This window comes from Falco rusticolus, chromosome 1 (assembly GCF_015220075.1).
Source record: "Falco rusticolus isolate bFalRus1 chromosome 1, bFalRus1.pri, whole genome shotgun sequence".
NCBI classification, from domain to species: Eukaryota; Metazoa; Chordata; class Aves; order Falconiformes; family Falconidae; genus Falco; species Falco rusticolus.
The window spans coordinates 89,318,044-89,579,758 of NC_051187.1; the positions used below are offsets into that span (position 1 = coordinate 89,318,044).

A 261,715-nucleotide genomic window follows, 5' to 3' on the forward strand; every position below is an offset into this window, starting at 1 on the left:
GGGGGCAGGTGGGGACAGGGCTGGAGGCACGGGTGCCCCGAGCAACAGCTGGCCTGGCCAGGGAGGCCGAGCGTGGGGGTCCCTGGCATGCCTGCCCACCGCCCCCCTGGCTCCCGGGCACTGGCACTGCAGGACCAGGGCTAGGGACCAAGCCAGTCAGCGAAGCTGGAGCTGCCTGCCCTGCCAGCCCCCCTGCCTGCTCGGCTGCCTGCAGGCAAAAGGGCCCAGGGGCAGTGTGCCCCCCCTCCCACAGCACGCCCTCCTGCCCCCGGCTCCACCTCCTGCCCCCTGTGCCATGCCAGTGCCCCGTTGGAGGCCTGTTGGCTTGGCTGCCACCCTGCTGCCCTCGGAGCTAACCATGGCTGGTGCTCCCCACCTGCAGGGCTCCCCATGACCTCCCCTCAGCCAGGGAGGTGCAGCCAAAGGCACCACTGTGACACCCCCAGCCCATCTGGCCCCTGTCCCAGCCCACGGCAGCTGCTGGGGCCAGCTGATGGGTTTGCAGGGGGTGGCTTACGTTGCAACCCCCAGCCTGGGCTCCCAGCACCCACTGAGGTTGGGGGCTGCCTGGACCCCCAGCTCTGCTGTTGCCCACCCAGGGGGGCTGCAGCCCGCTGGGGAGCACCCCCACAGCATCTCAGGGCCAGCATCGCCCCATGGCACCCAGTCTCTCCCCAGGACACTGCACAGATGCTGATGGCCACGGTGATGTCTGGCTGTTGAGGCCCTGGTAGCCGGTAACCGTGGTCCAGCCGGCCCCGTCAGCCACAGCAGCCCTGTCCTGGCCCATTCCCGGCCTTCTTGGCGGGTTGGGGTGGGGAGCATGCCCGTTGGCTGCCACCCGCATCACCCTGTGCACCCCGACTGGGTGCCGGCGCCCACCCCGGGGCGGGCGGCGGGGGGCACCGGGAGTGTTTCATGCAGTTAAGAAGTGTCTGATTGAGGCAGGAGGCGCCAGTAGCTCCCCCGGGAGCCGCAAGCCAAGGACTGGAGGACCAAATGCAGGCTAAAGTAATCCAATCTGGGCTGGCTTCATCTAATTAGCCCAGAATTAACCCAGCAGCCAGAGAGGAGCTGACTGTCCCTACAGTTTGCCAGCGGGTTTGGGGGGAAGCGGGAGGAAGAAGGGGACGTCCAGCCATAATGAGATTACGAGGGGGAGCGGGCGGGAGCGGGCGGCTTGGCAGCATCTTGCCGGTGGTAACGTGGGGCCCTACCAGGCCTCCGCTGCTTAATTGCTGCGCACTGGTTGATGTGCAGGGAGCGGGCTGGGGGCAGGCAGGGACCCCCTCTCATAACTCCTGCCTGGGCAGGAGCCCCCACGGGGGACCGGGACACGGGCACGGCCGGACTGCAGGGATGTAGTGCCACGAAGCTGCATGGCTGCAGCCGGCAGCCCCAGGACCGTGGGTGCCTACAGGCATGGTGGGGGACAGGGCAGTGGGCTGGCATTGCTGCTGGCAGGACCCCCACTGTGGAGCGTGGTGGGGACCAGACCCTGATGTGCCCACCCCTCTTCCCCCCAGGCCACCTGCACCAGGGCTGGGGGCCCCGGGATGGCAGGGGATGCAGAGCAGGGGGCTGCAGCTGGCCCTTGCTGTGGTGGCCGCAGGCACAGTCTCATGGCTGAAGGCTGATTTCCTACCTGGAATCACGCAAACACCCCTTCCTCTGCCGTGTCCCCTCCGACTGTCCCTGCCACCCAGGTGCCAGGTCACACTCCTTCCCCAGCTTGGGAATGTTCCCAGTGCCCCACAGGGACCCCAGGCCCAGCCTGCAGGGCAGCCAGGGAGGGGGCACACACCAGGACCACAGGGGTTCACACCGTGGTCGAGGATGGAGGAGTGGGTTTGCACCAGTGTGCTGAGTGGTCCCAGCCCTCCCGGTGTGGGAGTGTGGGGGATCCCCCTGCCTGAGGCCTTGCTGGCCATGGGGTGCCAGGCTGGGGGTAGGGATCTGGGCAGGGACTCGTGCTGCCCGGCAGCTCAGGGGACCTTGGGGGTGGGCGTGGGGGCATGGCCCCATCCCTGAGGGTCACCGGGCAGGCAGGGCCAGAGGTGATGGCGGGGGCCCGGGTCCAGCAGGGGCTCTGGAGGGTGCTCCCGTCCCCCCGGGGTACCCTGAGTGGGGGGTTGGGACGAGCACCCGCCCAGCAGACCCTTGTGGGCGTGGGGCGGACCCTGGTGCAGGCAGGCGCCGTGCGAGCCCTTGCTGCCCCCGGCCCTGTCACCTGCCCCCCAATCCATCTCCCAGACCGGCAGCATTCCAGCCCCTGGGCACGGCAAACATCTGCCTCCTGCTCCAGGTTTAATTAACCTGCTGCCGCCTCCCTCCCCCAGCGCCAGGCATGTCCTCCCCACTGCTGCTCCCGGCCCTGGCTGCGGGGCCTGTGCCAGTGCTGGGGCTAGTGCCAGTGCCGGCACCAGTGCCAGGGCTAGTGCTGGTGCCAAGGCTAGTGCCAATGCCCACACCAGAGCTGGTGTCAGAGCCAGAGTCAGTGCCAGTGCCAGCACCAGAGCCAGGCACCCAGAGCTGGTGCCAGCAGCAGAGCCAATGCCAGTGCTGGTGCCCGTGCCAGTGCCATTTCCAATGCCAGCACCAGAGCCAGGCACCCAGAGCCAGTGCCAGTGCCAGAACCAGAGCCAGTGCCAGAACCAGAGCCAGTGCCAGCTGTGCCCCCTGGGGCCACAGCAAGCCCCTTTGCCATGGCAGGCTGCGGAGCCAGTGGCTTGCTTCAGGTGGTGAAGCCACAGCAGGAGCACCGGGCAGGTTTCTCCTGGCACCTGCCAGACCGCAAGCAAGAAATGCCAGGAGACCCCCAGTGCCCCTGGCAGGGCAGGGCGCTGGTGCCGTGGGCCAGAGTGTGGTGGCACCCCCAGCATGGTGTCCCTCAGGAGCAGCAGGAAGGGCAATGCCCCCACCATGGAAGGGGCAGCACTATGGTGGGGTGTGGGCACTGCCAGCTTGGCACAGCATGAGGATCGGGCAGAGCAGCATGCAGCCAGCCTGGGCCTGGTGGGGACACGTGCGTGCACGTGTGTGTGTGCATGTACCAACATGGGGGGGGCTGTGTATGTGTGTGTAGCTGTGCTGACATGTGATGTGTGTGTGTGCACGTGTGTGCACTGGTGCAGCGTGTGCTGGGATAGCTGTGCCATTCCTTGGGGAGGGGTGGGTGTGTGTCTGTGAGTGTGTGCGAGTGTGTGTGAGCATGTGTGTGAGCATGTGAGTGTGAGCATGTGTGTGTGAGCATGTGAGTGTGAGCATGTGAGTGTGAGCATGTGTGTGAGTGTGTGTGAGCATGTGTGTGATTGTGTGGGTGAACATATGTGTGAGCACGCATGTGACAGCCTATCTGCCCATGAGCACCCGAGCTGCACAGCCTGTGTGTGTGCAGCTGTGCCGCGCTGCAGGCTGTGCACGCACACGCATGGGCAGGCAGCTGTGCCCCGCGGGGGTCCCCGTGCTTGTGCATGGCCCCTGCGCTGCTGGTGGCCCCACGCACCGGACAGTCACCCCTTACTGCAGCGAGCCCGGCTCCACCCGATGCCTCCGGTGCGTGCCGTGCCCCGGCTCTTCCCGGTGCCCCCTGCCGCGGCAGCTGCAGCTCCCAGGGTCGCCGTGATTTACAAGTGCAGGCCCCGGTAATGTCATTTGCCCCAGACCGGCGGCGCCGGGGTAGCCGCCCTCTCCTGTACCGGAGCCGTGACCCCCGGCCCGAGCCTCCCCGCCGCCGCTGCCCTACGGGCCGGACCCACCGCTTGCGGCGCGGCTGTCGCGATAGTCGCCGGGAGGCCCGGCCTGGCCCGCGCTGCTCTCCGCGGGGCCGTTACCGGCGGCCGGTCCGAGCCCGCCCCGAGCGGCGCCGCCGCACCCCGCGCCCGGGCACCCGGTGGGGCTGGCGCCGGGCCCGCTCCTGCCAGCCAGGTACGGGCGTCCCGAGGGCCGGGCTGGGCCCTGGAGCCGGGAACGGCGGGTGGGGGGGACCGGGGTCCATCACCCGGGAACGGCTGGCTCCGTGGAGTCGGGGTCCGTGACCAAGGAACACAGGGTCGGTGGAAAATGGGGTCCGCCCTACCCGGAACAGTGCGTGCAGGGGAAACGGGATCCATGGCCCGGGAACAGGAGGTCGGAGCAACCGGTGTCGGTGTCCCGGGAACGGCGGGTTCCCGGGAACCAGGGTCCGTGCTACCGGCAGCAGCGTGTCGCGGGGGTGCGGAGCTCGTCCCGCCTGGTAGGGCGGGCGGGCCCGTTTCCCGGGAACGGCGGCACAGGGGAACCGGAATCCGTGTCCCCGGGAGCGCGGTGTGTCGGGGGAAGCAGGCTCCGTACTACCGGGACTGGTGGACGGGTCCGTACCACTGGGGGCGGCGCGGGATAACTGCGGTCCGTGCGGGAGCGGCGGCTCGGGGCAAACGCCGGCCCCATGTACCGGCACGGGAGCGGTGGCTCCGCGGTGGACGGGCTCGGCGGGGCCGGGCTCGGTGCGCCCGGACCGCTGTGGTCCCGGGGAACGAAGCCCGCGCGCCCCGGTAGCGGCGGGCGAGGTGCCGGTCCGTGCGCCCCGGCATCCGGGATAACGCCGCCGAGGCCGGGGCCCGCGCCGTGCGCTCCGGGAGGATGGGACGGGACGGGGGACACGGCCGCGCGCCCCGACGCCGCCGGAGCTTCCGCCGAGGCTGCGCCGAGGCGCGGAGACGAGCCGCGCTGCTGCCCGGTACCGCGGCGGCGGCTTCGATGGGCCCGGCGCCGTCTCGTCGTCGCTGCCAGCCGGGGCCCGTCCGGCGGGGAACCGGGCGGCGTGGCACCGCGCCGAGGCGCGGCGTGGCCAGGCGCGGCGTGGCGCGCCCGGGGCCCGACGGGCATGGCCGGGCGGCCCGGGGCCGCGGCGGAGCCGGTGCGGACGCCCCGGCGGGCAGCGGGGCGGGCGGGGCGGGGCCCCGGGATGCGCGAGCCCCCGCCCCCGGGGGCGCGGGGCTGTCAGTCACGGGGCGCGGCCGCCAATCAGGGCGCGGGCGCCCGGGATTTTGGCAGGTCCAGATGGAGCGGGGCAGAAAAGCGCGCGCCGCCGGGGCCCGCCGCGCACCCGCGCTCCCGCGCCGGGGCCGCCAGCAGCCGCGGGCCATGCCCCGGACCCGGCCCCGGACCCGCACCGGGCGCCCCGAGACAGCTGCCCCCGCTTCCGCCCCCACGCGGGGCCGCCCGCCGCCCGCCGCCGCCCCCCGCCGCCCCCCGGCCATGCCCGCGCCCCGCCGGCTCTGAGCGCGGCCGGGCGATGGAGGCGGCGGCGCTGGCGCGGGAGGGCGGCGGCCAGGGCCCCCCGCCCCACGAGCCCATCAGCTTCGGCATCGACCAGATCCTCGGCGGCCCCCACGAGCCCGCGGGCGGCGGCGCGGGGCCGGCCCGGGCGGCGGGGGAGCCCGACTACGGGGGACTCTACGGCGGCGGCTACGGCCCCGCCTGCTCGCTCGGCTCCTACAACCTCAACATGAGCATGAACGTGAGCGTCAACGTGACCCCCGCGCCCGCCGCGCCGCCCGCCGGGGTCATCCGCGTCCCGGCGCACCGGCCCGCGCCCGCCGCGCCGCCCGCCGCGCCGCCCGCCGCGCCGCCGCCGGTGCCCGGGCTCTCGGGGCTCACCTTCCCTTGGATGGAGACGACGCGCCGCATCGCCAAGGACCGGCTCTCAGGTGAGCGCGGCGGGACGGCTCCCTGCGGCTTCGACGGCTCCCGACGGCTCCGGCAGTTCTGGCGGCGCGGGGCCGGGGCGGGCGCAGAGCAGGGCCGAGGGGAGCGGCCGGCGTTGGCCGGGGGTCCCAGCGCCCCCCGCAGCGCGGGTCCTCGCCCGCCCCGCCCCGTCCTGCCGGCCGCCGCCGCGGCCCCGGGGGAAGCGGCCGCCGTCGGGGCCCGTGGAGAGCGGCTCGGGACTGGCGCAAGCACCGGCAGCTCCGCCGCGGCCCCGCACCGCGCCCGGTCCCTGCCCTCGGCCCCGGGTGGCGCCGGGTGCCGGCCCTGTCCCACCCGTAACGGCGGGGCTGTGGGGAGCCGGGGAGCAGGGAGGGAGCTCTGGCGGGAGCCTGGCAGTGGGGACCTGCTGTGGGGCTGCAGAGCAAACTCCACCCGTGTGTGGGGCTGGGCAGGTGACTCGGGACGGAGGCACGCAGTGGGGGTGACCGGGGGGTCAAGCTGTGGGGCGTGTGGGACTCCGAGACCCGCACATGCAGGGACGAGCGTGGGACATGGTGTGCCGGTGCCATGGGAGAGGTTGGGGCCGGTGTGAGCTGGTGCTGGGGCAGGCGGGTGGTGACGCAGGTGTTGGGGAGGCGGTGCGGGGTCCTGGTGCTGCCAGTGAGGCTGGGGGCTTAGCACCCACGGTGGGGTGGAGCACCTGGGGCGAGGTGCTGGTTGCTGCACCCCAGAGCAGGTGCTGTGGTTGGGGTGCTGGGCAGCAAGGCCATGTGATGGGCGCCTGCAGGTGCTGGGGAGCCCTGGCCTGGCTCAGCTCAGCTCGGCTCCTTCCCAAGATGGCGGCACTGCCACGTCTGCAGCGCACGGCTCCATGCGGGGACGAGGCTGGGGACGGCACGGGGCTGGGGGCTGAGTGCTGGCTACAGGGGTGCTGAGGCCATGTGGGGTGGGAGGCCACGGGCTGTGGGGGCCCAGCCCAGGCACCAGCAGAGCTGGGTTCGCCTCCCGGCTCACCCCGCCATCCCAGCGGTGACAAAGCACCGTTCCCATGCAGGGGTGGCGGGTGACGTCCCTGTCTCCTGCCTGGCGCCAGAGGTGGGTAGACGGGGCGGCCCCTCCCCAGCACGGGGTCTCCTCGCCACAGCCATCACTCAGCGCCGCTGGCCTTGGGGTGGTCTGTGGGCTGTCAGCATCTGTTCCCTGTGAGGGGCCGCCCCACATGGGGAGGAGGTGTGGGGGCCTCCATCCCCCCGACTGCATGGCTCCACCTGCGTCAACCGCGTCCGCCCCCGCCGGCGGGCAGGCTGGCCTCCTGCCCGCGCTGCTTGCCTGGGTGCTGGTGGGAGGGAGGGTCTGGCCTCGCAGGGAGGGTCTGCCAGGCGCCAGGCTGTCCCTGGGGCTGCGGCGGGGTCTGCCCCATGTCCCTGTGGCATGGGGTGTCAGGGCCCCATGGCGGCCTCCTGGGCCAGGGTGTGCACAGCCCTGCCCGTGCGGTGCTGGCACCAGTGAGGGCCATGGTGCCATGGGGCTGTGGCTTGGCCATGGGCCACCACCACAGCAGGGGGGGAAGCAGGAGCTGGGTGCTGTACCCCGCCAAGCTCTCACCTTCCTCCACACTGCTTTGCTACTCTGATGCTCCCTGTGGCTCCAGTTCCAGCTGGGGCTGGGATGTAGCACACCGGTCTCACCGTCCCTGGCTCACACGCTGGCCGTGCAGGGACAGCCCCTTCCCCAGCCCTCGGCACCCTGGCAGCCGGCAGAGTGTGGGAGCACATGGAGCGAGACGCCAGCTGCCTCCCGAAAGCTTCTGGGGTCCCGCCCCTGCCCCAGGAGGGCTTGGAAGCCCCAGCCATGCTGAGGAGGCTCCTCTGGGACTGTGGCAGGGCTCGATGGGGGTGGGTCTATGCTGCCAGGAGCCTCACTGGCCCCCCACCAGCCCTGGGACTGGGTCTGCCCCACCACTCTGCCGGCCCTGATCCCCACCCTCCAGTCCGGGAGAGTGCTTGTGCCATGGCCGTGGGGTGGGAATGGGCCCTCTGGTCACGTCTTGAGCTGCCCCGTGTGTCCCAGGGCTGTGGGAGCAGGTGGGAACGACTCTGGGTCTCCTTTCTGCCAGGCAGTGCTGGTGGCCTCCCCTGGAGGTCCCCATCCCCACAGCCCCACGCATCCCCCCTCCAGCTCCAGTGCTGCCCAGGCTGTGCCCGCTCCTGCCCTGCCCTCTGCCCGGGCTCTGCCCAGCCCCTGCCTGTGTGGCAGCAGCAGTGGGGAGCGCACTCTGCCCCTGGCTCCCCCTCACCCACCCTCTGCCTGCAGCTGCGCTGTCGCCCTTTGCGGCGACTCGGCGGATTGGGCACCCCTACCAGAACCGCACGCCGCCCAAGCGGAAGAAGCCACGCACCTCCTTCAGCCGGGTGCAGATCTGCGAGCTGGAGAAGCGCTTCCACCGCCAGAAGTACCTGGCCTCAGCCGAGCGCGCCACTCTGGCCAAAGCCCTCAAGATGACGGACGCCCAGGTCAAGACTTGGTTCCAGAACCGTCGCACCAAGTGGAGGTAACAGGGCCGGCTGTCGCAGCCCCTGCAGCTCCGACCCCCTGCCTCCCTCCAACAGCTGCCCCCCGCTGTGGCTGTGCCCCCCAGGAGAGGCTGGGCTGGGGCGAGATGGGGTGACTGTCCACGCTGCATCCCCTGTGCCCGGTGGGGTGAGGCATGGTGGTGCCGAGGGAGGGGTGGGCTGTGGGGCATTGCTGCGTTGGTGCACAGCGGTGCCAAGAGAGGGACTGGGCTGTGGGGCTGTTCCGGACTGGTGCACTGCGGTGGCAAGAGACAGCCCAGGCTGTGGTGGTGGGGAGGCTGTGGGGCATTGCCACACTGGCACACCATGGTGGCAGCGGCAGGACAGACTGCGGGCAGAGGCTGCAGGGCACTGCCACACCGGCACACAGCAGTGCTGGGGCTGCGGGGTGTTGCCACAGCGGCACACAGTGGTGCCGGGAGTGGGATGGGCTGCGGGCAGCAGGGCAGTGCTGGACAGGCCCTGTGTGCTGGCAGGAGGCAGACGGCGGAGGAGCGCGAGGCAGAGCGCCAGCAGGCCAACCGCCTGATGCTGCACCTGCAGCAAGAGGCCTTCCAGAAGAGCCTGAGCCAGCCGCTGCCCCAGGACCCGCTCTGCATGCACAACTCCTCCCTCTACGCCCTGCAGAATCTGCAGCCCTGGGCTGAGGACAACAAGGTGACGTCCGTCTCAGGGGTGGCCTCTGTGGTGTGAAGTCCCCTGGGAGCCATGGATGTGCCGGGAGGTGGTGGTGGGAGCCCGGCAGGGTCTGAGCCCAGCACCTCCAGCCCGTGGCAGGGAGGGGGCTGCTGCTTCCCAGGAGCCCCCACCACTGGCAGCCCCTTCCCCGCCACCGGCCAGCCCTCTCGGGGCCCCCCTCAGCCACCCCACAGCTCCAGGTGGGCGGATGTGCCCCTGCGGTTGGACTCAAAGCTCTGCTGACCCCTGCCTGGACACCTGCCTGGGGTACCGCTGCAGGCAGCCGCTTGCCCGGACCCCCTGGGAGCTCAGGGCTGGGCCCCTGCACCCCCCGGGCCTCTGCAAGTCCAGCCCCTCCTCCCCAGAGCCCCCTGCTCTGGGGGCAGCTCCTTGGTTGGTCCCTGCTCAGGACCTGCTGCCCATCCACCAGCAGCTCTCCCAGCCGGCCCAGGCCCCACTCCTCGGGGCAGCCACAGCCCCCATCCCACCCAGCATGGGCTGAGCGGGGTGTGGGATGGACCCCCCCATTTCCAGTGCTGGGAGGCCCCCTGCCCTCGCTGGTGGCCGATGTGGGGTCTGCACCACCTGCACACACTTGCCTTATCCTGGTTGGAGTTTGTCAGCTCTGGCTTCGAGCTGTGGCTCCCGGGCTGGACCAGGACCCAGGCACCCCCACCCCCCCGGTGGTGGCACAGATTGAGGACTGGGCTCGCCAGCCCGGTGGGCCAGGCTCCTGGGTGCTGCCGAACCCCTGCAGCCCTGGGCCTGGACATGCCCCTGCAGCTGCCTGCAATGGACTTGGGGTGCCCCTGCATGCCAAAGGATTGCACTGGCCCCCCCTGAGTGGGGCTGCCCTCGTGCCTGCCCCCCCCCTGCCCCCCCCTCCCCCCCCCTCCCCTCCCAGCTGTGGTTCCTGGGACCCCCTTCACCTCACCCTGTGCTGCCTGGAGTCTGACTGAACCTTGGTCCAGCGTCACCCACAGCCCACCCATGGGGAGGCAGAGGGGTATGCTGGGGGCTGAACCCCCCCTCCTGCAGCAAATGCCTGCCCGCCCCTCACCGGTGAAACTCTGAGTGTCCCCAGCCTTGGTTGGGGACCCCGTCCCCTGCCCCACTCCCCCACCGGGGACCGATGCCCTCAGCCCCACTCCAGCCTCAGTTGGGATGGGACATCCCCCCCCCCCAGCTCTGCCCTGCTGTGCCCGGTCATCGGGACCCCCACCAGGGCCAGCTCCGGCTGGGGTCCCTGGCTGATGATGGAGGCGAGGGGGGCAATAGCGACGATCCTGACCCTAAACTTGACCTTGACCCTCAACCCGCCGCTGTCCATGGTGCTGCAGACGCTGCTCGGGGAGCGGCAGGAGCGTGCCCCGCGCCCGCAGGGCCCCCTGGGGCGCGGGCGGCGGGCAGGCTCCTGCCGACCTCTCCCGTTGCTCCCGGGAGGAGGCGGGCAACCGGTGCCGGTTCCCCGGCGGCGGGATTGGCTGCAGTTCCGTGACGCGGCCCCGTTTTACCGGGGAGTGGGCGGGTGTGTGTGGTGTTGGAACCGCCGCGCAGAGCCGCCGGGATGAGCGCGGCCGAGGGCTGTCCCCGGTACCGGTGGGGCGGCGGCGAGGCGGTGCTGCGTGCCCGTGCCGAGGCTGCCGGGTACCGGAGGCTGCTGCGCGCCCGCGCCGCCGAGGTGGAGGCGCTGCGCGGGGCCGTGGGCGCGTTGCACCGGCAGCTGGAGGGGCTGCGGGACCGGCGCAGCGGGGAGCTGGCCAAGTACCAGGTGCGGGGGGTCGCCAGGCGGTTTGGGAGGGGGCAGATGGCTGGGCTGTGGGGAAGGGGGCGCGGATTGGGGGGGGGGCAGGCACCGGGAGGGGGGCGGTGCGGGCCTGGACGGCCGGAGGGATGGGGGCGGGGGCTGGGGCTGGGGAGGGGGGTCCGGGGGGCGGGATGGGACGGGGGAGGGCCAGGTGGGGCTGGGGAGCGGCATCCGTGAGGGGCGGGGGTCCGTGTGGGGCGGAGGGCCGGGGGTCCCGGGCGTTGCTGACGGCCCGGCCGGCAGGAGCGGGTGGCTGAGCTGGAGCGGGAGATCGGCGAGGCGGAGGCGGAGATGGCCCGGTGCCTGCGGGAGTACCCGGCGCTGCTGCGGCTGCGGATGGCGCTGGAGGCGGAGATCGCCGCGTACCGGTACGCGGGGAGGGGCGGGGGGGCGGGCGGGGTGCGGGGCTCAGCTGGGGCCTGTCTCTTGCAGAGAGATGCTGGAGGGCGAAGAGCTGCGCCTGGGCTGCCTGGCCCCGCCGTGACGGGACCCCCGACCCCGCCGCGGGACCCCGCGCTGCCGGGACCCACACGACCCTGCGCGGGCCCCCAGATCCCGGAGTTCTGCACCTTGGGGTCCCCTGAGCCCCCGCTCGCCTGCGCCCCGGGACCTCCGCCCCAGACACCCAGGCCATGGGATCCCCGGACGCTCTGGACCTCTCTGGACTCCCGGAGCCCCGGTCCTTCTGTCCCCCTGTGCCATGGCCCCCCCCCCCGGGCTCCTGGGACTCCCGGCTCCCCAGGCCCCGGCCCCAGGAGGCCCCAGCCCCCCAGGAGGGCAGCGCCCATGGGGCCGCACACTCACCAGCCTCTCCGGAGCAGCAGCAGGGTTGGGGTCCCAGCCCCAGCTCAGTGGAAGCACCTCAATAAAGCCCCGTGGCATCACCCGGAGCTAGCCAGTCTGTGGTGGTGGGGGCACCCCACTGCGCTCCCAGGGTCTGCAGCAGACCCAGGGCTTGGGGTGGCTCCATGGGAGCCTGGTGCCGGAGTCATTCCTGTGGGGGCTGCCTGGCTGCGGGGGTCTGGAGTCCTTCCTGCCTGGCCGCAGCCCCTTGCCCGGGGCTGGGTGCCCCACAGGGATGCTGAGTGGGGCACACCGTGGGTGTCTGGCCACAGCCACATGGTGGAGGGGACTGTGCCCCAGTCGGGGAGCTGAGCCCCCTCAGTGCTGGTGGGTGGTCCCTGACCCCCCCTTCACCATGGCTGTGTCCTGCCCTGGGACCGGCGCTCCTGGGGTCAGGTGGGGATCCTGCACCCCCAGGATGTGGAGAGGGGGTGCTGCCTGCTCAGGACATGCCTGCTTGGCATAGGGCAGTGCATCCCTGCTGGGGTGCTCCCCCTGGGGCTAGGGGTGCTGTCCCGCTGCAGCCCTCAGAAAGGAGGTAGATCTAGGGGGGGTTGATGAGGCATGGTGGGGTCCAGGGTGCCTGTGTGTCCTGGCAGACAATTGGGCGGGACTGTGGTGACCCCCACCGAGGCCAGGCCAGGGTATGGCTGTTGAGATGGGCCATTCCCAGCTGGGCTGGAGCATGTGTACACGTGTGTGTTACACGGCTGTTTTTAGCTGTGTGTAAGGTCTCCATGGGCTGAGCCCAGCATCAGTGGGGAGTGGGGGCCTCTCAGGGAGCTGTGTAGGGGGGGAGCTTGCACAAGCCTGTGTCCCCACTGTGGGGCAGGGACCAGTCTGGGCTCCTTGAGCAGAAGGACAGGGCAGGCAGGAGCCCTGCCTGCAGTGTGCCCAGCTGGAACCCACAGAAGCTGGGGGACCAGTACCCCCAACCCCACACAAAGACTAACCAAGGTTTGTTGTAGTAAAGCCAAGCCCAGCTCTTTAACAGAGGTAAAAAGCCTCTTCCAGCTGTACAAGAGAATGGGAAGGTTGGTGTTGGATGCCAATGGCTGCCAAACTGGTGGGGTGCCCTGCAGCCCTGGGTGTCCCTGTGCACACAGAGGTGCAGCAGGGCAGGGGATGGGTGCAAGGGTGTCCATGTGTGGGATCAATGTGCTTGGAGCTGGCACTGCTGAGCTCCATCGATGTCCTGCCAGGGGCTCCAGGGGCTCCAGGCGTGGCTGGCATAGGGGTCCTGGCAACTGATGCGCACCCGCCGTGTGCACACCTGCAGCCATGTCTCCTCCGCATCCTCCACATCCTTGTCAACCTGCAAAGCAGGGCAGGCTGTGGCATCAGGGGGTACACCCTGGCGCCAGGGCTGAGGGCAGCCAGCACGGATGCCACAGGGGGTGAGGCTGTGGGGAAGGGCAGGACAGGGCAGGAGCAGGGCTCAGCACTGGGAGTCAGGGTGGGGGACACTGGAACCTCCCCAACCTGGGCAGTGCTGCTGCCTTGCTTGGCAGTGCGGCAGGAGCGGGGAGCAGAGGTGAGAGCCAGGAGTGATGATTCACCACCCCAAGGAGAGAAGCAGCATAGTGGGGATGGGGGCATTGCTGAACCCCCGGTAAGTCTCTGTTCCCAGTGGCACCTCTGGGCAGGGGAAGAGCCCAGGCTGGGGCTGGGGCTGGAGCAGGGTGGGTGCCAGGCAGGGTGAGGATGTTGGGTGGCACATGCAGGGGCCATCTGGGCATGGGCATCCCACAGTTACCTGGGTGCCATTGGGGAGCTCGTACTGCAGCCGGTAGAACAGGGTGAAGTAGGATTTGGGGAGCAGCCAGGAGGCCGGGGGGGCCCAGGCCAGGTGGAGCTGCTCCCCCTGTCGCTGCACGGTCAGCTTCTGCGGTGGGTCGGGCCGCACTGTGGGAAGAGCAGGGCTCAGCACGGGCAGCACTGCCCAGCCCTGGGGCTGAGCCCTCCCACAGAGACCCCAGCGCCCCGAGGACACCCCTTGGACCCTGCTGCTGTGGGTCTGAGCTCACCGATGTCACGGATGAAGAAGTGGATGGAGAAGTTGAGGTAGGAAGTGTCTGAGAGCCCCTCCAGCTGCAGCTGCAGCGGATGCAGCTCCTCACCAAAGGGGCAGAAGGAGGGATCCACAAAGCTGGCGCTGAACTGGCCATGGTGGCCGGTAGCTGGCACCCATTCCCCCAAGGAGCCATCACTGTGGGGGGAGGCAGGTGTGAGGGCTGGGCAGCCATGGGGCTGGGACCGGATTGGGGGGGGTTCCTGGGGCACCCACCTGCGTGTGAGGCGGGCGTGGAAGACAGCGGAGTGGGGGCCGGTCCAGGAGCAGCGGAAGGAGCCATGGTAGGACTCAGCCTGGCAGGAGACATTAATCCCCTCCTTGCCTGGCAGGGCTGAGGGGTGATGATGTCTCAGGGGTTGCACGGGGCTGGGCACGGTGCCCCTTCCCCATACGGCACAAGGGAGGCTGTGCTCCCCCTGGCCCCGCAGAGCCCTGCCTGGTGCGTCCCCACAGCCCCATGGGCTAGGCACAAAGGTCTGTGGATACACGAGCACCTCCTGGTCCCCAGCCTGCCCCCAACTCCCTGCATACCCTCTGCCACCCCATGTTCCCCCACTCCCTCAGCCCTGCCTGGCCGTGCCAGACCCCTTGTGCCTGGCCCCACATACGGGTGCTGCTGACCACCACATAGGTGGAGTCCAGCAGGATGGTGTTGGCCCAGCAGCTGTAGTTGCCTGTGGCTGGCAGGTCCAAGCCGATGATGGTGAGATTCTGTCCCTCTGTCACCAGCTCGACCATGGGATCTGGCTCCCCATTCTGCGTCCAGGTCACTTGCTGCACCGATGTGTTGCATCTCACCACCACATCCCCATTCAGTTCCCCTACCTGAACTGGAGATAAGAGGCAGAGACTGGGGTCAGGGATGAGCTATGGGTGTGGGTAGCCTGTCCCCCACACCGTGATGGGCTAGGTACCCCCTCCTCCTGACACACCACATCCATCCTTTCCCACCCTGCACCCACACCCCACATCCATTCCCCCTCTACACCTGCACCCCACATCCATCCCCACCTGCATCCACCTCCCATCACTCTTGTGCCCATCCTCTAGTCCCACCACCCCCCTCCCCTCCCTCCCCAAGGAGCATCCCTGCCCCAGGCTCACATTGCCCCATATCAGAGGAATGCAGGATGTGGGTGCTCTCTGCTCCCCCAAGCTGCTGTGTGGGCCCCATGCCCCCCGCCCCCCCGGGGTGTCACTTCTGTGCCCAGGCAGGGCAGGACTCACACTTTGGGGGGAAGGCAGTCAGGGCATCTGCCGGAGCAAGGTACAGCATCAGCCCCACCAGCACCAGCATCTGGGAGGGGAAGGGCAGTGGAAGGGGAAGGGTAGCCTCATGCTGGGGAGTACCAGCTGTACCCCAGGAGAAGGCAGCCGGCTGAGCTGGGATGCAGCCAGCAAGGCCAGTAAGGACAGAGCCCTTGGTGGTGGGAAGGCAGTACGGTCAGGCAGGAGCAGGGAGTGGTGCAGCATGGGGGAGCCCCACACAGGGCTGGCACCCAATGCAACCCCCCAACCCTTCCCACCACAGCCGTGCCAGCTGCCCCCCGGGCAGGGGGCTACAGCGCCCACCCAAAGCAGCACCCTTCTGGGGATGCAGTGCAAGCACCCCACGGCAGCCCCTGTGTTGTGCCTACCTTGCTGCTGTGGTCTGTGCTGCTCCAGTGGGCTTGGCATGGGCTGGGTGCCGGTGGGTGGCTGGGTATATACTGAGCTGGGACCCCACGGGACTGTCCCAAGGTGAAGCCAAACCACAGAAGCATCACAGTTCTCAGAAGCGGAGAAAGCTGCGCTGGGTGGAGCTGCAAGCCGGGACCTGTGCTCAGCCCCCAGCCCACCCAGCCTTGCTGGGACTCACCACGGGTACTTCCCAGGCCAGGGGGCACTAGGAACCTGCTGCCCTGCCCTGATGGTGGGCATTGCCGGGGCAGTGAGGACGGGTCCCTTCCCAGGAGCCGCTGGGTGAACGGGCATGTGGGACAGTGCTGGAGCCTGGGGTGCTCCCAGCTCCTGCAGAGTGGTCCTGAGCCCCAGGACTGGTTGACGGTTTGCACATCACCACGTGCCGCACAAAGCTGAGTGGGGAAGGGACCACTGAGGCCCAGCAGCACCTGTCCCGGGGGTCCAGAGAGGGGCAGGCACAGCGCTTGGCCGTGGCTGGTTGGGCTGTTGCAGGTGCCTGGGGAGAGGAGCGGGTCCCTGCAGGTGCTCGGGGTGCAGCACCCACCCAGGCATGGGCTGTCTCACCCCTTCCCGGGCCATGCAGCTGCCCTGGCCACTTGTCCCTTGGCATGCTGTGCTGGGACATGGACACAGAGACAGAGGCAGCCACAGCCACCATCCCTGTGAGCACCAGGACTGCTCAGCTGGGCAGGGCACAGCCCCTGCACCCACGCTGGGCACCCGCCCTGGGGGAGGGGAGGGAGCAGCCCCCCCACCCCATAGGCAGGCCAGGGAGGCTCGGGCTGCACCCTGCTGCTGCCGCTCACGTACTTCCTGAGGTTCCTAGAAAGCGAAGGGGAAGTTCGGGCTCCACAGAGGCTGCGGGGAGGCCCAGCCCTCACCTTTCTGCCCGACTTTCGAGGTGCTGCGGCAGGGATGGGGTGGCGCAGCCACCGGGCCCATTGCTGGGAATAGCAAAGCCCCCGTGCGTGGGTGGGCTGCGGGTAGGGACGAGGGGGGAAAGGGGCCGGGGGGCAGCTGATGAGATGGAGCAGCCCAGTGCCCCTGCCAAGGGGTCCATCCTGGGGCAGGGGCTGCAACACCAGCGCTAGGACCCCTGGCCCCCCAAGCAGAAGCTCAGCTCTTGGCCGTGGTGCCACAAGAGAAGTGAAACTTGCTGGAAAGCCGGAGGGGACCCCAAAGCAGGAACGGGGGACCCCGGGAATGCGGAAGGAGGGAGGCACCTACGCCCTGTCCCATCCTGGGGGAGCAGGAGCTGGCTGCACATCCAGGCTGCTGCTGCCCCCCCGGTGGCCACAGCTTCCCCTCTGCTTCTGCAGAAGAGCGCGCGACCACGGAGGGGAAGACCCAGTGCAAAGGCCAGGGCTGTCCCTCGGTGTGTCAGCATGGCTGGGGGCAGTGGTGCGCTACCCAGAACTGGAGGCTGAGATGAGCAAGACCAGGGATGCCTCATGTTCAGAACCTCCCCGCGCCCCGCCCCCCCCCCCCGAGGCTCGGCTCAGGGTGGGCACAGAGCTGTGATGCAGCAGGGTGCAGGGCCCCCCCCCACTGCAGGCAGGACCCCGTGGTAGGACAGAGCCCAGCCTTGCCGGACCCCTCCGCGGCGCGAGCACTCCTTGGCTGCAATCATGGAGGCAGGGGCTAGGAGCAAAGGTCACAAAACTTTATACAGGAGAGACCGGCAAGCGGCCCCTCAGCCCCTGCTCCCCTGGGTGCAGGGGGAGCAGGGCAGGCAGGGCCAGGGGCCCCAGCCCTGTGGTGGCACCCTTCCCCCCCAGGAAACACGGGATGCAGGAGCCCATTTGGGGAGGGCCTGGTGGGCATGACTCCCCAGGCCCGGAGCTAGTGGTCCCCCGAGCCAGGCTCTGTCCCCAGGGGAAATGCCGGGGCCCATGGCTGCTGGCACCACGACCATGGTGCAGACCCGTGGTAGCGGCAGGCTGTGCCTGCGCCTCCCTGGAGATGGGGTCGGCACCCACAGCAGCATGGCCTCCCTGGGGGTCCCCCATCCCCGGCACTCAGCCAAGCCCAGGCAGCCCCAAAACGGGGGCTCCAGTGGCTGCAGCTCATTGCAGGACACACACTTCCCTCTCCTCATCCTCCCCGCCGGCTGCCTCTCCCAGTGGCTCCGGCACTGCTGGCACATCCTCTGCAGCCACCACCTTCTCCCGCAGCTCCATCAGCAGATCGCGGCTCTCGCTGGGTGGCAGGTTGCTCAGGTAGTACTGGGGTGCCAGCTCCACCAGCCTGTGGGGAACAGGGGTGTCAAAGGCGGGGGGGCCTCCCTGGAGCAGCCTCCTCGCTCCCTGGCACAGGGCTCTGCTGCGCTCCCGGGCCAGAGCTGGAGCCACACACAGACACAGCCTGGGGACACCCCATTCCTCCCCATCCCTGAGGTCCTCACATTTGGGGCTGGATCTCCGAGACCACACGGAGACAGTTGTCCTGCGAGATGGTGAACTCGTGGTAGAGGACCCAGGGTGGCAGGCGCTGGGGGGGCTGCCGCAGCAGGTAGCAGCAGGCGGGGGGCAGGTGGGCCACGTGCTTGTGTGTCAGCATCACGTAGTTGCCAGAGCCATCGATGTCCCGGGCCACCTGGAGAGAGGAGCAGCAGGGGAGCGGGGCTGGCTGTCACGACCCCTGCCTTGCAGCTCAGCCCCTTGCATCCCCCTGGCGCACCTTGAGGAAGTAGCCAGAGATGAGCGCTCTCTGGATGTTGAGCGTGTTGGTGTCGGTGCCGAAGGCGGGGGGCGAGACAGGCAGCTCAATGCGCTGCATCACCTCCAGCAGCTCTGCCCGCACGATGCCTGCTAGCCGCAGAACCTCCCCACTCACTGCGTGCTTGCGGCACCAGCCCTCATCCGCATTGTCTGCAGGGAGAGCAGGGTCAGCACCACAGGGATGAGAAAAGACCCCCCCTGGACGGCCCGGCTGGGCTAGGGGCTCATGAGCCACGAAACCAAGCACCGTGGCTCCCACAGGCTGCGTCCCCTCAACACAGTGGGGACAGGGACAGTGCAGAGCACAGCCCCCAGGCTGGGGCTGGGACCCCCCAGCAGCCAGGCTGGGCACCCGGATGGGGTCACGAACGTGGCTGCAGTGCTTGCTCCCAAAAGGGGCAGGGGACACGTGAGGGAGCTGTGGGACACCCGCGGGGCGTGCAGCCCACCGGCAGTTGAGCCCTGGCCCAGCACTCACGCTGCTGGAACGCGTTGAAGATGTTGATGAGGGTGAAGTGATCTCCCTTCGGGTGGAGCAGGGCCCGCCGGCGCATGGTCACGGCCTCCTCCAGGTGCGTGGAAGGGGGCACAAAACAGGGGGAAACTGGGGATGGTGCAGAGGGAAGGTCACCATGTGTCCCCCAGCACCACCCCTGCCAGTGCTGGCTCCCTGGGGGCTGTGCTGTGCCCTGCGCCACCAGTGGGCTCCCAGCCCCTCGGCATGGTACCTGAGAGCATGGCAGCCAGGCTGACCATCTCCTCCACACAGTCGAACTCGCAGGAGGCAATGAGTGCCTTGGACAGTTGCGGGTCCAGGGGGAACTCTGACATGATGATCCCCACCTCTGACAGGTTCCCATCATCATCCAGGGCAGCCAGGTAGTCCAGGTCCTCCAGCGCTTGCATCAGTGACTCAGGGGCTGTGGGGCAGGACATCAGCCGGCTGCCCGGACCAGGCAGCCCTGCCCATCCTCCTCCTGCACCTGCGGGACCATCCAGCCCCTCTCCAGAGACAACCAGGGCTACAGCGATGGCCACTGCTGTGGCACAGCCTCCAGCTCCTCCTGCACGGCCGCCCCTATCGCACCCTCCTGCCCCAGCCCCACCATGCCGTGCCCAGCCCCTCCGCACCCTGTGGGCACTACCTGGCCGGTCGAGGAAGTCACATTGGCCCATGTCGGCGATGTCCAGGCGCTTCAGCAGCAGCACGAGGCGGCTGAGGCTGGTCTCACTGACGTGGGGTGCGGGGCTGGGGGGCAGGCGCTGCTCGTAGAAGGCCTCTGAGTAGAGGCGCAGGCAGGTGCCTATGGGAAAGGGGCTGTGAGCCAGATGGTGGGATGGAGGGAGCCCAGGGACAGGGCAGTGAGCACAGGCGGGGGGGGGGGAAGTGTGGGCTGCCTGGGGCCCCAGCGGAGTGGGATGACAGCCCTCTCCTGCCGGAGGCACATTTGGGGGATGCCCAGGCAGGGGGTCTCACCTGGGGGGCTGCCAGCAGCTCGCTGCATACGTGACTCTGCCTGGCTCTTGCTGATGGGCCGCAGCACCTGGGACTCTGCCCGTATGCGGGGGTTGTAGACCTGCGGGTGAGGCCATGAGAAGGGACTCCCCCAGATGAGCCCCAACCCTCTCCGTGCCACCACTGCCGCCTCCCTGGGGCAAGACCCCATGCCTTGCACAGCATCCCCCCACCGGGGGCATCACGGCAGGGTCTGGGCCGAGCAGGGGACGTGGGTGGGGATGCAGGTGGCTGCTGCTCCCTTCCCAGGCTGGCTTCAGCCCCTGCCGCTGGCTGTGTACCAGGGCAGAGCCAGGCTCTCCACTCGCCACTGCTCAGCTCTGTCCCAGCACCGCCGGCACACTCACGTTGCGCAGCTCCAGCCCTGAGTCGATGACAAAGCGCACGGTCCCCAGAGAGAAGGAAGAGTCTGCGAGCCAGTGGGTGACAATCACCCGCCTCTCTCGGCCGCTCTCCTCCAGTGCCTCGTACACCTTCTGTGCCGCGCGGCCCACGCCGGGGTGCAGGGGCAGGACCAGCAGTGGGCCCAGCCCCGGGTTCAGTGCCACGGCCTCGGTCTGGATGGCTGTGCAGCAGTCTGTGATCTCCTGTGCAGGACAAGGGGACGTGAGTGACGCCTACTGATGCCCGCAGCGGCCCCGTGTCCCTGGGACTGTGCCGTACCCTGCAGCTGCTGCCCTGGGGGGAAAGACCCTAGGCCCTGCACAGTGCCCACAGCCCCTCCACAGAGAAGCCCCAGTCCCCGCCACAGCTGAGAGGGATCCTCCAAACCTTCAGCCCACCCCGCGGTGAACCCCCCAGGAGCCAAGCCGTGGGGCGCTCGCAGCCCACCTGCTCGCTGGCCAGGAAGAGCAGGATGTGGCCAGGCTCCTGCCGCCGGTGGATGTCCAGCACGGCCTGGCAGGCAGCCGTGACGCGACCGCGGGCCGGTGGGTCCCTGTAGAGCAGCTGGGGAGGGGGCTCAGGCCCTGGCACCCGCACCACTGGGGGGTCCCCGCAGAAGGCGCGGAGCCGCTCCTCCATGGCCGGTGAGGTCACCACCACCACCTTCAGTGCAGGGCGCTGGCGTAGCACGTCCTTCAGCAGCCCCAGCAGCACGTCGGTGGGCACTGTCCGCTCCTGTGCCTCGTCCAGCACCACCACCCCGTACTGCCGCAGCAGTGGGTCCGACGTCATCTCCCGCAGCAGCATCTCATCTGAGCAGTACCTGCAGCAACCCAGCCCCGTCAGAGTGGGGTGGCCACAGGGACCCCCGGCAGTGCAGGCACCCCCCCCCCCCCCCCCAGCTCTGGGGGAGCACACCCATCCCCAATGGTGGGAGACCCCACTGCAGCCCTGGGAGGGCCCAGGCAGCCATCAGCCCACTTTGTCGCTCCCCCAACAAGGCCAGGCTGGATTAAGAGATTAAGCTGCAGCTGGGGAGCTCAGCAGGATTAAAGTGTGGTGCAACTGGTGCTCCCAGCACAGGCAGCCTGCAGGGCCCCCCCGGCCCCATACCTGAGGATGGTCTCTGTGGTGCAGCAGTCCTCATGGGGGACGCAGTAGCCAACCTCATGGCCCAGGTTCAGATCCATCTCATCCGCCACGCGCAGGGAGAGGCTGAGGGCAGCCAGGCTGTGGGGCTGGGTGCAGGCCACCAGGCCATGGGCAAACTGCAGGGACAGGGCGTACTCCGCGCACCACTGCGGGATCTGCAGGGCCAGGACGCTGGTCAGGGCCTGGGGACAGTGTGGCCCTGCCCAGGAGCACCGTGACATTCCCCTCCCCATCACAGAGCAGTCCCTCGAGAAAGGCAAAGGGACCCACCCCACAGCAGCACCCAGAGGTCCGGTTATAGGCCATACAGATGCACTTGACAGCCCAGGCAGGACCTTTCCTCCCTGTTACTGTCACATCTGAGCCCCAGCAACCTGTGACAGGAACCCCACAGCCTCACCACCCCGTGTTGGCAGCTTTCTACCTCATTACAGGACACCACTGTCCTGGCTCTTGCATAAGGACACAGGACAATAGCCCTCTCTGCTTCCACCTCCCCAGGAAAAACAGGGCTGGGGGGTGGCCAATAAGTGCTGCGCCGACCTGCCAGCTCAGACAGAGCACTGCCACCAGGTCATGCTTGCCAGGGCTTAAGAGGCATTTGGACAATATCATTAACAATATGTTTTAACTTTTGGTCAGCCCTGGAGTGGTGAGGCAGTTGGACTAGGTGATGGCTGCAGCCCTTCCAACCGGAGCCATCCTGCTCTATCCTAACTGGCCCCTAGCTCTTCTCCAGGGAAGGCTGGGCAGGTCCCTGGTCAGGTTCAGCACAGAGCAGTGGTCACTGGCTAGGCCCACGAGACCCAGACCTCACAGCAGCTGCAAGTCTGGGGAAGGGGTTTGAGCGTCTTTGCATGGGGCCAGAGGGATCACACGCTACCCCAGGAAACCCCACGGTGAGAGGTGGGGAAGGAAGTGTCAGGGAGCACCCACTGCTCAAACACCCAGCCAGGCGGTATGGGACAGTCCTGGTGCTGTGCAGATGTCCCTTGGGCACTGGGGACCAGAAATCTGCTCCCAACACACCGCACGCACCTCCTCCCATGCCACATGCCCCCCACGAGTGGGTGCCTGCGCCCCTCTGTCTCCCCAGCATCTGGGGTCACAGATGGGCACAGTCTTGCCCAGGGGCTGCCCCCAGAGAGCCCAGCTCACAGTCGGGTGGGCGCACAGCCTGCTCTATTCCTCTACCTGGCCCCACAGCTGCCCCACAGACTGGCCGTGCTCAGCCCTGTCCCCGTGCATGGCTCTGCACCTCCCTTCTGCCACCTTGCTGTCTGCAAAGACCGGACAGGGCGTCAGCACAGGGCGCAGACAGCCCTTGGCTGTTTCAACGGCAAAGGGACCTGGCTTGGGCGTCAGCTCTTCACACTTTGGGTGGCAACAACAGAGTGACAGCACCCAAAACCAGCCTAGCCCTGAGGCCAAACCAGGCCAGGGCCTGCACAGGGGCTTTCTTCCCCAAATCTGGCACCCTAGGGGTCAACAGCTGCTGTGTGGTGACCCAGCCTGAGTCTGGCCCCACGGAGGCCGTGGCTGCCCCCACAGCTTCCAGGTGATCCCTCCCAGGTCAAAGTCTGCCTGACATGTCTCCAGGTGCTGTGCCAGGAGCTGTCAGATGAAGCCAGCTCGCTGGGGCGTGCAGGTGGGATCCTGACACCCTGGACCCGCCGCCATGCAGCCTGTCCACCCACACCCACTGCTGCCCCGTGTGCCCAGGCCTGGCTCCAGGGAGAGGCTGTTTCCCTGTCCCCATGCCTGCCCAACACCCTGTGCCACTGTGGCAGCTGCTCCTGGCTGGCAGTGGCAGCACTTGCCGGCTCACGCTGAGGCTTTGCCCGGGGCCCTGGTGCCTGCCCTGGCACATCCTGGCACACGACCGCCCAGCTCTGCGGTAGCCCTGCCTCATGTTGGGCTCACAGTGGTGGCATGCTCCCAGGCACCATGGCGAAGCCAAAGCCCTTCAGGGCCTGTTGTCCCCTCCGTCCCCACCACAAGCTCGGACGTTGCTGTGGGGTCAGGGAGCTGCTGCCTGGCCACAGCCCTATCTCCATGCCTTCTGCCCACAGCCCCATGGCTTCCCCGGGGTCTCACCTCCCCGCAGGGCCTGCCAGCCCACAACGAATGCGTGGTAATGCCGTACAGGCATCCGGCAGGAGGGGAGTGTGCAGGGCCTGCCCGTACTGCTCTGGCATGGGTGAGGACCTGGCGGCTGCCGTGCCAGGGGGGCTGCGGCTTGCTCACACGGGAGTGGGATCCACACACAGGCCCAGCAGGGAAGGCAGTGGCCTCGGGGCAGGACCCAGCGCTACCGACAGCTCAGCTGGGAGTCAGGTGGGCACGGGAAGAGGCCGTTGGCAGAGCAGCCAGTACCACAGCCCTGTGCCGGGCTTCCACGCAGCGTCCCAGAGGGACCAGTCACTCCTGGCTGCCCTGATGCGCCCCCCCCACTCACCTGGGTGCTCTTGCCGGTGCCGGGGGGGCCGGACACCAGGATGATGCCGCTGTTGCCTTCCAGGTGCTCCATGAAGCTGTACTTGGTGGTCCAGACGGGCAGCTCCCGCCGCTGCCGCAGCAGCTCATAGTAGCGGGAGGAGAAGGGCAGCCCGTCGTACGGGTTCACCTCCAGGTCGCTGTCGCAGCCCAGGGCTGGGTCATCCTCACCCTCCTCCTCCTCCTCCAGCGCAGAGCCAGGGCCACTCTGCCGGGGCAGGGAGCCAGGAGCCCCGCAGCCGGCCATGGCGGGGGTGCTGGTGCTGCAGGGGCAGGCAGGAGGTGGAGCGGGACCCGGGGAGCCCCGCACCCACCCACCCACAACAGCGTGCCTGGAGCGGGCCTGGGGCAGCCCACCGCCTCGTCCTGCTGGGGCAGGGGCCCTGAGGGGCGCAGAGGACGGGGACAGGCAGGAGCGTGCAGGCAGAGAGGGGCAGGGGATGGGACTGGGGTGTGGGGCACCCGGGGCCACGGGCAGGGGGATCAGCCCAGGCCACGGGGGACCAGACTGGGCTGTGCGCGGGGGACCGGGCCGGGGCGCAGGACAGACACCTTGGGGGCGGGCGGGCAGCCCAGGGCCGGTCCCAGCAGACGGACGGGCCACACCGGGCCGGGGGGGCACCGGTACAGGGTGAACCGGGCACTTAAGCGCCGAGATCAGACTAGACCCCACCGGACCGTGCTCCCCCCTGACTCAGCCCCCCAAGCCGCGGCTCCGGTTCCGGTTCCGTTCCAGCCCGGCCCGGCCCGGCCCGGCCGCCGCTCACCTGCGCGCGCCGCCGCCCCTGGGCCCTGCCTCGGGACAGGTCAGGTGACCGCGGCGCCGTCACGTGGCCCCGCCCGCGCCCGCCAATCAGCGCTGAGGGGCGTTCCCCGCCCCCGCCCCGCGGCAGGCCGTACGCGTTTCCCTGCCAGCGCGGCCATCGCAGCGGCCGGCGGGGTTCGCGGCGCTTGGGGCTGCCGGGCCTCCTGTCCGCCTGATCCCGGGGCTCCGGCCTACCGCGTCCGCCTAGAGCAGCTGCCCGGACCCCGGGTCCTGGCCTCGGTAAAGCGGGGTCCGCCCCGGCAGCGCTCCCGGCTCCGGCCGCGCTTCGTGTCCCGGGCGGGACCGTGCTCGGCAGCCCGGGCCTGGCCGCCTCCCAGCGGCGAACCCCGCGCTGCCCAGCCCGCCGGCCGGCCCGCTCCTCAGCCGCGGCCCGGTGCCCTTGCCAAGGATCCCGGCTGCGGAGCCCCACGTGGAGCGCGGCTGCAGCCCCAGCCCGCCGGCATCCCGTGCCGGTGCCGGGCATGACGAGGCCGGGGCCCTACTCCCGAAGTGGGCGCCTGTTGCCCGCGGCGGGTCCCGGCGTGTGGCCGGTGGGGACCGGCAGGTGGAGCTGCCAGACCGGCAGACGGGCCCGGTCTAGCTGGCGCATCCCCCGCGGCACGGAGTTGCCGGGGCCGCGGGACCGGGCCGCGGGGCAGAGCCGGGCAGGGGCCGTGTGCTCCCGGCCCGCCCCGGGATTTCGGCGTCGGAGAGCGCCCGCGCAAGCGGGTGCAGGACCCCCAGCTGCCGGCGGAAGGCGAAGCTCCGGGAGAGACCCGCCATCCCGGGACCCTGCTGTGCCGAGGCAGCTCTTCGACCCGGCCCCATCCGCCCTGAGGTGCTCGGCTGGTATTGCCACTCCAGCCAGGGTCCCGGCTGTGCCGCTGCCCGGGGCAGACCCCCAGGCAGAGGGGAGGATGCTGCATTGTCCCCTGCACCTCCCTGTGCTTAGGGCCCCTTAAACCCCCTTGGCCACCTTCTTCCTCCTGGGTTCCCCTGCACACCCAATTCCAGCAGCTCACCTAAACCTGTCTGTGCTCCCTTTTCTCTGGGGCTCCCCGTCCCCTTCATCATCCCTTCCTCAGGCTGAAGGGTCCATGAGGGCTGCCTGGAGTGGGCTTTGGGCCAGGGGTGTCTGCCATGGGGCCAGGGGTGACCTGCGGGATGGGGGAGCTGCACCCAGGGGTGACCCTGGAGCAGGCTTGGGCTGGCAGAGAGGCATGGACGGACAGGGAAGGAGCCTGGCGCTGCCTCGAAGGGGCTGATGGAGAAGTGTTTTTAATGGCAAGGGCAGCAGCCTGGCTGTGGCAGGCCAGCGGCAGGTGCAGGGGGAGAGGGCCTGGCCAGTGCTGGCCCAGGGCTGAGCAGGGCCAGAGGCTGAGTATCCAGTCCTGGCGAACCCGCAGGCGCTGGGCAACTGGGGTTTGCAGCAGGAGGGAGGAAGGAAGTGGTTGATGCCGAACCGTTGCTTCGCTCACTGTCCTGGTGCGGCAGGGAGCGGAGGGCTGGCCGCCAGCCCACAGAGCCCCGGCTGCATCCCTGCACCGTGCTGGCTTTTGTGCCACAGAGCCTTGTGCGCCGAGGGACGGGGATGGGCCAGCCCTGGCTGGGGAGGCAGAGGCCTCGTCTCAGCGGTGTTGTCTGGAGCGGCACAGCTGGCCCAAGTTCACAGCTCGCTGTGGCTCCCTGGACCTTGGGGTGGCTGAGGCTGTGCTTGCTCCATTGCTCCAGACTCCAGCCCAGTGTCCCACAGGCTGCTGGGCTCTGGCAGTGGTGCTCAGCCAGAGGGGCTCACCGTGCTGCAGCATCACTCTGGGCCAGCAACCCCATTGCACCCTGCAGGCAGGGCTGGTGACCCGCCTGAGCCCCTGGGTGGGTGGGTGGTGGGGTCCTGGGGGCTCCGTCCCTGCCACCCCTGCCATGGTACACAGCAGGGCAGTCGGGTGGGTCTTCACAGCACCCAGCTGTGTTGAGGAAGCAGAGGTTTGCACAAGCCAGTGAGGTGCACGTGACCTGGGGAGCGCGGCAGGAGGAACCAGCAGCCACCCTGCACAGGGCCCCGGTTCCTGCAGCACAGCCAGCCATGGCCCCATGGCTGCCCACCAAGGAGGAGAAGTATGGCGTGGGTGAGTTCAGGCTTCAGGGCGGAGTGGGTGCCCGGCCCTGCTGCGCTCCCCAGAGGGGTGAGGGCTGGTGGGATGGGGTGCTTGTGGCTGAGGTGATGCTGCTGGAGCCCACTGGCCATGGTGGCCCTGCAGCAGCGGGCTGTGGAGGGGTGGGTGATGGCGGCTGGGCCATGGTGCAGGGTGAGCAGCGCTGGTGGGGCTGGCAGCGGTGTGAGGTGGGGACCCAGTCTCCACAATGCTGGTGCTGGGTGGGCCGATGAGTGCAGGGCTGAACGGAGGGTCAGTGAGGGGCTGCAGGGCTGGTGACGTGGGGCTGGACAGGGCAGGTGTCAGCGAGACCTATGTGCCCAGAGGCTGAGCATGGCTGATGCTGGGTGGGGATGGGGAGTTGTGGGGCTGGGGATGGAGGCTTGGTGCAGGAGCCGGCTCTCCCCTCTGAGCTATGGGTCTCGATCAGCCTGGCTGTTGGAATGCAGAAGCCTCTACCCAAGGGGTGATTAGCTTGTTAATGGTGGGTTGTTATGTGTTGTGTTGTGTGTGACCTGCTCTCAGGGAGGTGCCTGGGGAGCCCAGAACCACCCCTTAATTTTCCCCTGGTCCTGGCCAGGGCTTTGCTGCCAGCCCCTGTGCTGGTGATGGCGAAGCCCTGGGCAGCCCCGTACCCTGCACTGCCACCCAGCTCAGGCTCCCGGTGCCAGCCCCAGCACTGGTGCGAGCACACACTCCCCACGCTGGCCCTTGAAGCCCTGCAACCACTTCCCGTTTCTGGCCGAGGCTGTTTCCCATGCCTTTCCCTTGCACTGCTGGCAGCGCCCGGAGCCAAGGCTGAGCCCCGCAGGGTCCCAGGCAACACCTGGAGCAGGCCCTTGTCTCGGTTCCTGCTTCTGCCCGATGGGTGTTAGCAGCCCTGCAAGGAAGCCTGGCCTGGCTGGTGCTGGGAGGTGGCAAGGGGCTGGAGGGGAGCGAGCCCAGACCAGGGCCAGGTGCTAGTCCAAGCTGGGTCAAGGTCCTTGTGTGGAGAGCAGGGCGGCAGGACAAGTCCCACGGGGCCTTGGGGCTCCCGGTGCTGCAGGGTGTGCAGAGACCAGCACGGGGGTCCCAGTGAGCCATGGAGGTCTGGGGGTGTTGCAGCTTGAGCTGGCCCTGGCCGGGGCTGGTAGTGGGTGCAGGCACGTCTGCTGGCTCTCTGCCGGTGCAGAGTGCGGATGGTCCTGGGGCCGAGCCAGGGCTGCCTACACCAGACAGAGCCGTCACTGTCCCCAGGACCAGAAATAGCGGCAGGACTAACCGCGGCCCGGCCGGTGCAGCTCACGCCACAGCAGGAAGCGCCTGGCTGACAGAGAGCTCCTGCGCTCCTGCTGCCACCAGTCCCCCCAGTGCCCCCACACCCTGCCGCCCCTGCCACCAGCTCCCACCGCCCCCCGGGGCTGCCCTGCGTGCCCCTGAGCTGCTAGCCACGGGCTGCAGTGCTGCTGCTCCAGGCGAGGGCTCGGCTGGCCCTTGCTCCCCCTGCACTGCCTGCAGTGGGAGCAGGACCACCGGGCTCAGCACTCGCTAGGGCCTGCGTGGTGGGGCCGGGCATCTGGGGTTGGGTGGCGGGCAGTGTGACGGGGAGGACACCAGCCAGGGGAACCCTATGTGCTGGAAGAGGGGGGCTGATGGCTCCTGCTGTGCCCGTGTGGGCTGTGCTGTGGCTCTCGGGTTCCAGGGTCCCCTCACCACCCCTGCTCTGCTTCAGCCAGCGCTCCCCTGCCTCACACCGTGCCTGCCTGGGGGTCTTACACCATTTGCATGGGGTTGGGACTCTGCACCACCTCTCAAGGCTGAGCAAGGTGGCTCTGCCTCTTGAGGGGGGGCTGGCTGTAGGGCACGCTCCCTGAAGGGCACAGGTGCCCAGGGCCTGGGGAGGGTGGGCTATGCTGGTGAGGGGGGTCTGGGTGAGGGACCCCTACTCACGGCTCCTGGTCCCTCTCCCTGCAGCTGTGTGGAACTTCCCGCGCACCAGCGAGCATCACCTCCCACTGCAGATTGGGGAGACGGTGCACATCCTGCAGGCCTCCGAGGGTAAGGGGGTCCAGCAGCCCCAAGCAGGCCCCATGCCATCCCCTGCCCGTGAGAGGCTGTTCTGGGTAGCTGGCTGCACCATAACACGGGACCTTTGTGCTCCTTCTCTTGGCTGTGCTGGCAGGCACACAGCCCTGCTACGGGCTGCTGGGTCCCCAAGCGTGGCTAACAGTGCCCCCTTCCCTCCCCTTGCAGGCTGGTACCGTGGGTACTCGCTCAGCAACAGGGCTGTCCAGGTAGGTGGGGGGCTGCTGGGGGGCCAGGGCGTGGTGGGGGTGCTGGCACAGCTGGCATCTTGCCCTGTCCCTGCTGGGGGGATGTGCCAGGCACCCTGCGGCATTGCCAGGCTGGGACCCACTGCAGGACCCTTGGTCCTGGGGTGGGGAGCCCCCAGCCATGGTCCCCCAGGTCTGTGGGTGCTGACGGCTCTGGCTCTCCCAGGGCATCTTCCCAGCCTCGCTTATCCACCTGAAGGGTGCCGTGGTGGAGCGCAGGGGGTAGGTATTGGATGTGGGTATGGGCACGGGTGGGTGGGCGGGCTGCATTTACCTGTGCAGCTTGGGGGCCAGTGCGGTGCCACAGGGCTCCAGGGCTCCCTGTGCCTCTCCCCAGGGCGGAGGAGAGTGTGATCCCCACCGAGATGCCCATGGTGCAGGAGATTACCACCACGCTGCGGGAGTGGGCCACCATCTGGAAGCAGCTCTATGTGGTGAGGGCCGGGGTGCTGGGGGGGCCGGGGCTGGCAGGGGCACACTGTGACCTCACGCTGCTGCCCACAGGCAGGGCAGATGGAGCGGTACCAGCAGGTGAAGCAGATGATGTACGAGCTGATGGAGCGGCGCTCACAGCTGCTGTCGGGGACACTGCCCAAGGATGAGCTCCTGCAGCTCAAGAAGGAGGTGACCGGCAAGATCGACTATGGCAACAAGTGAGAGTGGGGACGGAGCGTGGGGGGTTCCAGGCCCCTGCCCCAGGCACAGGCTGTGTGGTACCAAGTGACACCTGGCCCTTCTGCTGCAGTGTCCCTGCCAACCTGTCTGTCTGTGTCCCCATCATGCTGGCTGTGTGTTCCTGGGGCACCCTGTGTCCCCACTGTCCTGGCTGGCTGGTTCTCCCATAGTGGTTGGGGACAGTGAACGTGCTGGGGGCTGTGCAAGCTACCTGGCCGAGGGCTATCGCCAAGGGGCCATGGCTGGGGTGGGAGAGCGTCCCTGGTGCTGCCTGGCTCTTGCCCCCTTGCCAGGGCTCTGCTGCTGGCCGGGACCCATTGTGGTCTGTCCTTCCCCCACACTGTGCCTGTGCCCTCAGACCCTGTGCCAGGGCAGGCGGGTCTCAGTGGTGTGCACAGACCCGTGTGGCCCTGGCCCAGCCAAGTGCCAGGTATCGCCTCACCCTGTCCTGGCTTCCACACCACAGGATCCTTGCTCTGGACCTGGTGGTGCGGGATGAGGATGAAAACATCCTGGACCCTGACAGGACCAGCATCATCAGCCTCTTCCAGGCGCACAAGAAGGCTGCCCAGACCATCACACAGCGCATTCAGGAGGAGATGGTGAGAGCCAGTGCTGGCCCTGGCATGCTGACCCCTCCGTGCCAAGAGCCTGCTGCCCCACTTGTGGCTGTGCTGTGCCACAGCTGTGCCATGGGGCTGAGCAGCCTCGTGCCCCACAGAGCCCGCAGCAGAGCGCGCTGGGCTGCAGCGCCCGCCTGGCAGCTTCGCCCTCCCACAGCCTCTACCTCTGCGTGCGCAACTTTGTCTGCAACATCGGCGAGGAGGCACAGCTCTTCATGGCACTATACGACCCCAGTGAGCAGCGCATGATCAGGTGGGGCCCCAGTGGTGCAGGACCAGCCCCACTGCCAGACCTCTGCCACCGGCTCAGCTGGATGCCTGCCCCCTGCTCCCTGCAGTATCCCCTGGTCCTATCCCCCTTCTGTGGGAAGCCCCTGCCCCTTTGTACCTCATTGCCCACCCCTGTCCTGCCCAGCCTGGCCGCCCACCCAGCTCAGCACGAGCCAGCACAGCTCACAGTGGGGAGAGAGGCATGTCCCTTCCTGCAGCGCTTTCTCCTCTGGGGCAGGAGGGTTTGTTGGCAGTGTGTCCTGCCTGGCTCATCCCGCCTGGGGTTGTGTGTGCCTGGCACACTGTGGCCCGTTGCAGTGTGCTGCGGCATGCTGTGCTGTGCCCATCTGCCCGTGGTGGCCATATGCTGGCTTAGCCCATGCCAGACCCCGGGTACTGCCGGGGCAACGTGCCCCCATGTGAGGGACTAGGTGTGCTGACATGCCCGACCAGCATTGCCGTGGGCAGGGTTGGGCTGGCAGCCTCCCCGCTGCTGGGGCAGCTGGGGCTGGGCCAGCCAAGTGTGCCGCCGCTGGTGGGACAAGGGGTCCCGCTGCTGGTGGGATGGCGGGAGCTGGCAGGGGCCAGGCACGCGACATGGGGCCCAAGCAGCGCCCTGCCTGTGGCCAAAGTGCTTCAGCCCACATCGTGTTTGCTTGTGGGCTGCTCTACCTGGGGGACCCCACCACGCAGGGACACACTGAGCTCCAGCTCTGATGTCCTGGTGCCTGGCCCCTGCCGTGGGCTCCTCACCCCATCGCCTTCCCCTCGCAGCGAGAACTACGTGATCCGCTGGGCCAGCACAGGGGTCCCCCAGGACATTGAGCTGCTCAACAACCTCAAGGCCATCTTCACGGTGAGTGCAGACCCCTTGCAAGCAGCACTGGTGCTGCTGCCTCCCCCTTCCGCAGAGCTGCCTGCACCTCCTCCCCTCCTGCCACCTGCAGCGGTGCCCCCGCCCCCTGCAGCATTTCAGATGCATCCAGCACCATGCACCAGGCCCCCGAGATGAGACCCCGCTGCAGCCCACGTCCCCCTGCAAGCAGCTGCATCCTGGCTGCTCGTTGCTCCTGTGCCCCCCAGCCTGACCAGCCCCATGGCTCCTGTGCAGACCAGTCCTGGCACTGGAATGTAGGCACCTGCCTGGGGGCTGTCCCTTGCAGCCTCCCCTCCCAGGTGCGAGGTTGCTGGGGCTGTTGGGGTGCCCGTGCCCCATCTCTGCTCCATCCCTCACCCGCAGCCAGGCTTGGCGGTCCTCTGCCGCGAGCGGGAGGAGGCACAGACAGCATCTGCTGACCCAGCATTTTTCCCGCTGCACCAGCAGAGCTGAGCTGACCCTCAGGATGGCCCGAGCGGAGCCATGGGCTGATATGCAGATGAGCCTTTAAAATCAATGCTAATGAGCAGCATCAGCACTTCCAGCTCCCCTGGCTCTCACCCACCTCTGACCCCTGCCCGTTGCTGGTGTCAGCCACATGTCCCTGTGTGCTGCAGCATGACCCTGCCCCGTGCTGCAGGAAGGTTCTTGCACAAGGGCAGCACCCCCGGGAGCTGGCCACAGGGTGCCCAGAGGTGGAGCGTGTGGCCAAGCCACCAAACCCTACACCGTGTCAGACCTGCTCCCTCCCAGGGCTGCATCTCCCACTCACCCACGCTGCCTGGCCCATGGGTGCCCCATGGGGCGATCAGTCTCCACGAGCTCTGGTGTTGTCCCCATCCCTTGGGTTTGGGGCTGCCTGGGGTGCACAGAAATCCCAAGCTCTCTGGGATGGGGGGCTGCATGCCCACCAGCTGAGCGTCTCTGTGGGGCACAGCGACAGGGGCTCCCTGGCCCCTGAAGGCAGAGCTGGGGCACTGGGTGTGGGGACCCATGGTTGCTCTGCACCTGCTGGTATGTCATCCAGCCCTGGACACCCCATGGTCACATGGTGCCAGCAGAGGCACATCCCCACACAGAGCTGCCAGTGTGAGGCTCATGCAGCCACTCTGTTCCCCAGGACCTGGGCAGCAAAGACCTGAAGCGGGAGAGGCTTTTCCTGGTGTGCCAGATCATCCGGGTGGGACGCATGGACCTCCGGGAGACCTACAGCCGCAAGCTCAGCACGGGCCTCCGGCGGCCTTTCGGCATCTCAGGTGAGAGCAGAGTCTGCTGTGGGTACAGGGAGGAGACCCCTGGTGCTGCCCATGACAGCACCCCTAGCACCCACCTCCCAGCCACCAGGCCTCCGTGGGGCTCACTGGTTCAGGGTGGTGACACCCCAGGGCTGCTCCCACCTTGCAGCCCAGTGGCCCCTGTCCCTGCACGCAGACCCCAACCCTCACTTTCCTCTGCACAGCCACACTCTGTCCCATCCCCCTGAATCCTATCTCCCCCTCCCCATCCTGACCCACAACCCCTCCATGGTGGCACAGGCATTTCCCCGCAGGTGCCTGGTGCTGGGGTGTGGGGAGGGATCTGGCACAGCCGCTCCAGCAGCCAGGAGAGCCTTGGCTCCCTGCTCCTGTGACGGCCAGAGCCAAGCACTTCCCCTGGTCACCCTCATGTCATCCTCCGTGGGCTGGCCCTGCCATCCTGGGGCTGCGGCCACAGGGCCCGTGGGGAGGCAGTGCACCTGCCCCAGCAGAGGAGAGGGACTCAGGGTGCCCAGCCACCCCTCCTCGCTGCGTGGCACAGGGGACCTCCAGCCCAACGCTGCTGGAGGTGCCCCCAGGAGCGCTCTTAGCATGTGCTAAGCTCAGCCACAGAGAAATCACCAGGTGAATGATGAACCTATCAGCAGCTAATTGCACTCTGAGCTGTGTGTCCCCAGGGAGGGGCCCTGTCTGTGGGTGATGGAGAGATTCTGGATATGCCTTATTTTGGCCCCAATCTGCCCTGAAGCTCTGAGGCCACCTCTGGTGACTGTCTGGTTGGTGGCAGTACCATCTCTGCATGCTGTTCGGGTGCTGGGTGTGTGGTGCGAGCCCTGAGCAGCCACCTCTGCCCTGGGGTGGCTGGGGGTGGGTGTCAGTGGGGCATGAGGACCTGCCTGTGGAACCCAGGCCAGGGCACAGCAGGGTCAGTGCTGGGGGCACAGGTGAAGCGGCGGCTGCAGGACAGGGCATAACTGTCCTGGGTGGTGGTCCTGGGAGGATTTGGCACAGAGGTCCCTGTTGCTGGGGCTACTGGTGCCTGTGGCAACTGCCCCACCCTGCTCCATCTATGCCACTGCAGTGATGGACATCACGGACATCACCAAGGGGAAGAGCGAGAGTGATGAGGACAAGCAGCATTTCATCCCCGTGCACCTGTGAGTCCCATGGGGCCCGGAGGCAGCGAGCGGTGGGGCAGTGGTTACAAGGGGATAAGACATGCCAGGATCAAAGACAAAAGATTTTTTGTTAAATAAGGCTTTGCAAAGGGACTGTGGATCCTTGGGTCATGATGTCACCAGGTCCAGGAACTCATCGAGGTTAAAAAAGGGGTATTTCTATGGGCAGCAACACACTGAGAGATGCTGAAGCCCCGCCAGAGCTCTGCTGCCTGGCCCCTCGGGGCACATGTGTACTCGGGTCCCAGGTCCGCTGTGGATGCTGTCCTGCTCTTCCCTCCCAGTGGGCTGGTGGCCAGCAGGTTTGAGAGCTGCAGTGGGACGTGGGCTGTTCAGTTTGCTGGTGGTTGGTGCCTGGCTGTGGGGAGCAGCCGCACGGGTTCCCCGTGCATGCCCAGTGGGGAGCTCCTCTGAATCACCCTGCTCTGGTGTTTGCAGGGTGGCTGCTGACAACGATTTTCTTCACAACATGATCAGGAAAGCGGTGGAGGGGAAGGACATCAACCACAAGGGACAAGGTAGAGCCCCCATGTTCCTTGTGCCCTGTGTACCCACTCTGTGCCACAGTACGTGGTGGGGGACAGGGCAAGACCCCTCCCTGATCCATCCTGCATTTCTCTGTGGCTGCTGCCTGTGCTTGGGGACCTGCGCTGTCCCCTGGCCCCCATGCTGGGGCAGCCGCCCCATGCTGCTCCTTGCGGGGTTGGGCTGCTCGCTCCAGTTGCTGGTTGGCCATGGGCCCCCTCCTGCTGCCTCCCCCGAGCTCTTGCATGCTGTCACCTGTTGAAAAACTGCAGTGGCCACAGAGGTGCAAGTTTGACCCTGGGTGCGTCCAGGGCTTGGCATGTGAATTGCCTCAGTAATTGGGATCAGAGCTGTGTGGGGTCTCCGGCAGCGACTGCCCACCCAAAAGCAGCCAGGGCTGAGCCCGGGAAGGGGCAGCTGCTTCCACAGGAGGCATGCGTGGCTGGCCGCCTTGCCTGGCACACCACAGCTCAGGCTGAGCTGGCGCGGGCTGTGGGACTGACATCCCATGCTCTGTCCTGGCAGGGTTCTGGGTGTCCCTGAAGATGCTGTGGGGAGACTTGAGCCAGGTGCGGAAGGACCATCCCCACCTTGTGGACCGCAGCACGGTGGTGGCACGCAAGCTAGGCTATCCGGAGGTCATCATGCCAGGCAAGCAGCGTGGCGGGTGGACCATCCCTTGGATGGTCTCTGGGGGTCCCGGCATGGGGTTATGGGGTGCCCTTCTGCAAAGGGGACCTGGCCTCACTGACAGGGCTGTCCTCCCCAGGAGATGTCAGGAACGACATCTACCTGACGCTGGTGCAGGGTGAGTTTGACAAGGGCAACAAGAAGACCCAGAAGAATGTGGAGGTGACGGTGTGTGTCTGTGATGAGTCAGGCAACGTGGTGCAGGTATGGCAAGCGCCAGATTGGCCTTGGGGCAAGCGACTGTCTCCCACATCACCTCAGGTAGAGGCAGCAGCTCCGTAGCATCCTGGTGCTGGTGTTGGTGCCAGCATGAACTGGCTGGAGTAGCTTCTTTGGCTACTGGAGCTCCTGAAGTTCCCTTTAGAACTGGGAAGATCTGGGAAAGTGGTGGGAAGGGATAGAGAGGAAATTGGCCTCCACTGGGGACAACTAGAACCCCTGGCCATCCCCAGAGGCCCCTCGCCTTGGGGTGTCCCTGGTCTCCATCCCCAGGAGAGGTAGGAGGGGGAGGGAGCTGGGGGGTTGCCAGCAGGATGTGAGGAGGCTCAGACCCAGTTCCCCCTGCCCCAGGACTGGCTGTTGCCTTATCTCTCTCCAAAGCGTATGCTTTCATTTCAAATGCAGTTCTCACCTGGCCCCTGAGGAACAGGATGTGAATTGCTGAGGGTCCTGCTGGGCTGGTCCCAGGGCACAGCCCCCACCTTGTCCTCCAGCCCTGATAATGCCCTTCCCACAGGGCAATGGAAGCCAACCTGTGCCCATGCCCCTATGGCCTGGGTGTCCCTTGCTGGTTCCCCTGGAGGCTGCACCAGGCTTGGTGGAGGTGACAGGGAAGCCTTTTGTGGCCCCTCTGAGCCTGGCCGGGGAAGGTTGTAAAGATGTCCCCATGCCAGCTGGGTTGTGGTAAAGGGGCACCTATGCTGGGGGGCTCAGGTGGGGGCTGCTGCAGCATGGGCAGGGGAAAGCGGCTCGGGGGGGGGGGCGCTGGCCTGGTTTAGCAGGGAATGCAACACTTTTCAGCCCTTCAAGTTTATTTGATCCGACCATGAAGCATCTCTCCTGCTGCTGCCCTCTCCACAGAATGTGATTTACCACGGCGCAGGGGACAAGCCGGTGAGCGAGTACCGCTCTGTGGTATACTACCAGCAGCGGCATCAGCGGTGGATGGAGACGGTCAAGGTCTGTACCAGCTCTGGGGCACAGGGACTGGGGTGGGACTGGGGCTGCTCACTCCTCCCATGCAGCAGGACTGAGCTGCTGCAGGGGGCTCCCCATCAGGGCTGGCTTTTTGGGGGCAAAGCCCCCAGCTTGGGGAGGATAGGAGATGCTGCCAGTGTCATGGCTGGACCCCCAGGTGGAGACCCGGGGCAACCAGCATCAGGGAGACCATGTCTGCTGCATCACGGGCAGTGCTCCAGCATTACTCCTGCCTCTCCGGTGGGCAGGTGGGCACACCCCCCCAGCCCTGCACAGGCACCTGTGTCTCCAATTCAGCCTCAGTAATTGAAAGGAGAGCACATGGGTTGGAATTGAAGCAACCCACAGTTCAGCACAGCATTTGCCCAAGCACCGAGGGGTCTTGGCCAGCCAGATTGCTCAGCATGTGCCCTCCTGTCCTCATGCTGGCGCACGTTCTCTCTCTCAGATTGCTGTTCCCATTGAAGATGTCCACAAGACCCACCTGAGGTTCACCTTCCGGCATCGCTCCTCCAGTGACTGTAAGTGTCTCCTTTCTTCAGATCCTCCTCTGCTAATGCCCTCAGCAGTGGCTGTGGTGGAGGCGGGCTGTCCGTGGCTCAGGGGCTGCAGGAGCAAGAGGGCCCTGTGAGCAGCCCTCATCTCGCCCCATGTGGGGCTGTGCCAGGGATGCTGTGACACCTGGAATCCCATGGCAGGGGAAGGAAGCTGTCACCCCATTCTGCTCTGTCCCTGCCACCCATGGTGAGGCAGCAGACCTCTGGGAAACCGTGCCTCTTGCACGTGGCTGCTCCCCGGGTGCCCGCGCTCGGCTGTCCACAGCACCTGCTCCCCATCCCATGGATTTTGGCTGCGGCAGGGCTGTGGGCTGTGGCATGGCTGGGAGGACACGCTGCTCCCAGAGCAGAGGTGCTGCTGCTGCTGCCTTTGCAGAGCTGACAACCACACGTGGTGAGACATGGTGTGGCATGTCCTGCAGCTGTGGGGACCTTCCCCAGGGCCACTGTGGGGACCTGCAGCTCAGGCTGCTGCTTGCTGGTCTGATCCTACCCGCTCTGAGCCCTGCCTGCCCCAAGCCCCTCTCATTCTCACCGGGGTGGCTCTCCGTGCCTGGGCAGCAGGTGCTGGCTGGCAGCCGGGCAGCTCCCCGGGCTGCGTCTTGCCTCGTTGCTGCCACCTCTCCCATTTCTCCCTTCCCAAGGTTCTCAAACAGCTGCAGCAGCTGCTTTTCCCAAGTGCTCCGGGGAGACCAAGGGGGTCTTGCTGCCTGTGGGTGCAGCCTGTGGACTCCAGGAAAAGAAAAGCAATTTCCCTGGCAGCACCCCTCTGTATTGCTGCAGCTGCCGGGAAGGCAGGACCTCCCAGCTGCGCTGGCCGGTCCCTGCCCACGCACGGTGTCCTCAGGCCCCTTCTGAGCCTGCTTCACCTCGCCCCACATTTGTGTCTCCCAGCCAAAGACAAAAGTGAGCGGATTTTCTCCATGGCCTTTGTGAAGCTGATGCGACCAGACGGCACCACGCTGCGTGATGGGGAGCATGACCTCATTCTGTACAAGGTACGGGGGGGTGGGTAGACCCCCCTCCCTCAAAGCAGGGAGGCTGAAGGGTGGTGGCTCTTCTGGCAGCTGCCTGCGTGGGGCTGGGGTCCTAGTCCCTGCTGGAGTACCATGCTGGTGGCATGCACCCAAAGTCCCAGGGAGGGTTTCCAGTCCCTCCCTCCCGTCCTTTCTGTCCTTGATGGTGGGGTGCCATGCTCCCTGCACACAACATCTCTAATCTCTGCACTGCTCCCTTGCGAATGACAGGTTTTGTTTAGAAAAAGGTAACTTAAACATATCTGACTTGGAAGGGAACGTCCCCGGAAAGATATTTGCTGCACTTTACCTGATTTCACCAGCATCTTTCTGCCTACAACTGCTTGGTTTTACTTTTGAGAAAGCAAACAGAGAACACAAGGAGGGAAAATTTGCTGTTCATTTGGAAAAAACACAGTTGGCTCTGACACCAGAGTGTGAAAGGCCCCACAAATGTGCTGCCCCTCCTTGCTTTGTGCCCCCTTGTGTCGCCCGGGCTGCATCTGGTTGTGGCAAGGGGAGTGGGAGGTGTGAGCTGGTCCCCGCTGCAGGGGTGAGCTCAGGGCTCTTGCTCTGTGTGTTGGCACAACTTTATGTTCCTCGCGAGCAATGGAGGCCCAGCCTCCGCGGGAGGTGACCTTCCTGCCTCAGCCCCTTGGCTGCTCTGGTATTTAATTGAAGTTTTCTCTCATTTTCCCTGCTGTTCCTGTTGATGTGACCACAGTTATGCGAGGCAGAGCCATCTCCCTTCCCATGTCCTGCATCTTTCTGGGATGAGAAAATCTGTCTCCTGCCTGCTGTGGCAGCTGTCTAGCTGGCCTCAGCCAATGCTTCCCATGAGCTTGATGGAGGAGTGCCTTTTCTTCATCCCTGCGTTTTCCTCTCAGCACCTTGATGCTGCTTCTGCAGCTACGTGATGTCCTGGCAGCAGAAGTGCCCCAGCAGATGGGTGGCTGCCAGCACACCACTGTGCTCACCGTCGTCCCACATCGGAGGACTGTGCTGTGGATCTGTTGCAGTGCCATCCCAGTGTGCTCTGGCACCGCGCTCACGTAGCTGAGCTGCCCACGTACCCTTGCAGGTCTCTGCTGTCTGCCCACGCTGGGGCCACCCCATCCACCTCCTGAATGCCTCTGCTGACAGGACAGGCTCACCCCTGCCCGCCTGGCTGCTCTGTCCCGGCGCGGCCGTTGCTGTTCCTCATCTAATGCTCTTGTGATGCCCAACCTCCCTCCCACAGGGAACCCGTGGGGCCCTGCCCAGCCGGCAGACCGGAACGGAGCTGCGCTTTTCTTCCCCAGCAGCTCCTACGCATTTTAAATTGTTATCGTGTCTCTCCTCCCTGTTCTTCACTTGCAAAACGCCCAAATTCTTTAAATGCTACTGTGGCTTGTGGAGCTGCAGACATGGTCCCTGGCTCTCTGGGGGACTGTCCCATCCACAGCCTGTGCTGTGGCAGGAGCACTGAGCGCCTTTGGGACTTGCCGACGCTGGCTGGGGCAGCGAGATCAAACCCTGTGCACCTCCCTCCTGGGTGCATTTACTCCTTAAAGGGCTGTTGCTGCCCTTGCCGAACTGTCACAGTCACCAGCGTCCTCTGCCCCTGAGCAAGTAGCCGTTGTGCTCCGCTTTGTCTTCTCCCCGGCTGACTCCTGTTCTTCCCGGCAAACACAGGAGCTTGATTCTGGGAGTCAGAAGCTATTTCATCTTTTTATCTTTGTTTGCCAGAGGAATGTGAATTATATGCTTTTAGCTTCTCAGACCTCTTGATCTCATGCTGGTCGAGAAATGTCTGAAATTAAGCCAGGTTACCCTACGAGGGCTTAGCTGCCCTCAGAAAAAGTGCAGTGCCTCCTGTGAGTCAGCTGGCTGCCGTGGGTACGCTCAGTGGAGAGAAAATCCAATAACAAACAATTTTGTGATCTTCATCTGACCTTCAGCAGGAAGAATTTTATCGTGCAGGGTTGCAGGCAGGGAAGGATAAATGCCCTGTTGCCAAGCCATAAGTAAGCACCGGTGAGCTCGTGGTGGCAAGGCTGCAGTCTGCCGTCACATGTCTGGCCAGCTTTGGACATCCATGTCCTAGTCTTGCAAACAAGCATGGAAGGATCATTTAGAAAGTCACTCCAGTGAGTCCTCCTAGATGTAACACCATCTTAATTCTTCAACTTAACAGTAGGGGACACAAAAGAAATGGGCCGTTTTGATGCCATGGAGAGACCAAGCATGCCCGTGCCGGCAGGAAATATCCTGTTGGGCTGGTGATGGTGATGGTGTGAGACTGTGCTGGCCACTTGGTTGGTGTCCTGCTGTGTGTCCATCCCCATGGCAGTGCTCAGGCATGTGTTTCATTCCCAGAATGCTGCTGCCAGCCCCAGGCTCCTCCGTGTCACTGACCTCCCCCTGCGCTTTTCCTCCTGCCTGTTCTTGTGTCCTTCCTGAGTGGCACTGGCCTGGACTTGGCATCTTCCCGGTCAGCTGTCCCAGCTGAGCACGGTCCCCACAGAGCGCGGCAGGGAGCAGCTTTGTTGGATACTCTGTTTACATTAATGATGGGTGAGCCCACTGTGCCGCCTGCACAGGGCTCTGCACCGTGGGCAGTGGCCAGCTCCCGCATCCCAGTGACTCCCCCAAGCCGGAGGCTACCGAGCCATAAGGATGCCATTACGTGGGAGCCACCATTCCCTGTGCATGGCTCTGCTGACCTCCTTGCCCTGCCCCATTCTGCACAGCAAAGTCCCCCCCTGCAGGGGATGTGATGTGGGGTCACATCGGAGCCCAGGGGCCAGCCCTGTCCCACGGGGCCACATAGCCTGGTGTAAGCCATGTGCTCTGCCTTGCAGGGTGACAGCAGGAAGCTGGAAGATGCCGGTGCCTACCTGACCCTGCCCTCTGCGAGGATGCTGCCAGAGCTGAAGCTCCTCTCCGGCTCCTCCTTCCGTGTGAGCGGGACTGTGTCGGGCTTAACTGTGTCGGCCCGGGACAGCTTCCAAATCTCTACGCTCGTCTGCTCCACGAAGCTGACCCAGAATGGTGAGTCCCAGCTCCCCGCAGGGGTGGCGGTGGGGCTGTGCCCCCACCCCAGCAGTGCATTTTCACCCATTGGATTGGCGCTTCCCCCCACGGCTGGAAAGCAGCTGGACCGGGACTTGCACCCACTGCACCCGGTGCCAGGACAGCCTGCTGGAAATGCAGGGAGAGCAGGTATGGATGGTGAGGACTGAATTACCGTTTCGACATGGTCAGGACTGCCAAGGCTGTTCCCAGGGTGGGTGCAGGCTCATGGGGCAGCATTGTCCTGGGGGCTTGGGGGGCTGCCATCCTATGGATAATGCTGCCCTGGCTGATGTGCTGCAATCCGTGTTTGCTGTCCTTGCCCTGTGGTACCACTGCTACTGCACCCTGTGTTGCACTTCCCTGGTGCCCACGCCACTCTGACGGGACATGGTTTGCTGTGGGGTCTTCTTTGCATGTTGCCGGTTGATAACTCCGGGCGTTAACTTGGAGAGTTTCTCTCTTTTTTCCTCTTTTTTTATTATTAAGGTTTTCTTCTGGCTTGTCTGTCTCCTGAGCCCTTCTGAGTTAGCAGCAGATTAGTTTTCCAAGGCGAGGGAATGAGAACAAACAATTGCAGGCTGCAAGTGTTTCCAGGCACTCTCCCACCTTGGGGGTGTGGAGCTGCTGCCAGGGGCTGTGGGTACTTAGCAGTTTCTTGGCTGGCACAAACCCTTGCAGATGGTAATTAATCTGCTCTTGCCCATGGGGGAACTGAGCCGCTGCCTCTGATCTGGGAGCTGGAGGGAGCTGCTGAGTGTTGCTGTTGAAGGCTCCGTGACCTTCCTTGGGCCCTTCAAAACGAGGCTGGGAATTGGGACTCCCTGTTTTTAAACCCCCGTCCTCGGTTATAGCAAGCGTGGGCTTCCAGCCCTGGGGTGCCTTGCGTGGCTCATCGCAGGGCAGCCAAGAGCATGCATGCCACCTCAGCACAGGCACATTGGCATTTGCTGGTGGGATTTTACCTTGTACAAAATGTTTTGGGAGGTGGCAGGACAAAGAAGTGTCAGCAACCTTGAGCGAGTGCTGGTGGTTATCAGATGGCTTCCTGTGCCCCTCTGAAGCGAGCGGGGAAGGGAGCGCGAGGCCAGCAGCGGGCAGGGAGGGCTGGTGGGGCCGTGCTGCTCTTGCGGGCATCCAGCTCGGGGAAGCATGGTACACGTGCCTCCACCATAACAGGGACAGGCAGCCCGGTCCTTCGCCGGGCCCGACCGCACCGTGTTGCGTGGTGGTGCCAGCACTCAGGCCGCTGCCATGCTCTCAGCGTGTGTCTGTGTTGCTGTGGAAAGCCCTGCAGCAGCTGCAGCCACCCATCTCTTGGGGTGGGCAGCACCAGTGCCTGTAGGTAACATCTGGAGCTGTCTGGAGAGTTACATGCTGCACAGCAGCACCAGTGCCTGGCATGCTTCCCACTCCGTGGGCAGGTGGCAGCGGAGCTCGGCCAAGGGAATATCGCACAGAAAAGCCGGGGCTCCCTCCTACCCCGCAGCGGGATGCTGCACACCCTCTGCAGGGCCGGCCGATGGCAATGCTTTGTCCCACTTTTGCTGAAGCGCAGTGACGCAGCTGGGGAAACCGCAGCCCTGGCGCAGGGTGTGGGGCTTGGGGACCGTAGCCGCATGGCTCGAGGGACACGGCGCACCGTGACTCATCGCTGCTGCGCTGACAGGGTCTGGGGCTACTGAGGTTCAGTGCGAGTGGGGCTTGGGGCCGTTGCTGTTCAGTCAATTCCCTTCCTGCCGCACAGTTACAGCTTCTGCAGTAACAACCTTCTGTTTGACTGAGTTTTATGCTTTTACGATACGGAAGTCAGGAAGCTTTCTGGGCTGAGCAGGGTTTGTACCGGGAGTTGGAGCTCGGCAGGGTCCTGGCTGCTGCTAGCAGATGTCCCTTCCTTGAAGGGCTCCTGGGGAAGCTGCAGCTCCAGGGCTGAGTCCTGGTGTTCTGGGCCTCAGTTTTTCTCCCAAGGAGGAGGGGGTAAGGAGGGAGGCAGCCCCTGCCCGTGTGGCTGCATGATAGAGGTAGAGCGGTGGGAGCTCATGATGATGGGCACTCACCCCGTGCTTCTCCCAGCATGGGGCTAGCAGCGAGCAGCACCGTGTTCCCAGGGATGGGGGTCTCCAGCCGGTTGCCCTGGGTGGTGCAGGGGGGATGCGGGGGCCTGGGGGTCGGTAACGTTTGGACCTGGCAACCAGTGAAGCTGTGCTGACTCTCCTGTTCCTCCCACCCAGTCAACCTGCTGGGGCTGCTGAAGTGGCGCTCCAAGCCCAGCCTCCTCTCCGAGAACCTGCAGAAACTGATGAACGTGGATGGAGGGGAGGTCATCAAGGTACAGCCAGGACCTTGCCTCTGCTGCCATACTGGGATCTTCCCTGCTCTGGCACTCACACCTCCAGCCATGTCCCCATATGGCTGCTGCCGGGGGGCAGAGGGATGTGAAAGCTGCCGGGTGGGCGGCAGCGTTGGCACCGTGCTTTTCTTGGCAGCCTGCCCAGGATGCCGAAAGCAGCTGCTGGAGCTGCCCTGGGCTGAGGCTGTACTGGGTGGACTGGAAGCATCCTGCATGGCCTCAGTGCCTCTTCCCCAGGAAGAGATGCTGCCACTGCCTGTGGCGATTGCCCTGTTGGCCGTGGGAGCCCCACGGGGGGCAAGTGTGCGGCCAGAGGGGCAGTGCTGGGCTCCCACTGTGGGACGGGCAGAGCTAGGGAGTCGTGTTCTGGCAAAGTACTGGACGCCCTGGGCTGAGAAAGGCTGAGGATGGGCACAGGAGCTCTGTGCCCAGGCAGGTTGCTCCTGCACTCAGATGTGGGTCCAGGACAATGCTGGGAGCCAATGCTCAAGCCCTCACCATCCTCTTGTCTCCCTCAGTTCCTCCAGGACACATTGGACGCCTTGTTCTCCATCATGATGGAGCATTCAGATACGGATGTCTATGACACGCTTGTCTTTGATGCCCTGGTAAGTGGGACCTGCTTCCCTGTGGGTGCGAAGTGTGGCTCTGAGCCCACTGACCAGTGCAGGATGGGCCCAGGTCAGATGAGGCTCACCGATCTGACCGGGTGAGCTGTGCTCAGAGCTGTGCAGCAGCTCTGGCTCCACTGCAGTGCCTTGTGTTGGTAGAGTCTGGCCAACCTGGCACAGGGCAGGGTTGTGGCTCTGCAGGGATGCTGTCCCTCCAAGGGACAATTCCAGAAAAATTCAAAGGTATTTCTCCTACACTGAGATGAGAGTGACCCCAGTGACAGCACCAGAGGAGGGTTGTGTTTGGGGTGGCTGCTGTAGGCAGCCAGGGTTGGTGAAGGTGCAACCTCTGAGCAAGCTGGCTGTGAGGAGTCCTGAAGCTGCTGGGCTCAGGGCTTGTATTGGGCTTCCTGTCTCGGAGGTCTGCCTGTCCTGGCAGGCTGGGTGGGCAGGCAGGGGGCTCTGGTGGCCACAGCAGCCCCCACAAGGGGTCAATGCCACTCTGGCCATGGGTGCAGGCAGCCAGCTGTCTCTGGGCATCCTTCTGCCCACACCGAGCCATGCTTGCTGCCCACTCCCCTCAGGTTTTCATTGTGGGGCTGGTGGCAGACAGAAAGTTCCAGCATTTCAACGCTGTTCTGGAGGCCTACATCTGCCAGCACTTCAGTGCCACGCTTGCCTACAAGTGCGTACCTGGCGTCCGCGGTACAGGGAGGGACTGGGCTGGGGCAGCGGACACAGGGAGGGCTGGGGCACAGGGAGCGCTGGCAGAGCCGAGCTGCAGGACGGCTGCTTGGCCAAGGCTGGGACACCTGCGGAGCCACGGCCACATGCATCCCCATCCTGCAGGAAGCTGATCTCCGTGCTGACGCAGTACGTGGACCATGCGAGCCAGGGGGAGCCCTGTGAGCCGCTCATGCGTACCTTCAAGGCCTTGGAGTACATATTCAAGTTCATCGTCCGCTCCCGGCACCTCTTTGCCCAGTAAGTACTGGCGACTGCTCCCGCTGCTTCAGGTGCCATGCTCTGCTGGGCTGCTGCACCAGCGCTGTGTGTCAGCAACCTCGCTGGAGCGTTGGCCCCTGGTGATGGGGTCTGTAGGAGTGAGGAAATGGTAAGGTCCTGTGGTGGTCCATGTGCCATGGGAGCAGTGTTGGTGCTGAGCATCAGTTCCGAGGTTGTGGCACTGACACCTTGACCTGCCTGGTGCTAGTGCCAGCTGCTCATGTGCAATGTGGCACCCCGGGGTGGTACCCATGGGGCTCGGCACGCTGTGGATGTGCTACGGCAGTGACTGGTCCCTGGCCAGGCTCTCCTCCACCACCATGCTTCCTCTCCCTGGGGTTTCCAGCAGTTTTCCACTGTGCTGCGCTGTGCTCCGGTTGCTGCTGGAGCAGTCATGGGCCGGTGTGGGTGGTTGGTAGCACCATCTGTCATGGGGCAGGAGAGCTCCTGCAGCACGAGGGGCTGTGGCAGTCACACAAACCACTCTGGCTGACAAGTGGTGTCTCACAGCACTTGCAAAGCACGTTGGTAGTGAGGCAATGTGTCAACATCAGCACGAGCATGCCTGTGGTTTGCTGTCCGTCACACTAATTGCTGCTGGTTCTTCCTGCACATGTGTTGATTGAGAGCCTTTGTGCAGGGTGCTGGTGAGATCAGCTTTGGTGCGGCAGCGGTGGGGTTGCACATGAGCCCTGGGCTGGTGTGGAGCCCACGTCCCCTCCCCACAGTGCTGGTGGCTTTGCTTGATCTCAGTGTGGTCAGGCCCTGCCCCAGGTCCCACTGTCACGTGCCATGGCATTGGGAAATGCCCATCTCCTTGGTACGGCTAATCCAAACACCACATGTGTAAGGGCAGAGGGACTGCAGGGACCTCCTGCCCAAGTCACCCCTGATGAGTGGGTTTTTCCAACTTGCCCTTAAAAACCTCCTGTGGTGGAGACAGCAAAACTTCCCCAGGCAGCCTGCTCCCCTGCATAGCCAGCACTGCAGCTGGAAAGGTTTTCTGGCACCCAGCCTTGCTCTTGCTTGTTCCTGGAGAGCTTCTGCCTGCCCAACCCATGCAGTTTGGGAGCTTTTTAGAGGATTTTTCCTTGGAGAGGAAAACACTGTGCTTTCAGTGAGGCTCATCTTTCTGTGGAGCTGTCTGAGCTCAGCTCAGACCATCTCAACCCTCAGCTTTTCATCAGCCTCTGTGCTGGCCCCATGGCATCGTCAGCTCTGCCGATGGCGTTACCTGTGAGCCTCCTGCTCGGCACTAACACTGCTGTTAGCAGGTGTGGATGGTGGAGGGTGCAGTGACAACAATTTGGGCAGCGGGGTCTGTGCAAGGACCACCCCGGCACATCGGTGACAAAGACGTGTTTGGCGCTAGAGGGTTCCTATGAAGCACTTTCACAGCGCCCACGGCTCTCAGACCTTGTCCCAGCTGCTCTCACGCTTCAGCCAGTCACTTGACTTCTAAATAATTTCCAACGCACAGTGCATGTTTGGTCTCAGGGGTCCCTCACACTGCAGCAAGACCAGAGGCGGTACAGTGCCTGCCCCAGGGCCTGGGGAAGGGGTGCCTGGGCTAGCCCCCCTTGCGCTTGTGCTGGCTCAGTGGCTCATCCCCCTGCCCAGCGCAGGCTCTAAAGGGGGTTGTAAGGGAGAGAAGCTTTTTCCCAGGGGCTGTAGTGACCGGGTGAGGGGCAATGGTTCTAAACTGAAGGAGGGTTGGTGTAGATTGGACATAAGGAAGCAATTCTCTGCTGTGAGGGTGGTGGGATACAGGGGCAGGTTGCCCAGAGAAGCTATGGATGACTCATCCCTGGAAGCATCCAAAGCCAAGTTGGCTTTGAGCAACCTCATCTAGTGAAAGATGTCCCTGCCCATGGTGGGGGGTTGCACTGAATGATCTTTGAGGGACCCTTCTGACCCAAACCATGCTGCGACCCTGTGATAGGCTGTGTAAGGGGTGGGAGCCTTGATGGCTCCTTGTTGCTGCTGAGGACAAGGTCAGTGTGTCCCGTTCCGCCCCCCCCCCCCCCAGGTACCTCTAGAGTCCTCACAGGACCTGGTTCCATTCGTTCCCTGTGGGCACGAGGTTCCTGGCATAATCTGCATGATGGGACAAACAAGCCTCTGCCGGGCAGGCGTAGGTGAGCCCAGCTGTGCTGGTGGGCTGAGGTGGAAAACTGAAAACGCAACCCATCAGAGTTACCAGAAAAAGCAAGTGAGGTTCCTCTTTCATTCCAAGTAGAGGGCACCGAAAGGCGAAGTGCCCTGAGGCACAGGGGTGCCAAGGGCTCTCACATACAGCATATGTGGCTCCAGCCTGTGTGTGGGAGGCAGTGTGACGGCCGGTGCCACGTGGCTGCTATTTGGCTGGTGCCTGTTTTGCAGGGAGCGGGGTGGGGGACGGGGTCTGTTGCCTCCACTCGAAGGCTCTGAGCACCACGCAGAGGTGCCAGGATGCATGTCGGTGTCCCCGTCAGTGCTCCGTGCCCAGCTCGTGGTGAGGAGCTGTGTGGGGTTCCCGGTATCCCCCAGGGACCCTCAGACCTCACTTTGCACCCACCCGGACTTCACCACCTCACTTTGCTGTCTGCCGGCACTCCCTGCACTCCTCTCTGTCCTTCCTTGTCGCTCTCGCTCTTCCCAGGGCCTCATCTGTGGCCAGGCGGCTGCTCCAGGGCTCTGCGTTTCTCCAGCATTAGAACAAGGTACCTACATCCTCGTCATGTATGAAAATACAGAGCATATTTCCCGGTTTATAGAACTTCTGGCAGAGAAAATTAATTATATGGAGCATTTGCAAACAGCCCTGTGAATTTGTTTGCATTGGAACGAAGACATCCCTGAAGACATTTAGTGTTTTTATTAATCTTCCCTTTATCTTAGTGATCTTAACAGTGCAATAACACAGACTCCTCAGATCTTCTAAACACTTTAAATGGTGCTACAATTTGTACACAGTCTATAATTTAAAGAAATTAGATTGTAATTATAATGAGTTACTGCAGATTTCTGTATCTATTTGATTATGTGAGCTACCTCTGGAATGGGATGAGCAGCTCAAGTAGCTTGTATGAGGATCCCAGGTTGCCACAAGGATGATGGAGCCGGGGCCCGCTGGTGTGGGGAGGAGGTTCATTGCTCAAACCCCTTTGGCAGCTCCATGGCCACTGCATGGGGAAGGGGCTCCCTGATTTCCCCCCTGCCTCGGGCAGGAGGCGTGGGAGCCAGTGGGCTGTGAAGGGGCCGGACCTTGGTGCTGGCCATAGGATCTCTGTGCCCAAAACATGCTTTCCTGTGGGAACACATCCCCGTCTCCAGCCACAGTCCCTTTGGCACCCCATGCACTACACTGGGGCAGGCAGGGGCCAGTGGAGCCCCCTTCGCCCTTCACGATGTCAGGATCCTCTCCTGCCCCCCACCATGGTAACCCTGAGTTCCCTTGGACCCCCCTGGCACCTGTGTGGCTCCATCACCCTGGGGAGGGGGGGGCTGGGGGAGCTGGGGCTTGGTGATGCCGTGGTAATGTGGGCTCCCACTTGCTGCTTCCTCCTTGCCAGTTCCTCTAGCTGCTTCTGCTTTTTGGGTGCCACTGAGGACAGCAAAATTTTCCTGAAAGTGCTTGTTGTCACCCCAGGGCTCGCCCTGTGCCAGATGTTCTCTCCTGCTGGCATGGGGGAGGCTGGGGTCACACACTTTTGCCAGAATCCCTCTGCAGCCACCTGCTTTGCAGCTCGTGGCCCCCTTGCCCAGCCCTGCTCAGCCCCCCTGGTTCCTGCACCTGCCCCAGCTCTGGCAGCACCCGTGGGCTCTGCCACGGCCCCACTCGTCCCCTCTACTGCTCCCATCATCCCAGCACCCCTGCGAGGACCAGCCTCTTCCTCACCCCAGCCAGTTACCTGTGCAGCCAGGGACCCCACAGCTGCTGAGCGTCCTCACTGGCCCCGCTGAGGGGACTTTGCTCGGATCCCTGGAGTTCCCCAAAGGCTGGGGGTGGCTGCTGGGCTCCCACCATGGTGGGACGGCAGGGGGTTTGCAGGCATGGCATCCCATCCCAAGAGCCACGCTGACCCTTCCCAAGTACATCACGGTCAGCGCGGGTTTTATCACCGTCCTAGCGAGCTGCTGGCCCCATAAGTTTTTCTACTGCTTTGGTGGCAGTGCTGTATGATTTCTGTGCTGCTCCTCAAGCTCCATGTGTGCCGGAGCCCGAAGCTGCAGGAACCAAGGTGGGAGCATGCCCAGTGTCCCAGGTGATGTTGGGCTTCAGCACCAGGCTGTGCCCGCCAGTTTTCCTGATGAATTTCTCTAAACCAATAGGTTGGTGTTAAATTAAAGACCGTGCTGACCTAAGTCTGCTGCAGCAATGCAAATCAGCCATTACCTTGGGTTAATTGAGCTGGATGGTCCAACTGCTTTACCGCTCTGATTTGAGTCGTTACACACTTAAAATTTTGGAAATCAGCATTGGCAATATGTCTTAGAATTGTTAAAATAGCGTACCCCATTCATGCGTGCCCTCGTTTAGACAGAAATACAGAATTTTGTAGTCAAGAGTTTGTGGTGGAGGTGAGTTTGCAAATCTAGGCCAGCCGGTGGTGGGTAGATGTGTTAGAAAGAGGGACTGTGGAAAATCTAATAAATCTCTAATAAATTGTGGTCATTGGATAGTGTCGCTGCCGTGAGAATAAAAGCTGTACACGGACCTTCATTTCCTTTTGCTTGTCGGAACACATACAACTTCTTTAATTCTCTGGCCTCTGGCAGGGTTTTGGGGCAGCTGGAGCAGGCCAGGCTGTGGGGCACAGGGGCTGCTGGGGCTCTCTGGTTTGGTGACCTGTAACATGTGGGATGAGAGGGAGGGACCTTTCTGAAGTTAGTTTAAGCTCTGGTTCGACTTGGAAGTCAGTCAACAGCTGTAAACCAGCCGTGGCTCAGCTGATGCACTTATCTGAGCACATCTGAGATGCCTCAGGCAGATCAACAGGCTTGTTCCCCCTGCCAGAGCTACAATGTTCCCTCGGGTTCGTTTACCAGATAGGAAAGATGAATTTGAAGGGAGAGCTATCCAACTGTGATTTTATAAAACAAAGCAGCAAGGTTTTTGCAAAAGCTAGGCTCAATAAAAATAGCTGGTAAGCAAGAAATGACAGATCTTGTTTGTTCTGCTGCTGTATGCGCAATTAGAAATGAAAACACAATTAAAAACCAAACACGTATGGCTTGCTGTGGTGGCAGGTGGCGTGCGGGAGTCAGGTCGGGCTGGAAGAGGTGCCTGTCCCCGCGGCCACAGGGAGATCAGTGTTTTATTCCTCATTTCCCCACCGGTGCATGCAAAGCGCTCCCCAGCGAGGCTCGCTGCTCTGCTTGCTGCTCGGGGTGGGGTGCTCAAGTACCACCTGTTCTTCGCAAGGAGTTACTGCGATGCCTTTACTCTCACGGTGATGCATTCGATTAGTGGCTTTGAAACTTTCTCGCAGTTTTGCACATCTCATGGCTAAAATTCCCCATGTGTTTGGTTTGTTCTGCGACTGGGTGTGCAGGTTGTGTTCAGGACTGGGGGGGGCAGGAGGTTTCTTGCTCAGGTGGGAAGATTTGAGAGGACTTCACTGCATAAAATCATGTAGGAGATTCTATTAAAAAAAAAAAGTATATACCTGAGCCCATATAAAATGGTGTATATAAATAAGACAGCAGATAGCAATCTTTAATATGGGTAATTCTGCACATCTGAAATGTTGATTCTAGCTGGACCCTGCACTGGGCAAGTGGCCGTGCTTGGCCAGTGGCCGTGCTGGGGCTCACTGCTAGACCCAGCTACGGAAAACAGTCACCCAGGAGCATAATTAATTGGGCTGGCAGGTGATGCGTGAGTAGAGGCAGCTGTGCGGCTGGTGCCGGGGGAAAGTACGTGGTGCGGCGGCGGCAGTGCGGTGACTCTGGCTGTTGCAGGCTCTACGAGGGGAAGGAGACGGCTGAGTTCCAGCAGTCATTGCAGCGGTTCTTCCTCTCCCTGAACCAGCTGATGAAGTCCCCGCTGGAGGGTCCCACGCTGCTCTGCCAGGTATGGAGGTGGGGATGGTACTGTGTGTGGGCTCAGCTCTGATGTGGCAGGATGGATGGTGCCCCAGCTGGGGTGCTGGCTGTCCCCGTGCCAGGGTGACACCGGCTGTGCCCGTACAGTGGCAACACCAGTCTTCCTGAGCGCAGACCTCCCCATGCACAGGGTGTCGAAGGGAGCTGCCGCCCTGTGCGGGGTCTCACGCTCCCCAGGGACCCCCACTTGTGCCCCTGGTGCAAAGCCCCACATTGCACTGGTGCCCAGGGCTGCAGTGCGGGTTTGTGTCAGTAACTTAGTGCCACTGGGCACTGTGCCTGTGCCGAAGGCTGGAGAAAAGGGTCTTGGGAGGGCTCCTGGGGTTTGTCTGCATCCCAGAGCTGGCCTGGTCCCACTCCCTGCATCCCAAGGGCCAGGCTGGCACTGTGAATTTGGGGGAGCAGAAACCATGCCCTTTGCACTGCGGATCCCTGCAGGCATGGCTGTACCCGTTACTAGCAGCTGGTGCTGAGGTCCCCCAGCTGCCGGTGCGACAGTGCCAGGGTTGGAGCTGAACGGAGAACACAACGGAGTCACGTGCACTCTCTGAAGTCAGTCAGCGAGAGGAGGCAGGAGCTGGTGCTGGGGCTGAGCGGGTCTCACCTCGGTGCTGTGCTGGGGGCAAGGATGTGGCTGTGCTCTGCAGCCGTGGTGTCCCAGCTGGAGAGAGGCATGGTAGAGTGCAGGTGGGGACCTTGTCTGCACGGTGGCCCTGGGACAGCTGGCAGCTCCTGTGCTGCATTATCTCATGGCATTCTTAGATAATCCCTTGCAAACTAATCTAATGATAAAAAAACCCCCACAAACCAGTTTGAAGACTGACAGGACAGCTATCCTCGTGCAGAGGAGGGCTGTCCCTCCTTATCCCCTCTAAACACTGATGTTATTCTGATTTCCATCTCAATACCGTTGCTCTAGAGACTCTCTGCTATGGTAACCTGACGTGTGTGTGTGGCAGCCTTACAGGCTGCTGCGCATCCACCTGCATCGGTCAGCACCTTGTTCAGGTCTGTGGGACAGGATTCATACAAACTCATCTAAGAAGAGAGAGGCCACCGTCCAGGGCCGAGGGGAAAGCTCTCCCATGCATCGCCACAGAAGGCATCCCTGCGACTGCTGCAATCACCATCAGGAGTAGCAGGGGTGACAGCAGATGACAGCAGTGAGGCACAGGTGGTGTGGTGGGGGGTCTGCCACGAGGCACAGCTGGGTCTGCTAGCTGCCTGATGCAGGTGTTGGGGAGGAGGCAGAGGACTGTGGGGAGTGGATGAAGCCCACACCTGGGATTCAGCCATGCCGGGTGTCTGACTACGAGGAGACACATGCGTGCCTCACCCCGCACACCCCGAAGCTGCAGCCTTATGGCAGGCAGCATTAATTGGAAGAGAGGAGGCTGCAGTTAGCTCAGCTGGGCTGGGGGAGGCCAGGTGAGTCCATGGCATGGCCAGCAGCCACTGCCTGTCTCAGCAGGACAATTTTTCCAGCTGCAGCACTGTTGCCATTCCCCTAGTGCGCTTGCAGCACTGTGTGTGTGCGTGCAACAGCCAGACACCATTAAAAAGCAGGTTGGAAGACTGTATTTCTTCATGTACCGTTGCACTGCTGTGGCCTCGGGGTGGGATACCTTAGTTTGGGGTGCCCTCCGCCCAGAGCATCCTGCAGGAAGCAGGGGATGGGGCTTGGGAGTTTGCCTGCTGGTGCTGCCAGGTTTGCTGAGCATGGCCGTGCTTTCTCCTGGAAAGGGCCAAATTCTGCAGTGGGATCCCAACTGCTGAGCAGGAGCTTTCCCTGTGAAAATAGCTTTTATGGTTGCTGTTACTTTGTTAGAGGGAGCAGGAGAGATTAAAGCTCTCTGGCAGCTCAGAGCTCTTCTCTTTAGAGGGAGTGTACCCCTTAGAAGCTCCCCCCCGGATCTTTCTTGGGGATTGTTGGAGTGCTGAGCAGGTCGAGATGCTGGGGCCAGGGTCTTCTGTGGGCTTTGGTGCTGAGCACTAGCAGGACACCACCCTGCAGAGAGACTTTCCCTCTGCTGCAATGTCTTCTGGATGTGAAATACCTGGACTCAGAGACCTTGTCACCAGGTCGCTGGCTTGGTGGCAGCTCTTTGGAGGGTGGCACAAAGGGGAGCTCCTTCCATCAGTGTGGGGTGGCACCGGCGTGGTTTCTCATTGACCTCCCCCAGGTCATTTTTGGCCATTGACCTCCCAGCTTTAAAGTTGTCGGGTTTGTGGATGCAGAGCCTGTGTTTGGTATTTCTGAGTGTGGCTTCCTGCTCAGCTGCATCGTGGTGTCAGCTCACCCTGAGCACAGGGTCAGCCAGGTCTCCTCGCCATCACTCATCCTCCTCGGTGCTCACTGCTGGTTCTGCTGCTCCACAGGCATTACAGTAACAGGGTTTCTCCCACGTCACCGACAAAGCATTCCACTGTGGGGGAGAGTGCCCGGATAAAATTATTCAGTGTGGAAGTGAGAATCAGAAAATGCTCTTAAAAGCAAGAAATGCCTTAACTGTAAATGCCCAGTGAAGGGCTCTGAGCTGACCAGCACGCTGGCGGGTGAGACCTGGGACTGTAATGGATAGTGCTCCGTGCCTGGCACTGGTCAGGGAACACTCACTCAAACTTGGGAATGATCACGAAAGCACTTAAGAAGAAAACAGAAAACATCCTTTGGCACAGCTAGGTCCCTGTGGTGCATCTGTGTCTGGTGCCTATGCTCCAGAGTGTGAAGTCGAGCTGCAAGAGCCCCAGCAAAGGGTGACCAGGTGTATGGGGCAGATTTCAGGTGGGATCATCTGCCTGGCCAGACAGACACCCCCCACCCCCCATCCTGGGAAACACACGAGCAGGGAGATGGGACAGGGAGCTGTAAATTTGCCTTCGGTCTGGGGAGGGGGTAGGAGATGGAAATGCCTCTCGTGAACCAGGCAAAGGCAGTGCTTGTTCATCTACTGTGTGATAAAGCTTCAGGCCCCTTGTGATGGTCTGTGATGAAGCTCCAGGCCCCTTGTGATGGTCTGTGCCTGCTCCTTGGAGCAGGCTGTGGATGCTGAAAGTTTGCACAAGTTTGCTGACAGCTGTACTGATCCGTGGAAAAAAAGTCTACCAAGATTATTTAAATAAAAAGGCATTTCTGACTCAAGTAGCCCTGACCTTGGGAAGCACCATTGCAGGCTTGTGAGCCCGCAAGGTCCTGTCCTTTTCCCCTCTAAGCCTTAGACCATGTGCCTGGCTTCACCACTGCTCCCCCTGTCCAGAGGGTCCCATGGCTTCCCTGGTGTTCTGTCCCATGGTCACCCCGGCCACGGTTCTTGTGCTGCATTCAGGACTGGTTCCTGCTGGACCATAGCTGCTGGGTCTTGCTGTATCCATCCTGATGGCATCTCCTGAACATCTTCAGCAGGTGCTCCAAGGAGAGAACATTTTTCCCTCCTTCTCTGAGCAGACTGTGTAGCTGCTTTACAGTGCTTGCGGACCCCTTGCATCTCTAGCTGCAATGACCAGCTCCCATCCGGCAGCTGAAGGTAATATCCAAAAGATCTGTTAGCAGCTGACGTAAGCTTCGCAGCTTCATCCTGTTCTGCCTACTCTTGGTTAAAGCTGCAATTATCTGATCAGCCCAAGGCAGAGCTGATAATAGCTCACTAGCTGCAACACTCCTGCAAAGGCCACCTCTTTTGTGGAGAGAGCCCATCCTCTGTTGGGCTGCTTCAGGCTGGGGGTTTTGTACTCTTTTGACTACTTGAAGCAGTGCAGAGGGGGCTGAGTCTCTTTTGGCTCTGCTTACTGGTGTCAGACAGGCTGAGGGCCAGGGATGAACCCACGATGTGGTCCTAGCCAGAGAGCAGGAGCATCTCTTCAGCCAAACGACCCCAGCATCCCCAACAAGTGCTGTGACCTGGAGGGTGCCCTGATGAGACGGAGCTGGAAGGCCACCTGCTCCCGGCGTGCAGCTGCCTTGTGCATCTCCAGCCAGGGAACAGGGCTTCTGCTGCAGCTGCTTGCTGCTGTAGCCAGAGGGCCCTTGAGAAGAGCTTCACACATCCCACTGCTTCCCTTCTGGAGTCCTGGCTTTCTCTGCACCCAAAGAAGCTGAGTTTTGAGGCAGAATTGGGGTACAGGCTTAAGCAAACACTTGGGGCTCATGCCAGCTGCCAGGGTGCTGAGCACGGTGCAGCAAAGCATCAGACCGCTGCCAACACAGCCAGGAGCGTCAGGGGACCCAGACTGTGTCCTGTGCCTGCAGGCAGCCTGCTCAGGTACACAGCCGCTGGCAGTGGGTGCACGTTCCCCCTTGTTCGTACCTGGGGAGGCACAGCCTGCTCCCCGCCATCTCTCCTCGGTTTAGGTCCAGGCTTACCCACAGCTCAGCAGGGCAGAGCAGAGGAGATGGGGGGTCTTGGGGTCTGTGTTTGCATTTCACAGCCTGGGCCAGGGAGTGCGCTTTGCTGAGGGGGTGCTCACGCGTGCCCGTGGCTGGAGTGTCCCTGAGGCTGCTCTGACTCTTCCCCTGTGGCTGCTGGCATGGGTGGGGTTCTGTGGGATACCCTGCTGCAGGCGATGTGCAAACCGCTGTGCAGCTGCCGGGCTCTGCACCCATCCCCGCTCTGCGCTGGGCTCCCCGAGGGCCACCTCCCTGCCCGGTCCCGCCGGACCTGGTGGGTGGGCACCAGCCGCCCATCCTCCAGCTCGCCGGTGCTGCTGGAGCATCACCAGTGGCATGGACAGGCCAGCTGGTTCTGCAGCTGGTGGGAAAGGGGACACAATTTGTACGTTGTGGGCAGGCTGATGTGCTCTTGCCACAAAAAGTCAGTAAGGGGGAGCTCATCCTCAGCAGTGAAAGACCGACATTTTCAGTTCTGCAAGGCCAGGCAGTTGTCTTGGCAGTTACAATAAAAGCCAAAACAAGTTTCTGGAAGAAATCCTTCCTGAGACATAGATACCAATGTTTAAGAAGTCTTGTAACTCTGGAAAAATTCTTGAGAAATAGGAGAAATTCTATATTAGCTCATTTTTCAAAAAACAAATCAGATGACCTTGCTAGCTGTAGACCAAAGAGGCTGACCGTTGATCCTGGCTCAGTCATGGAGAGGGTGCAATCAATTCAGAGTTAAAGGGTGGCAGTATAATTAATGTTAATCAGTCCAGCTTTACTAAGCATGGAGTTTAATAAAAGAAAAATCAAATTTAGCTGTTACTTTTTTGAAGTTACAAATGTGACTGACTAAGATAACTGACATAATAGGCGAGACTAACAACTGCATTCTGATTTAAAATTAGCATTGTGCAAGTTATTAAAATAACTACTTTTAATCTTCTTAAGATATATCTTCTTGGTTCTAAAAAAGTCATTAGAAACAGAGAAGCATCGTGCTGGGTTGGGCATTTCTTTTGGGTCCCAGTGATATCGTCTCTCAGCTCGGTGTATGCTGGTTCGCCAGACGTGGCTGTGGCTGGTGCAGGGGGCACAGGTGGCAGTGGTGGAGCTGGATAATGGGAGATCCTCTGCTCTGTGCCCCAGCGCAGAGAGGGGACAGGGCAGGGGACGGGGCTGCAAGGTGGCAGCTGGGAGCTGCCAGCAGTGAGTGGCCAAAGGCAACTCCAAGTGTGGTGTCATTGTCAAGAAGTCGGTCAGTCCATGGGTTTATATGCAAAAAGGTGTTAAATGGAGCCATCTGTAGGGGCACATGGCGCGGCCGAGGCTGCTGGTGGGTGCTGTGCCCAGCCTTGCTGCCCTTGGGTGCAGCAGGTGTCTCAGTATCAGAGAAGGGTTTGCAAGAGCTACAGAAATGACTCGGGTCGGGTGCGTTTGGTGGAGGTTAACACCATTTCAGTCAGCTAGAAGAGGGTAGCAGTGGACTCAATTATGGTCTTTGCAAACCCAGAGGGAGAAGATGTTGCTGGAGCATTGCTTAATGTGCCACAGGCCGAGGCAGAGCCCCGTCCAGCAAAGTGCACTGGGGCTCACCGGGCTCACCAGAAATGTGGTGCCGGGCGGCAGGATGGGCAACTGCCACCGCTGGAGCCGGCTTGCGGCTGCCAGGGCCCGGATCCAGGATGGAGTTTTTAATTCTATCTGGAGATCTTCACAGAGCCGAGGGTCTGCCCTGCCCTGACATCGGCAGTGTCTGCCCAGCAAGGAGGGGCTCGGAGCTGAGCAGAGGTTTCCGTCCCGCTGCAGGGTGCGCCCGGGGCAAAGCCCTCACCCGGTGTGTGCCCATAATCTCCATATTCACTGTGCTCCGAGGGATGTGTCCAAGGTCAGCTTGTCCAGGCACTTTTTAAAACTAGGTGAACTTGCAATAGGCACCAGTCTCTCAAACTCCTGCTGTAACACAGCATGGACTTGGTGCCGAAACCACTGGGTAAAAATTCCTGGAGCTGACTCACATTGCAGCCAGCCCCATGCGGACCTGCAGACGTCACACCTCCTGCAGCTGATGCTGACATGCAGGAGTGGAGACCACCTCTGGCACCCGCCTGCAGCTGGAGCTGGGAGGGTCCCTGGTGCTGCCTTTGGCACAGTTGGGAGCCCAGGGAAGCCCGAAGGACCAGCTACCCAGCAAAGCCAGAGAGAAGCAGAACTCATCATTTATACTACTTAGTTACTTCATAAACATAACAAAGTAGATTTTAATGTAGAACAATTTGTGGCCAGTGGGTTTGCTGTTCCAAAAAACAACCGGCCACGTGCCCCCCACCCGCGCAGCCTTCCATCGAGGGTGTGGAGAGGGGCGGCCCCGCACCTCCGGCAGCCTGGGCTGTGGCAGCAGCGGCTGCGGGCAGCCCAGCCGGGAGCAGTGCTGGGGGGTGTTACAGCAACGCCAGCCAGCGCCCGCGTACCTGTCAGTCATGTTGTAGGATTTTATGTGTTTTCAAAGTAAAAGCTGGAGACAATTATTCTTATTGAAAGTGGTAGAGTTACCTGACCATAGCGGTTCTGGGTGCCTTGTTGGATGCTGGTGGCTTGGCAAGAGGAAGCTGCTCCCAGCTGGACGCCCCTTCCCCAGGGATGGCAGGGGCCATGGGCTGGTGGCTGAGCGCAGTGCTGCTTCAGCAAGGAAGGGGGAGGCTGAATGAGGACTGCGCTGGCTCAGCCCCCGCAGCCTGCAGGGAGGCAGGAGGGGCCGGGGTCACCTCCCTGCCGGCACAGCATGTCTGTCAGTCTGTCTTGCCCCCTGGGCACATGGCGAAGCAGGGCCGGCGCAGGCAGCTCTTGTCTCTCCGCAGGGAGCAGCACTGAAGTACCTGCCTTCCATCCTCGAGGACGTGTTTGGGATCTTCGACTCCTCTGCGCTGGGGTAGGGTCCCCGTCGCCCCCATCATCCCCAGCCCTGCTCCGTGGTCTGCTTGGTGCCTGCCGCAGCCACCTCTACCCCTGCTCCCATCCCACGGTGACACCCGTCCCGGAGCTGCTGTCAGGGATGCAGGCTGATGCAGTGGAGCCAAGGGCGAGGGCGGGAGGAGGGGTCTGGGTTTCCTCACGCCTGGGAATTGCCTCCTTATCTCCTTCCTAGTGCAAAACCAGGGGTGGGTGTTGCTTAATTTTAGCAGTAGCCTGTGCTTCAGGCAGGGACTGAGCCTGGAAACCCCCAGTCCCATCTGGGTCTGGTTTGGGCATTCAGGCAGGGTTTTTACGCCAGGTGTCTCTGTGCAACCATCTGCGGTGGGCACGGGCTGCCTCACAGCTTTCTGCGGTGGGACCATCCTGCCCTGCACCTCCCCACACAGCTCTGCCCCCATCGGGGGGCTCCCCCCGCCTGGCAGCCCCTGGCCAAAACACAGGGGCAATTGGTACCCGACCCCCCGCTGCTGCATTTGTCTTCTGCAGAAGGAAAGGGGCTGCAGGTGCTCAGGACTGGAAACAAGTGGGGCCCTTGCAAGCCCTGTGTTTAATACTCGTTAAAGCCTCTTGCCTGGACCACAGGGCCCTGTTGCGGGACTTCATTGGGAACCTGCTGCCCCAGCGCCTGCTGAAGCAGAAGCTGCAGTCCCTGACCAGCATCGTCAACAGCAAGATCTTCCAGTCCTATGGTGAGAAGGGACACCGGGGGTCCTGCCCATGCTGAGCTCTCTTGGGAGGGCCGTGGCACAGGATGGGGATGGGTTGCTGCTGCAGAGGCCCCCCCTGTGCCCCTGAGGCAGTGCCATGCTGGGGGCAGTTCCGCAGAGGGAGGCAATTCCCTTGCCCCTGTGCTGGAGCAGTGAGCTGCCTGGCCCCTCGCCAGGGCACCGCTGGTGCCCTTGGAACCTCTGCTGCTGCCTGAGAGCTGCTGGGCTGCAAAGGAAAACACGGCTTAGCCAAAGCAGGACACAGTGTGACGGCTCGGGGAGGGGGTGTTGGGGGCTTGTTGTCAGACTGGGAGGGCATGCTGAGCAGGAGTCCCCAGGCCTGCCCTGACTCTGATGCGGTTTGGTATTCTTTGGAGTAATCTGAGTGACGGAAGAAAGAGTAGATTTGGTAAATTTTGCCCTGCAAGGCAGAAGTGACTGGAGGCATGCAGGAGGACATCAGGATTTAAAATAATCTCAGCAAGTTGGAGAAAAGGTTTTGAAAGATTTAAATTAAAAACACTCATGCGAGAGCAATCACTGAACAAGCAGGGAACAGCACAGGGCGGCAGCAGTGCTGCAGGACGGGGCTGGGGCTGGGGGAGCAGAGGGGTCAGCAATGCAGCCCCCGTGGGGGGAGTGCCCTGCACCCTGCTCGGCATCACCAGCGCCTCAGCTGGGCTTATGTCCACATGCGGTTTTGGGTGGCACAAGAAACTTGTGTCTGAACTGAAGAAGAAAGCCGTGGGAGATGCAAAGCTTAGAAGACAGGGCGAGGAAGAAATGACTGAGGGCTTGGGGCGGGAAGAGACGCGGGTGAGATGCGACAAGCTTTCAGATATCCATGTGGTATTGTCAGAGGGAAGGGGAGCAGGCTGCCTCGGGGAGCTGAGCCAGGCGCCTGTGTCTCGGGGGCTCAGGGGAGCAGCTCAGCTGTGGGCAGGAACCGTTTTGTGTTTCTGCCCGTGGAGGCTTTGAGCGATGGCAATGCGAACATGTCTAACTCAGCCATTGAAGTCATCGCCTGCTGCGTGCTCCAGCTCTGTTCTGAGCTGCCGTGGTCCTATGAGTGCTCCCTGCATCCTGCCCTGCATCCCTGCCCGTGCCCCCCAGAAGCCAGCACGACACCGCTCCTCCATGCTGCACAACAAGCAGACGGTTGTGCCAGCATGAAAACAGTGAAGAAATGTTTTCCCCCATGTTCCTTCTCCTCGGTCCCCTTTTAGTGATGCCACCAGAGTGACAGTCAGCAATGTGGCACCGTCAGTGCAGGGTGGTATCACAAACAGCAGCCCTGGCCAGAGGAGCAGTAGGGTACGCAGTAGGAAGGGCAGCAGGTTTTTCATATATTTGGCACTGGAGACTCTAGTTTATCTAGATGGTGTCCAGTTTAAAAGTCTCTATCTGTTAAATCTGAAGTGCCTTTAACAGAGTAGAGAAGCAGAACAAAGTCCATTGGCAGGAGCTGAAGCCAGAGAGGTTCAGATGAGGCTTTTCTGTTTTATTTTACTTTATTTTACCAGAGAGTGTAGGTAGCTGAGTAATAGGGTGCAGTGGATTCTCTGTCTTGGAGCCTTCCCACCAGGATTTAATGTTTTCCCAAACCCCTGCTCCACCCAAGGAGGACATTAGCTCCACATGTGTGGGTCACAGCCCAGACCAGGCATTGTGCTGGTCCCATCCATCCTGTTGGTCCCTTTCCTGTTGGGTCCTCTCCAGTGCCGGGGCAGTGCCGGCACCCACCAGCTTCGTGCCTCCCTGTCTTGCCCCCACAGAGTGCCGGGAGCTGCTGCTGCAGATGGCGGTGCCCATCCTGCAGGAGCTGATTGAGAAGGGGGAGGAGGAAGGTGCCTGCATTGAGCTGCTCAGCAACATCCTGGAGGTGCTGTACAAGGCCCAGAAGGTAAATACCGTCTTCTCTGCTGCCTCAGTTTCCCTCTCCAGTAATCACCTTGGAAGTAACCTGACTATACCTGTTTGAGTAGGGTTAAGCACAAGTTACCAGTCACAATATGGTTGGGGCTGATCATGGTCACCTAAAGTCAAAGGGGGGCTGTTGGTGCCTGCCATCCCAGTGGGAACCTGCCCAAGATGGGGCTAAAATCCTTTTGATTCCCACCTCAGCTGGTCTCTGGTGAGTTCCCACCAGTCCCCGTAAGTGGGAAAGGGGCCTCCAGGCTGAGGGGAGCACCCCCCGAGGGCAGGGAGTGTCTCACCGGCTGCGCCTCTCACCGTCCCAGCTCTGCAGACCCAGGCAGGGGCAGGGGAGAAGGTGGCCACTCATGACTGCTGCTGGCCCCTGGGCACCGTTGCTCTCCAAAATTAGCAGTGATGGCCCTAAACATGGGCCAGAGCCCCATGGCATGGGGGATCCGGCCCAGACCCCCGCAGCAAAGAGCTAACCATGCCCAGGTGGTGGGGACCCTTCCCCCTGTGCTGCCTGCAGGAGCCTGCCCGCTGGTGTGGGGTACCAAAGCAGGAGATCACGGTGATACACCAGCCCAGCTGCAACCCAGGGCTGAGTGGGCTGGACGCGGTCCTGCTGCGGGTGTCTGGCCACCCAGATGGGACTTGTCCCAGGATGGCCTCTGGTGGGATGGGGCTGCCCTTGCTGGGCATCAGCCCCACTCCCTTGTTGCAGAGAACAGAGGAGCTGCAAGCACAGCATGGCACAGGCAAGGCATGGCGCAAGGACCGTGGGGACATGGAGCTGGTGAGTGCCTCTCTGGCAGGCTTCCACACTTGGTGGATGGTGTGGGGTAGCCAGGTGCCCCTGCGCATTTGGGAAGGGCTTATCTGCAGCTCACTATCGTGACAAACCCTTGTGTCAAGGCATGGAACTGAGCTGCTGGCAGGGATGCTGCAGTGATGGGGTCAGGCCTGGAAGGTGCCTTGCAGGGCTGGAGATGCCAGGGGTCTGAATGTCTCTAGGCTTGTTGCGAGCCCCCAGTGTCCTGCCCTGGGGTGGGGGCTGTCTGTGCCCAGACCTTCTCCCTGGAACCCCATAGCCTTGGTGCTTCATTGTGCACCAGCTGGTGGGCTTGGGCAAGGAGCGAGTGAGGTCTCATGGCTCTCAGGGGGCATCAGGGTTTTGGGGTGGCCCAGTGATGTTCCCAGCGCTGCTCCCAGTCTCTAGGGCTCGTGCAGCCGTACTGCTGGAGAAGGTCTGGCAGAGCAGATCCAGGGACAAAGAACTGCTTTTGTTAGAGCACAGGAAGGTTAAAGCATGGGCTTGCAACACTGGGAGCAGTCTACAGAAGCGGGAGCACGACTGGTGACTGCCGATGGTCCCGGCAGCATGACCTGTGGTTGCTGCCCTCCTTGTAGGCTCCTGCCCTGCCATTGCAGGTGTTTGGGCTGAGCATGTGGGAGCCACAGGCGCAAGCACTGTCCTCGCATGACTGTGCCGGCAGTTGTCTCCCTGGGTCACCCTCCTCCTCCTCTGTTTCCCATGGCACAGAACCGTGGCAACCTGCACAGTGTGGGATGCCGGGTCATGTTGCTGCAGTGCCAGGCTGGTGTATTTGGGGGGGCAGGTGGTCTGTACCTTGGTGGCCATCCCCCTTTCCCTGTATTGCCTGTGTGGCACCCTCCGGCCCCTGCCTTTCTGCAGCTAGCATGGGGCTGTGTCCCTGGGCCACCAGTGAGCCCATCACCGTCTCTCCCTGCAAGCCTGGTCCACCCACAGCGGGTGGCCACTCCTGCAATGCTTTAGGAAAGCGCAGAGATCTGTGCTCTGGCTCTGCAGGATACTCCCTCCATTTCTCTCCTTCCTAGGCTGGTCTGTGCTTTGGGGTCCCTTTCTGGGACCTCTTGGGAAGCCCACATGTCACACATGCAGCACAGTGCTGTGGAAGCTGAATTAGATGCATGTCACCATGTCCTGGGTGGGCAAGGTAGCTGTATGAGCATGGCATTTTAATTCCTGCGGCACTGGGAAGCCCAGACAACAGGAGGGAACTTGGAAACTGTGGTTGAAATGTCTCGATTTGGCCTTAAGTTGTAAACCTAAAATAGCCTTTAAGGAGAGGATGGGCAGGATGCTCATGGGTGAGGGTACCGCTCTTGTTTCAACCCCGTGCGAGCTGAAACTCGACCTTTGTCTGCCCAGTGCGGATGCAGGCATCCTCAGCCATCCCCAGCCAGGTGGCCGGCTTTGCCAGGAGGCTGTGCAAGGCTGAGCTGTACAGAGACTCCGAGCCCCACATTTACACCAGAGTGCATCACCTGGTTCCAGCTCCAGCTGGTCGCCCTGATGCTGCCAGCCCCCGTGTGGTGATTAAATGAGCTGTACTTGCTGTGCTGGAGTGGACAAGACTTTTATTTCAGTATTTCATATAAATCACATAAATCATACAAATTTCATATAAATTTCATATAAATCATATAAATCATGAATGTTTAGAGTCAGCTTGTGAATTCTCTTCTCCTGAGGTGCCACAAGCCTGTTCACAATGGCTGAGGATCTGGGCACAGGGCTTGTCTGGCAGCCACAGCCCGCCACACCTGGAGCTGCCAAGGTGTTTGGGCTTGTCTCCCACAGCTGGAGCAGAGCTGCTTCCTCCCCACTGCATGGGGCACTACAGGGCACTGAGAAACCTTGTTGCCCTGCCAAGAATAGCTGCAAACACTTTGCAACCTCCTTGTCTGCTTTTTTTGGTAAGCCACAGTAATTGCAGTGGTGCTGACCACATGTGGCCCGGGAGGTCATATGCCCCTCGCCCAGCCTGCCAGTGCCAGGTCCCAACAGAAGCTGGGGCCGCCACACTGGCTCTGTGCTGCGGGGGCCATTCCCAGCTGCGGTGATGGTGCTGTCCCCTGTGCCCTTCCTCCCAGCACTACAACAGGCAGCGCTGGGTGCTCAGGCATGGCCGTGACACATCTTACCTTGCAGGTGAAGGTGAAGAAGCACATCCAGCTGATCCTGGAGCGACTGCTGCACACCGTCAATCGGCGGGTGATTGTCCTGGACCGGGAGAACACCTTGCGGGTGAGTACCACCGCTGCCACCTCGCGCTGCGCCGGGGGCTGGGGCTTTGGGCGATGCGGGAGGTGCAAATGGGGTCTGGGTCTGGGTGACCAGTGCTGCTCGGCTGGTGCTGCAGCCTGGTACCCAGCTGGCTGGGGCTGGATGTGCAGGTATTAATGCAACAGGATGCATGAGAAAGCCTGAAAGGGAGGGGGAGCCGTGCCAGGAGCTGGTCTGGAGCAGAGGGTGCGTTGGGAGGAGCAGGCAGGGGGTGTGTGATGCAGGAAGCCTGTTTTGGAAGCAGATGAGGGTTTGGGCTGTAATCTCCAGAAAACAAACACCTGGACCCAGCAAACCATCCCAGTTTTACACGCCAAGAAGATGTGGGAAGAATGTGCTGGGACCCCCACCTCTTGTGGGAGGGGTAGGTAGCTCAGAGCACTGCTCAGCCTAAGTGTCATGCAGAGTGGCTGCAGGTGCAGTGATCTAACCGTGAAGGAGGCAGAAACAGAGCTGTGTCCAGGGTGGGTCCACGGGCACTGATGTGGACGTGGTGGCAGGCGCAGCTTGCTTGGCTGGGCAGTGAGGAGTGGACCTGACAAGCTGCTCTGGGTCACGAGGGTGGGCGAGGAGCTGGGTCCGACTGCGTTCTGGGAGCTTGGTGGGGCCATGCAGCAGTAGGGAAGCACCGTGCCAAGGGGAAGTGCCGCGCTGTGCCATGCCGTGCTGTGCCGCATGCTGTGCCTGTGGAGGTGTGGGCATCCAGAGTGGCAGCTTGGCCCTTTGATTGAGCCTTCTCGTGATAAGCCTGCATGTTTGCCATCCTGCTCTTTGTTCTTGTTAGTAACGAAGACGTTACTAAACTGAGGCAGTAAAGCTGGCGGCCAGGATGGGAGCTCACTGGCCCTGCCCATGCTCTCCAGCAGATGAAGCTGCCCTGGTCTGTGAGTGTCCCGGATTCTGGGATCACTCCTGCTGATGTGCAGAGGCACTGGCGTTGCTGCTCCCTGCCTGGTGACACCGTCTTGTACCCCCAGGGGCAGGGGAGGTGTGAGTCTCCCTTCTGGCTCCTGGCTCAGCCTGCCCTCCCCTGCCTGCTTGGCCAACACAGCCCGAGTGGTGCAGCTCTGTGGTGACATTTCCTGACAGCAGCTCTGCCATCCTGGGTGGCTTTACCAGCCGAGCCGATGGCAGGTACATTCCCTGGCATGTGCCTGGGCACACACAGTCTCTGGCCAGGCAGCGCTGCTTTGCCAGATGCGCCCCTGGCTCTGCCACTGACAGCGCTGCCGCCGGGTGGGTGCAGCGGGCACTCAGCATCGGGGTATGATTCACATGTGACTCAGGCAGGAGATGCACACAGGGTTGCATTTGGTACCATCTTGCTTTTAGCCTTTGTTCTCAGGTGGTGTCAGTCAGTGCCAGAGGAAGCAAGAGCAAAAGGAGCTGTTGGATGAGCTCTGCCAGGCTGTGGCAGAGGCAAAGAGGGCGCTGGGTGCCGAAGCATGGCCCCGTATACAGCATGGGGGAAGGGGAGTGATCCTTTGCCTGCGCCTCACTCCCACCGCTTGCTCCCCTTCCCACACGCTGGGCTTCAGGAACGCCGTCTGGCAGCCTTCCCAGTGTCATTCATGATTTCCATGCCATGGCCACAGCCCCTGCTTTCAGCCTGGGGTCCGAGGCCCCTCAGTCCAGGCTGCTCCAGCAGCTCTGGCTGCCGGGAAGGTCTGAGGGGAGCAGATGTGTGCCCACATCCATCTCATTGCTGCTGGGCAAGAAGGGAGGAGTGCTGGTGCTGGGAGCTGCAGCATCTCCCATAGCCAAGCAGCCGGGGCCCCTTGGCACCACAGAGACCTCTTGGCACTGCTGTCCCCCCTCAGCACCGCCAGGCTGTGGCTCCGCAAGCAATGCCATGTTGGCTCCTGCATGGGTGAGTGTCCTGGTTTGGGGTACCGTGGCGCGGGCATCCGCTAGAGTGGCCGTGGCCGGACCTTCCCACCCCCTGCTACCCTTGCCGGACCTCTGTGGCTGCAACAGCCACTTGCTGTGGCCCTGGGTGCCAGGCGCTTCCTGGAGGAGGCTGGGCGATGTCCTTCTCTTCCAGGCTAGTGGCCATGTGGTGCTGAGGTGGGAGCCCCAGTGCCACACGCAGGCAATGTCACCTGGCCTTGGCCTCTGGGGAGCGCTGGCCCTGTGGCTCCACGGCGTGGAGGGTGGTCTGGGCACAGCATGTCCTGGTGGGCTGGGCGGGAGCATGGGGAGTGCTCACTGCACTGCACTCGGTGTACACTCGTCGCCCACTGTTGCCGCCGGCTGCTTTGATCTGGGACCCTCATTAAATTGATGCTGAACTTCTCTTGCGGGCAGCCTTGCAGAGGCTGGAATATTTGAGCTGCTAATTCCTCTCTCCTTGTAATTAGCCAGCACATCCTGCAGCCAGGGAGGTCCTGCCAGCTGGCTGCGAAGGGGAAGAGGGAATTTCTAGCCCTCGCAGTCCCCGATTCTGTGGCAGCCCCGGGTACAGGCAGGCTGTGTGGGGCTCAGGCCCCCAACCTCACTTGGAGATGCTTGCTGGAAGAAGAGCCATGACCCCTGGGACCCCCACCCAGCCCCACCTCCCACCCAGAAGGTTTCAGGGACAGGTCTCCTCTCTCCGGGTCCCACAGAGAGCATTTTCCACCGGCTCTGACCAAGGGCACCAGAGGGATCCTCAGTGCCCCCGTTAACCTGCAGGCAGCAGCAGGGGGGACAGGTGAGCAGTCCGTGCTGTGGGGTGCAGGGATGGGCACTGACTCCAGCCAGGGCAGACTGGGAGCACTGGGGCTGCAGGCAGCCCTTGCGGAGACCTGAGGTAGAGGAGGGCCCCAGGGTGCTCTCGCTGGGGGGTGGATGCCTGGGGCTGGGCAAGCACTACCACCCATGTAGGGGAACGGCCACCGGCCCCCTCCACATGCTCATCCAGAACAGAAGTGCACAGGTGGGAGAGGATGTAACAAAAATAGCGTCTCCGTAGAATTTATTGAATTCTCATTAAATACAGCCGTTGTTCCCCTCGCCTTATTTACACAGGGGCTTTGATACATTAAACTGAACAGTTAAAAATATAAAAGCTGGTGCTACCCAAACCCTACCGTCAGAGGGAGGGAGAGGAGAGGGAGATGTGGGCAGGGGGTCAGTGCTGGGACGGTGCCTCTGCGCTCCTGGCTCACCGGGCACCGCTGGCTCACAGGAACCAGAAACATTTGCGCCTGGATTTCTTTGTGTCCAGCTTCACAGGCAGCTTCGTCACTGGTGACGGCTCTTGCCTGGGTGGCAAGACTGTCCCCGCTGCCGTGGCAGGGGAGCTCGGTGTCGTGTCACCCTCGATATGGCTCAGCACCTGCTGGAAGCGGCCCTCCTGCTGCCGGAAATCGTGCTCCACGCTGCGGGCAAGCGGGGCGGGGGGACAGCGTGAGAGGGCATCCACCACCCGCTGCGGCCCCCCGCCTGCCACAGCTCTGTGCCCCCGTGCCCGCCTCCACCCCGGCACCCCTAAACAAGCCCCTGGGGAGCTCAGCCCCCCCCACACCCCCATGGCATATCGCTGGGAGCTCAGCCCCGCTGCTGCACAGGAAGGCACTGTGGTGGGGACCAGCCTGACTTCAGTGGCTGTTGGGGACGTCTGAGCCCGTGGGAAGGGCAGGGGCCTCGTGCAGGAACAGTGGCTGGCTGGGGGCCTGCGGTGTGGAGTGGCCCTTGGGGTGTTTTTCTGGCAGGTTTCTCCAGGGCTCCTGGCATTTCCCAGTGGGCAGACTTTCCAGGGTCACCATGCACCCCTGCAAGGGGGCGTCCTGTTGGCATGCACCTTCAGACAGCTCCTGCCAACCGGCCTTGGCCCCAGAGGCTGTGGTAGGGGGGTACGGGATCAGTCCCAAACAGCTTGTGGCAGCATCAGGAGGTGGCAGAAGCGCGCAAGGGCTGTGCTGCTGCCTGTCACACCGCTGGTGCTGCAAGGAATGGGGGTGCCCTGGGTCTGGGTAGGTGAGGGGGGCTGTGCCCCCCCCCCCAGCCCTCAGGTTTCCTGCAAGTGCCAGAGCCCTCCGATGTCCCTGCAGCACCCCGCAAGCGTGCAGGCTGGCTGCCAGCGGCCACGTGCTGCGATGTTTCCTCACATGGAAAGCACTCCAACCTCCTCACACCAGCCACATCCCATCGGATCAGTGAGGTGCTGTGGTGTGTGCCTGGCACTATGCACGTGGCACAGCCGCCCCGCACACGGAGAGCTCCCCCTGAACCCTTGCTTGGCACGCTGTCACCTCCTGTCAGGTCCCCTGCAAGGACACCAGTCATCCCCAGCTATTTCTAGCAAAAAGGGCAAGCTGTGGCAGAGAGTCCCATAACAGGGCGGCAGCATGGGGAGGGACCCTGACTCCCCAGTGCAGATGCAGCAGAAGGGCTCAGGACTGCTATGGAGGTGCACAGCTGGCACATTTGTGCATGTCCCTGGGATGGGACACAGGTGGGCAGGTCTGTTCCTCGCTGCTGACCACTGCTGGGGGCCAGTGCCAGGAGCGCTGCTCTGGCACCCAGTGCACTCTGCACTTGGTGATGCACCCATTCCCCCCACCCTGGGTCCCACCGGAGCCTCTTCTCATCACGCGGATGGCAGCGAAGCCCAGAGGGAGTTCCCAGCAGGAGCCTGACAATTATAGGGAGCCATCTCCCCAAGATGTGACATCTCTCCCCAACCACAATGCCACGTGGAGACAGGCTCGTCAGACCCAATTAGCACTGAAGTCCCCCATGAGCTACAGCAGGGGAGTCTGTGGTGTAAATAAGTGGAGAACAAGTGAGAGACGCACTGCTCCCACGGTGGTGTGGGCATGTGGGGTGGCCGGCACAGGGAGCATGAGGATGCTGGTGCACAGCGGGGCTGGAGCCAGGCCCCCCCCAGCCCAGAGGTGCCCACAGGGGAGTGTGCCCATCCCATGCACAGGTGCTCATGAAAGCCCAGCAGGGCAGCAGCTAAACTGCCCTGTGCACACATGTGTGTGCTGTCCTGCACTTGTGCCGCATCCTGCACTTCCAAGCACTAGCAAAGCCTAACTAATAGCAAAATGAGAACATGCCTAGCCAGCCACCAAACGTGCACAGAGGAAGACAGCGAGATGCACAGCCAGAAGGGCAAACGGACACCCACAGATGCCTGGACGGGCAGAAGGCTTGGGCAAAACTGAAAGTCCTGGATTCCCACAGTGCTGACAGGTAGAAGGACCCAGCCACATCACTGCCTGCACTGGGAGGATGAAACACCTTTCCCTGTAGACTGAATGGGTTGTGAGGAGAGAGGGCAGTGGAGGAAAGGGCTTCCGTGCCCTGACCCAAAGCTGATGCCAGGGAAGCAGAGCCAAGACCCCACAGTCCCAGACCCCGGCAAGGGGCGGGAACCCCCTGCGTGACCGGCAGTCTGCAGCATCTGTGCAAAGCTGGCGCAGGGATGAGATGCAACCTGGACTGCAAGTGGGTGAGCAAGCCCACCCACCAGCCACTAATGAGGATTTCCCCAATATCTTGCCTTTACAGAATATAAAAAAAACCCCAGAGCAACTCTCCTTCCAGCTGCAACCAGTCAGCCATCCTTCATGAAATCGCCCCATCTCCTTCTGGGAGCAGGGCTGCTCTCCACACTGATAAAGGGACCAGATTCCAGCCAAATAACACCAGGACCCTGCTCTGGCCTTTCGACACATGGAAGGAGCTGGCTGCTGCATGGCAAGGTGCCTACAGCCCTGCCAGGAGCCCCGGCAGCATGCTGGGGGAAGAGCCGCAGCCTGTGCCCAGATGGCTCTGGGTGCTGATGAGCACACCTCTGCACCCCTCGGGTGCTGGGCTGTGAGGTGGGGCTGCATTTAGCACCGAACCATCTTTTGGCACAACAGGCACTGCCGACTTCTCTCCAGTCCCATGGGAGCCTCCTGGCAAGCGCAGGGGCTTTGGCAATGGCTGCTCTTTGGCAAATCGGCTCTGTCTGGCCTTCACCTGGAGCCCAGTGGGGTCTAGCAGGGGAGATGCCCCCCGGCTGGTGCCAGAGGAGGGTGTGCTGCAGTCCGCGAGGTGCTAGCTCTCTCCTCCCTGCCACCCCTGCAAGGCATGACCAGCAGCAGAATGCCTTTGTGCTCAGGTGGACTTGGGCAGCTTTGGCGGCTGTCACGAGGTCAGTCGCCTGGCACCTGCGAGTGGTCCGTCCATAGTGCCCCCCCCCGACACCCGTGAGCTGTCCGTCCATGGTGCCCCAGGAGCAGGGGTGGCTGTGGGGACAGCAGGGCTAACAGCCTCCACGTACCCAGCTGCTGTAGGGCTGCGGATGGGACAGGTCCCTCAGGAATGGGTGAGCAGGACAAGGTGCAAGGACATGGCACAGCACACATGGCACGGGGATAGCCGCTCCCCGCGTGCCCTGTCACTTTTTCCCTTGAGCTTCCTGCAGTGGCCTCTGCCAGAGACAGGAGCTGGCACAGAGGGGCCAAGCTGGCCCCGCACAGCCAGGTTTGTGTCTGCTCTAAGGTGCCAGAGGTTTCTGCTAGAGAGCTCCCACACTAGGAGGGACAGGGGAGGAAAAGCTGTGACTGTCTTCGTGCCATGTGCCCTGGGGACACTCTGACCTGGACAGGATGAGGCCATGCAGCCCCTCACAGCTTGGGGTGCCCTGAGCATCCACCCTGCTGCAGGGATGGGAGATGGAGTGTGGGCGGGCAGGCCCCCTCCCTGCCCTGGCATGGACCCCAGGGGCGAACACTTGCAGACCCCCCTGCAGCTTTGCCTTGTAGCCAGATCAGGAGGATGAGGGACACGAGGAGAGCAGGGGCCCTGCTGGGAAGGCGCGGAGTGCCAGAGCTGGCTCTTACCTGTAGATGATGCAGGCACAGTCCCGGCAGGTCCCGCAGTTGGCGATGTCTTGCCCTGTCCGGTAAGAATGTCGCCTGCGGCAGAGCAGAAGTGCTGTGAGCCAGCAGAGCCACCCTCGCTCTGCCTCTACCTCCCCAGCTGCCCAGACCCCTCATCTGCCTCTGCAGTTCATACTCCAGCAGCCGTGAGCTGGGACCCTGCGACCCAGGTCCTGTCCTCCCTGGGACACAGCTCATCTCCCTGGATCCCAGGTCCCATCCTGCCTTGGATCCAGTTCCTCTCCTCCCTGAGATCCAGCCCCATCCCCCCTGGGTCCCAGCTCCTCTCCTCCCGTGTGATGCCGTTTAATGCCAGGCCAAGTGCGGTGCCTCTCAGCTCTGCACATTCCTGAGATGGGCGCAGACCAGAGACAGGCACAGCAGAGGCCCTGAATCCTTCATGCTGTGTCCGCCTCCTTTCATCCCTCCCTCCCAGAGCTGTACCTCTCGCCCACAGCCACCCTAGGTCACCATCCATCTCCCCACACATGGTACCACGGGCAGCATGAGGTTTGTGTGGGGGCACTGGTGGCACAGAGCAGTGCCCTGACAGATGGGTAGAGGAAGATGCTCTGGACTCATCACCAGCCTATGCCAAACTCAGAATTTATCTCTTTTTGATGCTTCTGTACCAGAGAGGCAGCCTCCTCCAGGGAAGGCTCGCAGGACTCAAGCTGATGAGTGCCAAAGCTCAGCTCAGCCCCAACGCTGTGCTCATTCCTGATCTCTGCAGAAGGCATCTGCACCTCGAATGTTTCTGCTGCTGGCACTAAACACCGGCCACAATGCAGCCCCAGGCCAGCTGCACGCTCACAGAGCACACAGCATGCTGCCCCGCTGGGCAAACACCACCTGCCTGCCCTGCCGCCCTCCCGCCCGCAGTTCCCCAGCTGCCTGCTCCCCAGGACCAGGTCTGTGCTCTGGCCTCACCGTGCAGACCGAGTTTTCCATGTCCCCAGCATCCCCACTGTCTGTCAGTGGCACATCTCAGCTCTTGTCACCCTGTGAGCTCAGGGGTTCTACTGGCTGCAGCATCCCCGCAGCCCAGGGGCCAGGCAGCCACGGGGCACCAGGGACCGGCAGTGAATCTCCTGCCTGGCCACAGTGCCAGCCTGGTGCTCCCCTGAGCTTGGCAGCCTCTGTCGTGCCACCATTGGCCCTGGCTCCAGCTGCCGGCAGGAGGGCCACCACCTCCCTGGGAAAATGGTCCACCAATGTCTCTCCTTGCTTAGCAGCAACTTCTCTGAACTGGTGTGCCTTTGGCTTTGCAGCCCTCCTGAGCCTCCAGGGTGCTGGGGGCTGTGCCAGGGAGCTGCCCGCAGACCCCCAGACCCCCAGCACTACTGGTGGGTGTTCTCTCTGGTGCCCCGACTCTGGCTGCCCTCAGAGCTGTAAAAAAAGGGCCCTGTGAAATGCTTTTTTGTCACCCTTGCGGACACCATCTCCACATGTCCATTGCCCCTCTTTGGCCGGGCAGGCTGCAGCTTTTTGGAGGACAGCTGAGAAAACACCCACATGTCCCACATAGTAGTCACATTTTCCTGTTTAAATCTTCCTCCTGTTACTTGACCTTGATCATGATTGTTCTCAGCCTTCAGAAACTAGGTCTTTTAATGCGCCAAATTATGTATTACAATTGGGATTATACTGTTAGCACATAAATTAGAACATGATACCTTTTATATATATATGGTATATGTGTGTGTGTGTGAGTGTGTGTGTGTGAGGGTATCTAACGTATAAGCCTGCACCTCTGTAGCAGGATGAGAGCTAATTTTGGGATAGGTGTTTGGTGTGGGATGCTGCTGGCAGCAGATGCCTGGACCCAGTGAGGACCCGTTACACCACGAGCAGTGTCTGGGCTGGTGGCCCTGCTCTGGCACACGGCAGGCACCTTGGAGCCACCATGTGCCTGCAGGACGCTGGCCCGTGGCAAATGAGGCCATGCTGTTCCTCAGCATAAAGACACGAGGATAATTTTATATGTGATTTCCTATCCCATTCCTTATGCCTCCAGGCATCTTGTTTGCTCATTTGACTGCAACAGTATATGGAGCTGAGATCTTAATCAAGCTGCCTGCAGTGAAGCTAAATCAGCTTCCCAAGCAGACAAGCTCAGTTCTGACTGCAGAAGCAAACCTGCCCTCTCAACAGGCACCGCTCTGCACATGCCCTCGGTGTACCCTGTAGGGATGAGGCTCGGCAGGGCCACTGCATGGCTGCAGGGCTGCGGCACTCAGCAGGGAAGCAGACCCTTGTGCGACCCTGACAGGCAAGGGGCGAGAGGGCCGTGCCAGGGCAGCACGCCGATGCCCAGCAATAGCAGCAGCGATGGCGGGAGGAGCAAACCCCAGCCCTGGCCCCGGCACCGCTGCCAGGTCCCCAGCCACAGAGGCAGGTGCAGCACTGCTGTGCTCAGCCATAAGAAGCACTTTTTCAGGGTCTTGCTCTGAAAAGCCAAGAGGGCACAGGAGCACGGTGGGGGTGCTGAGCTCCCTGGGAGCGAGGGTGCGTTGAGCTGCTGGTGCTGCAGCTCTTCTGGAGCAAACAGGGCCAAGCCCGGGAGCACACTTTCCTTCCCTCAGGCAAGGTCGCCCGTGCTGTGTGGGAGCAGAAGCGGCCAGGGCACGGGGCACGGATGAAAGCGAGCTCCCACATGGCCGGGGGAGCGGGTGCTCAGAGCACAGGGAAGAGCCCGTGGGAGCTGCAGCCCAGGGGCTGCCGGTGGCTCCTGGCTGGGACGGGCACACACGGGTTGTGCCCACGGCCACACAGCCTGTGCCAAGGGAGGGAGCATGGTGCTGCACCCCCCACCTAAACGCCCCTGTGGGCTGACACACTTTTGCTATCGCCTCTGTGGGATCCACACCACCTTTATCACCCCTAATTGGAAGGAGGTATTTAGTAGTCATTTGTTTTAGATAAAACAAATACGTGCGCAGGCACCAGGGTCAGGACTACCAGGAGAGCTGCCCATCTGGCAGGTCCAGATCCCTTCCTGCATGCCATCATATGCCAAATCAGACATACCAATACTGCTGTGGCATGCGCTAAGCTTGGTGTCCCCGGCATGTCAGACCCCTCTCCACCTGCGAGGCGAAACTAACAAGCTGCCAAACTGAGGAGCCCAGTATCCCATGCTGTCCCCATGTGGCTGAAGCACAGCAGGGCTGTACCCAAAATGCCACCCAGAAGCAGCACAGGGGATGCTCCACACCACCAAGGTCCCCAGCGCCCCAGGGCCACCTCGCAGACAGATGGGTCGCTGAGGACAGGACGGGCCAAGCTGAGCCATGCAGGCTGTCCCTCCGGCCCTGCACCAGTGCTCCCAGTGCAGGCACCCAGGCGAGGTTGCTGCCTGACCCAGGGGAATTGCAGCAGGACCTTAATGGGAATACCCTGAGCCACAGCCAGCACTTGGTACCGCAGAGGCTCTACGCATTTCTCTTCACTGCTTTTCTCCCCACAAGGGACAAGCTGCACGAGCACTAGAGACTGGGAGCACGTTCTCACCCTGAAGACATGGTCAAACATTAGGACAGGGGCCCGAGAGATGGGGGATCTCCATCCCCTTAGATAGTAAACCTCAGCTGGACAGGGGTCTGAGCAGCCTGTCCTGGCGGCACCCACCTTCAGTGGGCTTTGGACCAGAGACCTCTGGCAGTCCCTTACCACCAGCTCTGCTCCACGAGGTGGCACAAGGGCAGCTTTGCTGGCACTTCAGTTACAGCCAACATGGGCTTAATTTAATTTAATGAACAGATCGTTGCACTGCCCTGGTGGGAGCTGGCTGGCTCAGGGTGTAGGGAATAAGCCTCAGAGGGTTTTACAGGAGGGTGCCAGGACCATGGGGTGAGCAGCTCCTTGCATCTCCTGGGAGTTTGGTGGCCCTTGTGTGAGGTGAGTTTGGAGGGTCTCAGCTCTGGGCCATCACAGGCTAACCTCAAACGCCTTGTTCCATTAGCAGATCTACCTGGGAGGCCAAGGAAAACTGGCCCAGGGGATGTCCTGCCCACCCACAGAGCAGGTCCTGGGCAGGCCAGGGCAAGATGGGGATGCATGGGCACCCCCCTCAAGCGCAGACATGCCAGTCACTGGGGCACCAGCCACCAAATTTGTGCCTTAGGTAACTCCAAGGACGGGGCTGAAAGCAGGCATGAGAAATAGGGAGGCTGTCCCTGGGGAATGGCGGCTGCCTCGGGACATCTGCCACGAGACGTTCCAGGTCTCCGCTCCCAGTGACCAATGGGCACATCAGCCGTACCAGAGCCGGGCAGGGGGCCCAGCTCCCCTCATCCCCCTGGCCTTCCCCCCCCTGCACCCTTTCGCTGGGTGCAGGGAGGGCGCTGCAGTCACATGCAGAACAAGCCAGGGTGGGCTAGACATCGCACCGGCATGCGGTGCCACATGCGTGTGGATGGCAGCTCCGAGGAGTTTCTCAGTGTGAAATGCATCCAGGAGGCAGCCCCCCTCCCTAAGCCTCCATCCATAGCCCCACCAGGGACACTGGCCCCCCCAGCCCCTCTCTGCATCCCCGCCTACTCACCCATCCCGCTGGGCCTCCTTCTTCTCCAGGTCCTGGATAACGTCTAGCAGCACCCGGATGGTCTGTTGGCTGGTCTCCAGCACCCCTTCCAGGGACTGTAGCTGGGACTGCAGGTCCCCCTGCTCCCCAGGACCCCGTGGGCCCTCTCCCTGAGATGTCCGGGTGTCCTCGTCCCCTGCTGGTGGTCCCGCTGGCCCCTTGGCCACCACCACCAGCTGCAGAAGGTCCTGGATGTGGCGCAGTGTCTCCGAATGCTCGGCGGTGAGGCAGGGCTGCTCATGCTGGGGGACCTCCGGTGCCCACCCGACCGGCTGCGTCCCCGCCCCGGTGCCCTGTGGGGCGGGGGGCAGCGGCTCCCTGGGCCCCTCTGGTCCTGCCTGGCCGTGCCCAGGCTCAGCAGCATATAGCCGGCTGTAGATGCCGTGGGGGTCCGGACAGCCAAGCACAGCTGGTGTCTTCTCCGGTGCGGCGGTGGCAGAGCTGTGCCAGCCCAGCGCTGGTGGAACAGGGGCTGGCGAGGTGCAGCAGGGCCCCCCCCAGGGCGTGCCACAGAGCTGGTGCTGGGGTGGTGCTGGGTCCCACGGGGGGTTGCCCTGAGCTGGCTGGCGGAGACCGTGGGTGTCCATGGTGGGGATGGTCTGCTGGTGGTGTGGCGAGGGCTGGGGCAGCGGGCGCCCACGGAGCAGGCTCCACTCTGAGTCGCTCCGGCCAAGCCCCTGCGTCTCAGCGGGTGGCTGGGGCTGACCACAGGGCATGGAGGCTGGGCGTGGGGCAGCCCCACGGCTGCCCCTGGGGTTTCCACGGAGCCGGGCACAGGCAGGGGGAAGTGGGCAGGCCTCGGGGGCACAGCTCTGCGCTGTGGGGGTGCAGTGGGCAGCAGGGCACCCAGCCGTGTCCGGATAAGGGGGACAGGGATCCCTGGGCGGTGGCACGTGGCACACCATGGCGTGCTGGGCAGGGGCCGTGGCATGATCATGCATGGGGAGGCTGCTGGACACCTGTGGGGGCACAGCCCAGCTGGCAACGGTGGGCACGGCCTCCCCTGGGCACCGGGTGTTCCCTGTGGTGCTGGGCAGCACCGTGTCCCCGGCCACGTCGCAGACGCTCTTGCTGCGGGGCTGGGAGGCAGGGAAGGGCTTCTGAAGGCTGGGGGAGGTCTGGATGGCAGTGCTCATGCACGCCTTCCTGGGCATGGGCAGCGTCAGCGAGCCCGGCTGGGCCTGGGGCCAGCTCTGCCGCGAGGCACTGAGAGCCACCAGCTCAGGGGCATCCCTGGGTGGCGGCGAGGCACGTGGGGTGTTGGGGCCAGGGGCAGCAGCAGGCCTGGGCGGGGGGCTGGCCGCTCGCCCCATGCCGGCCTCCACCAGGTCCTTGAAGCGGACCTGCTGCGTGCGGTTGCGTCGGCGCTTGAGGCGGCTCTCGATGTCGGGCGAGTCGCGGTTGAGCAGCACTGAGCGCACCGTCATGGCTTTCTCCTGGCTGCCCTCGCTGGCGGGGGCTCTGCCGGGAAGGGGCTCCCGGCTGACCATGGCTCAGTGCCCCAGTGCTGCTGCCCTGTGGCCGGGCACTGCGGTGGGCGGCGGGGGGCCGAGTGCTGGTGGCCGGAGCCCTGGGCTGCACCCGTCCCCAGAGCTGCCCAGGGCAGCGGGCAGCCTCATCCCGCGCCGCTGCGGAGAGGGGATGCTGTGCCAGAGGGAGGTGAGGGGCTGCCGGGCATGCTGCCTGCCACCCACCCTACAGCCCCTGGCACGCTGCCCTGACAGCCCTGCCCGCTGCCGTGCCCCCTCGCCAGCGCCAGCATCCCATGGTCCCACGGCTGCCCCAGCTCAGTGCTGCCTGTGGCGGGCTGCCTGGCGCACCAGGAGCCGGCTGTCCCTGCCCATGGTTCCTGGGCTTCCGGACCTGCGGGGACACAGAGAGGTGCATCAGCTCTGGCCCCGCCACCATGGCCCCCCGAGGCCAGGAGAGCCCCACCACACGCTGCACTGCCCCGTGGCGTGGCCGGCCTCACTGCCTCTGGGCGCTCCCCCCAGCCCCACCATCACAAAACACGAAGAGACAAGCTTTGATCTCCAGAGCTGCCTCTTCAGCACAAAGAGAGAAGGAAAAAAGAAACCCCTTTAGCATAAACACGTTACAAGTTCACAGCTCAAATCAAGCAGAAGCAGCTGTTAAAAATAGCTCTGCCACGCTGGGGCTGGTGCCTCATGTTTGCAGGGTGCTGGCAGCGGGAGGGCAGGCACGGGGGGCTGCTGTGCATGGGCACGGGGGGCTCCTGCGCGGGATGGATGGACACGGGATACCTGCTGGACACAGGGCACCAGCTCTGCATGGGGCTGGACAAGGTGTGGGGCACCCAGCCTCCATGGGGTCCCTGTGTGGGGCATGGTTGGAGCGGGCATGGAACCTGTCCTGCGTGGGGCACGGCTGGACTGGGCAGAGGGCCCCATCCTGCCCACGGCACCCACCGGAGGTGTAGCAGGGCTGGCTGGGCTGCGGGCACGGGGGACAGCTCTGTGGGCAGTGGGACAAACGTGGCTTGGGAACACTGAGCCACTTCGGGTGTGTGAGAACCAGCCAGGAGGGAGAACAGGCATCACGGCTGAGACTGCAGCTTTGGTGAGACCGGGGGGTTGCTCCCTGCACCTCGCTGTGGGGAAGGGCAGTTGCTGGTGTCTCTCCAGCTCTCACCCCAGGCTCTGCCGTGGGGCTGTGGCTCAGGGATGCCCGCCTCTGGAGAGCAAGGTCTTCCCGGGGCATTGTACCTTCCGCCGTCATGTGGCCCCAGGCAGCCCGCCTGCCCGCAGCTCTCGCCTGCTCTGCCTCACCTGCAAACACGCTGCACAGCTCCTGCTCGCAGGGCCACCGCCAGGGCCTGGCTGCAGGACCAAGGTCCCCGCTCCTGCCTGGGGATGCGTCCCTGTCACCAACAGCACTTCCCAGGCAGCAAGGGGGCTGTCCTGCCCCTGAGCAAGGTCTCCTGCACAGGGGTAATCACACCCCCGGGGCCATGTCCATGTCCCTGCCCCTGCCATCCTTACCACGCAGCTGTGCAGGGCTCCCTCTCCTCACGCAGGCAGGGCAATCCCTCCTTCGCAGCCCTGTCCTGGCCGTAACCCCCGCCAGCAGAAAGCCGCCATGCCTGCTTTGCCCTGCCTCTGCCCACCCTGGTGACCAGCTGCTGCCCTGGCCCATGACACTGCCTGGGCAGGTGACCCGGTGGAGCACAGGGCACACACCAGGAGCCCTGCCCAAGGTGCCCCCAGGTGCAGAGGAGGCCAACGGCTTAATTTGGGAAGCAGTGCCAGGGATAGGGAGGGAGAGTGAGAGAGCTGGAGACACCAGCCCTGGTGGGCAGCGGCACTGCTGTGCTTGGCATTTCAGCCCCCCAGCACTTGAGGTCTGGAACGTCCGGAGGTAGCTGTGGCATGGGCAAAGAGCAGAGCAACGGGGGCTTCCCTGTGGCATGGACTCGCCCCTTCGCACCATGCCGTGTCGTGCATCCCGCAGCACTGTGGCCCCTGCCTCGGACCACAGCCCACTGCTCCCCCAGTGCCCCTGCACCTCCCTCAGCGCAGGGAGATGGGAGCCTTGCTCGCTCTGCAGCCCTCCCGCCCTCACTGCAGATGGACACATGGCACCAGCCAGCCCCCCTGGCTCCCCTCACCATCTTGCCTGGTTCCTGCTGTAATGAAGCAGCTGACTCAGCATGGTGGCCTGGAGTCACCCTGTGCTGGTAACAAGCAAACTTCCCGAGTGCTGAGCGTGCTGGCACCCAGTGCCTCCCCAGGCCAGCAGCAAGCTGCCGACCCAGTGGAGCAGGGGGCTGACACAGCCCCCTGCCCAGCACTGCATGCCCCTGTGCCTCTGCAGCCCCCGCACAGCATTAGTCGGGATGCTGCTCCACGCGCCGCCCAGCCACCCAGCACTTTCCTTCCCGAGCTTGGAGCTGTGCCCAGACACCGGGAGATGTTTGTGAGGCAGGACGCGATGGAGACACAGCAGAGGGATGGGGCACCTCGTTAGTATGGGCAGCAACAGGCAGAGGAGAGAGCCGGCTCAGGGACAGAGCCAGCGCCACCTGCCCCCTCACCCTGCGCTCGCCGCAGCCTGCGTGCCAGCCCGGGAGCAGCAGCCCCGTGTTTGCGCCTGCCAGTGGGTGCCTGGCTGGGGGAAAGGGCAGTGCTGGCACCCAGCTGCACCAGGCAGAGCCTGCCGAGGCAGTGAGGGGCTGTGGGGACCCCCCCCTCGAGGCCCTGCCGCAGCCATGGGGCCACACACACACCCCAACTTGCGTTGCCACAACGGCTGGCACCCAGCCTGCGTGCCCTGCGCCGGCGTCCCACTTCAGCATCCCCAGCCACGTCCATGCCAGGAGGGCCACACGCCGAGTGGCAGAGCGGGGCTGGCTGGCACACCTCTGCGCTGGTCTGGCCTGAGCGCCGCTTGGGACCAGCACAGCTGGGCTGAGCACTCCGGCAGGTCAGCCCATGTGTGGCCAGCCCACTCCGGAGGCTTCCTTAACAGAAGTGCCAACGGGCATGGGGCAGAGGGTGCCAGGAACTGCTCCCACAGCCAGGCACGGGGCAGGAGTGCTGCCGGCATGGTCCCAGCGCAGATGCAGCCCCTGCGAGCCTGCAGCAGGGACCTCACTGAGCCACAGCTGACGGCAGAGCGAGACAAGGCCGTTCCACTGCCTACGCAGCAAACGTGATGCTGTCAGTCAGCAGGGCCTCCACCAAAGCACCCTCTGCCTCCCGAACTGCTGGAGGGATCAGATACAAGCCACAAGGACAAAGAAAAACTCTATAAATTATACACGTGCTAACTCCATTTGGGAACAGCTCTGAGGATGTCAAACACCAAAAGCTCGGACCCTCCCACTCGTCTCGCTGTGTATAGCTTTATGGTACAGTTAGATTTAGTGCCACATTCAGGCACTGTTTGCAGCATGCTGGCATCTTCAAGTGCTGATAAAGAGTCCTGCTGTAGGATGGAATCAGGACTGTGCAACCCAGCGGCTGCAGTATCTGATGGGCTCCCCTGTACTGTAGCAGAATCCAAGAAAACTGCTCTGCCAGTAGATCTATCTGGAAACGCAGCTCCAGGGACATTCTGGATGCACAGAAAGGGCCACCGGCAAGGAGCCATGCAGGAAGCACACACCCCCAGCCACACCAGCACTTTGGAGCTGCTATCCATAAGCATATTTACAGGGAAACGGCCCCACTCCTGGGGCCACAGGCTCACCCACGCCCCCCACGTGTTTGCCTGCCCCAGCCAATGCACTGTGTGTCCAGCATGCAGCCACGCTCCCCACGCACCTTCCTGTGCCCCACCAGCTCACCCGTGAGCACCCCAGTATAGGGAGCTGGGCTGGCCAGGCTGGAGGAGCAGGAGCAGGGATGTCTCCCGCTGACACCACCCTGCCCCAGGACAAGGTACCCAGGGGTCTGGTCAGTTCTGCGGTGCAGAGGACTGGTGGGAAGGCAGCGCTGAGAGACAAGGTGCAGTGAAGCCGGAGCCCGTCCGAGGTCCCGAACCCCAAGCAGCCCCTTCCAGGGTCTGGTCTGCCAGGAGCCCAGGGCTGCAGCAGCTCCTCTCTCCCAGGGGACAAGTGGGGTTGTGGACAGAGGCCAGCAGGGGAGGGCATGGCGGAAGGAGACCTGTCCTAGTTGCCATGCCATGGCTGATGCTTGTCCTCAGGTGCCTGGTGCAGGTGGCTCTCAGGAGACCCCTGCTAGCAGGGGGCAAGAGACTGAGCCCTGGTGCCCTGCTCTTGCGTGCTCCTCTTGGCTCTGCGCCTGCAGGACAGCTGACACCGGGGTCCTTGCTGGGGCATGTCAGTGGAGAGCAGCCTCGGGAGAGCCCGAGGCTGATGGGGGGCAGCGGTGTGAGAATGGGCTTGGAGCTTGACTAGCAACAGCTGAAGGAGGGCAGCATGTACCAGCCATGCCAGTCAGCGCAGGGCCACGGAGAACACGGCTTATCAGACCAATTTTCTGTTTTGATAAGGTTCCAAGTTTGGTCAATGGAAGTAAAAGCCTCGACAGAACGGACTCGGATTTCTGTGAGGCGTTTGACATTTTGACGAAGAAAGCAGAATAATACGAAAGCAATGTGGCACACATTAAATGGATTAAAAACTGGCTAACCAGCACGTCTCAAGACATAATCATCCAGCAATCATCGCCAATTAGCCGTGCTTCTGCCCAGGTCCTATGGAGGGGCAGCTGGGCCCCGCGTGGGCACTGGCTCTCACTGACCTCAAAGGAAAAAGTCAGCACTGAGAAAATGTGCGGAGTATACCAAGACTGAGAGAAGGGCAAGGAAGGAAGAAGACAAATATAGAGCCATGCGAGGAGCGCGGAGCAGACGCTGTGCAGGATGGGTCTCTGCTGCGGCAGCCCCAGGCTCCTCTCCAGCCTAGCAGCAAAACGGCGGCTGAAAAGCGGGGATCAGGGCAGTCAGAGGAGTGACTTTTTAAGAAAGTCAGGCCAGCCGGCAGTAGAACAACTTGGAAAGGATTTGCAGGATCCCCCGTCTGGCAATTTTTTAAGGTCTGAGTGTTTTTCTCCTCTAGTTCATATGGGAATTATGAGTGCATGAACAAGGTGAGATAGCAGGTCGCATCAGATGATGTATTGATAAAACCAGACTCCGCCACTGTAATGCAAAAGATGACATGAGTATCTCAGTGGTGGTCTCTCCGGTTCAGCTGGATGCTCAGTGCAGCTGGGAATGACGTCTCCTCCACTGAGTGAGCCCAAAAGCCAAGGAAGCATCAGGAAGCACTTCCCGTGTGACCTGGCCACAGATACCACTGAACTTCAGGTGCCAACTCACCCAGTCCTCAGACTGTCCTCACTCCCTGCAAACAGCAAATATTCTTCAGAATGATGGGGATTTGTGAACAATGCTGGAACTCTGGATCACGCATCAGCCTGGCTGCAATCCCCAGCTCAGTGCCCTTCAGATCCATGAATCTGCCATGCCACTTTGCATGGTGGGATCCAAACTGATCCTGCATTGCCAGCCCGCATTTTGCCGATGCACTGCCAGCTCCTACCTGCAGCCTGTAAAGGGCTTGTGAGTCTCCCCTTGGAGAGCCAATGCCCCCCTGACTGGGCCGCTCTTCTTTGACCAGTACTGATGGATGGTGAATTTTGTGAGAGGGAGGCACTAAATCTTCTGAATTTTTATCTTGAGACTTATCTCACATGGGCTGCAGGGTTGACGTTAGAGGAACAGAGCCCTGCTTCATGCTGTCCTGTCTGGAAAGTTACCTGCATCCACCAAAAATACTGCGGAGCAGAGGGAAAGCCTCCAGCTGCATGCCCACCTCCTCCTCCTCCCCTGGGAAGCAAGGCCCAGCTCAGCTCTTCCTCCTGACTCAATGGACATCGGTGTCTTGTGGAACAGACCAGCCTGGGACTGATGAGGCTGCTGGGCAGACCCCAGCTACAGCCATCAAACAGTGGGACTGCAGGCACCGACGGAGGGTCCAGCTGCTCCCCACACCCGTGAACAACACTGCTTGTCCCCGGGACAGCTTTGTCCCTTTCTCCACCCATCCTCCACCTCGTCGTCCTGGTAGCGTCTGTGGCAGAGGGAAAACCAGAGCAGACACATAAATCTTCTCCTCAAGACGCAGGAAGCCAGGAGATTAGATTTATGAGAGAGGAAGTCATATTCTCCTGGAACTGCAGAAAAGAAGAGCTAATTACCCAGCTCCCTCACTGGGTACAATGGCTTCTTTTGGGACAAAACCTTTGCTTTTCCTGATCTCTGGAGAGAGGTGCCACTGGCAACGGAGAGGGGCAGAACTGGAGGATGAGGCATTTGGTCTCAGTGGAGAACCGGGCAGGAGCCAGGTTTGCAACACATCACTCAGCAGCAGAGCTTAATCCTGCCTTGGCTCCAAGAGGATTTGATGCGTTTGTGCTCAGATTGGAGCATCTGTGGGACTTGAGGATGGAGAACTAAGAGCATCTCCTCCGGCAGCTAGCAAACCCAAAATCCGGTTCCTCGCTGCGGAAGCTCCACCACGAAGCCAGCTCATGCCCTACCCTCATGGTTCTCTTGGAGGCTTTTCCAGAGCCCGGCTGCTCCAAGGCTCACAGACCTTCTAACTTCCTGCAGGCGCTTAATCAAGGCCAGTTTATATCTGACTGTGCTTGTGCCAATATACTGCTTCCTCTTGAACAGCTCTGCTCCCTCCTCAGCATTCAGCCCTTTTGTGTTCCCTGCAAAGAAACACATCCCTTCTCCAGCCACACTTCACAGCGCTCAGCAGGTCCAGCTCTGCCGGTGCCCCCCAAGGCCAGCTCCCCATGTCTCCAGTGATCCTCACAGCCTCCCTTCTGGAAGCGTTCAAGGCAAGGTCTTAGGCTCTGCTCAAACACCACTGGGACTCCACCAGAAACACCTGGGATGGTCTGGCTGAGGGCAGCAGGCACAGTCCCCTGCAGCTGGGGCAATGCCCTGGGTGCCTCGTGCTCTGCAGCACCCCAGCGAGCATCGCCTGAGGCCTCCAAGCAGCATCACCGACACACAGGTCCTCCCCTGTGTCAGCCGGGGCCTGATGCAAGCGGCAGCTCGCAAGAGCCAAGGGATCTGCACGCATCTCTATTTAGGTCACTGGCTGAAGTGCTCTGCAGGAGAATTAGTCACTCTCCCAGCCACAGGGCCCAGGAGAAGGCTCTCTTCGCCTGGCCGGAGCAAGGAGCCCCGGCCACCCACCTCCCTGCAGTGCCAGCATCCCTGAGCACCCTGCGGGCACCTCGCAGGGTTGCCTGAGGCTCCCGGCCGCCCTCAACGCACGCACCATGGCTAATGCCCTGTGGAAGGGATCCCATCAATTAGGGAAGAAGCAACATCATCCTCCTCTCAGTGCACAGAGGTCACTGACTCTTGCTTGCATCGCTCTTTCAACTGCAGATGCTGGTGCTGTCAGATGGAGACTTTACATGGCCAAGAGACACAGCGAAGTACAAAGCCTTTGCACAAAGCTTTCAGAAGCCTGTAGAAGCCAAATTATTCCTCTGTCTCCCATGGATGCTAATACAGCTGTCATGACAGTAATGACTCTGTTCTCACTGCTACCCGCTTGCTTTCCCAACTCTCTTTGCCAAGCAGAGGAGCACTGATATCACCATTTTAAATGAGACATGGAGAGGTAGGGTGACCTACCCAGGGGAACATGGGCAGACTGTGGCAGACAGCCCATACGGAGCAGTATGAAGTCAGGAGGAGTTTGTTTCACATCCCAAGGCTTCCCTCAGCTGCCTCTGTGGAAGAGCAGGCAAGCATCCCTCGCAGTCTGCAGCTGGGCACTGTGGTTCAGCACCTTCCCTAGGGGACACAGAGGAGCCTACCGCAGCAGGACAAAACCACCCTGCTCAGTGGCTTCCTTCCCGGTGAACGTGGTGTGGGCAACACCATGTTCCTCTGAGTCCCGGAGATGCCTTGCGCGACTACACAGATGTGGGAAAATGTTTCATGTGGAGATGGAGCACAAAGAGAGGGAGAGCTCGGCTGGTGCCCAGCACTGGAGTACACGGGCTCTGCCAGCACCTCCAACACGGGCTGCTCCTGCAGTGATCACAGGACAAGGGAAGTAGGACATGGCCCAAAGAATTTTGGCCACGGGAGACACAGCTCATCACGAGGCCTCCAGCAGCTCCACGCTCTCCCTGGGGAGGAACGTCTCACCTCGCAGAGAACGGTGCCCAGGCACCCAGCTGGGGCCACACCGCCCCAGTGAGCGGAGCAGCTGGCCGGGCTGGGAGGCCCCAGCAGACAGGGACTCCACGTGCTCCTTCGCATGCCAGAAATCTTATTAGAAAGCCACAAGCTGTCCACAAAGCACATTTCTGGAAAAAGCTGGAAAGTCTTTGCTGCCCAGCAGTTCAGAGGCGACCGCACCGCCCCGGCTGACCCTGCAAGCGCCAGTCCAGAGTCCCAGGGGCTTGGCCCCGGGTGCAGGCAGCCCCGGCAGCCTCGCCTGCCCCCCGCAGGGCAGCCCCCCGTCGGGCAGCCCCCCGTCCTGTCCTGCCGGCACTCATGGGCCTGGTGCTGGCAGCCAGCGTGGGAGGCCTCTGCAGCTGCAGCCTCCCAGCACAGATCGGGAGAATGTCCTTTCAGAATACAAATTCGTGCCTTTAAGTGGATTTCCAATGCCATCTAGCAGTCACACACACACACCCTTTATCTTTATGCGCTTTAGACAATGCCAGCTACCGGGGGAATTTAGGAATTAGCAAGTGTCTTTCTTTGCTGTGTGCCTCGGTTTCCCCACCCACCAAACAGCCAGGATGATACAGACCATCTCCGTAAACATGCAAGGCAGACCCTGTCCAAAAGCACCAGTTAGGACTGAAGTAGTATTGTTACTACAGATGGGAATAGACCCAATAATTATTTGTGGCCTCTGGATGCTACCATACTATTAAATAATTATAATAATTATAATTCATAAAGAAGATAACCTCATTCTAAAGGAGCTTCTGCGTTTAAATCTGCTCTGCTCCTCCGAGTGCACTGGAAGGACCGAACACTTCCCGCAGAGGGGAAACGCAGGGAAGGAATGGTGGGTGCCAGCCTCAGCCAAGCTCTTCCCAGGAGCCACTTCCCGGCGGCTCCCCAGCCTCTCTCCTCGGGCAGCACCGGAGGGGACGGGGCACTGCCGGCAGCCCTCAGCATCCCCTGCCGCCGCGGCCGCGCCAAGGGGCCTGCTCCATGCCCCCAGGAGCTGCGGGGACCACCGGGAGCTGCAAGTGGGCAAGAAGCACTCCATGCCTCCGAGCGTGCAGCCAGCCCGCAGGCAGCCGCCAGCCCCGTGCGGGCACCGGTGGGCAAAGCCGGGTCCCGGCGGTTACTCACACGTGTCCGCCTCATGCTCCAAGCAGAGAAACGGCTCCACGGAGACCCTTCCCCAGGCTCCTCTCGCACCGCTGCAAGGAGCCATGGCTCAAACTGGGTTTTGTGCGTGCTCCCATGGGGAGCGGAGAGACCAGAGCAGCCCTGCAAGCTGCGCCTGCCTGTTTCACGGGGAGCAACCACAGCTGCACCCAGCTCCGCTCCTGCCTCAGCAGCGGCCGGAGCCCCGCCGGCAGACACAAAGGCCTCGAACAGGGAGCACCGCGCTGGGAGCTGCCGGAGCAGCGTGCCTGCATCCCTCCAGCCCGAGCAGCCGTACCCTCGGCCGGTGTCAGCGTGGCGTGCGGTACAGAAAGTGACATCCCTGGGATCGTGCGTGTGCGTGTGTCAGCCAGGCACAGCCCCGGCTGACGGACGCGGCTCCCGACGAGGGGGAGGCGGGTGCCAGGCAGCCCGGCTGAGCGAGGCCAGCGGCCCCCGCAGCCCGGCTCCCTGCCCGCACCCCCCGCTCCGAACTGCCGGGGCCGCAGGGCAGGCGGCACGCAGTGGGGCTGCCGCACCGGGGCCCGACCCTGGGGGTCTTCGACCCCCTCTAACACAGCAGCTCTCAACACGGATTCATCTCCCTCGGCCGCACGGCTGTGTCCCCCCGAGACCCCTGCCGCGACAGCCAGCGGCTCACTCGGTGCCGGGTGCCACCGGCCACCTCGCCGCGAGCTGCCCAGTGTAGGGGGCTCGGCGCGGGGTGCCACCGGCCCCTGCCTCCCGCGCTGCCCCGGGCAGCACCTGCTCGGCGGCGGGAGGACCCGGGGAGCGCTGCGACCCCCGGCAGCACGGGGCCGCTGAGGCCGGGCTCCGCGCACCGGCGGCGGGGAGGAAGGGGCACCGGGGAACCCCACCCGCCCAGCCCGTGCTCCCCCCACCCGCCCAGCCCGTGCTCCTTGCCCCGGCCTCGGCGCATCCCGCGGGCCGCCGCGCCCGGCTCCCGGCTGCGGGTGCCCAGACCGCCCCGACGCCGCCGGGGAGTCCCAGTTTCGGGGCTCCCCGCCCCGCTTCGCCGCTCCCGGCCCTCGCCGCGGCGCCCCCGGTCGCAGGTCCCCACCGCCCCGGCACCCCCTGCCGCGGGGCTGCCGCGCCGCCCCGGGTGCCCGCGCCGCACGGGATCCCGGTGCCGGTCCCGGTGCCGGCCCCGGTGCCGCCACCGCGGCGCTCCCGGCGCAGCCAGCGGCCGCCGCAGGGCCGATGCCCGCAGCGCCCGGCCCGGCCGCCGCCCCGCCTGGCTCCGCCGGCCGAGGCCCCGCTCCCCAGCCCGCCCCGTACCTGGTGCTCGGCGGCGGCGCGGCTCGGGCAGCGGCGGGCGCGGGGCACGGCGGGGCGGGGCGGAGCCGCGCGGGCTCGCCGGTACCGGGGCGGAGCCGGCGGGGGCGGAGCCTGGGGCGGAGCGGCGGGCGGGAGCTGGCGGCGGGACGCGGAGTCTGGGGTACCCGGGTGGAGCCCTGCGGCGGGGAAGGAGCACCGGCAGCCGCAGCCTCTCGGCCGGGTCCCGCCCGGGCGCTGCGATGGCTGCGTATGCCGGCCCCGTGGGGCCGGGCAGGCGGAGGCGGCGACGCGGACCCGGGCCGGGACTGCCGGGGTTCCGGGCAGCGCCTGCCCCGGGAGTGTGCAGACGCCGCAGCCGGTCGGTGCCCGGGACTCCCCGTCGGACCCTCCCGTCCAGGTCGCCGCCTGTGCTGCCCGCGGCGCGGCCATGCGCTCCGTGTCCCGGCCGTGCCGAGGCTGCAGCGGCTGGTGCGGCGGCTCTTAGAGGTGCTGGGCGGCAGGGCTGCGGCTTGCCGGGGGCTGACTGCAACCGCTCCGGTCCGTGACCACCCCAGCGGGTTTGGGGGCCACCCCCAGACCCGTTCCCCATGCACATGCTGTCCACAGGACAGACTACGCCCCTTCGTGTGGTGGTGCCTGGCTGTGTGGCTCCCAGTGAGGTAATTTAAATGTAAATACCGGTCCCCTTGAAGAAAGTGTAGCAGGAGGTGCAGAGAGTTCACTGAATCTAATTCCAGCAGCCACCAGAACAGCTGTTTCCAGATGACTGAACTAATCTCATCAGATCCCCAGAACTGACTGGCTGGCTGCAGAAGTTTCCTCCCGTCGCCTTCCTGCGTTGCCTCGAGCTTCCCGCGGAGCTGTGCTGGTCACGCAGCACTTCTCTCTCTGGCGGTGGGCGATGTGCACCCCTGGCCGGCACGTGAGAAGTGCCCCCCCAGGACCACGGCGAAGGCTCAGGCTGCGCCGCCCCAGCGAAGCTGCGCAGCCGGGCTCTGCCGGTGGGGAAGGTGACCCTGGCTCCGGCTGTGGGGTCTTTCCCAAGACCAGGGCTCCATGGCATCCTGCACGTGGACGCTGAGGGAATGTGAGTGGGTTTGTGGCATTTTCCCTACCTTGCCAGCACTTAGTGCTTGCTCCCTTGTGGGCAGGGCATCCCCTGCTCCTGAGCCATGTTCTGGGAGCAGGCCCTGCTGCGTGGTGAGGAGGGATTTGCCTCCAGCTTTGTGGGCGAGCTGTACCTGCCAGGACCCATGCAGGCAGCCGCTGACAGCCAGCGACCCGGTGTCCCCAAAGGATCTCTGCAGCGTGCTTCTGCAGCCTCCCTGTGTGCAGGTGCTGCTGGTCCTGCTGCCTGCCAGCATTCAGCAGGGAAGCCAAGGAACTGTGGCTTCACTTTGATGTTAAAAGGACTGGGATCTGTTGGGGTTTGATTCCTTTGCTTCTCACAAGATAATTCCCTGCAAGCCTGCCTGCACCCTGGGGCCTGTCCCTGCAGTAATCCCCTGCCATGTGCCACAGTCCTGCCTGAGGAGTTCCCCTGGCCCCGCTGCTGGGGCTGCCCAGGGGCCAACAGGGCAAACCTGGCCCCTCTTGTCACTGGCAACAGGCAAGTGGCCCTGGGTTGTCCCCCTTGGCCTTTGAAATGCTGCTGGCCGCTCTGTGCAGATGGCAAGGGCTGGCCTGGGGCTGTGGCGGGGCTCTGTCCCTGCTGTGGAGAACACTGGAGCTGGTGGAATGAGCCAGGAGGAAGGTCTGGCAGCAGCTGACCCGCCAGGGCTGGAAGGGGCCTGTGTAACCCTGTGACTTTGTGTAACCCTGTGACTTTGTGCAGTGCCACGAGGGTTTTTCCTGTGCACACTAGGGTGGGTAGTGGTGCTCAGCGCTGGGCACTGCTAAAAATGGGTCTTTAATAATAGGAAGCGTCGGGTGCTTTCATGGCCGAGTGTTCACACACACACCCACACACCCCGCCCTGGCAGTACCAGGCTTCCCACCACGCTAGAGTGACCTGACCAACCCCGGGCTCTGCCCATCCCCAGCACACCATGGCGCTTCTGAAGGTGGTTGGTTTGGTTTGTATGTTCCCCAGCAGGTTCTGGTGGTTGTGTGCAGGGTGACAGCACCCTTGTGATGGTGGCTGCTGCTGGGAGCAGTCAGCTTTTCCACACACTTGACTGTGCTGCTGTGCTGCGGGCTGGACCATGGTGCTGCATCCCTGGGTGACTTTCAGTGTGGGGTGACTCCTGGGATACAGACTCCTAAAACATCACGTGAGGGCTTAGAGCTGCTTTGCACACACCCAGCTGTGAGCTAGCTGTGGTGGTGTCTCCTTGAAAACTGCCCCCCCCCCCCCCCCAAGACTGTACCTTCTATCCAGCAGCAGCCATCCTTTGAGGAAGCAATGCTTTACAGTATTTCTCTGAGATCGGTGCCACAGCTGGCCACTGCCTGAATGAGCAGAGCTCAGGACATCCATGGCAGCTGAGCAATGCCCCCATTCAGTGACCCGGGGCCCTGACTCCATTGGCTTTTTGGGCTTCAGTTGCTGCTCAGTTCCCAGCAGAGTTTCCTGTAGCTTTGTCCCAAGAGCAAGTCTATTGCAGGCTCATCTGTTCAAAGTATCACCAAGAAAAAAAATGTTGCACTAATTAGCTAAATGGAAGATGAAACACTGGTGAGCAGCAGGTGGGTGTTGGCCCTCCTACCCATGCCTCGATTTCACCAGCTGAGCACAATCTGGAGATCAGGCATGGCCTTTTTCCCTATGCAGAGACGAGCATCCTGGTCAGCCCGTGCCAGTGCCACCACTGTGCTCCTCCTCCCAACAAAGGGCAGGAGTGGAGCTAATGGCTCCATGTGGGACCCTTTGCTAGGGGCACACTATAGACACACCAGCCTCCAGAAAGAAGCTGCTTGCCATTTTTCAAATGCACTTACATCCACAGATTGCCTTAAATTACCTTAAAAATTACAGATGTGTGCTCCAACTGATATGCTATGTAACTACACCTGTGTCCTCCCCAGCATCACGGCAGGCAGCAGGCATAAGAGCTGTCCTGCCCCTGGAGCAGGGTGTATGGGGCTGAGAAAGGAGGGCTGGCTGCAGGAGCCAGGGCTGAGTAGGGCAGAAGGGGGGGACCACGGCAGGCAGAGGGCGAGGGTGCGGACCGGACCGTCTGCAGGAAGATGGACAGTTGCTGGCTGCGGGGCCTTGGCAGTGCCTGACCAGCCCCTCTCCCCCAGAGTCATTACGTGGCCTGCATGGCTGCCATCCTGAGCCAGATGGACAAGGACCACTACAGCTCCTACATCAAGGCGTTCCCTTCCCGGCCTGAGCTGATGGTGAGTGCTGCCCCACACAGCGAGACCCGGGCCCTCCATCACTGGCACCTGCCTCTCTGCCTCAGGTGTCAGCTGGGGCATCCCAGTGGTCCCAATGACCTGCCCACACCCAGGCACCTGGCACTGGTGCCACCTGCCCTGGACCTCGTCACAGCCCGCAACCCTGCTCCACAGATGTGAAGCTTTTGCTGTCAGGTGGCAAGGGCTGCTCCCAGCCTCGGTGCTCAGCACAGCATCACTCCAGGAGGGCATCATGGTCAAGCTTAGCTCCTGACATCTCCTCCTCCCTGGCAGGACTTCCTCATGGAGACCTTCATCCTCTTCAAGGACTTGATTGGCAAGACCGTGTACCCCTCCGACTGGATGGTGATGAACATGGTGCAGAACCGGTGAGGAACTCTGGGCTGGGAGGGACCTGCAGGCGGACATTGGGGCTGGATGTGAGAACCCGAGGGACCTTGCTGGGGCATGGGGCATGTGGCCACGGGAGCACAGCTATGCCAGGCAGCCTGAGGCCGGCTTCACCCCCTCGAACAGCCCTGGGCCCAGGCTCTGACTGGCTCGGGGCAGCTCCAGGCACTTCCTGCTTTGTCCTGGGACAGTCCGGCCCCATCTGGGAGCTGGGTGGCAGAGCTGCTCTCTGCAGATCTGTCGACGTAGCAGGGGGCTTCTGGTGGCCATTGGGAAGCTGACACTAGATATCCCATCCCTCCCACCCTGGGTGTCTGTGCAGGGCAGGGATGCCAGGCGTGCCGGACTGGTGCACCTGGGCAGTGTTTGGCTGCACCACAGTGGGCAGAAAGCTGGAGTGTGGATGCAGGCAGGAGTGCACTGCTAGCCCCAGCCCCAGGGCACTGCGAGGCCTGTCCCCCACCCCACCGCCCCTGACCTTGCCATCCCTGGGAGCCGCCAGCCCGGATGCCACTCAGCCCTGCCTGCGGGTGGTGGGCAGGCAGCACGGCTGCCCTCCGCTCAGTACCCCGTGGCCACTTACCCCACAGGGAGTTCCTGCGTGCCATCAACCAGTTTGCCATGACCTTGACAAAGATGTTCCTGAATGACAGCAGCTTCGAGCTGCAGGTGAGCAGGTGCTGCCCCAAGCTGTGGGGCTGCCTGTGCCCTGCAGGAGCCAGAGAGGGGACCCAGCCTGGCCCCCAGCCCCGCCATGCCACCCACCCTCAGCCACGTGTTTTCACTGCAGCTTTGGAACAACTATTTCCACCTGGCCGTGGCTTTCCTCACTCAGGAATCGCTGCAGCTGGAGAACTTCTCCCAAGCCAAGCGCAACAGCATCCTGGCCAAGTAAGTCACTCCTGCCTTCTCTGCCCCCCGCCCTACCCCGGCCTGGCTGCCAGCAGCACCCTGGGGCTGAGCTCTGCAGCTGGGCTTCAGGTGCCCGCCCCAGCCTGCTGCCACACTTTGGGGTCAGGGATTTCGGGATGAGATGTTCAGGCTGTGCTTGGGCCCTTGGCCTGGATGCTGTGCCCCAGGCTACAGAGCAATGCTAACCAACGGCCATCCTGGCAGGTATGGGGACATGAGAGCCACAATCGGAGCTTCCATTCGGGACATGTGGTACAACCTAGGTGAGCCGCAGTGTGGCCAGCAACGAGGAGGCTTGGCGAGTCTCTGCAGGCTGGTTGGTGATCATCAGTACTGTCCCCAAAATAGGTGCTGGGGAGCAGGATGTTGCTGGTGTGGGGCATGGGAGCCTGCAAGTGTGTGAATCTGCAGGCGTGCAAGCCTGTGGGACATGTGAGCCTGCAGGGTGTGCAAGCTGTGAGATGCTATGGGATGTGCAGTCTGTGGGATACATGAGCCTGTGGCATGCACACACCTGCAGGTGTGCAAGGCCATGGGTGTGTGAGCCCACAGGTGCTGTGACCAGTCGCAAGCTCACACTCCCTGTGGGCAGCCTCCCCTCTCTGGGCTGGCGTCTGCCTGCAGCCCTGCCTTCCTATTCCCCGGTCCTGCCTTGCCTCGTTCCCCCTGCACTGTGCAGGTCGCACTGCCTCAGCATCCCAGGGCCAGGCAGGCAGGGAGGGTGCAGCATCTCAGGTCTCTGCCCCACATCCCAGAAGAGAGCGGGGAGCTGCAGAGAGTGTGTGGGGCAGCCTGCAGGGCAGCAGTGACGGGTGCCTGCAGGCTCCTGCATGGGTTGTTCGCATGTGCCAGGGCCCGCAGGACACCAGCACAGCCCCAGCTGATGGTCCCATAGCCGATCATTGGGTGTGCTGGCCTGGCCGTGCAGCGTTACCTGCCCACCAGCATGGCTGCCCTGGAGGAATGCCTAGCTGTGCTGTGGTTGCCTAACCCAGGTGTGCTCTTCCCAGCACCTCTCCCCCTCCTCTTCCACACGTTGCTGCCCATTCACAGCTGCAGGGTCCCAGGCCAGGGCTGGCCCCAGGGAGCAGGCTGCGGGAGCCCCAGCCCCCAGACCTCCCTGCCCTTCCCAGGCCATCACAAGATCAAGTTCATCCCAGGCATGGTGGGCCCCATCCTGGAGATGACGCTTGTGCCGGAGCTGGAGCTGCGCAAGTCCACCATCCCCATCTTCTTTGACATGATGCTCTGCGAGTACCAGCTGACTGAGAGCTTCAGCCGGGTGAGTGCTCAGGGCTGTGGCCGGATCCTGTTCCTCACCCAGGCTGGACTGTCCCTTTCGGGGTGGGTGGAGGTGATGCCTCCACCTTTTTCATCTGCCTCCCCTCTTTCATTCTGGGATGTGGGGCTGCAGGAGGGAGGGATGAGGGAGCTGGCAGGGACGTGAGGAGCAGGGAGAGCTGCCAGGCGATACAGAGGATTTCCCAGGGACTAGCAGGGACAGGTCAGGTGTCACCCACTCAGCTGGTCCCGGCGCTGCCTGGAAACAAGAACACAGTGGGAGCGGGGAGGTCTGCATAAACCTCTACATTTCTACTTGTCTTCCCTCTTTGCTGTCAGTTTTCTCAATGCAAAAGGCCTTTCCAGGTTTTGACCAGATGGCATTTGTCTCTTCTTAGCTGGAAGCCTTTCCCCCTGTTGGGGTGTTCCATGGGAGGAGAGGGGCTGGGTGCACTTAGAGCTGCAGGTGCCGCGGCCCCTTCCCCAACCCCCTGCTCCTGCCCGGGTCTGCAGCCACAGCAGAGCTCCGTCGGAGGAGTGGTGTGGAAACGGCTGGGCTCAGAGGGCCTGAGGTCTTCACCGGCAATGTCCACAAGCCATTGTGGCACAGGTGCTCTGTGGCTCAGGAGCCGACCATGGCTGTGCCCCTGACCCAGGGGGAGAAGGACCCCTGAGTTTGGAATGTGCAGACCCTGGAGGCACCCAGCATGGAGGCAGGGGGTACCAGTAATTAGACGTCTGGTCCAGGCCCCCCCTTCCCATACCATGCAGTTGCAGGATCCCCCAGGCTTTTGGGTCCATCAGCTGCAGCTGCAGCACAAACCCCGTGGACCTGAAGGCTGAGCATCAGCTGGGAGATGGGGGGCCACAGGCAGGCACAGCCCTGCCACTCCTGGCAGGGAAAACTGTGGCTTTAGGGGGCACAGGGCACTTCCCAGAGAACCCCGGGGTCAGCCGGGCCCAGGCTGCTGGGGGACAGCAACAAGGCCAGCACAGGAGCGGGATGGGGACTGGGGAGCAAGTCAGGGACCTGGAGGGCAGGAGACAGACAGACAGGGACCCCTGTGCCAGGCAGTGCTGGGGGAAGGGCCTGCAGCCGCTGAGCCTGGGGGCTGTTTGGGCTCCTGAGCTGGCTCCAGCTCCTGCAGCCCCTCCTGTCCCAGCGCTGTGGCCCCCTGTCCTGGGGGCTGCAGCTGCAGCAGCCTGGGGCCGAGCTCAGCACGCCCCTGGCTGCTTGGCTGTGCTCACGCACATCTCTTGCAGTTTGAGGATGAGATCCTGCGCAAGCTGGACAGTGAGGTGGAGGGCGGCCGGGGAGATGAGCAGTACAAGCAGCTTTTTGAGAGCATGTGAGTATGCGGTGACATCCCTGCAACCTTCTCTCTAGAGCACAACCCTTTGCTGTCTGCCATCCTCCTGCCCCAGCTGAATCTTGGCCATCCCACTCCTCCTCACGCTGTACTCTGATCCAGGGCATGCCTCTTGGAGAAGCAGGGCCTGAGAGGAGGAAGGCTGCTGCCTCAGCAGCATCACGTGCCCCTTGCACACCACATCTGCCCCAGCCAGCCTGCCCCTGGCAGTGCCCCTTCCCCAGGAATTGCCCCTGCCCTGCTGCAGGTGATGCCCCTGCCCTGCCCAGGCTTTGTTCCTGCCCCGTGGTGCCCATTGTGGATTTGTGTGCGGTGCAGGTGGAGCTGTCAGGTCTCTGCTCCGAGCCTGATGTGCCTGGTAGGGGTCAGCGGGAGGCTTGCTCTGTCTCGCTGCACACCGACTGCCGCTTTTTGACCCTCGTTGGGGGGGCCTGCCTCCCCTTCCCAACTCCCTGCACCTCAGGGGAGGTGAGCCGGGGGTGGGGGAGGGTGGGAGTGCTGTGGAGCTGAGCATGCCTGAGGCCTGTGACCTTCTCTCCTCCCCAGCCTGCTTAGCTGCTGCCGGAGACACCCCGAGCTGGCCAAGCCCGGGGAGAACTTTGTCGCGCTGGTGACTGGGCTCCTGGAGCGGCTCCTCGACTACCGGGCTGTTAGGAATGATGAGAACAAAACCTACAGCATGAGCTGCACCGTCAACCTCCTGGTGGGCACCCGCCCCATGCCCCCAGTTCCCCAGGGCCAGCAGGGCTCAGCCCCACATCCCCTGATACCCCAGGGGCTGTGGTGCTCCTGGCACAGTGGAGACGGGGTACAGAGTGCCAGACCTGGTGTCCCCCGGGAGGTGCTTGCTGGCAGGCACTGTGCAACACCCTGCTGCCCAGGGCAGCCCAGTCCCTGCGTGGGGACGGTCCTGGCAGCACCATGACCCAGAGCAAGGCATGATGGATGGGAAAGGGGGGGGGGGGAGGGGGGGCGCTGTGGCATGAGCCCCCTCCTGGGGCTACTCAAACGTTTTCGTCTGCTCTTCCCCAGAACTTTTACAAGGAGATTGACCGCCAGGCCATGTACATCAGGTGAGCGCAGCCCCAGGGAAACCGGCATTGCCCTGGGGCAAGGGGGTCACAGTACCCTGAGCTTCACCTGCCCGCCACCACCCTGGCCCCAGGCAGGTGGGATGGGGTGGCCAAACGGCTGGAGGGGCAGAGTGCCAGGAGCTCAGCCCCCCCGGCTAGCAGTGGGGGACATACCCCGCTGGAGGAGCGGGGGCTGGACCCTGAGCCATGCCGGCTGTCGTGCCCCGCACACGGTACCATTGCTCCCAGGTACCTGTACAAGCTGAAGGACTTGCACGTCAGCTACGAGAACTACACGGAAGGAGCCTACACCCTGCTGCTGCACGCCCGGCTCCTCAAGGTGGGGCAGGGGTGCTGTGGGGGACGTGGGGGGCTGCAGGGGCTCAGTGTGATGGGCTCCTGCTGCTTCTGCACAGTGGTCAGATGAGGCGAACACAGCCCCCATGCAGGGCTTGCACAGCCCCAGCCTGCACACCCAGCGCCAGCTAAAAGAGGCTCTCTACAACCAGATCATCGACTACTTTGACCAGGGCAAGGTAAGCATGGCCGTGTGCCCCAGCAGCCCCCCTCACCCAGGGTAAGCCCGGCTCCCCAGCCACAGCTGCCTCCTGCTCCGAGCCCCCAGCCTCAGCACGGCCCACCCACCCTCCCCTCCGCTGTGGTGGGGCTGGAGCTGTCCTGCAGCAAGCCCAGGCTGGGTGGTTCACCCCACAGCTGCCCACCTGTCATGGCTGTCCTTCCTATCCCATCCAGCCTCAGCCCCCGGCCTTCATACTGCCTGGGGCCCGGCAGCTGGGACACCCCGGCAGAGGGGTTTGTCTTGGCCAGGGGGCTCAGGTGCTGGAGGTGTTGGGAAGCCAAGTCCTGCTGCTGCCCACCAGTGCCCAGCCAGACCACCAGCTTGCACAGGGAGAACCCCCCCACCTCACTAAGGAGCAGGGCTGTGGGTACCCCTGCAGATGAGGCTGGTCCCCCCCCAGAAGCCCCCAGTGCCTCACCCCGCACTGTGGGGCTTCCACCCTGGCCCCATCTGTGCAGATGTGGGAGGAGGCCATTCATATCTGCAAGGAGCTGGCGGAGCAGTACGAGAGTGAAGTCTTCAACTATGAGATGCTGAGTGACATCCTGGTGAGTGCCTGGCCGGGCAGGGTGTGGCTGCCAGCAGAACAGGCTGGGGTGTCACGAGCCGTGGGGAGGGACCGGGGGTCTGCAGAGCCCCCCACTCCTGCTCCTCTCTCTCTGCAGCAGCGGGAAGCCAAGTTCTATGAGAAGATCCTGAAGGTGCTACGGCCCAGCCCGGACTACTTCGCTGTGGGCTACTATGGGCAAGGCTTCCCCACCTTCCTCCGGGTAAGTGGCCCCTGGCTGCCCCGAGGCCAGGGCTGTGCCCTTCACCGCGGTGCTGGTGATGGCTGGGTCCCCAGGGCCGAGCACTCTGTCCCCAGCTGGGAGAGCTGGAGTGGGTTGGGCAGAGCATGGGGTCCCTGCCCGCTGGGACAAGGGTGTCTCCAGGGACACGCGAGCAGGGCACAGAGGGAGCTGCCTGGCCCTGGCTTGGTGCGGGCTGTGGCACGGGGTCCACGAGACCCAGCTGCTCCGGCATGCTGCTTTTGAGTCAGGGATTTGCCAGGGTCAGCACAGGATCTTGGCTGCGGACAAAAAGCATGAAGTGAGAAGCTGCAGCTCCCTGGTGGGTGGGGGGCCTCTGCTCCTCCAGGTTCCTGTTACCTTCTCTGGAGCCCTCCGGGAGCGGTGGTGGCTCTGGTGCTGCCCCTCCGGCTCTCAGCCCCTGCCCCAGCAGGGGTGTGTGTGTGTGTGTGTTTGTGCGTGTGTTGGATCCCCCAGCTCTGCCTCCTTATGAGTGAACTAACAAGACGCCGCACGTTAGCAGCATAGCATGTAGCGATGCAGCACATGCAGTGGGCACTGCCAGTTCTGCCAGCGGGGCAGCAGGCACCACCGCAGCCCCGTGGTGCCATCTGGCTCTGCCAGCAGAATGCGCTCTGCCCCAAAGGCAGCAGCTTGTCCCGTTGAGCCTTCTCCAAGGATGAGCGGTGTGGTGGGGCAGGCTCTGTCCCAAAGCTCCTCTGCTCTATGCCGCTGCCCACAGGCGCCCAGCCATGCCTGGTGACATGGGTGGTGCCAGGTCCAGGTGGGTTTGCCTTTGCTGGTGGGCATCCTCCCTGTGCTGCCTGCCCAGAGGCGCTCGGTGCTCAGCTCCATGCCAGCCACCTCTGTCCCTGCTTGCGGGAAGGGGTTGGGAACAGTCAGACAAACCCAGCAGCTTCACTCTCGCAACAGCAGGGGTTACCGTCCCTGTTCACAAACAGCTGGAGACAGACTTAGGGAAGAAAAGCAAGGCAGGGAAAGTTGTGCTTCTCTGTAACGCACGCTCCTGAACTGTGTCCTTGGTGCATGGGGACACTGTATCTCTTGCTGGGCTGTCCCTGTGGCCCATGGTGAGGTGGGATCTGCTCCATCCCTGGCGCATGGCTGTACCTGCGCTGTTCCAGGGTTGTGGTGCACAGGTACGCATTCCTGCACCATGGCGTGTCTGGGCTGCACACAGATGGGTGTCGTACTGTACGCCTGGTGCAGAGATGGGTCTGTGCTAGCTGTGCTCTTTATGAACAGATTCAGATACCTCCAGGGTCACTGCGGGAGCCCCCTACCCTCTCCCCATCCCTGCGCAGCAGTGCTGTAGGCACGGGCTTGCTCAGCACCTCTCCCTTTTCCTGTGCTGGCCAACATGCTCCTGGCACCCACCTGTGAGGGCAGGGCTTGTCTTTCTGGGCAAGAGCCAAGTATTTCATTCCCATTCACTCCTATTACATTCCTTAGTTTTTTTAATCCACTCTGATACATGTCGGTGGGCTTCTTCCATCCAGTGTGTTCATCCTTATTTTCCTACCCCACTGTCAGGGCTGGAGTGCGTGTGGCATCATTTTCACAGAGGTCACAGTGGGTTTCAAGGGCTCCTTGCTCTCTCCTGGATGGTTTCTGTATCCGCAGACCCCAGTCACTGCGTGCCCAGCCACCTTCCCTCCAGAGTGCTGGCTGCCCGAGCCAGCCCATCCATTATTATAGAATGGTTTGGCTTGGAAGGGACCTTAAAGGCCATCTAGCTAGGGACCCTGGAGCTGAACACAGTGCTGCAGGATGGGGTCTCACCAGAGTGGAGCAGAGGGGGAGAATCCCCTCCCCGGACCTGCTGGCCACGCTGCTGGTGATGCAGGCCAGGATTCAGCTGGTTTTCTGGGCTGCAAGTGCACATTGCCAGGTTGTGCTGACCTTCTTGTCAACCAACACTCCAAGTCTTTCTCCTCAGGGCCTCTCTCAATCCGTTCTCCACCCAGCCCGTATTTGTGCCTGGGATGGCCCCGACCCACAGGCAGGACCTTGCACTTGGCCTTGTTAAAATTCATGAGGTTGTCGTTGCCCTACCTCTCAAGCTTGTCCTGGTCCCTCTGAATGGCATCCCTTCCCTCCAGCATGTTGACTGCAGCACGCAGCTTGGTGTCAGCAGACTTGCTGACGGTGCGCTCGATCCCACTGTCTGTGTCATTCACAAAGCTGTTGAACAGCGCCGGTCCCAGTCCTGACCCTTGAAAATGGCACTTGCCACTGGTCTCCACTTGGACGTCGAGCCATTGACCGCAACTTTTACCATCCAGGCAATTCCTTAGCCATCAAGTGGTCCATCCATCAAATCCATGTCTCTCCTGTTTAGAGGCGAGGATGTCGTACAGGACAGTGTCAAATGCTTTGCACAGCTCCAGGCAGGTCATGTCAGTTGCTCTTCCTTCATCCACCAATGCTGTAACCCCATCATAGAAGGCCACCAATTTTGTTGGGCATGATTTGCCCTTAGTCAAGCTGTGTTGGCTGTCACCAATCACCTCCTTATTTTCCATGTGCCTTAATTCTTTTTTCCTCCAGTTTCTGGGTTTGGGGAAATGTTTTTTCCAAGAGGGGGGGTCTCCCACTTGGCTGGATGCTCGGCCTTGTCAGTGCCTGCCCCCTAATGCACTGAGGCTTGCTGCAGCTGGAGCACAGAGCTGAGGGCTCCACAGGGCACTGGGATGGGCTGCTATCTTCCTCCCCCACAGAACAAGGTCTTCATTTACCGGGGCAAGGAGTATGAGCGCCGGGAGGACTTCGAGATGCAGCTGCTGAGCCCCTTCCCCAGTGCCGAGAAGCTGAAGAGCACATCCCCACCTGGCCAGGACATCACCGGCTCCCCAGGCCAGTGTATCCTCTGAGCATGGGGACAGGGCTGGGAGGGTGGCTCATTCCTGTGTGCATCCCACAGCACCTCCCCTCACAGCCCTGCACACACCCCTGGGGTTCTCCCTGCTCCAGGCCCTGGACGCCCTCTTCCCCGCAGCCCCCATCTGCTGTGATGCGTGCCTGTGGCTCCTTCACTCCCACAGATATCCAGTGTTTCACTGTGCAGCCGGTGGAGGAATCCAAGGTCCGGTTCAAGGACCGGAGCATCCCGGAGCAGATCACCAAGTCAGTGCCCCAGCGCAGAGTGGGTGCACCCGCCCTGGGAGGGGACACAACAGGGGTCCTCTCCCACGCTCTGCTCCTTCCCTCCCCTGCAGTTTCTATAAAGCCAACCATGTCCAGAAGTTCAGCTACTCACGACCCTTCAAGAAAGGCCCAAAGGATCCAGACAATGAATTTGCAGTGAGTGCTGGTGGGGCTGCCAGACCCCCAGCTGGGAGGGATGGGGATAGCTCGGGGGAGCCCTGTGAGGAGCCAGGTGTCCAGAAGAATGGGGATGCAGGAGAGACAGGGGTCACCCAGTCCTGGGATGGGGAAGGTGGTGGTCCTGTGCCCATGGGAAGGGGATGTGTGAGCCCCCTGCCCCACAGGGCAGCCAGGGGTGTCCCAGGGTGATGGGGAGGAGGCCAGAGGGATGACTGCTGTCCTCCTCACAGACCATGTGGATTGAGCGGACAACCTTTGTAACAGCCTACCCCCTGCCTGGCATCCTACGCTGGTTTGCGGTGACCTCCACCACGACGGTGAGGAGCAAGGGGGGGGGGGGGGGGCGGGGGGGAGTGGGGCCCTCCCAGGGCAGCCCTTCCATGAGCAGCGTTGCAAACCCCAGATCCAGGGGAGGGGAGTGTGCTGCTCCCAGCCTCTTCCACTCTTCCCAAGCTCTGGCAGCTCAAGCCAGGCTGCAGGGAGCGTGTCCTGCCTGGTGCCCCGGCTGAGATCCTGCACACCCTCAGTCTCTGCGCTCAGTGCAAACTCCATCCAGCCCACCCAGCGCTCGAGCCCCCAGACCCCACGACTCCTAGCTTTCTGCCATGGTCCCTCAGGTGTGTGGCCCAGTGCACCTGTGGCACAGCAGACCCAGCTCCCACATGCACCCTCTGCCTGCAGAGCGGGTTGTGGGCATGGCCCCCTTCCCTCAGCTACCACCCCCACCAAGCAGCAGGGATAACCCCCCCTCTGGCACCACCTTAGCCCCCCATGCCACAGCTCCAGGGCTGATCTCAGGTCAGTGCCATGTGGGAACACCATCCCAGGCCACGTCCCCAGGCCACAGGGAAGGGTTTCTCTGTTGACAATGGGCACAGAGACCCTCCCAGCACTCAGGGCACTGACTGGTGCTGGTAGCATCAACCTGGTGACAGGCAGTGGTTGGTGTGGCTCACCTGCCGGGACACATCTCTGTGGGAAGCAGGAGACCACGTGTGGGGAGCGGCAGAGGCGCAGGGGGAGTTTCAGCAGACTGCTGCTACTTCTGGCATTGCTGACAACAGCTCCACGTGTGGTTTTTACACCTTTGTCAGAGGGAGTTCTTGGCCAAAGCCCAGGGTGTTTCATGTGCTACAGCAGTGAAGGCATGTGAAGTCCCTAGCTGGGCTGTTGCAGAGCACAGGGGCTGTACAGCTGCGTGAGTGCTGCCACACACGCGTCTGCTGCAGTGCTTGGGCTGCACACGCCGCTGTTGCATGTTGCACGGCTGCCCCTGCCCAGTGAGGACAATGAGGTTTCCCTGGGTTTCCCATAAGCTCACTGCTGCCACACGTCCCTCACCGGGCTTGCAGCCTCTTGCTGGCAGGACCAACGCTGCCAGCAGCCTGGGCGTGCAGCTGGTGACCAGCACTTCCAATGTTTGCCCCATGAGCCCTCGGCTCAGCTCCAGGCAGCCGGTGCCAGGGGTCTGAGGGGCTTCGTGGGGTGAGATGTGCAACCCCAGGGCCTCTCTCCTGCGGGGCCAGGGAGAGACCACCCTAACCAGGATGGAAAGGTCGCTGGGTCAGCTGGCTGCTGACCTTCCCTCCCTCCCTGGGCACAGACCATCATCTCCCCCCTGGAAAATGCCATTGAGACCATGATGAAAACAAATGAGAAAATTATGAGCGAGATCAACCGGCACCAGAATGACCCCAGCCTGCCCATCAATCCCCTCTCCATGCTGCTCAACGGCATCGTGGACCCTGCTGTCATGGGTGGCTTCGCCAAGTACGAGACGGTGAGGATGTGTGGGTGCCGCACTGGAGCCAGCGCGGGTACTCTCGGGGCTGGTGACCGCAAGCACTGGTACTGCTTAGTGCTGTCCCCTGCCTACACGGAGCCGAGCCAGACCATCAGCGGGACTTGGGGGGGGGGGGGCATTGCAGGCTTTTTTCCAGGAGTCCTACCTGCAGGAGCACCCTGAGGACGAGAGGAACATCGAGAAGCTGAAGGACCTGATCGCCTGGCAGGTACAGTTTGCAGCATCCCTCCAGCAGCCAGAGGGGACAGCTGCCCCGGGCCACCAAGTGCCCAGCATCCCTGTCCCAGGGGAGCCCCACAGCCCAGGCAGACCCGTCCCTGTTCTCCCGCAGACCCCACTGCTGGCAGAGGGGATCCGGATCCATGGGCGGAAGGTGACAGAGGACCTGCGGCCCTTCCATGAGCGCATGGAGCAGTGCTTCGTGCAGCTGCGGGCCAAGGTGGAGAACCAGTATGGGGTGCGGGAGATGGTGAGTGCCAAGGTGGTAAGCAGGGTGCAGGCCCAGCCACGGCTTTCAGGGTGGTGCGTGGCACCCAGGGGATGACACTGGACAAGGTAGTGCAGGTCTGGGGCAGGAAGGAACAGCTTGATGGGGCTGCAGCTGCAGCAGTGACACACTGTGCATGGGTGACCTCGGGGTCTCCGCCTGCTCTGGGTGAGAGGATGGCACTGCTGTGGGGGGACCAGTACTGGCACAAATCCAGCACCAGGCAGCGAGGGCAGTGCTGCCCCTGCCTGAGCTGGAGGAAGGAGAGGAGAGGCTGTGCACTCTCATCCCTCCTGCGCTCTCAGGCTCCTTGTGCTCTCAGGTCTGCTTTGAGGCCCAGCGGAGTGGACGACCCCGGTCCATGGCCTGGGGACCTGACTGGGACCAGCTGAGCCATGCTGGAGACAGGCAAGTGCTGTGGTGGGGCGTGTTGGCCCCAAGCCACCCCCTCTCACTGCCCTCACCCCTCCCTGCTGGCTTTTTACCACGGAGCCATCCTCACTGTCCTCTGCTCCAGATGCTTCTCTCCCACCTCCCCAGCCCACTGCCCTCCCAGTTTCCCTTTAGGCCAAGCTGCATCCCAGGGATCTGTCCTGCCATGCCACCATGGTGGCTCTGACCCTGGGGAGGATGGCAGAGAGCAGAGACACTCGATGTGCAGCCCCAGGCTCACCTGGACACTGCGGTCACTTGAGCCATCCATGCTTGTCTTGCTGGTTTCACCCTGCTCTAAGCATCCGCTGCTGAGGGTGGTCACTCTTGGCCATGGTCTGGCTGGCCCATGGTGTAGCCCAGCTCCCCATGTCCCTGACCCTCCCTCACCAGCTGCAGTTACTCCACAGCATGGAGGTACCCTCGACCCCAAAGCCTGCCCCTCGCACCTCCGAGAGCGAGGACCGCAGGAGTGAGCGTAAGGAGAACCGCTCCAGCACCTTCTTCGGGTACCGGCGGCAGGACCTGTGCCAGTCCATCTCGGAGCTGCCAGAGCCCAAGGTGATGTTCAGCACAGCCCTGGTGCCTCCTCTCCACTCCAGGGCCCCCCTTGTGCTCCCCCCCAGGCATTCTGCTGCACCTGGAGACCCTGGCCCCGGTAGCAGTACCAGGCCCCAGGATGGACAGGACCCCTTGTGGGGCTGGTGGCAGCCCCCACTGTAGGGCACAGCCAGCTGATGGTAGGAGTGGAGGCTGGCAGGGCACAAGGCTAGAGACCGGTGCTGTGGGCAGGGTGCTGCAGGAGCATCACAGCCTGCCAGAGGCTGCTGTGTTCCTGGGGCTACGGGTGCTGTGGTGCAGCCTGCCCCCTGTGAGGCACTGAGCCTCCCCTCTGTGCCCCAGGATGAGAAGAGGAGACTCTCCCACAACATGAGCGAGAGCAGCCTGGGCAGCTCCCACGGGAAACAGCCCCCACCAAGCCGAGATGCTGCTGGTGCTCAGCCCAGCACTGCAGGTACTCCCCACCACGGCTGCTGGCTCAGGGTGCCTTTCCAGCACCCTCCCTGGTCCCTAGCATGGTAGTGGGGGGGACTTTCCCTAGCCCCTACACCCCCAGCAGCATCCAACCCTTGTATCCGTGAGCAGGGCTGTGCCCCCACGCCAGCAGTGCAGGTAGCAGCAGCCCCAGCTCTGCACCCCAGCACAGGTGCCCTCAGCCCCCTGCCCCATTTCCACAATGGCACAGGCACATCTTTCAGCTGGGAGCAGGCGGGGAGCACTGGGTACCGAAAGCGCAGCCGTGCTCCCGCAGGCACAAGTGCTGGCCCTGGCAGCCTGGGACCCCCCCCAGGCTGGCCCACCCGCCCAGCCCCCTCCCCTGCCTGCGCAGGGCTTTCCCTATCTCCCACCGGCTTCGGCGGCCGCGTGAAGAGTGCCAGCAAGGTCCTGCCGCTGCCCCACAAGATCAGCCCCACCGTGTACGAGGCGTTCCTGGAGCAGAGCGACAGCGCAGCTGGAGGAAAGGTACCGCCTGGCCCCGGGCCCCGGCCCCCACCCGCCCCCCCGCTGCCCCCTCGCTAACTGCCCTCTGCTCGCAGGCATCCACATCGCCGACGGCAGAAGGAAAAGGCCTGAAGTTGCCACCGCCTCCGCCACCAAAGTCCAAGAGAATGTCACAGCTCTGAGCCCGTGGCCGCCCCTGCCCACGGGATGGAGATGCCCAGGGTGCCCCTGCTCCCGCCTGGCTGCTGCGTGCACTGCCCTGCCTGGTTCTCAACTGCTGGACCACCCCTCGCCCACGTCTCTTGCAGTATTTACACCAGAAGCATCCTGCACAGCCAGGGGACTCCCCGTGTGCCCTCGTACCCAGGGTGGCACAGGGCACCCCCAGCCTGTGTCCTGCCAGGTCTGGCTATTCCCACCCTCCAGGTGCCCACCTGGGCCGGGGTGCACCTGTCCCCCAGACACTTCCTTGGCCCACTGCTCTGCATCAGCCGCCAGGCCGGGCTCACCTTCCCGCTGAGTGGAGCAGCCAGGTGCCAGCCTGTGCCAGGACGTCTCTCCCAGGCAGAGCTGTGCGGAGCTCCCACCCACGCAGCCCCTCCAGCAGTGCGGCTGCACTGTGGTGAAGAGGACCTTCCTCCCCCCCCCCCCCCCCCCCCCCCCCCCCCCCCCAGACCACACCACACACAAGGCAACAGGCCACTGTCCCAGCAGCATCTGCCGAGCTCTTCCCTCCCCTCCCCTCCTTTCCCCCAGGGCTGCTCCAGTCACTCAGCCACCCCCTCCATCCTGCAGCACTGGGACAAACACCGGTGGCGCAGGCACTGTGACCACACGGGAGCCAGCCAGGCCTGCCAGTGGGCCTGGGCAGCGTCATGCTCCGCAGCGCCAGCTCTCCTGCTGGTATCTGCCCTCGCAGCCCTGCCTGCGCCAGCCTGGTGCTGCTGCCTCGGCTAGCCACGCTGGGCCCTGGCCCTGCCTCCCCGCTGCAGCAGGCCACGGCCCACTAATAAAGGACTAACGCCTCAGCCAGACACCCTGCAGTGGGGCTGAAACCCCTGTATCAGCCCCAGCGCGCACTCCTATTCACGCACAGCCCAAGCAGGTGCCCCTCGCAGCCAGGCACCACCCCAGCATCATGCCCCAGCACCCCACAGTGCACACACTTGTTCTTCTGCAGGGAAAGCCCACGGGACCCCAACACGGCTGGGGAGCAGGCTTGCTCTCCCCTGGCCAGGCTGGGCCAGGTCTGGCACGGTGACTGTCAGGATGCTGCTCTGCCTCCCAAGCTGGCACAGGGCTCTTTATTCGCACGTAGTGTTGCAGGCTCAGGAGTTGTATTTACAGTCTTGTGTTAAAGAGGAGGAACCTGGACCCGTAACCAAGGGATGGGGAGGGCAGGGGCTGCCTGCAGCTGGGAGCTGCCATCGGTGGGTTCCTGTCTACGAGGGAGAGTAGCGTCAGCTCCCTAGGCTGGGCCTAAAGAAGGGACAAGGGGAGACGGCGCCTCGTGCCGCAAACACGAAGTCTGGGAGCAGCTGGGCTGCGCTGGTGCCTGGGCTCCCTCCACGCACTGAGCGGAGGCAAGGGGCAGTGGAGCCACCCATCTCTCGCTGAGCCCCATTCTTCACAGCGGGTTTGCTGAGGAGGCTGCCAGCCGCTTCCCAATGTAGATCCTGGGTTGAAGAGAGCGATGGTAAGGCACCCGCGTGGGGACAGCCTGCCAGGCCTCAGCGAGCCAGCAGTGAGGGGAGCAGGCAGCAGCCATGGAGAGGGGCTGTGGCTTCTGGGAGAAGTGGTGCAGAACAGCACCCAAGGGCAAGCAGTCCAAATTCAGAAGCACCCCCCCACACCCCACAGGGACAGCCCCCTGCGTCGGGGCAGCCAGAGGCCCCCGGGACAGCCCCAGACTGCACAGCCACCCAGCAGCATGGGGCTCACCCTGCCTGTGCCCAAGGGGTCGGTTCTGGCCAAGACCACTTGGCAGCACAGGTCAGGCCCGTCAGAAACTCACCCCAGTCCCAAGGTCAGCACGTGGCTGAGCAGCAGCGAGGGGATGAAGAGCAGCAGCAGCTCTGAACTGAAAAGTCTCTTCTTTCTCCCCACTGCACCTCCCTGCAGGCTCCACAGCACTGGCTGGGGGGAGCACACAAAGGCAAACTCCCTGGGAAAAATGCATGGTTAAAGGGGGCATGAGGGAAGAGGGCAGAGTACAGCAGGAGGGGATGGAGGCAGCAGGGCAGTGGCACAGAGGCAGACAGCAAGGGCAGAGAGCGGGTGGCACGGGCCTTACTTTGGAGACAGATGCTGAGGGTGGTGGGCACAGGTCCAGCCAAGGGATGCAGGCAGGCGTCGCTCCCTCCGCTCGGCTTCCTCTGGCACATCCCGCTAAAAGGGGGTGTGGGGCAGGTTAGATCAGGGGCACAGCTGGCACAGCCCTCAGGGCGCAGCATGGAGGGGGCAGCATTCTTACCTGTCGGGGGTGGGGGCAGCCCGGCTGGGGCTGGCTGCAGGAAGGGAGCAGCTCACTCTTCCCAGGCTGCTCACTCGCCTGGCTGGCTCCGTTGTCATCCCAGGCTGGGGAGCCCAGCATGAGCATGGCGCTGCAAACACAACCCCGTCGGTCAGCAAGCCTGCACCACCCGCCCTAGCCAGGCAGGGCTCCAGGGGCCCGGGTTCCCGCTCAGCACTCACCAGTCACCACTCTCCGTCTCCAGCTGGGCCTCCAGCAGCATCTGCTCTATGTCGGCGTGGCAGGAGGAGAACCGCGAGGGCACAGGCTCGGGGCACCCTGGGCCACACCGCAGCTCCACCCAGGAGCCTGGAGGGGCCGTCAGCCCAGCACCAGCCTGGCCGCCCACCCGCTCTGCCTCCTTGGCTCCCGCTTTGGCCTGGCCCAGGTGCTCCCCACACCGCTGCCCCAGGACCACCGAGTGCGGTCTCTGACCCGGGACGTCCTGGGCGCCCCTCCCCACCCAGGGCTGCTCCTCAGCGTGTCACACTCCCCAGCGACTCCCCCCCACCCCACCCCCCCCGATCCAGCCCTGTCCCGGCCCCCATCAACCCCCCCCGATCCAACCTTGCCCCGGTGCCCATCAGCCCACGTAGGACCCCCACGGAATCGGCCCCTGCAGCGTACCCCAGCCCCCACCCGTGAGCTCCGGGCTCCCCCCGCCCCGGACCCCCCGGCGCGCCCCAGCCCACCCGGGACTCCCGCCTGGGCTCGCCCCCGCCCCCGCTCCCCGGCGCACCTCAAGCCCGCTCGGGACTCCCGGGGTACCCCCTGACCCCCAGCCCCCGGCGCCCGCCAGCCCACGTGGGATCCCCGTTGGCCCGGCTCCCCCGCGCACGCCGGCCCGCCCGGGACCCATGTGCCCCCCGCCCCGGACCCGGCCTCCCGGTGCAGGCCAGCCCACCCGCGGCTCCCACCGCCCCACGGACCGTCGTCTCCGGCGCACGCCATGGCCCCGCGGGTGCCGCCGCGCTCAGCCCCCGCCGCCCTGCCGGTCACGTGACGCCCGCGAGCCCCCATGTAAATAAAACCGCCGGCACCGGCGGCCCGTCTCTTAAAAGGGCACCGGCCGCGTCCTCGGGGGCCCGCGGCGAGGCGGGAGCGCCGGCCAAGTCCCGCACCCGCCCCCGCCCCGCGCGCTGCCAGCCCCGCCCCGGTGGCGCCGCCGCCGGCCGCAGCCCGCCCGGCACGGGAGGCGCCGGGCCCGCCGCGTTGCCCCTTTAAGCGGCGCCTACGTGCGGCGAGCGAGCGGGCGGCGGCCGCGGAGCGTGCGGATCCGCACGGAGCCGGGCTGGCCCTGCCCCCCCCCGCCCCGGTGCCCGCCCCGGCACCGCCCCCCGCTGCCCGCAGAGCCGAGCCGCGCCAGACGCTGCCGCCGTTTATTTCCGCCGCCGGGGGGCGCCCGGGCCGGCCGCAGGGGGCGGGGCCGGGCCCGCTCAGGGGCTGCCGCCGGGCCGCGCCGCGCCGTGCTTCTCCGCGAACCTCCTGCGGGGGAAAGCGCCGTCAGGCCCGGGCCGCCCCGCGGCCGCCCGGGCGGGGGCAGGGGCGGGGAGGGAGCCCCGCCGGGGCGGGGGCGCGCACTGCACTCCCCACTCCGGGGGTGTGCGGCGGGGGCCCGCCCCGGCAGCCGGGCCGGGACCCTCCCCAGACCCCGGCGTTGTCGTTCCTCGCTGGCCTAGAGCCCAAGAGACCGGGCGTGACCCCGCCAGGCAGAACGCGCCGCTCCAGAAAGCCACCAGTCGCTGCTGGGGACAAGCCCAAGTCAGTAGCGCCGAGCACAGGCCAGGCCCGGGAGGCTGCCCGAGACCGCCAGCCGCGGCTGCGGGCCCGGAGCCGGCCACTGCCCAGCGCCCGGGACAGGGGCTCCCCCGCCAAGCCTTCCGGACGCAACGGTTCTCCCGAGCCACCCCACCAGCAAAGCCCCAGCCACGCAACGTGTGACAGGTACGGTACCAGCCAGCACCCAAAGCATTCCACTTAGGAAAGCTAAAAAGCACACGGGAAATGTGTCACTGTCCCCAAGTGGGACCACGGAAGCTAAGCCTCACACCTCATTTGGATGAGATTGTGCGTTACCAAGACACAACTAACTCAATCCCATCTGAAACCGGGACGTGTACGCACAACACTCCAGGCCCCAGAGGCGGGAAAGGTGCCAGGTCAAAGACAGGCTCCACCTGGGAGCAGGGAGAGGTGACACTGCAAGACCACCAGACTACTGTGACCACCACCCTGAACTGAGACACCCCGCTTCTGCCACATCCTGCGCAGGCTGCCATTGAACACTGGCTACCTGGGCAACACACCGTGCTCAAAACGTAAAATCCTCCCCCACAAACAGCCACACCTTGCTGCAAATCACCCGTCCTTTCAGCAGCCTGGGCAGAGGGCTATATGAAAACAAAACATCCCACAAGCCTTGAGCTGCGAACCTTCTCTGAGGCTGAAACGGCCAAGTGACAGAGGTTGCTGCTGTCACTCAGAACTCAAGACAGAAAGGCGAGGGGTGCAATTGCCCTTCCACATCCCTCCTCTCAGGGAAGTATAGGCATCACTACTCTACAGCCAGAAGTTAGAAGAGCCTCGGAAAAGGGACATAAAAGATCAGCATGTAGAAGAGCAACAAAGTCAGGTAGGGTATCCACAGTAAAGGATTTCCACCCTCTTTTCTTTGCTGCTGAACAGACTATGCCCAATATGACCCAGAAAGAGCCCTCAGCCATCTCTGTGCTCATGGTGAAAGGCTTGGGGGACAGCTCTGAAGACAGAGTCAAACATTCTCTAAGCTATAGGACTATTCTGAGATGTAATTCCTCTAAACTGAAATGATCTTTCAGAAAAACAGATGCATTTAGTTTAAATTATTGGTGACAGACCTACCCGGAGTCACCTAGGGGTAGCCCTTCAGAAAGGGGCACTTAGAATTCACCTAGCTTCAACCTCCAACCACGGGCATTTCCTACTTGCAGCAGCAGGGAGAAGCTGATGCGGTGTCAAAAAGCCACAGGATCTCAAAGGTTTAACTGATCCCTGACCCTCCACAATTTTCTCCTGGAGTGCTCTGGAGCAAAGCTCAGTGCAGCACCTCAGCATGACATCAGACACGTTCTCCCCTTCACAGCAAGACCCTACGGAGTGGAGACCCGATCTTGCAGCAAGCAGGCCTATTCTCACGCTGGACTGAGCCAAACACTCCATTATCTCTACTGTCTTCTAAGGACTTAGGCAGGCTCAGTGGGGAAACAGCCAGCCACCGAAAAGCCATCATTTCTTGCGGAAGCTTACTCCACTAATTAATCTATTTCCTCTTCAGAAACAGCTACCCCATTACCTGTGTAAAGTCCATCTGCCTACAACTTCTAGCCATTAGTTACTATTCTGTTTTTCTGTCAGACTACACAGACTTTCAGAACCTGGTTCCTTCACCCAGAATTATATATAGCATGCCATCACATGTACATTGAGTTTAACAGACTTAACTTTCCCTCTAAACTAATTCTAAAATTTCTGTTATCTTTCCTAAAAAAACAGCTGCAGACACCAGCAGAATTGGACACTTGTTCCAATATTTGCCTCATCAAAACGAGGCACAGAGGTTAAACTCACTCCCTGTTCTCTGTAATTCTCCCCTTACACCGAGGAAGATTAATGCACTCTCCCTGTTGCCAAACAACAAGCTTCTTTCTACAATGAGTGTTTCATAGCATCAATACTAATTTCAAAGAAATCTGTAGGCCCACAATGGCTTCTATCAGTCAACTCCACTAGGCCAAAGAACCAAATGAGGGGTTTTTTGCTAAGCTCTATTCCTCAGCAGCTGAGTTTCTGGCATCTATCCCACCTAGTCCTCAAAACCAGAAACCTGGTGGCAATTCAGGAGACAGGGCACTTCCCAGGAATGACAAGGGGCTGCATGCTTGGAAGAGGTGAAGCAGACCAACATCTGCCTCCTCCCTCCTTCAGCAATGGTTCACTGCCTCAGCCCTGGTGTCTTGGGCCAGATGAGAGGAACAGGAGGACATGAGACAAAGCCAGGGCTGGCCCTTGTTTGGGGCATGTCCAGGTTACTGCTGGGGATGGGGTCTGGGGACTCTGACAGGGTGAGCTGTGGGTGGACTCTTACCTCCTGGCATAGTCATACAACGCTCGTTTCCGCTCCTGCAAGGACAGGTGCCGCTCCACAGGGGACTTTGCAAATTGCATTGTAGCTGGCTGGAACAGAAAGCACAAGAGCCACCAGGAGACAGTCAAACAAGGTCAGGAGACCTCCTTAGTGGCTCTGCAAGGACGCAGCATGCCAATTCGGTCTCCGTTGCCCTGACATCATGGCTAGTCCTGAACACAGGCCATCATGCTCTGGCTGCGAGCAGTCAGACCACAGGAGATAACACAACCACCAAAGTACCTTGGAAGAAGGCACAGCTATGGAGCCCTGGACACCAGAAGCAGCTGCAGCCTGGGAGGTAGACGGGGCAGGCAGGTCAGTACCAGCCTCCTTACTTTCAGGAAAGAAGGGTACTCTCCCCTCCAGCAAGTTGGCAATAGTGGTATCCACACAGTTGGTTTGGGCTGTAGGGACAAAGAGGGTCTGTTAGAGAGGGAGGTGCAACATCAGGACGCTCACATCTTTGCTGCCATTGCACTCCACAGTGCAGCAGGGATGAGGTTTCTGCTTTCAGGTATCAGGGAGACTTGGCATGGAAGGTGATCCTGCATCCCTGCCAGTACCCCAGGCATCACTTACCCAGGTCTATCCTGATGACCTCCAGAGGCACATGAGGCAGCACCTCCTTGACCCGCTGTGCCATTGCCATGATCCGCACATCCTCAGGAGCAACACCAGTCAGGCTGGAAGGTATCCTGGGCCTGGCTGCCAGGGGCTGGCTCGAGGCTGCAAGAGAAAGAACAGTGGGCACAAGAAGGTGGCCTAAAGATGCACAGCCTTTGCATTCCAGCAGCTCCACTTTCTCTAGTATGAACTGGTGCCATAAGAAAGCCGGACTTCCTGCGCATGACCATCACGTCTGTGCTCCGGGGTGGTGGTTCTCTCCCTGCCAGCTAGCTACAAACTCGAGCCTAGGGCACACAGGCAGTCCCTGCTCCCCAGGAGGATGTCAAACATGCCTTCTCCTCTCCCTCCATGCACGAGTAACCAAGATCAGACTGAGACCCCCAGAGGCAAAGCCTAAGTGGCAGTTTCGTAGTCAGGACACTACCCAGGACACCCACCTGGGGCAAAGTGGAGAAGCGATGTGTGTCTCAGCCTCTTCATGTGTTCAGTTTTATCTGCTGCAGTGAGCCGTGTGGATACCACACCCAGCTCCATGGCCAAGAGCTGCAGAAATGCAGAGAAGAGTCACATGTACATGACACAACATGTATGACCCAGGCACTCCCATCTTGCAGGGGAGTGTATCAGATGTACAGGCCTGCATGGAGCCACGGCGAGGGGAAGAGGACTGGGAACTGATTTCTCCAGGGCCTCAGTGATGCATTTCAGTGTTGCATGGAGCACATGAAGGACCAGGAGTAGGCAATACCATCCTGCCAAAACGGGATCTTTGGTACAGGAGCTATGACCTACCCAGCACATACGGGAAAGGTGGAGGAACAACTGCTTTGTTTGATTTGTGGTATTACAAAAAGGGAGTAAAAAGTTTTAACTAGATGGGGAGAGCCTTCATAACTGGCAGAAGGGCTGAACGGGGGTTAGCAAATAAGCCATGGAAAAACTGAGTAAGGGGCAATAAATATGGACCAGAGTTCCCATCATACAGATACACCCATCCAGAAATGCCCTTTGCAACTCTGCTTGCACCCCATTCTCCTCTGTGACCATCCCAAATTGCAGCAGTCCTACACATCCCCCTCCCACATCATCCTCCTACCTCCTGAACTCGGAGCGCAAAATCCTCACTCAGTTCTTCAGCTCGTCTGGGGACAGACGGCATCCACCTGAATAGGGACAACAGCACTGGGCTGACTGCTTCAAGGGCTGCTGGAGGAGCCAGCCCCATCTGGGATCAATAGTGCAACGGTACTATCCCCACCTCATCTCTCCCTGCTCACCCCAAATCTCTCCCCACAAGATGAGCATCAAACCTCAAACTAGCTTGCAAAATTAAGGGCAAGGCATGGCTCAGGAGACAACACTGGCTCGCTGAATCTTCTTTAGCACTCAGATGTAACATGCAAAGTATCTCCTAATGAAGTTTCCAGGAAGGCCCCAAATGAGGAGCCACTGCCATTTATGTGAAAGCAGAAAAAGGTCCGACTGGAGCCAGATATGGCCAGGGAAGGCTACAGCACAAGGCTTTTCTTTGCTGAAATACCCCAACCCCTACATTTGACTCCAAGCCCCTTCTGCTGCCTGTGAACCCTTATTACACCGAAGCTACTCAGCCAGTCTGGGCTCACTTGGGCCCTGGACGGGCATCTGAACTACCTCTGCAATTCACAGGGGATTGCAGGGAAGAGGCAGATGCTAGAGGACTGAACTGCCTGCTGGAAATCACCCATGGGACACGTGCAACCCTGGGGTGAGTTACAGCAGAGCAGCTAGCTTCAAAAATATACCCGGCAAACTTGACATTAAGAGCCCTGAGAGACTCCTCTCCTTCACCAACTCAACACAGCAACAAGAGCCCTCTCCACTTTAGAAGCTGCTTGAAGCTGGCCCAGACGCTGGATCTGGCATGGACCAAATAATACTGAACGAAGCCATGCCGAGATACCACAATGAGGGTGTGCATTAGCACATACCAAAAGATTTCTTACTACAACAGCAAAAACATCAGACTCTCTGCCCATCCTAAATCCTGCCCCAAGTGAAAGAGAGAGAGAGAGATAGTACCTTACTTGATATATTGTGAAGGGAACAAAGAAGGTCCAGAGCAGCTCTGTAATCCAGGAGGAGTCAGCCACGCTCTGGGGAAGAGAGCACAATGAGATCGTGGCCCACAAAACACGAGCTAGTCAGGTCTCCATCAGGTAAGCAGGCGGGCAGAATGCAGCTGAGCCATGACAGCGAGTAACAGATACGCAGGCAGAGAGATGTGGAGGACTGGGAAAGAGGGAACAGCAAATCCAGCACACAGTGAGGGCAAGCCCCAGGGCAGATTCATCTTCATTACTCTTCAACATGTAGAGTCAAAGTTTTCACTGCTCTGAGTCATTTTTTCCTCTCACTAGGGCAGCAAGATTTTCCCTCAATAGTCTCATACTCTCTGCTAGACTGTACCTTTAGAAAGGACTGGAAATGCCTGAAGACCTACTACTAATGCTCCCTTAGAATCATGAACAATCCTCCCTTATTATGATGGGAACAGCCCCTGTAACGTCCCAGCTCCCATAAGCTTTCTCTCTTCATTTCCAAACAGGCTGCACTGTGAAGTCTTTCTTCCTTTTTTCTAAAAATTAGCAAATAACCTTTTCCCTGAGAAGTACTGCAATGCCTGCCAGCAGAAAGCACTGGAACAGCCACCCTGAAGTGGTGGGCTCTCCATCCTTCTGAACAGGACACAGCCCTGAACAGCTGGACCATATTCAGGACCCAGTTTGACTGTGAGCAGAAAGCTGAAGTAAAGACCTCCAGAGACTCCTCCCACCCTACACTTTTCAATGATTCTAAAGAACTTGCTACTGAATGGACGTTGTTCCTAGGATTTTTGTAGTTGTTACTTTTATCCTGCAGTAACCAAACTTCCCACAACCTTGTGAGAACACCATCTCAAGATCTACAGCTTGCAATGTAGCTGCCTCGGCTTCTTTTACACCTGACTTCAGCCTTGACCAAAGCAGTGTGGCTCCAAGCCTTTGACACCATTTCCCACAGCATTCTCCTGGAGAGACTGGCTGACCATGGCTTGAACAGCCGTACTCTTAACTGGGTAAAAACCAGCTGGATAGCCAAGCCCAAAGAGCGGTGGTGAATGTAGTTAACTCCAGCTGGCAGCCGGTCACAAGTGGTGTTCCCCAGCGCTCAATGCTGGGGCCAGTGCTGTTTAATACCTTTATCAATGATCTGGATGAGGGGATCGAGTACACCCTCAGTAAGGAAGTGTTGATCTGCTGGAGGGCAGGAAGGCCCTATAGAGGGAACTAGACAAGCTGGATCGATGGGACAAGGCCAACTGAGGTTCAGCAAGGCTGAGGGCCGGGCCCTGCTTGTGGGTCACAATAACCATACACAGCACTGCAGGCTAGGGACAGAGCAGCTGGGAAGCTGCCCAGCAGGAAAGGGTCTCGGGGGGCTGGCTGACGGCCAGCTGAGCACAAGCCAGCAGTGTGCCCAGGTGGCCAATAGTACTCTGGCTTGAGTCGGAAATAGTGCGGCCAGCAGGACTAGGGAAAGGATTGTCACCCTGTACTCGGCACTGGTGGGGCCGCATCTCAAATACTGGGTTCAGTTTTGAGCCCTCGTTACAGGACAAGACACTGAGGGGCTGCAGTGTGTCCAGAGAAGGGCAACAAAGCTGGGGAAGGGTCTGGAGCACAAGTCTGAGTGGCTGAGGGAATTTGGGGTGTTTAACCTGGAGAAAAGGAAGCTCAGGGGAGACCTTATCACTCTCTGCAACTACCTGAAAGGAGCTGTACCCCCTGTAGGGGGTCAGTCTCTTCTCCCAGGTAACAAGCGATGGGACAAGAGGAAACGGCCTCAAGTCGCATTGAGGGAGGTTTAGATTTGCTATCAGGAAAAATTTCTTCATCGAAAGGGTTATCAAGCATTGGAATAGGCTGCCCAGGGAGGTGGTGGAGTATTCCTGGAGGTATTTAAAAGCTTTGTAGATGTGGTGCTTAGGGACATGTTTAGGGACAATCCCATGCTTTCTCATACTTGATGCTCAGAAGCAAATAAATGCAGCGCTGGGTGAACAGTTGGACCCAATGATTGTAAAGGTCTTTTCCAACCTAAATGATTCTATGATTCTAAGAAAGGCTTCATGCCTGGTTTATTCCATGGTCTGGAAAGAGGTGCTATAAATGAGAAAAGCCCTGAAGCCACAGCCACCAAGGGTAACAGTAAAGAAGCCTCATCTCCTGGATAAACAGATCTAAAAAACCTAAAATCAAATACTTATAGTGATGCCAAAAGCAAGACTTCAGTTATGCTGCCTTGTGCACAGAACAACACCCTCCTTCAAGGTTCCACCAACTGGAGGTGGAGAAAACTCTTTCTTAAACCCAAATTTGGTGCTATTTTGCTTGGCCCGGTGCCTTATATATGTCACATAAGCATCTATGAAAGCTTTCTGTAAAGCACTGATCAAACCATTCAAAGTATTGCATCCCCAGTCCTCAGAAGTTTCTGATGGTTTAAAATTACATAAGAAATCTGCCAGGATTTACTTAGTCACTGTGCATGAAGGGCAAAAAGTCCTGCTCAACCTCTGAAGGTAAAAATGTGAGTCAAGGTATAACCGTAACCAGTATCTTCAAACAGATCTGCAGTTACCTGCATGCTGTTCTCCCTAACATTCATGAAGGCAGGGATGCACAGACAAATGCAAATTCTGTGAAATGTGAAAAGTTACCAGAGGAGCCAAAACCATAACAACATAAGACATTCACTACAAACAGTCCAGAACGGGATAGCTCTCCCAGTTCTCTGGGGCAGTCATTCAAAAATTTAAAGTATCCTCACTGTTAGAAAACTGTATCTTAATCCAAAACTGAACTTGAGCAGCACCAACATTTCATCTCAGCACCTGGAGACTGCTGCTGTGTGCTTTCTCAGAAAGAAAAAGAATTCTCCATTCTTAAGCCTCTCCTCCAATATGCAAGCAGCTATCCACAACAATCTCTCTGCCTTTTCTCTGATAAGCTGATTAAGTTGAGTGCCTTTAAGTGCTGCTCTCTGGATTCCACATCATACTTAAGGCCTCCTTGAATTCTACTACTGCCCCACTTTCTTGGCAGCAGAATTACCGAAGCTTCACATAATATTTTAGCAGTGTTCATCATTGCGCACGTCCAGGTAACACTGTGTTCCTTACCCTGCCAGACACTCCTCTTCTTATGCACCCACAGACCACATTAGACTTAGAAGTAACAGCCGTTCACTTGCAGTTATCAGTACTTCACTGGATCACAATCAATAATTTAACTTCATTACTCACCAACCTGAACTTTACCAGCAGGGATCTCAATACTGTCATCTGCAGCATCAATAAAAGCAATAAATAGCACTGGGAAAAGAACTAACCCCTAACAGAATCTCACTTCAAAAACAACTGCATGCTGATGTTTTAGTATGGGCAGCCATATTTTGTGACCCACTGGTGAGTGGCTATAAATCTATCCACTGTGCCATACCACCTTAAAAAAAATGGGACAATAGAGAATCAATTAAAATGTCAGATTAATATAAAATGTAACTGTCTTTTAATCAACTAGATCCATAAATCATACCAAGAAATAACAAATTCAACAAAATCTCACTGTTAATAAGCTGACAACAGTTTCATTGCAATCTGTTTAGCAGCGCTAGTATTATCATCATGAACTTTGCCACTTTTTTGAAGCTAATGTTGCATCATGTTACATCTGTGCATTTGGGAGGCAGGAGTTCAAGAGCCTACTCCAGAGAGCCTTGCATAACCTTTGGCACATTAGCCACTCTCCAAGGCGACTAGAACTACTCTTTCAAAGCACTTGAAAAGGAGATGAGACACAGTGGTGTTATGGTCATGGAAGCCAGAGGGCACACTGCTAGGCAGCTGAGCCACTAAAACATTTATCAAAATTGCCAGTGTAACTAAAAGAGTACTGACTTAGCAGAAGTTCTCTGTGAAAGGCACTTGAAAAAACAGTGTTAGTGCTGAGAAGCTAGTCCATGGCGTTACAGGACACAAGGCCAGGCTGCACTACCCACAGACTTCAGAGCAGAAGCAGAATTAATGGCATCACCAAGCCCCTCACACAGCACATGCCTCCACAACTCCTCCTTGCCCTATGTCCCTGACTCACCACAGTGATCAAAGGCCTCTGAACTTGTAGGGCAACTGGCTGTACCACATCCAAGATTGAGAACGGCCAAGAGCTGAAAAGGAAAAATTCAGCAGTGAATGATCCTAAAGATAAAACAAAATAAAAACAGCCCCACCGCAGGAATACTCATTCCTAGTACCTGAAACGGAGCAAGCCAGCCCGGCCGTTGGTGGCAGCCTCCTCTGGGAACAGCAGCAGCGGTGGGTTTCCTCTGTGGGATGAATATGCCTTCAGCGAATCCACCAGCTCTGCTCGGCTTCCTGTTACTCCCAGCTCCATGAATCCTCGTGACCAGCAGATGAAACCAGGGGCACCATTCAACGCAGGCTGCAAGGGAAAACAGGAGTAAGTAAGGAAGAAAAGCTGTCCTCCCCTCCCCTCAAGGCCTACTTTCCCAGATGACAGCGGGAAACAAAAGTTCCTGCTTATTACCAAAAACGCCTCTAGGGGCTGAGGGAGCAACCTGCAGGCTAAAAGCACTAGTAGCAGAGGACATAGTACTGCCAGGCCTCAATAACTCCCCTGGCCCCCATTCCCTAGGATTCTGATTACTAATCTTCAGTTCAGACTGTCCCCTGTCTGCCAGTGCCCTGGGCAACAACTGTGTTCTCTCTAGTAGTTGCTGACACACTTGACAAAGGACACACTACTGCCAAGAGTTACTTTTCTCCAGGTAAGGAGCAAACCCACTGCTGCTCAGGATATAGGACCAGCCAACTCACTCCCAGGCATATTCAGAGTCTGCTGATTCAGGAACTCCACATATAAGGAATTTCACAAGAGTACAGGGAAAGCTACAAAACCACCAGCCCGGCACAAAAACCTGAGCACCACCACCCCACCGTGCAGCTCCCCTCAGCACACCTCTGCAGCACAGCCAGCTGTCCACACACACAGAAGTGGCACCCAATGCCAGGGGAAAACCCCACAACCAGCCTGCTTCTGACAGCACTTCTGAAAGGCCAGAAAAAAGGATACGGATGCTAGGATCTGCCCACTCTCTTCCAATAAAATCAATACCCACTGTAACATAACTGTTCCTGCTTGCCATTTCATTTTTTCATGCAGAGCCTAAGAGCGTGACACTGAACCAGACAAAAAAACCTCAAGGCTGGTGCAATCCTGCGTTAATAAATAAAACCTGAAGAAGACCAAGGCAACACCTACATAATAAAAGAGCCCCCTGTGCACTTCTCTTGGAGACAGCTGCTTCCAGACCTGCCATGCTTGGCTCCAAGTTACTCACCGTATTACATGAGGTCAGAAGGTTGATGACATTGTGATCGAACTGTGTCACGTGGTTGGCGATATACACCCTCACATTGACATCACGAAGCCGGGGATCACTTTGCCGCACAAATAAGCCCAGCACTGAACACATCACACGTACAATAAACCTGGTGGGGGTAAGTGGTTTCTTCAAGTCCTGCAGTCTGAGCCACTGCTGGCTTACACATCCAACAAACAGAACAGACACTTGGAAATTCATATGACTTGACAAAACACACCAGAACAAAATGCAAATGATATGACAGATGTCTGGAACAGGAATTGCTGGGGGACTGCTGTTGGGGCTAAAGGCTGCATGTCAAGCTGTAGCTGCCGCATGAAATATGGGGCAGCAAGCCACAGACATTCCTAGCAAGATACCCAGCTAATCCAAGTATTTCAGATCAACCCTCAAGCACTCAAGAGGCAATTGCCAACTTTGGTCTTGGCAGAGAAGGCACTTTCATGGGTCCTGGGGATGAGGAATCCTGAAAGGACAGCTCCCCGTAAACCTCTGCATGAGTCAAGCCTCCATGGCTAAGACCTCAAACAGGTGAGGGCAGCCCTCCCACCCCACACTGCCCCACAGCACTGTCTGCACACCACATCCCCACCCAGGGCAACAGCAGGAGCTCTGTGCCCTGGGGAGAGCTGGGCTCACGCACCGTCGCAGCACGCTGTCAGGCAGGGCGCAGCTGACCAGAAAGACATGTACACCAATGAAGAGGCGCAGGACGAGGAGGCAGAGCCCCACAGGTGCGTAGAGCAGCAGGGCCAGAAGCAGAAACCCATCAGTCGGAAACCTATAGGGCCAAAGAGCAGCACAGACAGCCTGAGCATGGCTGGGACGTATATGGAACAACTGGATCCCCCGCTGCCCACCCGGGCCCTCCCCAGGGACCACCCCGCATCCTTCGCTCTGCATAAAGTCCCAGGCCTCCACAAGGAGAAGCCCAGCCCATCCCGGGCCTCCCAGACACACCCTGGAACCACACCGGTCCCCCCGCGGGACACTACGACCTCCCCCACGTTGCTCCGTGGGATACCCCTTCCTCTAGTGGAAACCCGGGGCCTCCCCACAGGAACAGCCCAGCTTCCTGCGCGGGCCGCCCCCGGGACACCCTGAAACCCCGGGCCTTCCCCGGGAGCCCACGGCCCGTCGCCGCGAAACACAGAGGGGGTCGCACTCGTCCTCAGGGACCCGCGGCTCTCACCGGTGCGAGTCGAAGAGCCGCTCGGGGCCCGGGGCCGCAGGAGGCTCCATCCCCGCTGCACCCGGTGCCTCAGAGACGCCCGACACCCGCCGCCATCTTCCCCCGCGGCCGCCCGCCTGGACCGCGCGGGGCAGCCTGGGAGGAGCGGCACCTTCCCGGCGTGCACCGCGGACTCCGCCCCGCCGCGGGCCCGCGGCAGCCAGCGAGTCGGGGGGGCAGTCGGCCGGTCTGGTGGGCCCGGTGAGCTGCTCCCACCGCCAAGCCACCCTGCTCTCCGCCGCCGGCGGCCGTGCTGCGGCTAGCGGCGGGACCAGTGGCGGGACGCCATCTCCCAGCGTGCCCCGGGGGCGGGCGCCGCAGCAGCATGGCGGCGCTGGCACGGTGGGCGCGGGCACCGCTGCTGCCGGGCGCGGTGCGTTGGTGCCGGGCGCTGTGCGGGGCCGCTGAGCCCCACCCGCCGCCGCCGCCGCCTTCCCCTCCTCTTCCCTCCGCTGGGGGCCGGGCCTTGGCTGCGGCGCTGGGCGCCGGGACGGCAGTGCTGGTGCTGCTGTGGGCCCGGGATGGCGAGAGCCGCCGGCCCGCGCTGCCCGCTCTGCGCGCTGCCGTGCCCGCCCCGCCGACCGCCTCGCCCCGCGCCGCCTTCAACTTCATCGCCGACGTGGTGGAGAAGACGGCGCCCGCGCTGGTCTACGTGGAGATCGTGGGCAGGTACCGGCACCGGGCGGCTGTGCACGGCCCGGCCCACGGCCCCCGCGGAGCCGGCTTGCCCGCTTCCCGACGGGGAAGTTTCCCTCTTGACCCTGTCCTGGTCCCTTCTCGTTCTGCTCCGAGGAGGACGGTATGTCCCCGTCCTCTTCGCACCCCATAGGGAGGGCTCCCCCGTCCGCCCTGCCTGCAGAGCTGCTCCGACGCCTGCACAGTGCAGGCCACCGCCGGGCCTCTGCTGGCTTCTCCCGCGGCCGCCCTATCGCGTATCCCAGGCAGCCTGAACCAGGCACGGCATCCGGGTAGGATCCTACAAGTGTCGCAGGAGAGACAGGCCCCCTCACCCCGCTGCCTGTGCACACCACCAGCCTTTACCACAGGAACATGCTGCTGCCACACCACCACCTTCTTGACTTCCAGGCAGCGGCCCCAGGCTGTCCTGTGGCACACAATTACGCCATCCTAAGAGCACGGTTTGCATTTACCTTTGATCTCCATAATCTTGCCATCCTGTGTCTCCAGCCTGTCAAGACACTCTGAACAGTAGCTCAGCCCTTCAGCTTCTTGACTGCTCCCTCCAGTGTGGTGTCATCTGCAGGTCTGCTGAGTTTGCATGTGGTGTCCCATCCTCTGGTTTAGGAACATGAAGGACATGGAGTGGTACTGGCCCTTCTCCCACCTCCTGAGGCATGGTATTAGTAGCTGACCACCAGCTGGGCTTGCCCCTAGGTGGCCCAGCCAATTTTCTGTTGACCTTATTATTGATTATCAGCCCGCATGTCACCTGTGTGGCTAATGGCACCACGGGAGACAAGGCTGAAAGCCTGCTTAAGGTAGACAATATCCACTGCTCACCTGTTACCTGCAGAGCCACTCATCTGGCTGCAGGAGCCAGCCAGGTTGGTCAGGCATGATTTGCCATTGGTGCGTGTGTGCTGGCAGCCCCCAGTCCCCTTCTTGTGTGCTCTGTGCTGGGAAAGGGTTTCTGGGAGCATTTGCTCCATAACTTTCCCAGAGATTGTGGAGACTGGCTGGTCTGCAGTTTTCAGGACCCACTTTCTTGGCAGCCTTTTAGGCTGGTGTGACTTGCCTTTTAGGCTGGTGTGACTTGCCTTTTTCCAGCCATCAGGAGATCCCCTTTACCACTGTGACATTTGAACACTCACAGGGACCTCAGCCATCCCTCTCATGTGTATCCATGGACCTGTGCATGTCCAGCTGGCTTCAGTGATCTGTGTGATGCTGCATTCCCGCAGACTGCCTCAGGGTACAGCAACTTGGGAGGCCCAAAGAACAAGGCAAAAAGGCACCAATCGCATCAGACCTTTCTGTGTCTTGTGTCACTACGTCCCTTGCCCCCCTCAGCACCAGGCCTTCCTGTAGAGGTCAGGATGATTGATGTCCCCCATGGGGACCAGGGCCTGCAGTTGTGAGTCTTCCTCCAGCTGTCTAAAGAAGATGTACCCATCACCTCCTGCATCACCTCCCGAGTGGTTTTTACCTGCTCTGAGGCAAGGCTTTGTGTGTTCAGGCTGCTTCTTTGTGTAGATCACAACCCCTGCTACTTACCCCCTTGCTGCTCTTTCCCAGACTGCACCATCCACTGCAGCTCTCCACTCACGTAAGCTTCCCACTGTTAACTCTGTAGTCCCAGTGGGATTGTACCTTAGCAGCTGTGCATGGGCTCCTGATGCTTCCTGCTTGTTCTCTTCTTGCATGCGTGTTTGACTCTTGAGATGGGGACTTTTTGTGAAGAAGTGAAAGAGTCTTCCCCCATCATCCTGTTGCCCAGACATCATCACTATTCCCTGCTTCTTTCCAGGCCTACCAGTCTGGGCCACCCAGTCTGCCTGGCACCTGCCCTCCTGAGTCTTCACCAGTCCCCTCGGGATCCCTCCCACCTCTCCCTTACCTGTGCCCATCTTGCAGGCATCCCTTTTCGGGCCGTGATGTGCCCATCTCTAATGGCTCGGGTTTCCTGGTGTCTCCGGATGGGCTCATTGTGACCAACGCGCACGTGGTGGCAAATCGGCGGTGTGTGCGGGTGAAGCTGGCCAGCGGTGAGCAGTATGATGCTGTGGTGCAAGACGTGGACCAGGTTGCAGACATCGCTACCATCAAGATCAAGCCTAAGGTGTGCATCGCAGTTGTGGAGACTCCCTTCGTTCCCTCCCATCTGCTCACTGTCCTCTTCCCTTCCAGCACCCGCTGCCCACCCTGCCCCTTGGGCGCTCCTCTGAGGTGCGACAGGGAGAGTTTGTGGTGGCCATGGGCAGCCCGTTCGCCCTGCAGAACACCATCACCTCCGGCATCGTCAGCTCTGCCCAGCGGGGCGGCCGGGAGCTGGGCCTGACCACCTCTGACATGGAGTACATCCAGACTGACGCTGCTATTGATGTAAGGGGAGCCCGCGGTCGTGGGTGGGTGGGGTGGCACCTCCTCCCATCAGCCCTCTTTGGGGAGGAAGGAGCTGGGGAAGGGCTGTGGGTGCTGTGAGGTCAGAGGAGGCTGGACACAGAGCACTGGGAGACGAAGGGATTCTGGCCAGTCACCTGGGCGCTGGCTACATTTCTCGGCCTGACCCTGTTCTCTGGATTCTGCCTCCCTGCCGCGGGTCCTGCTGTGTGAGGATGTTGCTTTCATGGCCTGTTTACTGCTCTTTCCTCTGCTGCAGTTTGGGAACTCCGGGGGCCCCCTCGTCAACTTGGTAAGCTCTGCTTGCACCCTCACGGGCCAGGGCAGAGGTGTGCCATGTACTCTTCGATCGGTGTCCCCAGGGGCTTGGTACCCCTCAGTGGGAGCACCTGTGGGTGCTACTGCTGCCGGGAGGGAGGGGCAGTGTATGCTCCAGGCTCCTTGTGAGGAGGAGGAGGAGGAGGAGCAGGGGATCAGCCCAGTGTGGGAAGCTCTGTGCAGCGTCTGTTTCAGGGAGCTTGAGCCGATGGGTCTCTGGCATGGTGGAGCTGAGCCCTACTCTAGTGAGGCTGGAATGGCTGATGCTGGCAGGGCAGAGGGAGGGGCTGCATGAGACCAGTCTCTGCCCAGCCTCAGCAGGGTCCAGCAGGCTGCAGAAGCAGCAGGCTGGGAAGGGACGGGCGCACAGACAGGACTCCAGGCTTGCACAGCAGTTCCCCTCCTCTCCGCAACGATGCAAGCTGGATAGCACAGTGCCCTTTCCCCTGCAGGATGGCGAAGTGATTGGGGTGAACACTATGAAGGTGACATCAGGCATCTCTTTTGCCATCCCCTCAGACCGGCTACGGAGGTTCCTGCAAAAGGAGGAGCAGCGCAAAAGTGAGTTGGGTGCCTCCCTGCTTGGGTATTGGGGGAAGTAGGCCAGGAGGAGGAAGAGGATGAAAGAGGGAAGCTCTGGCACATCTGGGCTTTGGGCGTTTCTGAGACAAGGGCAAGCAGGGCATGAGAAAGAGTCTTTGGGAGTAAGAAGATTCTTCCATCTGGCACAAAACTCCCCTGCCATGGGAAAGCTGTGCTGCTGCTTCCCTGCCCACAGGGGCCTAACAAACTACAAAGAAGATGCTGGCCTGCGTGCTGCAGGTATAGACTTTTAAAGTGTCCTAAGTAGCTTGCACTGAAGTCCCCAGGGGTAGGTGAGGATGTTATTTTTTTTTTTTGTCCTTTTCATTAGATCTCAACATATGGGGAAATCAGTGGACCATTTGTTGGCATTGAGAAAGGGAAAGGATGACCTGGAAACTGGGGGCTACTTAGTCTTTTGTGTACTAATGGAAATGCAAATGCGGGATTCAGCTGTATTGTAAAGGACAGGTAGTTAATTTACTTGTGTGGAACATTGCCTCTTTTTGTCCTTTGTGTCTGTTATAATTTATTTGATGCAGACTCTTGCTTTCTGATTCTCGTGTTGGCACTGTGGAGTGATACCCTCAGTTCAAAAAATGACAGCCTAAACCAGAAAAGCAAAATATGCCATACCTGTAAAGCTCTAACGGGTAAATGGAACTTAAGCTGTTGGTAGGGAATCAGAACAACTCGCTCCGCACGATGTCTGCCTTGAGGCTTGTGAGCTTTGTGACTCGGCTGGCTCAGCCCAGCACTATTTTGAGTGTGTGCCTGTTTTCAGCCTTGTCATTTGATGTCCTTTCCTTCAACAGGCTCTTGGTTTGGCAATACAGAGACGAAGCGCCGTTACATAGGGGTGATGATGCTGACTCTTACACCGAGGTATGTGTTCTAAGGTCGGGTACCAACAGGCTGGTGTTGTTGGGGCATGGTGACTGTGTGATGGGATCTTCCAAACTAACTGGGAGTGCTTGTTTTAGGGAGGGCTGTCTTCATGCCTTAAGCATTCACTTTCAGATGTCTTTGTGTTGTGTTTAGACTCTAGGCTATGTCAGAGGAGAATTAGAAGCATGCAGGTTTCTGCACTTGTGGCATAATCTGTAAGCAGATAAAAAGTCCCTGAACCTACCCCTCAGAGTGACAGGTCAGACTATAATTGTCACTGGAAGGAGTTTGATGAAGAGCCCTTGCAACACAGCATGAATGAAAAGCCACCAGAGAGATGGTGTAATTAACAGATAATGCAACGTGCAACTGGAAGTTGTGATGAAACAGTTGGGCAGGTTGTAGTCTCTGGGAGGAGGGACCTACCAGGTGAATTGCTGTGGTGCAGAAACAGTTCTAGAATATGGGACTTTCAGAATAAGAAATGGCAAGTCTGCTTGCAGTAAAGTCAACTGAGGTAGGAGGTAAACAGGTAGGAGAGGAGGCTGTGTAGGCACATACAGCGTGGCTGCAACGCAGGGTGATGTGAGGCTTCTGGGTTTCAGGAGGAAGGCTGGGTGCTGCCTCTGGAGAGAAGTCATCATGGTGCTAGCTAGTAGAGCGCTGGCAGGAACCCCAGAGACTGCTTGTGGTGTCCAGAGGTGCAGGCAGCCTACAAACCCAAGCAACACACAAGAGCCACAGGATTTCTAGGAAGGGCAGAGCACAGCCCTGAAAGGTGTTTCTGCCAAGCACACTACAACTGCCAACCCTACTAGCATGCTGAGCCCCAAGAGTCAGTTGAAATCTCTTGAAAGGTGGCTGCAAGAGCCAAGGAACCAGAGCAGGTACTCTGTCCTTGAACAGAATTGCTCTCAGAAGTGAGAGTGCTGGTCCAGCATGCTCCTAATGTGTGCACTTTACAGAATCATAGAATTTTTTAGGTTGGAAAAGACCTTTGCGATCATTGAGTCCAACTGTTCACCCAGCACTGCAAAGCCCACCAGTAAGCTATGTCCCTAAGCACCACATCTATGTGTCTTTTCAGTACCTCCAGGGATGGTGGTGGCTGCACCGCCTCCTTGGGTATCTTGTTTCAAAATGTTCTGTGCCTCCCGAGATTCAGGGAGTACTGCCGGCATTGCTGGCGTGCCCAGTAGATGGTGCTGGTGTTCGGCAAAACCTGTGGGATGTGGGAGCCCAACCTCCCCCTGCTTCACCAAACGGGCGGCCAGGATGAAGTCTGTCAGGGAAGAAGTGTGAAATGCTCAGGACGTGGCTCCTCAGAAGTGTATCTGGCTTCAGTGCAGCCAGTGAGCAATCTGGCAGCTGGTCCTGGGAAACCATCTGACCAAAAGGCTTGTTTGTGCTCAGTTGCTGGGAAGATCTCCCAACAAGAGATTGCTCGCCTTGGAATCGGATGATTACACTGTCTGAACATGCTCATTTGAAAGGCCAGAAACTTGGCGTAGCACAGGAAGAAGGAGAAGCTCCGTGTTGGGTACAAGGCTCTCGCCATCCTGGCCCTACTGCACATATTATCTGGCAGGCAGGAGCTTCCTGAGACACCAGGCCTTTGCTCTGCTGCCTGAAGGGAACAGAGGTGTGCCAACAGCTATGGTGGAGCTTGTAGGCACCCTCGCCTTGGCCACAAAAAGCAATGGGAAGAGAGAGGACCCTGGCTAGCACAGCCCTCTGCAGTCACTTTACTGCATGGAGTAAGTAGGGACCGAGCAAAGGACTTTGAGAGCAGCAAAGGAAAGACACGCTGATTATTGGGAACAGGTTCTACGTGAAACTGCTGCTGGTGTGTGTTGCTGGTCAGGGGTTTTACTAGAAAAGTGTCCAAAACGTTGGTTGGTTCTTCATGCAATGTGTGATAGTACTTGCTGATGTTGTAGGGTTCGAAAGAGCAACTGGAAAACTTTACAGAAGAAAAATCTTCCTGATTTTCAAATGCAAAGATACAGCATTACAGCTCAGGAGCTTCTTGAGCCAGACTGCTGGAGACTGTAGCCATCTGGGGAACTCTGACCTGCAGCTGGTGTTGTAGGTGATAGGGTGATGGGGAAAATGGACCCCTCAACTGACTGACCTGTGGACTGGGTCTGGCTGGGATGGAGTCATTTTCTTCCTAGCAGTCCACGTGATGCTGTGTGTTAGATCTGTGAGCAGATCTGTTGGTAACACACAGATGTTTTAGCTGTTGCTGAACAGCGCTTACTCATGTGTCAAGGCCTGCCCTATTTCTCACTCAGCACCCTCGGGAGGAGGCTGGGAGAGGACACAGCCAGGACAGCTGACCTGAACTGACCATGCCATATGACGTTGTGCCCAGCAGTAAAACTGGGGGGAGTTTTTCCAAGGTAGCCAATTGCTGGGGGATTGACCTGGCCATCAGTGTGCAGGTGGGAGGTGGTCAATGAGTGCCTTTGCATCGCTTGCCCTTCCGCGCCCCCCCTTTCTTTCTTTGCCTGTTAAACTTATTTTTATGTAGACCCACAAGTTTTCTTGATTTTGCCCTTCATATTCTTTCCCCTATCCTGCTGGGGGAGTGACTGAGCAACTGGGTAGGGACTTACCTGCCAACCCATGTCAACAACCCACTACAACCAGGTGCAGCCACACTTAGTGCTGTGTAGCCTAAAATCATGCATTTACTGCGCTTGTACAGAGACCTGCTTAAGGGCATGCATTGTTCAGTTTCAGCGACTGAGGCGAAGAAGCAGATTTGACTTAGTAAATGTGCAGACCACATCAGTAGCTCTGTCAGTAGAGCCCAGTGACAGGAGAAGAGGCAACAGGCACAAACCAAAACACAAGATTACATCTGAACACAAGAAATTACTTTTTTACTGTGAGGAGGGTGGTCAAAGCCTGGCATAGGTTGCCTGGAGAGGTCGGAGAATCTCCAGCCTTGGAGATACTCAAAACCTGGCTGGACAGAGTCCTGGGCAACCTGCTCTGGCTGAGCTTGTTTGAGCAGGGGGCTTGGGCTAGGTGGTCTTAGGAGGTCCCTTCCAACCTCAGGCATGGTGTGATCCTGTGAAATCAAGAAGGGATGGCAGCTTGCAAAGATGTGTGAAAAAGTACAGTAGATTTCAGCAGGGACCATTGTGAAGTGGGGAGCCATAACTGACTGAACAGGAGGAGCAAGGCTGATGAACAAGGAACTGGGCAGAGTCCGTGAGAATTTCTGGGGCTGCAGTGGATCAGAGTTCACGCACACTGTTTGAGGGAAGAATGCTGTTTACATGAGGCACGATCCCTCCACTCTGGTGAGATCCACCCAGAGCACTGTGTCCAGTCCTGGATGCTTTTGGGAGAGGTGACGAGCAGCTGGAGGGAGTCCAAAGTGGAGCAGTGAGAGGTGCAGAATATAAGCTAGGTTTGGAAAACCTGATCTGCAGGAAGATTGGAGGAGCTGGGATTGTTTATAGACTCCGTAGGGGAGACGCGTCAAGCAGAGGTATACCCACATCTGGCAAAAAGAGGGGGCATAGCTTTTGTTGTGTCCTGCCCGCCAAAGGCAGAGAAGTGAAACTGCAGCAGGGGAGGGGTAGATCTGATACCAGGAAGGGTGGTATGATGTGGGGCTGCTCAGACAGGGGACATGCATTACGAGGAGCTGTGATCTAGTTGGCAACTGCTTTGGTATTTTCCAGCTCTCCCTGGCACAGTTAGTACTTTTTTCCTCTAGTTTTTGACAGGAAGATGGTGGTGTTTTGGTGCTCCTGGGCTTTGCAGCTCGTTTTTTGCCCTTAGCAGTATGCAGGAATACAGGAAGAGAGGTTCTGTGCTGTGGTCTTCAAGCCTGTGCAGCCATGGTGGGATGGGAGCTCTGCTCTGCCTCCCAGCTACTTACCTGATGCTGATGTTCACTCTGCAGCATCCTGGCTGAGCTGAAGCTGCGTGACCCCAGCTTCCCCGATGTCTCCTACGGAGTGCTAATCCACAAGGTGATCATTGGCTCCCCAGCCCATCAGTAAGTGCCCATCTGTGCCCTGGGGGGTGGCATGAGAGAGCAGCTTTGCAGGATGGGCTGTATTTAGCTCGGAGTGTTTTGCTCCAGAGCAGCAGGGCTTGGGCCCCACAATTGTCAGTCTGCAGCAGAAACCAACTGGTGACCCTTGCCCAGGCTTGGTGTCCTGTTGGCCAAGGTACCTGTGTGGCTGGAGGGACGCCTGGTGCAGCAGCCCAAACCTGTAGTGCCTGGCTCTCCTTCCTTCTGGATAGAAAAAGCTGAGTATCTGCTTCACCCACTGTGCGCTTCTGTCATCATTCTCCCCACAGGGCAGGGATGAAGGCAGGTGATGTTGTGCTGAAGATCAATGGGCAGGCATCACGCCGTGCAGAGGATGTGTATGAGGCAGTACGGACACAGCAGAGCCTGGCCTTGCTGGTGCGGCGTGGCTACGACACTTTGCTGGTGAGCGTTGTCCCTGAGGTCACGGAGTAGCAGTGCTGTCGTGCAAGCCACTGCAGGCACTGGCTGGCAGTGCTGCCCGAAAACCAAGGACACAGGACTGGGCTGTGCCTGTTCGCTGGACAGGGAGAGACGGGGCGCTTGCGAGGGACTGGAGGGGGTCAGGCAGAGGGTTCTGGCCCAGTGCCTGGGTAGTCTCGTGATGTGACCGTTCCCCTCTGTACTCAAATAAAGCACTTTTCTAGGGACCCCCCAGTGCCATGTGCCCTCCTTCCCGTGGCATCCACAGTTGCCTAGGGGGAGGCTGGGCTGTGTGGGGCCCTGCCCCTCCTGTCAGTCCTCACACGAGTCCTTCCAGTTGGGGAGGAGCTGGCTGTGCCTCCAGGGGACCTCCTCGGTGTTAGAGTGTAGGGGTGTCCTGCCAACAGGAGTCAGTACTCACGACTCCTCCATCTGTAACGCACAGGCACCCATCAAGCTGTGGCTCATGTGGCCACCTCTGCGAGTGAGAGTGGCCCTGGGGCAGCTCTTGAGCAGGCTTTGCTGGGGTGGCGATCCCTGGTGTGCCGTCTGAGCTGGTCCTTGGCAGTGGTTGCTGCTGTGGCTGTGCCCACGAGGCCAGAGGGATGTGGCAGATGTCCATCTTGGTCGCATTGCTTTCACTGGGAGCATTGCAAATGGTCTAAAGTCTGCATCCGCATCTGCACCCATGAAGCAGCTTTCTGGGCTGTGGTGAAAGGGGTGTCAATGCTGGACTCTTGAGGTGGCCAGGGCAGCGTCTCGATGGTCCTGATGTTCAGGAGGGCCAAAGGTGGGAGCCTGTGCTGGGGCCGGGGCTATGCGTGCCTTGCATCCCTCCCCCAGCCCAGTGTCTGCCCATGCTGGAGCACTGCTCTCCCACACAAGCAGCCTGGCCCCTGGGGACAGCTGGGGCCCTCCCTGTGCTCTGCAGCTGGTGGGCTCGAGCCTGGCGGCCCTTCTGGGAAGGAGCAGCTCTGGCTGTTCCTTGCCTTCCTGGAAGAGCCCCTGCTCTGCTCGGGCTCCTGCCAGAGGCTGCAGCAGTCAGGCAGCTCTGTGGTGAAGGCTGCCTTGAGGCGCTGTGTCCAGCCCAGCTCCAGCAAGAGGAATGTGCATGTTGAGCCAGGCCCTGCCTGTGACGGGGCTCCCGAGCCCTCACCCCTGCCTGCTATTTTTAGGAGCTGAAAGAAGCACAGTTCCTTGGGGGTGCTGTGGCGAAGGGCGGCTCTGAGCTGCTGCTCCCTGCTGTGCTCCTCCCGCCCTGGAGAACAGGCCTCTTTTCAGGCAGCCCTGGCCTCGCCAGAGGAATTTGCTCCCCCGGCAAGCCCCAGCCGGCTGCTCGCAGGGGAAATAGCTGAGACGCCAGGCAGCGTTTCTGACATAGCTGCTCTGGCAGCGCTGACCGCAGTGCTTTCCACTGCATGGAGCCAGGGCCTGCCCCACCACAGCCACCGGCTGCCCCTCTCCTCCCCGGGCGCAGTCTGTCCCTCAGCAACGCGGAGGTGGCTGAAGCTGTGCTGCCAATGGCTGAGGTGTGAGAGCTGCAGGAGCTGAGGTGTCCCTCCCTTTGCACTTTTGTCATGTCCTTGGTCTCTGCCCCAAGCACCTCTGCTCCCTCCATGCCAGTCAAGGCAGCACATCTCTGCAGTGAGTCTACAGTCCTTGTGGGTCACAGCCCTGTGGTGGGATTTCTGCTCGGTAACATTGTGTTGCATCTGGTGTGGGAGAACCAGCACTTCACCACGTCCCTGCTGTGCCAGGGTGGCCCTGTCTGTTCCCTCTGGTGTGGTGCTGTGAGGCTGCTTCAGGCCAGAGCAGCTACGCTTGGGCTCCTGCTGGCCCCTTCCTCTTGCCCACACAGGCTTCTCCTAGAAGGACCAGTACCATCTTTCTCCAGCCCAGCACTGGGTCAGGGTGGTGCAGGCAGCTGCTGGGCTACTGGTGTGGGGTGGTCCTTGCCCAGCCAGGGCTGCGTGGGCAGGAGGGAGCTTCCTTGCTCCATGTGGGTATTGGAGGTGGGTGCAGGGAATGTCGGGGAGTAGCTCCCAGACTTTCAGCTGGAGCATGCTGGCCAGCCCTGCAGAATGAGCTGCATTGTGCCTCCTGGTCCTGCCAAACTCCTCGTCCCACCCCAGAGAAGAGCCAGCAGCCACTGGGGAAATAGAACTGACAACTTTATAGAGAAAATAAAATTACAACTAAGAGATGGGTGTGGGAGCCACTGCCGGGCAGCTGGAGGCAGTGCTGGCAGGGCAGTGGCAGCCACACCATCCCCAGGGGACCAGGAGCTCCCAGGGGACCAGGGGCTCGCTGGGCCTCGGCTGGGGCCGTGTGGGGGTGCAGGTCCCTGTGTGGGGGCAGTAAGTCCTGGGGCTGGCTGAGAGCAGAGCCCTAGGGAGGGCTGTAGGGTGAGAGGAACCAGGGCTGAATGGGGGAGCAGGAGGTGGGGTGCAGCTGGGATGGCAGAGGCTGGGTGCAGAGCAGGGCATGGTGGAGGGTACAGGACCTCTGGGACCATAATCCATGTGCCACAGCCCAGGGGACATGGGCACGGAGTCTTCTGGCCAGTGGTCGGGGCGGTGGCCCCAGGCTGGGAGGTGCCGGTGCGCGGTGCTCCAGCACCAGCTCCCCGAGGTGGGGAAGGGCAGCTGGTGACAGTGAGTCCTAAGCAGTCCCCGGCAGGACTCGGTGGCAGTGGTACCGGGCATGAGGCCTCCCCGCCGGCCCCCCAGCAGCTTCCTCCCACCCGTGCAGGGTGAGGGAGGGAGATGCCCATCTCCCGGGGGCCAGGGCCCTATGAAATCTGGTTGTTGAGCTGACCCGGGTACTGCTCAAACCGCTTGTTGGCCTCCTCGCTGAGCGCATCGCCTGGGTGGGCAGAGGGCAAGAGCTGTCAGCTCTGGTGCTGCAGGTCACCTGCCCTGCTGCCACCCTGGCTCCCACCACAGCTGCCGCCAGGGCCCAAAGCCCTGTCAGCCTGCGCCAGCCCAGACACCCTGTCCCCAGCCCCACTGCTTCCTGCAGCCCCCTTGCCCTACTCCTGCGCCACCCCTGCCTGGCCACCCACTGCCCCAGCATGCCCTTGCCCCCAGTGCCATGTCCCGGGGCTGTTACCGATGTGGCAGCTGTGCACCCAGATGCGGTGCCCGTCGTACTTGCAGTTGCATTTCATGGCATTGTTGGTGAAGTCACTCTCTGCCACCTCGAAGTTGGGGTTGATCACGACCTGTGGGGCACCGATAGTGAGGGTCACAGCCCCCTGCCCCACACACACCTGGTCACTGAGGAGCTGCTGCCTGTGACAAGGCCCCCCCAGCCCCAGCAGGACACATCTACCCAGCTGCAGTGGGATGTGCTGGAGGGCTCCGAGGAGCTGGCAGCTGCCGCTGTGGGGGGCTGGCCCGGTCACTGTGCACCACGTGCCCATGACCACTGTTGCTCAGCGCAGGAAAACTGGGGCCAAGGCATGCCTGAGCAGCTCCCGCGTGTCTCTGGGCAGGAGGACAGATGCTGTCCCACACCAGCACACACCCCGCCAGCTCTGGCGTGCTCCAGCCTGCTCAGAGGGCAGGGGGGAGAGGGCCGGGTGGCTGCTCTCCCAGTACAGAGAGTCGGAGGTGCAGGGGCAGAGGGTTGCAAGAGGGGCCAGGGGCAGCTGGGCTGCAGCACCTGCAGGATGTAGTTGCCTGGCTTGACATCAGTGATGTCGATCCACTGGCAGTCGATGTCATGCCTGTACAGGTCCCAGCAGCCCACGGTGATGCCCTGCTCCCCGAAGTTGGCACACTCGTACCGCTTGGCCACGTCTGTGGGCAGGATGAGAGCGTGGCTTGTCCCCGCTGCAGCCCCCATGCTCACAGCAGCTGGGGCTGGGTGGCCCCGCAGCAGGGACACGGTCAGGGACAGTGCCGCAGGGCCTCAGGGCACCCACCTTCCTCGCACTCCGTGTCCTCAAGGCAGAAGCTGGCCTTGTGTCCCTCCGCCACCTTGGTGCCGTTGGGGGTCAGGATGTCGTAGTGGGTGAAGATGTCCATGCTGTGGTAGTGCCTGCAGGAGGGAGCCCACACCACCCGGCTGCGCCAGTGCCCCCACGCTGGGGAGCTGGGGGGACACTGTGTGCAGGGGAGGAGACCCGCGGAGCAGTCTCACCTGCCCTGCAGCGTGTCCACCCCCCTCCGCCACCTGCCTGGCCCCTTGCTGTCAGGGAGGGTCCCCTCAGCCCCCACCCCGAGGCTGCAGTGCTTCGAGGTCCTGCCCCAGCAGGGGATGTGGCTGGCCCAGGCGAGCTGGGGGGACACTCAGCTGTAGGGCACAGCCTACAGCCCCGTCCCTGCCCCCCCGCCCCCCAGGCCCCCAGCCCCAACACTGCTCATTCAGGGACAGCCCTGAGCCCAACTAGGCAAAACTGGATGCTGGGCAGCAGAAGGTGCCTGACCCAGCCTGTGCCTCACCTGGCATCACCCTCGCCTGGCCCACCACAGCAGCACCATCGCCCTCTCCTCCCCCAACCCCTGGCCCGGGCTGATCCCCTGCTGCATGCCCCCCGTCCCTGCCTGTGCTGCACACCCACCGGTGGCACTCGTGCCAGACCCAGGAGTGCCGGCCAGCCTTGGGGCGGAAGTCTGCGCGGCCATTGTTGTGGATCTGGGAGGAGAAGCGGAGCAGGCGACGGTGCCCATAGGGCCAGTTGGCCAGGCGGGCCGAGCTGGAGAGGCAGTTCTCCTCAGCGGCGCAGTACAGCATGTGCAGCGGCCGGTCCTCGATGTACGCTGTCTCCTGCACCAGCGGGGCATGCAGCAGCAGGTCGGAGGCAGCTGGGGAGCATATGGCTGCTCAGGGACAGGCGGCCATCCTGCTGCTCAGCAGGGACAGGGTGAGCAGCCAGCGCAGGCAGGGCTGAGCCAGCCGTGGGAGTACGTGCCCTCCCCACTGGCTGGGCACAGGCTGACCCTGCAGCCCCGCCATCTGCAAACCCCACTGCCTGCACCCCATTGTTCACAGCCGCTTTATCTGCAACCCCTGGCCCCACAGCACCATTGCCTGCAGACCCCACCACCCGCAGACCCCATCGCCCGCAGACCCCATCACTGCTCACTCTCAGAGCAGATGACACCTGCGGCAAAGCGTGTGCCCGTGTTCCTGCAGTTCAGGCTGGTGCCATGGTGCTGGCAGTGGCTCAGGGACATCTCATGGCCGGCGCACTTCACCCCGCTCAGCACCATCTCCGTCACGTTGCTGGCATCCCAGTACCATGTCTCCTGGGGAGGGGGCGAGACAGGCTGGGTGGCAGGGCTGGCGGCCACAGGTGCCCCGGCTCCCATGCACCCAGGCCGCAGCCAGCACCCTGCCCCAGCACAGCCCTGCCCACGTACCCGGGCTGCCCTCAGGGTCCCACCCTGGGGCACACCGTGGCTGCATCCCCTTTCCCCCATACATCCCCATGGCCATCCGGGAAGTGGTGGTACCTGTGCTTGCTGTGGCATCACCAGGGGCTTCCCCACCAGCACCTACCGTCACTGCGTGCAGGGAGTAGCCCAGGCCGAGCTGACGACAGGCCACCATCGCCTCCTTGGTGGTCCAGCCATCGCTGCACACTGTGCCCCACTTACTGCCTCGCTTCACCTCCACGCGGCCCTCAAACGCCGTCCTCCCACCAGCTAGGCGGATCTGCGGGGAAGCCCTGGGGCCATGAGCAGGCACCCCACTCCATGCCACCCCCCACCCCATCCCCGTCCCATCCCTGTCCCCGTCCCCATCCCTGCGGAGCAGTGGTGGTGGCAGCTTGCTGCCCTGGCCAAGCTGGCACTGGCACCTACTTGTAAGCCATGGTTAGCGAATCCCAGACCCAGCTGGCGACAGGCCACCATCGCCTCCAGCGTACCCCAGCCTTCGCCGCAGACCAGACCCCAGCGGGGCTGGTCCCCATCGCCAGCCCTCACCGCCACCTCGACCCGCCCCTCAAAGCGGCTCCGGCCCCCGCTCAGCCGAATCTGCAGAGAAAAGCAGTGGCAGCAGCATCGTCATCACAACCGATGCTCTGGCTGCTGGGGCCACATCCCACAGGACAGTTCTCCTCAGCCCCTTTCCCTGCAGCACCTGCCCCCTCCCTGGTGCAGCCAGGGCTGTGTTGCGGGGCCCTGACCGGCCGGGGGCTGGGGGCTTTGGGGCGGCAGCCAGCAGCTGAGCAGAGCCAGGCACAGCTTCAGTCAGCAGGGAACTCCCCAAAAATGGCATGTTTGGGGCCAAGAAAATGCTTGTGAGTTTGGGAATTCTCTCACCAAAGCAGGGAAAATGGTTCATTTTGAAATGGCATTCTCATTTCAGAAATGAACAAGTATAAGAGTTAAAAATTATTAAAAAGCCAAAAGTGGATGAAATGACAGGCCAGGGCAATCAGGAACACACGGCTCCATTTGCTCATTTCATCATCAGCAAAAAAAAAAAAAAATCTCTCTTGGTTGGTCCACAGCGATTTTTTTTCTGGTGCTCCTGCTGGGGAGCTGGCAGCAGGGAGAACAGCAGGGAGCAGCTGCCCCACCCCACGCAGCAGGGCACCCAGAGCCCCCCGTGGCCTTGCTTCCACCCTCTCCTCACATGGTGAAGCTTGGGACTCCCACTTCCAAAATCCCCAAGCCCCCCAGGGCAGCCCTTGCTTCAGACCAGGGCAAAATGTGTGTGGAGTGTGGGATGGGGTGCAGAGGAGGAGAGATGATGGGTCATCCTACAGCGGGTCCCCTGGGCCCTTCCCCAGCACCCTGCTCTGGGGACCCCGATGCCGGGAGCTACCAGGCACCGTGGCTCCGCAGATGCTGGCAGCCCCTCACAGTGCACACCAGGTTCTCGTAGCCCATGTAGGGGATGTTGCAGCGGATGGCCGCATCCTCCGTGTGCTTGCAGTCCTCCTGCGTGATGTTCTTGAAGGGGCAGCTCCAGAGGGACTTCTCGGTGCCGAGACACTGCACCTCATTCATGTGGATGGGCCCCATCCCTGCCAGGGGGCCAGCAGGGATCAGGGCCCAGTGGTACAGGGACAGTCATGGCCATCCTGCCCCATGGCTGCCCTTGCCGCTCAGCACGCATCAGGGGAGCCCCACACGCTCCTGGCCCCCGCAGCTACTGCCCAGGGCAGCGCGGAGGCGTAGCCACAGTCCCTGGGGGATGCTCAGGGCAAGCCTTGCACCACACGCCACTGGTAGCCAGGTGCCCATGGGACAAGCCCAGCTGTGGCTCCCCTCAGCCCAGAAGAGCCTTGTGCCTGGACCAGTGCCTTGTCTGCAGACCCAGGAAGGTGACACCTGGCCCCCCAGCGCCAGCGCCCTCACCTTGGCCCATGCGTGCCCCAGTGAGGGCCTCCTTGGCGCTGCCGAAGCCCAGCTCACGGCACACTACGCTGGCTGACAGCAGGTTCCAGCGGTCGTCACAGATCGTGCCCCACTCACTGCTCTTGAGCACCTCGACACGGCCTTCGCCGACCTTGGCGCCGCCCTTCAGCCGGATCCGTGGCTGCAGGGGAGCAGGGTCAGGGCATGGTACAGGACAGCATGGTGTGGCACAGTGCTGAACGGCACAGTGCAGCACAGCATGGCGTGGCACAACACAGTGCAGCACAGAGGTTGCTGGCCATGAGTCCAGGGATGTGCAAGGACAGGGCACTGTCCCTAATCCTGCTCCACAAGTCGGTCACCCAGAGACCCACATGCCCGCCCGCAGGTGCAGCCCAGGGGACAGGGCCCTGCAGCAGGACAGTGGCCAGCTGTGGGCCACTGCAGGACTCGGCCCCCTCCCCATGGGGCTCACCTGGCCCTGCTGCTGTTGGCGCTGCTTCTTCTTGTGGGCATTGCCAGTGGCAAAGAGGGGCCCAGGCACACAGCTGACGACCACGGGCATGCCAGCCCTGCAGGCGGCCGAGGTATTGCCCCTGTAGAACTCGAAGGTGCACATGGAGAGGTGCACCTCCGTCCCCACACAGGACACAGAGTGCAGGCGGTAGTTGAGCTGCTGCCGCTCCGTGAAGAGCCTGCAAGGAGAGAGGAGCCTTGAGACACAACCAGCACGGTCAGCTGGCAGCAGAGGTGTCAACAGCCACCCTGCCTGTGGCGGCACTCACTGTCGGTGCCCCTTGCACAGTCCCCAGAGAGAGGCGCACCATGCCTGCAGGGCACCCTCCCCTTGCCAGTTGCCAGCCCCTTGTCCCCAGCAGCACGGGGACACGCACGGCTCCGGCAGGACTGAGCAGGGCTCTTGGCACTCAGGCTCCCCACTGGAGCCATTTACCTCTTCTTGGACCCTACATCCTCCCTGTGCTTTTGTTTAGGCTGAGATTTGGAGGCCAGCCTGGAAAACAGAAAACAACCATCAAGGAGCCCGGGACTGTCACCTCCACCAGCTGCAGTGACACAGGGAGGACAGCCTGCCCTGGCTTCACTGAAAGCTGAACTGGGCATGTTGGCCCCGCAGGAGACTCATGCACGTCCTCTTCATGGCACGCATGGATGCAACAGCATCATCTGCTGCCAGCAATGTGACACAACTGCCTTCACAGCAATGATGCAGTTTCCTGCCCACATGCCCACATCCACCCCAGGAAACTGTGCCGGATGCAGCAACATCCCGTGCTGCCTTGTCACACAGCAGAAGATCAAACACCAGTGGCAGCTATTTGATCTGTTGGGTACAAGTGAGGTGTGCCCATGTCCTTGCCCAGACACCAGACAACATCACTGTGTGATGCTCCAAGGGGAGCAGGATGCCCAGCAAGGACAGCACCCAGCAAGCGGCGCAGGCAGCAGGGGCTCTCCCCAGTGCCATGGGGCACCGTGAGACTCCCTGCAGGCTTGCAAGGATGCGCTGCCTGCGAGATGCACATTGAGTAGTGTGGAGAAGAGGCAGCTGCCCAGGGCCTGGTGCACACATGACGTAGGTATAGTCCCAACACACTCAAATGCTTTGCTTCACTCAGGCAGGAAGATGCCGGGCAGGGCCAAATCCCCAGGGACCACAAGGAGTGAAGAGCAGAGCACCCCAAAACAGGGCAGGGGACTGACACCCACCAGGGACAATGCAAAACTGAGTCTGGCAACTGACTGACCCTGCTGCCTGGTGGCATGTTTGTGTCAGCCCGCACGGCCCAGTGAGCCCCAGGACACAGCACAGGGCTGCCGGGAACCAGGATTCACACAAGTCAGCCGGAGGCCACCAGCACCCATTCACACTCCTCAAACCACAGCTCGATCCAGCACCTGGCTTTGGGTCCCCAGTACAGTCAGACATCACTTAAGTGCTGCGAGCCCCGGGCAGAGCCACCCAGGTGGTCGGGGCGGGAGGAGAGGGTGCACATCCAGCCTGGGGCTGAGATGGCTTCGGGGGCAGGGGGGCTCTGGCAGCAGCCGACCCGCCCCTGCCAAGGGGCTGTCAGGGAGCCAGGGCCCGGCTCTTTCAGCCACGGGAAGGAAGAGCACGAGAGAAAACAGGCGTGATTGGCAATGTGGGGTTTAAACTCGGTGCCAGGAAAACTTTTTCCCCATGAAGGCTGTTCAGCATTGGAGCAGAGGCCATGAGGCTGTGGGGTCTCCATCCCTGAAGGTTTTCAAAAGCCAACTGGATGAAGTCCTGGGCTGACCCACAGCTGGCCCTGCTGCACACGGGGGTTGGACCAGGATTCCCCTTCCAGCCTGGATCAGCCTGTGACTCCACATGCGACTGCAGTCACGCAGCCACAAATTGATAAGTCCTGGCAAACGAACGTGTGGCTTTCAGGAGACAGCTCCTGCTCCAAGCCGAGGGAAGGGAGCAGACTGCAGTTCATGGACTTCACAAAGCATTTCACCCAGTGCTGCCCGGGAAATACCCGCTCATTGGAAAAGGGGCAGTTAGCACCAAACCAGACAAATAACAGCACATTGTGGTGAGTGGGACCTGTGGGTGGGGGTCTGAGGAGACCCCAGGGGCTGGCCCTGTCTGCCTTTCCACCACCAGGGCAGGCACAGCTGCAGGAGCTGGTGAGGACATCGTTGGTGACACAAAGCTGGTAAGTGTCACACTGAAGAGCTCGCAACTGGTCCAAAGTGTAGGGCACCTTCGGCACCAGGGAAGGTGGTGGGACCAGGGTAAGGTTGTATGCTGGGGACAGAGAAATGTCTCCGTGTGGCAGTGGGCTCAGGCGAGAGGTGCTATGCCCTAGCCCAGAGAAGATGGGCTCTGGCTCACTGCACCTACAGCCAAACTGGGCAGCAAGGTTCAGGGACAGAGGGAAAGGGCAGCCAGGCTATCCCTTGGGACTGGCAGAAAGGCAGAAAAAGCAGGGTGGGAGAAGGTGCAAGAGATCCCAAGCAGATGCAGCACTCAGGGAAAGACCTGCCACACCATGCCCGTCACCCTGGTGACCAGCACTGCTGCTCGCACTGCTGTGCCCATCACCCTGGTGACCAGCCTTGCTAGGACCGCTGAGCAAGTGCTCTCATGCCCACACCAGCCCACCCTGCCAGCCTGCCCCGTGGGGAATGGAGGGGTGAGCAGCCTTTCCAGCTTCCCCATTGCTGCTTTCTGCAGAAAGCAGCCCATTTCCACAGCCCTCCCTCCCCATCTGCCAGGAGAGATGGCTCTTCTCCAAGGCCTCCTGGTCCCCATGGGGCTGCAGCACAGGATGCCGCAGCCCCCTCCACCGCTCCCAGGGTATCCTGCCCACAGTGGGTCTGCGCTGCAGACCATGGCCCCCATGCCAGGATTCCTGCCTGGTGTGTGGGATGGGGGCTGCTCTGCCTGGGGCACAGCCAGCCTGGGAGAAAAACTGTCTCTTGCCGGGGATGGGGGACCCCGGTGCACACAGGCAGGTCCCACCAGGGTGGTTTGTCCTGCCTGCCCAGCACAGCCCAGGCCATCAGTCTGCTCCGTCCAGATCCATTTGTGCCAGGATCTATTCTAACGGCAGAGACTGGCAGGGCCAGACAGCCCATCTCTGCCAAGGGCTCAGCAGATGGGGCGCCCCAGCCCCTTACCTGCTGCCTGGCCTCAGGCTCCAGCCCTTCATCCTGGCTGCATGCTTCAACCGCCTGTGGGAGCAACACCGCCAGCTGCCCGGTCAGGGGTGCATGCAGTGCTGGGCACCACGCTGGGCACCACGCTGCAGGCAGTGTGTCTGTGCCCACAGCCCTGTGCCGCTCACTCAGGCCGTGGTGCTGCTGGAGCATCCCTGCCTGGCTGGGCTGCAAACCTCCCCTCGGACGAGGACCCGTGTGCCCTGCGCCGGGGGAACTGTGGACGTGCACCACTGCCAGGGAGCAAGAGCTGCCCTCTGGGAGCAGCCTCTGCAGCAGTGCATAGGGCAGGTGGGCAGCCGTGGCCCCTCAGCTATGCCACGGCCCCCCGGCTTGGTGAGTGAGCACCCATATAGCCAGCTGGGGCTGGGACTGGTGAGCAGCAGAGATGGGACTTACACTGGGGAACCACAGCACCCAATGGCGTGACCCCTCTCTGCCCTCCAGCACTGCACCATGTCCCTGGCACTGTCCCCAGCCCCGTGCCCCCACCTCTGCTCCAAAACCCCAACTTCCTGCTGGACTCACTCACTTGTAGAAGTTCCTGTTGACCTTCTTCTCAGCAGGGAAGCCCATCATGCCACAGACGACACGGCTGTTCTGGCTGTCCCAGCCCTCATCGCAGATCTGTGCCCAGCCATCCTTGTAGCGCACCTCCACAATGCCCTCCATCACCGGCAGCTGCCTTCGGGCCCCAGACACCACCGGCCGCAGCCGGACCTCCTCCACGTGGCTCTGCTCAGTCTGTAGGGTGCACACAGGTCAACCCTGGCTCGCACTGTACCCCTCTGCTCTGGCTCCCTGCCAGCCCCTTCCTGGGGGTGCCCTGAGGACACAGGCACCTGCAGGAGAGGGGGTCCCCAGTCCCAGGTGAGGAACAGGGATTGCCAGGTCCTACATCCCTGCAGGCCACATCTGACAGCCCTGGGCAGCCAAGAACCTCATCCCATCCTGTGCAGCTAGCGCCCCACATCCCCCTGTCCTCCGGGTGCAGCAGCCAGGAGAGCCAGCACTGCCATCCCATCGCCTTGGGATCCTGCACCTGGAGGGAGGGTGCTCAGACCCCCCCATGCCCAGGCACCCACCCAGAGCAGGATGGCAGCAGGGCCTGCCAAGACACAGGCACAGCTGGCAGGACACTGCCCCAGCCCCCCTCGCCTTGCTGGAGCCCTGTTGTCCCATGCCCAGAGCTGTGCCATGTTCCCACACCCCAGCCACATCCCGAGCAGAGCCTCGTCCTCCACAGGCACTGTGTCTGGGGGTGGGACAGGGGCCCCAGCCCGGAGGACCAAGGGCAGCCACAAGAGATGGTTTGAGAAACAGAGAGCCTGGAAGAGAGAAGGCGAGAGGGAGGAGCCAGGCGTGCTGGAGAGGTGCAGGGTGGAGGGGCAGGTCGGGGCCGAGCATCCCCAGCAGTCACGAGAAAGAAGAAAACAGGCTGCAGAGGTGAGAGACAGACCCCTTGGCTCGGAGGAGCTGCTGGGAGAAGCGGCAGCTTGGGATGCTTGGGGGATGCCAAGGCAGTACCATGCTCCCAGGCATGGCAGGGATGTGCCAGCTGCAGCCCCAGAGCCGGGTTGCGCTGGGGGCACCCCGGGGAAGTAGGTGCCCACCCGACTCAGGGGCACCACGGGTCCCGGGAGCCAGGGCAGCGGGGCAGCACGCCCCTCTCTCTGTGGGGACAGTCCATGTGCTAGGGCTGAGGGAAGGCACTGACAGGCTGCCCTGGTCCTGCACACAGGACCCTGCCCGTGCCCGGTGGGACAGCTGCCTCCCGACTATTCAGGGTGGACTGAGGCCAGGCTGGGCTGCCCCATGGCAGGGCTGCCCCACGGCAGGGCTGCCCCACAGCAGGGTTCCCGGCAGGCAGCTCTGTGTGATTCTGGGCAGCACCAACTGCCCACCCTGGCCAGCAGCTTCCTCACCTCAATGACGTTGGAGTCCTTGAAGCCTGGGATGCGCTCATCCTTGCAGATGACACCTGCATCTTCCTCATGGCTGCAGTCGCTGTTCCCCCAGCCCCGGTGTTTGCAGTCCCCTATGCTCTTCTCACCTCCAGCACAATTCACATTGTCCAGCCAGATCCGCCCTGTCAGACACCAGGGCCGGGGTGAGGGGGGGACCAAGCACATGCAGCACCCCCTGGGAGCAGGGAAGGTGCCCACTGAGCAAGACCAGGAACCACGCAGGTGTGCAGCAGGAGTGTGGATGCTGGGCTGGGGGCTGCCCTCCCTCGGCACAAAACTGAAACCAGCAAAATGCCACTAGTAAAGCCCTGAGTGGGGAATCTGCAGATGGGGGCTTTCCACCTCCCCAAGGGGCTGCCCTGCCAGGTATAAAGCCCCCACGTAACATGAACCCTGGGGTCTGTACAGCATCTCACCTGCAGCACAGCCTGTGACACCTCTGCACTCTACGGCCACGCACACCGCCAGGCACTCAGCAAACTTAAGATCTGCCTGCTCCCACCCTGCCCCCACCCAGCAGTGCATGCAAACCTGCTGCAGCACGCGCCCTGCCCCTGACATGCAGCCACAGCCAGGATGCTCCCAACCCGTGCAGTATGGGGGACTGTGCCCCACCACCCCTGTCTTACCGATGCCTTTGCCATACTTGGCACTGTGGGCCCAGCCGGTGGCAGCCACAAAGCCGAGGTGCCGGCACAGCACATGTGCGTTAGCCAGCGTGAAGTCGTCATCGCAGATGGTGCCCCACTCATCATTGTAGAAGACCTCAACGCGGCCCTCGTTGTGCTTGCGTGGGTAGCCAGCCAGGCGAAACTTCAGCTGGGGTCTGGGGGTGTGCGTGGGGCCTGGCAGGGTGGGCTGGGCGCTGCCCACCCACAGCCACACGCTGCTCAGCAGCACCAGCAGCTCCCGCCATGCCCACGTGCCGCAGCTTCCCATGGCAGCACGGCTCTGCAAGGGCAGAAAGGGTCAGGGGACGCAGGATGCACGAGCCGTGCTGTAGCACCAGCCCCCCCGATCCAGCCACATGCCAGCTGAAACCCCTGCTCACACGCAGCTCCGCTCCGTACCAGCACGCCTGCGCATCTCAGCCCTGGCCGGAGCCAGCCCACTCTCACTGCCCACCCAGGGCCCCGTGCACGCAGCCCCCTGCACCAGCCTGGCACCCCCAGGCTGCCGCAGGCCAGGGCTCTGCCCAGCTCCCCCGGCCTTGCACCCCTCCGCGGGCAGCCACTGCTGAAACCCCATGAAATCCCACCGTGCCACCAGGTCACATCTCCTGCGCCAAAGGGCAGTGGCGTCACCCCCTGGAGGGTCAGCTGGAAAGGAGGGGGATCGGCTGACAGAGCAGAGGTAGCGGGAGCAGGACCAGGGCCCAGGGAAAGCCCGGACGGACCGGCCAGGAGCTTGATCCACCAGGAGCATTGCAACAGCTGCCGGTCACCAGCAGCTGCCAGCCCCCACTCCTGCCCCCTGCCAGGAGCCACGCAGCCCAGCCTTTCGTGTTCCTCTCTGTGCAGCGTTTCTCCAGCCCTCCAATAACATCTGTGGCTCCCTGAATACCTGAGGGACATAAGGTATTCCTGCACCAGTCCCCTCGGCAAACAATAGTGAAAACACTTCTCTGTGAACCGCCTTCCCCTCCCAGTGCAGTATTCCCGTTTATCCTGTCAGGGACCACTTTAACCCTGTGTGTGCCGCGGCAGCCCAGGAACAGCATTTCTGCATGGGCAGCATCAGCCCTGCTCCAGGCTGGGTTCGCCATGCTTTTGATGGCAAAGCTGTGGTGCTTCCCCAGCACCACAGCACAGCAATCTGCCTGCCTCCCGCTGCCGCAGCCTCACACCACCCTTCCAGCCAGGCCCTTCCACAGGTGGGGAAGCATACCCCCAAACCTGGGAACCCCACCCCCAGGACAGGCCCACCAGAAATACATCTCTGCGCCCTGCCTCCCCCACCCCAAGAGCAGATCCTGCACGCCGCACATAACGGTAGAAAGAGTAAGGTCCGGCTTACCCATAAGTAGGAGCCATCTAGGACTCCAACATTTAGCTAAAGGTTTACAGAGGAAGGAAAACAAATGTAAACCCTGCACATGCTCCCAGCCTGGGGCTGTGCCACAGGACCCTTCCCACAGACCCTCCCCACAGTGCCAGCATGCTTCCCTGCAAGCCTTCGCCCCCACTCTCTCGCAGCTTGCTGCTTGCTGCCTACGTGCCAGTTTGGTAGGATTGTGAGGGTGTATTGGGGCACCCTCAGGCACTGTGGCTGCTCTTGAGGTGCTACGTTGTAAGAGTCCCTTTCCCTGGACTAAGGCCTGTCCACATGTTGCCCCTTTGCTCCTGGCCCCTCTGCACCTGCGGGGCGACAGCAACGTCCCTGCAGTGGCTTTGGGAAGGGGTCCTCACAGTGAAGGGGCCAGGGAGTCCCCACTCGGTCAGCACAGCCTCTCCGGAGCCTTGCTGCCAGCCTGGCTGCCAGCACCGGGCTGAGGGCTGGCACGGCTGACCCACCACCCCGCCAGCATCTGGGGCTCAGCTAGCAGGAATCGGCTCCACCCCTGCACTGCTCACTTTTCCTTATGCTGGAGGCCAGGTCCTCCCTTCAGCTTCTGGGAATGCCTCCTGGACCCAAGGCAAGGGCGAACCAGGATGGTGCCCCAAGCCAGCCCCTTTTCCATGCCCATTGGACCAGCAGAGACCTCTGAAGGGGCCAAGCCCTGCTGCGTGCCTGCCGCTTCGGGCATGTGTCACATTGGAGGTGTCACTAAGAGCAGTGAGTCCCTTGGGATGATGACCCGGTGCCTGCAGGGGTGCTCAGGGAGAGAAGGTGAGAGGTGACACGGATCAACAACACCGGTCCAGACGTCACAGTGGGAAGCACACCAACCCACTCAGGGCAATCACACCAGCGCTGGGGCTGGTGCTCCCCTCCACCACAGCTGGGGGCACGGGGGACACCACAGCACTGGTGGAGCCACAGCAGCCGGCAGGAAGATGTCCTGGTTCTCTCTTCCTGGGGTTGGTGGGAGCTGGCTTTGGGCTCCCCGCACCTCAGCTGCCTGCTTTGGCTCTGCGAGAACAAAACAAAGCCCAGCAGGAAGCATATTTGTGGGCAGGCAGCAGGGAAATGCTTTGCTGAACTTTTTAATCAGCCTGGCAGGAGAAAAGAGGAGGGCAGGCGCAAAGAGCCACCCCAGCCCTGCCAGTGGCTCAGGAAAGGGGGTCTCTGGGCTTGCCAGGGGCAGGCAGGGTAGGAACACTCCATCTGCATCTCTGCTCTGTCTGGAAAGCAGCAAAGGATGAGTTTACCATCTCACAGCAGTAATAAATCCCTTATTCCACCATTAGTCACCCCCCTGCCCAAATGCAGCATTATAAATCCTCAGGGCTACACCACTTCGCACATGACACAGAGATTTGAGCCCTCTCAGCGCTAATCGTGACACACCTGGGGAGACTGGGAAAGCTGCAGGCGCATAAGGGCTAAAGCTTCACCAGCACTTGCACTGAATGAGCAAGATAATGTGGACTGCAGGCAGGCTCCAGTCTGTTTTGCAACGGGGTCAATGCCACGTTAAAGGACGGCAGCACAATTAATGCCAATCTCCACGGTTCTGCAGAAATAGCCCATGTCAGAAGGCTGGTATGACCTTTTATGAGATCACAGGTTTGGTTAATTGGAGTAACTGTGTTGATATAACAGGCTGAGACTGGAAGGCATTCAATTCATCTTGCACCACCTTTTAATGAATAATTAGCACTCAACAAAATCAGTGCACCTTCTACTAAGTGGATTAAAACTGGTCACCTGCTGGAACTAAAATGTGGTTACAACTGGGGAAGTCGCCATTCAGTGGGCTTGCTGGTGAGGATCACATGCTTTTCAAAGCAAAACCATGTCTGGAGGAGGAAAAAAGTCCTTTCCTGGTACAGTCTGCAAAGGCAGAACGGGGCAGGAGTGTGCAGGACTGTGATGGGGACAGACCTGGACAGCCTGGTAAAATGGCATCATGTAGCCTGTATCCCTGTGTACAAGGAAAATTTAAACCTGTGCATTCAGGAACAAAGCATGTAGGACCAGACATTCCCACTGCTCCCCCTCTGCCCTTGCAGCTCAGCCTGTCCTCAGCTCCTGCCACTCATCTTGGAAACTCCCAGTAAAATGCCCTGCTGAGGTCTGCACAGGCCCACAGCACTTCCCACAGCCAAGCTTCGACAGCTGTCAGGCTGGCAGTGAGGACGCCCTGTGGCACGGCACAAGCCGTTTCCCTGTTTCTCTGCTATCTCCCTCTCTGAACGTGCTCTGAGCCCATGTGCCAGGGAGGTCAGGCTAACAGCGCTCTCGTTGTCCAGATCACTTTTTCCATTTTCTGAAAGGTAAGCAGTGCGTTTGCTCTGCCCCAGCCATGTGACGCTGCCCGACTTCCCCACTCTGCTGGCAGGCTTTGCTCCGTGTCCTGCCTGCTGCTCCTGGACGGGCATCCCACCCCAGCCCTGGCACGGCCAGTGCAGGGAGCTGTGGCACAGCTTTGCAGGTCAGCAGATGCAGCTCACCCATGCGCAGCATCTCCCGGGTTCAGCCTTATGGGACAGCAGCCCTGCCGGCTGGCACGGCAGGAAGCACAGGATCTGTGCCAGGGCTGGGGCTCTTTGGCTGGGACAGACAAGCCAAGGGGGGCCCTCCACCCCAGAGGGCTGACCACGGAGAACAAGAGACCCAAAGGTGATTTCCCATCTCCTTCCCACCTCTGGCCAGGGGAAGGTGTGCCCCTTTGCCCAGCCTCCGTGGGTTCGTCCTGCTGAGAGTACTGGTACCACAAGGGCAACAGCTCCTGCCCACTGGCACCCAGGGCAGCTGGTGCCACCGGCAGGCAGCACAGCGGGAGGATGTGAGTGCTGGTGCTTTCAGAGGAACAGGAATCTGCAGGAACCACACACATCCCCTGGAAATGTGCAGACAGCCTGGGCATGGCCAGCCAGCATCCCCTGTGGGATGGGCAGGGGCCAGGAATCACCTGGGACAGGGATGGGGTTTCCAGGCATGTCCCCTGGCTGCTGCCGCCGTATGTCTTAGACAGGAGCTGGGCACAGTCCTGCCCCAGCACCTCAGCTATTCTGCTGCCAACTGCCTGCTCAGCGAGGGACAGTCTCCTTTTGGACTGGGGCTCCTGCCAGAGCCGCTGGCCTGTGCCGTGCCGCGCTGTGCTGAACGTGCCTGCCCTGGCATGCAAGTGGGTTCAGACGCACAGCAGCACTTACGCTGCAAATGGAAAGTGCTCAGGAGGACAGGCTGGCCCTGAGCAAATGCTGGGCGTGGGAGCCGGAGAGCAGCGTAGGTCCTTGCTACTGCCCAGGAAACCTCAGGAATGTCCCGGCCAAGAGCACGCAGGGCCCTGAGCCACCTCCCAGCCCATGGCACAGCTCGTGCTGGGGCATCCAAGAGCCCCACAGGGCTGAAACCCCTGGGGCTCCCCGCACCACTCTGACCTCAATCCCATGCTGCTGAGGCTGGCACGGGCACAGGGACCCTTCAGTGCAGAGGAGCCCCTGCAGCTGCAGGAGCCACAGCACTGCTTAGCCTACTCCCACTTCCAGCCCCAGTGGCTCTGCCTGTCCCAGCAGATGACAGGGGCTCCTACGCTCCCCTAGGACACAGCCACCCTGGCAGGGCCTGCAGCCCTCCTGGCCAGGGGCTGCCCCTCACCATTGCTCCACTCCCCTAACAGCACCTTGCACAGAGGCTGGCCCTCCTGGAGGGGCTCGGCTGTGCCAACAGGGCTGAATGGTGCTGACGAGGGGTGCCTGGAGTCCAGGGGGGGCTCCTGGCTCCCAAGGACTGTTCAAAGCTCATGTGCCATTCAGCACCCACCAGGCACCAAGAGGGACATCAGTCTGCCCCAGCGAAACCCTGGTGAATGGCAAACAGACCTCGGGAAGGGGCAGCTCCTGAAGAAGCGGGGCCCCCGCAAGCTGGCATGTTTGATTGGCATATGTGACAGCAGCCAAGCGCCGGTGTCCTTGTGACATGGATCAAGATCCCAGGCTGTAGCAGCAGGGAAGGGCCAGGCCATGGCGGGCCCCCCAGGAACATGCTCTCTCAGCAGCTGCCTCAGACACACACATGGGGACATGGAGTAACCCAGGCACTGACAACTGGAAGGACTCAGATAAGAGCAGCACAAGTGACTGAAGACCTGGGAAACCCGCCAGCACAAGAAGGAAGAAGCTCCCTCTGTTTATCCTTCCTTGGGAAGGTTAAGGGGTGACACGGTCACACTCCGGCGAGGCCCACGCTGGGACATCCCTGAGAGCGTGGGGTCGCATCCCTAGCACTCGGGGCAGGAGAAGGTCTGGTGGGTCCCATGGCTTCAGGCGCTGGGCTCCATCCCTCCCCTTCTCCCCAGGGTCCCAGCACACACAGCCCAGCACTGGTCCTTTCGCAATTCCGGATGCCTGGATGAGCCTGCCTCGCTCTTCCTGCTTCCCAGCAGCCCTGGGGTGCCAGTAGTGTGTGTGCATGAGCTGGGGGAGCCCCAACACCCCCAGCCCACTCATGCCGGGACGAGCCAGCTCCCTGCCTGCAGGGACCCCATGGGATTGGAGCTCGGAGTGAGCACAGCCAAGGTCCAGAAGGCAGCAGGGCTCCACACCTGAACTGCACCAGGGAGCAGCCCGGCGGCCACCACAGGAGCCTGGCCACTCTGGCAGGCTTGGTGACACCTCTCATCGTCACCCACCTCTCGCTGGCTGGGAGCTCACTGCCTCTCACTGCCCAGACAGCAGGGTGCCTATCCACACCATCCCACCACATGCCCCCCTCCTGGACAGTGACAGGGACACTGCTGCAGACAGCACACCCTGGCTCCAAGGGCTCTCCGGGGCATCAGTTGGGGCAGACCACTGAGTGCATGCTGGGCTGCACCACCCTTCCCCTGCCGACCCCACTGGGCTACCTGATGTTCCCCTGCCCTGCTGTCACCCTAAACCAGGGCAGGTCATAGTACAGCTCTTTGCAGTTCCTACCACCAACCCGTCTCCCCAGGACACGGCAGGGCCCTCAGCTCTGCCAGGAGCTTGCCTGCTCCACCCTGGGCTCCCCTGGGCTCCGGAGGGGCAGCCCCGGGAGGAACCAGCTGCGGGCAGAAGGGAACGACCCTGGAGGAATGTGCAGGCGCTGCAGCCATCAGCCACACGGTCTGGACAGCCCAGACAGGCTGAGGGGCAAGCAAAAGGTCTGGGGGACTCAGGCACCCCAGAGCAGCGAGGCAGCTTGCTCGGAGCTACTGAGACGTAGGTGACCTTCTCTGGAGAGCAGCGGGGAAGATGCAGGGCCACCAGCAAAGAGAGAGTGCCCCCCCCAGCCCTCACACCTCACATCTCTTCATCCAACCTCTCTTCCAAGGGCTACCGCAAATTCCATCTTCGTGGAAATGCTGACTCTCCGCCGGCCTTTGTAAACCACAGCTCAGCAAACAAGCCCCCCGCAGCCCGCACGCTGGGGCACACAGCACAGCCCCGCCGCGGCACCCCACGGGCCGGCTGGCTCTGCCACGGGGACCGGCGGCGCGGCTGTCGGCGTCGCACGGCCCCCTCCGCCGTGCCCGTGCCTCCAGCACCCCACGGACACGGCACGGCGATGCTCTGACAGCCGGGGGTCGGGGCGCTGAAACGGGCACCCCCGCAGGCCCAGGCAGCGTTGGCACGGCGCGGCCCCACGCAGCCTCGTCGCTGGGGTCCCCCACAGCCTTCGCGCATCGGGCACCCAGCCCCTCGCACCGGCGCCGCTCCGCGCGGCCCCGCACGGCGCAGCCCTCCCGCCCCACGCGGCCGGGACGGCGGCAGCCCCGCCGCCGCGCCCCCGCCCCCAGCCCCGCCGCCCGCCCGCGGCCGCCCGCGCCCCGACACCGGCGGGCTGGCTCCGCGGGTGCCGGGCACGGCTCGGCGAACCCAGCGCCGCCGGTGCCGCGCCGGTCCGAGCCGCGCTTCCCGCCGGCGCCGGGCCGGTCCCCGCTCGGCTGCCCCGGGCGGTACCTCTGGTCCCTGCGGGCTGCGCAGCTCCAGTAGCACCGAGCGAGAGAGTCCAGCCGAGTGCCGGCGGAGCCCAGCCGAGCCGAGCCGTGCCGTGCCGTGCCGAGCCGTGCCGCCCCTCTCCGTCCCGGCCCGCCCCGCGCCGTGCCCAAGTGTCCGGGGCCGGCCCGTGCCGCCCCGCGCCGAGCGGCCCCGGCTCGCCCCCGCAGCCGGCCCGGCGAGGACGGGCCCACCGCCCGCGGCCCCACCGCCCGCGATGGGGCCGGCCCCACCGGGGCCCCCGCCCTGGCTGGGCTCCGCTCCAGGGCCGGCCCCTGCCCCCCGGGACGGGACCTTGTGGGCTGCCCCGCCGCTGCGGGGCCGCTCCGAGGGCCGCGGGGGGGTCCCGCTGCCGCCCCGCGCCTTTCTCCGGACAGCCCGGCCCTCCCTGCCCACGGCCCCGAGCCCTGCTCCCACCCGCGGGGCCGTGGGGCGACCCGCGGCAGCCGCGGGCACGGGGGAGCGGCTGCTGGCCTGGATAGCCGCGCTCCGCGGGCAGGGGGTGCAAAGGCGCAGGGAACGGCGGGTGCCCCGGCCCTCGGCCCCCCCCTGCCCCAGCCTGCACCTCGCCCCTGGGGCCGGGGTCAGCCAGCTCGGGGGCGGCAGGGCAGAGGAGAAGCTTGCGGGAACGGTGTGCGCCCTCCAGCCCTCTCCCGGCACCTCTCCAGAGGCTGCAGCAGCATGGCTGAACAGACCCCCACCCTGGCCTCGACCATCCTGCCTGTCCCTCCTGCCTGTCCGCACATGTCACAGGCAGCCCTGGCCACAGGGGGATCCCAGGCCCGGGGGGGCCCATCCCGCAGGAGAGCCCCATCCTGCAGGAGAGCCCCATCCCGCAGGAGAGCCCCATCCCGCAGGAGAGCCCCATCCCGCAAGGCTGGGGGGGGTCTGCCCACAGTGGGGGGTCCCACTGCGAGTACACACTGCCAGCTCCTGCAGCCCCTTCCTGCAGTGCGGGTATGGGAGGCCGAGGGCTGGTGAGCAGCAGAAGAGGCAGATGGGGGGGGTGCTTTGTTTGAGGCTGCGCAGGGCCAGCTATAATGACAGCCAGGGTGCAGCAGACAGACCAGGCTGGCTGAAAGGTGGGCATGAGGGTGTGAGATGGACATGTCGGTACCCCAGAGCTTTCCCCCAAGAGACGAACCATGGTGAGAGCCCAGCAAATGCTTTATTGCCAAGGACAGCACTTCCCCCTGCCGTGGGCAGCAGTGATGGAGGCTGCCTCGCTGCATCCCACACCAGATTGGACCGTAGAGACAAGCAGCTCCTTGGTGCCAAGAGCCAGCCCTGGCACCAGCTGCCCAGCCTAGGGCCACAAGGGGATGGAGTGAGCTGGACAGCCCAGCCTGCAGGACAGGGACACTCCCCTAGCACTAATAGGCTGAGACCACCACCCTAAATACTGCCCATGTGGCTCCCACCAGGCCTGGTGGTCTGCAGATGCCGGGGAATGTTGCTGTCTCCCCAGCAAAGGCAGAGGGTACTCAGCAAGCAGGAACAGTCTGAGGTGGAGTGGGGTGGTGGTCCTGATGCCCAAATCTCCTGAGATGGCAGAAATGCTTCTCTGTTGCCCAAGCACCCTCGCAGCCCAGTCCCCTGCACACATCCCAGGGACATCCTGCTCACCCCCAGGCCATTTCCCCCATCACATGTACCTGCCCTGCTCAAGGTGCCCCTCTGCTCCGGCTCCCTCAGGCTGATGCTGCGTGGGATGGGGGGTCAGCCTGTCCCGTAGCACTGGTCTCCCTGTGCTTGCACCCAATGCAGCGTGCTCAGAGGAGACGTCCCAGGAGCCGAGTGCCAGGAGAACTGCCCCAGGCCACTGGCAGGGCGACGAAGCCCAGCCTGCTGTAGAAGCTCAGCTGCTGCCGGTCAGTGTCACTGACCTGGCAAAACACTCCCCGTGACCCTGGAAGGGAGTTAAGAGGTCAGGCCCCCAGCACCAGGAACCCAGCACTGGGTCTGGGGGCCAAGTGGCTGGGACCCCCTCCACAAGGGGGTCAGCCTCTCCACTGCCCTTTGGCACTGGGTGCCTGCGTGATGCCCCAAGACACAGGTCATTGTCCCCTGGTGCAAGGGGAGGGCACAGCGCCTGGGAGCTGGGGCCAGACTGCATCAGAGAGCCGATGGGGAGCCCTGGCGAGGGCTGCCCCAGCCCTGTGCTGAGGGGTGGGGTGCAGACAGGGAGTAGTTGGGACGGGGTTGTGCGGGATCAAGGGGACCTCAGTCCCCCCCAGCACAGGGAGGTCATGCTCACCGTTGGCCCTGAGTGCGCTCAGCAGGCAGATAGCCAGGCTGCAGCTGACCCCCACGTCCAGCACGCGGGGGGCCATGCCTAGCTGCACCAGGGAGGGGAAGCGCTGCAGCACAGGCAGGGGCACAGCTGGTGGCTCTGCATTGAAGAAGAGCAATGCTTCCTCCAGGGTATCCTGCAGGAGAGAAGCACAAGTGAGGGAACCCTCTCTACCCCCTGGCCTCATACCCACTCCCCTCTGCCCCAGCTGTCCCCTCACCTGTCCCAGAGCTGAGGCACCCATGCCCAGGTCTCGGGGGTACTTGTGCCGTATGGCTGGCAGCCAGCTGCTGTCTCGCTGTTGCAGGAAGCCTTCAGCGCAGAGCGTGCCGGCTGCATAGCCGCATGGACCAGCCTCATCCTCCAGCACAAATGTGTACTCGGGGCTCAGGCTCAGGAAGCTGCCCAGCAGCCTGCCAGCCAGAGCAGGAGCACTGCTGGAGCCCAGCCTGCCCCAGGGGGAGCTCAGACCAGCCAGCCTCCTCCGTCCTGCCCCATCGGGACAGCAGCCCTGTGCCCACCCAACCATCCCTTTGAGAACCCCCTCAGCAGAAGCCCTCTGCCAAGGGGAGCCACCGCAGCCCCCGTGCAGCCAGGCTGGACAGCGGGTCCATCCCCACGGCAGCTGTCAGGACCCAGCTGGCCATTACAGCAGGGACTGCCCTCCCTGCAGGGCGAGGCCAGCCATGCAAGAGCTGGTCCCCACAGGGATGCGAGAGAGGCCACTGCCTCACACTATGGCCCTGCATCACCAGGCACACGGGCAGGCTCAGCACATGCCTGGTGAGAGGGAGCCCCAGGGGGCCACATCTCACCTGTCACCGAGGAGATCAGGGTGGGCTGCGAGGATCTCCGCAACTTTGGGGTCACAGTCCAGACTCTCCCGGCACATTCGGTAAAGCTCACCCTGGAAGAGCCAAATCCACTTCAGCCCTGGTGCTGCCTGCCCTGCCCCCCTGCTGCCCCACAGCCGCCTGCCATCCCTGCCGTAGTCCCGGCCAGAGCACGGTGTACCGGCGGCTGCCCAAACTGGCCACAGAAAGGGACCATGACCAGGGCTGCAGCCTTTGGCACACCCTATCCAGGAGAAGGTATGAAGGTATGTCCCTCAGCCATCCAAGGGCACTGACATCTGCAGCAAGTGATGCACCATGCACCACCTTCTGCTGGCCTCTGCGGCTCATTATCACAGCGCAGAAACACTAACTACAAAATGAGAAACTGGCATTCCAGGCAGGCATTCCAGCACCGTGGCTGCCGGAGAAATGCTGCTCGCCCCGGGATGGAGCATGCTCAGAGCAACTGGAGCGGCAGCAAAACCAACACTGAAAGTCAAGTCTGCACAGAGTATGTGCAAAGTGGGACAGCTCAGAATTTCCCATCTTGGTCAGATTGAGTTTGCTGCTGCTCACAGGATCAGCGAAAAGAACATCCTGGTAACCGTACTGCATCTCAAAGGCAAGGCTGCCCCAGTCACCGACTGGCAAGGGAAGGCAGCACGCTCCTGAGTGCTGTTCCCAGAATGGCCTGAAGCGCTTAGCTGGATTTTTCTCTCAAAGTTTCACAGGACACAGATATTCAACTTGTTAAAGTTTAGCCTGATCAGATGAAATCTGACAACAGGCAATCGAAAAGAAGCTCTTGCAATGAGAATTGCTGGCAGCTGCAGTCTGATATCATAACCTGCTCTCACATGCCTGCAACTCCTCCTCTGTCATTTACAAGCGCTGCAGCTGTGCGCTGCCCGGTACTGCGCTTAGCAGCCATGTGCAGTTGTGTCCGCCATGGCTGGACCTGCAGCATTAGCATGTCCTTTAGCTGGGGGAGGCAGCAGGCTGCGGGAGCAGGGCATGCTCAGCAGGCTGTGGTACATGTGGAACCCAGGACCCTGCTGGATTTGGCAGCAGTTCAACCTGTGCATCCACCCACCCCAAAATTTTCCCTTTCCCTTCCCATCCTGTCAAACTGCTGGGATGTCAAACAGAGCTGAAGGCCTGGCAGCAAGCAGGTCACGGCTGACAGGCTGCTGCCTCTCCAGTGGGGAATTGTCCTGTAAACTGGATGAGTGAAGAAGGAGCTGATCTGGAGATGAACCTCCACAGGCTCAGGCGGTGCCCCGAGCTGCAGACTGGTGAAAACTGCAAGAGGTCACCATCCAGATTTGTCCTGTTCTGGATCTTTCCTGGCACCTGCTCATAGCCAGCACTGGAAATCAGCACAGGGGGTGCCCTAGAGATCGCCCTCACAACCTGGTGACCCTCAGCCTGTGCCAGTTTACCTGTGGCTGTGCCTGCTGCTCACTTCTGAGCCAGGTTGCCCTCTCCTGCTCTGCCCGGGCATTCATTGCAGGGAGGTGGGTGATGGTCCCTGCTGGGGCTGCTGGCCACAGTACCCGCTCTCCAGCCCAGGGGGCTGGCACCCTGCTGGACACAGCTCTGGGTGACCTGCCCCAGGCCAGCCTGCTCTGAGCTGGCTGGACCCAGGAGGTCCCTTCCCACCTGCACTGCCCTGCACTGCAAGCTCAGCCCTTGGGGCAGCAGCAGACCAGCACGTATCTTGTTATGGCATGTATGGCGTGGGCCGTGCAAAGGTGAGCTCTGGCCTGAGTGGTGTGTGATACCCCTTTGGGCCGTGACTCCCACCTTGTCCAAGGGTAGCAGTGGGCGCAGGAGGTACGGCTGGCTGGCTGGGAAGAGTGGAGGCGGGTGGTAGAAGAGGTCACAGCTGTTTCCCACCGGTAGCAGTGCCTGGAAGAGAGACAGTCCACCAGGGAGAAGGTTGTCCTGGCTCCAGACCTTGCCCTGGAGGCAGCAGGAGAGTCCCTCTGAGGCACCCCAAACCCTAGGAGCCACAGCCAAAGCACAGAGGCTCGGGGCAGCTCTGCCTTCCCAAGCTTGCAGCAATCCAATGGCAGGGCCAAGAGCAGCTGGGATCCTGGCTTCCCAGCAGCTCCTTCAGCCCCCCCAGATATGGGTACACTCACCTGCAGCTCTCCAAAGAGGCCCCCACGACGCACCCAGGGCTCAGCGTCCCCCCCCAGCAGGATCGGGGCAGCGATGCTCTGGCACCCTGGAGGCAGCAGGAGACAGACACATGCAAAGTGAACAAAAACCTGCTGAGCCAAGGGGAGATCAGCCTCCATCACACAGCAACTTCATGACCCACACTGGTCATGGATCCAAGGATTTGCCCCCGCAGCTGGGCAGCTGGGGCACGGGACCTCGCCTGGGCTCAGGCAGCCAGCTCCATGCATTGGGGTAGCAGCATGCCCTCTGCAACAGGGCTTGGAGCGGGGGAATGGGGAAAGGAATGGTCTTGCCTCCACGAAGGGTGTAAGTTAAAGGCACAGCTCCTGGCTACAGCTGGGCAGCTGCAGCCTGGCACAGAGAGCGGCATGCTGCTTTGCTGCCCAGCCAGCCAGCTCTGCCATGCCCGTGGGAACTTGCTCTGCATGTGGCTGCTTCCCTGCAGAAGTGGTTCAAGGCACACAGCCCTGTCCCACACTGAGCCTGGAGACTCCCTCAGGCTGTCATCTGGTAATACTTTGTTTGTAAGAGGTCACAAGGCCCCCAGAGCAACCAGGGAACCCTAAACCAGAGGAACAGGGGCTTCCAAAGCAGTGCACGGGCACGCAAAATACAACCTCACCTCTGTCACTCAGGACATTACCTCTCCCGGTTGCCTACGGATCCCTCTTACCAGAAAAGCTAAGGGGTCCTTGGATTAAAAGAGCTGAGGAACCATGTCATAAGAACAGACACTCCTTCTAGACTGTGAGCGATGGTGAAGAGCTGCTCTGATGACTGCCCTGTTCCCAGCAGCAGTGCCCGATCCTGCCTCGGTATATCAAGGCACTCAGGGGTGCCAGCCTTCCCATGGCCATTCCCGCTCCGCTCGGCAGGTACAACATAGGAAAGGGCAGCCCAATAGTGAGTGCTAGGTTCTGCTGCAGGGCTGGAGGTCATGGAGGGCAGCAGCCAGGACCCCCTGCCGAGGTGGGTGCACCAGGGCAGCACCAGTACTTACAGCCAAAGCAGCTTCCCCAGGTGCCCTTGGGGTCAGACTCGCAGAGGAGATGGCCATCTGCAAAGGAGGCAAGGTGGTCAGCATGGGACATGGGTCAGCAGTGAGGAGGGTGTCAAGGGGAGGTGCACTCCCGGGAGGCACCCTGGCACCAGCTCAACACGGGGACCCAGACCGTGGGAGGGGGTTCCAGGCACCTTCACATCTTTAGGGGGTAGAAACAGTGGATCACCACAGAACAAGCTTCAGGTGCCCTGGGTGTGCCACAGCGCCTAGGGGCCCCTGTGCTTCAACATGGCTGGATTTGGCCAGGGTCCAAATACACACTAAGAGTCCAGGGGGCTGGCTCAGGGCTGGCATCAACCACATACCCAGCCACAGAACGAAGGCACTGGTAGCCAGCAGCATGTTGCGGATGTCCCAGAGGTAGGGGTGGAGGTCATAAAGCAGCGCCTGTCCAGCGCTACTGACAAAGCGGCTGTGCAGGTGGCATGTCTGAGCGCAGAGCTGCTGGAAGGACTGGGCTCGGTTACGCCACTGCGTGCCCTGTGGACAGACCGGGTGTCAGCGCAACCATGACAGGCACCGTCCCACAGCAGCACCTGGACCAGCCTTACCCCGCAGGCATCGGGTGCCGTGGACGGGACCCCCACACTGAAGCTGTTTGCCCGGAGCCACCGAAAGTGCTCCAGGAGTTGCTGCGCCAGTAGCCCATGATGGTAGGGCAGGTAGAAGAGCTCCACCAGCATCCGCACCTCCTCCAGAGTCAGCGGTGCTGTGGGGCTGGACCTGGCCTCCTCTGGGGTCAACGGTGCCATGGGGATGGACCTGGTCTCCTTGGGGGTCAGCGGTGTCGTAGGGATGGACCTGGCCTCCTCTGGGGTGAGTGGTGCCACGGGGCTGGATCTGACCTCCTTGAGGGTCAGTGGTGTCATAGGGATGGACCTGGTCTCCCCTGGGGTCAGCAGTACCATGGGGCCAGACCCAGCCTCCTCTGGGGTCAGTGGTGCTGTGGTGCTGGACCTGGCCTCCTTGGGGGTCAGCGGTGCCATGGGGCTGGACCTGGCCTCCTTGGGGGTCAGTGGTACCATGGGGCCAGATCCAGCCTCCTTGGGGGTCAGTGGTACCATGGGCCCAGACCCAGCCTCCTCTGGGGTCAGTGGTGCTGTGGTGCTGGACCTGGCCTCCTTGGGGGTCAGCGGTACCATGGGCCCAGACCCAGCCTCCTCTGGGGTCACTGGTGCTGTGGTGCTGGACCTGGCCTCCTTGGGGGTCAGCGGTACCATGGGCCCAGACCCAGCCTCCTCTGGGGTCAGTGGTGCTGTGGTGCTGGACCTGGCCTCCTTGGGGGTCAGCGGTACCATGGGGCCAGATCCAGCCTCCTCTGGGGTCAGCAGTACCATGGTGCCAGCCCCAGCCCCCTCTGGGGCCAGTGGTGCTGTAGGGCTGGACCTGGCCTCCTTGGGGGTCAGCAGTGCCATGGGGATGGACCTGGCTTCCTCTGCAGCTGGCGGTGCTGTGGGGCTGGACCTGGCCTCCTTGGGGGTCAGCGGTACCATGGGGCCAGATTCAGCCTCCTCTGGGGTCAACAGTACCATGGGGCCAGACCCAGCCCCCTCTGGGGTCAGTGGTGCTGTAGGGCTGGAGCTGGCCTCCTTGGGGGTGAGCGGTGCCATGGGGATGGATCCAGCCTCCTCTGGGGTCAATGGGGCCATGGGGCCAGGGCTGGCGCGAGCCCCATCAATGAGGAGTGCTTGAGAGCCAGGGCTGGTGCAAGCCCCAGGCCCTGGCCATGTCTGGGGCGTGTCAGCCCTGCTGGCCGTAGGCTGGATACTGCTGTGGGGCTCAGGGGGGCTGCCACCCCCTGTCCTGGCATCACTGGTGGGTATGAGAAGGTTCTGGCTGGTGTTAGCCCCATTGCTGCAGCACATGGTGGGGCCTGGGCTGTGGAGGGTCTTGGTAGCCACCGGGGTTCCTGTGCACTGGACACTGCCGGCCATGCTGGGCAGAGCAGAGGAGGGCTCACAGCTCGCTCTGCTCCCTGTGGCGAGCTGGTCCCCATCCCCTGTGGGGCTTTGCCAACTGCTAGCGAAGGTCCTGCTCCCAGTGCCATTCTCAGGCTCTGAGGTCACCTTCCTCCTTCTCTGCCCTGGTGCCATGCTGCAGGGCTGTTCCCCACTGGGAACAGTGTCATGGGGCTGGGGGTCAGGTGTGGCTCCCAGTCCTCCCGCTGTGCCAGACTGCAGCCTTACTCCTCCCTTGAGTCTGATGCTGGGGTGTCCTGGGCTCCTTCCTCCTGGCAGAAAGGAGCAAAGGTGCAGCCCCTCTGGCACCTGCATGGAAACTGCTGCCTGTGGGGCAGGATAGCCCAGGGAGTGGCTGTGCCAGGAGGCTCCATCTCTGAGCAGGCAGGGAGCAGAGAGCTGCCAGGACCATGGCCTTTGGATCACTCTGCACTCTGGAGTTCATGCTTCTGTGGCTGGTGAGGCCAGAGCCTTTGCAGAGGCAAACACTGCCAAACACCAAGCTTGCACCTGGCTGAACCCCCTCTTCAGAGCCGTATCATGGCCCAGGCTCCCACACTGCCCATTGACGAGACCCCACTGGGGATGTGGCTGGGGTAGGAGCACCCACGGGGTAGCACAGCACAATGGACACCCACGCCTGCCCACCATGGCACACGCAGACTCTGCTGCCACACCAGCCAGAGCACTCCACCTAAACGGGCAGGGCATGCGGCTCCCTCATGCCACTGAACTCCCAGCAGAGCTGGTCCAGTGCTCCAGAGGGGGTAAGGGATGCTCATGGGGTGAGTTCATCACCTACCTGGCTCCAACGCCTGCCGGTTTATCTCCACCACCCAGTCATGCAGTGCCAGCTCCAAGGCCTCCTGGGGGCTGTAGCTCCCTTCCTGCGGGCCTTGGCTGTCCCCCAGGGCTGCCGCAGCCTCCGTCCCTGAGGAACTGGAGCTCATCAGCCTGGACAGCCCCACTTTTTGCTTGATGGAGCTATCCCATGCCATACTGAGGGTGGGCAGCTCCCTGCCCCCACCAAGGAGATGTCCCCGGGATGGATCCCACCCCTGGGACGTTGGGTAGTGCCCAGCCAGGTGAGACACCTCTCCCAGGCTGCCATGCAGGAAAGCAGCAGGGCCATGGCAGCCCGGCAGCAAGGGGCAGCCCTGCCCTGGGTGCATGGGCTCGTGGCCGGCACTGAGGCCCCACGCATGGAGCTGCTGGGGTACTAGGTCCGGGTACCTGTGTGATCAGAGCGGGCACAGCTCCCCAGCTCACTCCGAAACCAGCTGCCCAGTGTGTGCATGGGGATGAAGTTGGCCTGGAGCTCGCAGTTGGGGTTAAGGAGCAGTCCGTGGAGCCTGGGCATGAGGCCGGGGGCACGTCCCGTGTATGGGCCCAGGAAGACACGCCTGCAGTCATAGTCGTTGGCGTACAAGTTGTCCCAGATGACAGGTCGGCGATGCAGAACACCCTCCACCTCCTTCAGCAGCGAGGCCGAGAGTTCCTGTGACACCACCTTTGGGCCTGGAGCATCACGGCATGGATGTGTGGACAGGCAGCACAGCCCATCATGCACATGCACAGCAGGGACACATGCACATCTGGGTGCCAAGCACAGAGACGAAGGGGCAAGTGACCCCATCCCACCCGCCCCAGCCAGGAGAGCAGACCCACAGCCAAGCCCTGGCTGGCCCAGCCGGGGCTTTGCACCGGGTGCTGAGGGGTGCCGGGATGGGGCCACTTGCTGGCACCACTCCTGGGACCGAGCCCGCAGCTGCAGCGCTGGCAGACACTGGCTCCGGCTGAGAAGCCTCAAAGGGCCACACGCTCACCTGTCCAGATGACGCCAATCCCTGGGAGCAGCTCCTGGCCGATGGTCAGCAAGTAGCAGGACTGGCTGGGGCTGGGAGAGCACAGAGAGCTGCAGTACTCTGGGAAGAGAGCACAGAGCATCCCCTGAGGGGCAGAAAGACAAGGCGAGGAGAGGCTGCCTGGGATCATTGGATAGGGGCTGCGGAGATAGGCGGTGCAGGGAATACAGCAAGCACAGCTGCTGACACCAGTCTGCAGCCTGGTCCCATCCTAGTCCTGAGTTCTCCGGGGCTCCCGCAGGGGCATTGGGGGGCTGGGGGGAGCTGCAAAGGCTGTCAGGGCAGCCAGCTTCCAGCAGACACAGGTGCTGGGTGCAGCCAGCCAAAGGGCACCCTGGTCTGCTGTGGGGTGCCACGGCTGACCAAGCACCATGCTCCCCGGGGCAGGGTGGCTGGGGCCGCACAGCTGCAGGCAGTACCTGTAGGACAGAAGAGGAAGATGGAGGGCTGGCCCAGCTCCTGGTACACCTCATTGGCCACAGAGGCCTGAGCCTGTGCCAGGGAAGGGAAGACGTCTCTGTCAGCTTGGCACATGCAGGGGTCGATGTCATCAAAGAGCAGCGCAAAGGAGTGGCACCCCAGGGCGGCCACCTGCAGGCACGGACACTGGCTGCTAGGACTCCTGGGCAGCAGAGAGAAAGGAGGCAGCGAGCCCCAGACGAGCCCCTGCCACCCGCGCCCTGCAAGGACAGCAGAGCTCCGGGGCACACGGGCAGGCAGAGCGGCCCTTGCCGTGTCCCCCACGCCAGTCCAGTCGATGCCGCACACCAGGCTCAGCCACTCTGCAGGCGTGTGCCAGCCCCACGGCCACGGCCCACCTCACCCCAAGCCCCAGGCACAGCCGTGTTCGCTGGCAGCTGGGAGCCCTTCCAAACCGGAGCCCGCCCTGCGGTGGGCCAGGGCCCGCTCCCACCGCGCTGCTGCCAGGCAGCCCCACTGGCCGCCCCCGCACCACCCTGCCACACCGGGAGCCCGCGCTGGGAGCGGGGCAGCCATGTCGGGGGCAGCCTCACCGCAGGCCCGGGCAGGGGGTCCCAGCACCGGGGGTCCCAGGGGCGGCTCAAGAGGTGGCCGGCATGGTGCAGTGTGGGGCAGCTGCCCAACGGGGGGCTCAGCGCCAGCCTGCACCAGCCAGTGGTGCTGCCCGGCAAGCTCTGGGGCTTAGACAGTCCCTCTCCCGCTGGCAGTCAGGCACCCACAGAGCCCTTGGCTCCCTGTCACAACGACAGAGACAGCACATCTGCCACCGGGCACCCCCCAGAGCTGCTCCATGATGTGCGGCGGCGGGAGGGGCTTACAGCCCCACACCAGCCTTTGGGGTGGGCACAGGGCTCACACACCAGCACACACACCCCTCGCCTGGGAGCAGTGGGATGAAGGAACGGCCCACGGTACCTGCCTGAGTTTTTGCTGCAGCAGGAGCCGATCCCCGGCACTTGAAAACACCATGTCCTGGCCCGCAGAAATGGCAAAAACAAACTCCACACCCTGCTCTTGGGCAGCTTCGATGAGAGACTGCATGCAGGCTGGGGACAAGGCAGAGGGGATGCTGTGAGCGCTGGGAGGCAAGAGATGGAGGGAGCCGAGGGATGGAGGACGCAAGGGATGGAGGGAGAGGGAACCGCAGTGGCCCGAAAGGAAGGAGCTGAGGGTGTCAGGAGGCAGGAGAGAGCATCTGAAGGGGAGAAGCCCAGGGGAGACCATTTCCCATTCCTCGGGACACAGAGGACTTTCCACAAGGGCCTGCAGGCCCTGGTGTATTTGAGTATATTGCCAGAGGCCCACTTGGGGAGCTCCCTGTGCTGGGTGGGGTTCTAGGCAACTCTGTGTGATGGGCAGGGTCTGGGGGTCTTCTTGCACTTGGCAGGGCCAGCGGAGTCCCTGCAATGGTCAGGTTCCCGGCAGGAAGAGTGGTAACAGCCAGCCTGATCCTGGCTGAGATGCAGACCATGCTTCACCCTCGAGGACCCGGGACGCCTGCATCCCACCCATGCTGGGGCCCAGCAGAGCCACTACCTGCCTCATGCTCTGTGTAGGGCTCTCGCCAGAGCAGCCGGTGCTTCAGCTCATCCTTGGGCGCGTACATGTAGCAGTTCAGCCCCCAGTGTTTCAGCCTGCGCAGCAAGGACAAGGGGTCACCCAAGGCTCTTTGCAAAGAGGTACCTGGGCGTGTGCCAGCCCGCAACACCGAGAGCTTCCTGGTACATGGCACCCTCTCCGTCCCTGGAGCTGCACCATGTCCTGCAGGCTTCCAGCCTTCACTTGCACAGACCCCCCAGACTGCAGAGCTGCAGCTCTTCCCCTGCACGGGCAGCCCTGCCCTGCCTACTTTCAACGGCCACACAGAGACATAAATCTCACCCAGTGCTCCCAGTGCTGAGCCCAACCATTTGTGGTGTGTAGGGACCTCTAGAAAGACAGTGCATCTGGATGAGATAGACTCAGAGACCAGCAGGACGTTGCCTCCTGGGAGATGGGTTAGTACCCTTGCTGCAGAAAAAGCAGGTGGGAGGGACCAGCTTAGCCCAAACAGCCTGCTTTAACCACCTGACAAAGTCCTGTGGTGATGAAAAGCTCAATGTCCTGAGCAAGGAAAGGAGGGTCGAGTGGCCAGCAGGCTCCAGGGGAGGAAGGAGGATCCCTGGGGGAAACTGAGAACAAAACAGCCAAGGAGATGGAGGAGCAGCTTTGCAACGATGCTTTCAGGGCTTGCAGTGAGACCGGTGGAAGCATGGCTGGGGTGGGTTTCTTTTCCCTTTCTCTTCAGCAGTGCTTCTAATTGTGTAATCAAGAACCAAACTTGCTTGTAGCCCAAACACACAAGCTGTAAGTTTGCCTGTTGTGATGAGTGACTCCAGATGAAGCAGGTGTGTATGAGATAGATGGCCGTCTGCACGAGAGGGGTCTCTGTGGAGCAGGACCAATGGAGACACCCTGGAGAGCTGGCACCTCACCACTCCTTCAAGCTGAGTGTCCAGGAGTAGGATTCGCCTGCCAGGCACACCCTAGCCTGGGGTACGCAGACTGGGATACCTCTCTGGCACACCCAGGGAGCCCTCACCGCTGCAGACCCCCTTGCATCGTCCCCTTGTAAAGCCCATGTCCTGCCTTCAGGCTGGCCTGACCCCACCAACGGTCCCTATACAGCCACTGCACCATTCCCGGATCATGCCTTGATCACTCAAAAAGTCAACACCTCCAAAGCCATTGCTCTACAACAGTTTTTGCAGCTACCACGTCTCACTGGGGCTCTTCCGCACTCTTGCATTTTTCCATCTCCTCTGCAAGGAGACACCAGCACGGGACACAGCGCTGCGGCCCCAGCCTGGCTCTGGGTATGGAGGCTGCAGCCTCGCAAGCCCTGGGCTGTCCCTTGCCTGCCCTGCTCTCCCTTCCCTCACAGTACAGCCAGACGTACCCTGCACCACCTGCCCAACTCTTGCACCCCCAAACCCGAGCACGCCGTTACCTAACAGGGTGATGCTAACATTGACCCACAGACACTAAAAGCCCTGCCGGAGGAACTCCTTGGGACTGCAAGGCTTTTTGGCAAGCCCTACAGGTGGAGAGCCCCTGAGTGCTGAAAAACAGGGAGTGCTGAAGCAGAGCTGGGCAAGCGTGACCCCATGGCAGGATGCTGTGCCTGTGTGGTGTGCAGGTGGCAAAGGCCGAGGAAGTGGAGAATAAAGGAGTAAATACAGCACTCAGAGTGATCTGAAATGGCTGTTAAATCGGGCTTCAGCAAGCGGCATACTTCTTAATACAGCCAAGCATAAAGTCGTGTCTAGGTAAAAGAATACAGAATACGATGCCTGAAGCAACAACTTAGTGATGAACAATTAGTTGAATATGAGTGTGCTCTGCAATGCCACTGGTAACTCAGTATAGGAGGGAGCCTCAGATGAATCACTGCGGAGTCAGGCAGGGCTGCAGACATTTGGTGACCTCTGCGCTGGCTGCAGATGCTGTCAGAGTGGTGGCCATGGTGTGGGAAGGATGCTGATAAACTAGAGTCTGTCGAGGAGCCACACACAGACACAGGTGGAAAGCCTCCAATAAACAGTCTTGGAGCCCAGTCTGCTCATCTCCCCAAGGCAAAGCACCAGCCTGCCAGTGCTCCAGAGGAGAGAAAAGCCTCAAGCGGCAGTCAGGGACACAGCAAGGTCCAGGCATGGCTCACAGGGACACACATTCGGGCATGATGAGGGAAGAAAGGTCTTCAGCTCTACCGGTGCTGTTGGAGCTGAAGGGAAGCAGGTCTGAGAGGGATCAGGGCCAGCCTGCTTCAGGTCAGGCTGAACCGTCATATGTCCCTTTCTGGCCTCAAAAACCACAAATTCCTTCCAGAATCTCCCCAACAGTCCAAGACTCACTGGAAATTATCAGGACGGGGCAGACACCTCCCTAGGCAGCTCTTCTGGCACTCCTGTATGAAAGCCATCTGATATATTCATTTATTTTTATTTATCCTCCTTAGTAGATGATAATTTCCATTTTCCCACGACAAACAGGCTGGGAAGCACTTCTTGTACCACATGATACAAGTGCCTCATCCTGTTTTTTTCCAGAGAGGAAAACCAGTGATGAACATAGCACTCACATGTGCAAACATGTGAACGTACATCCCAGTCCAGTACCAGACGAGGCCATCGTTCCTAATATTCTTATTCCTAACATACTTTGAAACATCATATCTTGTTTTCCTTCTTGCATGTTTTCCCAAAATTTTCTGGGTTACATTTTTCCGCATCTGCATCTCTGATCCCTGCACTGTGGTCCTTACCTGCACTTGTGACTGCCCACACTGTCACTCTCACAGTGTGACTGACACATTTCCCACACAGTACGCGGCTGCCAGTGCCACCACCAGCACCGTCACCAGCGCACAGCCCTGGCCCACTGCCCAGCCATCACCGGTGCACTGCCCATGCTGTCACCAGCACACCCTCCACACCACCCCCAGCGTGCTGCCTGTGCCACCACCAGGGCAGTACCCGCACTGGTCAGTGTGCCGCCCAGGCTGGTGGCTGTGACCATCGTGCTGCCCATGCCCGTAGGGCCCCATTGCGTTGGTGCTGGGTCCTCCCAGCACAGCTTATCCCACTGCTGGCACAGGTGCCAGCTGCCAGAAGCACGCTTCTCTCCTGCACAGGTCACTCCCATCCCAGGGTGATTCTCACAACCAGCCAACAGCAGATCTTGCCCACATCCTTCTGTCACAGGGACACAAGGTGACCCACAGAAATAAATGGGGACTCACAGGGACACAAGGGCTGCCTCCACACCACGCAGGGATGGCAGCCTTGGGATAAAGCGGTCACCTGTGCCCGCGGTGGTGTGATGTGAGTTTGCTGTGTTTCCACAATGATAAGCTCAGCTCCGGTGAGGCCAGGCCAGCTGGGAGCACACACTTGGTGCCCTCGCTGGCAGCACAGGTCAGTGGGCAAGGTGGCCCCAGGCAGGGCCAGCTGGCCACTTGCTGCTGGCAGCAGCGAGCACACAACATGCTGTCCTGTGGCACCACACCCAGAGAGGCTGGTGCCATGGCAAAGCTCAGGCATACATGGTTCAAGGCTGAGGCAATGGGCACCCATCCTGCCGGGTCAGCACCTGAGGTAGGCTTCCAGCCAACCAAACACCGCCATGCTCTCTCCCACGTGGATCTGACTTCCCATTTCCAGCTGCAGCCCCACCGCCTGCTCCCCGACACCCCATCCTGCCCATGCCACACTGCAGTCAGGGCAGAGCACCTTTTCTGGTTCCTCCAGAGGCAGCATTTTCATGCTCACATAGCCCCCACGCTTCTTTCCAGACTCTTCCTGGCTGCCATCACCCCGCTTGTGGCGAGGGCAGCAGGGTCCGACCCTGTCTCACTGCCAGCTCTACGGTGTCAGCATGCAGGGGCTGGTGCCCACCCAGCGCCCGGCGGGCCCCATCCCCAGACCTCATTCCCTTGGGGTGCCCAGCCCTGGCTTGGCCCCCCAGCCAAGCACATCTGGCTGCAGCTGGGCTGTGGTAGAGTTCCAGCACCATCTGCCGGCACAGGGCAGCACATCCCGCATCTGTCCCTCCATTCTGCAGCCGGGGTGCGGGGTAGTCCCTCCCCAGACTGAATCCGGGGTGCAAGAGTGCTGGGACAGAGCGGGGGCACCGCAGGAGCAGCCTGGGAGAAGCATAAGCCCCCTTCCCTGTCATCGCCCTGGTATCCCAAAGGCAGGCCAGCCCCAGGACCCTCCCTCCAGCATGGGAAAATTCAGGGTACTCGCCATTGAAAGAGAAGTTTCCTCTGTTCCATAGACCATGGTCTCCCATAGAAACCTGTAAAAGAGGAAAGAAAAAAAAAAATCCAAAATGCAGTTGTCAGTCACTAACTTAAAACAGTCTCTCTCTGTACTATCCCTAAGTGGCTGCTCTTAAACCCAGAGATCCACCAGTTGTTCACCTCTGGGTACTTCACACATCTATTATCCCGCTGTGACCTTACTGGGCACCAGTATGCAAGCAAGTGGGTATCACATCTGTGCCTCCATCCTTCCCAGAAAGAGGCAGCTGGGAAGAATTGCACAAGGTAGCACTTAACCTGGGAGGAGGAATTTGCATGGTAAAAGCCTAGAGGAGACGGCTGAGGGCTGGCCAGGTTATAAGGCACTCTAGTATGATTTTGGAGTGCACTGAAGCACAGAGCTATTGTACATCCATTCTAGAGTTTTCTGCCTGGGGATTTTCTTCTTTCCAGAGACCAGCTCTACATCTCTCTGCACCTCTCTGGGTCTGCATAGTGTCAGGCTGTGTCAAGCAGAGCATCATCGCTCCTGTATGGGCTATAAAAGCTGCTCTCTGTGCCTTTAACCACTGCACAACTCAAACTGCACCAAAGTTGCACTGACACAGCTCTGCCCTGCACCTTGCAAACTCATACCTGCATTGCAGCAGGGCAGGACTTTGAGGCAGCATCCCTGTCCCATGGCAAGCTGTTCAGATCAGGAACATACAACCAACCACAACTGCTGGGACCGTGACTCCACGAGACGTTTCACAGACACCCTGTCCGTCCCCTACTGGAAAACACCATCCCCACAAGGTTGCAAAGGAAACATCCAGAGAGGGGAAGCATGCCAGCTAGCAGCCTTAGCAGTTGTCTGCTAATAAAGACACTCATCAATGAGCACCAAGGCTGGCCACAAGGACATTGCCCTCCCAGAAAGTTCACATCAACAAAACCAAATACAGGAAATACAGATCTGAAGTCAGCAGATTCCCAAGTGTTTCTTAACATTTCCGCTTCTGCCACTTGCCACTTGCAGGCTTTAGGTAGCTGCTGGGCACCAGCAGTCTGACAGAAGCTTGAGGCCACAGCACCGCAGCAGCTGACGGTCTGCCCTGTGCACTGCAGATATTCAGGGAAGCAAATACATTCACTGAGCTGGGTGGTGCAGAAGGGCAGATGGCAATGACTCTCTGAGTCTGGGAGAATGGACCAGCTCTCAGCATCTGGCACGAGGCCAGCATTGCCCAGAAAAGCGCCTGCATCTCCCCAAAGCACCTGAGTGCACTGGAGCTCCTCCGCCAGGGAGGGGGGTTTGACACCCTGCTCCCGTTGCAGTGCCGACCCTGCAGCTCTCCACACTGACCTTGGACAATGCTGTGGGTAGTTTGTGCCACAGCACACGCTGAACATTAGCCTCTTTGCAGATAGATCTTCTGCCTGCTCAAACATCTACACGGTTATTCCATCTACTTAGAAAATACATATATTCACCTTACTAGCCATCCCCCACAGTGCATGGGGCCAAATTTGTAGCCAGTCAAGGACCCCAGCAGACATTTCACCCAAAGAAGATAATTTCATGATAAACAAATTTTCCATTTCCCAATCCATAGGAACTCCTGTTCAGCTCACAGTGAGGTCCCAGGAGCCCCTGTACAGCACCCACCTGCCAGTGCCTCACTCACGCTTTGCTGCAAACTGACAGTGCCTTGCAAGCGTGACACTACCCCCCTACACATGCCCTGCCAGCGGCAGCTCTGTTGAAAATGCCATCCTAGTGTATTCTGCACAGTAAAGTGGCTTAGACTGCACCAGCAACATCTGTTTGTACCTGTGCCTGCACCTCCAAAGGAGCGATGTTGGTGCTTTGCCTTTTTGAAGGCAGGTGAGCACTGGTGAGTGATGCTGTCCGTTTGCACCTCAGCTCTCCTGTGGCCCATATCACTGCATCAGTAGCCCGTCAACACCATTACTTGCCAGACTCTAGACCATCTAAGATGACCCTCAGCTATTTCTTCACAACCATTAGTGAAGTCCTGATGAACACATTGGGAAGCAAAGTCCATAGGCCCCAGCGGTTCCAAAGCCCCTCTCCTGCCCTGGGTGCAGGTCACCCAGAGGTGTCAGTCCATCCATGCTTTCTGGCTGCTGCTAGCAATGTCAGGAGGGAGCAGGGGGCTCTGTGCAGGACCCACCGCTCCCAGGCTGCTGTGGCCCTGCCACAGATGTACCCTGCCCAGCAGCCTGCCCACTGCGGCACCCGCCTGTGTTCCCTGCCAGGGCCTGAGTTACCAGGGTGAGGGGTGCCTTTCCTTCCTCACTCTGCAAGGACCTCCTCCTCCTCCTGGAGCAGCTCTGCTGGCAGCATCTGTGTCCTCTTTCCCAGGTCAGCCTTTCTGTATCGATGATTCTCATCTGACTCACATTTCTTTTTACTATTAACTTCTCCATCCCTGTGCTTTCCACTTATTTAGTGTTTATTCGCATTGTGCTTTTGCTTCCTCCCAGGCAAGGCAGTGGGCTTCGGCAGGGTACTGTGCTGCCAGGAATAGTGGAAACGTTTTTGCATAGTAGGTGCCAGGCCTGGCCCAGCTCCAGAGGTGCCCTGCTGCAGAAACAGGGCTGGGGCAGAGGAGCGGAAGGACAGGGCTGAGCCACACGGAGCTACCGTGAGAGACCAGGCGCTTCCCAGCCAGGGCCAGCTCTGAGCACATCCCAGGCAGCATGGCACTGTGGACAGGCAAGCAGGAGGGGCACACGGTGGGATGCTGCCCGCATGCCCAGCGAAGTGAGAAAAGCGCTGCAGAGCGCTGGAGGCAGAGCAGCTGGTACCCACGCCCTACTGCGGGGTGCTGGGGTGGTTGCAGGGTGCAGCAGTCCTCTGGGGACGATGGGGAGGGTCAGTGGGGGGTGCTGGCCCCCTACCCCTGGGTAGAGATAGGGTGCTGTGCAGGGGCCCGGCTCCCTGCCTCCCCAATACCCGGGGTCCCGGGCAGCCCTTCCCAGACCCTGCTTGCTATGGGTGGACCGGCCGAGCCCCTGCAATGCCCGGGCAGGGCACCGGCTCCTGCCCCAGCCGCGGCCCCGGAGGGACCTACCTTCCACCACGCCGCAGAGGAAGCGCGGCCGCCCCGCCATACCCGCGCAGGAGCGGCCCTGCCGGTGCTGGGACGGGCGGAGGGGTGCGCGGGGGGTGCGCGGAGCCGTGGAGGGATGCGCGGGGGAGGGACGGAGGGATGCAAGGAGAGACGGAGGGATGCGCGGAGGGATGGAGGGTTGCGCGGAGGATTGCGCGGAGAGATGCAGGGATGCAAGGGGGAACAGAGGGATGTGCGGAGGGACGGAGACGCGCGGAGGGATGGAGAGGTGCGCGGAGGGACGGCTCCACCGCCTGCCCTCCCCCGCAGAGATGCGCCTGCCGCAGCGCAGGGGGCGGCCCCGGCGGGTGGGGCCGCGGCGGGGCCAGGGCGCGGGGCGGGGGGGCCCCCGGGCAGCCTCCGGGCATGCACGCCCGGTGGTGGGCCGGCCGCTTCAGCCCTCCCCGGAGACGGCCCCGAGAGGGGATGCCCGAGCCCTTCTGCTGCAGCCGGGCCACGGCCCGGGGCCGCCCACAGCAGCCCCTCGGCGGCCCCACCGGGCCGGAGCCCCCGCCCCGCAGCCCGGTGGCGCCCCGCCCGCCCGGCGTCCCGGGCGCTGCTGGCGCTGCAGCCGCCGCCATCACTGGCACCGGGACCTCCGCACCGCGTCCCCGGCATCCCCGGCTGCGGGTGGTGTCCCCGTTAGGCTGGGGCAGCCATTCCTCCCAGCGTTGCAGCTTCCTGGGACCCGACAGCACCAGGCCCCGGAGCTGGTCCCGGCGGCCGGGCCCCCACATGTTCCCTGCCGAGACCCACGTGCCAGGCCCCGGTGTGATGCCCCACTGCCTCATCAGGTCCAAGAGATTGGGACTGTTTCATGTGCCTCCACGCAGCTCACCTCCGTGCATGTGTCAGGCAGCTCTTTGCCTTTTGTCACACTGCTCTGAGCTGTTGACACATGTGTGACTCGTGACCCTCCCCATCCCACAGGTTCTGGTTTGCAGAAGTGCCGCCACGTCATTAGTTCCCTGTCCTGCAGCTGCACAGTCACCGGTACCTGCCTACATGTAGGACCATGTGTTCGGCGGCACTGAATTGTTCTGCTCTTTTTCTGACCACTTTTCCTGTTTAGCTCCTCCCGTGGCGAGGCTCTCCCAAGCGCCCTCACAGCAGCTGTGACCCCCTGCAGCCCTTTCACCTGTGTCACAGATGGGGGCTTGCCCAGGAGAAGTGGGCATCGGAGGCCTAGAAAACCAAGATCTGCAGCATCTCCTTCTTCCCTTTGCAGGTTAATATAGTGCTTGGGCCATCAAAGTTGCAAGGAGCCCAAGAGCAACCGCTCAGCGGTAACCTGGCAGGGAAGAGGCCATCAGAGTGCGCTGTGGGCTAGCGAGGTCTGCGCAGAGCTCGGCTGCATGGCGTAGAGCAAGGAGAGCTGGGAGTACTTAAAGCCTCAGCCCTGTAACAGGGCTCTCATAACCAGACTCATACACAGCAATAAAACCAGACTCATAAAAACCCCCCACCTAACAGACACACACAGTGATAAAAACCGTGCGCTGAGTGCAGGACAGACAATGATGCTGGGTGAAAGTCAGCTTGGCACTGCAGGGTTGGCTTATTCACATGCAGTGAGCAGCGGCGGTGGCTCGCTGGACACAGGCCACGCTTGGGCTTGCTCTTTGCCTCACAGCCTGCACCAGCCCCTGCCAAGCTGCACTGCTGGAGAATGCCGAGTACAAGCCCGGCCCTGGGGAAGGCCGTTGGGGCAGCCGGTAGCTGCCGGCCATGGCAGGGGCAGCGCAGGGAGCAGCCCAGTGCCCTGGCATGGCCGCGGTGCCTGGGGACACAGCATGGTTAGAGGTGGAGAGACGCAGATGACATGACTCTGTCCTTGACAGTCAGAGAAGGCAGGCAGGGCTGTGCGCACACGGGTGTTGCTGTGTTCTCCCCCTCTCTGTTGTCTCTGGGAGCACCTGGCTATTTGTTCCATGTTTCTCTTGAAGCTTCTTTTACTTTCTCAGCTTTGAAGCTGAGCTAAGTGCCCCTGATTCTTCACTTCCTTTTTTTTCCTCCTACCAAAGACAGGTACCACGTCACTCCTTTTTCCTGTTCTCTGAAACCTCATCTGTCCTCTGTCAGTTCTCAGTATCACTATCTTCAGTCCGACCCACCTGATCATGTTTTCCCATACGTCATGTGACACACACCTAGTGGTCACTCATGTCAGGGGTGCTGACCATGCCATTGCAGCCACCTCCCTGCGCAGGCTGAGGGGAAGCAGCGGCTGAGCCCTGAGCCCTGCAGCACTCTGCCATCCCTCCCAGCCCCAGCAGGACAGCAGGCCACCTAGGCGGCTCAGCACCCTCCTAATGACGCCCCGCTTTGTCAAGGTTTCCTTGCGACCCTTCCTCTTTCTTGCTAGTTACAATTTGTCTCATACTTTGGCTTCCCTGGGTTTTTTTGTTACTTTTTTCTGTTCCTCCTTTTTTTTCCACCTAGTTTCTACCTTCATGCCCTCCCTTCTGGAGTGTCAGGCTGTTACCTGAACTACGAGCCCCCTGTCCCCTGGTGCTGGGATGGTTCCCGCTGTGCTCTGTCACTTCGTTAATGCCCTGCCAGATTTTCTGAATGCGTTATGTCGGACTTAAGCTCCAGCTCCCTGAATTCCTTAACTTCTCCCTGAAGTGCACCCTGAAGGCTCCCCGCTCCCACACCCCGAGTGCTTCTTTCATCCAGAGTAAGAGCTGAGCGAGCCCCCAGGGCCAAAGCCCTGGTGGCCCCAGCCAAGGTGAGCAGCTGTGGCCTGGTGCAGGCAGCCCCCGGGGACGCCTGGCTGTGGGCGGCATGCACGGGGCTCCCTCAGGGAGGGGACCTGGACAGCCGTGACCCCACGGCAAGCTGGCCTGCCTCCTGGGGCTGGGGCCAGCCCGTGCTGGGGTACACCCTGCATCACCTTCCTCTTCTGCATCTGCTCCTTCTGGAGAGGCTGAGGTGGCGCAAGGGCAGTGGGTGCCCACCCATGGGGCACCACGCGGGCTCCAGTCACCGGCCGTGCCCCCAGCGCTGGCTCCTCACCCAGCAGCCACTGTTGCAAGTGTGAAGCGGGGAAAGGCCCCGTGCTGGGGAAGGGGTTGCGGAGGCGTGGGGGGGGGGCACAGCTGTGGGGGCGTGGGGCACAGCCACAGGGAACCGCCAGAGACCCGGGGGTCCCTCGGCAGACCCTGGGAGGTGCCACACACCGGGTGCCCGGGGCGGTGGTAGCGCAGCGGGGCAGTGTGCGGCACCACGTGTACGCGGTCAGTGCATGGTAGCTGTGCACGAACGCGCACCCACGTGCACGTGCATATGTGTGGGTGTGTGCCCGCACCCACGGGCATGCACAGACACACGTGTATGTGCACACAGAGGCACGCGCACACATACACAGCCACAGGTGCAGACGCACGCGCAACGTGCGCACACAGGCGCGCACGCACACCCACAGACACGCACACACATCCGCAGATGCGCGCACACAGCCGCACACGGCGCGCGCGCACGGGCATGCACGCGCACGGGCATGCACGCGCACGCACACACGCACTCGCGGGCGCGCAGAACCTCACTGTCCCGCCCCTCGACACGTGCGTCCCCGCCCCGTCCCCGCCCCGTCCTCGCGGGTGGCGGCGGGCGGAAGCGCGGGGCGCGTGGCGGCGCGGGATGGACCCGCCGGCCAAGGAGGGGCCGCTGCTGGTGCAGCACAGCTACAAGTTCGGCACTAAGGTGGGCACCGCGCGGGGCGGCCGGGCCGGGGGGGGAGACGGGCCGGAGGGGAAGCCCCTTCCCTCCCGTGGGCGGGCGGGCTCTGTTCCGCCCCGGGCTGGGCCCGTTGCCTGGGCCGCGGCCGCCGCCCGGCGACCGGGGAAGCGGGGCCGGGGCTCTGCCGGCCGAGGGGTCCCGCGCCCGCCCTTCCCCACCGGGGCTCGGCGGGCGCGGGCGGGGCCTGTCTCCCGGCGCTCGGCTGCGGGGCGGGACGGGACGGGGCGGCCGGGCGGGACGGCACCGGCGGGGCTGGCCCGGTCCAGGCGTGACGGCGCTGCCTTGCAGAGGTGGAAGCGGAGCTGGTTCGTGCTGTACCCGGCCAGCCAGCACGGCGTCGCCCGCCTGGAGTTCTTTGACTGCAAGGAGCCGGCGCTGCCGGCCGAGCGGCTGGGCACCCGGCGGCTGGACAAGACGGTGGTGCGGCTGGCGGACTGCACCAGCGTGGGGCCCGTGCCTGAGAGCGGCCCCCGCGCCGGCACCGCCGTCTTCCGCCTGGAGACCAGCGGCCGGAGCTACCTCTTGGCGGCCGAGAAGCAGCAGAGCGAGGAGTGGGTGGCGAAGCTGTGCGAGATCGCCTTCCCGGTGAGTCGCGGGGGGTCCGCGGGCCGGGCACCGGGGCGGGGGGCGACCCCTTCCTACCCGGCAGAAGGGGCCCGGCCGCACGGGGGAGGCCCTGCCCTGAGGCGCGTCCGCTCGGTCCCAGGCCGCGGGAGCCGCTGGGCCCGGGGCTCCCGTCCCCGCCCGGTGGTGCTGCCGCGGCGTCTGCCTGGCCGCGTTACCGGGCTCCTCGGCATGCTGCTAACGATTCTCGGTTGCAGATCCGAATTTCAAGTCGGGCTTCTCGTCCCCGGCGCGTAGCCCGCTCTCGCCCCCCGCGGAGGCCTGGCTGGGCCGGGCGGTGCTTCCTCTCGGCCCAGCCGCTGCCGCCTGTCCAGCCTCCGCCGCGGTGCAGTGGAGCTCGGGCTCCCGGCCGGCGGCAGCACCTGCAGGGCCGGCGCTCCCCCTCACCCGGCTCTGGGACCCCCTGCCTGCTGCGGGGGACGCTGTCAGCGCTGGGCGTGCGGCGCGGCCCTCCGTGCCGCTGCCCTCACTGTGCCCGTGCCTGTGGTGGGTGCTGGGCAGGGCTGCTGGTCCCAGGATCTTCCCACAAGGACCCAGGTGTTTGACGACGACTTTTTTTTTTTTTTTTTTTTTTAACCTGCTTGCATCCCCCTGCAGCCTGCTAGTCAAGCAAAACTTGTCAGTGCAGCAAGTGCCCAGCTGAGCAGGGCCAAGAGGCACTGGTGTGGTACTGGAAATTACTTCATGTCCCTGCCTGTGTCTGCTTGGTGCAGACATTGTTGCAACCTGTAAGCGGCTTGCAGGGCCAAGCTAGGGACACAGCATGTGCCTTTGGAGTGGTGCAGGGCAGTGGCAAGGCAGGGAAATGTCTGCTTGGAGCAGAAGTGTGCTCCTACCTTCCTTCACATGGTAGCTGTCAGTGGTGTGCTTGAAGTCGGGAAGCGAGCTGACAGTTCAGGGAGCGGTGAGCAACAGGCTGCAAGAATAGCATGTATTCTGGGAAGGCCTGGCCTGGAGCAAGAGGTCCAGGAGCTGCGTGTGGTCCCTCTGCAAAAAGCTGAAGATCCTCAGTTGTGATTTCTGGTCATCTGCCCAGAGAGCATGACTTTGTGTCATGTTGTTTGTTGCTGCCCGGAGGGTAAGCAGGGCCCAGTAGCTTGAGAACTGGGGACAGAGATCAAATCGTATGGGTTCAGAACAGAATTTCTTTTTCTTTTGAAGATGAGGGAAAGTGGAGTCAGACAGAGCCTTGAAGGGCTGTGGTAGATTGGCTGGCCCTTGGCTTCCTGACCCCAGGCTGGAATCCTGCTGCATTAGATGGCAGCAGCTCCTGCTCAGCTAAAGCATCAGCTCTAAGGATGCTAGGTTTTAGCAGTACCCCTTCTATTTGGGAGGAAGGGGTAAAGGCTTTTACCTTTAAAAGGGCCTGCTGGCCCTTTTTGGGCCTTCCCTCTTGTTAAGAAGTTCATATAGCAGGGCTTTAAACTGAGACTGTGACAGCTTGCCTTCTGCAAGATGTAGACTCTGTTGCAATTCCATCCCATGTGACCCTGAGAAACAGCTTCCAGCTCCAGCCCAAACACAGACCCTCATGCAGTGGTGCTGAGGCACCTCTTGCAGGGCATCTGTGAGCCTTTAATTTGCATGGGGTTTTGCCTGGGAAGGATGTTTGCTATTTGGTGGTAGCATCCCACATGCAGGCCCTTGGGGGACGTGGTTGCTGATAGTTTGTGCATTGCGCTTTCGGTTCTGCATGTGTTAAAATAGAAGTGCTTGCTTCCCTTCTGTGGGCTGTGCACGGATACTGGCACCGCCTTCCTGTCTGTGCAGAAGCAGGACACAGACCCTTGTGTCTCTCCCTCATCAGCTCCCTCCTCTGCTCATACTGCTGGGCGAGCGTGCCTGGGCTCATGCCATGCTTCAGGCGCCAATGTCACCTATGCTGGAGCACACCGGTGAGGAAGCAGAGCTGTTCTGTGCCTCAGTACCAGGGCACCCGCGTGGGCATGCCATAGCAGTCAGACAAGTGGCAGCAGACTGGGTGTGTGGGATGCCCAGGTCCGCACCTGTGGGAAGCCTTGTACCTTACTGTGGGGCAGGGTCTGGAGGGTAGGGCTGCTGGCAGTAACTGCTTTCTTCTGCACCCTGCCCAGTGCACAGCCCAGCTGGGGCCCAGGGTCGCCCTCAGAGCTTCAGGGAAGCCCCTCCTGCTCTGCCTGGCTGTGCTCATCTGCTTTTGTGCTGGCTCAGAGGTAGGGAGCCCTGGGGTCCGTTGCCAGCTGTGGGCAAGGAAGAGCTTGGCATGGTTGCAGGGTAGCCAAGCTGTGCGGTGCTAGGATAGGCCCTTTGTGGGGGAGCAGTGGGGTTGGGGGGCAGTGGCTGCAAAGGGGACCCAGGGGCTGGCAGAGGAAGAGGGAGATGGGGCTGATCTGCTCTTCCTTGGCAGGGAAACAGCCCTGGTGATGCTGGTGTGGCAGCCCGGCATGGCAAAGAGGGTGGCAGGGAGGTGCCAGCCCTGGAGATGGCCGTGAACTCCATCTACTACTCGAGAGACGAAGGTGGGACCTGCTGCTGCCCTGACTTTGGACCACCTTCTGCAGGGCCCTTCCTGCTGCTGCCCCATCACGGGGGCTCCAGTGGGCAGGGCAAGGCCTCACCTGGAGTGGGGGATGTGGCTTCCCTCGCCATCCCCTGAGTGTCCCTGTCCCCACAGTGAATGCCTTCTGGGTGACAGTGCAACGGACAGAGGCTGCGGAGAGATGCGAGCTGCGTGGCACCTACGTGCTCAAGGCTGAACGTGACAGCCTTGTCCTGAAGGACCCGCGGACAAATGGGATCCTCTATGTCTGGCCCTACCGGCTGCTCCGGAGATACGGCCGGGACAAGGTGAGGGGTGGGGGGAGCCCCGTGTGCGCAGGCCTGTTCCCATGCAGGCTTTCCTTTGTGAAACGGTAAGGAGCTGACGTGCCCAGCCAGCCTGTGGCAGTCGTGCAGCAGGCCCTGCCAGAATTGCTATAGCCACCAGCAATCACAGCAGGGTCCCCAGGGGCATCTGTGAACCTGTCTGTCCTTGGCTCCCGCCTGTGCAGGAGCATGGGCTAGCAGGATGCCTGTCCCCACTGAGGTCATGGCTGTGCGGAGCCCTGCTCTGTGTGGTCCTTGCCCCACTCCCACGGGGGCCGTTGCAACCCCTGCTGGCCCCTCTGCTGGACATCCCTGCAGCTGGCTCACCCCTGTTCTCCATCCCAGTGCTCCCTACTCCATTGCTGGGGGCAGGCACGTCCCTCCATGCTGCACATGGTCTCCCTAGTCTTTGGGGACCTTGGCCTCCCAGAGTCTTGGCTCTGCCCTGGATTTAGTGCACGCCTCCTGAAGGATGGTGGTCAGAGCAGGAGGGGCTGTTCAAGACACCACTTTCTCTAGATTTGTTCACTTTGTGGGGTGTGCTGCTCTTAGCCTGGCTGACCTGTGTAGTCTGTCCCCTCCCGGTGCCCTCCAGCAGCAAGTCTATGATCTGTCTTGCCACGGCCCTGAGCACGAGAGGTACCTGCCGCACTGGATGGAGAGGAAGTGGCCTCCCCAGGGCTGTTTGTAGAGGTGACTGTGTCAGCTGTAGTTTGCTCATGGCACTTTCTGCGGCACTTTACCAAAACAGAAGTGGAAACTGAGCTGCTTGTGGAGGCAACTGGCTCATTGGCAGGGCCTGTGCCAGGGGCAGGATGAGGATCACATGGCATAAGGAGCCGTAGGTTGGTTCAGCAGCACAGACCCACCAGAGGAAGTCTGGCCCCAGGGGCTTTTGCAGCAACCCCAGAGACTACTGCTGCATGAGAGCACCAGTGAAGCAGAAAATCTCACCTGGGCTCAGGGACTGAGGTTCAGGAAGGGTGTGGGCATCTGCTGGTGAGAACCTGGGCATTAATACGTGTTCAGGCTGGAGGATCACAGCCTTGGTGTGAGACATATCTTTGAAGTGCTTCATACCGTTAAGAGTAGTGCTGGTAAGGCAAATGCTTTGCTTATCGTTGGTAGCCAAGCTGCTGCTGCTGGCCTTTCTCTTGCAGAGGGCTATGTTCCTCTGTCTGGTATCTCTTGCCACTGGATTGCTTCCCTTCTGCCTGGCTAATGCTGAGCTACCCAAGGTGCCCATAACAGTTTCCCCTGCTGCACTGTCACTCATCTTCTTGCCTGACTCCAATCTCGGTCTTAACTGTGTAATATTTCCTAGACTCCCTGGTGCCCATTGTTGACCCTGCTAGAATTGCTCAGGTAAGGCAGTAGGTCTCCAGCAGGACCTGCAGCTCTGGCCTTGGGGCAGCTCGGTGATGTCCCTTCAAGTGTGCATCCCGCTCAGCTTCCACAGCTTGTTCTGGGCTGCTGGGCAGCGCAGCCTCCCCCTGGCCAGGTGCTGCGGAGCCGCTGAACACAGTGTGCCTCTGGGGTGGTGCTCGCTGAGCTGCAGCCCTCACTGCCGGGGGTGGAGGGAGCAGGGTGTTCCATTCTCACAGGGCGCACAGGATCAGCACTGCAGGAAGCGCAGCCTGCACGATGCACTGGGTTGGCAGGTGCTGGGCAGGATGTGACTTTTCCACTTCCCCTGCAGGTGATGTTCTCCTTCGAAGCTGGCAGGCGCTGTGACTCCGGCCCAGGGAACTTCACCTTTGAGACCAAGCAGGGCAATGAGATCTTCCGCCTGGTGGAAGCCTCCATCCGGGAGCAAAAAGCGCAGGTGGAGGAAAACCGGCAAAGCTGTGACTCGCTGGATTCAGACAGCCCTGGTGTGGTGCTGATCCACCAGGCCCTGGCTGACTCTCTGAGCCTGGAGCTGCCTGCGGAGGGGGATGATACCGTGGCACCCAAGGCGGGGCTGGCGCCAAGGCCCAGTGCAGCGGCAGAGGAGAGAGACGCCGTGTCTATGCTGAAAACCCGGACTCTGCCAGAGCTCCCCGTGCCGCAGGCCAAGCCCACAGTGTCGAGCACGCCCCCCCGGTCCCCTCTGCCGAAGGTGCCCCACACCGTGCTGCCGGCTGAGGACCTATCCAGTGTGTACTCGGAGCCCCTGGACTCAGTGAAGGGCTTTCGGCCCTGGCCAGACTCGCTGTACTCAGACCCTGTTGACAGCAAGCCTGCTGGTGGGGCCAGGGCGCCCGGCGGTGCCTCGGATGAGCTGAAGCTCCGGCCGCTGGTGCCTCTGTACTCTGGCACGTACAAACAGGTGCGGGCTGAGGAGCGCAGCCAGCCCCCTGCTGTGCCCAGGCAGAGGGAGCACATCTATGACGAGCCTGAGGGCTGTGCTTCCCGCTTGCTGCCCTCCACCACCTGCATCTACGATGAAGCACGGCCCATGGGTGAGGCCTGGCGCACTCAGGGCCACGACGGCAGGAGCGGCTACGAGTATCCCTACAACCCCAGCACTGATGACTACTCAGTACCTGCCTTCCAGGCCAAGGCCAAGGGCCCCAAGCCAGTGCCTGCCCCCAAGCCGCAGGCAGCCCTTATCCCTAAAGGTGCTGAGAGGAGCAGGGACCCTGGCAAGCGGTGGGGGAATGCTGCTCCCGAGAAGGCGGCCGTCAAACCGAGGCTTAATAGCAGCAACAACAACAACAATGTGGAGGTGCTGTACAGCCAGGTGGCAAAGCCGCAGCACATGCAGAAGAAGGAGCAGTCTGTGGATGAGTGCAGCTTGTCGCCCGTCTACGAGGACTTGGGAGAGATATAACGTGCTGCTCTCTGTCTGTCTGGGGGACCCAGGCCCGTTTGTGAGCAGTGCTGGCTGCTGTCCTCCGTGGGTCATGGGCATGGCTTGGGGCTGTTCTGGGTCAGGCAGAGCCCCTTTTGGCTTGCCAGCACCAAAGGGCTGCATTTCCCAGGAGGCCCCTTCCACAGCAAGAGCAAGAGAGCTGTGGCTGGCGCAGCTGCCAGCATGCTTCTCCGGCTCTGGAGCTGGCTCCGCTGCCACCTCCTGATCCGCAGGAGGGCTGGCTGTGTCGCCCTGTGGCTGCTGCTCTGGCTCCCTCTGACCAGGCTGCAGGGCTGGGGTGCCTGTTGCGGTGCGTGGAAGACTGCTTGCCATCAGTCTCCAAAAGTATTTTTATACCACATTATTTTAATATTAAAACCTGTATGTGTCAGAATGAAATGTTTGCCTGTGGCATGTCTGGGCTGTCAGGTGTATGGATGGGGAAATGGTGCTGCAGTGCAGGGTGGCCTGGCTGTGCAGCATTCACGTGGTGGCACGTCCTTGTCTGTGCCAGACCTACTGCGCTAAGAGGAAGACGCAAAGAAAAATGTGTGCTAGGTTCAGCTGTGGCTAGGATGCCCTGATGCCCGGGGATTGCGGGATACAAGAGTCAAGCTTGCAGATACCTTTATGTGCTGATTGGGGTGCAAAATGTTGTGATAGCCTCTCAGAGTAGGGCTGGATGGGGCCAGGACCCAGCTCTGCTGCAGCTGGGTGACTGTTGAGTAGACACAGGATTTCTCCTTCCCCAGCCTGATCCCTCTGCTGATTTCCTGCCACTCCCAGCTGCTCTTGAAAGGCCTGGGATGGCCCAGTCTGGATCACATACACTTTAATGGTAAAAACTGTGATCCCTGTTGTGTGGTCTGAGGCCAAGGGTTTGGCTGTGAATGCTGTGTGGCCAGCCTTGGGTGAAATCTGTGCAGGGGAAACAAGTTGCCCTTTTGGTGATGGTAATGGTTGTGAGAGATTTCATGTCCCTTCTGTGTGGGGCTAGATGAGGTGCTCTAGCACTGGCCATCCCTGTGTGTAGTGATGACTTCTGCAGGTTGATTACAGACAGTGTTTAAACAGCCAGCTGACAAACAGTGCTATGATGGGCCTGTGCAGAGGAGTAAGTGTGACTTCTGCAGCCCCAGGGAGCCACAGGCTGCTGGGGAAGTCTGGAGGATCGAGTTCAGGTCCCCAGACTGGTGAGATGGTGACAAAGCAGCAAGCTCTGACTGGGCATTTGTCTGATGCCCAAGCTGCAGGGAGGAATCCTCAGTAGTGCAACAATACAGCACAGCTGTAGCCAGGACTGATTTGTGGCTGTTCTGTGCTGGCTCCTCTTTCCCACTGGGTTTTTGCTGCAGGAGAAGGGAAAAAGCCTAAGGGGCTTTGGGAATCTGAGGCAGTTCCTGCCTGGGACAAGAGGCATGAGCAGGAGGCATCTGCTCCTCATGGTTGGCTGCTGGGTGGTCCTGCGCTTGTATTCCTGTCCCTGGTGGGTCAATGTATGCATCTGAAGAGCAGTTCTGCCTACCCGTTCCAGAGAAGAGCTCTGGGCATTGCTTAGCGGGGGGCCTGGGCCACCTGCCCATAATCCTTGCTTGTGACACCAGTGTGAGAGGTTCCAAGACTTAAATGATGAAAAGCAGCCTCCCAGGAGTGAAGCCCCAGGGCTCTCCCCTCCGTACGGCTACGGGTATGTGTGCATCTCCATCACTCTGGTCACCATAGCTCAGCATGCTGTGTGCTCAGTGCTGTGGAGCTGAGTGCGGCCGACGTGCAAATTGACTGACCCAGCTTTCAGCAAAGAGGGTGACAGTGAGGGAAGAAAATGCTCCAGCCTAGCACCTGTGCCAGACCAGCGGTCCCTGCACTCCTCTTGGCTGGGAGGAAAGGATATTTATTTTTTCTTGCTTCAGCAATGATACTGTCTCTTGTGCCAGATGACTTGCAACTAAGACATAAGCGCACAAGACAGAAGGAATGCTCCTGTGTGTGACCTGCTTGATTTATGCACCCTGCCACATGATAGAGAAGTGTGTGCAGCAGGGAAGGCTCTTAATCTCTGCTGATCAGGAGAGATGGTCTGGTTTTTTTTCTGGCTCAGTGTTGTGGATCAGACCTGTCATCTTGCTCGGACTGCTGCTCCATGCTTCACCTTCCCTCCTTTCTGGCAACAGTTCAGGGTGTAACAGATGCTTTGGGAAAGCCCAAGAAATAAGGTAAATGCAGAGTGAGCCTTTGACTGGTCACAGTCTTCCTGTTACCAAAGCCAAAGTCTGCAGTGAACCCTGACTTTGGAACCAGGAGATGATCTTTCTAGACTCTGCCTAGATTAGTATTTCTTCTGTCCGCCTTCACAGAATCATGGAATGGTTTGGGTTGGAAGGGACCTTAAAGCCTGTCCAGTCCCAACCCCTGCCATGGGGGTTGTGATCGGCTTCCCTTTATAGTCCCTTTTCCCTCTTCCCAAGTTCCCTCTGTAGCAGCTTCCTTCTTTCAGCAATAACTCACAAGGTGCTGTTAGCTTACTCCTTCCCATCGGTGAGGCATTTTGTTGACTTTGTACCCCAGTTTGGTATTTATGGTGTGGTTGCCAAAGTAGTTTCTACCTGCACCATCAGTTCAGTCAAGCTAATTCCCCATTTTCTGCCCCAAGTCTAATTTTATCATTTTCGTATTGCTGACTGGTTTGCATGCCGCAGGCTGGGCCATTTATATATGCATTACTGCCCTTTGCTGCTCCTTCTTCACCAGTTCTTGTGCTGTGAGCTTGTTAAAGACAGGCAGAGGGGTTTGCCACCAGTTTCCACAGCCCAACAAACTTGTATCCCTGTGCCTGCAGGGCTGTCTGCCCTGTCCTCAAGGAACTTGCCCTTGGCATGTTACCCCCAGCAGCTGCCTGAGATGCAGCCTCCTGCCAGACACGGAGTGCTGCCAGGGTGCAGGAAGAGCAGGTCCATGCCCTGGGCAGCCAGCGGAGCCTGTAGCCGAGCTGGGATCCCCGGGAAAAGAGCTGGCTGTGACTGCTCTGCTGCTGCAGCAGTCCTGGCAGCATGGCATCTTCATCATGCCCTTGTCATGGCATGCTGTTTATCCGGAGGTCCGGGTTAGTGTTGAGATTGCTACATACAGTACACATTATAAACTACAGGCAGTAAGTGCACGTTATGGTGGATAACTTTATTTTGAAACAGCTTGTCAGAACGAATTAAGTGGAACACAAACCTGTGCTGGTGCTGGGCATCGAGGAAGCCCAGTGAGACCACGCCACCTTGGCTCAGTTGAGCTGCTCTCAGCTCCTGTCCTGGCAGGGGCTGCTGTCCTACATCTGCACCAAAAACCAGGTGAGCATCTGTGCAAGCACTAGGCAGAAGCTCTCTGGAAAGTTCTAGGCCAACACCCCCATCTTCTGAACCCTGCTAAAAAGTACTTGCTGCATTGGCTTGCAGAACAGCCCTGTAGGCACGGACAGGCTGTATGGAGGGAAGCATCCAAACAGCAGTTGGCAGGGAGACTGGTGCCGTGCTGCAGCAAGCTGTCACTGCGTAGAAGCCAGCCAGCATGCTGCAGCTGGCTTGGCACTTGCTACAAACCCCTTAATGAACTGAGGCACTGGGCAGTGAAACTTTATGGCAGCAAGCAAATTGGCATCATCACGGGTAGTGCTGCTCTCACGACAACAGCACTCTGGGCTTTAAGATTAAAGTCAAAAGCCCTGGTTTTATGCCTGTTCAAACACCCTGCTGAGCCTGCTCCTGCAGGATGAGGGCACCTTGATGTTGCTGCCTACTTTATCTAGCTCTCTGACTTCCTCACCGCCCTGCTTGTAGCTATTTTGCACCTGCTGACATCAGTCTGTGGTTTGTGGCCTGGGCTAGCCTCGTCTCGGAAATCAAAATCTGAGGCATGCTGGGGGCGTGCACTAACGAGAGTGGGAAACGAGGGCTGCTGCAGGGGAGAGCTCAGTCTCTGGGCAGAGGGCTCTGGAGTAGCAGGCTTCCTGCTGACTGACGTGGTGACTAACAAAACCATAAAACAACAAGGAGGAACAAACAATGGGAAGTGCCTGTCTGACCAAGACCAAGTTTAGTATCTTGCCTGCTTCCAGCCCCGTGCGTAAGGCTCGGCGGCCGGGCAAGCAGCCGAGCAGTAACCGCACCTGAGCAGGCTCAGGCAGTGCCCTGGGGTTCACTGCAGGAACTCGTCATACTCTTTGGGGAGCAGGGAGCGCTCGCAGGAATCTCTCCTCACCGCCGGTGGTCTGAACACTTGGGCAGGAGAAGGAGCCATCAGAAGGGGTGCCACCGTGGCTTTTGCTCTGCTCTGGTGCTGCAATACAGGGACAAAGTATGAATGCACCTTGGAGGAGGCGCTGGCTTGTCCAGCAGCACGCTGCCCGTCTCTGCACATGCCAGATGCCCCCTCCTCAACTGCACAAGCTTACGCTGCGCCCGTCCCTCTGCTCTGCCAGCTGCAGGTGACACTGCCACTGCCATTTGCTGCCTTCCCTGTGTTGCTGGGTGTCAGGGAGCTGCCTCCAGCCCTTCAGCAGGCCAGAAGGGCAGAACAGAGACTATAGGCTAGTCAAAGGCAAGAGACATACCTGCTTGGGTTGATGCCGCTCTGGTCGCTGGTCCCTGGGCTGAGCCTGCTGTCTCTGCAGAGGTTTGTACAACATACTCTTCAGGTATTTGTAGAGGTTGCTTTTTAGGTGCAAGGGGTTATAAGCAACTTCCACTTCCAAGCTGTTCAGGGCACTCTGCTCAGACAGAAGAAAGAACATAGTGGCTGTGAGATGACCCTAGAGACTGTGGGGTTTGCTTGGGGTTTTTTGTTGCTTTTAGTGTTGAGGGCTTTTTTTTTGCAGGGGTGAGTCTTACAGATGCTCTGTGCCACCCTACAGTGACGGGAGAAGGGGTCTTTGGCTGTGCTGCTCCCCACAAGGACCGCCCTTAGCTGTGTCTGGAACAAGAGGCACCTACAACCAGGTCCTAATGGATTTAAGCACTTGTAGGATGCAGTCCTATCCTCCCCCCTGCCCTTAATCAGCCAATAAGCTGGAGCACCCTTTCTAGGCACTGTCACCCTCAGCTCTCAGCCTCATAAGGCCTCTTCCTCTTCCCCCTCCCCCCAACAGACACACAGCATTGCTCCAAAGAACAGGCATTTGCTGGCCGTGAAGAAAGCTGTAGGATATATTGACTGCTGGGAAGAAGTTTTGGAGTGCTCAATCATATTCCAGCTGTCACTAGGCATTTTCACAGCTGCTCCCTCCTCTACTCATCTGCTAAGACCTACAGGGAGGGCTCTGCCCCTCCTGGCATCACCTGAAGCAGACGCAGGCAACTCAGGAGAAGAATGTATGGATGCACAATAGGAAATGCAGAAGCCTGAATCTACTGGAAGAAACGGAGACACTTTTATGTATTGTTTTACCTTATGCCTAAAGCACCTCTCTCTGCAGTCAGAGGAGATCCATGTTCCCCAGCAATAAGGGAGGTGGCTACATCTTCAGCAGCAGCTGCACGCCCTGTGCATCAAGGCTGATCATTACTTTGATCCCTGCTTGTACAACTGGGATCCTTTCTGCAGGTATTTGTGCAGGCTGTCAGTGACTTACCTCTATGGGGCCATGCACTCTCTCAGGCTGCTCAGCAAGGAGGGCTGGGAAGGTCGATGGTAGCAAGAGCTCTCTGATGGCGACTGCTTTGACAAGTAGAGTGGCAGAGTCGGAGGGGATAATGATGTAGTAGGAATGCACCATTACGTTCCAGTTTGGACTAGTATTCTGAGGCTCACGTTTGGCCAAAAGCATCCACTTCCTTTTCTAAATGGCAAAAGTTAACGTGACCAATGGGCAATGGCCACTTCCTTCAGCACTTTCACTGTAGGGGCTGCTGGCTTCAGGGGCAGATACATTCATACGTGTCAGAATAAGAACACTATTCTGCATTATGGTTGAGGACAGTATGTTGGGGGTGTGTGGTTTTTTTTTTTTAATTGAATGCAAGACAATTCTTAAGAAAAAACATCCAATTTTGCTTTACAACTTGTCAGTAATGGAAATTCCTCCACATCCAAAGCCTTGGTTAATTATTTTCACAGTTAAAAGATGTACATCTAACTGCAGCCCTGACTGTTGCACTTTGTTGATCCAAACACTGGATTTCTGATAGGCAAGAGAGCCTTCTCTAAGGTCTGTTGTGCTGTAGCATTTTTCCAGTGCATGCACTGGCTGGAAGGATTTACAAGCCCATCTCTGGGCCATGAGATGAAGCTGCAGCTTTTGAAACATGTTCTCTGGGGCAGGCTAGACAGATTTTATTAGATGTGCACTAACTATTCCTTTCTATGGCCAGCCCTCCCCCTGAGACTGCAATTTTCACACACTCACCAGAAGACTATGACATAGAGCATGGAAACTGTGCTGATTTATCTCCAGTTCATCCCAGTCAAGCTGCCAGCAGGTTGTGGGCTTGATGATGAAGGGCAGACCGTACAGTACAGACTCGCAGACCCCTTCAGACTTCAGAGCCCTGCAAATACACAGCTCACGTTAGCGAAGCACAGCCAACATGAGACCAGCAAGACAACTCTACCAGGAGATGACTAGCTCAAGTGGCTGTGACATTTATCAGCTGCAATACTGCTACAAGCACTTGATGTCTGTGTTGGTGTGGCCTGTCGCTACGAAACCTTCCAGAACAGTCCAACTGCAGTGAAAAGAGGCTTTCTTGATTTCCAGATTCCCTTGGACCTGCACTGACAAGAGCACACCATGAAGCAAATCCAATCTTCATACTTTTTTTTTTTTTTAATACAAAACGGTGTTAATCTGGCCTCTTGGGCAATACCTCACCCAGGCAATTACATGTCTTCCTAACTGCTGTTTACTGGATCGTGGTTATCTTTCACGTAAACTGACACGTGCTCTACTCCCACACAGATCCAATACCACACCACAAACACCACTACAGACCTCACAGTGCTTGACATTGCCTGCCCATAGCACACTGTGCTTTGTGACGGGGCATATAAATTAGCTTCAGTGCTGTGGCTTGAGCCATTTATGAACAATTACTGAGTGCTCTTCAGCTACTGACAGGATGAGAATAATTTTAAGAGCAACTGTATAGTTCAGAAACTACACAAAATTTTTCCTATAAATAACCCTCAGAAAAGACACCAGAGAGCATCACTCTTCTTGTTACGCTCTGTGCTTACCAGCCATAGGCTGCTGAGAGGAAAATGAAAAAATTCCTATGTGAAGTCACACAGTGCTATGAGGCTTTGCTTGCTTTTTTACTACTAGTTAGCTCAGGCTCTGACACCCAGTTAATTGCTATGGCCTCATCGGGTAGCGAGAGAACAGCAAATTATATATGGACCAATGGCTGCAATCTGCAGAACTTCACACTGGAGGGAAACAACTGTTGCATTAGTAACACCTACAGTATTACACTCATAAAGTGCTAGTGTCATGGGAACACCATCTTTGACTCTGCACTCCTGTCTGCATCTGCGGGATGTGCTGTTCCATGACACTAAGAGCAACGGGGTTAAGGGTATCTTACATCAGAATTTCACTTGCTAGCACCGAGTCCCCCAGCACTTTATGGTGATGCTGCTAGGTCCTAGCTGAAATTGCACAGAAAGAGTGAAGGCTGCTATTATACCAGCCTTCCAGTTACCAAGTGCAAAGCATGTAACGACACTTACTTTACAACCTGGAGTTTGTACAGCACTGTGGCTGGCCAGGCTGCCATCTGGCAGGGTGAATTCAGATCTACCGCCCTCATGGTGCCATCAGCTGTCCCAGAAAGTAGAGCTGGGTCGAGCAATCTCTCCTGCAAATCGCATTTCAGGCACACTAGGAGAAGAAGGTTGGGTTAGATTGCTGGAAATGGCAACGTTTAGCACATGACATGTTCAAAGCACTTAAAAACACTAAGGTAATGTTTTCTGGCAACAGCTGTTGAGGGAAGAACAACACTAAAGCCCCCGTTTTACACACCAGGGGAAACACCACACACTTGGCATGGTAACGAAACAACGATTGACTGGTAACTGGGCAGGCAAGTTCCAGTCTTGGCAACCAGCGGCCAGCTGCAGCTGTAGAGGGAGCAGCAGCTCATTTCCCAATGCCACACTGGGTTCAGGGTCACACATTTCTGGGCAGCTGTTCTACCTGTGTTTGTGTAGAAACCCTGCACGCCACTGACACCAGCTCTGGTATAACATGAAATATAGCTGCATACAATTTCTCTGGCCTTCTACACATTTCTTGAGTGAAAAAACGTGACTGCAGTGTAACTTGGTCTTGCTAGCTATAATAAGACAATGCATTAGGTATGAAATTCAGCGTTACAATGAAGGAAAATCCACCTTTAACAAAATATAATTGCCTGTGCTGGTATGGAGGCTGTTATGGTAGCTACTACATAAATTAAAAGTCACACCAGGCTTTCTGATCTGCTTGCTGTGGAGCATATCTGCAGAAGCCACCAGCAACTCTCTGAGGCTTGCTTCCAGTCTGGAACTGGCCTGTGGATCACCAGAAGAAAACAAGTGTGCTTCTGCTGTAATGGCAATGGGAAGCTGTGCATGAGTACCCTACTGGAGTGGGATATAGTACCGTATTGGAGAGGCATGGAAAGGGAATTGCCAGAATTACACGTGCAGATTCTCATGGCAGTGCAATGCTGACAACGCAGTTAACAACTTATGGGAAACATCTATGTCTGCTGTAGCTGTTGGGTGTTTTCAGTGCTCACCCGAGGATGGATCAGGGATTTGGACTTAGACCAGTAAAGGAAAAAAAATAGATATTCCTTATAAATTTTCCCCATGCATTATTATAACTGCTAGCAGCTCCAGCCAGAACATTAGCTACTTTAGCGCTATATCTACAGATATAAATACAAGCCAATCTCTTTGTAAGACTGCCTTTATTTAAGGGCAGCTCTGGCACAGACTTTTAGCACTGAACACAAGGAACACAGTTTTTAGGGCTACACAACTGAGCCAGAATGCCTTGGCTCTCAGTATGTAAGGCCCCTTTTACCTTGACCAAGTAGCTCTAAATTCACACACACCTCAAGGCTCATTTTGGCTGCGGAATGGAAACAAATTATAGCATCAGCAGCCACAGGACATAGCAGCAACCTAGAAGTATTCTAAGCAAATAGCCCCTCTCAACCCGAGACAACAGAAACTTCAGAGAGCTTTCAGAGTCACTCAGAGACCTTACTTGGGTGAGGGACGTGAGAGAACATGCCCATAGGACAGGCCTGGGTAATCTTTAAGGCTGTGGGATGTGGGAGCTCCCTGCAGAGTGGAAGAGAAAATGAAATACTTAGGGTGGTCCTGGGTGCAGTGGCACGGCTGAAGCCTCCTGACGGAAGGAGGAGATGGAGGTGTTCTCTCTCTGTGCCATAGTCATGTAGCCATGTTTTAAACAGCATCTCCAAGCTGATGACGTTGTCCTCTATGGTTTGCACATCGATGTCCATTCCCAGGATTGCAACATCTGCAGGAAAAAAAGGTGAAAAAGCACGGATATTTTCAGCCATGGAAAAGAACACTCTTTTTGCATTTTCCACTACACTATACCTTCCTAGCCTCTCAAGTGCTTTCACAGAAGAAGTGCTCCAGAAGCCATTACCATGCAAACCACAGCAGAGCACTGTGATGCCAGCCCTCTTAAAAGGACATTGCTGGAAGGTGAGCTGCTCCACAGGCTACACCAACACCTTTCTCATCAAAGGGGTGTGTGGACTGGCTACTACTGTCTTCAGAGGACTAGTTGTGACTGATGCAAACCATCCTGTGCTGTGGTCACCTTAGCACCAGCCTCAGAGACTCTTCTCACAACGTTAAACCATTTCCTCCTTTTCCCTGAACAAGGGACACTGGACACGTGATGCTATGAGAAATCAGAGACTGCAAAACTAAACTGCTATAGTGAAGGGAAATTTTGTAGTAGTGATGGAAAAGATAAATGTTCCTTCGCAATATGGCTGCAAGACTAAATTACTAAACACCCTCAACACGTGCTTAAAGGAGCAGCTAGTCACAGACCTGAGAAGAGCAGAAGCAAAACTTGTCCTGGACCTGATCAACACAGAGTAAGTGTTTCAACACGTTACCATGGAAGTGCTGGTTGGTAACACAGCAATCCCACAGTAGAACATCCTTGCAGATACAACAGTAAAACTACCCAGGGCCATTACATTTTATTTCAAATAAGTAAAATGCATAAAATTTAGAGATTTTTTAAAAAGAAACTAAAAGGAAAAAGTCAATATGTTTGCAAAGACATAGCAAGTACTTAAGCTACCACGTTGGAGGTGCAGAGCAAATGTATATGATCTAGCTACAACATTTAGGAATGGAGAAGCACAGGCTGGACAGCAGAGTTAGGAAGGTCACAAACAAGGTTAAACCCCTGCAGAAAAGCCAGAACCCAAATCACCCCAAATACCTCAAAGGTACATCCAAATGAGAAGCTAGCATAAAGTCTAGCAGATTAAGTAATTTAATTTAAAAAAATCTATAGGTAAAAGTGAAAAAAAAAAAAAAAGAATGTGATGAACAATTTGAAAAATGTGTAAGACATGTAATACACCCATTTGTAAGCACAGAAGGAACAGATAGCCTGGCAGCATTCATAGGGTCACCATACAGCCAAGATGTGAAACAGGTATTCTGAGAAGATGAATACGTAGCAGAAACAGCCTTTTTTTCACCCAGTGTGTTTACCAGGCCAGCTGGGGACTGAAATACAGTGCTACATCCACCTGCAATGAGAAATCTTTTCTTTATGCATTAATATTTATAGTTTGCAAAAAATGTCACTATGCTTCTGCTCCTATACTGGACGGGGGGGGGGGGAAGGCAGAAATTCATTAATCTCCCTCTACAGGGCAAATAATCTAGGGCTAATATAATGACTGTAATCCTTCAAATGGGCTGCAACTTGCAAACACACTTTTTGTAGTACGTCCATTGCAGGAGGACATGGTTTCTTATTGCCTCCACCTTCCAGCCTTGAAGAAGGCACTGAGATCATGTAGGTCATGCCTCTGCAGCAAAGCGGAATCAACATCTACTTACAACCAGAGGTCCTCCACACTGTCCTTGCTGCTGAAAGCCTTTTCTTCTTAATATCCAGTCTGAGTGTCCTGGGCTGCAAGGACATTTCATTCCTTTTTTTTTTTTAGTTCTTCCCAAATCTGTACAGTAAACTGATTATTCTCTCAGTTTTGTAGCAGCTTTTAAAAATGTATCTTAACACTTAACACATTCCTTACCCCAGCCTTCTCTGGTGCTTATGGGAATAAGTTTCTCCCCCACAAAACAATGCTGGAGGATACTCTGGTGGAAGGCAATATCCTGCTTCTCTCTGGAGACTGCTCTTCATCAACAGAGCTATTACCTCTGTCAGCCACCTGCCCTGATGCTGTGAGTCTTGCTCTCCTTTCCCTGCAGAATGCACTGATGCACCTGGAGACCATGATGGATGTGTTTCAGCTGTGAGGCACTCTCTGCTTTTTTTACACTTAACGTTTGTCTCTGGGATGTGCACTGAAGATGGCATTAATAGTTCAGAAGACAAAGCACCAGGAAATCCATGTAATTTACTTTGAAAAACAGTCTATACACAGGTGAGAAGGGGAATTATCTGTGTTTTGAGAGACAGAGTTTTGGGGCTGCTAAATGTTTTAGTCCTTTCCTTAGTAAACGTTTTCCTGGTTTTTTGGTTTCTCTTCTGTAATAGGTACGTAGCCACTTATATATCTCAAGTTGCAATACATGGCAATTGTAAAAAGAAATTCACTGCATTCATTGCTGTCCATTTTTAGGAAGAACAGGTTGGGATGTTGGTACCTATTGTGCAATGAGTTGTAAAATTCCTGGATAGCAGATATGCAGAGCCATTTATTGGTCAGCAATCTGCAGAGTGCATATAGAAAAAGGTTCCTGAGACTTGCAGAAGATGGATTATATGCATAAAAAAATGTATTAGTGCTTTATCTTCACTGCCTGTTTTGTGTTTTCCCAAACCAGAAATAGATAGGGACAGTATCTATATCACATACAAATATAAATCTTCATTAGCAAATGGTATGGTAATGCTGAATGTGTTTGTAATGGGGTAGGGGCACGAATGAGATAATAATAATTCTCATGTTATCAATTAGAGCCAGTCCACTGTATCTTATCAGTTACTCCCACACGCTATTCCCACACATCACAAATGCTGTATGCTGTGCTCTCTTTATGGGACTTATGTCATGATCTCGGCTCCAGTCTGCAGTCTGGCAAGCCCTAATGTTTTATCAATAAAAAAACACTGCAGATTTACTCTCTGTGCCACAGAGGAGCTGCTTTACAGTTTTGAAAAAGCAATCCTTGTTGCTCATCACATGGTCTTTGTCTGGAAATGCACTCTCCCAGGGAGGCTGCTCTTGTGAAGAAAACAGCAAGCACTTTTCATTCATGGCAGGCTGGTCTTAGTACGTTCAAAGATATTGTCAGACTTGCCAGCTGCGAGGCTTCAAAATATTGGAGTCTTTTCTAGCTGCATTAACCTGGAAATGAGCCTATGAGAGGATATCCTGATCCTGCCTTCCTTCTTTCAGTACCACACAAAATTGTAATTGAATGTTTTACAGGGTTCCCCCTCCCCATGGTAAAAGAGAGAGGAAATTTTCTGGGTGAGCTGAAAAATCATGTGCTTTCTCAGGATGCAGATTTTGCATCTCTGCATCTTCCTGGCATTGGAAGAAGCACTTCATAGTCTAGTACTATGTGGCAGTAAAATAACACAGATAACATTAATTCACAGTGCAGCACCCTGGCAATGGATTAGGGTCTCACTGCAGTAGCTGCAGTACAAGCAAGGCAACGAGATACCTGAACCTTGAAGGTCTTGCAGTCCAACAGAAGATCCAAAAGAAAGAAACAGGGTAATACCATATACTCCATAGAGGTCTAAGAAGAGAAAGCAAGCTTCTCACAGAATTCTCCATTAAAGTGTCTGGAAATCATGAAATACAAGTCCATTTTATCTGGCAAGATAATCAAGTGACGTCCCACTGAAAGCCTGAGCCAAGTGTCACAGCTGCTGCCTCCCTAATGTCTAAACCCCCAGACTGTTTGTGCCTTCCCCAATGTGAGTGTGTGTCTTGAACATGACGCTCAGCAGCATATTCAACACTATAGGTATCTTTTTCTTGCATAAATGGAAACCTGTAGCCTGGACCAGATAGTTAACAAGCCCAGTTTACACAAGGCTGTTTCTGTGTATGACATTTGCCAAAGGTAACTGCTTCACAGACAGGGAACGACTGCACAAACGTGCCCCAAACTCTGTGTTTTCCTCACGTTCACTAAGAATTTGTCTTATGTGCCTAAATTTCACTTCCAAAATTCCTTAGAGGGTTGGGGCAGGAGGATGGAGAAAAGCTAAGTATTTAATTCCAACAGCTGTTATCTCAACACAGGTTTGATGTCGATCAAGCAGATCGACAGGATTTCTTTAAAGACAAAAAGAGATGACAGACCCTACAGCACAGATTTGCAAGTTAAGTGAAAACAGGCTCACTGTTTCTTTTCCCATGGCAGCGTGAGCCCAGACCTGTTTCCTGATATCGAACAGTTTTGATGGAAGAATGGAATGGAGGGGAGGTAGGTAATACTGTTTCTTTCAATAACAACGGCTCGTACAGTACACGAAATTATAGTTTTAGTTGCTCCTGGAAATTTTGCCAACTTCTTTTATTCCAGTATGCCCTGAATACCAAAACATAATTGTTAACCAAGTCTCAGAGCTTCCAAACACCCTTATATATAAAAAAGGGAAAAAAAATTGCATTTATTCCAGTGATTTTCTATGTTTAGAAGATCACAGAAGATCTAAACATACAATCATAGAATCACAGTTCCCAACTTCTTAATCCTTAATTTAACTGTTTTCCTGTGTTTTCCTGCTTTTATATACAGGTATATATGTTCAATAATCTCAGTTTTGTTATCAAAGTCTTAAAACAACAACTGTGTTATAAGCATCAGAGAGCGTGGGACTGTTTTTCCCTATCACACCACGGCAGTAGTTCTCAAGCAATACAACATCTCTTGCTATATTTACTGAAACAATTTTGTTAGCTGTTGCAAGTTTCTTTCGTGAAGCAGATTGTCCAGTAAATGTTTTCAGTTCATGTAGGAAGCTGCTGTGATGCTTCTTCCATTTTGAAAGCAAGTTTTTGTGATGCTTTTCAAAATGTCATTTAGAAGAGGTATGCTGTGTGCTATTAAAATGTAATAAAGACAAAGCTTTGTTTCCTATTCACTCATGCCATGTTTCAGCAACTGCCATTCTTGGAAATCCCACAACCTGCATGGGATTTCCAGTAAGTTTTTTCTTTTTCCCCCCCCTTAATATATTTAGTCTGTGCCATTTTGAAGGTCACTAAATTAATAGTTTGGTTTAAATACTCATATGATGTTCACCACTACCTAACCCATATTGTAAACATTTTTGCAAACTGTGCTTAAAATTTCACTTTCATGTCACCTTAAATAGTGTAACCACACATAGTGAAAGAAATGACAAACTTGTTTTTGAGGTTTGGAGAGGATAAAACTCAGCGCTACTGTTGCATGCAAAAGAACTGCCTGACTGCACTGATGTTACACCTGAGTAATTATCTGTTACTTTCCTTTCAAGGAGTCTGCCAGTAACAAAACTTGGGTCCTTGGGTGAAAAAAAATAATCTAGTAATAATCATGAGCTACAGCTCCTCATTGTTAAGAGTCAGTCCACATTTCTATTGCTTCCAGACTTGGCATTCATGCTAATGGGTGGCTGCTGCTGATCTGTAACAGACTTCTCCACCTTATTTCTTTACCTTAAAACTAGATGCCTTTCTAAAGGTTCTCGATTCTGCAGAAACCGGGGGCTTGATTCAGAAATCTAATAAAACTGTATACCCATGTTATGAAGGCAGTAAAATTCAGTTGCATTCTTAATGTCCATCAGTATTTACAAGACAGAACAAAAATCCATTACTCCAGTAATGGCCAAGAGAGTTATCTCCCAGAGGAAATATGACATGCAGTCTGTAAAAAAGAAAAGATTAATGCATCCAATCTAACTGGGAAAGAAAGGTGAAACACCAAACAGACCATTCTGGTCTACCCAAGGTCCAGGTTGGTCATTACAGATAGACGGTGGATGCATTTATGAAAGACAGGTAGATCTAGGAAAACATGTTCGTGCTCTCCTTCTTGAAATGAGGAGTCATGGATATTAAGTCAGGAGAGAAACAAAGCATTGATTTTAAGTATGTTTTAACAGAGGGTTCTGGAGAAGCAGAATGTCAGAAGCCAGATACGGAGGTGCTCAGCCCCTTCACACACAAGAAACGTCCATCCAAGAGAAAGGGGAGAGATGCCAGTAACAGCTGCCTCCCACCAGCACTCCTGCCCGACAGGAAGGCTGTTTTGAAAGTAATACCCAGCACAGCTGGATGAAAAAAATCAATGTGTGGTCTGGTCAAAAGGTGCATTGGGCAGGACAGTTCCTGATTTGGGGACCAGATTTAAACCATCCCTTCTGAAAATCTGGGACAGTGAGATGAAAGAACTTCGAGGAAGTTTGGCTAGCAGGACACAGCTAACGGGTCCTTACAAAGCAGACATGAGGTCCAGCAGCTGGAACAGCAAAGAGACAGAAACCTACAATGGTACAAAGACTTTTCATGAAACCCAGTCAGGAAATATTTCCACTCCCATTGGTACACATGGAGGCTTCTAACTGTTAAAACCTCAAAAAGTGGAGAATAGGACCAACCAAGAAAAGAGCTCAGACTAGCAATCTAACATTAAAGCCCTAGAGCAGGTCAGAAGAAATTTTGAGAACAATTTACCTAAGCCATTGCAAACAGATTAAAATTTTTCAGGCTAATCAGATTCACAACATTTTAAGGTCTCTGAGCTCTGTGATAGAGCTATATATAATAATAATGGAAAAAGTAAATTGGAAGCTGTCATTTGCTTCCAATAAGCTGAGATGGAGATGGCACAAAATGAATTTTTCAGGCAGAGGATTTAAAAACAGACGATTTTTCATTGTGCTACAAATATAAATTCAGGATGCAATGTCACAGCAATGCTCTGGATATTAAAAATGTAAGTAGCTTCAAACAGCCACTAAACAAACTAATGGAAGAAATATCCACAGTGGGATGAATCTCATAATTAAGTGCTGCATCACAATGTTTGTTCTGTAGTGGGGGACGGGCTGCAGTCAAACACAGCACTAATTCTTACACTTCCTGCATGCTGGATCTTGCAACTTCAGTGTTCTTTACTGTATTTTTTTTCTAATACAGTGAATTTTTGTTGCAGAAACAGAGGAAAGGTGCTCCAACTGGTGAAAAATCCTCTTCATAAGTCAGTTGGGCTCCCTTTGTAAATTATTTGGGCTATCCATTCCGTCGTGCTCCTCTTGGAGAGCAAATAAATAGAAGACTCAGAAAAACAGAAACTCATAATCTGAACTTTCAATGGCTTTTATGTCCTTATTTATGTTTTCATTTCATCTACTGGGTGAAAGGACTACACAACTTCATTTTTAAAAACAATATAGTGGGGTTTAGCATGCTCTGAAGCAGTCTTGTGACCAAGAGGGACACAACATCCCCTGTTCTGTGGTGTCTGGTTTTCCAAGGCTTCCCCACAGGGTTCTGTGCAGCACCAGCTCAATGCAAAGTCCTGACAATACTCCTCCTCACCCAAGAAGCCAGCCCTTGTAGCCACCCAAAAGACTGCCCTCTTCCCATATGGACAAGATTGGTGCTTTTTTAAAAGAGTACCTCAGCCTTGGAGCTGAGGTTCCTTCCACAGTTTTTGTAACAACCCCAAACTTGGTTTTGGCATATTAAATTAATTCTAAAATCACATCAGAGTGCAAGAAGCTTGATTCTCCTCCTCAGGACTCACTGTTCCCAGTGTTAATGGTAAGGGTGCTGGTCAGAAAGAGAAGACGCTCCCTTCCTCTGGCCAAGCAGTTTTACCTGCAGAGATGGCAACTCTCCTTGAGGCCTCTGTTTTCAGAGTCCAGAATAACCAGATATATCTCACTGAGGGAGACTGCCCCTTCAGGGCAGGAAGCTTTTAATGGTTAGTAAAAGGGTTGACATACCTCTAAGTGCTTGATGATACAATTTGGTGTTTGCTTTGGTCTGCCACCAGATGAGTGGGATGGGAGGCAGCAGGGAGAGCAGCCAGTGTCTGCAGCAAGACACACCGAGTCAGTGCTGTGCTGCAGATGGGAGAAAACCTGCATAAATTCTTGCTGTTTAGTTATTCATTTTACCAGCCTCAAGAAAGAGCTGAAATAACTGAGCAGATTGGAAAGTCAGGTAAAACGAAATACAGAAATGAAAGTTGCAGTTACAGCAGCACTGCAATGTACAGGCTTCCACCACTGAATGGCTGTGGTACTCGACTTTTGATCACCATCTGGCCAGTTTATTTACAGTCTGCTCAGCACCTTTTGCTTTGAAACAAAAAGGCTCAAAACCAGGAGCTAACAGGAATTTCCGTTTCTGAATTTCTCATTACTACATCTTAAATTGTCGCTGCTGAGAACTGTCAGGAAAAATAATATTCAGGGCCTGAGGCATACTTGCTCTTTCACTAATGAAGCATGCAGCCAGGTGTGTGAGGGACAGGGCAAAAGGGATTCTGCGATCCACCTAAACATTCCCAGCCCCTACTCTACCATTTGACCAGAAGCTTGCTACTGCAACTAGAAAGAACAGCTAAAGGCAGGCAAGGCAACAACATCCAACGTTGCTTGTCACTCAGTAAAAACAATATTGTCATTGCTATTAACAGGTCTCACACTAACTTTGCAAGGTAGCAGGACTCAGGTTTTTAAGCTTGCTATTAACTCATTGTGAGAACTTGCTGCGTGAACCAGAGCTTTGTACCAGGTTGTCTTGTTGATGGGCAGTTGAAGTGTCAGCAGTAAAGGCCTTTAAATGGAGACCTGGATTGGAAAACAGAGGCTCTAGGGCTATAAAGAACTTGCTAATATGCAGCTAATGGTTACTGAAGCACAATCTTAAGAGCTCAAGGAAAACTGCCCTAAGAATTGGGAAAAGAAGCAGCAGCTAAGCAATGAATGATATCAGAGACAAAAAACCAGCTAATCAACAAAGTACCTGGCTTGGTCTGAGAAAGTAAGTCTTCCTAGCACTGTGCAATATATGGTCTGGGACTAAAGGCAAACAACTGCCTAGAAATCAAGCATCTTGTAAAAGGACATCCTGAGTTGAGGAGGGGGGTTATCTCTGTGGGATCATTGAAACTGTAAATGGCCTGCCTGCCTCTCCTCTTTCCCTCTGCCTGCCTCTCCTTCCCTCTCCCCCATCTACCTGCTTCAAGGATTCTGGTTGCCTCTGCCTGCACTGAGGACCTTTTGATCAGCCTGTCAATTGCCCAGGGTGATGTTCAGCAGTATATGTGTGTCTGAGAGTGTGTTACCTCCATCAACTCTGTTTTTCTATGCAGTAACTTCCCTGAGCAGCCTGTCTGTCTTACACTCACCATTGCTGCTGGGCTCTTCTGCTGGCATGCACTGTTCCGCATCCTCAGGCTCCAGAAAGTCTCTCTTCAAAACCTCAATGACCTGTATTCTTCGTAAACTCACAAGGTCTATTTCTTTTAACTTCTTTTCCAGCTGCTTTACCATTTCTTTGCTGGACTGGCTAGTCAAAATTGTGATCTGAAACACAAATCAGAGTGTGCAACAGCTGCCTCTACCCTAACCCCCTCTTGACAGGTCACGGTGCCCGGTCTGTTTGAATAGCCAAGTCCCACTACGGAGAGAGGAGAGAAATCTCCCTAAAGTTATCTCATCAATTCAAAAGCAGATCTGAAAGCATTTTTTTTTTTTGAGCTTTGGCTTGCATTTAAGCCAATACAAAATGATTGAGAGGTTTGCTGCAGGAACACCAACGGACTCTGTGCCGCTGCTGGAAGAAGATGGAACGATCCACAGCTGCTGTGGTTTGTGCTTAGCACTGGGGGCTAGTGGGGCTGTGTGCGTAGGAGAGACTGTGCCCGGGGCTTCCCATCCCTGCATCAACTGTAGTTCAAGCAGACTAAATGTGGCCTTACCTGAAGGCTGAATGGGAATTGCCTTTTTCTTAAAAGGAGTATATAGTCTACCATAAAGGTGTTTATTAAGAGAGCAATGGTAGATGTGACTCCCACCTCCTGGTTTTGATGTAATGCTGAGTGAGTGACTGCAAAGAGTTTCTTCATTACTGACAATCAGCAACAGTTTCTAGAAACATGCCAGGCAGGTCTGACACCAGCTGCTACCCTGAGAGGGTAGTTAGGTGAGAAACTTTCAAGTTTTGACCTTGCCCTGATACTTGGTGAATGGTGAAGTACTGAGTCTTCTCGGTACACCTGCGCATTGCTCTGAAGGACTAGTTAATAACCCGAAATGAAGGACAAGGTGCACTTTAGGTAAGGCTCCTAACAAGTGTCCTGTAGGGAGTATGTGGGGAAACTTAATAGTAGGCCTTCACAAATGAGTTCCACTACAAAGATATTAACAATGCCAACAGAGTGCCAGCTCAGGGGTTAGGGATGGGGGCTTTTGAGGGGGTGGTGGAAGGAGTGCAGTGGGCATGGAGTATACCTTCTCCATCCAGATCTATTCTTAGTGTTTATCTATGAGGTACTGGGGATGAAGCAGTAATTGTGATCTCCTTTATGAACTGACAAACACGGGTAACACAAACTGTTCTTGATGGGGAGCGGGGCTGGGGGGGGGGGCAGCACCATCTGAAGATGCTATTATCTTTTTTACACAGCTATAGAGAGCATTTCCTATACTACTATACCTTAATTTCACAGGCACCTTTAGGCTATGTGATGGAAGCTCACCTGCACACCCCCAAAGGAGAGCAGAGATGCAGAGACAGGCAGAAGAGCCCGGATAATGCCCTGTCCCGGCCAGTGCCCTCAGCCCACCACAGCCCCCCTGCCCCAGCCCCGAGGGGCACCGGGCAACCACATCAGGGGCTTGGAGGGAGGGCACCTGGGGGCCATGGCCTGGGCTGTCCCCAGAGAGCCCCTCTCCAGGTGTGAGGGCCACCAGGGAGAGTCAAACGCCCTTCCGACCAGGGTGGGGGTGGGGGGTGGGGGTTGCCACCCAGGGGCAGGGGACACCTACAGGATGCAGGGGAAGAGCGGTTTGGGATTGCACAGGGCTTATGGCGGGATGTTTAGGGGAGGAACCCAAGTGGCCACAGGGATGGAGGTGGGTGGTCTGGGAAGGAACTACATGGGGAAATTGAGGGGTGAGGGTCTACGAGCAGCCGGTTCCCGTGTGAACAGTTGGCTGGTCAGTCCGCCCACCCGGCCAGGCCCGGCCCCGATGGCCACAGCCCATCCCAGCTCCTTCCCAACCCCCTTCCCAGCCCTGTGCCGGGGCAGGGCTCCCCGCTGTGCGTGGGGGGTGTGGGGGTGTCTCAGCACAGCGGCTGGAGCTGCGGGGCAGGGGCCCGTGTGGCTGCGGGGCAGCGGCTGGAGCAAGGGCGAGTGAGCCCGCCATCGCTAGCCAAGCTCAGCGTGGGCCAGCTGGGGAACAGGCAAACGGCCTGGGAGCACGGGGGTCTCTGAGGGTGAGACCGTGGAGTAGCTGGCCCTCAGAGGGACCAGGGGAGTCCTGGCAGCTGCGGCTGGAGTGGGGCTGCAGCCTTGGGGACGGGGATGCCCAGATGCCAGCCTCTGGGCAGACGGGGATCCAGGAGCAGCCACTGGGCAGACTGTGTCTGAGCCCAGCTGCTGGAGGCATCCATGCTGTACATAGGGAGACAGAGCTCTGTGTGTATATATATATATATAACAGGTAGTGGATCTCCATCCTGCTCAGCCAGAGAGAGGAGCAGGCTGAAGCCAATGGTGCAGTGCGTGTCTGTGTGACTGCTCAGAGTGTGTTATCTGTGACCTGTGTGACCAGCACGCATGTATATATGTGTTATATACATATGCCCTGTATGCATCTGCCTGCTGGGAATACATTCTCAGCCTCACAGCTGGTTGGGCCTGGGGGCACGGACCTGTGGCAGCCTTGCTGATGTCAGATCAAGCCCGTTTTCCCTAATGAAGTATACCTCTCCAACCAAACTCAGACCTAGTGTCTGCCCCTGAGTTACTGGGAATGAAGAAATTATTATGGGCTCCTTTTAGGAACTAATGAAAAAGGCTAAGAGGGACTGTTCTTGAACTGCGGGTAGCTGAACTGTCTAAAATATATAATTACCTTTTGCAGTGCTATAGACAGAGCATTTGCTATGCTGATGCACCTTTATTTCACCAAAACCATAGCTGCATTACACCTGTAGCCTATCACCTCCAATTTATCCTTTTCACCACTTGAGTCACACTAGCACGTGCTGGTCAGAGACCAGGAGAAGTATTTTACCACATACAAAAATTGAGGTAGCTACTGTGACTTCCCTTAGTTTTACCACACTTTCTAGATATAATCCCTTAATGCCATTATACTTCCTAATCTGACAAAAAACAGGCTACTGGTGACCGGAAAAATGCTTTTCATCCTATTGCAGATCAACCACACTTCCTGCCCTGCAGCTGCTGCTGAGGTTTAGCTTCACTGACGCTGGTGGTTTTTCTGCTCTGAAGTCAGGATCTCAAAGGAGTACGCATTTCCAATACCTTTAACAGATACTTGTTTTTAAATGATTGCAAGTTGTAACAAAGTCTGCCTCCTGCGCTTACTAGTCAGCTAGGAATATTCTTGCCTCTTTGCTGTTTAACTGTTAGGAAATTTGCCTGAAGACCGCATCTCATTTGCACAAGCAAATTACCAGTGGTGCTCATGTGCTATAAATACTGGCTATCGTGGTCTCACGCTAGAGAAACTGTACTTCTAAATACCACCACAATGCCTCCCTATGCACTTGCCTTTCTGCTAGCTCACATGTAAGTGTACTTCATCGACAGCTTCTAATATACTATGTTTTTTCACCCTGCTGCCCTTCATAGTCCTGCCCTGTCTTTCCTGCCCCTTCCCACTGAGCCGAAGCAGGCATGTGCCAGGCTGTTCCGCTGCCCACAGCAGTGGCTGCATGTTCCCAGCATGCAGCTCCGGAATAGTCTCTTCCACATGGATGGAAACATGTGGAAAGCTTTGTGGTGCGTTAATGCACCACAACAACATACAAAGCATTAAATATTGATGAACAACAAACACTTCAGATAAGTCTTACATTAAATCTTAACTGGAATCAACTGATTTATGAGAGCACTTAACTAAGGTATGAAGCTCTTGAAACAGAAGGAAGAAATTGTATTGGTAGAACCTGACATTCACCCCATTGAAAAAGAGATGGAACTAGAGAATTACAAAAATTTGATGAAGTAGGGCTTATTTTCCCTTGCTTGTGCCTTATAGTTCAATGCAGAAATACCTCTCCTAATGTTTTCTAATCACAAAATGCTTTGGGTTGGACAGGACCTTGAAGGATCATCTAGTCCAACCCTCCTGCAATGAATGAGCAGGGACAACTTCCACTTGACCAGGTTGCTCAGAGCCCCGTCCAGCCTGGCCTTGAATGTTTCCAGGGATGAGGCATCTACCAGCTCTTACGGCAAACCTGTGCCATGTTCCACTAATGCTTTAAAGTATCACAGAAACAGAATTGCTACTTCTCTTCACAGTGAATAGAAAATGCTTGTGGGAGGTGTTAAGTACTTGGTCACCACATGTGGTCTACCTAATACAGCTGAATTTAAAAATGCCTATTTTAACTGGCTTAAGTTATCCAGGCTTTACTTCCAAGCAGGTACACTCCACACACACACACACCCCTTCTTTAAAAGATACCATATCTGAGCAAAAACATTCAAATGCCTTCTGAGAAAAGGAAACAAATAAAAATCCAGCTTTGCATAAAAAAGTAAATGCTTGTGATGAAACCAAAATTTCAATCACTGAAGTATCTGAAGCAGAAAGCTGCCTTTTTTTTTTTTCTAGAAACATAGCCTTTTGTAAAGGTGAAATACCCTTCTGCCTTTCTGTGATCACCTGCTTTTATTTTTCATCAAAGATCTGAGAATTATAGGTGCTCTTCTGCTCATTTCCTGGCTCCTTAGTGATCTGATGGTGCTTATTTACTTTTAAGCTAAAGGCCAAGGCCACCCGTTAGATCCCATTTAGGTCTATGAAACTCCTTTTGTTGGGATATGCAGAAGACTGAATTCATCTGCAGGTCACATTTATGCAGCATGCAGAATGGGAAGGATTGCCAGCTTGGAGATAAGTCCTTTATCCTTTACATTCTCCACAGAATTAAACTTGAGCTAAAGTTTCCTCAAGACAGGCAGGTATGATGTGCTGCCTTTTGGAAGCTCTTAGTACCTTCTCCAGTACCTGTGCTAAAATCAAGTGTACTATAATGCTTCAGATCTTTTTGTTTTTTGAATTCTCTCTCTAGTTTTATGATATTTTTCAAATTAAATAGGATCACTATAAATTGTATCCACTAATGAAGCCACAGAAAAGCTACTCTTAATTTTTCTTTCCCTCTGCTTTATAAGGCATGCATTCTTTGAAGAAACACTTGATGCCTGTCACAAATAGCTCAAAGAGAAGTGAGGCAGTGGAAACAGGGAATGAAATACAGTTAGTGTGGAGCAACTCAGAGGGAAGACCAGAGCTGGCAAGGGTGACTGTTGTCTGTGGTATCTGACAAATCCCAGACAAACCAACTCATGTCACCAGCCTGTCCAACAAGACTTGTTTAGCTGAAGTCACTGCTCTTTCTACTCTCTCCTGGCAAACTGTCAACAGCCAATCTCAAACTTCACAAAGCCTCAGCAGCAAGGAAGTATTTGCATGTGGTGTTTCAAGGCATTTTACTCCCACTTCCCAGGGCTTTCCTCCTTAGAAGGAAGTTTGGGAACTGCTGTGGCAAGGAATGTAGACTAACACATAGCCTAGAGCTGGGATGAACAGAAACAACCTTTCATGATGCAGGAATGCTTATTTAGCTGTAGAACTCGCTTTTAGATTGTCTTTTATGAAACTTCCTAAATTACATGAGCGTAGGTGGAACATGAGAGGTACATATTTATAAAGCATGATTCATAAAGTGGGAAGTGAGAGAGAGCTCTTAATGCACTGGCAGCTGCACCTTATTCGGGGCCTTGCAAAGTGCAAGGAGTGGGGACAAAGTGCTGCTGCATCGGGATTACAGCAGGCACAGTTCTCCCCTAATTCTCTGGGCCATGGGCAAAGCAACTGGATTACCCCATTTTTTCTGTGTCTGCCACAAAGGTGTCAGAGATCATCCTTTTTCCATTCACCCAGCGTAGGGATGCATGCCAAGGATAGACACGAGGCTTCCTGAGTTTCAGGGGCCGTCTGTTGTACACAGCTTGCAATGGTCTTTCTAGACTTCAGTTATTTCACCCAGCTGTTGCCAATGATGTATTGTAAGGGACCCCTACTACAATTTGCGGAGTAGGAGCCCTGTGGAACTCCCAAGCTACCACTGAGTAAAGAAAAATACCAATTATAAACAAACCCTCTTATTATTCCAAATACTGACCATAACTTCTTTTTCCCCTGAAAAGTGATTGTTTGAAAACCCTGTCCTTTGCAACCACACCAACTATTCTCAAGATGAAATGTGTTTCTTTTGTCTGTATGGGTTCACCTGCAATGAATTGTGGGCATGCTTTCAGGCACAATGAGGACCTTTGTACAAACATCCTACTGTATCAGTGAAAGTTCCAGGCACTATAATTGCAAAATGTCACTGTAGGCTTCAAGGAAAATCACATCCGTAAGTACTGTGAATATCTTTGCCTTTGACACAGTTCTTCCATGAAAGTAATCAAAATAAATCCAATAAACCATCCAAAATTAAATGCCTGGAAATGAAATTATTTTTTCTATACTGTAAAGTAAGTCAGTCTCCATAAGCAAGTCAAACCTGAATCTGTCTAGCTTCCATGAGCATTCAGAGATTGCCACATGGGGTTTTTTGGAGGATTTATTTTCTTAATTCCTCTCTCCCTCCCATGGTTGTTAGCTACCACACAGACTATTGCCTTCATGTGCTAACAAGTGGCAAGTCTGGTGGATGGCTCCCACAACCTTCCCAACATTTTCTTACCTCAACAGAACTATTTGTTGAGCTTCCTGCTGCTGTGTGTCTGCTGTATTGTTTGAACTGCTGCAATCCATCCTGCACAGCTTGTACCACTCCATGTCCCCGCTGTGGGAAACAGCCCTCTCTTGGTAGTGAACGGAGCTCTGAAATGCAAGCTTGAATTCGTGCGAAGTTTTCTTTCACTTGCTGCAAAACAGAATTCAATGAAATTGAAAGGCTGGAAACATCAAACTGATAATATGAAATATTTTTCCATCATATGAAAGGAAGTTTTTGCATTCATTGCACTGAGGTAAGACTAGGTGCAGGAGCCAAGTCAAAAAGCAGTGAAAAGATATGAATCAAAAACAGCTGATTGTTATGTTGACAACACGCATGATCACTCCTCAAGTTTTCAGCTGTCTATCTGTTGCCTGCTGCTAGCCAAAATGCAGTGGTCTGGCATGCCCCTCTCCTCTGGCCCTGCATAACACAGAGGCAGAACTTGAGATGTAAGCAGCACTGAGGCGGTGTGACATCCCCAGGCCACAGCCACCCCTGCCGTGTCGGTACGCCTTTACTCCTTGAGCTACGGATCTCTGGAACCTGCGTTCGGAAGGGGTTGGAGTCAGACTGTGGCAGTGGGTTCAGAAAGGGGGTTATAGGTCCGGGAGCAGATACCAAGAGGAACAGCCTCAAATGTATCCTCTATCATTCTTAATACACCAGCTGTGGGGTAGGGCAGCGCGAGGAGAAAGAACTGCACAAAGCGCCTGGGCTGGGGCACTCCCACAGAACACCCCTTGCTTTAGAGCCTGGACTGACAGACAGCTGGGCTGACTCAGGAGGGCATTTCTTATGCTTTTATACTGCTCTTCTAGGGCATACACCACAGTAATGATTATCAAAAAGGCAAATACTGATAGAAGGTCTATGAACCCTCCTGCTTCAAAGATGGGCTACCACAGCAAGCATGAGAAAGAAAAAATGATTCTATAGCTGTCATTTATAAACATGTTTTATTCCTCCAGACAACAGCTACCACTGTAAAACGGCTGCCCTGAGGACAGCTGGTCTGACTTATGATGGCAAGATGAAGATTATAAATGCACAGATTATTAACCCATTGTGCTGCACTACGACGCTCTGTGTCAGTCTCATGGCTTGGTGGAGGGTACTGGGCCATGTTCTCACTGACAGCTGTGGTGATTTAGATTGCTTGCAGTCCAGGGCTGCTGAACCCTTGTATCACGTATGTTACCCAGCACTTCCCTGAACTTGGCGTCACTTTGCAGTGGTCACCTAAATCCATAGAAGGCAGTCTGAACATGAACCAGGCTGGCAAGGATCATGGTAGACCACTCTCATACTCCTTCTCCACCCCGTATTAGTTGAGGCTACCTGGTATCTATGACCCTGCCACGACCTGGCCTTAGCATAGACATGACAATGCTAGGGAGCACCCAGAATTCAAAAGTGTGTGGAGCATCTCAGCTAGCATTCACACAGATGTCAGCTCACCTGAGCTTCAAGAAGAACTTGAAGGACTGAGACATACCCAGCAGGTAAAGTGGCAAATTCTGGCTATAGGAGAGATTGTTAGCGAACTCTACCAAATCTCTCTGAAGCAATATAAGACACTGCTGCCAGAGGTCACCTTCCTCACATAAGAGGCAATAGATGAACATACGACTTGTTCACTTCATGTGCTTGGAGCTCAGACCCACCGAACCTCCCCTGAGAAGCCATGGTTTACAGCATGGTCTTTCAATGTGACTAAGTTATGAACCAGGGGTCTCAGGACTGCGTTCACAAACAGCTCTGATGGTTCTGTAAATACGGTGTGGAAGAAAGCTGGGATGGCTCAAACCTCCCCTCAGAATAGTGAAGAGAGCAGTCTTCAGGAAAGACACCACACTTTGTACTTACAGTGCAAGAAGTGTCTGGCCCATTATGTCAATTCTGTGAGGTTAGCAATCTTCAATAAATGCACCAAGCTGATGTAGCCAGGAGCCTCTTCCAAGTGCTACAGAAAGATTGTCTGCAGTCCAGATGCCTGCCCTGCAAACCCCAGGAGGCAGCTGCAGCTCACGCAGATGCAAGCCAGCTGTCTCAAGTCAAGTACTGATCCTGACCGCGGCAGAGCAGGGGTCAGCACAGGCTGCAGGGCAGCCTGAAGTCCAGTTAAGTACTTGTCCGTCGGAACTGGCACCAGCAAAATTACATTTTCTCTTGTCTATGCACAGCTACTTTAAACGCTAACTTAGATTGCGAGTGTACGCAATCTGCAGCTTTAACTCTGGAATGTGCTTTGGACATAAGTTAAACTTCTAAGCACAAACTGTGGCGTTTAACTCTTTCTGACTGCACCGCTCTTCGGCGCACTTGACACCCAGCTCAGTGCCAGTGGCCTTGACATCTCTCTTCCCATGTGACCCTGCTCTTTCATTACGCCACTCCCAGAATTCCTAACATCACACTTTGCAGCGTCTGGCAAAACATTTTAATCTGCAACACCCCATCGCTTCCAGAGAGAAGCTACCGAAATGAGAGATGAAAGCTGCCAAGAGCCAGGGCAGACACTGTGCTCACTGCACCATCTGGCTCTTTCCATGTGTTGTACCCTCATCCACTTTCTTCATTTGCTAGTCTCTGTAGCTCACATCTTTCTCCCTTGTTTCTTTTTCAGTCCTTTTTGTCAGGGAAGGTCTGGGAGCTGTGGGGGATGGCTGCCCATCCCAAGGGAAGACCAGTAGGAAGAGGGCCCATCAGCTGGAGGCTCTCTGGAGGAGAGGAAGAAAGTATAAAATCGAGGTTCTTCAATCTAGCCAAAAGAGGAAATATATTAAGAAAACCCTGGAAGCTAAAGTCAGTAAATGCAAGTCAGAAACCAGGTGCAAGTTTCACAATGACAATGATTAACCACTGGAAGAAATTATCAACAGAAGTACTTGATTCTCCACCTTGTAATATCTTCAGATCAAAACTAGATGTCTTTCTGGAGGAAGAGCTTTAATGATATATGGGTACTTTAATGAAATATAATAGCCTGTAATATGAAGGAAGCCAAACAATGACCTAAGGGTTCCTTTGTCTTTAAAAACTGTGATTATCAAAATAAGGAATTGCTGTTTAAATAAAAAAGACAGCCTATCATAAGCAGATGTTTCATATGATGGAGCAAGTAGAGGGACTGTGTGAAAGTGCAGCTGCACACTGGTGGCCCGTGATTAATCACCAAATGAGAGCTCAGACTGCTGTCAGCCAGCACACATTGGATCAGTGTCAGTACATACCTAACAGATATAAAAGCAGGTATTTGGCCCCAGACATTTACAAATTAACTTGGACATAACACAAAATCACAGAAAACAGGCCTGGAACCTGCTGTGAAACAGATTACCTAGTCCATCCTACAGTGACATGACAGGATGAATTACATGTAAATTTCTCCTAGGAAACAAGACAAGTATCTGTTCTTAAAGCCCCTAATGACAGTGACTTCACAGTATCTCCAGAAAACGTTTCTTTGGTATCCCTTTAGTTATCCTTGTCACATTATCTATAACCTGGTCTACAAAATAAACACTACCATTAGCCGCAGTCTTCTTGCAGATCACATTTGCAAAATCACTGTTGACCTCCGATTTTTTTTCCGCAGCTGCCGCTACCTTTCCTGAGATGTGAAAACTTAACAGAATATTTCAAAATGTTTTCACCATCGCTGAATAAAGTGGAAGGATTAATACTGTGTGTTTACACTAATGCAGTGTAAATGAGAGTGCTCAGTATGACTACTTATAATAGTATGCCGTCATAGATTCCTGTGAACTTTATGATGCTGTGTAATCCCAAACTTTTATTGTAGAGCTGCTAGTAATTCTCCACCTACATTTATTCCACTGCAGATCCCTAGATGAGTGAAATACTTGTTGTCACTGACTTAGAGCTCTGTACTTAAAAGCCATATAGGTGTGGCACTTAGGGACATGGTTTAGTGGCGGAATTGGCAGTGTTAGGTTCATGGTTGGACAATGGTCTTAAGAGTCCTTTCCAACATAAATGATTCTGTGATTCCAGGATATTTCTCAAATTTGGCAACAATTTTTTGAATTCTGATCCTTTCCCCTTAAATGTCTGGAACCTCTCCCAAAATGGTAATATTTGTGCAATCAACAGGTATACAGAGCGCTTCACCACCCAAATTATTATAGCTGTAGAGCTGCATTTGATAATTTCGACAGAGAAGCAGTACAGATAGCGCAGATGGTAGCATATGAAAGGGAGAGGTACAACAGATGTTTTAGAAGGGAACAGCAAAAACCCTAATTTATGCACATCAGCAACTTCACAGATCAAATATATGACACCCCTTTTAAACACCGTTCTTTCACAAAATTCACCTCTTCCATGAAGTCTATGAAACTGCTCTTTGAGAAGGGTTAATTTTAGAGATGCATTTGTAGTAAACTGTAACTTTCTTTACTGAACTGCAACAATGCATTTCATTCGTGTTTGTCAGATCCCAAGAGACATAATTCCGCACATACCGTGAAGGGAAGCAGACACTCCTGCTGGTTCTGCACCACGTAGAGGCTCAGCAGGGGAACACGGCAGGTGCCTGTCAAAGCACAGGCCAAGCAGAGTGTGTTTTCTAGAGCTTCGGAGAGTACCGAACAAGCGTTGGTCTGGGATGGTGATGTGACATCCACAATGAGAATCCGTGCTGGCTGCTGGCAGTGTACTTTAGTAGCAGGAAACGTTCTCCGTGCTTCTGAGAGTAATTTTCTGGAATTCATGGCTTCTGAACATGGGTATTAAATGTCCTGTTATCCATCTGCACCTGAACAGGAAAAATCAACAAATAAGAGCAATGAGTGAGACTCTACCATTCACCTGAAAGCAACCCAAGACATAGCAGACAGTAACGAATTAAGACTGCTACAGCTTTTGCCAAAGCAATTGTTGTCCGTGCTCTAAGATAAACACACACAAAGACAAGGGAAAATGCTTAGTCAGAACAAAAAATGGTTAAATTAAACAAAATGCATGGCAGATACCCCCTTACAGATGCAAGTGGAGCCATTAAAAATGTTAACAGTAACATGTTAATCCATGCCTAGCCCATGGATGAGCTGTATGCTGTCGCATGATCCCTCGGTACGGTGCAGATGCGTGGCACCAGTCTCCAGCAGAGAAGTGATCTCCAGCAGCTGGTGGACAGCAACACTTTGAACTCCTCCTCCTACTTCTGCAGTGTCCAAGTGATTATACCCAAGCACCCTGAGGAGAACACAGTCCCCACTCCTCGATGCCCAGTATGAGATAAGTAGCTGTCACATCCAAAAAAAGGCCAGCACAATGCTGCGAGAAAATATTGTACATACAGAAATTTTGCTTTGTGGATGGTGGAAAACCAGCCTTTATCCTTCAGAGTATCTAACACCCGGGCTTAGCTCTCTGCACGGACAAAAGCCTCTATGAATGCAGTGGTAAGGCTGCCCAGCAGTTTATCTCATACTATTCAAGAACATGGGAGTGCTGCAAGATTTAAATATTCTGTAATGTCAGGAACTCCAGCAGAAAGTGTTTTCGGCCAAACACCGGCTTTGATTCCCAGAGCTGGCTGGAGATGCTAGGAATGCTGTGCACAGAGGTGGCTGTGCTCCACATGTCACAGGGCTGTGCCAAACAAGGCAGAGGTTTGTCGGAACAGCTCGGTGGTGCTGCCAGTGTTGCAGGCGACAGCCTGCACAAGGAAGGAAAGGAAAGATAAGGGCCCCTCAGCTCCCGGCTCCTGGATGCAGTGCCCTGGAGGACCACAGATCCCTTAGGCACATGAACAGACTGCCTGGTCAGGATACATTTCTCCCTGCCTCTTTTTTTTACGTTTCCTTTCAAATGCCCACCCTTTCACCCAGCAGCACCACTACATACCTCTGCACAGGAGGCTCAGCTGGTGCTCCTCTAACATTTCCCCCCAGCGTTTAAGAAAAGTTGACCATTTCTGTGAAATAGGAAGCAGAGACGAAGCAAACAAGAGGGGTGTGCTGTCAGGTCTTGTGCCCTTCCTGTGCCTTGCATGTACAAAACAGAGGAAACCACTCAGCCCCGAGCCCCAGGTGAGCACCTCATAGTTCGGCTCAAAGGTTTAGAGGCAGTGTCTTCACATGCACCCATCCTCACACCTTAAAGGTGATGTTTGTGCGCGTCCCCCCCTTTCCCGTCAATGCATACATCTTAAGCACAAGATTCAGCACTTTCCTGTTAAAAAACCTGATTTTCTTCCTTCATCATGAGATCCTGCCTAGAATCTGCTCTTCACTAAATCTGAGCATATCTGCAACAAAGCACTTGGTGCTGTTTCTAGGGTTATAGAAAATGCTTCAAAACTGTATCTTGATCTTGATAATAACAGCAGTATGGAACCTTACAAGTCTATTTGTGCCCAGAAAAGTGTCTGTATAATTGCACACACCTTCTCAATATGAACTAGAATAAATTCTTTCTTCCTACAGCTGTGTAAATCCCCAGCAGGCTTAGTAAAAGCTGAAGCCACCCTGGATTTACGCAGTTGGGCTGTGGTTAGAACCCAAGCCAGTATGCATTCCTGTAATTTGTGTGGTATGTTGAGCTGAGACAAATAACTCCTTTATGTTCACCAAGCAGACAAGCTACTATATTTCCTACAGCCCCCAGAACATTTCTGCAAGTCTTGAAAAGAGCAAGAAACACATTTCTACTTGATTGATCATCAGAAAAAAACTCTGTGTTTCTAGGATGCCTGTCAGTGAAGGCAAGACAGAGTGATCACAGATTGAATTTCAAAACTGAGGCCAACATTTCAGAACTGGTGAAAATGTTATAGATACAGATACAGATCATGTACATATGTGTAGCTATCCTGTTTTGACTAGTAACCTGATACATTTTCACTGGAAAATGAAAAACTCTTAGACACCACTTTAATCAGAGTCTCTTCTGGAGCTTTACAATTTACAGGAGAGTTTAATAAATTACTTCACTGGATCTGGGAAAATACTTGTCTGTCTGTATTTTTTGAGATGAAGCTTCATACAACTGAACTCTGCAAGCCCCCAGTGTTTTCTCAAACAAGGAAACAAAACCCATCTGGCAGTAAGAAATCTAGAAGAGCTGGGTATTTGATTTGCATTGGTTTCAGAGAGATACATGAGCCTTGATTCTGAAAAAGATGCAGTTTTCCTGAATTTGAATGAATTCTGCTGTTGCTGGCACTGTACAGCACTATGCTTATTTTAAACTGCTTTAGTAAAATGGATCCCTCATCAGCTATGCTCTTTATCAAGTGAATGAATTTCATGTCTTCGTAACTGTGGTGTCTTATCCGTACGATTTATATGCATTTCTCTGTACAATATTTGACACACAGTGCACACTGCCCACCTCTCTCACAGCCTACACCAGTTACACTTCGCTGTGATGAGGTTGGATAACTGAAGAATTCTGCATAATAGTCTAACTGGTTGCTATGGTAAAATCACATCTTCATTTAAGCAGCAAGTGAACTGACAGAGAGCCTAGCTTAAGGGATTACATTGTAATTTGGTGTGCATGAGTGAAAACTGTTAGTTCTAGCAGCTGATATGACATTAACTTATTGCTCAATAACACAGAACTTACCAACTGTCAGAGCTAGTTGCTAACAGTGATGTACGTTTTGCTCAATGCAAGAAGACATACATTTTTCAGAAATGAGAAAGGTAAGGACAGAAAGAAAACTTTGCCATATTGAGTGACTTGTGAGTGCTGGTGACACTCTGCAGTTGCATATTATCCTATGTGCCGAAATGTTCCACTTATGCAAACCCATCAAATAATAGCCAAGTCTAAAAAAGTGTAAATGAGAGGTGACATCAAAGCCACTGGTTAAAGAATACTATAGTCTCCATCTCCTTTCTAATGTAAGAAACCAGCAAAACTTGGATCCAACCTTACTCTTTAAGTGGGAAGAAAAAAACCACGAGAATGAGTATAAAGAATGGCTTATGGAGTAGCAAAGCCCTACAATCCTACAGCTATGGAGACAACTACTTTAACAGTGGTCAGTTTGCAGAGAAGTAGGGAATGAACCCAAGGAAACCTTGAGATGCGATAATAATGAGTAAAAGCTATGGGCAAGAAAATGCATGCAAAATGGTGGAAAAAAGGCACCAGCACGCAGTAACAGTCAACATGTTTAAGGACAATAAAGACTTATTCTGTAAATTATTAAAGAATAAAAGTTACTCCTTAAACACATCAAGAAAGAGACAATCTCCAAATACTATAAATGTGCTATTAGCTTATAAGGATATGATTTTCTTTAATGATGCAGAAAAGTGTGCAATAAATATTTTGACCTGCATTTAGAGAAAAACTAATTATTCTCTTTCCCATTAGTGGTTAGAGAGGACGTTAATCTGCAGCTGCTAGGACTGTGAGCTTTACATTTCAGAAAGGGGATCTTTGTGCCCGGGAGCTCTCTGAACCATTCCTGCTAACCTTTAACTCATCTCAGAGCTGAGCAAGTTCCAGAGTAACCATAATGTTCTTGCTTAAACAAAGAACATGCAAAATGATTAAGATAGCAAGAGCCTATTTGTCATAAGGCAAAATTGTCATAAGGCAAAATCATAAACAATGATATAATGCAGTCAATAACAAATTAAAAAACAGTAGCATAATTATGCAAAAAAAAATACCTCATTAGTCAATAGATTTCAGTGGGATTACATATAGGCCTAGGTGGTCAAGACAGGAGAGTCAGCAGAGTATAATTTGCCTCTATGAAGCATTCATATTACTATAAAAAACAATGAATCCTCTCAATCAATAGATAAAGAGCTTGCTAATGGAGAAACTGCAGGTATCTATAAACAAGGACTATTCTGTAAAATGTTTCCACCGCAGTTATACAGCAATTTATTTTTTTACTTGATGAGGCAGAAACTAGATGATACACAAAATTTCACTTCATAAAATTCATAGAAGACACAAACACTGACCTTGCAAAGTAGAATCATTTATAAGGGCTTAACACAGTTGCTTATCAAACTGAGTCATTTGCATACCATGCATTTTAATATAGCAAATGCAGTTAACCAAAAGAGCAGCAGAGGTAGCAGAAGATAAGAGCTTATGTCACCTTCAACTCAGGAAGTCCCCGCGCTGCAAATAGCCAGAGGCAGGAGCGTGGTTTGCTGAAGCACAGAAGCACCGCTGCAGACTCACCCCCTCGCTACACTCCCCCCAGAGCATTTGCTGTGGGTCACAGGTTCATGGAGCAGATGGATCTTGGGTCTTGCCCTGTGTCACTATTTTCCTGTATTTATCATAAATTATATATTTATATATCATTTATCATAAACCAACTTGCTTTGGTTAACGTGTCATTTTCTGAATAAACTTCAAGACCCCATGCGATATTCTCATGGGGAAAAACAGCTCAAGCTGCATAAATAAGTGGGTTTACTAGGGAAAAAAACAGCAAGCCATAGAGAACCCTGAGCTGTGAAGTGGCTATGCAGTGTGGACGGCCTCTGGCATGTATCTTTTTGTCTACCTAGCCTAGAAAGGAAGGCATTTATTTAAAAAGGTCAGGATGAACAGAAGAATAAAAACAGACAAAAAAGCTAGCATGATATCAAGCTACTGAAAACAAAATTATTCAAGTTCCTGTATTAAAACAGATATTACATGTTTTTCTATGCATCAGTGCTATAACCAATAACACATAAGTGGCTTTAGGCTTGTGCCTTTATTGACATAAAATCACTACATCTTAGTAAGAACAGTCACTTTCTCCTAGTGTTAAAATCACTCCTTATAACCTTTATGGTTTTTTTTTTTCTTAAAAGAAGAGGAATCATAACATTATAGGAGTTTAAAAAAAAGCATTTCCTAATTCTGAATCACTAAAAACGATGCAGCAAATGATTGTGAATGCTTATCAATTGGTGTGTTGACAGATTAAGCAAAACAAGGACAAGCTGATGCATAATGTATATGCCCAAGTGCCCCTATACAACAACCAGCCAACTCATAAAACCCATCAAGAATGCTCTGAGGATAGCTGTGTTACCATGAGGGACGTCACTTTGAGTGATGTGCTGGAACTCTCAGAATTAAAACTTTTTAGGTATTGTAATATCTTTTTGATGAAATTATACGTGTGATTAATGAAGCCTCACAGGGCATATACTCTATCTTGCCTGGCATCTTGATTAAGAAACTAGAAAGATATGAAGTCAACATACACATTAAACGGATAAAACCCTGCATAATTCATAAGCCTCAAAACACAACTGTAGACAGGCAATCATCGCTGAGGGTGCTTCAGTAAGTGCATGTGAAATTGTGAGATACATGCACATATCAGAGCTGACTAGAATTGTCCTCCATAGTAAAACCTTACAGACAGGCAAGGCTCACTGTTCTTTCTTTCTTTCTCCTACTCCCTGACACAAGGCATCCCAAGTCCTTTTCAATGCAATGAAACAGGACGGAGCCAGAGGGGACTGTTACTTCCCTTCCATCACACCTTGAAATATCCTTTAACCTGATGGTCAGGGCACTTTTCTGAAAGGCAGGGTATCTAATGTGAACTCTTCACCCCAAGAATGGCATTGAATCCATAACCTCACATGTTCCAAATGTCTTTTCTAGCCATGAATCCAGCGTACAAAACAGTCAGTGGCAACAGCCACATTCAGCAAAGGAGTGACCTCTTCTTATTTTCTTGAATACAGCAACTTAGTTAATGGCACCAGGAGAGAACTCTGGTATGTGCACCCTAAGTAGAGGCAGCTGCCTCACTGTAACACAGACCCTCCAGCATTTACATGCCAAAGAGGGTAAAGTTTAAGATACCGCTTTCCCTTCTGTACTTGCACCTGGCCAGCTGAGGTAATTCCTTGCTCAGGGTCAGACCCAGAGATCTCACATCATGGTCTGGGTTCTGCTTTGGTTCCACACAGGATCCTCCCAGCCGTGACTGAACAGGGCTTGCACCTGAATGGCCAGAAGTGATGCTGAAATCACAAATGTCAGACCAAAGCCACCAGTCTTCTCTTTCTCCATCAAGACCAAATTCTGCTGAACTGTGGTCAGGAAGAGGCTGGATCAGACAGAACTGCTGCAGGGAAGAGGGTTTTGGGAAGGAGGTCTGGAACAGCTGCTCCTCCCAGGTCTGCCCCAAGGGGAGGCAGGAGTTAGCGAAGGAGAGCAGAAGGCAGCCTCCTGATCCCCAGGCCTGCATCCTCAGTACAGCCCAGCCTGCGGCACACACCGATGCCCCAGAGGCTACGGCCTCCCTACGCAGCTCCCCCACGAGCTGTACAGTAACCCGCAACACCCAGGAGTCAATGCTGCTTCACAGCAAAACTCGAGTAGATTGGCCAAGGAAATACACAGTCTGGCAGGGGACATTGCTTTGGAGAGCAGCCACACCCCTGCTCCAACCTCTCCCTCTTCAAACTGCTTTCCTCTACCAAATAAAAACCGGTGCTCGAAGCAAAGGAAAAACAAAGGGGCTCCTGTCAGCTCCTGGGCAGAATAACGCATCAGGGGCCTGCTTCTCCTTACTCTTCCCCCTTCCTACCTCCCAAGCACCTGACACTCTTTTGAAGGTTGTACGTTACACTGGCAGCCAGTTGCACTTCAGCTCAAGTGGTACAATTTCAGGTTACGCTAGAAGCAGCCCCATGACAGGATGTGTAAGACACCGATGCCACACTGCATTGGGAATACGGGATCGGTCAGTGAAACTTTCCTTAATATCACAGCTTACCTGTCATGTGGCTTCCATTTAACCGGTCAAGGCTCACTTTTAAAGTCATCAGGGCTTCCTGTCCCCCCATTTCCATTGCCAGACCGCTCCTAAACCTCAGTGCTCTAGTGATGAGAAACCTTCCAGTAATTTCCACCCTAAACGTGCAGCGTCTGGCCATTTCACACCACTGTTCTTGTGCCAGCACTACCCTTTCCTCCCATGACTTTTCTCCTGCCTCATTATTTGCATCTTCTGCATATTTGTAGACAAAAGTCATATCCCTGCTCAGCTTTGCCTTGCTGGAGGCAAGGCTTTTCTCACTGCAGCTCATAAAACAGGCTCTGTGTTTCCCCAGTCAGCCCAGCAACTCTTTCCTGCAGCTGCCCCAGTTTTAGCATTTCTGCACATATTTCACTTCTGTTTGTACTTCATTCAAATTACGCAGAACATTTCAACGGCACCTCGCAAACTGGCTTTGGTTGTACGTGACAACTGGGAAGATGGAATACTTGAGGCTCAGATGATAAACCCAAGCACATTTAATTCAGTATATGTATTTTTTCAGTGGCTCCCAGTTTTCCTAGAGGCATAGCTGCAGATTTTTGCAAGTCTAGAGGTTGCCCTCGGGCGGTTTTGTAAGAGAACAAATTTTTCTGGGCACAATGGCAGAAAGCACGATTTCTGTGTTAACGACGTATTCATAACCACTCTTGTTCATCAAGAGCTGACCCCCAGAGCGCTACCGTTCGCCGGCTGCTTACAAGCACGGTCCTGGGCCCTTACACGAGGCGCCGCAGCCCAGCCCCCCCGCCCCGCCAGCCCCGCGCCCACGGGCCCGGTGCCCCCCGCCCCGCCGGAGGGCGGACACGAGACCCCGGGCCCCGGCCCACCGCGCTGTGCCAGCAGCCGCCTCCGAGCCAGGCAACGCCCGCGGCGGGACGGCGGCCCTCGCTGCTCGGCCGGCGGCGGGTGATAGGCCGGGTGCCGGTGCCGCCCCTCCTGCGGGGACGGAGCTCTGGCATCGCTTCGGTAGGGAAAGACCGGCGGGCCCAGCCAGCCGCCGCCGGCGGGCCGGGCCGGGCCGCGCCGCTCCGGGCGGGGAGCGCAGCGTACCTGCAGCGGCGCCAGGGCCGGGGGCGCCTCCGCCGGGGCCGGGCCCGCCCCACGCCTGCGCGCCAGGCGGCCGGGAGCTGCTGCGGGCCCGGGCGGGGGGGGATCGGCTCGGCGGCGGCCAGAGGGGCGGCCGCCGCAGGAGCGGGTGTCGCAGCTGCACGGCGCATGGGATTTGCGCCTGGGTCCCTGCTGGAGGTGGCAGGCTGCAGCCAGTGCAGGGCCTCGCCATCTCAGAACACTATATACCGACCTGGGAGTTCTACATGCCAGTTAAATAATAGGCTTAATAAACTAACAAAAGCGTGCACTGATCTCTGCCACGTTCTGATACCCCATGGGAGGGGGCTCTGACCCGGTGTTGCCCCAGCCCGCTGCCTCCCCCGTCCCTGGAACAGCTGTGTCTAGGCACCCTGGATGAAGCCCATAGGTAACGCAATAGGCACAGCAGTAAATAACTACATACAGATCAGCTGGAATAGAAACGTGTCGGGCTTATTTGCAGGTTGCAGCATATTTGTGGGGAGCAAGAAGAGGATTCGGGTCACGGCGGGTGCCGTGGCTGCTGGCGAGGCCAGGAGGGCATGGCAGCGCTGTCTGCGCCCAGTGCGGGCACCCTTTCATCTGCCAGGCTGAGAAAGAGCAAATCCCGACAACTGGACTTTGAAGGTAGGAAATTACTCTGCTTTTAGAATGTTTTCTCAGGGACAGCATGGCTGGAGTCTCTCAGTCTTTAGTGGTAGTAACAACAGTGTGTTTGTATTATTTTATATATATATATGATACAGTCATCTAGCAGGACGTGATGGCACCAAACACTGTTCAAACACTGAGCAAAAACCCCAGAGACCACAGAAGGCCAGCATTATGCAAGGGATCAACATTGCAGAAAACAGTTTTGCATTGTGTAAGTCCACTGTGAAGCCATTTCTAGGGAATTCTTCCCCTTCTGATCCTGCCGTCTCAAAAGGGATAAAGTACAATTAGAAAAATCAGGGAAAAACAATGGTCATGAAACACACGTCCAGGTTTCTCAGTAAGGACAGATAACACAGATTCTGATTCCTCAGCTGCTAAATCAAATGGGGATATGCGAAGGAACCATGTAAGATTGTGAGTGGTGTTGAGAAAGCAAACAGAAATGCTTATTCATATTTATCTTAAGAAAAGAGGCAGAAGACATTGAATAAAATGATTCAGCAGAAGGTCAAAACAAAGAAAAAAAGCGTTTTCTCATACAGGGCAAAATTAGAGTTCACAGGCAGAGGATGATGGTGTAGAGGCCAAAAACACGAGCAAGTTCCAAATGGTTTTAGGATTAATTCATGAACTGATGCTCTGTCAGCCACTGTTACAACTGAAAGGTGCAGATAGAGCCTCTGTCCTAGAAAAAGTTCCTAATCCGGAGGTGTTTCAGTGGAATTATCACCCGTATGTGTTTAGGTATTACATTCCTGCTGTCAGTATCTGTTCCTGACTACTGCCAGAAGCACCAGGCCGGGCCGGCAGGGCCCTAGCCCGGCAGGCCCGTTTCTGGTGGTGCGGGGGTGTCTGTGTGTCAGAGTATTACTTGCCAACAACTATCAAGATTCTTAAAACATACAATTAATACAATTCAGTATGTCCAAGGAGTTATGAAGAAAATACAGCTGCTTTTAGGAGGCTAGTGGGTTTGTTTTGTAGATAGTGAGAGTAAAAGCACGAGAGGGGGGGAAATGAAAAAGTTGCAGAGACAGGCAGAAGAGCCCGGATAACGCCCTGTCCCGGCCAGTGCCCTCAGCCCACCACAGCCCCCCTGCCCCAGCCCCGAGGGGCACCGGGCAACCACATCAGGGGCTTGGAGGGAGGGCACCTGGGGGCCATGGCCTGGGCTGTCCCCAGAGAGCCCCTCTCCAGGTGTGAGGGCCACCAGGGAGAGTCAAACGCCCTTCTGACCAGGGTGGGGGTGGGGGGTGGGGGTTGCCACCCAGGGGCAGGGGACACCTACAGGATGCAGGGGAAGAGCGGTTTGGGATTGCACAGGGCTTATGGCGGGATGTTTAGGGGAGGAACCCAAGTGGCCACAGGGGTGGAGGTGGGTGGTCTGGGAAGGAACTACATGGGGAAATTGAGGGGTGAGGGTCTACGAGCAGCCGGTTCCCGTGTGAACAGTTGGCTGGTCAGTCCGCCCGCCCGGCCAGGCCCGGCCCCGATGGCCACAGCCCATCCCAGCTCCTTCCCAACCCCCTTCCCAGCCCTGTGCCGGGGCAGGGCTCCCCGCTGTGCGTGGGGGGTGTGGGGGTGTCTCAGCACAGCGGCTGGAGCTGCGGGGCAGGGGCCCGTGTGGCTGCGGGGCAGTGGCTGGAGCAAGGGCGAGTGAGCCCGCCATCGCTAGCCAAGCTCAGCGTGGGCCAGCTGGGGAACAGGCAAACGGCCTGGGAGCACGGGGGTCTCTGAGGGTGAGACCGTGGAGTAGCTGGCCCTCAGAGGGACCAGGGGAGTCCTGGCAGCTGCGGCTGGAGTGGGGCTGCAGCCTTGGGGACGGGGATGCCCAGATGCCAGCCTCTGGGCAGACGGGGATCCAGGAGCAGCCACTGGGCAGACTGTGTCTGAGCCCAGCTGCTGGAGGCATCCATGCTGTACATAGGGAGACAGAGCTCTGTGTGTATATATACACACTCACACTATCTCTATGTCTTTATCTGTATCTATATATTCCTGTTGGTGGAGAAGATCATCATACATAAAAGACTAGTGCAGAAATTACTGCACGGATCGTGGTAATGCTATGGGCTGTAGGCAACGGTAATAGATTTGAATATACTTGAATACCTATTTTATACTGAATACATTAAGTTAAGTTGCCACAAAGCAACTCCCTTGCCCTGTTCAAGGGCTGTGTGGGAACTTGCTGGCCCAGGGCAACTTTTTCTTTGACTCTTCCACTAGCATCGTCATAAAGGCTTTCCTTTCCATGGCTTTAGATGACATTCTCCTTGCACTAGGTTTTGTGTACTTGGGTGAAGTAATGGGTTTTCCTGAAGTTTTGTGTTAAATTCACATTTGTTAAATAAAATGTGTTTTTTCCTTGCCAGGATTGTAGACACACTGCTGTGCCTGCTCTGATACAGTCTACACAATCGCCTTTGCTCTCTGCATGTCTCAGGGAACATTCACCTTCTCTTCTCCCTCCCCCTCTCTCTCCCTTCCCCTTCTCTCCTCTCCAATGTGACAATGAGAAAGTCACACCTTGTGTACAAATACCAGACAAGGGACTCTGTCAGAATGAGGAATATACCCAGCACTAGGTATATACCTCCTGTCTGCTTTACTGTGGAGCTGATACTTGCCTCTTTTCTGTCAGTTTTTCTCTCTCTTTTTTTTTTTTTCCTCTGCAGAATTACAATGAAAGTGTAAGAAAAAGCAGCACACTTGACAGTGCTTGCATGGTTGGAACATTTTTACAAACTACTTGCAAGCAGTTATAATGATCCGTTTCAGATAGTTTTTGAACACCGGGAATGTTGTTTGGCATGTATCATGTTCTGAAATGACATTTAGCCTGCCCCTGCAGCATCTTTCATTAACTTTAGATACTACTTTGCCTGTCTTGCAAAAGTGAAAGTCTACCACCTGCTGTCATCCACCCTCCCTTTTACCAGGCTTTGACCTAGATTCTCACACTGCAGAGAAGACTCAAGCTGTTTAAAATGTTATTCATCCACCCAAGACACAAGATTGCCTTTCCTCCCCACAGTTCTGTTTTTCTCCACCATTTTCCAGCTGCAGAGGTATTTAGAGCCATAGAGTCATGGAATCATTTAGGTTGGAAAAGACCTTTAAGATCATTGAGTACAACCATTAATGCAACACTTGCAAAGTCCACCACTAAACCACATCCCTAAGTGCGTGTTTGCGCATAAGAGATTTTCTTACTGTGTAGCACGATGGACAGACCTTGACCATTTCCCTGGGGAGCCTGTTCCAGTGACCAACCACCTTCACAGTGAAGAACCTTTTCCTAATGTCCAGTCTGAACTTCCCCTGATGAAGTTTCATTCCATCCCCTTGTGTCCTATTGCTGGCCACCAGAGAGAGGAGATCAGCACCTCACCCTCCACTGCCTGCCTTGAGGAAGTTGTAGAATTAGAATGCCTTCATAAAAATAGCCATCTTCTAATTGCGAGAAAATACCTGCTGCCCAGTCAGAGTTGTCTATTACAGTTAGAATAGTTTTGTTAAAATATGTAGTAATCAACATTAGAAGACAGCTAAAATGTATGCATTCTTGTATAATTTTGGTTAACTATTTAAATATAGAAATTACCTATTTGCTATTAGTCCCACTCATAACAGTTTCAAATATACGTAATGGTTCAAATAGCCTCAGAAATACATTGCTTTGGGGTTCCCTGCCTGTTCCCTGGCTCTGGCCCGTAGTTCCACACATACCTCTTGCTTGCAAAGGTTACACTTCCCCTGGGCCAGGTGAGGAGTGGCTGGCAGGATGACTCCTCAGGCAGGCTACACTGCGGAGAGCCAAGACGTGACCTTGCTCAGAGCTCATGTCCGTCGTGTGTCCTTAGTGCTGTTCCCCACAGAGGCTGTGATAGGTTCAGACCCATGTTTCTCTCCCTCTCCCCATTCTTCCTGGCCAGCATGTGCTGAAGTCAAAGGACCCGTGCCCATGCTCTGAGAAACCCGGGGGGAAGAGGAGAGGAGGTGATGTGACACAGGGGGCTCTGTCTGGTCCGTGTGAGGAGGGCAAATCAGACTCAGTGCGAATATTGTAAAGTTTAACAGGCTCCAAGGGGCACGTTATTGTTCTGCAGTAACTGTTTGGAATTTGCATGGTTACATTAAAGAGAATAACAAGCATCTGATTTCTGAAGGCTTATGCAAGGTCGTTAAATATTCTCTGCACACCTTCACTCGTCATACTGGGTATGAATTCACTGGGGAGGAAAAATAAAATCTTACGGTGAAAGGCCTCTGAGAGAAGCAGGCAGTATGCTGTTGCTATACATAAAATGCTTCACACATTTTGGATGTACATAGAGGCTTTTAAAAGTGATTGAAATTGTGCTTCTAAAAATTACTGAAATCCTGTAAGACAGCTGTTGTGATTTGCTACCAGCAACCATCCCACTGTTACTCTGCAGAATGGAGATGCAGCAATCCAAGTATCGATTTTATTACACAGGGAAAGATGGTGTAATGTCACCTAGCCAGGGGTGACAAGGCAAACTGCTTCTCGCATCAGAGTTCACCAGAGTGTGTAAAAGCAGGGTGGCCAACCTTCAAACGGGTGGCAGGGCAAGCCAGCAACTTTGCTAGAGGTCTTCCCACCCCGTCTGTGCTTTTAACATGCTGTTCCATGCTGTTACGCCATCTTTCTCTGCACTTACACTGGTCACTATGTGAGGCACGGGTTGGGGACGTATGCACCACATGGTTGTTCCTTTCACAAGCTTTGTGAAATTCTGGCAGGGAAGCCATCCATTAGTCTCTTGCCAGTCATGACCCCTGCCAGTGAGGGCTGGCGTGCAAAGGGCTCCCAGTTCATGCTCCCAGGGTGCTTCCTGCAGCACAGGAGGGATGCAGTTACTCAGGTCCAGAGGGGGGTCCCCTTATGTCTCTCCAGAGGGACACAGTTTTTCCCCCAGCTTGGGACCCTGCACGTGCATTTAGGCACTGCAATGAAAGCAAAAGCAGGAATGAAACCCTCTGCCTGGTCTCTGCTCTTTGGACTTCTTTTTAAGGTACGCCTTCCACTCCCGAGTTACCAATTTGTTAAAAATTCTGTTTGGTTGGTTTTCACATTCACTCTTAAGTTTGCCATATGTTAATCAGTGCCTAACGGTGCTGTTCTTCAGGGTCTGGATACCTTAAATGGATCTAAAAGGTAGGAGAAGTATTAACTGTTCAGTTTCCATGGTGTGGATAACTGGCTAGCTGAAAAGGGTCACATAGACATAGTCCAGCTGGCTGGACAAAAATGCACATCGCTCTCAGCTTATCTGAAGTAAAGCAAAAATACACTGTCCTTGGCTGTTCTTGTTACACAATAACAGGAAGATCGCGGTGGGAAAAGAATGTTACAGGTGGGAACAGAAAACTACAGAAGAGAAACTAGGGGCGGGCTTGGTATTTAGGTAACCATTAGGTAACCAATAATGAGCTTAACTTTTGTAATATGTATGAGGTAATTATAGCAAGGCATAAAAGGTGACTGTAAGGGACAATAAACAAAGTCTGCTGATCACTCATATTCAGTGACTGACTGTGTCTTCCCTCCGTCGCAACACCATGGAAGCCCAGATTTTTGGTTTTCTCCTCCCAGATTTGAAATATCATCAACAAGACTTTCCATAAATAAATTCTGAAAGGAATGATCCTTTTTTCCTCTTTTTTGTATGTACTTTGAAACTGGAGCATAGTGAATAGGTCTTTGTAGCTATGAAAAATAGAAGAGTGCCGTCATTCACTGCACAGCACTTGCCACATTGCTGTTTGCAGAGCATTGGTGCAGGGCTAACAACTGTGGAGCTTCTGTTGGTAATAGCTGCATACTCCTGCATTTACCCCATTATTTTTACTTTCAAATACTGGAAATTCAGAGACTATTAAAATGGAATCACCTTCACTATAGTGTTTTCTTAGTTTTCTTTCAAACCAAAACCACCTGAAGTCAGTAATAGTACAAACTCTTCAAATGCATTTATTCACGACCAATGAAAATACTGTACAGGGGAAGGCAATGTATTAACACTTACATAGAAGATAACCCTGTTATACATAACATAGAAATGCCTTTCCCCTTCTCATGCCATAGGCATGCCCCAAGCAGCGCACTGAAGAACCTCCCTCTCCAGTAAACTATCCAGTTCCGATGTCACAAAGTGTCAAAATCACCACAAATACCCAATACCTAAACAAAACCCGACAAAAAAATCCAACAATGTTCCAAGTTAACCAATACCCCAAATCCAGACTCTGGGTGTCCCCATAACAGCACATGGATTACACAACTGTGCACTATGAGTTACAGTACAAATATCCCAGTGGGACTCGTGCCCACGATACCAGTAGCTTAACAACACATTTAATTCAGATATCCCAGTGAGACTCTAACATGCAATCTGATATGACTTATTTGTAAGCAACCTCAGTATTTATGACCAATGTCATTAGCATCAAAGATAGCTGTTGTGGAAACTCAACGAGCCAGGGAATCAAAGGGCCTTCCTGAAAATACTCCAGCATGTGCTTGGAGTCGTCACGATTCCTCTGGTCCATCAAGATTCCGGAGGGGTCTCATCTGGGGTGCCAAAATCTGTCACTGAAAATCATAACCTGGAAAACTCTCCAACCCAAATGATAGTTTAGAGAGCCGACAATGGTTTATTGCAGTGCTGGGTGCACGGGGGATTCTTCCTCCCGATGTGCACGCTGAGCTACTCAAGGGTGCACATTACAACAGAGTATTTACATACCGACAGTACATAGCAGTTTCATTGTCATTTACACACAGGATTGGTGTGTAATTACGAGTTTCTTGCTTCTAATGCAGATGAGCGTGCATCCTCGGTGCCACTGAAGCTTTTTACTAACTCCACATACTCCCCAAGCAGGGCTCTGCTCTCTTTTAGGGGGGCTATTTGAGTCCAAGGTCGCTATCCCCCACTACCTTGACTACCTTTGTCCTACTTTCAACTAATTTTCTGTTGATGTCTGTGGATTGCAACAGTACCGGCATATTTCCTCCTGCTGCCAGAACTTCCTCGCTTGAAAGCTGCTTTTTGCACTTCTTTTTACATGCCTCAGGTAACAGCACTCTTTCCACTGCCAGCTCTGCTTCCGGACCTTGGGACACCAGAAGGGACCCGACTCACGCACCCGCAGTGGCTGCTCGACTTCGGAGTGACCACCGATGGCAGCGGCCAGGGGACGGATCGTTGTAACCCCTCATGAACGACACTGCCTAGAGAGCAACGATTTCTTAAACACGCAAATAACGGAATTATGCAAATTAGGGCGTTACCCCCCACCACACGCTGGCTCCGTCACGCCTCATAATCAACTACCCGCCGCGGGGGGCAGACGGCAACACCGCCTGCAAACGCGGCAAAACGGCGGCCGCCACCGCTGGGCCCGCGCGGGGAAGCACCAGCACAAAGGCACACGGAGGCCGGGCTCGAAGCACCCGCGCCCAGGGCCCACACCGGCACCGCCCGGAGCGGCTCCCTCCCGCTGAGGCCCCGTCGCCGGCCTGGAACGGCGAGGGCGTCCGTTCCCGCACCCTCTGCGGCCGCCTGTCACTGCCCTTCGGTCCGCCGGAGGCCGAGCTATCGGCCGGCAGCCCTCCAGAAGCCGGAAGGGCCCATCAGTCCTCCGGAGGTCGAACTCTATGACCCGGAAGTCCTCCAGGACTACTTCGCTGCTGCCGCCTGGCGAACAAAAGTCGATACTGCAGCCCGAGATCCGCGTATACGCGGTGGCGCCTCCACGCTCCGCGCTGCCGCCCGTTAGCAGTGCCATTGCTATCCTGCGCTGCCTGCGGGGTGGTGCCACCGCGCCCGGCCCTGCCTCCCGGTAAGAGACCGCCGCTGCCGTCCCCCGGGCACGTTGCCAGCGGACGCTCGGCACGCGAGCGCGGAACTACAGCGCCGCTACTGCCCGAGAGCAAACGCAGCCTGCGGCGGCTCCCTGCTGCAACGGCCCCGCGCCCGGAAACTGCAGGTACGAAACGTCCCCACCCCTCGACGACAGCGAGCTCCGCCCCTCACCGGTATAAACCACGCCCATGTCGGGCGGCAACCCCACAGGTTTTCGGCGGAAAGCCACGCCCTTTTACCACAAGCCCCGCCCATATGCACCGCGTGGCAGCTGGCCCGGTCCCGCGCATGCGCATCTGCTGCATGCACATCTGCTGCGCTCGCTTCTGCCGCCTGGCGCACAGGGGTCGGTACTGCAGCCCCGGCCAGAAAGGATCAGCCGGCCGCCGCTCCCTGCTGCCGGGCGCCGTTTTCTGCTGCGGGCGGCGACGGGGCGGGCGGTGCTGCCGTGCGGTGCCGACAGGGCCCGGCCGGCTCCTGCGGGCGGCGTGGGGGCTGCGGCCTTGCTCCAGCGGCGGGGTGAGCGCGGCAGCGAGGGCGCGCCCGCCCGGGAGGGGTCTGGCGGCGGGGGGACCCGGGGAGGGGGACGGGGAGACGGCCCCGGGTGGGGGCGGGCGCGGGCGAGTTTGGAGGGATGGCGGCAGGAGAATCTCTTACAGAGTATGTTCTGGCAGAACTCTGGTTTTTGTCATCTTCACTATGTCACAGATAATTTAAAACACTCTTTGTATTATTTTTTCAATGTATTTTTCTGAAATTTGCTTAGCTTGCAAACATTGCCTTCTTAGCATTACTTGGTGGGGGAAACTTTTGAATTGTCTGATGGGTACAAAGCTTGGGCTCAGTCCCTCAGACGACATAGTGCTCAATACTGTAGTACATAAGCTCTTGTGATGCGCTGCAGCCAGAGCCCCAAATAAATCATCTTAAAATGCATGAGATTTAAGGAAACTTTAAAAAAGAAATACTCCTATTGCCCCTGCTCCGAATTAGAATATTAATTTGAACTTAATCTCCTTTATCCCAAATTAGTGACGATTATCATATGGTCAGTCATAAAATTTTCCCCAGCTTCTTGCTCTCTGAAACTCCCAGTGCCTTGTGCCACACCAACGCATGGAGTCTCCCCCAGACACACTTAGTATGTGATGTCAGTATTGCTGAAAGTCATCTCTGCAATTTGATGCCTGTATCACAACGCTAAAGGACCCACAACTAATCCGTGGGTATTCCAGTCTATTGCAATTTGTCATTTGTAGACATGTGAAGTACTTGGCTCTACTAATTTCATTATTTCTTTACAACCACAAAACGTTTTAGAATTAAAATCACCCTAGTTTCATCTCTCGAGGTAAAGCCTTAAAGCAGTCTGCAATTTTAGATGTGAATTTACAAAGAGGTAAAAAGATGCATTATTCTGACTCTAGCCTAAACAGCGTGCTGACTTAGGTTTCATTTCAAAGATGTAATTTGAAAACTTCAGTTTTTCACCATTCTGGAACACACTGTCAGAAGAAAAGATCTTTGGTCACAAACTTCTTAACCCTTTTGTTTTCTATTTAATTTGGTGTACATTCTCCACCCCCACCCCCCTGCCCCAGTTTTTGACAGGGCTGCCTTTTTATGTAGCTGCAGCAGCGAGATGGTGACTTTCAGGACTTTCACCCTTCTGTGGCGCTAGTTAACCTGTGCGGCTCAGCCTTGCAAGACATTAGGAAGCACTAGTTTATTGTACTTAATTGGCATCTTATCAACAGTGTCTAAACAGGATGCATATAGATACTATGAAGGCAGATTTTGCTTGGGTTGCCAGCACTGCCGTAGCACTAACTTGACTAGCCACTATCATTTCTAGTTGGTCTTGCAGAACTAATTACCAAAAGATATGAGTACAGTTTTTCTTTATCACCATCTATCTTCCATCCCATCTATGTGCATATGAGGCAGGTACATCTGCAAAATTGGTTAGGAACAACGCACCAGCTAGAGCTCGGTGTGGCCTATGAGCTGTAACACAGGAGCTACTGAAGGAGCTTCGGGCATGTTCAAGTGGCAAAATATATTCGGTGCTTAAGACCTGGATTTAGGCACCTGAAGAGCTACATAAACTTTCGGTGTATGCAAAGATGTCGGTGTGTGTTCCCCATGTTAGTATCCATTCCCACATCAGTATGTGGTACAGGCTAGATTCCCCTTCCCACACACCTTTACCTTTAGTTATAGCTGTGGGAAGGCTGTGATGATCATTAGAAGTCAAAGTTTATCTGTTTATGACAGGTAATACTGTAGCAAAAGTGATGACTGGTCACAATTCACACAGAGCAATAACAGAGAGAAGGGCAACAAAGGACAAATAAACCAAATTCAAGTAACTAATTAAAATTAACCTCAGTGGAACAGAGTGTGAAGTTAGTGTTTACCTCCCATACAGTAGTACAGCATCTTGTTTTCCAAATGTAATGGTGGTGGTGGTGTTAGTATTAATTTTTTTTTTTAATGAATTATTTGAACCTAAAGAAATGCCCCATGACAGTAGAAAATGCAGTATAACCACATACACTGCAGCATGTAGACTGCAGACACTGGCCAAAACAGAAACCTTGGCAAAAGTTATCAAAAAATGGAATTCAGAAAAGAGAATTTCACTGTAAAAGTTATCTTGGATGATATTTGAATAGCTCCTCTTCACTGCAACAGGATGTTACAGTAGGCAGCAGGTTCCAGAATAGAATCTGCTGGAGCTGCTCAGGCAAGGACAAAAACTGATCCAAAATTTTGTTTCAGTTACAAGTTTGTTTGATTACTAAATCACATACATGAAATAATGCTACTTTCAAATGGAAAAAATACAGTTAAACGAGGAACCACTTTGAAAAAAAATTGATAGATTAAATTAACAGGCAAGAATAGCCAATGCTGAAAATGGTTTCAATGATACTGTGGAAACTTAAGGTGATTGATAATGTTTCTGGGGACAGGAGCTATTTTTCCTTCTTTTATTAAACTTCTTACAGTACCTTTGTGAAGAACAGTTTAACAACTGAAGTTTTCTTCCTGTTGCTCACAAGTTAAATTCTCATTGTTTTGACATCATGATTTGGTGGCTTTGAAAATGTTCAAAACCTGTTAAATGAGGAATAAATATCCACAGAATTTTCTGTATGGTCTTCAGTAGTGCAGAACAAGAGAAGATGAAAAGTAAGTCTGATCTGAAATGTCTCAACTGAGATGAGTTAGTTTTTACCTTTGAGAAAATAACTGCCACTAAATATAATTAACAAACCTGCACTTTCTGGTGTAATCAGCAGCAGCGAAGGGTTTAAATACACAGGCCACTGAAAACGAGGAACTGAAGCTAGATGCTAAAGCCTACTGAATTATTTGTATTTTAGTGATTTAAAGACTAACTCTAAACAAAAATACTATCAGGTATAAATGAATTATTATTACAAGCAATTATTCTGTAGCAAGACTATTTTCTAGATCATATTTTTGCCACAACATGTGAATTAAATGAGAAGCAATTAATATGTACAGGATCATAATTAACTTGGTCTGGAGCCAAATGCTACCAGTGTATGTGTGTAAATAAGGAGCGATTATGTTATAAGTCAAAAAAGTGGCTTTTCGGTTCTTGTGATTTAGCAGAGAGAAAAAAAATGATTTACTTCATGTTACTTTAAGACCACGATTTCGATCAAGGGACAGTGGTGATGAAAATGAACCAATTCAGGAACGATTCTTCCGGCTTCATTTTCTGCAGGCTCCTGGAGACCTGACTGTTCAAGAAGGAAAACTCTGCAGAATGGACTGCAAGGCAAGTACCCTGCAAAGGGCAGCAGCAACCTTTTGATAACATCAGCTGACTCAAACCCAAATTAGTTTCTTTTTAAAGTTATTTTACCTATTGGCAGTTTCAGCGACTGTCAGTAGGGTAATTAATCTTACTACTTATGAGTAAGTGGACAATTAAAGCTTGCCTCCCCTCCAATGACAGAGCTTCAGGCAAATCTTCCAGCTCACAGTGAACTGATTTTTAGAAGTCAGCTATGCTGGGGTGTGGGAGGAAGCAGCACCACTTACAAAGACAGTGTGCTTCTCCATTCAAAGTCCTTTTACTACTTGAGTTTCGGTTCCCCATTAAAGTTTCAAACAACATAATCTTGATTTATGACTTTGCCTAATAGAACGAATTAAGGTTTGGATTATTTCTGTTTGCTTTATGCTGATATATTTGGGAGAAGCTATTTGTTTTCAAGCAGTACCCACAGCAAATGGCACAGCTTTCAGAAGTACAAGACTTGTTTGCACAGACCAAGCATTAACTAGTGCAGGTGGTGCTGTCACTAGGTTAGACTTAAGCGGAGTGGAATGGAACTTAAGAGTTCAGTAATCAGTCAGCTAACATCTTTTTGTCTGCAAGTTTTCCACAAGAAGTTAATCTAGAAAGGAGTATCTTATTCCACCTGAAGAGCAACCAAAAAACCACAGAAGGTGTCACCCTGCCTTTTGTTTTGCAGTGTATGATTATTTAGCTTCTAGCATACCTAAACACTGATCTTTTTTTTTTCAGTCACACCCCTAAGACACCTTGGAATTCAGGGAGTCGGCCAGAAAGTAAGCAATGAACACAATGTGTAATTCAGGGCAGAATTAGATCTTTAAATCTTGTGGTACACCTGCAGTAGCAAACAGACCCAAACTTCTCTGAAGTAACGAGTCAGGACTCCTCCAGTGCTTCATACGGCTAAGACCATTTCCCGTTATTCTGTGTTTACACTACAGGTTAGTGGATCACCTGACAACTTAATGGAAGACCGATTTGCCCTGATAGCTCTCATAAGATGTTGGTGCGTGAGAATGGTGTGCACTCCTTGATCATAGAACCAGTCACAGCCAGAGATGCTGGAATTTATACATGCATTGCCAGCAGTCGAGCTGGTGAAAATACATCCAGCCTGGCGCTCATTGTTGCAGGTAACATCTTCACGCCAAGCTTCCACACTGAGCACTGTAAGGATAATGTGAAAAAGAAAATCTAAGTGCCATCAAATGACACGGGTGAAGGGCAGGAGGGGAAAGAAAAGGAAGCCTGGCAGTAGCAGAACTACAGTGTCCTTGGAGGCGATACACTGATGTTCTGCTGTGGTGTAAGCTGGCTGGCGTGTAACCTCTGTGCACGCAGTTAAGGGAGGAGGGCTGTTGTCCTGGGGCACAGCTGAGGCCGCAAGCCAGGCTATTTACTTCAATGTTTTTTTTTTTAACAGCGACTCGTGCAGACCCACACCTACCCGTGGGCAGGCTGGTAGGGTACGGTTTGTGTGTTTCACAGCGTATTAGGCTAATGCCATTGCAGCCTCCTGGTAGAGCAGTTCCTTGTGTAATGAAAAGCCCATCCCTTTATGGAATATGAAGGAGCACTGTTTAACAAGCAGCGTGGAGCCAGTTTATCTAGTCTTTGTGCTTCGCATTTCAGCTCTCTGGGGGAAGGGGGGAGGGGAAACCTCAGCTCTGTTTGTGCTCACTTTTCCCCATTAAAATACTGATGTGACTGTTCTCTTCAGATGAACCGGGGTTGGACTTCGTGGTTACTGGAGACACCACTTCAGTTTCCTGCCACTTAAGATTTTTAACTACTGATTTTTAGCACGTTGCTGAAAGAAAGGCTACGTTTTCCTAGACTGGTGTCAACGTGACTGCAATCTTTAATTTTCACAGCTAAGGAAGTACACAAAGCACCTGTGTTTATCGATTAGCTACAAAACACAGGTGTGACTGAGGGATTCCCAGTGCGACTGGAGTGCTGAACCTCGGGAGAGCCATCTCCTCAGATATTTTGGAAGAAAGAGAATGAGTCACTTGCATACAACGCTGACCAAGTGAGGTTAGACTGACTTGGAATAATCTCCCTATGTATAACTTCAATGACTATTTATCCTGTACCACAAATGAAAACCTAGAAGGTCATGAGAATGCTTTGTGTGAACAGCATCTCATAAACTGTAATGAGTTATTGTAATAATTTATTCAAACTTGCAGCCAGTCTGGTGGTTGAGCCAGAATTAAAATGCTAGTTCTGTTTTCCATCCTTGGACTTAAACCAACTATCTTTGCACTTAGAGAGCAAGTGGAGAAGTATTTTTTCTCTTCCAGAACGAAGACTTAAAGATATTTACTGTTGAAAACTTGGGCTGCTAAGTAAAGCTATCTGCTTCTCAGCAGAAAACTTGCTTCATAACTCTGCTGTGTAGTTAAGCAACTAAGATTCAATATTTTATATTCTAAGATCTACAAACATGTCTTCAATATTTGAAGGAATGTTTAAAAGCAAACTGATGATATATTGCAAGAAAAGGAACTTGTTACTGATACGATACTGTAATAAATTATTGCTGTCTTTCTGAGTAACTAAGAGTAGTTCAGTACCTCATTCCTCAAGTTTTTTATCCTTTCCCCAAAAAGTCTGTGTAAATTCTAGCCTCCCTACTACTTAAATCAGATTTCCAGATGTCTTAATCTGTAACTGTGAAAGAGAAGTTACTTTATGCATTTTTGCTGCTTACTTTTCAGTACAGGATATTAAACTGTTGATTGTCAAGCATACTCAAGGTTTTCTATTCCGCTTGCTAATTTCAGAGGAAGTTCCATAGTAATTGAAAATCAATTTTTTTTTAATTATATTTTTGTCATCTAGTCAAAAAGACTATAATCAATCTGTAACTAGGACTGGGTCAGTTTATAATGACATTTTAAACCAGTCTACACTGTTTTGCAGTTTAAACAGTAATTTTCTACTTTTGTTTAGCATGCACCAGGATAACTATGGCTACATCTGCCTGTTTATTCAAGGGAGTGCCAAGGAGGATGCTGGCTGGTAGGTACACTGTTTCAGCTAAGAATGAGGCTGGGATTGTGTCTTGCACTGCCGGGTTGGATGTTTATAGTAAGTGACTTCCCTTTTCATCATCACACTAATACCCCTAAAGGCAACAGTTCTGTAAGTTTCAGTTTGTTCGCAGAATGGTTTACCATTGGTGTCTCTCTTTTGTTTATAGTTTCTCCCCAATAGTAAAGATCCACATCAAGACTGCTGTCAAAGTACATGTCACCAACTTTCAGATACCTAAAGCAAAACAAACATGAATGCTTTCTGTTTTTGCTTAGTATATTAAATATAGCTAGTTAACATCAGGTAACGGCATGATGACATTATTTTTGTGGATCGTTATTACTGTTGCTGTGCTAGCACTTCCCTAACCTTTTGTATTCGTTTGTACGTTGGTCTGTAATACAGCTGTGACAGCTACCAGAAGTGTAGTAGAAGTTTTTATGGCTTTCTGCTTAATTATTTTCAGTTTGTTCCAAAGCAGCTCCTTAAATAGTGAATGTTTTCTTAAACCAAAATCTCTTGCCGGTCTTCTCATAACAAATTAAGGGGGGTAAGGAGGGGGGTAAGGGGAGAGATGGGAATGATAAAGGATGGTTTCTGGAGGGGTGGGAGTAGTGCGACTTGTGAGTTAGACTTGTACGCTGAGTAACGCTGAGCCAAAGGGTGGCGATGGCAATCAGACTATTTCCTTTCATATACAACAAATTACAGTCACAGGCCTGTTCAAGGGTTATGTGAGTGCATGAAAACAACCCGCTTGCTGTTGCCCTTCTCAGTGACACATGGAAAGGTAGAAAGCAATGCCAAAAAGGCAAAGTAATGAACACAGACACTGTTGTTTTTCCTTACGCATTTGAAGGTGAAACTAGATGCTGAGGAGAAAAACGCAAAACACTGAGAAATGAAACAAACTTAGCATTGATATAATGGTTTTCCACTGCTCAGAAATTACTATTGCCTTTACAAAGGGTTGATTGTGCGTCTGGCCATGCTTTGTTGCCTTGCTCAAGATGGCTAACATTGTTTTCTTCCTTTTTAATCTGTAGCTCAGTGACAACAACCACCTCAGACAACCAAGCCAAAGAAGGTGGGGCCTTCAGCCAGCTGATACGCTGCACTTTGTGACCAAGGACTAGACATCAAAGCAGCTTTCCAGCCTGAAGCAAATCCAGTCTGCCTGACAATGCAGTCTGGCTTGGTAGCGAGTGATGATCTGTAGATTCAACTGCTGCTTCCATCGTTTTCTTTCAAAGCAGAAACACTGAAAGCCATTGCCTTGACCAATGATACTCCAATGTCACTTTATGCAAAGGCAGACACCTTCAAGTACAAAAGATAAACAACAAACACAATAACCATATATTCCTTATTCATTATACCACATTAAAAGAATAGGTAGATTATTAACAGAAATGTACACACTGCACAACAAATCACATTCACCAGTTCCTTATACCTAAGTTGCTTCAGCCCTTACGAACAGCCCTCTTCATAAAGGCCAAGATACATCAGAGAGACAGATTTTTCGGGAGAGAGCACTGTTTATCACTACATGCCTTCATAAGCAGTAGGTAGATGCTACACAACCTTAATGGTGCAAGATGTTTTACTTGAGGCCGTTAGATCGCAAAGAAAATTAGAATGTATTGTTATCTATACTTCTGAAGTGGCAACGCATTCTGATAGCTGCAGTGAACAAGTGCAGTACTGTAAGAATAAAACAGGAAGGGACAAGGAAGAGAAACGTAAGCAAATGCTGTATCTCTGCAAAGTGCCTTCTATTCTACAATGAAAAATATCTTGCTTTATATGCTGTTAGTATGGACAACTCTATACAGCAACATCAACACGGTAATTTTAAATTCATTTGTATTTTTCCTTTTTGCCATCGACGAGGAGGCTTGCTTACAAACATACAGCAAAGACGGTTTAAGCTTAAGTAATTTAACCTTTTCAGCATAATGAAGAAAAAAAGAGCTGACATGTAATAACAGTCTATTCCAGACTATAAATATTGGTAACTAGACAGGAAAAAAATGCCGACAGTATGAACCACTGCAGTAGGTTACAGTGGGAAGGGTACAGGGCAAGAGGTTGAAATGCTCTATGGATTTCCTGAAGACAGCCTGTAACCTCCTAATGCTCCCATTCAAGAATCTTGAATTCTAAGGTGAGCTGAAAACTAGGAGGTGTACATATGGAACGTCTGACTGCTTAAAGCTTGTGTAGTGTTTATGAGGATTTTAGGAAACATATAGTAATTGAAAAATAGGTTGAGACTGCATTATAAATTTAAATTAGAAGTATACACCACAGGTGATAAGCTTGCAGATCTGAGGAGGTAGAAAAAGAAGATTGACGCAAACATCATCAAATTTGTGCCTTTTTTTTTTTCTTTTTTTCCTTAACATAGCACATGTCTCTGGTAGGTTTTGGGTTTTTTTTTTTCTTCTCCTGACTGTAGGCAATGACAGCTCTTTTAAGGGGTAGAGTCCGTGCGGCCGTAGATGAAAAGCCTGAAGGCTACTTTCAGAATGCAAGGCAAATCCACATCAAACTAGACCCCCACCTAAGTCAGACCTGGCTAGGTAGTTTTAAATTAGAACCAAATGGATTTCAGATGAAGGGGAGGGAGGGATGGAAGAATTACTAGGCATGACAAGAAAAAAGAGCATTTGATGGTACCAGCTACAACACTTTGTTATGAAAAGAAAACACTGTATTCCTTATATGAAGCACGTATATGGTATCTTTCATTATTTATAATGAAAGTGTGGCAATCTTTTATCTTGGTTCAGTTATTCAGAAGTCCTGTACTTAGGTTGATTTTTTTTATTTTGTAATTGTGTACACCATACATTGCATTACTGCTATACATGTATTGCTTTGTAAGTACACAAAGTTTGTTTTGTTTTTTTAGTGACTAATAAACTTAAGGTAGTACTATTCTGGTGCAGGATGTGACCAGGTATGCAGATTGTTAATCTAGATTAATGTCATAGTCTGTCATCTGGGAATAATCTGATTCTATCCTAAAAGTATGTCATATCATTTGCCAAATTTTTCTTGACTGTGACATGCTAATTTACTTTTTTGTTTAGCTTCACTAACATTATTTTGCCACCTTTTAATTGTATTTATAAAAAAATGTATTATCATTACTTGGGATTGTTGTGCTGACATAATGGGGGTTTAACATCAATAAATATTACACAAATAGAAAGTTTTCCTTCTGGTAAAGACTTGACTGTTTCTGTACAAGCATGCAAGTGTAAGATGTAGAAATTTTAAGTATTATGAATACAGATGAAATGAGGGCTATATGCAGTATCTAGAAATGACTACAATATATCAGAATATTCTGCTTCTGACCCAGAATCTCATTCAAACAAAACAGAGGAACATGGCCCGTAAGTTCTGAGAAACTTCTGCCAAATAAAAGTACTTGAAGATGCTTTTTTAAAAAAGGTTAGAAAATATGCAGGTCTATTTTCCATGTCTAGTAATTGCAATATGACATCACAACCGACTAAGTAAAAGGCATGGTCGAAGTGTTGTTAAATTCATTTAAGAACAGTCTTCTAACAAGGCAGTATCAAAATTTGAAATGTTAAACTTTACTTGTAAAAATCCTGCATGTTACCTAGCTTCTCCTTTCCTTTCAGTGCAAAGACATGAGGAAAGATGCAAGATAATTTTTTTTTTCCTTTTAGGTTTACTTTTCAAGTGTTGATTACTACAAAGAGAATTATCTCAGCAATTAAGTGAGTACTGACATTAATGGTGATACTGCAACTGAATCAATGGAGTTCTGTCTGTGTACAGTAAATTTGTCTTTGGCTTAGAGACTAAAAAACTGACTGCTCTTGTGAGCTGGCTTAAGATGAGGTCATCATCACTTTTGCCTCTGTATATAAGTACAGACACACACTAAGTAGTAAATCATCTCTAACCAGCAACGTTGTTTTTATGAAAACATTCAGCTGTGCTGTGGGTTTACAAATTCAGAGACAGAAGCGTGGCACAAGAAAATGACATACTTTCAAGCCAAAAAATCTGACGTTCTTGGAAGCGTCAAGTAATTTTCAGGAGTTTAATCTCCCTCCAAAGACAGACAGTATGACCCTGAAAAGTGTACTTTACTTTTATCATTTTGTAGGACTAAAACAAGAAGTCCTGACTTTTTGCAAGACTTCAGGTTTGGCTATGGGAAGACTTCAAATTCTTTAGGAAGCTGATCAGCCCAAGCGTATTCAAAGCGATCAAAGACTCAATGCAGCTACATTCAGGATGATGACAGAAACCTCTGTCAAGTGTGTCGATAGTGAGGTGCAAAATTCCACACCCATGAAGGTTTGTTCAGCTGGTGGTGTACCTTAACACACAATGCCTTTATCCTGCAACTTCACAACAGCAACAATTACTTAACACACCCCTTCCCTTCCCCCCCCCCCCCCCCCCCCTCCCCCCCCCCCCCCCCCCCCCCATCACCACCAACTGGGGATCAAAACTAGAGTCCAGTTTGAAGCCCTGGCTTATAAAATCATAGTTTCTTTCTGTATTGCCACTTTCAAAGGCCCTTTTAATTCCCTTAGGTTGTATGGTAATAAATGCCTTGATTCCCCACATATGGATGACACTACTTCCTTATCTCTGCAAGCAGCCCAAACGGATTTAATAGGTAGAGTACTTCATGAGATCATATTATCCATCGTGTCATGATGCTGTGGGTATCGGCTGTACAGCCCGGCTGCCAAACCCACACTGTGTTGTACAGATCAATTAATGCATGGACTGGAAATGCCTGCTCAGATTATGTGCGCTGACAACAGACCCTTCACTGCCTCACAATTCAGATGTACATCCACAGGGCAGAACTGGCTGACATTTAGCTCATTCTCCTGAGCTGGTGGAAAGAAAAAGCCCTCCCCCTGCAGAGTTTTCCCCTTTGAACAGAACCATGAGCACGTAAGACACATCAGGCAGATTAAAACACAGACCCTGCCCCAAGAAATTTAAGATCTACTCCAGACAGCACACAGTATTCTTTACCACGTGTTAAAGCTTGCAACTCAAAATCAGAATTAAGCCACAATCTCTTCACAGAAGTAATTAATACATAGATTAATCTCATACGGCACTGAATCTCTAATAAAAATGTTGGTATTTGCAACATAACTCTTAACTCATGCTTAGAGCAAAAAAGCCAGGCTACCAGCAACAGTACCTGTACAGCAATGACTTCAGCAGCTATAGAGAGGAGAAGTGATGAATGAACTTCAGTCTAACACCAGCAGGAAAGAGAATTTTTTTGCTTTAGGAAGCAACTGCAGTACAACAGGTAAACCCTGGGGAAGGGCCAAGTCTTGCAGCTGCTGTCACTTCCTAGTTCTGAAGTAGCTTAAGTGGTTCAGCAACAGCTGCAGAACAAGAAAGGAGAGAAAAATAATACCACATGGCCACTACTCAAAACGATTACATCATTTACAGCAGGAGCTCTACAAATCTCATTACATTTAATGGATTAGGATGTTTTATTTTGCCTCAAACTGTTCTGTTCAACACACAATGCAACACCTTGTCAGGCTTTTTCTGGCCGACTTGGCCCAGACATCACGGAGTATTTCTACAAAGATGTAAGGGTACAAAAAGACATTGCCAAGGACAGGACCTTTCCAAGCTACTGCACTGTGTAGCAGAAAGCTTAGCATGACTTGACTCCGGTGTCCAGGAATTTCTGGTAAACTACAAATCTACAAGTGCTCTCTGCTCCATATGCCTTTCAACAGAAGAGCTACAAGAACCTGCAGAGCATGGGTGCAGTTCCAGTCTACTGCTGGCAGAGCCATCTCACCATCAAAAATCATATATGCACACTAAACGGCATCTGTACAAAACACACACAATGTCTATATGGCTTCTTTTCTCTAGGGTTGCAGTAAGTTTTCAGTAGAAATGTACCAACTGCCTGAAAAAATAGCATCAAAAGTCAGACCGACAGCAGCAGAATTAAAACACTGTAACTTAAGAGATTTTGACAGGTCTTCAACATACAGGCAGACATCTGTTTATAACACAGCCTTCAACATGTAAGTGTTGTGCGCTCTTAGTCCATTTAGCATCAGAAGTACAGTGCTGGAAGCCCTGCAAATTAGAACTCACAAAACATCAAACTGCTTCACTAACACATACTTCAGCAATACCGTATCATCAGTGTGCAGTTGTTTCTAAAAACCCTTCAAAATAATGCAGTAATTTCAAACTCATCAATATATGACACATGCAAAGCCACCTCCGCAGTGTCAGCCAGCAGGCTGGGAAATACTGACACCCACACAAGCTCTGTCTGCTCAGACGGTTGTGAACTCAGTGACATCTGCCCCCCTCTCCATTGACATTATCCTAACACGTGTATAATGACACCAGGTAAGATTTGGTGGCTTTTACTCGTATGTTGTCTCAGCACATTTGACATCATTGTACCCAAAACGGCAATTTTTAACCAAATCTCCAAGTAGCCAAAGCAATTTTAGTTTTAACACCTGTGACAGGAAGATTCATTTTCATTTCAGACTATGAGATTATAATGGTGAAGTACATGAAGGAATAAAAGGAGAAAAAAACCCCAGTAGAGCTGGATTTGATGTATTTAAAAAAGAGTGAAAAAACCATGACTGTGGGTTTCAGTCTTGTATTATATGAAATGAACACAAATACCCAGATCTTAACAGATACCAGCTGTTAATAAGAAAAATAGAAGCATTTATAAATAGAGCAGTTGTTGTGGTCATAGTCATACTGATCTAAAGACGTCTGGCAAAGTACAGGTAACATTTGTTACTAACTCAATAGACATACCTAAAACAAAAAGGAGCCTTCAGCACATGCTCTGAAACTGAACATGTATGGGTAAGAATAAAATGTGATCTGGGGCTTCAGCAGAGTTCTTACTTCTTCAGGCAATAAGCAGAGTCAATGCTCTTTAAAGACTTTCTCTACCACTGCATTTGCCCTGTCTTTTCAAACACTGGTTGATTACCCTAATTAAGTGGGTGTACCTGGTCCTGAGAAGTTCTGTTTTCATTAGCTTTACGTAAATGAACTACGCTATGCTTCAAAAACAAAACAAAACAAAACAAAAAAGTCACATAATTGCAACAGCCAAAAGAGATTTTGAACGCTGGGACTGAAATATCTACTTTCTACCCAAATTTCACTGAACTCAAATGTCGAATACCTTTCAGTCTTTAAAAATCATGCCTTAGGTCCCCAAATAGCTCAGGATACATGAATTTGCATTGTACAAAACCGGTACCAGCCATGCCAGCTATCAACTTTGTATCTACACAGGCAGCTGCACTTCCCTAAACCTATATAAATACACTAACAAAATCATTACCAATTTAATAATGCCGTAGGACAGGCTGCCCCCAGGAGGCTGGAATGAAATCTGGCTATGGGATGTAGCACTAACTTGCTCCGCACAAACTAACTCCGCAAGCTTTATATACTTCTGTTACTGCAACAGAAAGTCTGCAAAAACTGTTCCTTGTGATAGCTCCTACTGACAGCTGTTGGGTTTTTTTTTCAATAAAAACAAACCCAACACCACCTCACCAGCATCTTCCGTGTCCTGCTAGAAACTTCTACTGAGGGTAATCATAGAAAGGTTTGGGTTGGAAGGGACCTTGAAGATCATCTGGTTCCAACCCCCCTGCCATGGGCAGGGACACCTTCCACTGAGCAGCTTGCTCAAAATTCCCACCCAGCCCATCAATCGCAATACATGCCTCGGAAACAGGAAGAGACTAACACAGATCACTACAGCAAGTTCTAAGTTCCAAACACATTTCTTAGGAGAAGAAGTAAGGGTCCAATGACCTGCCTAGGAGAAAAGATTAACATGACAAGAATAGTGCATCATCTTCCCGAACAGTACGAAAACAGAGATGCAAAATAATTAACTTTCTAGACCTACAACGTGCTCCAACTAAAGCCCAGAACATGCAAATCACACTACCTATAAAGTTTAAACTAAATCAAATGTAAAGTCAACAGAAGAACGGTTTTAGGTTTCCTAACTTGGCAGTGACAAGGTAGGGCACATAAATGAGTAAATACTGCAATACACAATCTCCTTTTAGCGAGCATATCCTTCCTGAAGCAGGAACCCAGCTGAGTTAAAATACCAAAGAAATAATTATGGCTAAGAAAAGGGGCTGCTGCACAAAAGGACTGCATGCGGAGTTAAATGACAGCTGCAAAAGCAGCCACCCTCAAAACATGCCTTGATAGTCTCTCTAGAAATCTGGGAGGTGGTGAAAGGCCAGGTAGGTACGAGTGACATGGGGTGGGATGAGAGGAAGATCTGGAATAAAATATAGAGTAAGTTAAGGACCAGAATTGGGTAACAGCCATCTTTAAAATGCTCCCAAAGCTAGATGAGGCAAAGTTTCAATGCATGCCTGAAAACACAGCTGCAGGAAGAGGAGCACAGATTCTTCAGGAACTGCATGGAGTTCAGGAAACATGGCAGAGCCATCTCTACCATCAAAAATCATATATGCACACTAAACAGCATCTGTACAAAAACACACGCAATGTCTATATGGCTTCTTTTCTCTAGGGCTGCAGTAAGTTTTCAGAAGAAATGTACCAACTGCTTGAAAAAATAGCATCAAAAGTCAGACCGACAGCAGCAGTGGGAATTTGTAAAATACTTCATTCTAAACAAAAACAAAACAAAAAAGTAGGGAGATGTGGTACTTAAAATATTATAGGAGAGTTTTAAGCAATGCAGCAGGTGGAGAAACATCAGACGAGTTAAGAGCACATGTTGTAACTTCCACTAGGAACAGAATTACAGAAACTTTGTATTTCTAGTAAGAGAGTGGACCAAAATTTTCAAAATTCAATTGAGAAACCATGGTAAGTCAGTTAATCACACAGTCCTACTCAAGAACACCCACAAGCAAAAAAACCCAAACCATTTCTATATCATTTGGCATAAAAACTAGCAGCACAAGAGGTACAACTCAAATGTCTGTTTTTACTCAAGGACAGTGACATAACAGGCGTACCGGAAGACAAATAAGCAAGATACTGGTACAAAATATATAGGAAAGTCATAAAACTAAATACCAATATATAAACTCGACAAATCACATATGGAATTTCCAGGCCTAATAAGGTAAACTCTGTTGGTTAGGCAATATTATCACCCACACAACTAAGACGATGGCAGTAGCTATGACATCCAAGGACTATAAGGCCAGCAATGTCACTGTAATGAAAGGCAGCACTTATCAGCAGGTTGGATGATGCCAGGATCACTGTTTTCACACATGTTTTTTTAATGCAGCTGATCAGGGCCACCTAACTCTGGCTGCAATCCCCAGGAGCACACAAGACCTGAGTCAAAATGCTATTTTCAAAGACTAGCTTTGTGATGGTAACTTTTATTTCTGCAAAATATTTTGACTCAGTCCACTACTGTAGAATTCCATAAAAAAGAAGCAATATAAAATAAGGAAATATGCTAATGAAACCAAAAAGACAAGTCAAAAAAATTAAGGTGCAAGCTCGACGACAACACTAAGATTGTATGCACTGAACTTCAGTATGAGAACTTTAAATATACACGTCTAAACTTTTTTTGTGTGGAGGGGGAAGCGGGCACGGATTAAAAGCTACTAGAATTTAAAAGTCAACCTTTTTGAAACCAGCAGTCTTGCTTTAGCAGTCAAAAGGAATCTGTCACTGAGTGTAAAATTTACAGACAGATCAGTGTAGAGGAACAATGTGTGAAAGTGCATACAGACTGAACACCACCTTGGGAACACAAACCGCACCTGCATAAGGAAAGCAGATGATCAAAATAAAAAGTAAAGTGCTCAGGGAAGGGAAGGCCACAGAAAAAAAATAATCTCCAAACTCTGAACAAAACCCTAAATCAGTTTTTGATACCATGCAGGAACTTGAACAGAACATCTTCAGGCAACTTCTTGAAGGTTTTACCCCTCAAAGCAATATGCAAGAAGAGATTACGAGGAGAGTGACAAACAGCTGGGGGCTATCACTCCCTAAGTTTTTAAGAAAGCAAGTAACTCCAGTGTGAAATGTCTGGGTTGAAACTGCCTAATAATCAAATGACTGGAAGCTGGCAAAAGTGAACAGCAGGAAGGATCACCTGTTTTTTAAGAAGAGATTCCAGAGGGATCTAGAAAAATTGTATTTTTTTGTACATAGCAAACTCCTAGAAATTATTCTGAAGCCATGAAAACAACTGGATAAACATACTGAGGAAAGTCAAGAGTTGCTTTGCAAAGGAAAGTCATGTTTGATAAACGTTTTAAGAGTTCTTCTAAAGACTAAAAAGAGAAGAGAGTATGGAGCTCTAATACAGCATCTGACACATTCCCCTGCCAAAAACCATTAAGGATGATGTGCTGCCAAGAGAAGAAGCTGTCACACCAGTAAGCTGTTTAAAGATAGAAGAGAGGGTATAAATCAGCAGTCATTCTTTCCTAAGAACATGGATTACCAACAGAACACCACAGGAACCTATGCTGGGGCTAGCAAAGTACAACCTATTTGTGAGGGTTCTGAGACAGCATTTCTAAAGCCCACTGTATAGTCCTCTAACCTTAAGTTACTCAAATTAATAAAGGGATAAAGGAATTAAACAAAAAAATTGCAGAACTACTTCACTGAGGAAACAGGTGTTAAAACCAGCAGACTAAATTCACTGTGCATGCATTAGAACAATTCACACTGGGGAAAATACAAAAAAATCAGGCCTGAATACAAATATAAGGACATGGATTCCAAGCTGACCATTAATTATTCAGGACTGAGTTCTTCTTACATAGCTTCTGAAAACCTAAGTGTAATGGTTAGGAAAAGGCAAAAAAATTAGGCAGTATTTTTGGAAACAGTATAAAACAAGACACAAAACATCCTGGTTTCTTTTTTTTAAGGTAAGTGCACAGTGAATGCTGCAAGCAGTTCTACCTGCTCCTCTCTCCCTGAGAAACTCAAAAAGTAACGCAAAGGACAACAAAAACGATGTAAAGTCCAAAAGAGCTTTCCAGCAACAAGCGACTAAAAGAAATACGACTCTTCAGTTTGAAACAGAAACCACTGAGGCAGGCAGGATACTGGAGGTCTACAAATTCAGATGCCCCACCGAGAGAGCACAAGACAGCTGTTGCAATGTCTTATCAAATCTAAGAACCCACGGGCCTCAACCGGAGCTATCACATGGCAGATTCAAATATACCAATCACAAACTGCTGGAGGTACAAAAGTCTTCTAAGGAGGCATCACCACACATGTGACCTGTTACCTACCCTACGCATTCTGCTTCTGCTTTCTGAGCCATCACACCCGGCCAGACAGAACCCTAGTCTGACAAACGCTTATTACTTCTTAGAGTAGATGTACATAGTAAACACTGAAATGGATTATGGTTTTTAACTAGTTTTCCATTCTAATTTACCAGTTTGAAGAGAAGGGGGAAAAAACCTGTCTTTAAAAAATATGATTTTAAGGCTACGAATACTTCAGTCTGGTCCTAAAGCAACAGCAGTAATAAAAACATAGGATGTATTGCACCATTTTTTAAAAATTATTTAATACATGCTGAGATTCGTTTGAGGGTGTTATTCCAGGTTTTAGTCACAAATATAAACTGAAAATGGCATTGTTAATAACTTAACCGAACAGTTCCCCCACCAAAACAAGGGATAATAATAATGGGGGACAGAACTCACTAAGAGGAAATTGTTTCTAGACTCTTTAAGTTTGGCCTCTGGTCAGGGTATGTCACACAGGCTTTGCCTGTGAAATACCAAGGACAGGTATGAGCATTAGTCAAGTTACTGACATATTACTACTTGACTAGTAAAAACGGGAGTAACCGCTGTCCGTCTTCACCTTCAGTGCCCTCGGAAAAAATTGATCTATTGTCCAACCAATTCCTTCTATCAAAAAGAAACATAATTAGCAATTACATTTTCAGTGCAAAGACACATATGACACAACTTTTCACAGCAAATAACGCCACCTCTCTACAAAGAGATAACAGTAAGATAAGGACTCCTGAAAGGTCTACCTTTAGCAGCATTTTATATTCCAAAGTGAGTTACACAACCAACTGTAAAATCCCCTGAATAGACAACCATTCCTTGTATTATTTCTCAATACATACCTGCGAGAAGCTTGAACATGCACTTTTCTGGCACAAAGATAAAATCTCTCAGCTGCACAAATGAAGGAAATCTCAGACTTTAAAGACTCAAAGTTATCATCAGTGAGATCTCTTCTTTCTGTACTTTGGTTTGTGCCAAGATGGGAAGTAATTTCAAGAGCTGAATCAACATCTGGATCATGATGCAATGAACGCTTGATCTAAGAAGTGAAGGTCCTAAACCACATTCACAGTTTTCTTCAGAGATGATAAAAAACATCAATTACCCAAAATTACTTGATCTCAATAGAAAAAGCCTGAGGTCAAATTTTTTGGTAATTTTTCAGCAAGAGAGGAATACTCAGGATCATTCACAGCTGAGTAATTACTCTGCTTCAAAAGCTGCTTTGAATAAAATAAATGGCTATTTTATTGACTATACATACATATTAAAGAGCATCAACATAACAGTTGAACTAAGCGTTCAAGAAGATATAGAGCAAAATACCTTGACTTCACACTCTGGAAGTGATACAGTGTTTTCTAAACAACTACTGAGTCAGTGAAAAGTCTTTTATGCGGCAATGTCTGCAACTGTACTGTTCACCAGTGTACGTGCAGCTCAAACTCAGAATACAGCATCAGCAACTCCAATGACCACAGTCCTTCAGTGTATACACACAAGTGCTACTGGATTAAATGAGTGCTGTACATACATTCAAGAACAGAACTGAGCAGTTTTTGTCTTTACAAAAACACCCTGCATATAATTAAACCTCCTAAAGGCAATTCAGGTATGCTGAAGATCCAGAAGCACCGAGCTTTGTAGTGCTGGCTACAAACAAACAAAACCCAAAGGAAACTCCTTGCCACTTTGTAGAGACTAACTGATAAGAACAAAAAAATCTGCAGTTCATAATCTTCGCCCTACATGAAAAACTTGATGCAATCATACCTACCAACCAATAAACATGCCTCCACACTTTATTAGCCTTTGTATAACATGGTATTTAGAAAAAAAATCTCCACTCTATTCCTGATTGGAAAACAAGACTTTATAAAAAAATCATGCTTTAAAAACATACCAGCATGTTATTTAGAACTACACCATACCAAAACCAGATCTTTCTCAAATTGTTACATATCCAGACTTTGTAATACCAAATGGACCCTTTCAGGTAGCTAAACATACACACTAGACTTTATCACCGCTGAATTTCTCCTCTGACTAATTAATATCAAATCAATTACATAGATCAATCTTCAACTGATTTCCACCCCTCTCCCTTTAATTAGCATATATTTCTATATTACCATCATGACATTAAAGTAGGAACTTATTCAGGGTACTAGTTAAGTCAGAAGCTGCAAGCCTCCATCCACAACTAGCGTGCTCCCTGTAACATAAGGGGACTCTAGAAGAAAGACAACAGCTTGCGCAACTTCATGAGGCTCTCCAAATCTTCCGAGGAGAATTGCTTTCTTTAGCTGATCTTCTTCCAAATGAGCAGTCATCTCTGTGTGAATAAAGCCTAAGAGAGGAGAGAGATTTGAAGAGTTACCCAACCTTCAACTAAATTTCTCTAGTGGATTTTCCCTGAAATCCTCCAAAGTGAAATCTACTACTAGGATTCAGCATCAGCTACCATTTTTCAAAGTCTCAGAAGTCAATCCCCATCGGTTTACAGCTAAGACCAATTTTTTAACTAACCAATAAAACATCTAGTTTTGAAAGCACTGATGTAATAGTCAAAATGCAGAGATCTATGGAAGTCCATTAAAAAAAAGGTAACTAAAAATAGTCAAAATGCAGAGATCTATGGAAGTCCATTAAAAAAAAGGTAACTAAAAATGGGTCCCAAAATCATATTTAGTATCACTTTTCTGAAAGACAAAATACACTCATATCACCAAAACATTGTCAATGAAAACACAAGTACAAAATCTCTGGCAAGAAATCCCTACAGCTTGCAAGTGTTTCCATTATATTTTAGAACTTACGACAGCACTTGCATAATTTCTATTACAGCATTCATTTGAAGAAAATATTTCTAGACATTTTTGAAGGACATTTCTTTACAATCTTCAGTTATCTGAGATTCAGTTTTCCTACTGCTCTTTACATAAGCTACAGTTTCACAAACAGCTGATCTTCCCTGCTTTCTAGGTGTCACCAAGAATGAAAGTCTCAGTTTTGCTTTCTACTGTACAGCTCTGCCCCTTTATGATGGCTCTGGACCCTTCTGTGAGCTGCTTAGTTCACTAAACAAAAAGTATTTTTCCTGCCTAGTTCACAAGCTGAACTGGTTCATGTAGAGGTCTGAAAGGCATCAGAACTAGCACAAGGTGAGCAGCAGAGTACACAGCCGTGAAGGAAAAAGTCAGAAAGGACAGAAGGGATTTTTGCCTCAGGGCAGTTGTTTGCTTGGACTAGACCACCTTGTGAAATCACAGCCTTGTCCTCACAGAACTTTCTTTCCAGACTCTCTCCTTTTACTACAGGGACACTTTCATGCCAGCTTCTTGCAATCTTTCATATTTCCCTAATAACAAATAAGCATCCCCTAGCAGGAGACAAGGGTCCTATTAGGTCTAATACTGCCATCTGCAAGGGCAGCAGGGTTTTGAAGGAGCAACAAAGAAAAAAACACAAACCATTTATTCTGTAATAATGGATAGAGGAACAGGTAGATACACTCTTCCAAATTTCTCAGCATTGCCTTAAAAAGACTGAAGGTTTTGTAAAAGAGTGTATTACACTTTAAATTGAAAAAAAAAAAAAGAGATTAAAAGCATTTACTTACAAAAGTTGAAGAAAATAATAGCAATTTGTCTTAAGTTATGTTCAGAGTACAGCAAATATCCAGCACTCTTGATAAGCATGTATTGTGAAGGGTGTAGCAATTTCCCCAAAACTAACCTGGAGCAACCACGTTGACTCGAATTTGCTTTTTTGCTACTTCTTTAGCAAGAGACCGTGAAAATCCAACTAATCCTGCTTTGGTAGCACTATATACACTTTGACCAGAGTTGCCTTTAAGTCCTACAATACTTCCTAAAATAAAGAAACATCAAAGAGAAGAAAAGATTAAATGACTAATTTGAAACCTTGTACTAGCTTTGTAATTTTAAATTTGGAATGGAAAATGAGATTACATGAACAGGAATTAAAAGTATATTTATTACTAAGTGTACTTTATAGCCTACCGCTGGGATGAGCAAATCCCTCAATTATCTGCGATTTTTGTGGAATCCATGTAATTATGTTGACCAACAGGCAGTAGGAGAGTAAAATGAAAAGCTTTCTAAAAACATATGCTCGCACAGGAAAAAAACCCCAACCCAAACCAAAAAAACCCAACAAACCAACTGTACCTATTTGATTCTTAGTAACTAGCAGCTAGTAGAGTTAGCTACTGAAAGAGCTGATAAAGAATAGTAAAATTATTTTTTCAATAAAATATAAACTGAGGTGTTTATTACTGAAACAAGCTAGTTTTACATTTAGAAGTTGCTGAAATTACACAAAAGAATAAGCATTCATAAAGAAACACTAAATACAGAATGTCTAAATACAAAGAAAGTTAATCATGACAAGTAACGTTTCAATACCTTACACCTGCTAAGGCTTTCTAGAAAACTAGTACATTGAATTCCACTGAATTAGATGAGCAACTTACCTATATTAACAATAGCACCTCCTTGGTGTTGAATCATGCTTTTTACAGCAGCTTTGCATGTCAACATTGTTCCCAAAAGGTTAGTGTGAATCTGGGCTATCATATCTTCAGTCTTGGTTCTCAGTAACAAACCATCCCTAACAAACAGACCAAAAAACCCAAAAGAACTCACTGAACAACCCCAGTGATCACGTTCTCCTAATAAAAGACGAGCGATGAATGGAATATTAATGGGGATTTGTGGCCACAGGGATTTATATGGTTCTATATATGTTCTAGCATTCAAAATGATGACATTGCAAGGATGACACATAGCAAGAGAAGAGTTAGCTATACTTCTGGCAACAAAGCCTTCTTTGCAGAGAGGTATCAAACATTGTTTTGTACCATTTCAGGGGGAAGAAGTGAAAGAAAGAGGAGTAGAGTGGGAACTCATAAACTTGGAATGCTGTTAAAATTCTACTGTCATCAGGAACAAAATACTGGTGAGTGCTTAACACTGTTTTCAGATGTACTCATTAATAATACTCTTACTAAACGCAAAGGCCATTAGTACCTTACAGTAAGATGTTGTCATCTAGAATTACATATAATTTCGTAACAAGTAACTAACCTGTTGATCCCAGCTGCATTAACCAAATAGTCAATAGGACCTAACTTCCTCTGCATCTCCTCAAAAGTATTTTGGACTTCTTGTTCGCTGGATACATCGCAGCTAAGTGCCAGGTGTCCTGCTGTATTGAAATAAAGGCATGTCATAACAATAGTGAACGATGGTATGACATTCATAAACCTTCTTCAGAATTTATAACTCAATTGTAAAAACAGATGTTGAACTAGTTATAGCTTGAGGAACCCATTTAATCTCCAGAGAATTAAATAAGGACAATTTTCAAGTATTGTATTGATTAGTTACGTGACAATTTCTTGTTTTATATTTTTGGCCTTCTGAAATCAGAAGTACAGCATGAACATGCTCATGCCTCACGAGTAGGCTGGTCTCAGTTCTGGCATGGTCAGGAGCCAAGGATGATTCAGTTCATACCACCTCCTTGTGACCCTGAACAATTCCCTTCATCTCATAATTCATATCTTGCAGACAGAATAGGTAACACACTTAACTTTCCAAAAGAATCTTGTGAAAATAAAATTGTACTGATACAGCTTTTCTTTCAAATTTCTCAGCCTTTATTTTCATTTGCATCTAGTTAAACAATGAGATTTATTCAATGACTCACGACTTTTACAGGTTACCTAAGCACAGGACAGTGAAGAAATAACTGCAAAGCAGCACACTTACCACCAAGACGACGTGCAGTGGTTTGAGCTACTTCCAGATTTCTAGCAATAATCGCCAGGTGGCAGCCTTTCTGTGCCAGTAATTCTGCAACAGCTTTTCCTATTCCTCGTGATCCTCCAAAAATGGCGCAAACCTTGCCCATCTGCAAAAACAATTCACAAATTGCAAATACACCATGAATTTTCAGGTCTAGTATAGCAAGACAATAACCACTGCTCTTGTCAACATCGCGGCCCTTACTAGCGTGTAGCATTTTGCACTACCAGATTACAGAATTACTGATTTATTTTGTATACACCAAAAAACCCCCAAACTTGCACTGTTAGACACCACTTATACAAATGCAAGTTAGTTCTTAATGATTTCTGAACTAGCAAAAAATTATGTATGTAATCTAGCATTTCAATACTAGTGTTATGATAACTGTTCAGTTGATGAAATATGTGATTTATATATAAAAAGGCCACAATTTATCATTCAGCTCTTTATTCAAAGCCAACAGTATTAGTTGCAATTATATTGTTCTTGGAAGCACTATTCTTGTACTAAAGTTATTTAGCCTCAAGGTCTCACTCCATCCCAAGTATCCGTGTTGAACAACCACACTGCAAACATCAGTGAGCATGAGTTGATACTACTTTATTTACAATAGTTTCATACTAAGTTACACTGCCTAATACTACGCTTTACCACTAGCCCTAGCTTTTCTTTGTTTCTGCTTCTGAAGAAAAAAAAAAGCACCTTTTGAAACATTAAATTATTCTGAAGTAGCTAACTTAGATGTTTAGGAAGGACAGTAAGAAGAAAGTACTTCTGTAGAACAATTTTTTTTATTCTCCAACCTCTAGAAACCAATCAGCTTTTTTGGGATTTCCTGAACCGGAGGAAGAATCCAAGCTAATAGTAATGAACCTCTTTTCCACACATTTAAATAAATCCTTTTTGAACCCAATTATACTGTCACCATAACATCCTGAGACAATGAGTTTTATTACTTGTGGAAAAATACTTCCTTTTGTTCTTAATTTGCCTTCTGATTAGATAATACTATGCATTTATCCTCATACGTTCCCCTTACTGTCCGCTTACTCTTCTGTATCTTACGCTTTCTGCTATATCCTCTTCCAAGTCTATTGAGTTACTCATATACGTATGGAAGCCATTCTGTATCCCACTAAAGACTGTCTAAGCTCTTAATCTTGCCACCCTACTCTTTGCCTTATTTAGGTGTATTAAACCCTTTCTGATGTGTGATAACCAGAAAAGCACAGTGTTAAGCATACAGGGACACCATCACCTCATACATTGGCAAAATGATTTTGGTTTTCTGCTACAGGGCCTGATACAGTCCTTGACTGCAACAAAGTAAGCACAAGTGCTTGAAATCAGCCCATGTGTCTGCTTCCACAGGCAAGCTGCAAGCAGCTTCCCAGGAGCGGGAAGAGGATCTGGCACCTCAGGTGGCAGCCCTTTGCACAGAACACGTACATAAAGGTGACCTGCAGGAAGACAATTCCTTGGTGATAAAAACGGGCACCACTGCCTCACCAGAAAGACTAATCTTTTGGGTAGTCTTCACTAGGTAGCTGGAAGAGATGAATCAAGGAGTCTTGCATGCCAGTAACTACAGCTCTTACTGTCTTAGCAGACTAAAAGCACAGCCAACCAACCTGTATTTTGTTGGTAATTTTTCTTTTTTTTTGTTAAAAGCAAAATCTCAGTCTGCCTTTGCCATCATGACTTCTTTTACAGTTACCACAACTCTTGTAAGTTCTTGCCTACTTGTTGCAGCAATGTCATACCAGGATATCCTCCTTCCGATTTTGTTCTTACCAGCATTGAGTATGCCTACTCTTTTATTTGAAATGTGGAATAATATACTTGGGAGAGATCTCTGCAAGTCATCTTGTCCAAGTCCTCTACCCCTGAGCAATGTCAAGTGAACCATCTTACACTGTCTACAAATACTGTCAGACCTGTATGTATTTTCCAGAGAATTCTGAACACTCTTAGCTACAAAGGTCCCAAAAAGCTGCCTGTGGGGAGAGAAATTCTTTAAAATGTATGACTCAACCCTTCCTTGTCTCTCTTGAGAAAGGAAAAAATCGCAGTGATTCTACTGTTCGCAGAAAAAATAGCCAAGTCGCTTGTTTGTTAACTACGTAGAGAGGGAGCGTAAGGCATCGTTCCAATGCAGCAGCAATGTGCGGTTTGTACTTTAACACAACAGGGCCATACTCTTTGGAGTTGCTACTTGGGAGGGAACAAACCCGCAGTAGGAGTAATAAGCCCGTATTCCCTGGCCAAAGTAAGTCAGGGCAAAACCACGTATCTTTTGAGCAACAGGCTCTCCCAGGTCTCCACAGACTGCAAACGAGCACCTGTACCACCTCTGCCCTCCACGGCCCTTCGCCTCCTTCACACCAGACCACGTCCCCGTGACTCCCAGGCCCCGCAGCGCCGCTGCCGCCCGCCTCAGGCCGCCTGGCTCCGGGCCGCTGCCGAGCGACGGCCCGCGACAATCGGCCCCCTCCGGGCGCGCTGCTGCCCCCAGCCCCGGCCCCCAGGCACGGCCTGCTGCCCCTCCCGGCAGACCTCTTCTTCCTCCCCCCTTTTTCGGGTTCCCACCAACCTCCTCCGCCCCGGGCCGCCACTCGCGAAGCCCCTCCCGGCTGAGGGCGCCCCCCCCTTCCCCGCCGCCGCCTCCGCCCCGCCCGCCGCCAGGGGGCGGCCGCGCACGCGCGCAGCGGGGCCCCGGGGCGGAGGGCACGAGGCACCGGCCGCCCGGTGGCCGCAGGGGCGCCCAGCGGTCCCGCGCTCACCCCTGCACCTCCTCCGCGGGGCGGCGCGAAGGGCGGGAGAGGCCGGCTTGCGGCGGCGGTGCGCCTCGGCGCGGCTCCCGCCCGGGCCCGCCGGTTGGGCTCACAGCGGGGCGCGGTGCCGGCTGGGAGCCCGGGGCACGCCGGGACGCGTAGTCTCGCCCGCGGTGGCGGTGCCACGGTGGCAGGGCGGCCGCCCCCCGCCCCCTCACGACCCCGGGCCGCGCTCCCGCCGCCCGCGAAGCCGGGGGGCTGTGCGCCGCAAGGGACGACGGAAAAAGGGCGGTTCGGTGCGTCCCAGTTTACTTGCCGGTTTCTGAGCGGCCGTTCGCTCGCCTGCCCGGCGGGGGCTTTCCTCCGCCCCAGCACCTGACGGTGAGCGCAGGCGTCGCGACGTGACGAACTGAGGTAAAACCACCCATGCGGCGCCGGACGCAGCCGGTGGAGGCCGGAGCGCCGCACATGGGCCGGTCTCAGCGGCGAGAGAGACCCGCCACGGCGGGGCCAGCTGCGGAACGGGTGTGAGCCCAGTGCCCGCCTCCTGCTCCGCGGAGCGCCCGTAGGGGCAGGCCCCTCTGCTTTCGTGTTACGCTTCCTGGGTTTAAGCTGCGTTTTACATGTAGGTTCCCAGACCGTACCCGTCATAGCCACTTGTGATGATTCCCAGAACGTATATAGGGCGCAGAGTAGCTGCTTCACTTTCCAGGGGAGTGCCCTGTCCTGCCCTCAGTTCCCCTTCCTCGCACAAAAAGGTGTTTCGCACATAGATGCACACAAGCAGATGAATAAGGATTTAGTCTCTTTCATTTTCACATTACTTGTCCAAAAATCCATAGGGTCTCCTGTGAGGCATCATTATACCAGCTGAGTTAAATCAGAAATACTTAAAAAGATAGATAAACCCAAAATACAGAAACAACTGTGAATTCCTGTTCAGTAACCAAAATAAGCTTCACGATACGCAATTAAACTAACACAAAAACCTGCTACACTTTCACAGTAATGCTGTTCACATTTATGTCTGATGATGTGCTGGGGGGGTTTCTGTGGACTCGGAAGTCACATATACTGACCAAATTTTTTTCACTTGAGAAATAAGAATAAAACCTATCACAGTTGTGTATAAGAGAACACTTCTGAATTTTTTTAAGAAAAATTAAAAGCTTCCACAAATGAACATGTCAAAATTGTGCTGGAGTTTTTCTACGAGCTCAGTGGGAGTATAACTTTGTACAGTTCTTGCTTTTGACTTGAAGGCTGTTAATTCAGGATTTCAGATTACAAGTGTTTTCAGGGGAGTTGTAGAGAGTTTAGTAATATTACCTGGATTCACGTAGGATTCTTTTTCTACGGATCACTCTTTACATATAGAAGGAAAAGCAGATTTAGGCATTGCTATCAGAAGAACATCTGTAAGAAAAGCTGTTACGCAATATTAATTTTAGGAAGTATATTTATACTGCAAGCTGGTCCTGTTTTCAGAAGAGTAGATGACGTTTTGTGATCCAATGACATTTCAAGAATATGCCATATTCTGACAAGCCAGAGGTCCCAGTGGTGGAATAAGAAAAGGCATAGAGAGCTGAAACTGTGACTCAAAATAATCTCTGACCAAGACTCTTGGTCTCTAGCATAACCAAGGATCAGGATTCAAAGGGGAAAATGGTGGTTTTTTTCTTCAAGTTATACATATAAGCAAAATAACTGGGGTGTGGGGAATTGTCCTAGTGATACAGCATGTTTTCTGAAGATATGTATACTACAGCGAGAGTAACTATGAGCACCGTATTGTATGATGACAGCAGCAGGCAGATTTTATGTGAAAATCGCATTATTAATTACAACTAACGCATTTGCAACCTGTGTCCTCATCCAGAGAGCTGACCTATCCTTCTAAGAAAAGCTCACCTTTGCTGTACTGTTAGGACTTCGCTGACACAGAGTAAGCATGAGTTTCACTTTATTTTTGCTAAAACTGTTGAGAAAATAAAATACCCTTTTTGAAAGTTGACAAGTTCAATTCTTGTTCATTAACTGAGTGTTTAAAACAAGATGTATGCTCATTCACTGGCCAAAGTGACATTAGCCTTTTTTCCTCCAGATACCTGGCTAACTATTTAGATCAGATAGTCTAAGCAGAGTTCATCTGAGCCAGTTTATTCACATTGATGTCCCATTAAAGCAAGATGAGCTAGTGGAGTCTAAGCAAGAAATCGGTATCATACTGAGTACCTCCCCTTTCTGGGGGGCAGTAGCTGATACATACACTTGATTTGATAGATCTGCTCCATCTGTCATGTCCAGATCTACAACAGCTAGTTTAATACTGGCCATTATTGTGCCCAGCTTACTATTAATGTGGAATTACAGGCTAATAATTCTTGTCAGCTCTCTGCATGACCATGTAAACGCACATTTGGAACCTGTTCAGTTTCGTTTCTTAAAGTGTTACAATCATTCTTCCACAGAACTGAGATCCTGCTTTCAAGTAAGCATTTCTCTATTAACAGGGGGAAATGACAATATCCCCGAACAGGAAAGGGTATTTAATGTATCTAAAAGCATAAAATGCAAAGCAAAGCATAATGTCACAAAACAGGGGCCACTAGCTGTTTCTGTAACTGAGGTCCCCTGTATCGCTATTTCAAATTCCTCTTAGTTTTGGATTTGAGGCTAGATTTATAAAGGAACTTGAGTGCTAATCATTAACCACATTGGTGCCCAAATCTGTGGTCTCATAAATTTCTGCCAAGTGTCACACATGAAAGAGTCACGCTGCTCAAAGGTCCAGCAGCATTTTCATACTGTTCCCTACACTGCTTGTGAAAGAATACCTACCATGTTACAGGGTTTTTGTGTAAGGCCTGAGACACAGCAACTGCATGTATGCGTCAGTTGTATTTTAAACAAAAGCCTGCTGGTTGGAGCACTTGGCTAAAAGAAAACTTGTTTACAAATCTTCTATCTTACTGGAAACAAGGTCACTAACTACAGTTTCTCACAATTGAACAAGACTGTCAATTGTGAATTGACAATTCATCGTCAAACCATCAATCTGAAGCGGTTTCAGTTTATAGGAACAACATATAGGAGAATTAATACTACAGCCAGATGATTACTGTCCAGAGATGTAAGAGCTTGGGGATTAAGCATCTATTGAAATCAACAGTTGAATCAAGAAAATATTTTGCTTTTCAACTGGCATATTAAAAATGACCTCTCTAGGTTAAGCAAGTCTGGTGATGAGGGCATGTACCTGGGATACAGGAGTCACAGACCTACAACACAGTTAAGCTAGTTTAAAGAGGTTTCCTTCTTTCTAGGCCAAATGATAACTGCGTGGCAGGTCACACAGTCAATACACTGCTATGCATTTCTTCCTGTAAAAAGAGAGTAACTGGACTAGGCTCCTCGTTCGAGGCGAGCTCTCCTCTAAACCACAGAGGAACACCATCATCAGGGCTCCTCGCCATTTTCTACTTTGCCTGGGCAACTGAGGTTGCTGATTCTTTCTGTTCCTGCCAAGCCTAAATTACACTTTTCTTCAGATATGCACTTGTGATCTGCATTGCGGAAAATCAGGTCTAATTACTATATACACATTATACACACATACACGTATATGAATTATATAACTAACAAGTTATACATTGCAATTCCCAAATCTCTTTGATACGGCCTCAGCCTCTGGGGCAAGCGATACAAAGCCCAAGATGATCTCCTAAGGAAAAGCCAATCATCTAGTTGTACGACAGAAAAACACTCCCTTCTCCTCCCAGTATTTTGTGACTGGCTAACTAACTTTTCCCAACCACACCAGTTCAGATTTGTAAGTGGTTAAATTACTGTACTTTTGCTCTGAAGTCATCTCTTTTTTTTATGACACTGCAGTCTGTTTTGTTTTTCTAGACTAGCCAAAACCTCTGCAATATTTGTTCTTGTGTCTTGAGAGTGAACTTCTATCATGCCAACATGAAGGGGGTTTGTACAATGTAGATGTACTTTTTCAACAGATACGTGGACAAACTCCTTCCTCTGAAGAAACTTATTCCCAGTACCCCTGTGAAAAGTCTTTCCCCTTAAAAAAAAAACAACAAACAACAAAAACCAAACAAACAAAAAAAACCCAGAACAAAACAAAGCCATCAGAGGCTTTGCCAAGTTACCTAATGTTTTCATATCCTCCTGCCTAAACAGGTTTCCCCACTATGACTAGTATTATTCACACTTCAGCACGAGGCTCGTGATTAAGTTAGTGCAGTCACCGAACAGCTGCTGCTTCTAGTGAGAAGTCAGGTGCGCCATGGAGGCAACAGAGAGAAGCTTGTATTATTGCTGCTCGATCTGTGGCTAAAATGGAACACTTTCAGTGCTGCCATGCAGCACCTTAGACATTAAAAGAAAACGACCCTGCCATCACCCACCCCTGTGAAAGTCTCTTCAAGAAATATTTGTTGCACATTCAGCCTCCGTCCACTGCTCTGGTCTGATCACAGGCACTGGTCACTCCTACTGTGTGTCAGTGGACTTCAGACCAAAGACATGGAAACTAAGATCTCAGCATCTCTTGCCTCCCTCCGTATGCCCAACTCCTCATTTAAGGCCTGCACTGCCACTGTTAAGCTCGTAAGTCCCAAGGGCTGGGAACAAGGAGGAAATAAACAGCTCAGCCATCCAGGGAGGAAATTCACGGCTTTCTGTACAGCACCTTTTAGACAGCTTTTCAAAACTGCAAAAAGCGTCACACAGAGCAGTCAGCATCTCCCAGCAAGGTAATTTGGAAAACAAGCAAAACTGACAGCACCACAGAAGGACGTGTCTCACTCCCAACAGTCCCCATGACCATTTTGTATAGAAAGGATATTGTTTGTGTATTGCTTATTTTGTAAGCGCTCGGAATATCCACCGGAAGTCTTGTACAATAACATCCAAGAGTGTTGCAGAAGTATTTGAAAACTCATGACTGAATAAGTCTCCTTGTGTTCTTTTACAGGGAATTTTTTTAAAAATGTATCTAATATACTCAACAGAAAATAAGTAGTCTCAGGAACAGCACTTAAAAATATCTAAATGCCATTTACAAAAGTCCACTCAAGACCTTGCATAATTTGTTTTTATTTCACGTATTGATGCAGTTTTAACTTCCCCATTCTGCCTTTCACAGTCTCATCCCTACACCCATTCACTACATATTTATATAAGCTGCGAAGTAAGATCCATAGCCAATCAGTTCAAGAATTTAACTTATTTATGTAAAAATCTCTTCACTATTACTGCAGTTGCTGGTGGAAAAAAAAAAAGTATTTTTGAGAAGTATTCCTCAGCAACAGTAACTGGGTTTTAGCTCCTAAACACTCTCAGCATGAAGACTAACAGAAAAAAGTTCTAAACAGCCAAAATTTCCTCCCGATAAGATGGAGAAAGTGTTGAGGTTTTCCTGCCCTAATGCTTCACTAATCAAGAGTCTCAGATTTTGAATCTCCGCCAATGGTATGGGCAAGTCCGGACTGTTGCCCACTTTGGTCCTGCGATGCAGTCTCCTGCCAATTTACTGCTTTTCCTCTTATTTAATGCACTGTACGTGCTGTGTCCTAAAGTTTGTTTTGTTGGGGAAAAATTAGTTTGGAAGAAAGCGGGACGCTGGGAGAAGATGAGAAGGAGGCAAAGACAGAAAGAAGCGAGGAAGAAGGTGGGGGGTCGGGAATAAAGATGGAAACATTCTACCTAATGATCTGGACTGAACTCATTAGGCTAGGATATTCAGCTAACGGCCTATATTGCGGGAACAGTAAAACAGCTAATAAGCAACATGAGTTGGTCCTTCACCTCCCCTCCCATGAGAAGCTCTAATACAAGCAAAGTCTTTGTTTTTATAAACACAGTAATTAGCCCCCAGGAAACAGCAGACCTGAGACACATAGAAGTGAAATACTTCCATGATTCCTCCTAATACCTACTTTAAAATTTGTAACATTTATGAAGAGACCAAAAGCTGTTTGAACTAGGAAACTGAAGGCATATCCACAAGCATGAAACCATTTTTACAGCCTCACCTATTTTAGCGTATGTTCATTATGTGACCATGAATATGTTTTCAAGGTTAGCCCTAATGAGGCACAAATTTACTGAGTACAGGAATGCCAACTTAATGTAGCACATCTACTTACTGACAGAAAGCAGCAAGTCAAGGGACCATGTAGACATCCCCCCATAACTGCAAATAGCTGTGACCCTAAACATAAGGACTTACACTGGCAAAACTTCAGCTGATGGTTTGCCAGCAATGAGTGTTGAACACAGTCCATAATAAATGGCAACTGTGATGGCGATAGTGACAATCACTCATGTCTCATACACTGCTCACCTCCTTTATCTTCACCAGTATTACAGAAAATGTCAAAAACAATATTCTTTACAGCTGTTACCCATTTTGCAGCCCAAAACACATACAGTAATACTTGGAGAGCTTTCAAGGAACTCATTTCCCAACATTCAATTTTCTTCTATCAGATGGTCCTAAATAAATCTAGTCTCACAATGCATCTCCTCACAGAAATACTTGCTGACATTTCATCCTGCTCATGTACTTAACTGAGCAGCTGAAGACTTCATCTCTTTGTGACATACAGAAGCCCTTACTGTTGTATGTCCTTCCAGTAAAGTAGTAAATCATAATAACACCCAATCAGCTGGCTTAATGATGTGGGAATTAGGTTATTACAGAAGAGAAGAGGTATTTTTAGCTGATTGCTTACACCATTTTTTAATTTATCTATCACAGTGAATAACTTCCTTCAAAAATCATCAGAAGTGATTAGCATCCTTGGAAAGAATTAACTATTGCTCACACCAGACCATGTCAGATCAAATAATGTTTGGTTATGCATACCTTATTTCGACAGTTTTATTTTATAATAATTCCTCATAGATTTTGATTTTCAAGAGCACAGTTTATGAGATTCTACTACTTGATTCTTTACGAGCTCTCTATGAGAGGTCTGGTAACCACTCCTGCCCAACGACACACAGTTAACAGCGTGGCTTCCAGTAACCCAGGATGGCACAAACCAGTGTCTTTAAACTCTGGAAGGGAACTTTGTTAAGAATCCTGTATATTTACTTTATAGAAAAGACAAATATTTACCGCAA

The 261,715-nt window shown here is 56.3% G+C and overlaps 14 protein-coding genes, 1 long non-coding RNA gene and 1 pseudogene across 36 annotated transcripts; 7 read left to right on the forward strand and 9 right to left on the reverse strand.

The window, feature by feature from the left end:
- Positions 1 to 4,983: 4,983 nt before the first annotated feature.
- TLX2 (T cell leukemia homeobox 2) lies at positions 4,984 to 8,975 on the forward strand. The gene is made up of 3 exons (XM_037389225.1): positions 4,984 to 5,690; positions 8,002 to 8,239; positions 8,738 to 8,975. The coding sequence occupies exons 1-3, from the start codon at positions 5,276 to 5,278 to the stop codon at positions 8,952 to 8,954; spliced, it is 870 nt and encodes a 289-aa protein (XP_037245122.1). The 5' UTR covers positions 4,984 to 5,275; the 3' UTR covers positions 8,955 to 8,975.
- Positions 8,976 to 10,479: 1,504 nt separating this feature from the next.
- LOC119148713 (alpha-internexin-like) lies at positions 10,480 to 11,627 on the forward strand. Its single transcript, XM_037389234.1, has 3 exons — positions 10,480 to 10,710; positions 10,990 to 11,114; positions 11,179 to 11,627. The coding sequence occupies exons 1-3, from the start codon at positions 10,507 to 10,509 to the stop codon at positions 11,228 to 11,230; spliced, it is 381 nt and encodes a 126-aa protein (XP_037245131.1). The 5' UTR covers positions 10,480 to 10,506; the 3' UTR covers positions 11,231 to 11,627.
- Positions 11,628 to 12,573: 946 nt separating this feature from the next.
- LOC119154207 (interleukin-12 subunit beta-like) lies at positions 12,574 to 16,789 on the reverse strand. The gene is made up of 7 exons (XM_037401478.1): positions 15,301 to 16,789; positions 14,891 to 14,960; positions 14,272 to 14,493; positions 13,877 to 13,994; positions 13,617 to 13,798; positions 13,346 to 13,494; positions 12,574 to 12,904 (listed from the first exon to the last, which is right to left on the reverse strand). Exons 1-7 carry the CDS (start codon positions 15,424 to 15,426, stop codon positions 12,743 to 12,745), a joined length of 1,029 nt encoding a protein of 342 aa, XP_037257375.1. The 5' UTR covers positions 15,427 to 16,789; the 3' UTR covers positions 12,574 to 12,742.
- A 199-nt stretch (positions 16,790 to 16,988) lies between these two features.
- Positions 16,989 to 24,419, reverse strand: DQX1 (DEAQ-box RNA dependent ATPase 1). The gene is made up of 12 exons (XM_037389277.1): positions 24,382 to 24,419; positions 23,577 to 23,877; positions 21,080 to 21,273; positions 20,414 to 20,789; positions 19,930 to 20,169; positions 19,544 to 19,643; positions 19,212 to 19,370; positions 18,795 to 18,986; positions 18,545 to 18,670; positions 18,026 to 18,216; positions 17,751 to 17,941; positions 16,989 to 17,593 (listed from the first exon to the last, which is right to left on the reverse strand). Exons 2-12 carry the CDS (start codon positions 23,859 to 23,861, stop codon positions 17,413 to 17,415), a joined length of 2,235 nt encoding a protein of 744 aa, XP_037245174.1. The 5' UTR covers positions 23,862 to 23,877; positions 24,382 to 24,419; the 3' UTR covers positions 16,989 to 17,412.
- Positions 24,420 to 26,356: 1,937 nt separating this feature from the next.
- On the forward strand, positions 26,357 to 105,917 carry LOC119148721 (dedicator of cytokinesis protein 2-like). 3 transcript variants are annotated; one of them, XM_037389246.1, is made up of 53 exons: positions 26,357 to 26,545; positions 28,526 to 28,609; positions 28,805 to 28,845; positions 29,051 to 29,106; positions 29,222 to 29,318; positions 29,389 to 29,537; positions 30,026 to 30,161; positions 30,281 to 30,435; positions 31,227 to 31,308; positions 32,450 to 32,585; positions 33,667 to 33,742; positions 34,202 to 34,281; positions 34,814 to 34,939; positions 35,058 to 35,182; positions 36,059 to 36,157; positions 36,624 to 36,696; positions 37,627 to 37,730; positions 40,592 to 40,781; positions 43,034 to 43,131; positions 43,671 to 43,760; positions 44,348 to 44,448; positions 44,613 to 44,747; positions 50,715 to 50,826; positions 58,089 to 58,159; positions 58,786 to 58,892; positions 60,686 to 60,813; positions 61,552 to 61,623; positions 63,805 to 63,900; positions 90,796 to 90,894; positions 91,189 to 91,283; positions 91,896 to 91,974; positions 92,096 to 92,196; positions 92,422 to 92,480; positions 93,351 to 93,499; positions 94,762 to 94,847; positions 95,415 to 95,571; positions 95,901 to 95,941; positions 96,191 to 96,281; positions 96,358 to 96,477; positions 96,980 to 97,069; positions 97,187 to 97,291; positions 100,051 to 100,192; positions 100,375 to 100,456; positions 100,549 to 100,633; positions 100,888 to 100,974; positions 102,261 to 102,437; positions 102,586 to 102,669; positions 102,793 to 102,930; positions 103,271 to 103,356; positions 103,791 to 103,941; positions 104,284 to 104,395; positions 104,771 to 104,904; positions 104,979 to 105,917. In XM_037389246.1, the coding sequence occupies exons 1-53, from the start codon at positions 26,503 to 26,505 to the stop codon at positions 105,063 to 105,065; spliced, it is 5,499 nt and encodes a 1,832-aa protein (XP_037245143.1). In that variant the 5' UTR covers positions 26,357 to 26,502; the 3' UTR covers positions 105,066 to 105,917. The 3 variants fall into 3 exon arrangements, with proteins under 3 accessions (XP_037245143.1, XP_037245154.1, XP_037245161.1); XM_037389257.1 differs by lacking the exon at positions 61,552 to 61,623; XM_037389264.1 differs by lacking the exons at positions 94,762 to 94,847; positions 95,415 to 95,571; positions 95,901 to 95,941; ... (14 more) ...; positions 104,771 to 104,904; positions 104,979 to 105,917 and having other exon boundaries at positions 92,566 to 93,438.
- On the reverse strand, positions 66,703 to 87,592 carry LOC119148738 (nascent polypeptide-associated complex subunit alpha, muscle-specific form-like). Of its 2 annotated transcripts, XM_037389297.1 has the most exons (4): positions 87,550 to 87,592; positions 75,349 to 77,250; positions 70,764 to 70,838; positions 66,703 to 67,301 (listed from the first exon to the last, which is right to left on the reverse strand). In XM_037389297.1, exons 2-4 carry the CDS (start codon positions 76,875 to 76,877, stop codon positions 67,103 to 67,105), a joined length of 1,803 nt encoding a protein of 600 aa, XP_037245194.1. In that variant the 5' UTR covers positions 76,878 to 77,250; positions 87,550 to 87,592; the 3' UTR covers positions 66,703 to 67,102. The 2 variants fall into 2 exon arrangements, with proteins under 2 accessions (XP_037245194.1, XP_037245189.1); XM_037389292.1 differs by lacking the exon at positions 87,550 to 87,592 and having other exon boundaries at positions 75,349 to 85,805.
- A 242-nt stretch (positions 105,918 to 106,159) lies between the features above and the next one.
- On the reverse strand, positions 106,160 to 108,542 carry LOC119148775 (BCL2/adenovirus E1B 19 kDa protein-interacting protein 3-like). Of its 2 annotated transcripts, XM_037389338.1 has the most exons (6): positions 108,325 to 108,542; positions 107,578 to 107,704; positions 107,357 to 107,486; positions 107,177 to 107,271; positions 106,898 to 107,047; positions 106,160 to 106,559 (listed from the first exon to the last, which is right to left on the reverse strand). In XM_037389338.1, the coding sequence occupies exons 1-6, from the start codon at positions 108,413 to 108,415 to the stop codon at positions 106,511 to 106,513; spliced, it is 642 nt and encodes a 213-aa protein (XP_037245235.1). In that variant the 5' UTR covers positions 108,416 to 108,542; the 3' UTR covers positions 106,160 to 106,510. The 2 variants fall into 2 exon arrangements, with proteins under 2 accessions (XP_037245235.1, XP_037245242.1); XM_037389345.1 differs by lacking the exon at positions 106,160 to 106,559 and having other exon boundaries at positions 106,902 to 107,019.
- Positions 108,543 to 108,760: 218 nt separating this feature from the next.
- On the reverse strand, positions 108,761 to 120,999 carry AUP1 (AUP1 lipid droplet regulating VLDL assembly factor). 2 transcript variants are annotated; one of them, XM_037389307.1, is made up of 12 exons: positions 120,868 to 120,999; positions 120,319 to 120,456; positions 119,631 to 119,781; positions 118,524 to 118,711; positions 118,364 to 118,436; positions 114,249 to 114,322; positions 113,284 to 113,350; positions 112,625 to 112,730; positions 112,140 to 112,286; positions 111,801 to 111,964; positions 111,519 to 111,607; positions 108,761 to 108,880 (listed from the first exon to the last, which is right to left on the reverse strand). In XM_037389307.1, the coding sequence occupies exons 1-12, from the start codon at positions 120,915 to 120,917 to the stop codon at positions 108,832 to 108,834; spliced, it is 1,296 nt and encodes a 431-aa protein (XP_037245204.1). In that variant the 5' UTR covers positions 120,918 to 120,999; the 3' UTR covers positions 108,761 to 108,831. The 2 variants fall into 2 exon arrangements, with proteins under 2 accessions (XP_037245204.1, XP_037245212.1); XM_037389315.1 differs by lacking the exon at positions 113,284 to 113,350 and having other exon boundaries at positions 114,254 to 114,322.
- Positions 121,000 to 121,110: 111 nt separating this feature from the next.
- Positions 121,111 to 130,489, forward strand: HTRA2 (HtrA serine peptidase 2). The gene is made up of 8 exons (XM_037389326.1): positions 121,111 to 121,575; positions 123,502 to 123,706; positions 123,775 to 123,969; positions 124,247 to 124,279; positions 124,758 to 124,866; positions 125,703 to 125,772; positions 129,704 to 129,799; positions 130,108 to 130,489. The coding sequence occupies exons 1-8, from the start codon at positions 121,232 to 121,234 to the stop codon at positions 130,271 to 130,273; spliced, it is 1,218 nt and encodes a 405-aa protein (XP_037245223.1). The 5' UTR covers positions 121,111 to 121,231; the 3' UTR covers positions 130,274 to 130,489.
- A 1,919-nt stretch (positions 130,490 to 132,408) lies between these two features.
- LOXL3 (lysyl oxidase like 3) lies at positions 132,409 to 151,407 on the reverse strand. Of its 6 annotated transcripts, XM_037389356.1 has the most exons (16): positions 151,292 to 151,407; positions 143,888 to 144,209; positions 143,217 to 143,380; positions 141,824 to 142,035; positions 138,533 to 138,592; positions 138,056 to 138,275; positions 137,581 to 137,761; positions 137,092 to 137,246; positions 136,075 to 136,248; positions 135,770 to 135,925; positions 135,354 to 135,516; positions 134,829 to 135,072; positions 134,190 to 134,305; positions 133,928 to 134,064; positions 133,373 to 133,484; positions 132,409 to 133,126 (listed from the first exon to the last, which is right to left on the reverse strand). In XM_037389356.1, exons 2-16 carry the CDS (start codon positions 144,195 to 144,197, stop codon positions 133,053 to 133,055), a joined length of 2,478 nt encoding a protein of 825 aa, XP_037245253.1. In that variant the 5' UTR covers positions 144,198 to 144,209; positions 151,292 to 151,407; the 3' UTR covers positions 132,409 to 133,052. The 6 variants fall into 6 exon arrangements, with proteins under 6 accessions (XP_037245253.1, XP_037245261.1, XP_037245276.1 ...); XM_037389364.1 differs by lacking the exon at positions 138,533 to 138,592; XM_037389379.1 differs by lacking the exon at positions 136,075 to 136,248.
- A 1,069-nt stretch (positions 151,408 to 152,476) lies between these two features.
- Positions 152,477 to 171,510, reverse strand: LOC119148825 (protein O-GlcNAcase-like). Of its 6 annotated transcripts, XM_037389446.1 has the most exons (17): positions 170,899 to 171,510; positions 167,799 to 167,850; positions 163,549 to 163,646; positions 162,928 to 163,058; positions 161,952 to 162,123; positions 161,494 to 161,592; positions 160,901 to 161,185; positions 160,470 to 160,598; positions 158,261 to 159,939; positions 158,015 to 158,189; positions 157,647 to 157,703; positions 156,604 to 156,689; positions 156,263 to 156,367; positions 154,436 to 154,527; positions 153,841 to 154,033; positions 153,585 to 153,756; positions 152,477 to 153,236 (listed from the first exon to the last, which is right to left on the reverse strand). In XM_037389446.1, the coding sequence occupies exons 1-17, from the start codon at positions 170,936 to 170,938 to the stop codon at positions 153,100 to 153,102; spliced, it is 3,702 nt and encodes a 1,233-aa protein (XP_037245343.1). In that variant the 5' UTR covers positions 170,939 to 171,510; the 3' UTR covers positions 152,477 to 153,099. The 6 variants fall into 6 exon arrangements, 5 of the variants coding, with proteins under 5 accessions (XP_037245343.1, XP_037245323.1, XP_037245313.1 ...); XM_037389426.1 differs by lacking the exons at positions 167,799 to 167,850; positions 170,899 to 171,510 and having other exon boundaries at positions 153,841 to 153,953; positions 156,263 to 156,689; positions 163,549 to 163,641; XR_005104505.1 differs by lacking the exons at positions 152,477 to 153,236; positions 167,799 to 167,850; positions 170,899 to 171,510 and having other exon boundaries at positions 153,640 to 153,756; positions 153,841 to 153,953; positions 163,549 to 163,641.
- A 3,005-nt stretch (positions 171,511 to 174,515) lies between these two features.
- DOK1 (docking protein 1) lies at positions 174,516 to 181,381 on the forward strand. 2 transcript variants are annotated; one of them, XM_037389458.1, is made up of 5 exons: positions 174,516 to 174,642; positions 174,967 to 175,263; positions 177,689 to 177,800; positions 177,956 to 178,128; positions 179,846 to 181,381. In XM_037389458.1, exons 1-5 carry the CDS (start codon positions 174,580 to 174,582, stop codon positions 180,959 to 180,961), a joined length of 1,761 nt encoding a protein of 586 aa, XP_037245355.1. In that variant the 5' UTR covers positions 174,516 to 174,579; the 3' UTR covers positions 180,962 to 181,381. The 2 variants fall into 2 exon arrangements, with proteins under 2 accessions (XP_037245355.1, XP_037245359.1); XM_037389462.1 differs by lacking the exons at positions 174,516 to 174,642; positions 174,967 to 175,263 and adding an exon at positions 175,327 to 177,197.
- A 1,166-nt stretch (positions 181,382 to 182,547) lies between these two features.
- On the reverse strand, positions 182,548 to 219,145 carry LOC119148860 (meiosis 1 associated protein). Of its 3 annotated transcripts, none has more exons than XM_037389482.1 (10): positions 219,095 to 219,145; positions 210,741 to 211,033; positions 206,215 to 206,397; positions 199,598 to 199,775; positions 190,227 to 190,505; positions 188,696 to 188,846; positions 187,371 to 187,512; positions 186,597 to 186,803; positions 185,580 to 185,735; positions 182,548 to 183,171 (listed from the first exon to the last, which is right to left on the reverse strand). In XM_037389482.1, the coding sequence occupies exons 2-10, from the start codon at positions 210,987 to 210,989 to the stop codon at positions 183,046 to 183,048; spliced, it is 1,671 nt and encodes a 556-aa protein (XP_037245379.1). In that variant the 5' UTR covers positions 210,990 to 211,033; positions 219,095 to 219,145; the 3' UTR covers positions 182,548 to 183,045. The 3 variants fall into 3 exon arrangements, with proteins under 3 accessions (XP_037245379.1, XP_037245371.1, XP_037245390.1); XM_037389474.1 differs by lacking the exon at positions 182,548 to 183,171 and adding an exon at positions 184,122 to 185,305; XM_037389493.1 differs by lacking the exon at positions 182,548 to 183,171 and adding an exon at positions 184,123 to 185,305 and having other exon boundaries at positions 190,332 to 190,505.
- On the forward strand, positions 219,136 to 225,026 carry LOC119148874. The gene is made up of 3 exons (XR_005104521.1): positions 219,136 to 219,521; positions 219,597 to 219,760; positions 222,469 to 225,026. It is a non-coding gene; the product is annotated as an uncharacterized LOC119148874 (long non-coding RNA).
- A 7,464-nt stretch (positions 225,027 to 232,490) lies between these two features.
- On the forward strand, positions 232,491 to 238,533 carry LOC119151972 (annotated as a pseudogene).
- Positions 238,534 to 246,689: 8,156 nt separating this feature from the next.
- On the reverse strand, positions 246,690 to 255,086 carry LOC119148878 (carbonyl reductase family member 4-like). 4 transcript variants are annotated; one of them, XM_037389540.1, is made up of 6 exons: positions 254,877 to 255,086; positions 251,748 to 251,889; positions 251,061 to 251,178; positions 250,448 to 250,584; positions 249,688 to 249,822; positions 246,690 to 248,299 (listed from the first exon to the last, which is right to left on the reverse strand). In XM_037389540.1, the coding sequence occupies exons 2-6, from the start codon at positions 251,887 to 251,889 to the stop codon at positions 248,121 to 248,123; spliced, it is 711 nt and encodes a 236-aa protein (XP_037245437.1). In that variant the 5' UTR covers positions 254,877 to 255,086; the 3' UTR covers positions 246,690 to 248,120. The 4 variants fall into 4 exon arrangements, with proteins under 4 accessions (XP_037245437.1, XP_037245408.1, XP_037245428.1 ...); XM_037389511.1 differs by having other exon boundaries at positions 251,061 to 251,181; positions 254,877 to 255,078; XM_037389531.1 differs by lacking the exon at positions 254,877 to 255,086 and adding an exon at positions 254,570 to 254,852 and having other exon boundaries at positions 247,939 to 248,299; positions 251,061 to 251,181.
- Positions 255,087 to 261,715: the final 6,629 nt, after the last annotated feature.

Coding starts and splice junctions, on each gene's coding strand:
- LOC119148825 (XM_037389406.1), bottom strand. CDS start 163,618: ATGTACGCGCCCAAGGATGAGCTGAAGCACCGGCTGCTCTGGCGAGAG. Junction 161,186..161,493: donor GATTGGCGTCATCTGGACAG/GTGAGCGTGTGG, acceptor GTGATGCTCCAG/GCCCAAAGGTGGTGTCACAG. Junction 158,190..158,260: donor CGGCACCCGATGCCTGCGGG/GTAAGGCTGGTC, acceptor GTCTGTCCACAG/GGCACGCAGTGGCGTAACCG.
- LOC119148721 (XM_037389246.1), top strand. CDS start 26,503: ATGGCCCCATGGCTGCCCACCAAGGAGGAGAAGTATGGCGTGG. Junction 43,132..43,670: donor ATGGAGGGGAGGTCATCAAG/GTACAGCCAGGA, acceptor TGTCTCCCTCAG/TTCCTCCAGGACACATTGGA. Junction 96,478..96,979: donor ACTACTTTGACCAGGGCAAG/GTAAGCATGGCC, acceptor CCATCTGTGCAG/ATGTGGGAGGAGGCCATTCA.
- LOC119148775 (XM_037389338.1), bottom strand. CDS start 108,415: ATGGGGGCTCGCGGGCGTCACGTGACCGGCAGGGCGGCGGGGGCTGAG. Junction 107,487..107,577: donor GAGACGGAGAGTGGTGACTG/GTGAGTGCTGAG, acceptor TTGTGTTTGCAG/CGCCATGCTCATGCTGGGCT. Junction 106,560..106,897: donor GTGCTGACCTTGGGACTGGG/GTGAGTTTCTGA, acceptor TCTTCAACCCAG/GATCTACATTGGGAAGCGGC.
- LOC119154207 (XM_037401478.1), bottom strand. CDS start 15,426: ATGCTTCTGTGGTTTGGCTTCACCTTGGGACAGTCCCGTGGGGTCCCA. Junction 13,495..13,616: donor CTTCTTCATCCGTGACATCG/GTGAGCTCAGAC, acceptor CTCTTCCCACAG/TGCGGCCCGACCCACCGCAG. Junction 12,905..13,345: donor AGCTCCCCAATGGCACCCAG/GTAACTGTGGGA, acceptor CCTGCTTTGCAG/GTTGACAAGGATGTGGAGGA.
- LOC119148738 (XM_037389297.1), bottom strand. CDS start 76,877: ATGGTCAGCCGGGAGCCCCTTCCCGGCAGAGCCCCCGCCAGCGAGGGC. Junction 70,839..75,348: donor AAGGAGGCCCAGCGGGATGG/GTGAGTAGGCGG, acceptor GCTCTGCCGCAG/GCGACATTCTTACCGGACAG. Junction 67,302..70,763: donor TGTGCCTGCATCATCTACAG/GTAAGAGCCAGC, acceptor GCTTGCCCGCAG/CGTGGAGCACGATTTCCGGC.
- DQX1 (XM_037389277.1), bottom strand. CDS start 23,861: ATGGCCGGCTGCGGGGCTCCTGGCTCCCTGCCCCGGCAGAGTGGCCCT. Junction 19,371..19,543: donor AGCTGCTGGCAGCCCCCCAG/GTGAGACCCCCT, acceptor CCTTTCCCATAG/GCACCTGCCTGCGCCTCTAC. Junction 18,671..18,794: donor CCTGGCTGCCATGCTCTCAG/GTACCATGCCGA, acceptor CACCATCCCCAG/TTTCCCCCTGTTTTGTGCCC.
- LOC119148713 (XM_037389234.1), top strand. CDS start 10,507: ATGAGCGCGGCCGAGGGCTGTCCCCGGTACCGGTGGGGCGGCGGCGAG. Junction 10,711..10,989: donor GGGAGCTGGCCAAGTACCAG/GTGCGGGGGGTC, acceptor CCCGGCCGGCAG/GAGCGGGTGGCTGAGCTGGA. Junction 11,115..11,178: donor GCGGAGATCGCCGCGTACCG/GTACGCGGGGAG, acceptor TGTCTCTTGCAG/AGAGATGCTGGAGGGCGAAG.
- LOXL3 (XM_037389356.1), bottom strand. CDS start 144,197: ATGGGAAGCTGCGGCACGTGGGCATGGCGGGAGCTGCTGGTGCTGCTG. Junction 138,593..141,823: donor GTCAACAGGAACTTCTACAA/GTGAGTGAGTCC, acceptor TCTGTTTTCCAG/GCTGGCCTCCAAATCTCAGC. Junction 134,306..134,828: donor GTCTGGCACGAGTGCCACCG/GTGGGTGTGCAG, acceptor TCCCTCCTGCAG/GCACTACCACAGCATGGACA.
- HTRA2 (XM_037389326.1), top strand. CDS start 121,232: ATGGCGGCGCTGGCACGGTGGGCGCGGGCACCGCTGCTGCCGGGCGCG. Junction 125,773..129,703: donor ATGCTGACTCTTACACCGAG/GTATGTGTTCTA, acceptor TTCACTCTGCAG/CATCCTGGCTGAGCTGAAGC. Junction 129,800..130,107: donor ATTGGCTCCCCAGCCCATCA/GTAAGTGCCCAT, acceptor TTCTCCCCACAG/GGCAGGGATGAAGGCAGGTG.
- DOK1 (XM_037389458.1), top strand. CDS start 174,580: ATGGACCCGCCGGCCAAGGAGGGGCCGCTGCTGGTGCAGCACAGCTAC. Junction 174,643..174,966: donor GCTACAAGTTCGGCACTAAG/GTGGGCACCGCG, acceptor GCTGCCTTGCAG/AGGTGGAAGCGGAGCTGGTT. Junction 178,129..179,845: donor GGAGATACGGCCGGGACAAG/GTGAGGGGTGGG, acceptor CTTCCCCTGCAG/GTGATGTTCTCCTTCGAAGC.
- AUP1 (XM_037389307.1), bottom strand. CDS start 120,917: ATGGAGCCTCCTGCGGCCCCGGGCCCCGAGCGGCTCTTCGACTCGCAC. Junction 120,457..120,867: donor CGGCTCTTCGACTCGCACCG/GTGAGAGCCGCG, acceptor TTGGCCCTATAG/GTTTCCGACTGATGGGTTTC. Junction 112,287..112,624: donor GCTTCTCCACTTTGCCCCAG/GTGGGTGTCCTG, acceptor TTTCTCTTGCAG/CCTCGAGCCAGCCCCTGGCA.
- TLX2 (XM_037389225.1), top strand. CDS start 5,276: ATGGAGGCGGCGGCGCTGGCGCGGGAGGGCGGCGGCCAGGGCCCCCCG. Junction 5,691..8,001: donor CGCCAAGGACCGGCTCTCAG/GTGAGCGCGGCG, acceptor CTCTGCCTGCAG/CTGCGCTGTCGCCCTTTGCG. Junction 8,240..8,737: donor AACCGTCGCACCAAGTGGAG/GTAACAGGGCCG, acceptor GTGTGCTGGCAG/GAGGCAGACGGCGGAGGAGC.
- LOC119148878 (XM_037389511.1), bottom strand. CDS start 251,889: ATGGGCAAGGTTTGCGCCATTTTTGGAGGATCACGAGGAATAGGAAAA. Junction 249,823..250,447: donor AGGTGCTATTGTTAATATAG/GTAAGTTGCTCA, acceptor TCTTTATTTTAG/GAAGTATTGTAGGACTTAAA. Junction 248,300..249,687: donor AGTCAACGTGGTTGCTCCAG/GTTAGTTTTGGG, acceptor CTCCTCTCTTAG/GCTTTATTCACACAGAGATG.
- LOC119148860 (XM_037389474.1), bottom strand. CDS start 210,989: ATGAATTCCAGAAAATTACTCTCAGAAGCACGGAGAACGTTTCCTGCT. Junction 187,513..188,695: donor TACAAACTCCAGGTTGTAAA/GTAAGTGTCGTT, acceptor GTGTATTTGCAG/GGCTCTGAAGTCTGAAGGGG. Junction 185,736..186,596: donor GAGTGCATGGCCCCATAGAG/GTAAGTCACTGA, acceptor CTGTCTGAGCAG/AGTGCCCTGAACAGCTTGGA.